Source organism: Papilio machaon, chromosome 15, assembly GCF_912999745.1.
Source record: "Papilio machaon chromosome 15, ilPapMach1.1, whole genome shotgun sequence".
NCBI classification, from domain to species: Eukaryota; Metazoa; Arthropoda; class Insecta; order Lepidoptera; family Papilionidae; genus Papilio; species Papilio machaon.
Genome location: NC_060000.1, coordinates 6,271,108 through 6,499,845, shown reverse-complemented (window position 1 = coordinate 6,499,845; position 228,738 = coordinate 6,271,108). Strand labels below are relative to the sequence as shown.

The 228,738-nt window shown below is 33.5% G+C and overlaps 25 protein-coding genes and 2 long non-coding RNA genes across 29 annotated transcripts; 13 read left to right on the top strand and 14 right to left on the bottom strand.

Moving 5' to 3' along the window:
• The first annotated feature begins 1,385 nt into the window (after positions 1-1,385).
• On the top strand, positions 1,386-7,032 carry LOC106711305. Its single transcript, XM_014503604.2, has 3 exons — positions 1,386-1,448; positions 4,874-5,075; positions 6,379-7,032. The coding sequence occupies exons 1-3, from the start codon at positions 1,446-1,448 to the stop codon at positions 6,609-6,611; spliced, it is 438 nt and encodes a 145-aa protein (XP_014359090.2). The 5' UTR covers positions 1,386-1,445; the 3' UTR covers positions 6,612-7,032.
• A 10,080-nt stretch (positions 7,033-17,112) lies between these two features.
• Positions 17,113-22,666, bottom strand: LOC106711297. The gene is made up of 10 exons (XM_045681295.1): positions 21,189-22,666; positions 20,718-20,886; positions 19,955-20,562; positions 19,645-19,807; positions 19,378-19,525; positions 19,210-19,297; positions 19,038-19,129; positions 18,417-18,542; positions 17,644-17,764; positions 17,113-17,305 (listed from the first exon to the last, which is right to left on the bottom strand). Exons 1-10 carry the CDS (start codon positions 22,166-22,168, stop codon positions 17,113-17,115), a joined length of 2,688 nt encoding a protein of 895 aa, XP_045537251.1. The 5' UTR covers positions 22,169-22,666.
• A 303-nt stretch (positions 22,667-22,969) lies between these two features.
• On the top strand, positions 22,970-27,612 carry LOC106711311 (5-methylcytosine rRNA methyltransferase NSUN4). Its single transcript, XM_045681278.1, has 10 exons — positions 22,970-23,143; positions 23,211-23,397; positions 23,529-23,769; positions 24,021-24,202; positions 24,620-24,748; positions 25,032-25,215; positions 25,480-25,597; positions 25,964-26,088; positions 26,843-26,980; positions 27,465-27,612. The coding sequence occupies exons 1-10, from the start codon at positions 23,063-23,065 to the stop codon at positions 27,610-27,612; spliced, it is 1,533 nt and encodes a 510-aa protein (XP_045537234.1). The 5' UTR covers positions 22,970-23,062.
• Positions 27,613-29,436: 1,824 nt separating this feature from the next.
• Positions 29,437-39,917, bottom strand: LOC106710210 (sialin). The gene is made up of 11 exons (XM_045681203.1): positions 39,596-39,917; positions 37,631-37,851; positions 33,839-33,929; positions 32,982-33,130; positions 32,484-32,631; positions 32,001-32,170; positions 31,773-31,922; positions 31,317-31,449; positions 30,542-30,697; positions 30,005-30,090; positions 29,437-29,643 (listed from the first exon to the last, which is right to left on the bottom strand). Exons 1-11 carry the CDS (start codon positions 39,636-39,638, stop codon positions 29,461-29,463), a joined length of 1,530 nt encoding a protein of 509 aa, XP_045537159.1. The 5' UTR covers positions 39,639-39,917; the 3' UTR covers positions 29,437-29,460.
• Positions 39,918-40,638: 721 nt separating this feature from the next.
• Positions 40,639-50,903, top strand: LOC106710211 (graves disease carrier protein). Of its 2 annotated transcripts, XM_045681253.1 has the most exons (7): positions 40,639-41,132; positions 41,764-41,990; positions 47,516-47,704; positions 47,998-48,154; positions 48,983-49,124; positions 50,017-50,019; positions 50,324-50,903. In XM_045681253.1, the coding sequence occupies exons 1-7, from the start codon at positions 41,069-41,071 to the stop codon at positions 50,499-50,501; spliced, it is 960 nt and encodes a 319-aa protein (XP_045537209.1). In that variant the 5' UTR covers positions 40,639-41,068; the 3' UTR covers positions 50,502-50,903. The 2 variants fall into 2 exon arrangements, with proteins under 2 accessions (XP_045537209.1, XP_045537210.1); XM_045681254.1 differs by lacking the exon at positions 50,017-50,019.
• A 4,409-nt stretch (positions 50,904-55,312) lies between these two features.
• Positions 55,313-71,177, bottom strand: LOC106710258 (serine/threonine-protein phosphatase 2A catalytic subunit beta isoform). The gene is made up of 7 exons (XM_014502269.2): positions 70,887-71,177; positions 61,858-62,067; positions 59,582-59,886; positions 56,829-57,014; positions 56,539-56,592; positions 56,195-56,300; positions 55,313-55,721 (listed from the first exon to the last, which is right to left on the bottom strand). Exons 1-6 carry the CDS (start codon positions 70,986-70,988, stop codon positions 56,228-56,230), a joined length of 930 nt encoding a protein of 309 aa, XP_014357755.1. The 5' UTR covers positions 70,989-71,177; the 3' UTR covers positions 55,313-55,721; positions 56,195-56,227.
• Positions 71,178-72,293: 1,116 nt separating this feature from the next.
• LOC106710227 (guanine nucleotide-binding protein subunit beta-like protein) lies at positions 72,294-74,258 on the top strand. Its single transcript, XM_014502232.2, has 5 exons — positions 72,294-72,480; positions 72,758-72,966; positions 73,261-73,467; positions 73,565-73,816; positions 73,976-74,258. Exons 1-5 carry the CDS (start codon positions 72,372-72,374, stop codon positions 74,156-74,158), a joined length of 960 nt encoding a protein of 319 aa, XP_014357718.1. The 5' UTR covers positions 72,294-72,371; the 3' UTR covers positions 74,159-74,258.
• Positions 74,259-76,276: 2,018 nt separating this feature from the next.
• LOC106710234 (diphosphomevalonate decarboxylase) lies at positions 76,277-77,661 on the bottom strand. Its single transcript, XM_014502239.2, has one exon. It carries the CDS (start codon positions 77,529-77,531, stop codon positions 76,371-76,373), a length of 1,161 nt encoding a protein of 386 aa, XP_014357725.2. The 5' UTR covers positions 77,532-77,661; the 3' UTR covers positions 76,277-76,370.
• A 680-nt stretch (positions 77,662-78,341) lies between these two features.
• On the top strand, positions 78,342-109,044 carry LOC106710212 (wiskott-Aldrich syndrome protein family member 3). Its single transcript, XM_045681394.1, has 10 exons — positions 78,342-78,555; positions 105,306-105,461; positions 106,121-106,272; positions 106,678-106,946; positions 107,201-107,378; positions 107,596-107,727; positions 107,928-108,075; positions 108,258-108,382; positions 108,461-108,670; positions 108,835-109,044. The coding sequence occupies exons 2-10, from the start codon at positions 105,340-105,342 to the stop codon at positions 109,026-109,028; spliced, it is 1,530 nt and encodes a 509-aa protein (XP_045537350.1). The 5' UTR covers positions 78,342-78,555; positions 105,306-105,339; the 3' UTR covers positions 109,029-109,044.
• LOC123721744 (15-hydroxyprostaglandin dehydrogenase [NAD(+)]-like) lies at positions 82,924-86,231 on the bottom strand. The gene is made up of 5 exons (XM_045681395.1): positions 86,094-86,231; positions 85,735-85,971; positions 84,875-85,048; positions 83,791-83,945; positions 82,924-83,088 (listed from the first exon to the last, which is right to left on the bottom strand). The coding sequence occupies exons 1-5, from the start codon at positions 86,193-86,195 to the stop codon at positions 82,938-82,940; spliced, it is 819 nt and encodes a 272-aa protein (XP_045537351.1). The 5' UTR covers positions 86,196-86,231; the 3' UTR covers positions 82,924-82,937.
• Positions 87,652-90,787, bottom strand: LOC106710268 (short chain dehydrogenase/reductase dpmpG). Its single transcript, XM_014502282.2, has 5 exons — positions 90,647-90,787; positions 89,676-89,912; positions 88,985-89,158; positions 88,134-88,291; positions 87,652-87,816 (listed from the first exon to the last, which is right to left on the bottom strand). Exons 1-5 carry the CDS (start codon positions 90,746-90,748, stop codon positions 87,666-87,668), a joined length of 822 nt encoding a protein of 273 aa, XP_014357768.2. The 5' UTR covers positions 90,749-90,787; the 3' UTR covers positions 87,652-87,665.
• On the bottom strand, positions 91,568-96,403 carry LOC106721355. The gene is made up of 2 exons (XM_045681393.1): positions 92,642-96,403; positions 91,568-92,521 (listed from the first exon to the last, which is right to left on the bottom strand). The coding sequence occupies exons 1-2, from the start codon at positions 95,998-96,000 to the stop codon at positions 91,777-91,779; spliced, it is 4,104 nt and encodes a 1,367-aa protein (XP_045537349.1). The 5' UTR covers positions 96,001-96,403; the 3' UTR covers positions 91,568-91,776.
• Positions 109,045-109,146: 102 nt separating the features above from the next.
• LOC123721740 (titin-like) lies at positions 109,147-110,957 on the top strand. The gene is made up of 2 exons (XM_045681380.1): positions 109,147-109,184; positions 109,253-110,957. Exons 1-2 carry the CDS (start codon positions 109,147-109,149, stop codon positions 110,955-110,957), a joined length of 1,743 nt encoding a protein of 580 aa, XP_045537336.1.
• A 4,200-nt stretch (positions 110,958-115,157) lies between these two features.
• On the top strand, positions 115,158-116,148 carry LOC106710237 (inhibitor of growth protein 5). The gene has a single exon (XM_014502242.2). The coding sequence runs from the start codon at positions 115,196-115,198 to the stop codon at positions 116,015-116,017; it is 822 nt and encodes a 273-aa protein (XP_014357728.2). The 5' UTR covers positions 115,158-115,195; the 3' UTR covers positions 116,018-116,148.
• Positions 116,149-121,432: 5,284 nt separating this feature from the next.
• Positions 121,433-127,623, top strand: LOC106710213 (low density lipoprotein receptor adapter protein 1). The gene is made up of 6 exons (XM_045681291.1): positions 121,433-121,583; positions 124,874-125,047; positions 125,951-126,056; positions 126,594-126,768; positions 127,084-127,143; positions 127,341-127,623. The coding sequence occupies exons 1-6, from the start codon at positions 121,535-121,537 to the stop codon at positions 127,419-127,421; spliced, it is 645 nt and encodes a 214-aa protein (XP_045537247.1). The 5' UTR covers positions 121,433-121,534; the 3' UTR covers positions 127,422-127,623.
• A 680-nt stretch (positions 127,624-128,303) lies between these two features.
• LOC106710245 (lysozyme 2) lies at positions 128,304-130,830 on the bottom strand. Its single transcript, XM_014502251.2, has 4 exons — positions 130,550-130,830; positions 129,040-129,216; positions 128,854-128,927; positions 128,304-128,516 (listed from the first exon to the last, which is right to left on the bottom strand). Exons 1-4 carry the CDS (start codon positions 130,602-130,604, stop codon positions 128,376-128,378), a joined length of 447 nt encoding a protein of 148 aa, XP_014357737.2. The 5' UTR covers positions 130,605-130,830; the 3' UTR covers positions 128,304-128,375.
• A 3,795-nt stretch (positions 130,831-134,625) lies between these two features.
• LOC106710236 (invertebrate-type lysozyme 3) lies at positions 134,626-140,522 on the bottom strand. Its single transcript, XM_045681255.1, has 4 exons — positions 140,370-140,522; positions 137,113-137,295; positions 136,856-136,929; positions 134,626-134,810 (listed from the first exon to the last, which is right to left on the bottom strand). Exons 1-4 carry the CDS (start codon positions 140,425-140,427, stop codon positions 134,664-134,666), a joined length of 462 nt encoding a protein of 153 aa, XP_045537211.1. The 5' UTR covers positions 140,428-140,522; the 3' UTR covers positions 134,626-134,663.
• Positions 140,523-144,350: 3,828 nt separating this feature from the next.
• Positions 144,351-145,861, top strand: LOC106710818. Its single transcript, XM_014502990.2, has one exon. The coding sequence runs from the start codon at positions 144,971-144,973 to the stop codon at positions 145,775-145,777; it is 807 nt and encodes a 268-aa protein (XP_014358476.2). The 5' UTR covers positions 144,351-144,970; the 3' UTR covers positions 145,778-145,861.
• Positions 145,862-149,390: 3,529 nt separating this feature from the next.
• Positions 149,391-150,875, top strand: LOC123721720. Its single transcript, XM_045681284.1, has 5 exons — positions 149,391-149,418; positions 149,709-149,901; positions 150,087-150,267; positions 150,407-150,460; positions 150,712-150,875. Exons 2-5 carry the CDS (start codon positions 149,722-149,724, stop codon positions 150,816-150,818), a joined length of 522 nt encoding a protein of 173 aa, XP_045537240.1. The 5' UTR covers positions 149,391-149,418; positions 149,709-149,721; the 3' UTR covers positions 150,819-150,875.
• A 1,824-nt stretch (positions 150,876-152,699) lies between these two features.
• On the top strand, positions 152,700-160,208 carry LOC106707308 (PAT complex subunit CCDC47). Of its 2 annotated transcripts, none has more exons than XM_045681283.1 (11): positions 152,700-152,753; positions 154,044-154,186; positions 155,092-155,192; positions 155,273-155,377; positions 155,630-155,804; positions 156,568-156,701; positions 157,111-157,269; positions 157,721-157,911; positions 158,641-158,794; positions 159,449-159,583; positions 160,001-160,208. In XM_045681283.1, exons 2-11 carry the CDS (start codon positions 154,051-154,053, stop codon positions 160,103-160,105), a joined length of 1,395 nt encoding a protein of 464 aa, XP_045537239.1. In that variant the 5' UTR covers positions 152,700-152,753; positions 154,044-154,050; the 3' UTR covers positions 160,106-160,208. The 2 variants fall into 2 exon arrangements, with proteins under 2 accessions (XP_045537239.1, XP_045537238.1); XM_045681282.1 differs by having other exon boundaries at positions 152,718-152,867.
• Positions 160,209-161,626: 1,418 nt separating this feature from the next.
• LOC106710239 lies at positions 161,627-162,377 on the bottom strand. Its single transcript, XM_014502244.2, has 2 exons — positions 162,264-162,377; positions 161,627-162,179 (listed from the first exon to the last, which is right to left on the bottom strand). The coding sequence occupies exons 1-2, from the start codon at positions 162,288-162,290 to the stop codon at positions 161,709-161,711; spliced, it is 498 nt and encodes a 165-aa protein (XP_014357730.1). The 5' UTR covers positions 162,291-162,377; the 3' UTR covers positions 161,627-161,708.
• Positions 162,378-162,625: 248 nt separating this feature from the next.
• On the top strand, positions 162,626-168,213 carry LOC106710214 (sperm flagellar protein 2). Its single transcript, XM_014502219.2, has 2 exons — positions 162,626-165,930; positions 166,185-168,213. The coding sequence occupies exons 1-2, from the start codon at positions 162,626-162,628 to the stop codon at positions 168,211-168,213; spliced, it is 5,334 nt and encodes a 1,777-aa protein (XP_014357705.2).
• An 18,926-nt stretch (positions 168,214-187,139) lies between these two features.
• LOC106710215 (beta-1,4-N-acetylgalactosaminyltransferase bre-4-like) lies at positions 187,140-191,030 on the bottom strand. The gene is made up of 8 exons (XM_045681379.1): positions 190,979-191,030; positions 190,399-190,534; positions 189,896-189,993; positions 189,300-189,489; positions 188,450-188,566; positions 188,126-188,224; positions 187,869-188,006; positions 187,140-187,488 (listed from the first exon to the last, which is right to left on the bottom strand). The coding sequence occupies exons 1-8, from the start codon at positions 191,028-191,030 to the stop codon at positions 187,299-187,301; spliced, it is 1,020 nt and encodes a 339-aa protein (XP_045537335.1). The 3' UTR covers positions 187,140-187,298.
• A 2,478-nt stretch (positions 191,031-193,508) lies between these two features.
• On the bottom strand, positions 193,509-194,494 carry LOC106710249. Its single transcript, XR_001356973.2, has 3 exons — positions 194,412-194,494; positions 194,024-194,201; positions 193,509-193,784 (listed from the first exon to the last, which is right to left on the bottom strand). It is a non-coding gene; the product is annotated as an uncharacterized LOC106710249 (long non-coding RNA).
• Positions 194,495-194,886: 392 nt separating this feature from the next.
• Positions 194,887-199,990, bottom strand: LOC106710232 (beta-1,4-N-acetylgalactosaminyltransferase bre-4-like). Its single transcript, XM_014502236.2, has 10 exons — positions 199,847-199,990; positions 198,300-198,386; positions 197,947-198,145; positions 197,360-197,607; positions 196,994-197,129; positions 196,626-196,723; positions 196,178-196,367; positions 195,948-196,070; positions 195,745-195,843; positions 194,887-195,443 (listed from the first exon to the last, which is right to left on the bottom strand). Exons 3-10 carry the CDS (start codon positions 198,123-198,125, stop codon positions 195,311-195,313), a joined length of 1,206 nt encoding a protein of 401 aa, XP_014357722.2. The 5' UTR covers positions 198,126-198,145; positions 198,300-198,386; positions 199,847-199,990; the 3' UTR covers positions 194,887-195,310.
• A 7,001-nt stretch (positions 199,991-206,991) lies between these two features.
• On the bottom strand, positions 206,992-222,501 carry LOC106710270 (beta-1,4-N-acetylgalactosaminyltransferase bre-4). The gene is made up of 10 exons (XM_014502284.2): positions 222,277-222,501; positions 212,215-212,317; positions 210,278-210,505; positions 209,628-209,938; positions 209,178-209,313; positions 208,906-209,003; positions 208,342-208,531; positions 207,837-207,959; positions 207,663-207,758; positions 206,992-207,404 (listed from the first exon to the last, which is right to left on the bottom strand). The coding sequence occupies exons 3-10, from the start codon at positions 210,454-210,456 to the stop codon at positions 207,272-207,274; spliced, it is 1,266 nt and encodes a 421-aa protein (XP_014357770.2). The 5' UTR covers positions 210,457-210,505; positions 212,215-212,317; positions 222,277-222,501; the 3' UTR covers positions 206,992-207,271.
• An 810-nt stretch (positions 222,502-223,311) lies between these two features.
• On the top strand, positions 223,312-223,920 carry LOC123721721. Its single transcript, XR_006756294.1, has 3 exons — positions 223,312-223,347; positions 223,643-223,719; positions 223,793-223,920. It is a non-coding gene; the product is annotated as an uncharacterized LOC123721721 (long non-coding RNA).
• The last annotated feature ends 4,818 nt before the right edge of the window (positions 223,921-228,738 follow it).

The window sequence follows — 228,738 nt, the reverse complement described above, 5'->3', positions numbered from 1 at the left end:
TGTTTCGAAACATTTTATAAATTCAAGTTTAAAGTTATGAACTTGAAGCAACAATATTTATTAGACATATCGCCTGTGAACGTAAAAACAGCTTTTTGCGAGCGAAGTTATAACACTGGCATAATGTCAACTACTTTGTTACCTGGTCCGGTTTCTTGTTTATAACAAGAAAACGTATCGGCCAACATTTACTTGAAATTATTTGTAGCGTATTAAATTGTACGATGGATTTAATTTGAATAATACTGATTACCGGACTTAAATTAATATAACCTCTACATACTTATAAAGATAAATATTGTAATACAAAGAATTTCAGTTATTGATCCAGTTTTCACGATTACTAGTTAACTCACAAATAGAATAAGAGTTTTCAATTACTAAGAATTTTATAAAATCGATCGTAAAAATAGATATCCTAATAATATTGGTTTCATTTTAAGACAAAAGAAAGATAAATACTGCCAGTTGCATTTAAAAGTGATTAATATGGGCGAATGGAAAGTAAAAACAACTATTTGTCGTCGGGTCGTTAGTTAATTACGCTTCCGTTTCATTAGACCTGCGCTGTCGGAAGAATCGGTGCAATCCTCGGCGCAGATTTTACGATACCAATAAACCCCTCCTCTCCCCTAAATCTCACTTTCTGTTTGCCAGAAATGCAAAATAAGATTGTAAAATTTTATAAGGCAACATTGATCTACTTTCATTAAAAATGTATGCACACTAAATAACTGGTTGTTTAAATATAGGTATAAAGTTTGTAAAGGAGTTTTAGGGAAAATAAAATATTTTTTTAATAAAAAGCTTCTAACTCACTAATATTATAAATGGGAATTTGTAGATGGATGGATGGATATTTGTTAGAAGGAACAGAACCGCTAACCTGATCTCAATGAAATTTGGCATGAATTTAAACATAGTCTGGAAAGAACAAAAATTAATAATTCAGTTTTTTTAACCCTTGCGGATGGATTCGCGGGCAGTTAGTGTATAATGAATTGAAAAACCAACATTACCTTTATAACACTCCGGGTAAGAGTACCTTCAAATCGAATTAAATCTGAAACTTCAAATCAATCAAGCTGTTTAACACATAAGTACAAACTTACCCGAGAAAAACATTACCCTCCTGTAAGACAAGGTACAAAAAAAAACCAATGTCATGGTTGATAGAAGCACAGTTGCCATCTGGCAGAATGCATGTTGCCTTTGCCTCGGAGCGAACCACCCAGGTGAGGGTTTAGTCCTTTTGTTTACCATTAAAGGCTGAACAGGCGTAAAAAAGTAATCCAAGTCCGGACTAGGGGCCTCCGTGTAGAAAGTGAAACCGCTTTGCCGAAAGGTTGCTATAAAAATTGTAGTGTAGCCTATTGCGAGTTCAGTCGAAGCGTGCCGCGCGCGACCGTTGTACAGTTTTACCAGTTTCCCGCTATTTGGAAGTTATGGTCAGTTGTTTTTTTTTTAATATTTAGTGTTGCAATAAGTAATTTATTTTATGTAAGTATAAACATGATAAAAATATGGCAAATATTCTCTTTAATTTTATGTTTCTCCTTTTGGTTACATTTAAATTTATTAAACAGATTTAACTAATCTTATCAGTGCATTTAAACATAATAATCACGACAATCTAAGGATATAGGCAAAGTTGAATTTTCTAAGCTTTTTTTAACAAGCAAAGGTTAATTAACAATTTTAATGCGATTACAAGACAATAAACAGAACGTAAATATGCGGTATTTCTTGTACTCAAGGCCGTGGCTGTAATTAAACGCTTTTCTACATAAGACAATGAACTAGTTTTGATTTATGAATATTTTCTATTCGAATATTGCGTCTACCGTTTTACTAATAGATAATGAACGGTCAATTTTGATATTTGTGTGTACGAAATATGGTAGATACCTAAGCGGATATATATTTTTAGTTAAATATAAATGCATATTATATAATTGACATAGAAAATACTGCAAAAATGCATAACCGAGCCAAATTAAACTGAATGTATCATAAAAATTAGATTGGATTTACCTACCTAAGATTTGGTTTTATTATTCCAAACATTTCTCAATCTTAACAACTTTCCGTTTTCTTATCATGTATTTTTCCTTCCTTATTTTATTCTTATTTTTCCTTCCTTCCTTAGATCAGTCAGAATATATTTACAGCTTTATTATGTACATCTTAATTTATATTTAATTAATTTAATAGATTTTAATTATATAGTTAATTCACTCCCAAACATACTGAAAAATAATCGTCGTTCATAAAAATACTTACTAACGTAACTTTATTAGATAATCTGTGGAGCGAAACTGAAGAAACGTCCGTCTCTCAAAAATGATAAAAAACTTACATTTTTTAAATATAATAATTTAAAGTAAAAGTATTTTCAATAACAGAGCATGGAGATCAAAAACTTTTACTTTCAATTGGCTGTATGACCATTACTTTTGTCCAAAGTTATACTTTTTCTTTGTTTATTTAAAGCTAAATATAACATTTGAATATTAATTTTAATTATTTTTAATTAACCACAACGTTGTTATACATCATACTCCATAAATCTTACTAATATTATAAATGCGAATGTTTTGATGGATGGATGGATAGATGTTTGTTTAAAGGTATCTCCAGAACGGCTCCTCGGATCTCGATGAAATTTGGCACAGATGTAGATCATAGTCTGGAAGAACACATAGACTACTTATTATGATTTTTTTTTTATTTCCGCGCGGACGGAGTGGCGTATGGTATGGTTACGCGCTTATTTATATCTAGGTCAAAAATATAACCAGTTTTTTTAAGTAAATAAAGGAAGGAAAATAGAGCAAACCTATTAGTAAATAGTAAGTAAATAATGACCGAAGTGAACAAACACGTTTAAATTATTTCACGACTTCACCGTAAACAAGTAAAAGTGATTTGGTAACGAGGCCTTGATTTTTTTAAAGACACGACCACTACATGTTCCATAAAAACAGGATACCTATTATTTAGATTAAAAATGACAAAGGTTTATCACATTATGCCAAGTAACCTTAATTAAGCTCTCTAACACGCACGCATAGTCGTTAATTGATCACTAAAGAAGACCCTTAGTGAAATGCGGTAATAAATGTCTATTCAATTACTAATTAATTCATGTCAAAGAACTTTCAACAATGTACGTGTATAAACCGGACATATGGTGACCGTGATCTCGACAGAAATATCTTATTACATTATAGCTTTGCTTGTTATATTGTTGGGCGAAGTAAATGGCATTGAGACCTTTCGCCTCCAGCCACCGAAGGCGAACGGGCAAAGGCGTTGGCTCAACTGAAATGCCCACAGCTACCTAACTATAATGTACCTTACCTTAAATGGCCAACTGATATTGTTCCGACCTTAAATAATTTAAGATTGTGAAAACTACTTGATATCAAATTATGTTTATGGATTTTAGGAAAGTTCTTATGTGGTTGATATGCCTTGACGTTCCCAAGGAACAAAATAATATGTGATTACAGTGTAAGTAGTGTATCTTTCAGAATAAGTAATCAGATTAGTAAGGCAGTTCTTTGGGCTCAGATTAGTATTGTAGATTTAACTTATAGAGACAGATTAGAATTAATAATTTACAGATTGAGTTATTTATGCCATTGTTAATCAATATCAAATTCACTGCTATAAGCCTCTATTTACGTTTTTCGGTCTGACCCCCGTTATTTGTCCAGTGCCATAATCTGCCTCAAGGCAGTCGTTACCTTTTACTTTCTAAAAGTAATACGTAAGTTACTTCCGATCCGATTTCATGTAGCGACAATTGTACAACATTTCGACCGTCAAATTGAGCAAGAGATAGCTAAAGTTACGTAACAATAATTTCACTTGTGACATATTTGAAAGTTTGACTTTGCAAGTTTTTATTTTACCGTTTGCATTTTGATATCGTTAGTATTTAAAATATTATGAAATATTTTTTATTATTTCCCTAAAACTGTTGCAAGATTTGATATAGATTACCAGATGTCCATTACCTCAATCTACACTATTTGTGTACATTACTTTGAAGATAGTAGGGTCATTATTTATCGTTAACTGTATTTACATTTATTATTTTGTAATATAAGAAGTTTTACGTCTACTGCTCTCGGATTATTAACAGTTAGGGCTTACGGAGGCATGACATTACAATATTTTCCCACGCAAACTCTCAATGCTTCCGTATAACGTCCCACTCGTCATTCCTACCTAAGAACAAATCGAGAACATAATAGTATTAGTATTATAGTTTTCTGATATTGTATTTTTATTCAACTTCTTCCTCTTTTTTTAAAAATCGACTTTCATCAATTTGCATTTACTAAAATGGGAGCAATGTTGATGTGACGCTACTATTTTATTCTGTGTCTAATTTGTTGATTTTTATTTTAGAGTTTTTCGTTTTCAAACACGTGAATGTTTTGTTTTATAACATGCGGTGATCAATTAAGTACAGGTACACAGAATTTGATTGACACATTCAAATACGTTAGTACGTTGACGCGAGTTGCAGTGTTGTAACATGGGCGGCCGCGCACCACTGACCACTTACCACACGACACACTTCGCAGATTGCATTCTAATTGATATGGTGTTAAGTTGCTTGCAATCGTAAGAAACTGTTTCACGTCATGGATACCTCCATACCTAGCACCTAGCCTAGCACGCTATTATCAATTATGTCATATCGACTTTGTTTTAACTATATATTAAACTAGTTCGGGGATACTATCTAAAATTTTATATTGTGTAGAAAACCCATTTCTTATTTAGATCCCATCCCATCTATATAAACAACATATTAACTGCTTTATATAATACAATTTCTTCCTTTCTCCAACAGCTTTTCGTAATACTCTTATCGATCGCGGCAGTAAGCGCCATGCCGTCATACATAGCAGTGCCGGCAGACCAGATCGCGTTCGTAGATCTGACAGCAATGCGGTCACGACGCCTGCCCCGACAGACGCTGGAGCCTCCATTACCTCAAGCGCTGTACCAGGAGAACTATCAGCCGATACCCATTCAGAGATATCAACAACAACGTAAGTCTATAGATCTTATATCTGTTGAATCGCATTAGATTAACCCTCGAAGATTAAGGTTGACATTTTCGACTCTCTCTGCGCAGAGTTAATTATTATTTTATCATTTTTTTTTGTATTCCCTAGTTTTAGGACAGATCTCAAGCGTATAAATCCACCTTGGCCAATATAAACTTATCGTTTATCGACCTTTTAGAATGTTATCCACAATTTTATATAATTTCGGGATAATTTTCAAAATTTTACATAAGTGAAACCGTTTCTCTGACATTCTAAAAATAGTTCTCTACAAGAATTTACAATCATTGTAAAAGAACATTCGTCACGTTCGTGATCATTCAAAGCTAAGAAAGCGAGATGAATTCAAAGCTGGTGTCGGCTGCAGGCTGTCCATCAAGCCGGCTCACTTTCACTGCGACAAAGGATCGCTACACTTTCTACAAACCTCTTTATATTCAATACCCATTGTGAGATTAATGTTATGCATCTCTCATCCATTGTTTGATCCAATCTTCCAACATTTGCACAAGCATGCTATACAATCTAAATGGGCAATTACGTAAATTGTTTCTGGATTGTTGTATAAATTTAGACGCCTTCCGACATACTCGTATATAGTTGTTTCAAAGATTTGCCAAATAACAGTTAATTTCCTTATTTGAAGGGATATTATTTTTCTAGCAAGAATTATGTATTTGATTTAAATTATTTTTACTTGTACAAATTCAAGTAAAGTGTAGTTTTTTGATATAAAACACGCTTCACCTTATTATTAAATATTGAATAAGACTGGCCTAGAATCCGGCGTGTTGCAAGTTATAATGTCTGGCAAGAGATCTTATCGGTTACACCATACGTTTCTTGAATTCGATACACTTCATTTAACATGCACTGTAATAATATGTATTACCTACTTTAAATTTAACCATTTGAGACTCCAGCGCCAGTTCACATTTTTTCACTTTACTAAGACTTTATTCGACTATCATTTCCAAATCATTCTTGTGCTCTTACTTTTCTTTACAAATTCCTGTAAAGCTGTTTATATCCAGCAATTTCAGAGAAGAAAGAATTATTCATTGGTATTTAACAAACTACTTAATATTTCTTTACTGACTTCTTTCTAAGACTAATAAAACTTTTATACTAGTACGGAGTGCAGCTGAACTATTTGCTATGTATCAAATTCGCCTACAACGTTGTTTAATTTTATGTATGATTAGTCAATATAAATAACTTACACACATAATTAGGTTAAGTTTGTTACATTTTATGTAACAAATAAATAAAACTATATTTACAGCATATGGTCTTGTACCACCACAACCTGAAGCTCCAGCAAGGGTACTCCAAATCCAACCACAAGAAAAGGATTCAGCACCCGCGCCTATCGCCCAACCGTCACAGTACGCGGAAAGGCCACCAGATTTCGGTGAATATGTCGACTTCGGCGCCCACACTGGTGATAACGGGGCTTTCGGTTGGTATGCTGATTACCCCGTCAATAATCAAGAAGAATCAGGATATGGGAAGTAAATTATATATTCAAGAGGGTAGCTAAACATAATAAGAACAATATGGCAGACGACCACGTGGTTTGAGATTCCGATTGTATTCTTAGCTACCCTCATTTTCATTATTAAAGCACAAACTTGCCTAATTAGCCACTAGATTATAAAATAACTGTTGAATTATTATGTTACCAAAGACAGTATTGTTTCAGTGATATTAGTAGAATATAGTTAGCGAATTTCCGCACATTTGTTTTAGACGGTGAATTGCGCTGTTTTTGCACTATTATTATATTTAAGTTAAGGCCGGCATAAAGACCTGTGTGGACTTTCAGAGATTTTTGTTGGTTTACGAGCTGTCGGCTTTGTTAAAGTTCCTTTTTTTGATATTTGTTAAGTTTTAAAGTACACTGTGATATGCACCATGGTAGTTTCTATTCTATATTAATTCAATTTTTATATTTTTATATATGTAACTTTTTCTCATTTCTATTTTTCGACATTTTCACTGCATTTATTTTCATTTCTTGTTTTTTTACTGTTTTCTATCACTCTTTTGTTCTAGTTATTCAATTTCTGACTGTATTTTTTTCACCGCTTCTTAATTTTATCATCTTGCTTTACAATTGATTGTATTTTTCCAAATATCACTTTTAAATACTATAATACACTTTCTTTATTCTATTTTCGTTTCATTTCATTTTGGTGATGGCATTTAATTCACGATTAAGCATTTTCTATCCACTATCTTCTTCGCTTTTACTATATATTTGCCTATTTATTATTGATGTTTTTCTTTCTTTCGCTTTTCTCTTTCACCGCTTTTTTTCTTTCCCAATCTATTTTTCATATTTTTTAATTACATTTTCATTGTGTATTTCTTATGGCAGTTGAGATAAACTATGTACTTTATTTTATAAGAGATTTAGTTTATTTATAGTGATTTTAGACACATATTTTATTTTATTCTTGCGTTTTCTTCCCACTGCTGTCATTAACTCTTCTTTTAAATAGAAATGTAAAATTTCTAAACTGCTTTTTATTATGGTATTTTCCACTTAAACTATAACGTAACAACTATACGTTTAAAAATTTAATTTCTATGTACACTGCTGTTCTAGTTTATCATCAAATTTCATCAAACTTTTTCTTAACATCTCCTTACTATCTCTATTTTTATAATTTACTTTGTACACATTTTGATCATTTCTTCACTTACACAGTTTAACGATATCGCTGTTTTTCTTACATAACTTTCTAAATAAGCAGATTTAAAACTATTTAATTATTTTATTTTCGTTCTTCACCTTTAATTCTCAACTTACTTTATATCATTCTTTAAAAATATTTTCTCTAACTCTCTTTTATTTCCATCTCATCAACTTTACATTATTTTATTTAATAATTTATTTTATATTATATTTCATTATGATTCTTTTCACATCTATTTTCATATCTGATGCTCTAAAAATTCCTCTTGTTCTTCTTCTACTCGCTATGTTGTTCATTTCTTCTTCATTCTCTATTTTATCATCATCCTCTGTTTCAATATCATTCTTCACACAATCATTTTCTATCAGTACACTTTTTGCATTTCAATTTCTTTTAACAACTCTTCTTTTTCTTCCTTGTTTTTCTTAATCTATTTGTAAAACTTACTATTTTTCACAGACGTATTCAATTTTCGTTTTACTCCTTTCATATTTAATTCTTATTGCTTCTTTAGAAAACATTTACCACTTTGTATTGTATCATTTTCATCTATATACTTTTCCAAATATATTCCTTACTTTCTAATTTTTTTCATGCACTTTCTTGAGTTATTCAAATTGTTTTATTCTTAGTATTTTCCTTTCGCTTTTCTTCATTTTTTTCATTTAATATATTTTCTATTTTAACTCTTATATATCTAACTTTAACTACCATTTACATTATAATTAAAATGTATTTTAATTATTATAAATCTTTTTTTTTCCTTCTTCATCTTGATTTCTAACTACATTTTATAATAATTATTATTTTAAATTACCGATTCAACTTAACTCTGTCGTATTTTCTCTTTCCATTTCTGTTATTTTTATTCTACTTTCCGAAAAATCTTCTCACATTATTAAATAACGTCTGTTTTCCTTCCCATTTAAATCATCATCAAAAGCGTCATCCTTCTTCTTTCTTCATTCATTTCTTTTCTAAAACATCTTATATAAATTATTCTTACGGACTATCATTTCATTATTACTTTCAGAAATCACCCACATTATTAATTCTATTATTTCATTATAATCTTCCTCATTAATGTTTAGTTCTCTCTCACATAATTTACCGTTTTATATTTTCACGACATAACATTTTTCTTCACAATTTCACATCAACCTTCACTTACGTTCATATTTTCTTTTATATTTACGTAAATATTAGGTCCTTACATATGAAATTGGCGTTTTGTATGGGAGGAAAAAAAGTCGAATATTTTTTAATATAATATATTTAATTAATCAAAGTATGAACCATTATTTTCTATGCACTTTTGCCATCTCATAGGTAGTTCATTGATCCCTTTACTAAAAAAACCAGTCGGACGGGAATCAATAAAATCTTTGAAGACGATTTGGACTGCCCCATCGGAGTTGAATTTTTTCCCTTGCAAGAAGTTATCCAAATTTCGAAAAAAATGGTAATCTGTTGGAGCAAGGTCCGGGGAGTACGGAGGATGTCTTAGACTTTCCAATTGAAGCTCTTCTAATTTAGTACCCGTCTGTTACGCAGTGTGTGGTCTAGCGTTGTCGTGAAGCAGCAGTGGCGTGGAGCGATTGACCAGCCTAGGTTGTTTAGCCGATAGCTTTTCCATCATGGTTTGCAATTGCTGACAATAGACATCAGCCGTAATAGTCTGGCCAGATTTGAGAAAACTGTAATGAACAATACCGGCACTAGTCCACCAAACGCTTACAAGTAACTTTTTTGGGGTTAATTTTCGCTTGGGGCAGGATTTGGCTGGCTGGCCAGGATCCAACCATTGCGCTGAGCGCTTCCGATTATCGTAAAGAACCCATTTTTCATCACAGGTAATGATTCGGTTTAAAATACCTTCATTATTGTGCCGGTTTAGAAATGTAACGCAACAGAAGACGCGCATTTGCCGGTTTGCTTCAGTCAATTCGTGAGGTACCCACCTTTCAAGCTTTTTAATCTTCCCAATTTGCTTCAAGTGAATTAAAACAGTTTTATCACTAACATCGCAGCCTGCAGCTAACTCGGACGTGGTTTGCGATGGATCCGCTTCCAAAATAGCCTTCAACTCTTCATTATCAACTTGAGTCTCAGGCCGTCCACGGGGCTTGTTTTGCAGATCGAAATTTCCAGAACGAAAACGTTGAACCAAAAACGAACTGTGTTTTCTTTTGCAACACGACCGCCATACACATCATTCACCCTTCGAGTCGTTTCCGCAGCACTAGTGCCACCGTGGAACTCGTACTCGTAAATAATGCGATATTTTTAGTTTTCCATTTTGTAAAATGAGTGACGCAAACAGAAAAAAACAGAAGAAAAAAAACAAATGAATGACGGTCATCGAACCACAGATACATGAGTCTATAGCTGTACAAATTTGAATTTGGAATTCCTTACCAAAGAGGAGAAATTCGTGATTAAATTGGCCAGTACGAAAAACGCCAATTTCATATGTAAGGACCTAATATTATAAAATATATCATATTTCATTCTATTATTTTTTTATATTATTATTATACTATTTCTATTATTTCTTATGTTATTATTTTATTGCATATTAATTTTTTAAACTTTATGCACATACATGACTTACTTTTGTTAGATAAATTAAAAAAAATAGTTCTTGACCATTTCTTTACATTTATCTTACTAAAACCATTTCCATTTCACTTCCAATGTCACAAAGAAGTAATTGATTTTGCTTGTTTTCTTTACATACCATTTTTCTTCTTTATTCTATTGCTTTCACATTTTCTTCTACACTTATTCTATTTTATCTGCGTTTTATTCCTTTCCTTTAAAACACTTCTTACTTATGTCAGTACCGTTTCTATTCTAATTGCTTTACCTATTTACATTTCATATTCTTCTCTGAAGTTAAAATCATCTATCACTAATTTGTCACTTAAATTCATTTAAAATTTATTATCTCTTTAATTTCTCAAACTTCCATATATTAAAATATTCTTCTTATTCTTCATTTTATTTACCTTTACATTTCATCTTTTATTTTCTTGTCTGTACTCTGTGTCTTTCTCATTTCTTAGTTTACATTATTTTTTTTTCTTCAATTTCATCGCATCTTTGCCTTATTTTTCCATTTTATTTTATTGCTATTTCTATTACTTTACTTTATTCTTTCTTTTGTATCCTTTCTGCTTTTTCTATTACTTCCTTTGCTTTATTCTCTACGCTTCTTTCTTTTTTTTTCTCTATTAATATCTTGCAACATCTAGTAATAAATATTAGTAGTATTTTCGTTTATGGCTTTATTGTAATTACTAAAAAGACAAGTGAACATTTTCTAATAGCTCAAGATTGTATCTTAAATCAAAGATGCTGTAAGTTCGTTTTTGCTTTAAAAGCTATTTCAGTAATGTTCATAATCTATAAGTATTCAATGTTTGGATTTATCTTTCGAATATTTATCTTTTTTCTTTAATTTTATAAAATGTCTCTTCCTATTACTTATTTATATCATTAACTATTCCTTTATTATTAAAGCTTTACATTTATAAATACGAATCAGTGTATTCTCTATCTCAATAATTTCTTCTTCTTCTCTCTTCTTTTTAATCATGCCTTTTTACTATTTTATAATTGATCATTTCATAAGCACTTTCTAATACTACTTTGACTCTCTTTATTTCATTAATTTAATACAATTATTTATGTTTTACGTCTTTAAAATATTTACCTTACTTTATTATTAGTTTATTTATTTTTCTGTGTATTTCTAAAATTATATTTGTTTGTTACTATTTGTTACTTTTATATATTTATTTGCTTACTTCCTATTTCAATGTTATTCCTTAGTATCTCTTTATCTTTATATATCTTTCAAAGTCACAGGTGGGCACAGTTAATCGAAAAGTTAACTTCGTTAATCGTTAATTCGTTAATTAAAAAATTAACTTCGTTAATCGTTAAAGCGTTAAATTCTCGAAAATTTAACGCAAGTTAAAGTTAATCGTTAACAGTTAACCATACCAAAATTATACATACTAATTTCACACTTATGTGGCGACACTTGTTTGAAATTGTAATTTGACTATACATTTATAGAATGTACACATTAGTATTAGAGACAAATATTAATGCATTATAGTATATTTCATTACGAGTGCGGAAAGCCTGACATTGCAAAGAGTTCAAACAAATGTCTACCCGAGCCGAGGCGCAGCCGAAGGTGAGGGTTGACAGTTGGAACAAGTTGTAATGACAGTTTCGCACGTGTACTAAACAACTATTTTTGATACAGTTGTGAAAAAATTAAACAATTTAATAGAATAATAAAAACACAATAAACTCAATTAACTAAAATGTTTGGAAAATGGCGCCAACCGTAAAAGAATACAAACAGAGATTTTTTTTGTTTTCTTCACCCATTCTGGGTAGGCAAAGGGAACTATGCCCAAACAACCAAGTCTTCAGTAGATTAATTTTTATTGATATGAAATGAAAATGAAATTTAATGAGATGAAATAAAATGAAAACTAACCTAATTCATTGAATCAAATAATTAAATCTGATATTGTAACAAATTAGAAGCTTCTTTTTAGAAATATTTGCGTGAATCATAAAAACTTCAATGATTTTGTTTTGTAAAAACTTCGTGGTTGGTTATTTAACAGACATTATTTTGACAGTTGGGAAAGACAAGTTTAGCTAAAGAAAAACCACGAGTAAAAAAGTGTTTTAATACAGTTGCTCAAAAAGTGGCGTATTGCAGGGACGAAGAGCGTTCGGAATGTGGGCTACTCATAATGAAATATACTACTTCGAACATTCTTTTGATTTTGTCCTGTTGGTCACGTCTTTTCCGGATGCTCTGATGCATACACTTGCACGCGAACTTCACATATTGTATCAATTATCAACTCGTTCGTTCACCATTCGAGTCGCCGACAGTCGCCCGACATAGCTGAACTTATGAGCGTGGCGTGGCGCGTAATTTAAACAAAATGACAGCACGTCTCAAAGTTTCTAATTTAACGATTAACGGACTTTTATTAACGGATGTTGAGTTTAACGGAAGTTAACAAAAGCGTTAACACTTTTTGAAGTTAACTTAAAAGTTAATCCGTTAAGCAAAATGTTAACTTCGTTAATTAACGATTAACGGATTAACGAGTTAATGCCCAGCTCTGTTCAAAGTATTTATTTTATTAAAAAATTATATAATAATAAACCAACGTTATTTATCTTCAATGTAAAAACTACCTGGTGCTTTTAAAACATAAATATGATCATATGAATACATTTTTTGTTATGTTATTAAAAAAATCGTTACCAATTTTTGTGTATTTATTCTATTCCTAAGTGAAATTTCCTAAGTGAAAATGGTGTTATAACAAACAATTATAGCAACAGGACATTGTCATTAGCAAACCAAATTTTTTAGAAAATTCGATTAACAAAAGAGAAATAAAAGCATATTGATTTTTTCTTTTTATTTTTTTATACAGTTAACATACAGCTTCATACAATGATATTTAAAATAGATTTCTTAGACTCCGACATGAGTGTGGCAGTCAAAGTATATTGAGTACATTCGTACTTAATAGCTTACGGTACATACAATATACAGTATTTCTCATCTATAAATACAATACAAGGTTCATTGTTTTTTTTTTTGACAATATGAAGAACATATAGGCAACACTACATTCCATAGACTAAAAATAATTTGTACTACAGACAATAAAAGTTCTAATTGTAAAAAGCGTTAGTATTATGTGCTTTTGATCGATAAACGGCCAAAATTATTTGGCACATTACTATGAACACTCATTACAACAATTTATAGGCCATTTAGAAAGTTTTTTTTTTAATAATAAGTAGAAAATAAAACAAAACATCATCTTAATGAATTTCTCATATAATTACAGTTACGAGATTAATTTTATGTTTTTTTTTATTTAGAAAATATACATATTTTCATTCCATAGACATACGTTACTTCAGGACTATAGATAATTTATGATTTTTAGTGTATACTTTTTTTGTGTAATATAAAATGAATAAAAATGACAAAAAAAATCTCACTCAACTGTAAATTAACCATAGATTAAAAATAAATTATTAAAACGCCATATAATTATAAAATTGAGATCATAAAATTACATGTCAATTTCTAAAAAAATACTATACTCATGCAAAATAGACGGAAAATGGAGAGGTAATAGTAATTTTTTCTTAATTTTTTATGTTAAAAATAAATTTTGTGCTTTTTTTATTACTAAAATCGAAAAAGAATTACCTGTGCTCACTTTCAATTCCTCTTTAATTTTCATCAGGACTTAAAAACCCTTTTTTGTTGATTTTAATTTTTATTAAACAGTACATACAAAGTTATACGTGCTCTATGCATTCGTTTACTACACCTTATTGTAATCAAGTACCTTATACATGAATTAAAAAATAGTGAAAACCCTAGTTAGAGCGAAATGTTTAGCTCTACCTCTAGCGAAGAGTACTAAGACATGGGACTGCTTAAAACAAGACTGCCTTTTTGGGCTTTAGATTTTGCCCTTTGACCTTTTGGCCTTTAACTCGGCCTATCCAGTGTTCGACCACTAATATTTTACTTACGAATTTTTTTTTTTTTAATTTATTACAAGGTACTTGAATACAAATGACCTACTCTAGAAAGTACATGCATATCCTAATAAGACACTGACCCCAAATCACATCTTTCTATTATTTAAATAAAAAAAGTTAAAATAAAAAATATTTGTAGCCAAATAATTATTAAAAAATAAAAAATAAATATCTTTGGTTTATAGGATTGATTTTGTGTACTGAATCACAAGTGGACAAAATCCCTACGATATATACCTAGTTATGTTAAATAGTTTTAAGGTCATAAAGAAATTCCTACATTTCATTTACATTTAACATTATATAGAAGTCGTTATATATCTTTGGTTGGAAAGCTTATTTAAAAATCTATCTCAAAACTTTTATTTAGAACACCCTCTAATATCTACAAAACACTATTTAAACGTTAAATTACAATAAGCTATATGATATGCTTTTATATCTGAACTTTTGTCAGAGAAATGACACAAAATGTTTAAAAGAACATTTTAAATGAAGCATAGAATCAAGGATTTTTTTTTTTCATATTTTATAACCAACAAACATCATAACTATTATTTACATTAAATTTAAAACATTATAAATACAATATTAACAATAAAATGCATATTTTACAGATTAATATAATAATATATTTATCAAATTTAAAAAGTAGTCAAATTTTTTTTTGTTCATTCAAAATAATTTCGTGACAAAAGAATTTGTGTCGTAAAAATTAAAACGCATCCAAAAATTAAAAAAAAAATAATAAAATAAATCTACTGGAGCACCATATTTTAGAAGAGTCTGAGAAATAAATTCTGAAAAACATAGAACATATCTACATAAATATATATAATACTATTAAGTCTAAACAATTAAATACTAAGCCACTAGACTAGATGTTATTCGAGGTACATCTTCACAAAAATACATCTATCTCTTTCAATCTCCATTAACCTTTATATTATAAGCGAATATGAAGGAAAGAGAAGGTTTAGTACAGAAATTTCGCTGAGGCATATATTTATACACATATCCTATGTATATAACTAGCCTGGTAATTTTATTACGTTAAGTTTCCATTGCAGGAATACTTGTACAAAAACATAATTGCCATCACTTTCAATCCTATCGAAAAAATAGAGAAAGCAATATTTTTTGTATAGGTACAGCAATGGAAACTTACTGTAAGATTGAACACACATTTTTATATTTTATGTTAACATGTAAACAACGAGAAAACTTCTAAACTAATTTATTTAAGAGGAAATCCCTTTTATATTTTTACATAGATATAAGGTTACATTCATACATAAATATTATATTTTGACCCATACACAAGTTCATAAATATCATATCGACGCACACATCGAATAACCCCGTAATAGGAAAAATCAAATTTTTCAGGAGAAGCAAAAAACCGTACTTCTTTAATAACTTCATCAATAATTATCGTACAAGAATCTTTTATATACCAAAACAAAGCTAATTTTTATAGCTTCATTGTATTTAATTTTCATTCATGAATTCCGGGCGTATTCTGTGCTATGAAGGAAAAATGATAATACCGGAAATAAAAAAAATCTATTTCAATAATGACTTTCTATCTCCGTAATTAACATTAAGAAAAATATAAAAAAATCACAACGTGTAATAGGACCTTTAGATGCCGAATTCGACGGAAAAGCAAGAACCCGGTAAGAGTGCATTACAGGATTATTCGATGGGGGTGTCGATATATAGCCATACAAAGTCTTTAGGCTACTTTATTATATTATGTTTTTTTACGTATAACAAAAATTTTCAGTTTTGTCAGATTTTAATAAATTTTATATCAACTTAAATATGTTAAAATCTAAATCTAACTTTTGGATTAATTATAGTTTTATTAATTCATTGATATATTATTATAGTTTAACCAAGTTACGAAAATATGTATTAAATTTTATGGACAATTAAAGTCAAGACATGGTTATCTTTATTGTAAATGTTAGTCTCAAAAATATGTCTTCCACACTTTGATTCTAATACAAATTACAACAGAGGTATTTAATTCAATTCTCTCAAAGCATTAGGAAATTTTGTAAAAAAATTAGTTTTTTTTATAGTAAACTACCTTTATAGAAAAAACCTCCAAATAAAGTCCACCAGGAAAGAACTAAATAGTCCATTATAAAAATAAAATCTACTTTTTTTATAGGAGAAGGGGGCAAACGAGCAACGGACCCTAAAATTATTTGATCCGACGCCCATAGACATCTACAACGTCAGAGGAATCGCAGATGCATTGCCGGCCTTTAAGGGCACCTCCTTTTTTTACGCTCTTTTCTCTACATTATCAATATTTGAATTTAATTTCATGTCGTGTATTCAATTTATATTATTTTTTGTGCAACAAATCTGTCAATGACATTATTAAGCACGTTCAAGTTGACCTAATAGTCCTTCGAGCCGGATTTATTTATATAAATTATATATCATACAAGCATACAAGTGTACAATACACAAATCAAAGTATCCTGAAATATACATACATAGGAATATTATAAAAAATTGGGGCAGTATCCAGATTCAAACATCCCAATTTACTGAAACCTTGATTTTTTTGTAACTTGGTATTTCAACTGTAGTGACACGTGTATTGACGACAGTATATAACAATACCGGAGTCACACCAGTGCAGATTTACCGTAATTAATTGCTTAGTTTTAATTAGCCCAGGCCATAACGACTTTAGAAAAGGGTACGAAGATGGCGGTATATTGAGGAGGGGCGAGGAAGTAGCGACGACCGCGGTAGGTGCCGTCGTTGGGCGGCAGGCCGGGGTATTGAGCCTGTGAGAACTCCGCGCCCACCACTACCCCACTGTTGGCAGCACTACCCCCCGCTATACCCACGTATCTGATCAAATCACATAACACTTAGATAACAATACTTGATATCCAATATTAAATATTTATTTAGTTACGGACGATCAAACTTACGTGAAACTTTACCTTTATTAGATATCGGAATTGTTTTTTTGTATATTTGACACAAATTGACACTTTTTGATCTTTCTATATTATAAATAAGCGAACAAAGTGAGCAAATAGCTAATGTGTTAGAGAGACTGCAATCTGTTTTACAAATTTCAACCTTTTTAAAAGTTAAGAACTTTTGGAGATATGTGGTTAAAGATCATCCATACATCCATCCAACCTTCCCATTGGTAATATTAGTATGTATGTATACGTTACCTGACCCTGCCGACGGCGAGGCGGCCCTGCGGTGTGATGAGTTTGACGGCATGTCCCAGCCGCAGCTGTCGCGCCTCGCCCGGTACATATGGCTGCCCCTGCCCCGTGTGGATACACTCCGCTACAAATGTATATACATTCCTACATTAAACACAATACATACTAAGAACAACGATGGCTCAGGGATTAAATACCTAATATGTTATCATCAGGTCCTGAGTTCGAATCCCGCCATATACCAATGTGTTTTTCGATTTTCGATGTATAAATGATCATTTATCTAACGTTCTTAAGGTGAAGGAAAACCATCGTTATGCAACCAGCACTTACACCAGCGAAGGTATATCGGATACGTATACCAGCAGAAGGTATATCGGAAGGTATACCAGCACTTATATAAGGAAGGTTATCCGCACTGGATCAGTATGGTTGACTATAGCCTAGTCACCCCTGCCTCCGCACTCCTCAGTGCGGACTTATAGTGAGCTTATGATGATGATACTAAGACGAAGTGTGTAGGTGCAGTATTTTTGTTACAATATGGTTTATGTTACATAAGAATTTTGTGAAATCGAAAGATATCTTCGTGAGAAGACAAAAGATCTCCTGTGTGTTTTTAACTTTCCTTTAATTTAAAAATAAAAATAATTAGATTATAACGACGAGATATAATTGGTTGCTACAGCAGAAAATTAATAAAAGATGGTTATTTCAATTTGTTCAGGCATTTTTGTGGGAATGTTTCGACAGCTGAAATTCGTAGTAATACTTACGTTCGTCAGCAGCGGCGGTGATATTGTCAATGGAGCGCCGCAGGAAGGTCTCCGCCTCCTGCAGCAGTTCGTCCGTGTCGTCGTTCCTGACGTCCGGCAAAGAGCCGCGCCACGGACGGTATTCACCTAATTACGTATCACATAAAAATGTCACGTATATTCCTTATATAATAAATGCGAAAATTTAGATGGATGTATGGATTTTTTTTAAAAGGTATGTAATAAGCCGGAACGGCTCAACGTATCTTGATGAAATTTGGCACAGATGGAGAACATAGTTTGGAAGAACACATAAGCCACTTATTAGGTTTTTATTATTTCTGCGCGGACGGAGTCGCGGGCGACAGCTAGTTGACTATAAAGATAGCTTGAGGCTGCCAAAGGAGAATAAAACATCATGTAACCTGCACATATCTGTGAAGGAATTCAAAGACATTTGTGAAGTCAACCCGCACTGGGCCAGCGTGGTTGACTATGGCCTACTCACTATTAACTTAGGGTAGGCTCAATGGGGGCGTATAGTTAGCTGATGATGATGACCAAATAGTTTCAGACCAGTCGGGACTCCTTCAGAACATGTCGTAGAAGGTGCGCGTAATTAGTGAATCAGACATAACTTACCCTTGGCAGTACTAGTATACTTGGTATGGATAGTCCAGTCGTTGCTGCGGTCTATACTGGGGCACGGTGAGCGATACGATGAGCCCCGATGTCTGTTAAGAAAACATTATAATTGTACAGAATATATCATCGCTTGATAACACATGACAGCAACTTGCTCCTTTGTACAAACCTCGGCTGTGGCGAGTCCGGTGCAGTACGTCGTAAGTTCCACAGGGGCTCCGCAGACCTCGATAATTCGGGTACCATTGATGTAAATCCTACAAAAAATAAAGAAAAGAAATAAAAAAAAAACTATAATCTCTTTCTTCTAATTCTATCTTCTTCGCTGTACACTTACCAATGTCGCTGAGGAGCACGCGTCTGGCGTCATCACTGCGGTCTGTACGACGTGCGGGGGGCGGGGCGCGTGCGCAGGGCGGGGCGGGGCGGCGTGACGTCACGCGCTGAGGCACCGTGGTCGGACAACTCACCACGCGAGATGAACTCTATTGTATACACCAACATTTTTCACTACACAGATTTTTCTTTAATCAGTTCGTCATAAGCGTAAGCTAAAAGTTTATGGTAGGAGTTTATTACAAAACAATATACAAAGTCTCCTCACCTTATAAGCCAGATATCCGTCGGAGGTCCACCTGGGCGGTAGCGCGGACATGTCTGTCTGAGCCGCGCTCTCCCGCCGCGGGCCGCAACTCTCGCGCAGCACGGGCCGACGAGATGACGTCACAGGCTTTCCGCCGCGCACTGTACCGCGGTACGGCAGCGGTCTACGAAGAACAAGATTTTATATTTTGCATTCTAAATTCATTGTTTATTGATTTATTTTTGTTAAGGATCCCTAAAATAAGTCTTTGGTAATTTGAAATGAGAAGATCGACAAATACTTTTTACGTCATTATTAAATTAAAAAATACCTGTATTGAAATGGATTAGGGCACGTATTCCTGCGTATATTAAAATTACTCGCGAGATCGTCTTCTGAAATACCACATTTGGAAATATCGGTTTCCGCAAACATCGAAAACCGATGTCCAAAACGTCCAGTCTTATGGAAGCTATCCACACTTTCCTCTCTATGAAGTATATCCATACTGGATCCTAATTCGAAGCTTGATGACTTAGTATTGTCAAAACTCAAGCCCCTATTATATTCACATGTCAGACTATCAACACTGTCTAGTCTCCTAGTACTTGCGTTAGGGCTCCGTCTATATAACATGTTGTCAGACTTGTTATCGCAAATCTTCAGTATGCCTCGACCAGGCAGATCCAAACTGCCTTTACCATTAAAGGCGACGTGCTTGATTTCTTTGTCATTAGGAAGAGATACTCTTTTCTGTTTCAATGAATCCCCAACGACACCCTCGTGACTGCTCTCTCGGTTTTCAACGTTTTCTGGTCTTTCACTAGGTTGGAAGTCAGGGTCGAGGGTGTGGAATTTGATTAGCACCGGAGTAGAGTGGACAGTAGATGCTGAGTTTGGTACCCAATGCTCAGTTTCACGTATCGAAACTAGATCTTCCTGAAAATTCATAAGAAAACAAAACATTGAAAATAATATAATAAGCTGTGAAGTCAGTAAAGTTTACAATGAAGGCACAAAAACATGATATCTATTTGTAAAATTCTTAAATGATAATCATAAACAGGTTTTCTGTAGAAATATGGTAATTTCACCTGCAAATTACTGATATCTTTGGACTCATCTGTCGTGAATATAAGTTCTATGTCATCAACCTCTTCTGACTCATTGCCACTGGCGTCCTCCCTGTCGTCAGGGGGTCGCGGTTCCATTGGCGTAGTACCGCCCTCAGAGAACACAGAGTTATCACCCTCTGACAAAGATCTGGAAGGAAATTTGTTTTAATAACACAAAACTCTGGAAGAAAAAATTAGAAAACAAAGGAATAAAATACAAATTATAGAATAAATAGTTATTAAAACTACTCGCATGTATAGTCCTGATCCAGACAGAGAAGTACAAACAATTGAATTTTTGTGGATCTATTTTGAATACTAAAATGATAAATAAAAACAAAAAAATAGTATGCCTGCACTAGTTATATCACTATGAGCTTTCTGTAGCTGTTCTGTGTAGCTGTATGTTTAAATTGCACATATACTATGCATATATTTTAAGATATATACCTAAGACTCAAATCATCAACATCCAAATTAAGTGTGTCCTTCCTTCTAAGTCGCTCAGTGCTTTCTTTTACTACCAAATTCTCTTCAGATGTAATTCTCACTTGTACATCAAATTTATCAACTTTAGACTTAACTTCTGCTTCATTAGGCACAGCCATTTTGATATTCTCTTTAGACACTGTTTTAAAATTTATCTCATTACCATCCAAGTCTATGAAATTATCAAAATGTTCCTTCTTTTCCTTAAATTGGAAATTTGCAGATTCTTGTGATTCTTTTCTAGAAAAGCTATCTGCCTTCTTTTGATTATCAGTAGAATCAGTTTCTGAAGTAATAGTAGAAGTAGAAACAATACTACCTTCTTTTAATGTTCTAACTTTTATTTTAACATCAAATTTTGATAGTAATTCCAATTTAGTTTTATAACTCGGTACACCTTTATCTTCAGCTACTGTAATCTGACTCTTAGGTCCTTCAGAAATATCTGACTGAGGTCTTGGAGATTCTAAATCAGTTATACTTGATTTAGAGTTCTCCTCTTGGATATTTTCAAGCTTTTCTGTTGGTGAACATGTATATAATTTTTCCAATTCTACTGCTGCTACTTTTTCTGCAGTTACTTTATTGTTGCTATCAGAAGTTATAGTTTCAGTTACAACTTGACTATTTACACATTCCTCAACATTTTTTGTTGGACTGGATATTACTTTAAACTTTATATTTTCCGATGCTTCTCTATCATCCAAACCGGAGTCAATAATTTTTCTTCGTAAAATATGATTTTCTACAGTCAATTTTTCTATGACATCAGCATACTCTAAGCAATGAGAATGTTGCTCATATTTTTCTTTTAATTCTTGCAATTCATTCTTTGATACTTCTAAAGCAGTCCTCAAAGACACAACAGTTTGATGTAGAGACCTCACTGTATCCAAATGCGCAGCCCCTTGTGGGACCGACTGCAGCCTGCCACTGGCCATTCCACCATATAATCAGTCCTTAGGCCAATAACCAACATCCCATACATGACGACAGATATTTTAATTACACTCTAATTGACAATTACAGCGCTTTCCATCGCAATTAAAACATTTCCTTGACAAACAATTCAAGTTATTTTAGACTTTAGTGTCAGAAGTAATAGAAAAATCAAAACACACACATTTTCTTTCACTGATTGATAAACTTTCAGACACACGCTCACGCATTTTCGAATCTTTATCGCGTCTTAGATGAAAAACTTAACGGCGTATTAGACCCGGACAGTGCGCAATCGATAAAACACCCGGCGGCGTAAAGAGGGTCGTTAAATGAAAACCCTCAAAGTTCGCTGGGAAAGCTTTCAGCTGGTACGAACCACTGATAAATACCAACACGAAAGCCAACAATTATTTCAAAGTATTATCTCCAGATCGTTTTGACAAGGCTGTTAGACTTAGGTATAGATAGATGTTCCAAAAACTTCCCCTATTTCTCCTTGTAAACAAATCAATACTTGAATTCGGTGTCGGCTTCGCGGGTGGTTGAAAGATAAAGAGTACCGATGATGTTTTCTCTTTTTTATCCATATCTGACAACAAGAATTTCTGTTCATTACTCTCAAATAAAATATGTATATTAAAAATTTCGAGCTCTAATAAGTTTTGTTACTATAAGTAAGGTTCTTATGAATTGATTTTATTAATGTAAAGTTAAAATTTGCCAAGGAGTTTAATGTCTTTTTGCATGTAACTAAACGTTTTGAAGGTTTATTAAAACAAATGTCAAAGTCATATGTTTCTTTCTAACCTAAAAAAAATATAGATTATTTGATATACCAAAATAATGATTGTGTTGTTTCAAACTTTCAAACAAATAAATGTGTAATTTTCATAATGTTTAACATACTTAAAATAAATGTATCTTCTAGATCTTTCTTAATTTTACAAGCTCGATTCAAAACAAAGACACATTGGGTAATATCTTTTAAAATAATTTAAAATATTATAAGTTTTCTGTGTTCTGACGAAAGTTTATTTGTAGGCAAAATTAAAAAAGAAGACTGGCCCTAAACACAAGGCATTAAACCATTTTGACGACTTCTATGGGTCCGTTTTTGGAGAACAATGGCCTCCAATGAAAGAAGCCTTACTTCGTCGGTCTAAATACGTCGCTGTTATAAATAATTATGGAGATGCAGAAGAAACTATGAAATATCTTTCTAATAGAGGTAATAAATAAAATAGAAACACCAAGATTTTCCACTCACGAGAATTTTTCTGAATTTTAACTTGATTAATATATTTTATAAACTTATACTTTCAAACAGACTTTATAAATGTTAACATTGTTTTCTTACAGGTGCCCATTGTCTTAAAGATTTAATGAAAATCCAACAAGCCTTTTCTAATGAATACACACCCACAGAACCTGATACTGATACACAAGTAAAGTCACACACAAACATTATAGATAATTATATATCAAGACTTCAGAACGATGAAGTTTCAGAAATTTATCCCAAGAGTGATAATGTACCAGAAAAAATAGATTTAAGTGAAAATCTTGATAAAACAATAGAAAATAAAAAAGTTGATGAAATGTGAGTAAAAGTCCTCTGTGTAAATAATATTTAGAACTAGCTTTTACCCGCGACTCCGTCCGCGCGGAATAAAAAAATAGAAAACGGGGTAAAAATTATCCTATGTCCATTTCCTGGTTCTAAGCTACCTGCCCACCAATTTTCAGCTAAATCAGTTCGACCGATCTTGAGTTATAAATAGTGTAACTAACACGACTTTATTTTATATATATAGATTAAAAAAATATGAAAATAAAATTCAATTATTCCAGGGTAACTGTAAATAGAACCCTGAATCAAGCATTAGATGTTGCAGAAATAGACCAGTCTAGAATAATTGAACCTTCTATGGGAATCAATTCCGAAGTTCTCTACCAATATATACCAGCAACTAAACTCAAAGGTTTAGATGATTGGGTGCCCGAGTCTCTTCATTATTCTTATTATAATAGCAGTAAGTAAAATTTATTACCACAAAGAAATTTTTATAAGTCAAAAATATATTCTGAGTTATTTTGTGGTATAAAGGATATTGAATTATAACTTTAGTAATTTTTTTATTTCTCAATGTCCTTAAGAAAAGTTGTTTACCTTAATTTGTAAATATTACAAAGCGTATATATTTTTTTAATAGTTTATAAAAATATATTAATTAATTAATTAATATATTTTTTAATTAATAATATATATTGTTAAAATATATATTAATTAATTAATTAATATATTTTTGGACATGAGTAGAATCAGGTCAATAAATTGATTTACTTTAACAATAGTTTAGGTTTTCTTTTAGGTTAAATAGTTGAACTTAGAACTCAGAGTCCTTTACTAATTGCCTATTGAAATAATATGAACATTGTGATATTTACAGAAGATAAAGACTTCCCATTAATAGTAGAACCGGAAAAGGAATTCACTTATCCGGAACATTTGAAAGTGTACACATATGAAATGAACAGTGATTGGAGCATGTTTCCTGAACCAAAGAGATCTCAGACAGGTAATACACATACATAACACACAGCATTACACACACGCTAATCTAAAGAGGTAGGCAGAACATACAAAACATTTGATGCAATACTAGCACACCTCTTTGACTTGTTCTACTTCATACATCTATACCTGCATGGGTATGCTTTATAATATGGATTGTTCTAAGGATTTCCTTAATTAAACTGCTACAATTTAGTTTTTAGCCTCTGTGGAGACATAATTGATGTCAAGTTATTTAATATTTGTTTCGTCAAAGTTATATTTTTAACAATTTATAATTTTTTCAGGTGTTTTTAACTATTACCCAATGGATTGTAGCAGTGTGGTTGCAGTGCTAGCACTTTGTCTTTCACCTGGTGATAGATTGCTAGACTTATGTTCCGCACCAGGGGGCAAAGCCCTAGTCGCGTTGCAGACATTGCTGCCCGATGTAGTTGTTTGTAATGATGTATCTATATCTAGGTCTAACAGGTGAGAGAATGTCATTAAATACCTCAACACATTCTGTGATATTATGATTTTTGTACTAAAGTAAAATAATTATGAAAAGTAAAAAAAATATCCTTGACATATTGTTGAATAATCCTATCTCAGTGTTACCAGTTAAAGACAGACTGATGATGATAATAGAAACATAAATTGATTTAAAAAATGTATAAAATTTCAATATTTAAAAATACTATTATTTAAAAAAAAGATAGTATAAATATTTTTTTTATTATTATTTATTTTTAGGACTGAAAGGATATTCCGTGACTATTTGATAGACTTCGAGAATAACAAATGGCGGGAAAGAGTGCTCCTTTCCCGCGTTGATGGACGTATATTTACTGATGATCAAGGATTCGACAAGGTATGAACTAAAATTCATCCAAATTCTCTCTAAAATTTATAAAAAAAACAATAAAAAAAGATTACAAAAAAAAAGACAAATGTTACTAGTAATTAATTAAATTAGAAATTTTCATAAAAATATTAAATATTGTAATATTTTCTATATTAATAAATGAAAATTATGTCAATATGAATCAAAATTTGTTGAAATGTCGAGATAAAATGAATTAAAAATATACAGTATTGCCAACTTTCCTTTTGAACATTTTAGTTCTACTTTAAATTATTTTAGCTCCATTGAAGTTTCATTGTTTCTATTAGTTGAAGTAATTTAATTGAAGTTATACATTAAATGAATTTAAATAATCTATTAAATGATATCCAGGTTCTTGTAGACGTGCCGTGCACTACAGATAGACATTCAGTGAACGAGGATGAGAACAATATATTCAGGCCGGACCGAGTGAAGGAGAGATTGCGTATACCGGAGCTGCAGACACAGCTATTAGTGTAAGTTCTCTAACTTTAGACAACTGAAATGTTAATCGGACTCATATTAATAAAGTAAAGTAATACGGGAGAATTTTCGATAATATGCAATGACTGAAAATTGTTAACAAGCTGCGTAAATGTTAACAGAAGGGCTGAAAATGTTATAATATGAAGTTGCTATTTTCTTAACATCACAGGTAATTGGTTTGTTATAAATAGAAAAATCCAGATGCTTCTGACGAATTTTTTTTATCATTTTCAACCTGCCCTTATCCCTATGGAGTCGGCACAGTATGCACTACTCTTCCATACATTTCTATCAGTCGTCATATCTGAATTTACCCCCTTCTTACGCATATCCTCTTTCACACAATCCATCCATACTTTCTTTGGTCTTCCTCTACCTTTATAGCCATCCACATTCAATTTCATTACTTTTTTGTTTATATGAACATCATCCCTCAGCATAACATGTCCAAACCACGCTAACCTTCTGCTCCTCAATTTCTCGATAACTGGCGCTACTTTCCAACTTCCTCTGATATACTCATTCTTAACTTTATCTTTTCTTGTTACATCACTCAGCTACATACAATCTTCTTTCAGCCGAAACCTTGGTGGCCCAACATTCAGATCCGTACAATGCGACAGGTCTACCGATTGACTTGCGATTTTTTTTTTATACCATTACGAAAACCATAGTGGAATAAAAAGGGGTTGAGGGCAATAAATAATTATTTTATTTTACGTGTGTAATTTAATTTGTGTATAGGAACGCTTTAAAGCTAGTAAAGGTGGGCGGGGCAGTGGTGTACTCGACGTGCTCTCTGAGTCCAGTACAAAACGACGGCGTGGTGCACACTGCGCTCAGGCACGCCTTCGAATCCCATCAAATTGTCGCTGTTGTTAGGTATGTATGGATTTTGTAAACTAGTAATTTAAACAAATATTATTACAAATATTTTTCAAGTCAATTCCTACTTTTAGCAATTCGTTTTTAAGTTTTTGGTTAATGTTTTGGATTGGATGTACAATTAATACAGTGCAGCATGAAAAGTCCAGGCCGCCGTCACAAAATGGCGGATCATATATTGTACTCCAACATGGGTATCAAATGAAAGGACTTGACAGCTAAAATATAGAACACTATGTTAAATTCATGACCGCCATTAAAAAGTGGCGGATGACATTTTGACATATTTTTTTCAAAACCTTAGGTATTAAATGAAAGGACTTGACAGTGCACTATGAAAGATCCAAAATGGCCGCCGTCATAAAATAAAAAATGACAAATTACGTACAATCAACTGACTGTACACTCATAGGTTTATGAAAAATATTAAGAATTGAATAATACCCATAGCCTAAAGATTTACCAACAGGACTTATTCCAGAGATCTATCATCATCACTGCGCAGTCTGAGCAGCACATTACAGCTGGGCAGCGGACCCGCAAAGCCCCGCTACGGGCAGCTGGTGGTGCCCTCAACTGCCGCTAACTTTGGACCCGCATACATAGCTAGACTCGTCAGAGTTAAGTGACGCTAAGTAGCATTTAAGTATTGTTATTAAAATTATTTCTAGTGTATAGTTTTTCTTTCTCTGTCGTACCTTGATTTACGAAAATTCGTCTGAAAAAAAATAGTATATAATTTTCTTTTCAATTTCGAGATTTATCTATATGTAGATTGTGTCTTTGGCGTTGTGATGAAAAAAAAAACATATTTCGCGAACATGTTATGCGTAACTTATAACGAAAATCTAGTTTTTAAAAAAAATGTTCTGTCTGTGTTTATGCAAGTCTACGTTTGTTCCGGATAATCTCTGAAACAACTGAACCGATTCTGACTGGAAAATAGCTGATGCATGCTTGCATATTGTAGGCCTTTTTTAACGTTGATAAAGTTACGGGCTACAGTTAATATTTAAAAGAAACTACAAGGCTTTTTTTTTTATTTATTTATAAAATAATACATAAGTACTACATAGTTAATATAATGCCCGTCTTTGGTAAGCGAAGTCTCAAAAATAGTCTTTTAGTACAAAAATAAAAACAGAACACATTTAAAGCATGTCAGTAGTGATAATGATATCTTACTTCTTACTAATATAATAAATGCGAATGTTTGGATGGATGGATGGATGTTAGAAGGTATCTCGAGAACGGCTCAATGTAGAACATAGTCTGGAAGAACACACAGGCTACTTATTTAGTTTTTTTTTTTATTCTGTGCGGACTTAGTCGTAAGCGATAGCTAGTTTAGATACATATCATATATTATATGTATGCATTTATAACTTCCATTATGTTATTTACAGACACATTGTGCTAAAATTGTTCGATTTAAAGCATTATTACACAGCAAATATTTCAATTAGTACATAATTTAAAATAATATGTTATTATAAATTAAAAATATTAAAAACAAAAGTAAAATTTGAATGCTGATTTTTAGAGTCGTGTTGCGTCGTGAAACTATGACAGTATAATACTTAAATAAAATACAATCCAACCTGGATAAGCGAGAGTCCACAGAAAAATCTTTTTTAAAAATAAATATTTTCTCACTTTAGAGGTTTCACTCTAACCCGAGGTTTTCACTTATGAAGGTCGTCTGACGGGACCGGATAATGATTTTCGCTTACACAGGTTCAACTGCAATACAGATTCATAAATAAAATTCCTATTAATTATTATTTAATTGATTATCTACTTTATAATATGGCAGACTCAATACAGAAAAAAAAACTGTTTTAAAAATAATAATAAACAAACGTCTTATAAATTTTATTTTAAAATAAAAAAAAATTCTATATAACTAATTATTTTACTATTCTGACGTAATTTCAAAACAGATTAATGTCTAATTAAATAACCTAAATTATAGTCGAAGGCCGAAAAGTACATATGCCATGTTGCAGAATAGCTTTAAAAAAACATATATAAATATTAACTATCTAAATTAATATATGTATATATACAATATAATTCGAAAAACACTTAAATGCAAGCTAATACATAAGTACACAATATTATCAAGTAAACAATTTAAATTCTAACTAAAGTTCGATTATGTCCGTGACGGTATGTTTCCATTACTGAGAGAAGTACAGTCTGACCAGTAATATAAAAACCCTCGCGTACATTACAAAGTTATGTCATAAAGAAGTCGTGTAAAGTACTCCCCGTTCAGTGTTTTTATATAATTGTTTAGGTTATATAAACACATACTTATATCTATTTTTTCAGAGTATGTTTTTATACAATGGAAACCCACTGTAACAAATATAAAAAAATTTAATTATTTATAAAAATCCCGAATCATTTTATATGTAGATTAAATAGAAAATATTATTAAGTTTCTAATAAATAACGTTCCATTTAAAAGTTTAAACATGCGTCTTTTCAGTTTCGGTATTCAAAGGTCTCTTGGCCCCCTCTTCATCGTGGTTCTCTGGGGGGTTGTTCCAGGGCTGCTGCTCACCAGATCCGAACAACGTGTACACAATAATCTCTATTATGTACAACCCTATTGTAACGAAGAAAATGATACGCCACGCTGATATAGTTTGCTGGAAACAAAATAATTAACTTAATATAAAGAAAGACTAGCTGTCGCCCGCGACTCCGTCCGCGCGCAGTTAAAAAAAAAAATAGATGTTGGCCGATTCTCAGACCTACTGAATATGCTCACAAAATTTCATGAGAATCGGTCAAGCCGTTTCGGAGGAGTATGGCAACGAAAACTGTGACACGAGAATTTTATATATTAGATTTGCAATAGGCTCTCACTGTCACAATTTTTTTTACTGTTGGAAAGCTACATTACCCTAGGGTGACATACATAGGCTATATTCATTAGTAGTTTTTTTAATACCGCGCAATGTCGCGTGCAACTGCTAGTTCAAATATAATTTTATAAATAATACTTACGTTTCCATGTGTCAATACTCCGACGAAAATAGGTACAACTATACCGGGAACAGTTGCGACTGTATTCGTCAAAGCCATGAGGGTACCTGAAAATATTTTATTCATAAACATCCTGCTCGAAAGACCATATTGCTGCTGAACCTGTTTTTCGATTTTATGACCACTTTTAAATGGGATTTTGGTCAAGTAATATTAAAATAGGTCATATGTTTGCAAAAATAAAACTTGAGAGGTGTCAAGGGACACCCGGATGGAAAGAAGTTCCTTTCAATTAATTAGTGAAGGAACCAATGTTTATTCTATGAATAAAAAACTTAAGTCTCCACAAGAAGTACATTTTATTTCTATGAATTTTCGTTATATATTGTCACGTCGTTGCCATGGTGAAGTAGCGCTCATTCGACTAGCAAAAAGTGTCGTGACAACTTTTCGTAAGATTTTTTCCGTCTAGCCCCCTTTCACAACGCGCGATAAGGAACTTCGTTCCAATAATAAAAATATCTTGTTAATCTGGGCAAATAGCACATTGTTACTGACCAGCGAAGTTTGGTGCTATGTCGATGTGGTTTGAGAGGAAGCCGCAGAACATGCCGCCGATACAGGTGACTCCGAGCGCGGTGAGCGCCACCGCAGCACCCCGGGCGCACCCCACATAGCACAGTGACAGCAGACACGCCGCCGGCACCGCGGATGCTGGGGATTCGTTTTATTGTTGTAAAGGAGAGTTATATGAACATTTCATAGACCCTTAGGCGTTAGTGTGCTCAAAGTTGATTTCCATGATTTTTTTTTATATTACAAGGTGGCAAACGAGCAAGCGGCCACATGAATTCGCCGAAATGGCGAAGCGACCTCTGCCCATCTCCTCATCCATCTAGACATTGGCAATTGCAGATGCGTTGCCTACCCTCAATCGACGAAGGAGACGCACGAAAAGAGAATATTTAAACCTTTCTATGCATCTTCTCCATCAAATCCACCTCCCCTTTCCATTCTTTCCTTATAAGAAAAGGGGTGGGAAGGGAAAGAGGACTAAAATTATTATAAACTGTGGTGAATTTATTGTTTAACTACCTCCCCCCCCTCAATTAGTCACTTAAAATAAGTTTAAGTTACGTAATCTTATAAATTCGAATGTTTAGATGTATGGATGTTTGTTAGAGGATTTTTCAGAACGATTGCATGAATCTCGATTAAATTTGGTATAGTTGTAGAACATAGTCTGAAAGAACACATAAGCAACTTAATTAGATTTTTAATTCCGCGCTGTCGGAGTCGCAGGCGACAGCTAGTATATAAAAAAAAAACTCACCGAACAAGGTGCCAATTTTCCTAGCAGTGGTGGTAGTGATGATGTTTTTACCACGCAGCCAATCCAGTGTGCGACTCAACGCTATGCTGAAGATCCACAGCGACAAGAAAGGTAGGGAAGTGGTTACTGCATTCTATGAACAATAATTACAACACTCAAGATGTAGATACTGCTTTAAATAAAACGATAACGTTTTCCTAAAGTGAATTACCAAAATATTGGTTCTTTTATTCATATAACTAAGTCTAAAGAGAAGTAAGGAGAGATCCGGTCTATTATGTTTCATATACCAATATCTTACTTAATATTATAAATGCGAATGTATGGATGGATGTTTTAAAGGTATCTCCAGAACGACTAAATGGATCTCGATGAAATTTTGCATAGATTTAGAGCACAGGCTACTCATTAAGTTTTTTTATTCTACGCGAGCGATAGCTAGTTATAATGTCTAACCTCAGTCATGTTGAACTTGAGGACTTGCTTCATGTAGAAGGGCAATTCGATGAGCAGCATATACCAGCCCCAGTTGGAGCACGCGTGCGCCACCAGGATGGCCAGGAATGCGGGTGATGTCAGCACCGCACGCCATGGCACCGGCAACTTCTAGAATGAAACTCCGGAAATAAATAAACAGAAGCTATTTAAGTTTCTTACAACTTATTTAATAAACTTAGTGGTTACCTTATGTGGCGTGTGATCATTGGTCTTCCCTCCCAACGAGGTGACGATCATCTCCCGCTCCTCGGTGCTGATGAGAGGCTGCTGCTGTGGCGTGTCCTGCACCAGCGCCACCCACAACACGCACCACAGACACGACAGACCTCCCATCACATAGAACACGCTCTCCCAACCTACACGAGGTGAGTGAATGATTCGTGTCATTTAATTCGTTCATTCATTCAACCGATAACTGAATGAAATGAAGAATAAACTGAGGAAAAACTAAATCTATTTCAATGCATCTAAATTATTGTATATCGAAGTTCGAGCGGATTAAAAAAACTGACCAGATTATTCTTAAGTATTTCTGAAAAAGGTAAGTATACTGCGTTGTTGAATGTTGTCTTCTTTCTAGAAATTTCTTAGGGCAATAATAGTGTGAGAACAATTTGTAAATGCATTACATCGTATTCCATGGATTATTCGAGAACCATTAGTACTCACCCAGCGAAGCAGTGAGCATGCCCGCCATGAGCATAGATATGACTGTACCGAGCGAAGTTCCCGCGTATACCAGCGCCGCCATTACGCTACGCTCAGCCGGCGGTGCCCATTTCGACAACAGTACATGCATCGCAGGAAATGTTACACCCTATGAAGTAAACATTTCCAACTAAATAGTCGAACTGCATAGACAAAGTCAAGGGAACCACGTATGTGGTAGAATTCAATGGTTATAAGATTTGGATTAAAACATATTTTTAAAGTTAGAGGAAAATAATCAGTATTTAACCTTTTTAGAAAAGAGAACTATACATCCGGCACTACTGTCTTCAGACCAAACACAGTATTGAATCCACTTTACGCCTATCTTCTGTTTGGTCGTAGTATTACCTATACACTGCCGCTGCGGACTCTTCCACTGTCTACTTCTTTAATATTTCTGTTGCTTTTAAAATGTAATAACAAGTAATAATATCAATTCTACTAAAGTATACTTACCCCACCTATACCTTCTCCTATCCTCATGATGACCACCGCAATGTAATGTGCCTCCGCCATGACAGGTGTGAGCAGGGTGCACACCACATTTATAGTGACGCTGAAGAACATCACCCATTTCGCGGAGAATAACTCTGCTACTCGAGCACCTACCAGTATTAAATGTTTGTTAGCAGTTAATACTCGAATCAATAGAACAACGTTTCTCAAAGTGTGCCCCAGTGATAATTAAACAAATATTCAATGGGTACTATAATGTTCTAGGTAAAATCGGTCAAAAGTTTAATATGACGTATCTACACAATGTTAGGACGTCAAGTTAACAAGGTGCACAAGAAAATAATTAGAAATTCTAAGGCCTAGAATAATCAAATCCAGAATATAGGGTTCCGTCAAATACTTTACTTTCCAACAGTTCCGTAGTGAAAAAAAGTTTGACAACCGATTCTTCTTTCTGTCTACACCGATATTGGTTTCGTGGTTGTATGATGTATGGATGCGGGTTACACAGGACCGATCATCATGGTGATCTTTGGGGGAGGCCTATGCCCAGTAGCGGGCGTTACGAGGCTGAATGGATGGATGATAGTCCATGACTTCATGGGCATATATTTTAACACGCATTTTAGTTTATTTTCTATTTCTTATTTCATTTTTAGTTTAATTTTCACCAAAATAACCATCTTATGAATACGAAGGGCTTTAAAACTTGTTTAATTTATTCGTAAACTACGGTTAAGTAACGGTTTTGATCTAACGAAGTGGGCAACGAGTTATGAACTATTTGCATTCAGATTTAACCGGATCCATAATTCAAATAAAATAATTTAATATAAACTTAACGAGATCCAACTTACCAGGTATTTGAGAAACGAAATAACCCCAGAAGTAGCAACTAAGTATTATGCCTTGAATTTCTGATGACCACTCGAATGGTCCATCCATTTCCTAGAACAAACAAATACATTTTACTGTATGGATACAATAATTCATCTCTAATCTTTCGTCTATATTTGCTCTGTCATCATTAACTCTAAACTTGCGTAGTTATAATTATAAATGCAAACTATGACTAAGTATTCAAATTCATTAGCATAAACCATATCGGAATGTCCCGCGTGCACAAACTCACGTCGCGTCGTACGAGTATAGTAGTTTTCATATATACACATCAAAAAAGTCTAAGCAACACATATAAATTTCAATTTTACAATGTGTTTTCGCATTAAATCCTTAGTATTTTCGTACTTTTATTATTTATTAATGCTTTTTTAATATTAAACAACAATTGTTTTTTTATTTACTTTTTAATAATCTTAATAACCAATAATTACGAGTAAGTAATGTTTGTACGTAGTACAAAGTAAGGTGCCTAATCAACTAAACTTAAAGTAAAATTAAATGGTTGTACAAAAATTGCATAAATTAAGACAAAGTGTGGTCTCCTCTGTTACGGAGAACTTGCTGGCACCGATTATTCATAGAATCGATGAGACTGTTAATGTGATCCTACGGTAATTGCTCCCAATGAAATTTTAGTAAGTCCATCAGTTGTTGGGTTGTTGTCACTCCATCCAAGTCATTTAAAACACGTCTCTGGAGCATGTCCCGCGCATGCTCGATGGGGTTGAGGTCTGGCGATTGTACAGGCCAAGGCAATACCAGGAAGTTTTCCCTTGCCAAGTACTCCCGTGTGTGCAAAGCTGTATGCGAACGCGCATTGTCATGCATCAAGGTGAAATCGAAGCCAAGCGCTTGTGCGAATGGATGGACATAAAGTCTTAGAACATCCTCAACGTAATTTACAGCGTTCATGTTACCATTTACAAAAACGAGCTCTGTTCGTATGTTCTTCATAATACCCGCCCATACCATAACTGTTAAGTCGTTGTATGGATGCACTTCCTGAAGCCACCTCAGTCTTTCAGTATTTCCAGGACAACGGTACACTCTTACCCTTCTAGTATCAGGCTAGAACCCAAATCGAGACTCATCGCAAAATAAAATTTTATCCCATTATTTCCGGGTCCATATAATGAGTTGACTAAACCATTCATTTCGACGAGCGCGATTCCCGTGACGTATCGGTGGGCACCTAATTGGCCGTCGTGCTCGTAGGCCATACTCATGCAATCGATTTCACACAGTTTGGCAGCTAACAACAACACTACTTGAATTTTGTAGCCTCAAACCTATCTCTCGGGCGGTTAACATCGGCTGGAGTTTACAGTCAGTTGTATATATCGATCTTTCCGTGTTGTTGTACACCTTCCTCGACCTGGGTGCTGCTCAGCAGGATCTTCCGTGTTAGTTTAACGCTGATGAAGACGGCAAATAACGCTTCTGTTGATACCAAAATACCGAGATACCTGAGATTGAGTTCTTCCCGCTTGCAACATCCCTACAGCTCTCTGCACTTCATCTGTGTTCAAATGACGTCGCTCCATAACGTAAAAAATGTCTCAAAATTCAAATTTGTTCAAAACTTTTTGTAATTATTGTTTGAATCTTAAAATCGATACCGAATACTAAATTTTAATAAGCAAAGAAAACCCTGTAATATTCGAACAAATGCATTCGCTTTTGAATTTGTGAAAAAAAAAACAAATGATACTCGATTTTTTTTCACAACCAGCCAGTATGTCCTATAGATCAAAAAAGTTTACATAAGTATTACCTACTTGGTAAAAAATGATAAAATAATTGATTAATAACTTGAAATAGTATGTGTTGCTTAGACTTTTTTGATGTGTGTATCTTAGCGGCTCTTAACCTCGCGCGATTCGCTGTGCAAAACACATTTTTAGGTGTAGACGCCGATGACGTAGGGCCAAGATATTTGAAATAAACAATACATACCTACATGAAATTTATTTTTGGATTACAATAGAAGTTTATTTGCATAAGGAAATATTATCCACTATTTAGTCTGTGGATTCATAACCAATTGATTCAATGACCACAAATATATTAAGAAAATATCTTACAAAATATCGCACGGAATTTCTGTTTGGCGCCAAAATTGACAAATGACTACTTTTTTGTTTTTAACAAATCTTTTTAATGTAATTATTAAAAAATTTTAATTTAAAAACAATTTATTTATAGAAATAGAATTTATTAAACTAGAAAGTCTCGCAGACTTTCTCATAACATCGTTCCAAATGTCCATAACAATGTGACCAGTTTAGGACGCATAGAGGATAACATCATCGTACATTATATTGATTTTTATTTTTATTGATATAAAGAGGCCACATTGGTACTTTCATAAATGTGTCGCGGTCATTACATTTTGCCGATTGAGTTGCGATGAACGCGTCGTGTCTCGAGATAAAAATAATTAACAAACGACTTATATTGCGTTTTCTTCTTTAAACATCCTAAAGTGACCCAAATACGTAAAGTACGTCTATATTTTATGCAAAATAATGATCTGAAAAGTTTATTATGTTTATGTTTAAAAATACAAAGGTTATATTAGGTATTTAAAAAAAACTTTCGCGGTAAAATGATCACTTACAGGAAATTTACGTTAAAATCTAAACATGTTTATATACAAATTTTTTTTATCTATTTTTAGTTCTGCCATGACATAGATAAGTCAACGGTTATTATATTAAAAACTAAATGTTAAATTAATAGTCCTACGACTTTAGAGACGTATAGGAGAAAAGGTCAATTTTTTAGTTATCCGCGAATTGTTTTCTTGGAATTAGTCCAAAATTCGAAATAATCGTTTTATCACATTCCCCCAACTGGAATAGAAGCGTTCAATATTAATAAAACTTAGATTAAATAACGTCTAATACCTATCATTATACCGATCCATACTCATAATAAATTGTTACACTTTACGTCACCTTTTTAGAAATATAAGTACACAGTTTAGACTGTCTGACTGTTACACTGCTACACTGCTACAAACCAGATAAAATAGTCATCGTAAATTATCGATATGTCAATGTCAAAATAACCGACTACACAGAAGACTTTCGTGAAGTGGAAGAAATTCCGCGTTCCGTCTGATGAGTGTGGTGCCGTAGACCTAATTATAGTCCTCTTTCTCTTCCCACCCTTTTCTTATGTGAAAAGGATGGGAAGGATGGATTTGTCGTAGTAGGAGATGCATAGGAATGGGAAATTATCTCAGTTTGTGTGTCCCTTCCTCCGTTGATGAAAGGTAGGCAATGCATCTACAAATGCGGATGTATATGCGGTCGCTTCACTAATTCGGCGAATTCAGGTGGCTGCTCGCTCGTTTGCCATCTTATGATATAAAAAAACCCTAATATTATTGTAACAGGTCTTAAAGCTCATACGTGATCGTAATTATTATAAATCTCAAGTTAATTTACAATTCTGCTCTCTCGTGTCACATTATTGTTGAGTTGGAAATGTAATCAGTTTTGGCGCGAAACACGAAATGCGGAATGGCGCCGGTTTTATAAATATCACTTTATTTTTCTCCAAAGGAAACATTTGTTCATATAAAACCAATGTTTTATATGATTGTTTTGGCAAGGTGAACAATTTGCTTCGCACATCTACCGACGCACTCAGAATCTTTAAGTTGTCTCCACTAAGGGACTCCCTTAGCGCTGAAATAAGGACTCAAATGCGACAGATAATCTTTACGTAAATCTTACCGTGGTGTGACTGCCGCCAGAAGTAGGTTGGCATTCGACGTCACTAGGCGGCGTGTAGTTCCCCAACTCCAGGAGCTCCCTGTCAGGATTAGAGGCTAGGCGTATGGACGTGTGGTTGAGCATTCCCACCATAGCAACTGACAGGTTCACCTTCAAACCATAGACAATCGCCATCGCGATAGAGCCCAGCACCGCGAGCACATACCGCGCCGGTACCACTTCTGTAGACAGAAGAAATTCCTATGATTAAATCACCTTTGCTCTAGAAAATATTTGGCAGATATATGATGATATGTGTGTGATAAATGTTTTATTATTATTTTTATGGTAACTAGTGAATAATTTATTTGTTATATAACTTCAAACTTTCGTGTTTTTACTAATATGCTGTTCGTAAGAAACGGGATTCTTACCACGATAAGGCTGTTTGACGCACAACACCAGTCAACCCGTGAACATGGCGCATGCAACTGTGCCGAAATATCGGGAGCTCAAACAGCCTATTCGTGGTAAGAATCCCGATTCTTACGAACAGTATATTTTATTTGTTGTCTAACTGAATTCCGAAATTAAACCTGTGAACGAACCTTTTTCCTGGTAATACAATCCATTGCAACGAAATAATTCACGGAAGATATGAAATAAGTTTTCCTTATGTATAATGTAAACCTATATAACACCTAGTAACTCAGTTTACTTAGTATTTCGTCAGCTCGCAATCGCAAATATTTATTAAGCAATTTAACTTTTGTAATGTTTGTACTCAATAACATATTAAATAAAGATTTTTTCTAACAGTAAATTTGGACATTATCATGTTAAGTAAAGTAAAAAAAACATTATATCGATTTCCATAAGTCTTCAAGAGATTTGTACAAAAATTACACAGATAAATATAAACAGCAAATAAAATTAACACGTTTCGTGTATTTAATAATGATCTTTATCTAAATTGACATAGAGTATAAAACAATAAATCTGAAGTCAATCTGGCGCGTTGTGTACCTTATCCTGTGACCTTCATGTACTACAAGGTTATTAGATCCAGAATGAAATATCTGGCAACATATATACGTTATAATTTAATCTAGACGAAGAAAATTGTCAAGAAAAGAAAAAATCAAGATACCAGTCCTTGTCCTACGTTTTCGCGTCTTTTGCAACCAGTACCTATAGCTTCCTATTTTTAATTCTATTTCCAGTAACAAAAATTGACCAAGAAGCTTAGATAAATGAATTATTGAGGATTAAAAAGTTCTAAAATTAGGGTTGTTAACTTGTCAAACAGCCTACGGCACTAAATTACTAGAATCTTTATTTAAGTTTCGCTTAAAATAAATACTAATATAAATATAATTAAACCATTATAAATTTAATGGGTGGCTAATAAATGTGAATTAATTCACATAAATAATCTTCAACTAATTATTCAAACATATAATACTGTCGTCAACCATATTACTGACAACGTTATTTTAATTTAATCATTATGCGTCCGAGTTCAATGCACTTTTCTACTGCGTGTGTTGATTTAAATTTGATGATGTATTAACTACGTCTACAAATCACAAACGTTTTAAATATTATTTCCTCTTCAAATTTCTTTTGCTATCAAAAGCTAGTGACGAGATCGAACAAATATAAATAAGATAAGTCTACTCAAGAACTAGTATTGTACAGTATCATTTTAAACTACACTGAATTTTACCACACATGAATTTTTCAACAAACAATTTAAAAAAATGTCTTTTAAAAATATTATGATTCAATCAATTATCACACATAAAGGTAAATCTTATTTAATATACCACAATAAATATATATAATTAAAATTGTCTACGTAATATATTACGAGTTACAAAACAAAATAATATTCCGTAATATTTATGTACATATCGGCATCAAATAATAAACACAGAAGCCGGATGAAACGTATCAATTAAATATAATGAAAAATAAACTTACTTCCGAATATATTCCCCTTTGCTGGTACATCAGCATCATCCATGGTGATAATTTAAAAAATAACGGTCGTTAGTTTCTAACAAGCTTATTGTAATTACACAAAATAAACCAAACACACGTTTGGCGTCAATGGAATATCGTACGCGTTTGCCGGGAACGTATGAGAAACGTTTTACTAAATGCAAGCCACCAGAAACATGTTGCAATCTCAGTCATAATACTAAAGACTCTACCCTCTCCTTAATTTACTTATAGCCGGCGCATTCTTTTAGTCCATCGTACGTGATTTCTACCATGTACCGAAATGTTTCTGACGTTTCGAGCGTCTCGTTTGAGCTTTCGCGGTCTTCAAGGTGACCTTCAAAGCTCGAGCTCTTTAGAGATCGATAAATCCAAAAGTATATATATGAAATTATGTTACTTTTATGAGTTTACAAATTAATCTAATTAAATCGTATATAATCATAATCTTTATTTGTTTCAAAAATTTAAAATGTTTTCGTAATGGTAAATTATTATTTCATAAGGCTTTCATCAGTTTTTCATCATCATTAGTGACATCTAGTGTTTTGTTGCAAACATTTAGTTTGCACTTTCTACGATTATTAATACATATTATTCCCACAAGATGGCGCTTCAAGACATTTATAATCTAAAAAAAATATATTGTAAAATATTGATAGTAAGTCTTTGTATAAAAGTCTTTTGATTTTTGTTATAGAATATCTCAAAGGTCCGAGGATGTCAAGACAAAGAAGGTAGTATATATGTATACAGTAGCAGCATGTAGTAAAAGCGAAAGCGTGCCCGTGTTCTCGTCCCAAATGCGTTAGAGGAAAAGAAGTGGTTTAGTGGGTATGCTCACGTTTAGGGGAGAGAATCCCACATAACTCCCGTGTCCCCCCCGGGACACGGCGTATGCATAAAGCATTCCCCTCTTTAAAAAAAAAGGTAGTAAAAGTATGCCGTAGCAGTTTAGTCTTCATTCATTCTGAACATATAAACCCGTTTCATTCATTCGAATAAACATCATACGTCAAATCAAAAGTCAAGCAAACGTCACTGACGAATTGACTTTGACGGTGGTTCCGCGTATTCGTCGACGTTAAAACAGTGTGATAAAAATAAGTTAATATTTTAACTGAATAATATAACTGAAATGTATTCAACGTCATTCATTTAAGTGGTGCCTTTCGGCAGACAAACTTCGGGTAGGGATTAAACCGCACGAACAAACTGTTTACGTTAGCAAACTAAAGAACCGTAAACTAAGGAAAGTAAGAAAGAATCGGAGGTGAAAGTTTGTCTAAAATGTTTTGTGCTAAATCGTGAAGATATGCTAGTTGATATAGCATATAATTAAGTTAAATTAAAATAAAATTGGCACCTTACTGTATATTCATAATTTTAAGTTTGAAAATAACTAAAATTGTAGTATCCGTGTTTTGAAAACTCGTTATTAAATTATTATAAATGGCTTTAAAAATGGAACCAAAGAGTGACCTAGAGTTTATCTTGAGGAATTTATTGGCAGGGGGTAAGTTTCAGTAATTTATTTTAATTTAAAAAATTATTTTTTTCATAATTATTTTGTGCTACCAAAAGTTAATCTCACCAAACATGTTTCTTGTTTATGTACAAAATATTGACATATTTTAAATTTCTTTATATTTCTGCTAAATCTGGTACAACTAAATACAATGAAGATAAAGCTAATTAATTTTATTTCATTAAAATTACTAGCTTTTGCCCATAACTTCATATGGGCAGAATTAATAAAAAGTATCTCATTTGTTACTTGAGACTATGTGCTATATCTGTGCCAAATTTTAATTAGGTATGTTGAACCTATCGTAGAGTTCTCAAGTAAATTTGTGAATCAAACTAAGCCCATGGGAATAATACAACACTTCTGGGATCACAGGTAACTTGTGTTCTTCCAGATTCTATTCTATGTCTATACCAAATTTCATAGAAATCAATTTGCCTTCTGGAGATACCTAATAACAAACATTGATCCATACATACATTTAAACTTTTGCATTTAAAATATTAAGATATTAATTTTTTTTTTTTTTATTAAAAAGGACAATATTGATAATTTAAGGCCACTCATTTTTCTGGCTTAACTATAATTATCACATATTAATATGTTCAATGTACAACAGGTGTAGCGGGTATGTGTTCTAAAACTGCAGTGGCTCCGTTAGACAGAATAAAGATCCTCCTTCAAGCGCAATCTGTGCATTACAAACATCATGGGGTATTTAAAGGACTGATGGCAATTGTCAAACAGGAGTCCATATTTGCTCTATACAAGGGAAATGGTGCTCAAATGGTTCGGATATTCCCATATGCGGCAACACAATTTACAAGTTTTGAAATTTACAAGAAGGTAAGTAAAAATTATAATTAATTTATTTAATTTTATAAAATGGCTATTATTCATCTTGACATCAATAACAAAAAAAACTCGTAAATAATCGTTTTTATAATTATATGCAATAAAATTCTAAGTTAATAATTAACAAAAGAGCATGTTAACAAAAGAGTATGTTCTATACATTATATTCAATTTGTAAGAAAAAGTGTTTTTTTCTAATAAACAGGTTTTTTTCATGATAATATTCAAATCAAACAAATACAAGATAAATTGAATTTCTATCGATTAAACATTATTATTATATATAACTTCAAACTTTCGTGGTTTTTACTAACATACTGTTCGTAAGAATTGTGGTAAGAATCCCGTTTCTTACGAACAGTACATTATTATTATGTTAACAATTTGCAACATATTGTTAGGGACTTGCTGTTATAATATTATAATACCAAGGGTCTCAGAAACTACCCAATTTACTACTACTACTCATCTTGTTTATGATTTACTATTGTTCATTAGCATGTTAAATTGTAGAAACATCAAATTGTTTTGAGATCCCAATTATATATAAGTGATAAAAATAGACAATAGATAAGAGAACCTTAGCATTAGTTGAACTGACAGACTCATTTATCTTATTACTTAGTTAGTTGTAAGGGCTCGATTTCCGCAACTCCACGACTGGCGCGTATTTTGCGTGTGAGCAGGATCTGGATTCACTCCAGCCAACCCAATCTTATTTCTTATGAATATAAAAAGTCTACTGTCTACTGAATATTCCTAATCTTATATATTTTTTATCTATATAACTAGAGTAGTATAGTTTTTTTTGTGTATAATAATTGAACTAGTCTCACTCACAAAGGTTATCAATATTAGGTTATGTAAGTCTTGAAAAAACACATTTGATGATAAAAGTGTGATCTAGTTAAGTAAAAGAGCAAATTAATGGTATATTTGTATGTTAAACAAAAAAATTACTTTATTGAAAGGAATATTTTTTTTGAATGAATCTTAAAAAACAAAAAAAACACATTAAAAATATGTTAATTTTTGCATTATAATAATTATCTCAAAAAACTATGTTATGTAAGTGAGAGATATTTTTTTTAATTTTCATAATAATTGGAAAAAAAATCACTGCTGTTTTTCCTAAATACACTCTACATTACACTGAGTTCCCACTCTCTTTGTCATTGAATAACAGGATTAATAATATGTTCCAATCCAAATGTTTTAGCAGTAGAATTTCATGGTAATAAAGTTTGTATAAACTTTTCTGATTGTTATGGTTATTGCATATATATATCTACTAGCTTTTGCCAGCTACTTTGTCCATGCGGAATATAAGTTCTTCGAGATAGTGTTCTGTAACAAATTTCATCCAGATGTTAAGCCATTTTGAAAATTTTCTCTAACAAATATCCATCCAAATATCCATACTTTTATCGAAATGCAATTTTGTATTATAAATGACAACACTGATGGAATTAACCCCAATAAATACTCTGGTGGTCTTTTTTTCGCCTTACTTTTGTGTAAAATATTTTTTCATATTTATAATCTTTATGTACACAAAATAAAACGATTTAGTTTAAATATCTCAAAACAATATTATGATGTACAAATATTTAATTGAATATTTAATTATAAATAAATTGTCTGCCAACAATAGAACCAGTTTGAATTTAAGTAATGTTTCTATTAATTATTTATAATCATCTTATTGTGTTTTCAATTTAAATGTTACATTACTTGATTGCAAACTTATTTGTTATACTATTTGTTTATTATCAAATTAATTAACAGTGTAATTTAATGCCACACAAAAGGTCAAGTCCTTTATAGGTCATTAAGGGAGTTCCTTAAATTCAAAAGATAAATCTACACTAAGCTTCTGTTTAATTTAAATTTCTGAGTGTGAAAGCAAAGATGCTTAAATAATAAATAGTTTGGATGAGTTGGTTCACAATCTGACAATAAAGAGATGTGAAATTTAACTATATTTTCGGACTCAATTTAAATGTATAATGTCATTTGCTTAACCATAAACCGACCTTATTTTCATTAAGGTCTTCCTTAAGTTAAATGTCTTCGAAATGCAACTGAGTTACCTTGCACTCGAAATTAATTTCTCTGCCCTTTCCAAAGTCCATAGCTGTGAATATACCCGTAGAGTTCCACTGTCGAGACATATTGATGTCTCTATTTTGGCAAAGAGAATGCAAGAACGATACGTTTTCATACAAGCGTGTCGACAGTGTAAACACAGTACGTACAGTAATATTGTCTCTCTGGCAGTATATATGAACAATGTTGGGTGTTCGTGTATTGAAATCGGTTGAGTAATTGTAATGTACTGAGCAACTTGTGACAAGGTCAGACAGACCTGTGTACCTTTTATGTCACATCTGTTTAAAATGCGAATTTTAAATTTGTTCCATCGACAATCGTAGAGTAAGACCGTGACGTATTGATTTATATTTTCATATTTGTTGTGTGTTGAATCAATTTTAGTGGATCAAAGAAATTAAGAAATTCTTATTTGAGATTTAACTAGAAACGTGCGTCAATGAATAAAAACTAATAGACTGGACGTCTATAACGTTTTGGAGAATCTAATTGAATGATGAATGAATAGCACAATTTTTATCCTGGGAAAAATGCATAGCCTGCGATATTTTCTGTTACGAAAGGTTCACATTAATTGTTACTGGTACAGTTAAAAAAAAATCACTTCGATGTTGATAGATTAATGGAAATAAAAAACAAGTTATTATTCTTATTTTCCTGCCTCATAAATTATTTAACATTTTTTTTCTTCAATTTACAGTAAATAATTAATGATTTTCTCGTATTGTTTAATCACGCAGGTGCGCAAAAAAATAACGATTGCTTTATTCTTGTGAAGGAAAAATTATATATTTTTTCCAACGTAGTATCGCTATTTCTTATACATGTGTAAAAAATCTTTACTTACTAGGTATATATGACACGTTTTCTAAGTTTTATGTTCGCATTTTTTATATCAATAAGTGGAAAACGGCCACCTGGATTCGCCGAAATAGCGAGGAGGCGACCGTTGCCCATAAACATCCGCAAACGCAGATGCGTTGCCTACCTTTAATCAACGGAGAAGGGAACGCACAGAAAGAGTCTATTTCTCCTTCCTAGGCGTCCCCTCTTCCGCCAAATCCACTTCCCCTTCCTATCCTTTTCTTATTTGGAAAAGGATGAGAAGGGAAAGATAAATAAAATTGGGCCTGCGGCACCACACACATCAGTCGAAACGCGGCATTGCTTCCACTTCACGCCTGTCATCTTCTGTGTGGTCGTGGTATTTCACCGGTCGATACGGCCCATTCGTGCACCCAACAAATATTGTTATTGCGAGATCTACCACTATTTGCCCTACGTGCGTACATGCTTAAAGACCTGCGGTTCTTCTGGTGTGGCGGGTGTCCATAGCCGACGGTGACCTCTTGACATTAAGAATCCCACTGCTCGTTTGCCCGCAAAGGAAAACAAATTTTCGACATCAGTAGAACCGTTATTCGTAATCAAACTCTTTACAATCTCGGAGCATTCAATTCTCAATCTAGTATCTAAATTGATGGTAGGGGCCGCAGTTTACAAATGGATTGTTAAGTGGCAAAGGCATAACGTTCGTAACCGGATTTCTACTGTCGAGACTCCCGTTTAAAAAATATTGCTGTCTCAGTTTTATTAAAGACTAGCTTCTACCCGCGACTCCGTCCGCGCGGAATAAAAAATAAAAAACGGGGTAAAAATTATCCTATGTCCTTTTCCTGGTTCTAAGCTACCTGCCCACCAATTTTCAGTCAAATTAATTCGACCGATCTTGAGTTATAAATAGTGTAACTAACACGACTTTCTTTTATATATATAGATAATAAAAGGGATGAGAAAATGTTTTTATACTTGTAGTTGTGAGGAAAGAACCCACGATTACCAACTCATAATAACTTTTTATTTCTAAGTTACGTATTCGTAAGTATTTCTTTTCAAATATCTTGGTGGCTCAAGGTTATCTGCGCAGTCTCCCTCTGAGATTTTGTTATGCGCAGCGACTCTTGCGATATTCCGAGACGTCAAGATTTGAAAACCTCAATCTTACGAATATTTATAAAGATGGATGGATGTTTGTTAGAAGGTATATCTAGAACGGATTTTGATGAAATTTGGTATGGATGTAGAACATAGCATGAAGGAATACATAATCTTTAGTTTTTTTCGCGTGGAAGCATTCGCGGGCGACAGCTAGTATATTAATAAACTCTTTTTACAAATGAAAACAAAATGTTAGTATACTTAGTTTTGTAGTAGTTGTAGTAACAGATATATCACGATTTGTTTATCACGATCTCAGATATTATGTAGAACATTTAAGTGATAATTATTATGTTATTGACATGACTAAGACTAGACACTAATATTTTGTTTGCTTTTGACGACACACCCATTATTTGATTATTACATTACCCATGGATTATTTAGTACATCATCTTAGTACGTGAACTAAATAAATAACAATTTTGATAGTTTACTGTTCGTAAGAAACGGGATTCTTACCACGATTAGGTTGTTTGAGCTCCCGATATTTCGGCACAGTTGCATGTTGTCAACCCGTGAACATGGCGCACGCAACTGTGCCGAAATATCGGCAGCTCAAACAACCTAATCGTGGTAAGAATCTCGTACGAGCAGTAAAAACCACGAAAGTTTGAAGTTATAATTTTGATAGTTACTTAAATTAAAAGAAATACGAATTATAGTAATTGTATGAAAACGATTTGGAATTTAAGTAATTCGAGATTGTATGTACCTACATATGATACGAAATAATCGACAAAAATACATACGAATTGGCGACCTTTTCTTTTTTTGAAGTCGGTTAAAAAGTTACCCAATCTTATAAATTTTATTTAACCTTTAATAAGATAAAGTTATGGAGGTCAAACTTCCTCATTCATCGAACGAAATGCAGTATAGTTCTATTCAAATATCTTGGCGGCTCAAGGTCATAGGCGGTGCGCAGTGCCCTAATACCGCATTCCACTACGCCCAAAATTGTGTTCTGCGCAGCACGAAATTAAAAGCCGACTTGATATCTGACAACTACTATACCTATATTTCTGTTATAATAGCGAGACCATCCGCAGTTACTATATCCGTACCACAGGTTCTGACGCTACGGCGGGAAAAAAGAGACAATGGCATAGAGCAGTGATTGTCAAACTTATTTCTTTCACCGCCCCCTTTGAAAGTCAATTATATTTCAGAGCCCCCTAATTTTTATTCAGCCCTAAAACTTAAAAACCACAATGTCATTACTTTAATTAATTTCAATGCTCCCCATTTTTTGGGCCCCTTATCGCCCCATCCTAGGTTTCAAACGCTCCCAAGGGGGCGTTATCGCCCACTTTGGGAAACATTGACATAGACCATTATGGTATATACAGAGCTTGCTATCCTTTTGATATCTACTTTTTTAACACCGATATTTTCTTTTCCAGTACCTTAGCGTGATAAACATCCCGATGGTACAACACGGGGATAAGTTCGTAGCGGGCGCTGCGGCTGGCGTCACAGCTGTCACGCTCACATACCCGCTCGATACGATACGAGCGCGCCTCGCCTTCCAAGTGACCGGCGAGCACCGCTACACCGGCATCGCTAATACCGCCATTACCATGTTCCGCACGGTCAGTGGAAACGCACCCTATCGCCGGATTTATAGACGAGTTATGCAATAGAGAGAAAATATTTATTTTTATGTTCCTAATAAACTCTAAAACTACTGAACCGATGTTAAAAATTCTTCGTGCTGATAAAAGCGCTTTTATCAGCCAGTGATTTTAAGTATATTTTTTTACTCCTACCCAAGTAAATCCGTGTCAGGTTACTAGTTTGTTATATGCAATAAATATTCCTTATTTGTAAATTATTACGGCGTTGGCGTACTTTTTAGAACATGTCTTTTGGTACATGTGTGCAGGAGGGCGGTATACATGCGCTATACCGCGGCTTCGTGCCGACCATGATGGGTATGATCCCATACGCCGGCTTCAGCTTCTACTGCTTCGAGTCGCTTAAGTACCTCTGTATGAAGTACGCGCCCACCACACTCTGCAGGAAGTGCGACAGGAATACAGGTCAGATAACATCAAAGATATTTATATATAATACTAGTTATAAAGCAGACATTACGAGTACTTTCCTTGAAATATTTTGAGCATAATTACTGTAACTGATTACATGTGATGGTACATCTTTTTCAGCATTCTGTCTATTGATTCTTAGATCTACCTTAGAATTTAACTGTAAAATTCTACGCCCAACTCACAATAGGCGATACCAGTATTATGCTGTTACAATAATCCAAAGCAAATTTTTAGCGTTGAAATAAGAATAATATAGACATGCAAGCTTTAGCAATAAAAGATTTACGTGTTTTTGTCGCAGTGATGCAAAACGACTGCAAAAAAATTACACGGTCCGTTAAATTTAGCATAAGTTTTTACCTCCAAGTGCATTACAAACACCTGAAGTTTTTTTGCAAAAATTTTCAAAAAAGTTCAATTTACCATTTGATTGGTTTGAGTTTAATTTTTGCTAGTTATACTCCAGTATATAAATTAGGCCAATTAATATTTTTTAATTGTCGTCTCGGTTTATAATTGTTCGAGAAAAACCACCATCACAACCTAGAGATTGTCGCTTATTATTCGCATAAGACGTCGACAATCCTTCATATAAAATATTTTAAAGTATAGAGGTCAATCATTCAAGACGGACACCGTACAAGTTGGTGATTTACTCATGAAGTTACGTATCAAAAGTAACCTAAACTAAGGTGCATGAACTACGCCAGGAGCCAGGACCACGCCAGATTGTTGTCCCTGGTCTCTGTCTACCCGTTTGAATTATGGGCGAAGATTGACAATCTAGATAAACTTTTGAAAATACTAGAACATTTGCAGGTGGTCTGGTGCTGACGGTGCCGGGTAAGCTGGTGTGCGGGGGGCTGGCGGGTGCGGTGGCGCAGTCCGTGTCCTATCCGTTGGATGTGACGCGCCGCCGCATGCAGCTCGCCTGCATGGACCCCAACACCGCCAAGTTTGGGTAAGTTGTAACACCATATCGGGGGTAGTTTGTTATTTCTAACCTAACATAACCTAACAGAAGGCTATTCTAACCTAACACTCAAACAACCTAACCTAAAACGCGCGGTTAATGATGAAAGTTTTTGTCAAATTTAACGGGTTTGTTAAAATATTTAGTAATATGCGACATTGTTTGACACTTTTTTCAAATTTGACAAAAATTTGACGTTTACCTGGTGATTAGCATCTACGTATTCTAACACTAGACTATTATGCATGATATTGTATTAAATTGAGTAAATTAACAATAAATATTAGAAATCGTAACCCAGTTAATAAGTAGTTGTTTTGAATTTAGTCTAATTCATGAATTGTTGTAACCTTTATAAGTTGAAATTTAGAGTCGGGACAAACATTGCTTGATCACTTAGAGATGCCTATTAACTAATATAGAAAACGGCTAAAACACTCACGTAAATTTGTCCGGTGTCGGCACCGACTAGTTTCGAGCACATCGGACTTTTCGCTCACTGAGTTAGTGAGCGACGAGCCGCGTTCGCGAAATAATACCAGTCCTACTCACCCTAATGAAGGGCCCCCGATGGGCTCGAAACTAGTCGGTGCCGACACCGGACAAATGTACGTGAGTGTTTTAGCCGTTTCCTATTTTATTTAATGATAATGTCTTACGAAAGTTTGAATAATTTAACAGAGAGGTCTATCAGTGGGCTGTATAAATTTAATAGTATGAGGAAATTTGCTGTTTGTTGATTGTAGATTTTTTTATTTTCTTAGACTGGTCAAGCTTTTGCATTGCGTGTAACAATAGTATAAATTGTGTTTTTACTAACAATTACATTAATTATTTCATATTACATAATCGTTGCATGTGGTGATGGCGTAAACAACAGAAGGTTGGTTATAGTTTTTTTTTATTTATTACCTTTGTACATTATAATCCGTTATTAATTATACATGTTATGGCCTGCATATATTTTGCATAAATATGATGTAGAGCGATTTTATTGACTAAAGCAATTGGCAATTTAAAATATGTAATATTATATTAAATTCTATTGAGGTTAAGTAAAATTATCGTTGAAATTAAAAAAAAATTAACACTAAAAATGAAATAAAAATAGTGTCACCTCTATGCTTTAAAAAAAGGAACTTAAGCCTTTTTCTTGTTTCTAAACCTAATTTCTTAACTTTTTATAGCGCGGGTATGATCAAAACATTAACTTTGATATACCGAGAGAACGGTGTCACCAAAGGCCTGTATCGCGGCATGAGCATCAACTACCTCAGAGCCATTCCAATGGTCGCCACTTCATTCTCCACATACGAGCTCATGAAGCAGCTACTCCAACTGGACACGGGCATGAGCGTCGCGTAGATGTTTATAGTCAAATTTACATATCTGACCCGGTGGCCATAACTGACTCTAAATGACAATACCTCATTGACGCAAATCTGTCAATGTCAAAAAAATGACACAAAATTCTCATCGGACTGTATTTGTCTTGACCTAAGTATATTTTCCGATATAGTTTTGCGAACCGGGCCAGATGATATTATCCTATTTTATTTTTAATAGAAAAATATACCAAGCTAACAAAAAACTACCAATTGGTAGGTAATATATTAAAGGGTATTACTAATAGTGTAAAGTCTCTGTTCTTCTATAATTTATGGTCTGCAGATACATGACGTCAGTATCAGTATTTGTAAAGGTATTCCTCAAATACGCTATTAGCTTGTTTATATATTACCTGGTTGAACTAATTTTACACAGAAATATTTGTTAGATAAAATTAAATATCTTAAAGAATTTAGACTATTTAAATATTTAATTCTGACTACCCAAATATTAGGGTTAAAATAGCGTAGCAATTTTTTTTTATATGAAAATTTGTTATTGTTTACCAAATCAAGATTCTTTTGGCATTATTTTTGTGCTATAAATACAATGTACTGTTTATTTTTAACCTGAATTAAAAAAAATTATAACCTAAATGCCAGTAGTTAAACGTAAACATTTGTCGTCCAGAAATTTTAATTACAGAAACATTGAAGCAGATTTACACTTTTCGTGTAAATATTTTTGAATATTTACTGAAAAACACGAATCTATAATAATTATAATTGTATTCGTTTAATAATGGTTATATTTTTATAAGTAGCGATTCTGTTATTGGTTAAAATGTATTTTAGGAAATTGTGTACTCAATTATTACTGCTGGTGTTTATTTTCCACAAAAATGGTAATTTTATTAAATATTGGTTGTCGAAAATTAGGTATTAGTTTAAAATAATATAACTTTAAATATGACGAGTCGACAAATAATTTATTTATCACGTTATTTAAGCGTAAATGTTACAAGACCTTTGAGGTTATTTTCTGTCACAAGTTTTACATTCCTTGTAGGATGTGTTTAGTTCATGCGAAATAAATGAAACAGTAAATCATTTCTGTATTTATTTAATAGACAAAGGACGTGGTCTACTGCATTTTAAACTTAAGGAGACCACTTTGAGTGCGAAAGAAAGTGTAATTTAAAAATATTTTTATATAATGAATTACACAAAAAAATATTATAGTTAATGAAATTCACTTTTTATTGAGTCGAACGATTTATTGAATAAAGCCACTTTGTGTTTTTAGTCAATTTTATTTAAATGAATATTGTGGTGTCGGTTGATGTTTGTCCTTGAACATTTTTTATTGATTTTTTCATACAAATTAAAAGATTAAACTTTTTTAATTTCCGACTGGTCAGATAAATATTAATATTAAAAAGGACTACGGGAATAATTACACAGATATATTGACAATTGTTATGGCTTTCCCCTGCCGCAACATACATACAAAACAATCGTCTACCTCATTCTTTCTGAAAAACAAATAAAAACTTGTTTCGATTGAAAGCTTAAATGAAATTAACATCAAATCCCATACATGGCAGCCATTACGATATTTGACTTTTTAATTTTGTAAAAATTGTTAGATAAAATAAAGTTATATTGTAAAATAAGAGTAGCTGTTGGTTTTAGTTATGTGGGAAAGTTTCACCGGAAATATTTTGTAAATTGTATTTTTGGAACGAAGTTCCTTATCGCGCGTTGTGAAAGGGGGCTAGACGGAAAAAATTCTTACGAAAAGTTGTCACGACACTTTTTGCTATAACGTATGTTAACGACGAATGAGCGCTACTTCACCATGGCAACGACGTGACAATATATAACGAAAATTCATAGAAATAAAATGTACTTCTTGTGAAGACTTAAGTTTTTTATTCATAGAATAAACATTGGTTCCTTCACTAATTAATCGAAAGGAATTTCGTTCCATCCGGGTGTCCCTTGACACCTCTCAAGTTTTTTTTTTAATGGTTTTTGATTGGAATTTGGTAGATGTGTTTCGGCGGCAGAAACCCTCATTTGATACAGGCATTGATACAGGTGTGCTGTTTGTATTTATTCAAATAAAAAATATATATTTTTAAGTATTTTGCTCTTTTATTTATGCAGTCTCCTTTGAACAAAGTTATTAGCATCAAAGAATTTTTATATTACGTTGCAATGATAAGTCGTACATACGACAGAAATAGCTAATTCGGTTCTTATCGTGAGTTTCTGAGATCTTTTTGACAAAAAAGATTTGTTTTAAACGAGGATTTTCGCCTCAGAAGCCCAAACAATCACTCGGTCACAATATGGTGAGTATAAATTGTCATTCACACTTAAGGATACAGGTGATTCTGTTTATAAAGGCGAAATAAAACAAGTATTTATAATTAATTTTATTTATTATCTAATACCTATCAACGGGCATAGTACAGTTGTAAGAATAATTTTATTTGTAATCAATTTATCGGTTATCTTCAGATTTCTTATCGCCATTACTGTGCACAGCTGTTTCAATGACACGCAACTTCGTATGTCACACAACACTCGTTCAATTAAAAAAAACATGCTCCTTTGTATTCCATACTTTTGAATGTTTGAATAACCTAAGCAAATAACCGGGAAAGCCTTAATTTACACACGCGAGCTTCAACCGAGTGAAAATACATCAGCCAAAGCAATAAATCAAATACGATGCATCACTTTACAACTTTCACACAACTGAAGCTCTGTGTCATACAATATTTATTTTTTTTGTAATTTTTTTCGTTTTTTTTTTATTTTTTACCTATAACTTATTTAATACTTAAATCAATACGTGTGGCTTCAGATGTCATTGGTGGGAAGTCTTTGTATTCAAAATCCACACGTTTTTTTTGTTATATTCATCGAAGTGCATTGGAAATGTAAAATCCCGAATAAGCCTGTAACTATTTTTAAATTAACACTGAAAAATGAAAAACCTCTAGTTTGGGATATATTGATGATGTTTTGTCAGTTTTTTTTTTTATATTTGTTAGCTGTTGTAAATTACTAAATGATTTCAATCCTTTAGAAACCCGTCTCTGTCTCTATTCGTGTAAAAAAATTATATGTTTTTAATTAAATTTTATATTTAAATACATTAAAAAGCCCATTTGTACGTAACTTGCAATGTTAGTAACCAACAAGCATTATTTCTCAGATAATAAACTGAACATAATAAATACATTAGAGATTTATAAATAACGTTGTTACTTTAATTTTTAAAGCAATTAAACAAATTATTTAACTAATTTATTTATTGTAAAAGTTAATCAACCATCCATTAAATTTTTAAATAGATTTAACGACGAAATGAATTTTCAACATTTTTTTTTTAATTTTAGGGCTAATTAATGTATTCAAAATTAAGTTCCAAACATTATATTATATGTTTGTAGCTATTGCATATAATTTAGGAAGAAAAATAATCCATACTTAAAACCAAATAGTAACAAAAAAAAAATTTAATATGCCTTGTTAATTTTAAAGGTATTTACATAAAATGAAACTAAAAAATAATTATAATGAAATATATATATATATAAAAAACCTAAAAGCTCCAATCTTGTGAACTTAATTCCATGTTACACAGGTACTGTTGTGGCACAAGGAAAAGGAGAGTTTAGAATTACAAAAAAAAAATCTCGAAATGCTAAAATTAATATTTTGTAGCAGAATGGCGTAATCAATGCGAAATAAAAGATTCTCAAATATTTTTCCAATAAAAGCTGCCATACACGGACTACTTCGAGTAGTACTGACAGCCAACTTCGTGTATGGACTTCGTGTACTTTAAACTGTTGATAGTCCAACACCGATCAAAGTTTCATACCGGCTACTTGTATCAGTCCGTGTATGTCCGCCCTAAGTCTATAGTTCAAGCCATTCTGTTACAAAACTAAATGCGGGCTATTGTTCTATACAAAGTATGGAGTGATGACGTCACATCATACTTTGGACCTCAATTAAAAATAATTCTAAATCAAGGAACATATACGAAGAGTTGTTGACTTTATTTTATTAATAAAACTGAGGAAAAAAATTTTTTGCTTGGCTAAAAAAAAATTTCTAAGACCATTCAGTCATATTTTTTAAATAAATTCAATAATTTTTTTTACCATTTTTTTATCCAAAAATAATCTAATAGAGCAAACTTTACAAGTTAGAAAAAAAATGTCGTCCATCTTATATCTGAATTTTAAATGTGCATATAAATAATGCAAGCTCTTCATATATGCTCAATGTTGTAGAAAGTCGGTTGCAATAAAACTGGGATATTCAAACTGGATTCATTATAAATATACTAACTGACTATAGCAATTTTGATCTACATTTTATATATAAAATATTCCTTAAGGAAGCGACGCACGAAGCCCATCCACCATTATTATAGTGGTATGTCCATTCAACGGAGTAATTAAATAAAACCAACGTTTTTAGCAAATGTACGCCGTTTAATGAGGTCTTTAGTGTCTTTGATACATAAGTTATTAACATATTTTATATTTTGAAAAAACTTTTGTGTCGCACTGTCGGAGTCGCGCAATGAACATACCAGCATAATCTGAGCTTAGGCTACGGGCAAGAAAACCCCGCCCCAGAAACATGCCCCGCCCACTGCGGCCCCCGCCCCCGCCCCCGCCTCAACACACCCCGTTGTACTAAATCAACTAATGATTTAATCTCAAAGTAAGATTTATTTAACAATATATCATTTAACAGAACTTCACAAATGAAATTTGAAAATAATAATAGCATTGCAATTTACTTTATTAATTAAAAGAAAAAAAATTGGGTATTAAAAATTATTGCTTTCAAATAATTCGACATACGTCTTTAAAGTGACAAGAACAGACACAAGCTGTATTTCGAAGTTAAAAAAATTAAAATGAAGGATACGGAATGCATGTCAGCGAAGGACATTATTAAAGCAACTTCAATGATTTAACTAGCGAGGCGAGCGACCAGTTAAATTTTTAATTCATGAAATACGTTAAACTACATTATCATTAGAATAAAAAAGTGCTATGTGGGGCGGGGTTCGGAAAGGGCGGAGCTTGATCAGGCGAGGGCGGGGCCACGGTACAAGCGGGGCGGAGGCGGAGGCGGAGCAGCAAGCGGACGGCGGAGCGCCCCGCCCGTACTCGAGCCCCGCCTCTCACGCTCGCCTATGATTGCGCCACCGCTGTAAACAACACAAACACTATTAATTAAATTGTTAATCAAGTATGAATAAGCATTTTCATACTAAATTCGCACCCTCAACAGTGGTACAGTCTGATGGGTGTGGTGCTGGAGGCCTAATTTTAGTGCTCTTTCCCTACCCACCCTTTTCTTATAAGGAAAGGATGGTAAGGGGCATTGGATTTGATGGAGGAGATGCATAGGAAGGTTAAATATTCTCTTTTTGTGCAACTCCTTCCTCGATTGAAGGTAGGCAACACATCTGCAATTGCGAATGTCTACGGGTGGCGGTCGCTTCACCATTTCAGCGAATTCATATGGCCGCTTGCTTATTTACCACATTGTAATATAAAAAAAAAACTCTATTACCACCATATTCTGTTTCACTCATTCAAATGCTCTACATCATGATAGAGAGCTAAACGATTGAGTATTTTATGTAGTTATAGTGTATATCTTGTATTGTGTACTCACACTGTGTGTGTGTGCGGTGTATGAGCGCGCTGCCTACATGAAGTAATCGGGCGTCCGCCGCGTCACATGCGGCTCACCACGCCGCGGAGCCGGGTCGAACTGCAGGCTGCAGACAAACAGACAAACAGATATATCAATACTGAACATTAAACGATATTTAATTATATAAACAATATCATTAGAGGTCATAATTCTAAATATCCATATGGGACTAAAGTCACCTTGGTAAGATATCGATTGAAATTAATCGATTTCTTTGTGTCATCACTTTGCGCTGATAATCATTCCAAGTGGTTACATTTTTTTTTTTATATAAAATAAACAATCATATAAATAATACTTACAATGAATACTTAAGCGCATCATCCAATTCCATAATGGCCGCTTGGTTACCACATCTGAAACAAATAATTATGTTAACAATTAAATTAAGTAATTTTACAACTAATTAGGATATTATTCAGTGAAAAAATGGAGAGGAAACAAAATCCAACAAAAACATTGACCTTACCTTGAGTTAATTTCATGAAACATTAATACATCGAAATAAATTTACAGAGATGTCTCTTCAATAGGTTTCTTGTTCTTAAACTAAACTTAAGAATAGAAAAGGGGGTGGAGTAGTGTAGGGTACCTGTAGCAGTAATTGGGCGCTGAGAATATGGTGACGACGTTCCTGTCGTGGCACCAGTTGTAGCCCTCCATGACGAGCTGGTGAGCGCGAGACACCAGCGTCAGTCCGTTGCTGTGATTGAACGTCTCCGAGATGTCCTGCCCGAAAGTGTAGCCAGCGCCACGCGGAGATATGCCCCATCCGCCTCTACAACACACAGTACAACCATGCATATAACAATATTAAATAGAACAAGATATTTTAAAATTATCCCAGTAGTTTTTTAATTTATTCTTTAAGTAACAGTTTTAGGAGGGCAAAAACTAGAGATGTTACCCTATTATAATAACGAGTCGACACAACACTTATGTATACAGTGTAAACTTTGTATACAATCTATGCCGAAAGAAACAAATGCTCAAGTAAACTAACCACTCAAATCATGTCAAGGACTCGAAACCGAGTTTCAACTCAAGGATTCACAAACGCTATTTCATTCGAAAAAAACGCAATTTTGCCATTTTATATCATATCTTACTAATATAAATGCGAAAGTTTAGATGGATGGATGTTTGTTACAAGGTATTTCCGGAATGACTTAACAGATCTTGATGAAATTTGGCATAGATGTAATAGTCTGGAAGAACACATAGGCTACTTATCAAGTTTTTTTTTTAAATCCTACAACTAGTCTATATATATAAAAGAAAGTCGTGTTAGTTACACTATTTATAACTCAAGATCGGTCGAACTGATTTAGCTGAAAATTGATGGGGAGGTTAGCTCAGAACTAGGAGACGGACATAGGAACTTTTATATCATGTGTGCATTTTTTATTCCGCGCGGACGGAGTCGCGGGTTAAAGTTAGTTTTTAATAAAATATAATTTACATTTTAAATACGTCACAAATAGTATTGATGACTTTGTGTATTAGAAACGATCCATCTTTAAATGGTTTGTAATCAATGTAGTACACTCATTGCTTCAAGGTTTTCACCTTGAACATATAATTTGAATACTCCTCATTACAATAATGTACTGTTCAATACAAACGTTATTAGCTTGCAAACAAGTACTGGTTGTATAAATTTTTATATTACAAGTTCCCTAAGTATGTAAATATTAAGTGAGCCCTGAAATCATCAACCATACGGTCAAGTTCTTTTTAAGCCTGAAAGGTGGATGTTGAATTTGACATTTTTCGTTATTTTTACAGGTTTTACGTTATTTTATAGAACAACGGTTCTATAACATTCTTATATAAACAGTGCGTTCGAAAAATACATTTATTATACTAATTTTATAAATGTGAACGAATGAATACACGAATGGAAGAATGGATGGATGTTTGTTTGAAGGTATCTCTAGAACGGGTCAACGGATGTAGATGAAATTTGGCATAGGTGTAGAACATACTTCGGAAGAACACATAGGTTACTTATTACGTTTTTTAATTCCGCGCGGACGGAGTCGCGGACGACAGGTAGTTATTAAATAAAGTTATAATGTAAAATATTTATATAGGCTGACTTTCAGATCAACCTAGGAATGTCAACCTTACGATAAGTTTATTTTTTAGTTTATTATTCTAAATAATATATTTAAACCAACTTTTTCTATTGCAACTATTTATATCACACTTCGAGATCACTTTAAAACATAGATCACGATGAAAACTTTATTGCTTGCTGTTTTATATATTTCACTTAAGGCAATTTGTTTCTACTTCAACGTACAAATGAATGTTATAGAATACATTCAACCATTAAAATAAAGTACAGACTTCCTTTTTTATTCACGTATAAAAAATACACCATCTTTCAAATTTTGTAACACGTGCATTGTACAAGAACATTGTACGTCAACATTAATTAAAAAAAAAAACTTATTTTTGTATTTACGCCTTGATGTTTTAGTTTAACAATCTTACTAATATAAATGCGAATGTTAAGATGGATGGATGTATGCTAGAAGGTATCTGTACAACGGTTATATGGATCTCGATGAAATTTTCTACAGCGGTAAACCATAGTCAGGAAGAACACATTGGCTTAATTATTAAATTCTTTAATTCCGCGCGAACGAAGTCGATATTTCAAAATTTCAATGATTACTTTGTCTCCCTTCAACTACACAATAAACATGTCTTACAACATTTAAGAGAGACCAATATATCTTCATTAACAAACACTTTAAATGGCTTGCAGATTTATTACCATTACAAACAAGGAAATATCAATGTTAGACAACATGTGTGGGTGATTTTTTTTTTGTAATATCGCTTGAGAATACAAACTATCACGTGATAACCATGCAATAACTATTTGCTCCATAACATACGATATAAGTGTGGGAAGTGATCAAAATAATTCGTCTCTAACCTGTTGCAAATGACCAAATGAAAAGTGCACGCAGTTTATGGTAGATTGGTTTTCTCTATGCTTTAAATTAACATTATGGGTTATCGCCATATGTAGAATTATTTTTTATATCAAAAGGTAGCAAAGGAGCAAACGGCTATCTGGATTCGTCGAAAAAGCGAAGCTACCGTTGTCCATAGACATGCGCAAATGCAGATGCGTTGCCTATCTTTAATCAATTGAGAAGAAAGAGAATATTTCTCCTTCCTATGCGTCCCCTCTTCTGCCAAATGAATTATTTAATGATAAATAGTATGTCAGTACAGATTTCTCGTACTCATATACACTAAGGACTCGCTTATTAGAGAACGGTGGTTAATATTTCTTAGAGTTTTATTAGTAAACGAACTCACCTATCATCGGGATCGCTCCAGAGAAGGTCGCACATGGGTCCCTCGTGGGGCACCTCCTGGACGCGGTCGAGCGCTCGGATGTGGTCAAGGGTGTCGATGGAGGGGCTGAGACCGCCGTGCAGACAGAAGATCTGGCCGTCCACCAGCGCCGTCAGCGGCAGGAAGTCGAACAAGTCGGTGAAATGTTTCCATACGGACGCGTTGCCGTATTTGCGCAGGCACTCGTCATAGAAGCCGTATACTTGAGTGATCTGACGCGATTCGTGGTTGCCGCGCAAAATTGTTATTCTCTCACGATATCTGACCTGGAAACGAAACATATATTTTAAGGTGTATATTAAGCACATTACCAGAAATACTATAGAACAATACTTAATTAAGTTGATAATGACATTGGTCTACGTCTTGTGACAATGTGATTATTTAAGACATTTTTCTGCCGCACAAAGTCTTCTAAGGGGGGTGGTTATAATAATTAATTACTTTGAGTGTGACGCGAGTACCTTGTTTCATCAATAATTTCACTAATTCAGTCAAAACATGTTGGTTTACTTGCAGCGGTGATTAATTATATTTTTATTCATTATATCGATCATGTCATTAATATAGTACAATAGAATTACAATTAAACAATCTTAATGCATTTTATATTGTTAAAAAAATTATCAATTTTAAACATCATATGCCAGTCACATTGTGAGAACATTGACTTGTACATAACAACCGAGTTGTCAACTCATACGGTTAAATGCAAGGGTTATTGACATTACTTTTATGCTGCGAGTACGACAAGAAATACGTCTTAGCACAATCCTCATAAATATAACAATGTTGTATCAAATTTTCTTTTTCATGAAATTATTTAATTTTTCATAAAACCTTTTTGCTCAGTGTCTAAGGGGCCTGATCTAAAATCTTATTATTGAGAGTCATGACAGATTGCAAATACAATACAAAAATAGGTTCAAAACGGTAATAATATTACTCCCACAAATGGCAATGAACTGTTTGTAACATTGTTAGCAGGTTCTATAGTGCGTTGTTAGTTTAGCGTGCATTATAACTTTAAATACAGAACACTGTAAACAACCAGTTGAACAAATATTAAAAAAAAAAGTAGACGAAAAAATTCAAATACAGGATTGGTCAACCCCGAGTTTTTATATAGTACTAACCACTGAAAAATGTTATATTAAATGTCTATGACCGGGATGACGAACCGATGGCACACTATAAAATATTTTGCGCACTTCACTAATCAGAAAACTATACGCTAGGAAAAAGTTTGAAGTAGGTACTATGGGACAAACAAACGCGAGTGCACCCTATACTAAGATAATACGATCTAATAATCACAAAGTCAATTATTTGATGATCTATAATAAACCTCATTAAACTTTCTTTAGAAAAATGGCACGTTCATTGGTAAAGGTTCGCTATCCCTGGTCTATGACAATATTTTAGCTCTAGTGTTTGCGTTTCTTACTACAACGTACAGTTATTTGACTAGTGCTAGCAACAGACAATAATTGTCCTACATTGTCATAAAACACCGGCGTATTAATAATTCAAACGGTAAATAAAAAATTTAAATAGTTTTTTTTACATTTGACGACATGTAAACGTGCACGTGGGTAATTACAAACATTCGTGACATTTAAAGTACTAATAAATTGTGCAAATCAAATTGTCACCTAATAACGGATGTAGATAAACAAGTTAAAGATGTAAGACAAATATTTCACTGAGTCGTATAAACTATATTTTTTTTACTTTTAAATAATTTTACAAACTCTTCGCTATATGAACGTTTACCCTATTTCTTGTACAAGCGTTATAGCGCGGCAGTGATAACGCGACTCATTTGTTTAAGTAAACTGACTGATAAGCCGGTGTAAACAGTGACCAAACTTTATCATTGATAGTGATAAGCGAACGCTCCGACCTCACGTACACTCAACAATTAACAGTACTGTTAAAAAAATCTACAGCCAGTCTCTTCTATATTACACGATTCAAACTTATTGGTAACATGTGAGCTCATATAAAACCATCCGATGAATAGAGGTACATATTAACTCCCTCAAAATAAGATAGAGATGCATCTTTTTACTTCGGATAAGTCAAAATGTGCGCAGGATTGTGCGATATGGACCAACTACGGGTGGAAAAAGCGTGCGCAAGCATCTGCCCTTACAGCTTTTTTAAGTCCCACCGATACCTAAAATTTTGTTGTGAGTTGCGTTCTGAGCCTGAGGTATAAAAGTATAACTCACCTTGAGGGCGACGAGCAATGTGACGGTCTCGACGCTGTAGTAGCCGCGATCCACATAATCACCCATGAACAGGTAGTTGGTGTCTGGCGAGCGGCCGCCGATGCGGAACAGCTCCATCAGATCGTGGAACTGGCCGTGCACGTCGCCGCATACAGTCACTGGGCATTTTACTTCTTGCACATTTGACTCCTTCGTTAAGATCTCTTTCGCCTGTAAAAAATGACGAAGGGTTTAGTAAGATTCGGCTTCAGACCTGACTACTTCAGCCGTCGGTAGATGGCCGTTTAATTAAAAAAAATTACAATCATGAAATATGTTACACCTGGGACTTCGTTCGTGTGGAATTAAAAGAAAGTGTCGGGTAGCCTATGCACTGTTCCAGATATTTACAGATTTATATTTCATCTATATTCCTAGTACTCCAAGTTTCTATTTCTATGTTTTATTATGACGGAAATCAATATCAATTACATTCACATACAAATGTAAACACATTCTTAGCATCTTAAGAGAAATATGGGATGCGAATATGTCTATTAGCTACGTGAACTTTTATCAGAAATTACTGCATGTGTTGCCTGTTCAGTTATTACGTAATGGAACAAAAAACTTAAGAGATCACCATGGATTTCTGGGACCAAAATCTCCGTCTAATCTAAAATATATTTTTATCTCTTTTTTGTCAGGAATGACGGAATGGTTTATAGATATTTTGGTCTCATTTCTGAGACCTGAGTGGCTTTCGCCACTGTCGGTAATATTAATACAAGTGTCAATGTAGATTAGTTCTAGGGTTTAAAAACTACATCTGTTTGATAGAAATGAAACACGAACGAATCACTGGCTATTGTTTTGCTTCCGAGTTTGAATCTGACGCCGGCAATTGTTTAGAATGTGTGAGCGATTGTTTTCAGTTGACAGGAAAGAATAGAAAATTACGTTGCCACCGAAATGACGATCGGACACGAAATTGAGATCACACGTTTTGTCTGTGTTTATTAATTAAACATTGTTAGCTTTGTCTGAATCCTACTATAGATACTCTGTGCTCAAATCTGTCTAATGGTACTAAAAGAGATCTTTAATGTAGAATTAGTCTATCTAATGAGAATTCTATAATCTACAAAATAGGACTGCATAAGTGACAAAATACTCCGTCTTGTCTCTATAAGTTACTCAATCTCAATACTTTTAATCTGATAGGAGGAAACATTAATCTAATTTTTACCAAATTATATATGCACATTAAATTATGGTTTAGAATAGCAAATGATCTATTACAAAAGCTAACATGAACAGGATCTGCTTAATATAAGATAATATTAGATGATATAACGTGGCAAACTGCACGGGAAGCAGGTCAGACGGTGCAATAAAAGGAAAAGCACCTAAGCCTATAAATATTCCCCACACAACAGGATACCGTGCAACACGGTCCTAACATTTGCAATAGCAGCGAAATGACATTATAACCCATGACGGGCACCGTATTAACGATTATAGTCTATAGTTGAGGAATTTAATTTACTTCCCACTTAAGATCGAATATCTTGATAACTACACATTATAATTCCTTTTATTATTGTTGACAAAACAGACTACAACATGCATGAATACAAGTGTCACGGCAATAGAATTCTGCATTAAGAACTATAATTTAACACTTTAGTTGCTATGCATCGTAAGGCAAATGACATTTTTAACGATAAAGGTAGAAAATGAACGTCTAATGAATGCAATAAACTTTTATAATTATTTATATTGATTATAAATTCTTTCACCTTTTAAACGGTTGCAACATAAATATATTTTGTAGAATAATTCCTTATAAATTTAGTTATAAATCGTGTTTTTACCGTTTAAGTATTATGTAATAAAAAGTGCTTAATCTAGTCGCGAATGTATAAGTCTAACATAATTGTTATTAACAGTTTTCACGTCATAATAAAGCCGTGATATGTCATTGCAATGTAGCTTGATATAAACAATAACGAAAGTGACCAAGCGTCCTTTTATCTACTAATTAATGTTATGTTTTGTCTATTCGTCTGTACTTTATATTATTTGTGACTTCAGTTTCGTAGCTCCGGCATGTACAGTCAACGTTAAAAGTTAGTACTCAGTGACATAAATAACGTTTTAAATCTTAATATATAAAATTCTCGTGTCACAGTTTTCGTTCCCGTACTCCTCCGAAACGGCTTGACCGATTCTCATGAAATTTTGTGAGCATATTCAGTAGGTCTGAGAATTGGCCAACATCTATTTTTCATTTTTTTTTTTAACTGCGCGCGGACGGAGTCGCGGGCGACAGCTAGTGTTTTTATAAAAATATAATGAATATGACAATCTGACATACAATTTAATAGAAAATAATAAAACGCGATGGTATGGGAATCCAGATGGAGTGGTAATTATTTTCTCTGCCTACCCAATTAGGATAAAGAAGTATGAAGGCTAATTTATTAGGGCAGTGGTTCTCAAACTACCGAATTTTTTTGAGAGTATTTGGCGGAACCTTAGAATAATCAAATGCTAATATTTATATTTCTAGGTTTATTTCAGTGTTTTATTAATTATGAAAAGTACCTATTTTCTTGGACCCTCCATAAAGGCTTCCCTCCAGAAAGGCACAGGGTGCCGCGGAGCTAACTTTGAGTAAAGCCGTAATATTGTAATATAAGCATTTAGCCTAGACACAACGGCTGACGTGTGTGACGCACGTAAACCGCGATGCGAGGGGCGCCTCAATGCTAAACATTCGCTAACATTTAGCCTGTACACATTTCACAATTGTTTAATACATCGATTCGTAAAATACATACATTCAAATCAACTTCTTCGAATAACGTTGTATATTTTCGGCAATTTTGCTATATTTAACATTTTATTTAGACAAATATGTGGCGATATAGTTTTTTGGAAAAAATTTTTTCGATGAATAGTTGCAAAATTGACAATATGGATTGAGATTTAAATTTCCCGACGAGGACAAGATGTTCATTAATTTTTCTACTATCAGCCAAGGAGGTTTCAAGTAATATTAATATGTTGGTAAAATTGTATCGAAAACCTCAACTAGATTATTAGGAAATTAGTGCATTGGTTTTGTAAAAATGTAATAAGTTGAAATTAAACAAAAAAAAATACTTAACTAAGTTAAAGTGACAAAATATAATTGACAATTGTACAACACTTTAGGACATTTAAGACAGTAATATAACAAAAATAGCAACGCTCTTGACCTAAAACACGAAAGAGGCAAAACTTGCTTAAGCTACCGAATGCAAACCAGTAAAATGTTTTTGAACAAATTCAGTGTTTTGTATAAATTATTCGTAAACCGAGATAGATAACAGACAACACAATTCTTCCAATATTAAAAAAAATGAGATATTGAGAAACAATAAAATCATTTCTACCTGAGAGCAATAATCATTTTGATTACACATTATCATTCCAGCTACTTTCTGCTCCTTAACTTTTACACATTTGTGTAGTATCGACAACATGTCTTACAATCTTAATACATTTTCCTCGCTTTCAGGAAACTTAGCAACGACTTGACTTTGTCAATGTCATGTAATTTTGTATAAGAATATATAAATCGTGCTACGAATTTTACTTAAAACAGGAAATATATTAGAGGCATTTAGAAACCGAAAAGACAATAAGAACAAAAATAAAAAACAATCAGACAATAATTAACCTTGTGTTAATGCAATAAAGTGCACATTATCAAGCATTAATTAATGTTGCCGAACGCGACTGATAAACAAGCATTTGTTTTATCATCCAGTGCTTTGGCCTACAATCAAAAGTAGGAAAAGATAATATAATTAAACGTAGGTTACCACTGTCAAAACAATCAAAGATCAACCCTTACATTTTATTTACAAAAAAAAAAAAAATACAGTCGAATTGATAACCTCATTCTTTTTGAAGTCTGCTAAAAACAGAGATAATCGACAGTGTCTAGACAGGCTAAATTTGCAAATATCGTCTTATTATTAGTAAATATAAAATTACATTTAGTATAAAACAAGACACAAAGTGGTGCCTCCGTGTATGCAAGTACACTTCGATCAAGCTGACAGGAATAGAATTCGAAACTGGTTTCAACCCTTCCAGGAATCGTTATGGCGTAAGCGCGTTCTTCCATTGTCCTACATGAATAGCTGTGTAAGTAGAAAACCCTAGGTAGGATATACGTCGTATGTGTTTTAGTTGGATAGTACAAAGGAAATTTATGAGAAGCCCATTTTAAAAGTAGAAAAATCGTTATACACATAACCATAAAGGATCTGAATTATTGATTAATAAAAACAATGAACTATTACATATTATACTTCTCTACAAATTTACAGCTGTTCAGTGTACAAGACGAAAACTTGTTACCTAAAGAAGTAGTAACCGTAGGTTTCTAAGACTAAAATCTCGGAATAAAACATATCGCCATCACTGTTTTTGACAAAATAGAGATAACAATACATTTTAAACGAAGATTTACATTTCAGAAACCCACGGTAAGTAAAACATACTACAGTTCAATATAGAAAAAAATCTATATTAAGATTAATATCATAATACAGATTTTTAATAAACCCAAGACAACATAAAATTTCCCTTTCGTACAAACAGGTCTGTAAAAAATATAAACTCGTCCGCAGGTAGAGGTAACAGGTACAAAAAAAACAATGACCATAACAAAAATAGTGAACGGATTCAACTGTCATCTGTGAACGCTTTCACGTTCGCAGACTCCATAGACAACGATGGAAATAAAAATGGCCGTGCAATATGGTGGACAAAAAGCGCTCCGAAACTAATATATATAATGAGAAGTCTTACTAATTGCATTTCTAATTTACTTCATTACATTTACAGCTATGAAAATTGCCATTTATATTCTTTTTTCTATTTAGAACTTATGTATTTGGTTGGGTAAAACAGATTTAGACCCTAGCTTACGATGTCAAATTTGACTTTGGGTGAGCCTATTAACGCCTATCAAACAGAGGGATGGGCATAAAAGGTTTAATTTTTTTTTGTAAGAGAGGAATCTGTACCCTTAACGAGCATCGAGAACACCGAGGTGATCAACCACACCCATGGACATCTGCAACACCAGAGGAACTGTAGAAGCCTTACCGACCCTTAAATATACTACTATTAAATAACATTGGGAGTGTCTGTATGTGAATTGAAAATTAAAACGTGAACGAGATGAAATAGCAATTTTTTAAATTTTTGTCTGTCTATCTATCTGCTACGCTTGTTTCAGGTAATATCCGAAACGGCTAGACCGATTTTGACCGGACTTCTGCTGGAAGGTAAATGTGTGCGGTAGTATCTTAGGCTATTTCATTGCTGTGCACTGACGAAGTCGCGGTCAGCAGCTAGTTAAATAAATTAACCACTTTTGTATTGCAATTGTTATTATAAGTATTCAGGACGGTTTTGCGCAAACACATCCTGTAAGATAAGTATAGTATATATGTCTGTCATTTGATAACGTAATACTATGACGGTTGTGAAAAAAAGAGTACACATGGAGAAAAAAAATTAAGTTTTCAGATAATAAAAAGTTACTGGTCAATGCATATACAGTCAAAATCTGTTATAACGACATCGAAGGGACTACTCATATTGAGTCGTAAAAACCGATAGTTGTAACAACCGGTGACAGGTATTAATAGGAAAGATATGTATATAACATTCAGCCAGGACCTTTGATTTTGGTCAATTTAACCGGTATGTTGTTCTAAACGATATCGCTATAAACGGTTTTGACTGTAGTTTAAAAAATAAAGAAGTAATATGCAATGCATAAATAAAATAAATGACTACGTTTGTTTATTCTCATTATGAAAATATAACACCGTAATTTTTTCATTCAAATGTACTTTTTAAATGTAACACTTTAAGAGGAGAAATGCATTTGTGTAACAAAATAATTTCGCTGCAATGATCCGTAGTGTTGAAACAACACGCAACTCTGTGAGAAAAACAGGGGGTGGGGGACATCAATGAACTTTTCAAGATACTTTGTAACCTATTCATGAAAGCGTATTTCCACCGCTGAAATACTCGTATGAAAAATTATTAAAATCATCGAAACTGGATCATTTCTAAATTATTATAAATAAATATACATGTACAAAATAGTACGGACAATGTACGATCAGAGACTAACAAATTAGGCGTAAAATGTAAACAATCCGGTGAGGTTAAAGAAATAATACGGTCATCGGAATTCTATCTTAAAATCACCCAGATCTTACGCAAGGCGGGGTTTTTAACCCGCTTGCTATGTAAAAATTCATAGACTTTCGCCCGCACTATCCGTATACATAAGCGATTTATAAATAATCGATTAGATAAATCGATAGAATAATAATTCACAACACCAATTTACGTAGAATTACTTAATTTCATTTATATTTCATACTAGCTTTTACCCGCGACTCCGTCCGCGCGGCATAAAAAATAGAAAACGGGGTAAAAATTATCCTATGTCCGTTTCCTGGTTCTAAGCTACCTACTAATTTTCAGTCAAATCGATTCAGCCGTTCTTGAGTTATAAATAGTGTAACTAACACTACTTTCTTTTATATATAGATTAATTACAAAAATGACTTTAAAAAAGTATTCTTATTTTGTTACCTTATATTACAGGTAATGGATTCAAAATCTAACGTATTTGGCTAATTTGTTAGTTAATACTTAATATAATAGATAGATATTTAAAAAAAAACTTTTGTGATAGTCATATCTTTTGAAAAGGCAAAATTATGAAATTGGAAATATGTTTGTATTCAAAAGTCAATGTTCAGTATACACTACAGCGACCTTGACGCCGGCGCAAGTTAAATCAATAAATATCTAGTGACCAGTTCAACTTGTTTCCTCTGCATCAAAGATGTTCAACATCATTTTGCCAAACTTTGAAATACTTGCAAATTCATTTTTATTATTTTTATATTATCTCTTCAAGTGGATATGAATGTAATCAATTATTTGTAGTAAATTCAAATTATAGAATAGCCACAAAAAGTACACAACTATCAAAAATTTACTTTAAAGATTATGTAGCAATTAGCTTTCTATACACACTGTTTTTGACAAATTTCACAGCCAAATACAATACTATGAAATTCAAAAACTTATACTTCAACTCATATTGTATTCTGATCACTGTTTTATGTAGTTATAAAATAGCAAATTAAGTAAGAACTTTTTTGTAGTAGAACTTGATAATATTTTAGGTTAAAAAGAAACATTATAATTCCTCAACTCTTGTGCACAGGATTCTTAAAGTATACCTACTCAGTGCTAACTTAATATTTAAGTTCCTATTACCCATTTAAGTTACTATTACTGGTGTTACATGTATTTTGATACTAAATTTACATATTTATCAGTGCATGAACTGACCTAATCAATGTAAACCACTTCAGTGTAACTTACATTATGAAGGCAAGTACAAATTTACATACTTTTAACAAAACAAAAAATCTACATAAATCATGCCGTTGACCCAGACGGGAAAAGATCAAGGATATCCCTTATATACATGTTCATCAATTTTGGGTACTTTTAGTGCCACCTTTGTTTATAATTATGTTGTATCAATTATATCCATACATACTATGCTACACATTACTACTAAACATATAAGCATACTGTTAGAGACAAAAATCAACACTGTGCCAGTGTATCAGCGCAGCACTAGACATGTCAAATATCAACGCTTACGTCGCCTCACTACAGCTATCTGACACTTGGTTTTCGTAACTTTAGCGCAATTCGCTCAAGATGATCTTGACTAATAATCTCTAAAAATACAAAAGCTAAAAATCAAGGTATAACTCAATGGTTTCTACTTCAATAATTGCATGTCTGTAAAGCAAATATACAGGTCTAAATGTGAACATTATGAACAAATCTTAAACAAACCTTACTTTATTTTTTCAAATAAACAAACATAATAAATAGTCATAATGTTATTATAAGACACTAGCTCAATCCGCTCAGAATTAAAAAAAAAAACTTGTTAAGTAACCAATAAGTTCTTCCAGACTATGTTCTACAAATTTCATCAAGATCCGTTGTGCCATTCCAGAGATACCTTCAAACATCCATACATCCATCTGAACTTTCACATTTATATTATATTAAGATTAAACATTTAAATAGCAAAAAGTGATAACATTTTTCATATATATTACTGCAAAATATTTTTAAAGCAGACACACAACATTACATTGTTTAAATTTTACAAGTTTTCAACTGATATATCCCTCTCAAGTTAATTGGTTCTTTGAAAATAAGATTAGTCACTGACATAACAATAACAAATATTTGTTATATCAGTGATTAAACAAATATTTGTTATTGTTACTCAAAAATAATTAGTACAAATACACCTTACAGTGCAGGTTAAAACAAATCACTTACAGCCAAAATATGATGTGAAATTCAAATATTTCTAATAATCTAATCATCTTGATAGAAAAAAAAAACAAAGTTGATGTTTTATCAAAAACATTAACAAGTATGAGTCATAATAGTTTTATCAAGCTTGATGAGTTAATAAGACAAAAAGGTTATTCCAGTTTATGTCCAATTTAAAATAAAAACTGTATTCAATATAATAATTTATGATGTATTTTTTGATTTAACTGATTTCAGTACCAAATCTAAAAATATCCGTTGGTTAATTATTTCAAATTGGACAATATTATCAAATCACTGTTTATTTTTAAATATAATTGAATATAGTCATCAATGTGACGCCGGCACATAATAGCTCACTTCTACCCTCGAAGAGTAACGATTACGGTGAGACCGACCAGCTTCGACTACTAACCACTACATACGCATTCTCGATTCTCTACTATGTAGGTATAATGAATCACACAACATAGGCATAACTAGACATCAACCTATCGGATATTACATACTTGTAACTAAATTGAAAAATAATCTATTGACATAAATAAAACGTTAATCTAAAGCTTCCTTACCTTATCGCATAGGGTTTTCACTTGATTTTCTGTCAATTGCTTGCATTCATTTAGTTGTTCAATCCATTGATCTAATTCTTTTAATGACGCCTTGTCCTCCATACTTTCAGTCTGTGAAATTAACGTACGAGACGTTAACTTAGATTGGTAATGGTTTTAACTTTTTAACGTACACAAAACCATGCGAATTTTGTAATTTTCACTGCGCCCAGAAATACTGACTTGAGCAGACACAAAATGGCGTAGGTACCACTTGCGTGACGTCAATTTGATTCAAAAGAACGACGTCCCCCAGCGGAAATCACAGGTACTACAAAATGACGCCGTTCAAAAGTGCAGTAATTTTAAATAAATTTCTCTTGTTTTATTTTGTTAATGATTGATTTAAAAGCATAATTAAGCAAAAGTTTTATTTTCAATATTACAGGACAATTTTTTTTAAATAACAATAGTAAAACGTTTGGTAAAGAAATATAATCCGCTTATGGGTACGGATGCGTTCAATATTCAAAAGATGTGAGTGACAGCTTAAAAAACATGTCTCCTATTTTTATAAAAATAACCGTTTTTTAAATCTAGATAAAAGTTTGATTATTATTTTACAAATGCTCAAGTAAACTTACTTTCAAATTAATTGATGGAGAAATCTTGTTTTTCCCTAAGAGATGTGTATCAACGTGTAAATCCATTACAATAATGTATTTGAACGCAAAATAAAACAATGTCAATAAAAATAATGTATTAATGAAACAAATTGTAAAGCATTTTATTGTTATCCCAGATAAAATTGTAACTATAATGTGCGAAGACGTCAGTACTATTAATGATTTAATTATGTGTGTGCGTTCTAAAACACTTCCTATGGAAATGACTTACAGAATTTTATTTCGAATAAAATATTAGAACTAATTTCGAATATTAAATTGTTTTAGTAAAACGTCGAAAATAGCATACAACATATATTTATTTGAGTTTTGATGAATTTGTAAAATCAAAACAATAACCGGTGTAAAAAAGTAAAGTATATTGTAGAATCATAACAACATTTCAGGTCTTGATCAGATGCAAGGATATGGTTATCGTATCCACTTGCAAAGATAAGTTTATATATACATATGTTTGTTCATCGTTTAAGAAACCACTTTTCACGTATTTTATTTGTTAGTAATATAATTGTTATTATAAGATTAATGACTATTAATAACATATATAAAATTTACCGTTACTTACACTTAAACTTTGGTAAACTTTAAAAATAAAATTTAGGACTATTACGGGAGTGAGTTATAAGGAGCGCAATATTTATCAACAGTTTTGCAAGAAAAATTATGTTTCAATAAAAAATCCTTTTAAAAACCTAAGTTTTTATATTGAAATTTGCAACTGGCAACACAACAAAGTCAAATATTTCCGATAGTGGAAACCATTTCCTTTTCTTTTGCAACTTGGTGTGTGAAGTGGTTGGTTGATCGTTCTTGGTGAAACATGACGGAAACCCTCAAACTTAGGGGCACCCTTTGTGGTCATAATGGCTGGGTTACGCAAATTGCGACAAACCCAAAATACCCTGATATGATTTTATCGTCTTCACGAGGTAAGCTATCAACATGTATCATTTTACTAGTTTTAATCTAAAAAAATCACATGAAACATGTTACAGTTAACAAGTTTAAATTGTTATAACTCATCTAAATAGGTTAAAGAGTACAGTTTGTGTTAAATTTCTTTTATTAATTAAATTCTATGATGACAAAAATCTTTGCCACGTGACGCCTGATCGGCAAGCGGATATGGGGCTGAAAATATAAAAGTAATCGGTTAATATTCTATTTACTTTTATAGTAAAGCTAATCACTTTTTTTTTGTTTTAGACAAAACTCTTATCGTTTGGAAACTGACAAGAGACGAAACTAATTACGGCGTTCCTCAAAAGCGTCTGTACGGACACTCTCACTTTATCTCCGATGTCGTACTATCCAGCGATGGAAACTATGCTCTTTCCGGTTCATGGGACAAAACTCTTCGTCTGTGGGATCTCGCTGCCGGAAAGACCACCAGGCGTTTCGAAGATCATACTAAGGTGTGACAGAACTTATAATTTGATAGGGTTAGGTGCCTAAAAAGGCAAGTGCTAGCGCCTATACGAGGCAGAAGACCTAGTGTTTGTGCCTTTGCGAGGCAGAAGATTATAGAGCTATGTGGCATGCACCAGGGCCATCCCTTGTAAGTAAAGTCATGTTAGCTCTTAAAAGTTAATTTTCAATGCAAGTATTAAATCACTAAGTAGTACACACCATCAATTTTATTCTTTGTTTTGTTTGTCACAATAATTTTCATTGCTTAAGGATCCCTATTAAAACTTGATTTTGTTTAGGATGTCCTCTCTGTGGCCTTCTCTGTGGACAACAGACAAATTGTCTCTGGGTCTCGGGACAAAACAATCAAGCTGTGGAACACATTGGCTGAATGCAAGTACACCATTCAAGATGACGGCCACACTGACTGGGTTTCATGTGTCCGCTTCTCACCGAACCATGCCAATCCCATTATTGTGTCTGCGGGCTGGGACCGCACAGTAAAGGTAATTTAAATTATAAAATGTTAATATTAAGCAAAACGCAAAGACTTGTGATATCTACCTCCTTTTATTTTATATTAATTTAATACTTATTGTCTAGGTTTGGCATTTGACCAACTGTAAGCTGAAGATTAACCACCTTGGCCACTCTGGATATCTCAACACTGTGACTGTCTCACCCGATGGCTCACTCTGCGCATCTGGTGGCAAGGACATGAAGGCTATGTTGTGGGACCTCAACGATGGCAAGCATTTGCACACCCTTGACCATAATGACATCATCACAGCCCTTTGCTTCTCACCTAACAGATACTGGCTCTGTGCTGCATTTGGGCCATCAATCAAGATTTGGGTAAGTAACTTTCAGTCTAAAATAGTTATACAATTTACAATACATGGTCAAAATTGTGTTATTTAATTACTTAAAGTACTCTACTAAAGTACTATTTTATTCAGGACAAACTTGTAGCACATACAAAGATGTTATTAATTATAAACCAATCTTTCACAGGACTTGGAAAGCAAGGAGATGGTTGAAGAGCTCCGACCAGAAATCATCAACCAAGCACAAAACGCCAAGGCTGATCCTCCACAGTGCCTGTCTTTGGCGTGGTCCACCGATGGCCAGACTTTGTTTGCAGGATACTCTGACAACATTATCAGAGTCTGGCAGGTGTCAGTCTCAGCACGATAAGAAGAAGATGGAACTGATTTCATTTATTTTTGTACATCCGAAAATATTTCTTTTCAATGACTGAGGTGTAAGAATAAATGGAGTTGTCTTCATAAATAATTCAGCGTTTTTTTTTATGATCTCTAGATAAGTCTATTGTATGTAAGTTACATGTGTATTTTTGTACATTGCTGTATAGCTTTTAATATGTAAATAAAGTAATTTTAATTTCTATAGAAGCAATTATTCACTACATGTACAGAGACCCCTATTGTGAAATTATCAAATAGAACATTCTGGGTAAAATCTAAGCCCTAATAGTATACCAGTTATAACTTCACTACTTGACAGTATATTTAACAATCAGAAAATGGTGATTTAATCGCTAGCCTAGGCCTTTTTAGGTAGAAAGAAGAGTAGAGCATGAGACAGGCTTGATTTTTATTTTATAGCCTCTAGGTCAAGCTATTCGATTAAACGACTATCTATGTGCGCTATACAACTTTGAAAGAGAAGAATCGAGGAATGATATTAAAATGTCCTTAAATAACTCTGTTTAAAATTTGGTAGGTAATTTAAAATACTACCACTAGTCATTGCATCTGACAAAATGGCCTAAACCTTGAGAGAAAAACAATTGTCACGTTAATTAACTTATGAATTATCTTTAGAAAACAATGTCAATTGATGTTAGATTTTTTGCCACTTAAGGAATAACACTTTTTCTTAGTAATTGTGCGCATTATTTATGAGCTATATAATTACATGGTATGTTGTAACTGGTTATACATCCTTCACCTGTATCAATTATTTATTAGTTCTTACATCACAAAAGAATTTACATCGGCGTAAAAGACAAAAAAAAATTAATCAACAGTACTCCTCTACTAAAGTTAAAAATGTCTCAAGACATAATATTGAATCACTCAGTTGCATAACAAAGTACACATCTTTTTTGTTAGTCTGCAAGTATCACATAAAATTTACAATTCTTTTGTAAATGTGAAGGAGTTAAATGAGTTATGTATGTCACGCCTGTAAACCAGATGGGTAGGCAGAGATTACGGACCTCCAATCGGTGTGTTCAAATGAACCTCCGCAATCCACTTTTCGAAATTTCGGGAGACGGAACGTGACTAGCCGTGTCGCCGTCTTGTTCTCCCGGCAATTCACACGATGTTTTCCTTCACCGTATGAGCGTCAGATAAATGTACATATGTAAATCGAAAAACACATTGGTACATGGAGGGATTCGAACCCAAGACCTACAGATTGCAAGTCAAGTACTTAACACCTGCGCCATCAACGCTCATATATGTTTATTATTTTATTTACTTATTTTCCAAATAATATGTTTTATAATAACCTAATATTACAGTTATTCCAGTCACCAGTCAGCTAAGACTGACAAAGTTAAAAATGATACAAAGTAAAAGAATATTGTATAATGAAAATGTCTTTATTCTGTTACAAAAATATTTTTCTTTATTCTTATTATAATTGTACAGTAAATATGTTTCCTTTTAACTACCCTAATTAAAATAAAGAGAGCCTTGCTACCAAACCCAGAAATGGATCTTTTATGACTAATCATTGTACAATTTCAATGATTGAGATTCATTTTTGTAATATTCAATTGTCATACAAAATTAAATGGAATGTAAAAATACTATGAAGTAACTGTTAAGGAATTATGTAACTGAGTTTCCACTGCTGAAAGACTCATTTTGTAAGAAGTATACAAAGAATTAAATATTTTTGTATGACTGTGTGAGCAGTGGAAATTCACTTTTATTTAAATATTGACACATAAATTGTTATTATACATGTACTAGCTGTCGCCCGCGACTCCGTTTGCGCGGAATTAAAAAAAAGACTTAATAAGCCTATGTGTTCTTCCAGACTATATTCTACATCTGTACCAAATTACATCAAGATCCCTTCAGCTGTTCCTGAGATACCTTCAAACAAACATCCATCTAAACATTAGCATTTATAATATTCCTAAGATAGATAGCTGCTTCAAGTACTCTTGTTATGTAAATAAATAGACAACTAATTGCTTATACAATTCAAACAAAAGTTACAATATTTATAAATGACAAAATTAATTAATTTTACCAAATTAAATTACCCATAGTTTAAATAAATAACTTGTAAAAATATCAATCTCTTCCAACCTTTAACCACAAATATAACAATTTATAAATATTTCCTAAAATTACAAATATATTCATTTTACATTTAAAGGATTCCCTTTCTTGTCTAACAAATGTGATGTATCAAATTCTGGTCCTTTGCCAACCTTTGTGTGAATGACATATTTAATTATGTCCTTCGCTTGTGGTTGTACGGGGAATGAATTTAAAAATTTACAATCACCCTCTACATCACCTAGTCCAATAACAAAATCAAGATTAGATGTTGGGAACAAATATTTAATAAGTTTTAATAACGTAGGAACTTCTTTGTCTAGAAGATATAAACACGCATTGGGACCAGCATCAAATGTATATGCCACTTTTAATTCTCCACACATATCATTGTAAGCATGAATTATTTCAACAATTTTGTGCGAGACATCTGTCATATAAACACAAGGTGGGTAGGTATCGAGGCAGACTGCATGGAATTGATTGCTGTCCTTCATAGTCAACTCAGCAAACTTAGCAAAATCTTTCTTCAAAATAGCTTCACTTATCTCTTCAGTTCTTCTTGGTACAGTATATTTAGCACGGTACTTCAATAAATCTGATGTATTCACACTATTCATCATACCAACTGTGGAACTTGTATGTTTTTTAATATCTGATACAACAAGTATTAAGGCCTTCATTTCTGGCCAGTGTGTAGAATCTGCAATCTGTGTTGCTATAGAGTCACTGCCATCAGCATTAACACCAGTATGCCAACGCACGAAGCCACCGAAAACGCTTCTACAAGCACTTCCTGATCCTATTCTTGCCAAAACACTGACATCCGTTTTTATTTTGTAGAGCTTAGCAAGAGCAGTTACTAAGCAAGCATAACCCGCTGCCGATGACGCCAAGCCTGCCGCAGTCGGAAAATTATTTTCCGAACAAACTCGAACTTTCCAAGAGAGAACAGCATTATCGACACTTCTTTGAGTGGCAGCTATATTTTTAATCTTGTCTAAGACATTCACTAGACGTGGATTTGAGAACGATGTCTTGACTCCGTTTAGCCAAATTTCATTTTCCGTAAATTCCGGCCCGAAACACACTGAAGTTTTTGCACACATAATACTCGTGTCTAGAGTAACACTTACAGAGTCATTAATCGGTAAAATTTGTTTCTCATCACGTTTACCCCAGTATTTTATAACGGCAATGTTAACAGGAGCGATTACAGTAACGAGATCCATTTCATCCATAGTAAAAATTAAAAAGGTATTGAAAACGTACTCGGCGAGCAACCAAGACTAAAATTGCACACCAAATGGAAGTCTGGAAAGAACTGTAAAATGAAAATGAAACAGCAGCCTAAACCCGCCAACCAACTCAAGAGCAGTGAAATGACAGTGACACTGACAACATCAATGACAATGACAATCAAAACACCATTGTCAATTGACAACTTAGATTAACAAGAAATTGTGTTCAAAGAAAGAATATTGCTGCTTTTACTCTTTGGACACAATTTCTATATAATTTAACGCTTATTCTGCTAATTGAAAAAATATTTACAAAGTTAACACTATAGCTTAATCCATTCTACGATGCGTTAAAATTTAATTGTGAGATAGTGTAGTGGGATTAAAATCTCAAAAACAATCTATTGCAACTCAATAAAAGCTATATTCTCTTCTATAATCCTAAAGAAGGAGTGTAGTAAGTATAGTCTAGTGATCCTAAATTACTTGTTGAAAAAGTAGTGATTTTTTGAAAACGTACTAAGTTTTACATGTATATATTAATACTTAAGTAAAAAGGTAGTAAATATTGTACTGAGAAGGTATACTTTTTTGTACTCATTTAAAGGAAACTGCTCCGTATTATTTTATTTAACATTAAGTTAAAGCAATGACAAATTAAAAAATTGAATAAAAAACATAACTTCTACAACTTAATTATCAATTTTTAATAGTTTTACTAAAAAAAATTGGTATTTGTCGTTTAGCAGATCGCTTGCATACTTGAGCTACCCTATTCCAGTGTTGTCAGATTTCTCCGTACATTTTTAAGTTTAAGATATCAACGCTGCCATTTTCGTTTTGTGGCACGGTTATAGCGGCAGTCAAATTAATGGACTGTTAGAAATACGGAATTTCTGTCTATTTGTATGATTAGTGGTATAAACATTGTTATATTGTGTGTTTTTGGTCAAACGGAATATCAAGAACGCAGTTCAGTGTATTCAATAAGTCGAGTAATTGTTGACTTCCTTGGGTGGAACGGGTGAGTGTACTACTTCATAATACATTTAACTTATTAACAGTATTTCAGTGTTATTATAAGCTTTAAAAACATGTTAAGTGTGAGGTAACAACTGTTCAATTCTAGTACTTGTTCCATTTCATTTACTACGAGAAAAATAGCAGTCTTGAATTTGATTGTTAAAATGGGCGTAGTGAATGTGATGAGTACGATGGTTTATCATTCATAATATCATTGTTGTTCGTGTGATATTACCAACCAGCTTTAATTAAGGCAAGTTTAATTAGCACACATTTACATTTGAGTAATGTGACAAGTATTGACATTTCTAGTTGTTACATTTTTAAAACCATCTTATAAGAAACAAAAATAAACAATTAGGAAATAATTCCATTTTTAAGTATTTAACATAAGTGTTGAAAACAAAACTTTAAAATACTTAGCTGATTGTATTCTATGCTATTTTCATATTTTGTTAGGAAAAGTTTTGCCACTATACAATACTATGTTAAAATTAATAACACATAAAATATACTAGCTGTCGCCCGCGACTCCGTCCGCGAGGAGTTAAAAAAACTAAGTAGCCTATGTGTTCTAGACTATGTCAAATTTCTGATAGATCTGTTGTGTTGTTAATGATAAATTTTCTTTTTATTCCGAAATCGTATTATTTACTTGCTATCTATAGTAATATTATTAAGAAGAAAGGTTTCTATTTTTGTATGTAATAAACATATTCAAGACATACTGAATCCATTTTATAAATTCTTTTGCCAATAGAAAGCTAAGTTATCATTGAGTAACATGGCCATATTTATTTTATTAAAAATTTAATAAACATGAATAGTGTATTCCTGTGATTTTCATAGGCTTTTTTTTATAAAACTCGTAACAGTTTACGAGTTTTATAAAATACTGTATGAGAGAATTTTATATATCAAAAATTGCTATACAAAATCAGTGATAGTTTATCCCTATCTTTTACGGTCTATTCAGAATAACCAATTTGTGTTTTTTTTTTAAATGTTCAATGTAACCCCTGGGAATAGGGATATTTTACTGACTATACTTTATTACAATAAGTTAAGCAGTAAGGTTATAAGGGACTATCTTATCAATTTTCTTGTTGTGACAATAACTAAAGGGACATCTTGTTTAGGGATATCCTATTTGGGGTATCTTAACTAAAGAAAATGTAATATATGAATGTAGATAAATACAAAATGTATGTTTATTCTTTGACATGAACAAAGTTAAATATTTAATTTAAATATTTTAAAAATAAGAAAAAGGTAACTTGAGTCTAGCTTTTGCCACAAGAACCTCCCAGTAGGATTAAAAAAATAAATCTACTAAGTCCAGAGTTTTTTGAGTTTATTTGTTACATACGAAAAAATAAATCTTCCCTCTTATTAGTATAAATGTTTTATTTAGAAGCATAGTGAAACACATTAAAAATATTGGTACGTCTGTTTGCCCTGTTTGCTTCAGACAGTGAAGTAAGAATTTCATTACCTTTGTAATATTGCAGGGCCATTGGCAATTCAAGAGAATAAAGGTAACAGTTGGAAAATAAGGCTTTATCTAGATACAGCTAAATGTGACGCTTCCCTCCGGAAATTACGAGCTTTAGGATAAGCCCCATCTGCATCCGGCCACCTCGAGCCCGGTGAAACTGTAAATGCCTCCTCAAGGCAAACAGTGACTACTCAATCACAAAAAAAAAAACCTCCAGAAATTGTTAGTCCATTCATGAGTATTGTTGTAAATGAGTCTAGGTTGATCAGATATTTTAAAACTCTAAACAAATATCTTGTTACCAAGTCTCTCTACGTGTTGTGTAGTAGTTCTCTAATTTAAATATCATCCATATAATCCTAAAAGTCCAGACTTTTAGGGTTATATGGAAGATATTGTCCAGAAGTGACCAGTCACTTCTTCAGAATGGATTGTAGTTCATTATAATCAGCCCGTGCTAATCCATATTGACCTCTAGTTGACTATAGTAGTTTTATTGTAGAATTTTATTATGGATAAAATGATAATTATTACATATTTGGGTTATTTCTTGAAAAAATTGTTTCATATGAGCCGACCCAAATTCAAAGAGATTTAATCAAGTTTCTATTCTTTGTGTCCCACTGCGCTATTTCTACAGCGGTACTAGGCCGCCTGTTATGCGAATGGGAATAACTAAGAATTAAGTTCATTTACGTATATGATTATCGGTAAATGTAAATCGACATTTTTTTTACTTAAACATCATATTTAACGATGATTATTAATAATTTAACCTTCTCTCTCTCTGCGCATCGTTTCCTCACTCCTGAGGGTCGCGACCTCTCCTCTTGACCATCTCTCGAAGGGTGGTTCTCCATTCTGTGCGGCTCTCGGCGCTGTGGATGGCAATATGTAGGCTGAAGTCGAGCAATTTAACCTTAGTATCGATAAATGTAATAAATATCAACGAATAAATAAACTGGGTAGGTTTGGTTTAGAATATGTTAAACAATATCAAAAACCATCTGGTTAGGTTTTTCTGACAGGACTAACCGCGAAAGCAGCGCGTCTCAGCGGTCCAGATATCAAACAACGTGGGCGTCAATGACCTCGACCTGTTAAAAATCTGTAGAAAAGGACATATTTTAAGAAAAAATTATGTGCGTAATTTTTTTTTTAATTTACTGAAAAGTAAAAATGTGTTATGGCTTTATGTATTTTTTCATTCGACTTCATGAATATTATTTTTGAAAAACGTTGTTAAAGTGTAATTAGAGATTTCCACGGATCAACAAAAGCATATATTTTAGTTTATTCTGAATACAAATCTCTTGGTAACGTTAATAGGACTGATATTCAAACAATTTTCTACTCTAGACCGTCCCAATATTGTGCTCTGGTGCAATATAAATTTTCCTTGTCCCTGTTTCCTCATTCATATTTTGTAATGAGCTGTCGTCCGTGACTTCGTTTGTGCAATATTTAAAATAAAAGTGTAAATAGTACCTCATGTGTTACTCGAGATTATGTTCTTGTGGAGTTATCCATTAAATATGTAAATCAAACGTATCCCATGAGAACCATACACATTTACGAGATCATAGGTAGCCTATGTGTTCTTCCAGACTGTGTTCTACATCTATACCAAATTCCATCTCCATCAGATCCATACTGTAGTCCAGGAGATACCGTCTAACAAACATCCAAACATTCGCATTTATAATATTATAATACTAGCTTTTACCCGCGACAACGATAAAAAATAGAAAACGGGGTATAAATTATCCTATGTCCGTTTCCTGGTTCTAAGCTACCTGTTCACCAATTTGCAGTCAAATCGATTCAGCCGTTCTTGAGTTATAAATAGTGTAACTAACACGACTTTCTTTTATATATATAACTAGCTTTTACCCGCGACTCCGTCCCCGCGGAATAAAAAACAGAAAACGGGGTAAAAATTATTCTATGTCCGTTCCTGGTTCTAAGCTACCTGCCCACCAATTTTCAGTCAAATCGATTCAGCCGTTCTTGAGTTATAAATAGTGTAACTAACACGATTTTCTTTTATATAGATAGATATAGATTAGTGAGTTTTACACAATGTAGGTAAATAATGGTGTTATACTTTTATGTGTTATTCAGATATTGGCGTTGATAGTGACTTCATTTTATCTCTCACAGATAATATTTTGGGTCGTGGAGATAATGTTCGCTACGTAACTGTTAATAAGGTTTACTTGAGTGAATTATTCTTTAGTATTAATTTATTTATTCCTTTATTAATTTAAATAAGTTTCAAATTCAGATCAGGGAATATTGCGGTTGTATACCAAACAAGGATAACTGAACCGTTGAGAGAACCGCTAAATGATATAAAAGGAAAAAGGCCATGTCAGCCGCAGTTCAAAAAGGATCTTGTGACATTTTTGGTCTAGACATGGGGGCACTAGAAAGCTGTCATAATTTAGTTTGAATCATGTTAGATAGCCTAGTCGGTCTATATATTTGTAGTGCGGACTATAAATGATGTATGAATTGTCAACAGACAATGCCTAGTAAGTGAGTGTCGGTTACAGAGCACCTGACACAGTTTCTGGCGTACACAAGTTTAAACAACGTTACCCGTACGATTTAATATGAAATTAGAACATTCTGTCTTTTGGTAAGTGATAATTAAAAATCTTAGCGTGAGTTTCAATTGCCGAAACAATTTGTTTTTGCATCCGAGTTTCCTGATGTAAATTCAGGGTTATAAAAATTATACATCAAAAATTATATGGCTCTTCCTTTTGAAGACAAAAAACAGAGAAGGTCGTTTAATAAAAAAAAGTTTAAGAGTTATAAATTAAAATGTTCTTATATAATGCTAAGTAATAAAACAACAACAGACTTTTTAAATACTTTTACTTCATGATAGCATCCATGAAACTGTTAAATGCGGCGTCAACAACGGGTGTGATGTTCTTTACCGGTTTGTTATCGGTTGTCAACCAAATAGACCCGTTCTCTCCCTCCTCGTACATCTTCAACATTGCGTTCACCGCTGAATCCACGCTGTAATAAAATTCGAGGAATTAATTTCAGTGATAACTATGAGTTTTAATTGCCGAAAAACTGGTATAAAAACATATTGTCATTCTCTGGAAGCTCATTATACTGTCGTCTTTGTATAAGCAAGATCTCAATACAGTGGAATGGCTATAGCTCGAACCTTGTTGAATCAAAATTGTCAGTAAGTCGGAAAAAATGCCGCTCCCTTCCGCTTCCCTTCAAATACACCGAGTAATATCTCGAATTATTTAGACTTTGTACCTAGAACAAAATGTTATTTCTTTGATAGTCATTTTAGTACATACTAGTTCTTACCCGCGACTCTGTCCGCGCGGAATAAAAAATAGAAAACGGGGTAAAAAACTATCCTATGTCCGTTTCCTGGTTCTAAGCTACCTGCCCACCAATTTTCAGTCAAATCGATTCAGCCGTTCTTGAGTTATAAATAGTGTAACTAACACGACTTTCTTTTATATATATAGATTTATACTCGAAGTTAGTAAAAAATAATGACGTTTTACTAGGACTTCCCCGGTTAATACTTCATATCCTGAGTTATTTAAAACGTTTTTTTAGCATTTCTCTTGACGTTCGAGATATCGAGATGCTACTTTATTTGATTTTTACTGATCAAATATATTTTATTACTTTTAATTCTCAATAGTTCTGTTTTTATGAAGTCAACTCTTTAAAATAAATACTTACGATTGTTTGATCATGGGGCGGGATAGGAAATTGTCCAGTCTCTCCCCAGCTTTTTCATCGCTGCCTTTTTTCTTCAAGTCATGTAAAAGCGGCGTGTCCGTGGGACCCGGGCATAGGGTCAGTATTCTTATACCGGCTTGCTCGAATAAGTTACCCTGAAAAGGATAAATATGTATTCTGAATCAATACAAAATGTTACAATTACCTGATCTAAGCTCAAAAGGTTAAAGGTGAGTCTTCATTGCTGTAACCCCAGTCAATGTTGCCACCTTCCTTATTTTCTGAGTAAAGTACAACTTAATGTAAATTTTGGTCTTATAGGGCTTATAAAAACAATAAGATTTCTACACTCATGAGGTATATAAAACTGTTTCATATTTTCACATCTAGTAAAGAGTAAGAACTATTTAGTAATTTTAAGTGTTTGATTTAGTTAATTTTAATTGTTCGGTATTTACTACTTATTTAAATTTGCAACACACACGGGAAATCATTGAATACTGATCATCCGGTGCTGTCACGTTCATAAAACGCAGTTGCACTCTGTAGCAATACTGTATCGATCTATTTTATACTTTGTGACGCGAAGACCTCTGCCATATCTATATATATAAAAGAAAGTCGTGTTAGTTACACTATTTATAACTCAAGAACGGCTGAATCGATTTGACTGAAAATTGGTGGGCAGGTAGCTTAGAACCAGGAAACGGACATAGGATAATTTTTACCCCGTTTTCTATTTTTTTACTCCGCGCGGACGGAGTCGCGGGTAAAAGCTAGTATTTTATATGTATTGCCTACTGTTCAATGGAAAGTTTTAATTAAGTAGTTAAATGGCGTATGAAGTGCTGAAGTAGTGCGTATAAGTCTTTTCAAATATCTTGGTGGCTCAAGGTTATCTGCGCGCTGCGCAATGCACTTCCTCATCGCATCCTTTTACTCCCTGCGCAAGGACGCCTACAGCAAGATATTTGAAAAATAATATACGATCTTTTAAACACACCACTTCTAAAGATCAGGTGGGATCGTAGTCAAGAGTTGGTTTATTCATTAAAAAGAACGAGCAATAGATATTTGTACGTACAGCGATGCACTGTGAGAACTGTAGGACAGCAGATTTGGTAGCGCAGTATGCTGGCAGCACGTCGTGCTTGGTTATCGCGCCGGTGGACGCGATGTTTATAATGGTACCGCCAGCACCGCCCTCGTCCGTGCGCATGTGCTTGATGGCTTTGTACGTGAATGATATCAACCCTTGCTGCAAAATAAACGAAGTATTACATACTGTTAAAAGGTTAAAAGCATCAATATCAAGTAAATTTTATTTTAAATTTAGACAAAAAAAATATATTTTTTTTAATATTCGAATTCTAGACTAGTTTTATCTCGATTTTTTCATGATTCAATTATGTTTTATTTTCGTAATGTAAATATATTAAGGATCAAATAAAGTATAATAGATAAAATGTTATCAATACTCATTGTTTCATGTTAAACATTATTTCTAGTCACATATTAATGTAAATACTAATGACTCATACCGGACCCCCTATATGTGTGACAGTATCCTATTTTGTTTTGTTGAGTCATAGTAAGAAAGTCTAAATTTAAATCTAATTTTTAATTGTGATATAGTTACACCGAAATTACAAATCCTTATTGATTCGTTTGAGAATTCAATTAATTTATTCCACTGAAATATTTTCTCGAGTTCAATATGTTAGAACAGTTTTTCTCAAAGTGGTACCGGTGTTAACAGAACACGGTTGGACCAGCGATAGTAGTCGATGGCGGGATATGAAGTTGAGAGTTCCCAAGTAAAAGAAGAAGGAGTTCATAGAAACCATAAAAATTTTGAAAAGAATCTACAAGAAAAAAGTTTGGGCACTATAGGATATGAATTTAGTAATCAAAAGTTTTGTGCGTGTGTGTTTGTTTACTTACCACGTTGACGTCACACATTTTTCTCCATATATGAGGCGCATCGTTCATGATCCCTGCATTATTGAAAACAATGTCAACAGTCTTGAACTTGGCAACGACCTCATTGAATGCTGCAGTAATGCACTCCTCGTTGCCCACGTCGCATTTCACGAAGATAACCTTCCCAGGGTATGTTTTGTTCAGATCTGCGGTGAATGCTTTTCCTACATCTTCAGCTATATCTAGAATAGCGACTTGCTGTTGGAAATAATAATCATTTTTAATATATCTGCATTTAATTGTCATTTATAAAGGCAGTTATATCTATGGTAATTTTTTAATTACACATTTTTAACCACTATACTAATTCATTGTCTTACTTTCAATCCTGCCTTCAGGAAGCTCTGGACATAAGCTGCGCCCAAACCTGACGCTCCTCCAGTGATAAGCAACGATTTATCTTTCACGTCCCAGTGAACCATTGTTACTGAGGTATCAAAATATACTGATAATATATCTCTACTGAACCACTTTTATATCGTTATTATGCTTTTTATCAGTCATCTTACTAATATTATAAATGCGAATGTTTCAATGTATGGATGGATAGATGCATGGATGTTTGTTAGAAGGTATCTCCAGAATGGCTCAAGGGACCTTAATGAATTTTGGCATAGGTGTACAACATAGTTTGAAAGAACACATGTACTAATAATTAAGCTTTTATTTTAATTCCGCGCGAACGGAGTCGCGGTTGGCAGCTAGTAGTTTATATATCTCATACGTAGATACTGATGTCTTCAATAAGGATGACTTATCATATTGTTATCAGGATTATTTTTTGTTTGTGACACGATACGGTACTGGAGGTGAAGCTCACTGGATTAGACGACATTTTTATGTGCAATTTACATACACTGCAGATATAAAATTTATAAAAAAAAAATTAAGTTTTTTTTTTTGATAAATATAACACACTATTTTTACACTCCTAATCTTACTTTTTTCTAATATTGTAAATTGAAAGTTTGGTTGTATGGATAGATGTTTGTTACAAGGCATATCTCCCGAACTTTTCAACGGATATCGATGAAATTTAGTATTTTTTTTAATTATGCTCCGACAAGTTTCGGGAAAAGGCTAGTATAATATAATACATCTATTTAGAAGCATAGTGAAACAAATTAAAAATATTGGTACGTCTGTTTACCCTGTTTGCTTCAGATAGTGAAGTTAGAATTTCATGACCTTTCTAATATTGCGAGGCCATTGGTAGTTCAAGAGATTGTATGTAATCAGTAACAGTTGGAAAATAAGACTTTATATACATACATTTAAATGCGATGCTTCCCTCTGGAAATCGTTAATAGCTTCTTGCGTATTGTTATGTATGATTTTAGGTTGATAAGATATTTTAAAACTCTAAACACTTATCTCGTTACCAAGTCTTTCTACATGTTGTGTAGTTCTCTAATTTAAATATTATCCAAATAAATCTAAGTGTGCCCTTTTCTTCTGAACCGATTGTAGTTCATCATAATCAGCCCGTATCAATCCATATTGACCTCTAGTTGAATTATCAAAGTAGTTTAATTGTAGAATTTTATTATGGCTAAAATGGTACTTATTACATATTTGGGTTATTTCTTCACAAAAATCTTTCATATGTGCCGACCCAAACCCAAAGAGATTTAATCAAGTTTCTATTCTTTGTGTCCCACTGCGCTATTTCTACAGCGGCACTAGGCCGCGTGTTATTCGAATGGGAATAACTAAGTTCATATACGTTTATGTGTATCGGTAAATGTAATTAAAGTTTTGATTCTTCCTTTTCAAGACAAAATTCTTACCTACTCTTTGTAGGTCTATTAATCAAAAAAAGTTTAAGAGTTATAAATTAAAATGTTCATATGTAATGCTAAGTAATAAAACGACAGACTTTTTAAATACTTTTACTTCATGATAGCATCCATGAAACTGTTAAATGCAGCGTCAACAACGGGCGTGATGTTCTTTACCGGTTTGTTATCGGTTGTCAACCAAATAGACCCGTTCTCTCCCTCCTCGTACATCTTCAACATTGCGTTCACTGCTGAATCCACGCTGTAACAAAATTCGAGGAATTAATTTCAGTGGTAACTTTGAGTTTAAATTGCCGAAAAACTTGTATAAAAACATATTGTCATTCTCTGGAAGCTCATTATACTGTCGTCTTTGTATAAGCAAGTTCTCAATACAGTGGAATGTCTATAGCTCGAACCTTGTTGAATCAAAATTGTCAGTAAGCCGAAAAAAAATTCCGCTCCCTTCCGCTTCCCTTCAAATACACCGAGTAATATTTCGAAATATTTAAACTTTTTAACTCGAACAAAATGTTATTTCTTTGATAGTCATTTTATTACATATTTATAAATACTTACGATTGTGTGATAACTAAGGGGTTGGATATGTGATTGTCGAGTTTTTCTCCAGATTTTTCATCGCTGCCTTTTTGCTTCAAGTTATGTAAAAGCGGCGTGTCCGTGGCACCCGGGCATAGGGTCAGTATTCTTATACCGGCTTGCTCGAATAAATTACCCTGACAAATGATAAATTTTTATTGTGAATCCATACAAAATGTATTACCTGACCTAAGCTCAAAAGGTTAAAGGTGAGTCTACATTGGTGTAACCCCAGTCAATGTTGTCAACTCCCTTATTCTCTTAGTACAACTTTATATAAATTTTGGTCATTTAAGGCTTATAAAAACAATAAGATTTCTACATTCATGAGGGATATAAAACTGTTTCATATTTTCACAACGAATAAACAACAATTTAAATTTGCAACACACACGGGAAATCATTGAATACTGATCATCCGGTGCTGTCACGTTCATAAAACGCAGTTTTTTTTAAGTTGCACTGTGTAGCAATACTTCATCGATCTTTTTTAAACTTTGTGACGCGAAGTACCTCTGTCATATATTTTATATGCATTGCCTACTGTTAAATGGAAAGTATATTATATTAAGTAGTTAAATGAAGTATGAAGTTCTGAAGTAGTGCGAATCAATGTTTTCAAATATCTTACTGGCTCTAGGTAATCTGCGCGCTGCGCAATGCCCTTCCTCATCGCATCCTTTTACTCCCTGAGCAAGGACGCCTACACCAAGATATTTGAAAAATAATATACCATCTTTTAAACACACAACCACTAAAGATCAGGTGGGATCGTAGTCAAGAGTTGGTTTATTCATTAAAAAGAATGAGCAATAGATATTTGTACGTACAGCGATGCACTGTGAGAACTGTAGGACAGCAGATTTGGTAGCGAAGTATGCTGGCAGCAGGTCGGCCTTGGTTATCGCGGCGGTGGACGCGATGTTAATTATGGTACCGCCAACACCGCCCTCGTCCGTGCGCATGTGCTTGATGGCTTTGTACGTGAATGATATCAACCCTTGCTGCAAATATAAACGAAGTATTATCTACTGTTAAAAGGTTAAAAGCTTCAATGTAAAGTAGGTACGAGTAAATCTTATTTTATTTAAATTTAGACGACAAAAATAAATTTTTAAATATTTGAGTTCAAGACCATTTTCGTAATGTAAAAATATTAAGGATCAAATAAAATAATAATAAAAATAATAGATAAAATGTTATTTTCACGTTAAAGTTAAACATTATTTCTAGTCACATATTAAATACTAATGACTCATACCGGACCCTCAATATGTATGACAGTATTTTATTTCGTTGAGTCATAGTATGAAACTCATGTTTTTTGTACAACTCATTCGCCCCAATTAATCTTTTAAATCTAAAATTCGATATTGATAAAGTTAATCACAAATAATTGTCGATTTGTTTTACCAATTCAATTAATTTATCCCATTGAAATATTTTCTCGAGTTCAATATGTTAGACACTAGGATATGAATTTAGTAATCTAGTTTTGTGCGTCTGTGTTTGTTTACTTACCACGTTGACGTCACACATCTTTCTCCATATATGAGGCGCGTCATTCATGATCCCTGCATTATTGAAAACAATGTCAACAGTCTTGAACTTGGCAACGACCTCATTGAATGCTGCAGTAATGCACTCTTCGTTGCCCACGTCGCATTTCACGAAGATAACCTTCCCAGGGTATGTTTTGTTCAGATCTGCGGTGAATGCTTTTCCTACATCTTCAGCTATATCTAGAATAGCGACTTGCTGTTGGAAATGCAATAATTATTGATATATCTGCTTTTAATTCTTAAAAATAGAAGTGCAGTAAAATCTTACGAGGTCTGTGTAAATTTTTTTGGACAAAAGCAAATAAGTTTATTTTTAGCCGACTTTAAAAAGAAGGAGGTTATCAATCCGCCTGTATTTTTTTTTAATTTTAATATGGCTACCTGTTTGTAACATCTATATATATATATATATATAAAAGAAAGTCGTGTTAGTTACACCATTTATAACTCAAGAACGGCTGAATCGATTTGACTGAAAATTGGTGGGCAGGTAGCTGAGAATCAGGAAACGGACATAGGATAATTTTTACCCCGTTTTCAATTTTTTTTACGCGCGGACGGAGTCGCGGGAAAAAGCTAGTTTATAATATCGATAAGTTTAGATGTTGTTATTAACGAATAGCGATGTACGAAATTTTATAAATAGCGTTATCAAAAGTTATAAATTCATAAGCCGTGAAGTTAATCTGGTCATAGAGCAGTAGCTACGCAACATCTGGCGGTTTGGGATATAAATTCCCAGCCAGCTTGCATCTATAAATTATTGTTTTTTTTAAAGTCACATCCTGGAATTAGTAATAAGAAATATGATTACTTACGCTGAGAAATATAATAGAATCATTCCGAGAAGATTTCTCGAAAGTCGAAGTATCGATAGTATAGTAGAGAATGTCGAAGAGTTTAGAATTATAGTAGTATTCATTATCTTACTTTCACTCCTGCCTTCAGGAAGCTCTGGACATAAGCCGCCCCCAAACCTGACGCTCCTCCGGTGATAAGCAACGATTTACCTTTCACGTCCCAGCGAACCATTGTTACTGAAGTATCAAAATATACTGATAATATATCTCTACTGAACCATTTTTATATCGTTAATAATACTTTTTGTCAGTCATCTTACTAATATTATAAATGCGAATGTTTCAATGTATGGATGGAAAGATGCATGGATGTTTGTTAAAAGGTATCTCCAGAATGACTCCAATGACCTTAATGGATTTTGGCATAGATGTACAACATAGTTTGAAAGAACACATGTACTAATAATTAATCTTTTATTTTAATTCCGCGCGGACGGAGTCGCCGGCGGCAGCTAGTAGTTTATATATCTCATATGTAGATACTGATGTCTTCAATAAGGATGACTTATCATATTGTTATCTGAATAAATTTTTGTTTGTCACACGATACGGTACTGGAGGTAAAGGTGGAGAGTGCATTTTACATACACTGCAGAGATATAAAATTGATAATAAAAAAATATTTATTTTTTGATAAATATAACACACACTATGATATATATATCTCCCGAATGGTCCAACGGATATCGATGAAATTTATTCTTTTTTTTTTTAAATTATGCTCGGATGAAATTGCGGGAAAAGGCTAGTATAAATAGAAAAGAAACGTGTTGTCAATGAAATTTTTTTTTTTAGATGTGGAATTTATTATTTGACTTAGGTATCATAATCTACTTATTATTGTTACCTGATATTATTTTATCAGATAAATTTAATTATATAACAATCGGATGACTTCTCAAGTAGAAAGATCATAAAAAAATAATTAAGTATAAACTGAGTAGACTGGTTAATAAGTGCTTTCTATTAGTAAAAAAAATAGTACTGTATGATAAATTGAGTAAAGTTAATTAAAATTGAAAATAAACTCACGGCACGACGTTAGGTGTTTTGCAGACTCGTTGACAGTTTTTAAAGCGGCCGCGACCGCTTCGTTGGTTGGCGACAAGAAAATTTGTAATAACGCCATCTCGTGGCAATTTAGGTGAACATCCCGCCCACCAAGAACTCCGTTCTTCCTGTCGCCGCCCACCGTAGTTGTTAATGTGAAGAAGGTAAAGCAACCAGTTTCGAAACTGGCCGCTTCAGTAAGCCTGACTTGGTTCGCAGGCTTACCACTCGCACTTCTCCATCTTGACCTGGATGTGTGTCTATAATTTGTGCCATAAGCCATTTAGTAGGAGGAAGAGAAGGTTCCTTTATAAGAACAATGTCACCTATCTCTGGAGCCTTTGATTTTGAGTTCCATTTATGTCGTTGTTGCAAATGATGCAAGTATTCCACGCTCCACCTTTGCCAAAAATGAGCAGTAATTTTTCTAACCAATTTCCAACGCTCCTGTGGCGTGACATTAAATGTATTTTCTTGTTTCTGTGGTACAGCCACCAAGGGCTCCCCTATTAAAAAGTGTGATGGGGTAAGTGCGGCCACATCGTTGGGATCATCGTTCAATTCGCATATGGGACGAGAATTAAGACAGGCTTCTATCTGGGCTAGCAAGGTAATCATTTCTTCAAATGTTAGCGTTGTATTCCCTAATACTCTCAATAAATGGGTCTTAACAGATTTGATACCTGCTTCCCATAAGCCTCCAAAGTTGGGTGCTCTTGGCGGTATGAAGTGCCACGTAGTTCCATCGTTGGCTATCATTTCAGCTATCTGGGGTTGTAACCCACCTGAAGTCGTCTTGAATAGAAATTCTAACTCCTTAGCCGCACCCACAAAGTTAGTGCCATTGTCACTCCATAGATGAGCACAATGACCTCGTCTGGCCACAAATCTTCTAAATGCAGCTAAAAATCCTGAAGTCGAAAGGTCACTCACAGCCTCAAGATGTATTGCCTTGGTTGTAAAACAGATAAACAGGCATATGTAGCCCTTGTAGGATTTGTGGCCACGGCCTTTAGAAGTTCTAATTTGGATAGGTCCAGCATAATCTACCCCGCTTATCTCAAATGGTCTTCCAGGATGGACACGTTGAGCTGGTAAATTTCCCATAATGGGTTGTTTGGTACTGGCATTATGTCTCACACAAGTGACACACTGGTGTATACATTTCTTGACAAGAGATTTTAAACCTATAACCCAATATCTGGACCTTATGTAATTGGTGGTGAGTAGATTACCTCCATGAAGCAGTTTCAAATGTGCATCTCTTATAAGTAAGTGTGTTAAATGTGAGTTCTTGGGTAAAATTATAGGATGTTTAATTTCTTGAGGTACTTTGGCACCTTGTAGACGTCCACCAACTCTCAAAAGATTTTGTTCAATGTAGGGTGACAACTTTCTTAAGCTGCTTCTTTTCTTAACTTGTCCTTTGTTTATGATGTCACTAATTTCTTCGTTAAATTGATTTTCTTGTTCAACCTTGATGAGCTGGAATAATGTTTCTTGTAATTCTGCAGCGGACAAGTAACTGGTGAATTGTTTATTATTGTTTTTGTTTCTTTTCCAATTAATAAATCTCCTACAGTAAGTTAGTACTCGAATCATTCTATTAAATGTTGAAAATCTCTTCAGAATGTTGTCCTCTACATTGCAATTAAATACCTTAATTGTTTGTTTTCTTTGTTCTAATTCCGTCTTAAGAATGTGAGGTTTGCGTTGCTCAATTTCACTGTTACTTAGCCATTGTGGGCCAAACCACCACAATGTTTTGTTTCTTAATTCACAAGGAGGCACTCCCCTTGAAGCCAAATCTGCAGGATTATTTTCTGACTTTACATGACACCATCTATCATTGTCTAATCTTCCTTGTATTTCTGCAACTCTGTTAGCAACAAATGTTTGCCACCGAACTGGTGGTGACTGGATCCAAGCTAACACCACCATTGAATCTGTGTATGCATATACATTGTTTTTAGGTATATTCAGGACTTCTTTGGCTTCCGAAAGCATCCTTGCTACCAATACCGCAGCACACAACTCCAGCCGAGCCACTGACACTTGTTTAAGTGGTGCCACCTTAGTCTTGCTTTCCAGAAGTGTTACAGTCACACCATCTTCCTTAACTACCCTGATATACAAAACCGCTGAGTAGGCAGCAGTAGATGCATCTGCGAATCCATGCAGTTGTACAAGTGAACAGTCAGGTTGTATGTGTAGCCACCGGTCAATCTTGATGTCTTGCAGTTGTTGAAGCTGTTTACGGTAAGTTAACCACTCATCTATTAAATCTTGCGGCAACTGCTCATCCCAATCTGCACTACATAACCAAAGTTTCTGTATTAGTATCTTGGCAAGTATTATGGTTGGTGCTAACCATCCAAATGGATCAAAGAGACGAGCTACGTCTGATAGAATAGTGCGTTTAGTAATTTCTGATGGAATTTCTGGTAAGTTTACAGTAAACTTAAATTTGTCATCATGTCTATCCCATGATAGTCCAAGAATTTTGATGATTTGATCAAACTTGATTTCAAATCCATGGTGTTGAGATTTGCTTTCTGCTATAATGTCTAAGACTTCCTCTTGGTTACAAGACCATTTTTGTAATTCAAAACCTCCACTCTTAAGAAGTTGAGTGAGTTGTTTATAAGCTTCTAAGGCTTCAGAAGTGCTTGAACAGCCAAACATTAGGTCATCCATATAAAATGATTCCTTTACTATTTCTGCGGCCATGGGAAACTTGTGTTTTTCATCTTCAGCTAGTTGTAATAATGTGCGTACTGCCAGGTATGGAGCTGATGCGGTTCCAAAGGTGACCGTTAGTAGTTTATATGATTGGCAGTTTTCCTCCGGGTTATCTCTCCATATAATGCGTTGATATTCGGCATGCTCATCAGCTATCAGCACTTGTCGATACATCTTGACTATGTCAGCGACCAATACAATTCTATGTTTTCTCCACTTCATTAGTAGAACTCTAAGGTCGCTTTGCAATGCAGGTCCTATGAGTAGAGTGTCATTTAGTGATGAACCTCCAGTGCCCTTGCATGATGCATCAAAAACTACCCTGACCTTGGTAGTGTCCTTGTCTTCTCGAATCACCGGATGATGCGGTAAATATATGGCATTGTCGCTGTCTTCGTTGGCTAAAGCCATATGTCCTAGTTCTTGATATTCATTTATAACATTTTTGTATGCTTCCTTTAACTTTGTATCATATTTAAATCTTTTTTCTAACTTAAGAAATCTTGCCGTAGCAATTTCCTTTGTTTTGCCACATTTTTCTACAGGAGTTTGGATATCCTCTTTAAAAGGTAAGTTAACCTTGTATCTTCCAGACTCCATCCTGGTTGTGGTTGTTTTATAAATGTCTTCACATTGTTCTTCCTCCTTTGTCTTCTTCCTCTCTGTTGTAAGAAATTCATTTTCTATTTCCCAGAACCTTTTAAGCATGTTGTTTTCACATACACAAGAATGCATACTTATAATTCTGTTGTTTTCTATAGTTGTGTTTGTATCTCCTGAAATAATCCATCCCAGTTGTGTTTTCTGCGCTAAAGTACCAACCGGGCTCCTTAACAAACCTTCCTCCATAATCTTGCTGGTAACACTGGCCCCTAACAGCATATCAACCTTTCCTGGTATTCTGAAATTAGGATCTGCTAGAGTTATTGATTCTATCTCTGGCCAGTCCAACGAGTTGATGTGTTTTTGAGGTAAGTATGTTGTTATATGACTTATTACATATGCTTGTATCCATAAAGTAAAGTTTGACCGGTATCTTGACTTCAATTCAAATTCCACTGTATATCTAGAACTTATTGTTTTACCTTCACTAAGGTGGAATTTGCAGTTATTTTTTTGTCGCCTCAAACCTGTAGTTTGAACAAAATCCTCTGTCACAAATGAACTTTGCGACCCCTGGTCTAGTAGAGCCCTATAGGTTTGTATCTGCCCATTCCTTGCGGGAATGTCTACTAGAGCCGTTGCCAATAGTACTTGGCCAGGGTTGTATGAATGATGTGATACCGACTTGTGTTCGTCTGCTTGTTTTACTTCATGCCCTAACGTCTGTGGAGTTTCACTAAAATCTCTTTTTTCTGGATGTAATAATGAATGATGTTTCTTCTGGCAAACCCTACACCTTGTGTTTCTCTTACATTGGAAAACTGAGTGATTTGGTATAAGACAATTATAGCAAAGTTTGTTGTTTTGAACAAATGTCTGTTTGTCCTTGTAATCCTGTTTTGCAAAATCCTTACATTGGTATATGTAGTGATTATCCTTACAAAATGAACAACTTAATATTTTCTCTTCATCCACCTTTGAAGAATGAAAGGATTTTGATTTTACTGGTTTACTCTTGTATTCAATCATCTCTAATGATCTAAATCTTTTTTCTAAAAAGTTAAACAAATTCTCTAAAGTTGGAAATTCATTAAAGTCGCAGATGTTTTGTTCCCACAGCCTGTGGCTCTCAGAATCTAGCTTGGAGACGGTGAGGTACACTATGATAGCATCCCAAGATTGTGTTGGTAGCCCTAAGTTTCTTAAAGAACTGATGCATTCTGAAGTTACATCTAAAAGTTGTTTTATGCTTTGTTCCGACTCCACACTTAAGGGCCTTAAGCTAAATAGTTTCTTGAAAATACAATTAGAAATGTACCTTTTGTTGTTATACCGCTTCTTGAGTGTCTCCCATGCTAATGTGTAATTACTGTTAGTTACTGATATACTTCTTAAAAGTGTCTCTGCCTCTCCGCTAAGGCTTGTTTTTAAATAATGAAATTTTTGCACATTATCCAACTTGTTATTATTGTGAATTAAAGATTCATAAATATCATGAAATGATTGCCACTCAGTATACTTTCCAGTGAAGGTTGGTATGTTAATACTAGGAAGTTTAAGCTCAGTATGTTGTGATGAATTGCCATGTGATGAATTACCTTGTGATGTCTGTTGAAGTGTTAATGTTGCTGCATGTTCATTTAATTTGGTTTTCAACTCACCCTTAAAGTTCAAATAAATTTCTTCACACTCATAAAAGGTCTCCTTGGTAAAATAGGCTATACTTTTTCTTTGATCTTTGTTTACGCACCTTATTATTTCGTCGTGAGTACTATTGAATGACTCCCAAATTTGTTCTAAATTTTGTAATCTTGTTTCTACGTAACAATGTGTTAATCTACTTTTGGGTGATTTGCTAAAATTTACTTGATTCTTTTGTATTTTTTCTAATTTATCTAATTGGCACAATATTAATTTGTCTAAATCCATTTTCTTTGTTGTAAAATTTTAGTAAAATTTAGGCGGTAGTTCTGGTGGGTGTCGGGAATGTTCGATAGTTCCAAGTAACATTAACTATTGAAGAAACACGTAATAAACATAATTTTTACACTTTTATAGTTCACTAATTCACAACCGAGCCGAAGGACCACTTTTTTGTATGATAAATTGAGTAAAGTTAATTAAAATTGAAAATAAACTCACGGCACGACGTTAGGTGTTTTGCAGACTCGTTGACAGTTTTTAAAGCGGCCGCGACCGCTTCGTTGGTTGGCGACAAGAAAATTTGTAATAACGCCATCTCGTGGCAATTTAGGTGAACAAGTACCATAGATTTATTTTTACTTTTCATTTTTTAACTTATTTTATGCTTAGTAATGGAAGTTAGATCTTACTAATATTATAAATGCGAATGTTTAGATGAATGAATGTTTTTGGAAGGTATCTTCAGAACAAACTTGATGCATGAAATTGGTGAAATTTGATTGATATAGATGTAGAATACTGTCTGGAAGAAAACATAGGATGCTCAACAAGTTCTTTCTATTAATCCCGCACATATAATGGCTAAAGCTATAGTATACAATAAATTTATTGATTTTATAAAACCGTACACGCATTCATCCTCAAACATAAAGAAAATTAAATACTTATCTTTAGTCAAGTGACAGCTGACCACTAATTGTCCCTCAATCCTTCAACCTTTCTGTACGAGTAACACTTGAGAGTTCTTACATGGTCACAAAGGGAACTTTTTTAGTGTATATTTGCATGTACTCTGAGTGTGGCAATGAGATAAACCATCAGTGCTCACTTTTTCGAATGAGTGAGTGTTGTTTTGCCATTTTTAAAGTAAACAAATCTAGCCATCCGAGGAATAGTTTCAATTTCTATATATGGTCCCAAGAGTAAGCGGATGGCTCGAAATATTAATTGTAATGGAACGTCATGTTGGCTATGAGAAGTGTCGTTTGAGGATATCGTTTTATTTAGTATGAGAGCGCGAATGACTAGCGGGAAATTGAAGTCTGTATCCTGCCACCGCACCCGCTCTCCCTGTTACGGCTCTCTTAATTATTTGTACACTGATAAATTGAAGAGTGGTCTGAATTCATGTTTACCTTTTTAAATTTGTACATGAATTTAGCAATAATTTGCCACTCTACAAATTAATTTATTTTGATGGTTAAAATGTTAATGTATCGTGTTATAATTAAAATGTAATTTAAAATAGTTAAAATTTATTTCTACGATTTCACAACCTCGGTAAATATTTGTAGTCACGTTCTCGGCCTGTTCTCAATTAGGGGGGTAATTAGGTCTTAGTCAACCACGCTGGCTACACTACGTAGAATAGTTAACTTCAAAAAAATGTGCAGCTTTCCACATGTTATCCTTCACTCATTATTTATTGCCCATATCCCACTCTATGTGTGGACAATGCACACGTTTTCGTCCCCCAGATATAACATTAAAATTTAATATTCGTGACGTTAAAATGTCGATTAGATCTCTGCGTTGCGTTGTACTGCGGGATTGCAACACAGCACAATAGGTTCGGTTGGGGTCGCGGTTGAATGTGAGCGAGCGAGCGAACGGGCGGCCGGCAAAGGTCAGGTGAGCGATCAGCTGACGACAGGACGTAGATGATTTTGTTTGCCTGAGCGCTTACTTTTCTATTGTTTTATGTTGACTTGTGTAGGTAGGTTTTTAAAGTTAATAAGGATAAGTAAATTAAATTATGTCAGACGATATAAACGTTAGGTCTCCAAAGGGTATATTTAATTGATATTGTTAAAGAAGTCGTTTTATAAAATGTCGTAATCTAATAAATGTAATTGTGAAGAGAGTTATGTACAACAAATTTCTTATCTAATAACTGTAACTGTGTTAGTTTTGTGGGAAACCCATTCAATCGATATAAGATCTGCATTGCGATGAGTTGGATTTGGAAACTGGGACAAACAACCTGTGCATACACATATTCGGTCTCAGGAGATTCACTTGGCAGCAATCATTCGATTAATCGAATAAAAAAATCGAGTCGAGACATCGATTGGGGCAATAAGATTAAACTGTCGAATTATACGGTTCTGCACAATATTGTGCATGCAATTGAAAATTGAATATTGTTGAAGAAATTAATATAGTGTAGCGTGGTCAGAATAACGGGGTCAATTTCGTTGGAAAACGTTGCGTGTTGGTAGATTGTCGCGTGAGGTCTGGGGCACATGAAGTTATTAATACACTGTTATATCGAACATTCTGTTTCTGAATGGTGTTATTTTCAATATTCACCGGTAAATGCTCTTTTGGTAACTGTAAATTCAATGTCAAGTTTAATATATTTTTATAAATCACCGTTGTTACGAATCTTCTAATGAAACAATCAACAATCATGATATAAGGAAATATACAGTCAACTTAGTTCTTACTAATATTATAAATGTGAATGTTTAGATGGATGGATGTTTATTTGAAGGTATCTCCGGAACGGCTCAACAGATCTTAATGAAATTTAGCACAGATGTAGAACATAGTCTGGAAGAAGACTTAAGGTACTTATTAAGTTTTTTTTAAAGGCCGCAATTGACAGCTAGTAGTTTATAAGGTTTAAAACATGTTTATGTATCAAATATAGCCGTGTATGTAGCTCGTGAACTTGTTATGAAAGCTGATTTGTCGGATTTATTCTCCTCATATACACGTTAGATGTAGACTAAGCTATCCAGCTTTAGTACTGAGATGTTTACTGCAACTTTGATAATAATTTACTTAAAAATCTTTTATTACATAAATATCTTCGTCAAGAAGTATAAAATTGAAAGCTATGGTCAAAAGTCAGTTTGTAAATAAAAATAAAGTCTGGCATCTCCTTTAGTTACTAAGTGCTTTTATCATTATATTATCGAAAACTCATTATTGAAACAATGGTTATCGGGTAATCAGTTGAAAAACACGAATTATAGAAATCATGTTTATCATTAAATCACCATCTGGTAGCATGTTTAATTAATTATGTAATACTAAGTACGCATACATATATTTTGAAGGACTACGTGTAAGTGTACATAGAATCGATTCAATACGTTTTTATAGTGTTGAGAAGATTAAAGTTTATGGTTTTAATAACTTCAACTGTATTGTACAACATATTCAGAGAAATAGGCGGTAGAAAAGACTATACGTGTTATTTACACCAGTGCCTTACAATCGTGTGAATAGCCCTTAAGCCTGGCTTCGTTTGGTTTGAGCACAAAAAACCGATACGCGATCAAATCAGTAAGGGCTTACAACATTCAAGCTAAGCCTAGCCTAGCTTGGTCCATGGACAGGAAACGGTGAAAGCTTGTTGTCGCTTAATAAAATTGTGGCTTACCATATGTGTGACATGATTTCATTTTCTAAACTGAGAGTTATGACTAATAAAAATTTTTGTTTGGATGTTTCGAAAAGGTAGTAAAATATAATATGTTCTTTAACGTCTCAGCAACTAATGATGTAATCATTACTTATAGCGCTTCTTATTTAATGACGAGTAGCAAATTATACGACTGTTATTTACTTTATTTATGTAATGTATTAACACAATAATTGGTCGAACTGTTATATAAGAAAAATCATCTTTCATCAACCTAAAGTTAAAGGTTAATAACTTAAAGGTTTTTTCTAATACACATGTCTCGTGTATGCCTTAATTTTTTATTATTTCTATCGTGTACTATTGTTTTTCTTTTTTATGTAATTACTAGCTGTCGATCGCGACTGCGTCCGCGCGAAATTAAAAAAAAAAAACGTACTAAGTAGCCTATGTGTTCTTCCAGACTATGTTCTACATCTGTGCCAAATTTCATAAAGGTCCGTTCAGCCGTTCCGGAGATACCTTCAAACAAATATCCATCCATTCATCCATCCATCCATCTAAACTTTCGCATTTATAATATAAGTAATTATATAATTGTTATGTATATTTATTTTCCAATTAAGAAGTCTTTGTTTTTTGATGGTGTCGTTCCTTTCGTATTTTCCGGAGTGTTATAGTTGAAGATATAGTCATGATTTTTTTAAATATAATTTTAGTTCTGAATTGTAACAAAATTTATAAAAGCTCGCCTACATCACTGTTGCAGTTAATCTTATCAAATGCAGGATGAGGCCAATCGTACGCCGTTTATAGAAATAACTGTACAGATTACGTAACTCTGTGTAACACGGCCAGTTTTAGAATCGGCGAGATATATTTAGAAAGAGACAAAATAGGTATTTTTTAATTTTTCGGGTTATAATTCATATCGAGTTAGCAAGAATTGCGTTTATGACACATTCAAAGTGATAAGAAAATGGTTTATAAATACATACAATTTGCTCACACACATAGTATTTCAGAATTTCGACATATTATAAATTACTTATAACTTTGAGAAGACTTTACGTTGAATATTTTTAACATATTCTATACTAAGGGTACCCCTTCGTGACCACTAAACGTTTCTGAGAGCTCCATTAACTCCATTATTTTTTTAAGCGTGGCAACCCTAGACCATGTATGATATGGCTAATGGCTCTGATGCAGTTTGTCGCAATGCAGGCCCGAACTGGCAACTCTGTAGAGACATTTTGCTTGTGATTTAACACGACTCTTATCATGATGTATTTAATAAATTACACCTACATTGATGGAGATGATAAAAACTGACCTCTCTTTATGTTCTTTTTATGGATTCCACCTTAGTCCCTGTTTAGTTGGTACACACTTAATTTACATAGACTACTACGTTACGTTATTCGAGTCTTACTGATACTGACACAGAATCAGTCCCTTAGTACAGACTTTAGCGGCCACTAAAAGACAGTTAATAATAAAATAGGTTGATTATGAGATTACTGAGAGGAGGCGAAAGTCTAGAAAAACTGACTCGTTGGCAACACTGAAGGAAAAAGATCACGCGGCCGCTCACCAACAAGATGGACTGACCAAATGAAGGAGTTATCGTCCACAAAATTTTACACCGTCGTGAGAGATGCGCTGGGCAGGAGCCGGTGGAGGCATATCATCCGCTCCAGATGCGACCCTACACATGCTGACCACAATCCTTAGAAATGAGGGACCGACACAGAGAGAGATGAGGTTAACCTATTAAAGTCAATTAACAACCTAGTATTCCAGTAAACCTATAGAAGTTTGTTGAGGACGTAGAAAACATTAAAACGTCGTTAGTGTGTAACTGTACTCGCGTTCTTGTAATCGCATACCATATTAAAATCATGTGATCAAAGGAATTCAATACATGAGTTAATGTGCGACAGTACCATTTTGAATGAAATCGAAGATCTTTATTTATTCGTGAGGTTATTACAATGCAACTCTTTTTTTATAAGCTTTTGTTTAGTTTTCACCTGCCCCGATGTTTGTCATCAGATCTTGAAAATAAATTTAATCCACTTCCCGTTTACTGATTGAGATGAAATTATGCATTCAAGTGTTTTACTTTTTTATTTTGTCAAATTGACACGAAATTATCAAGGTGATATATGGTGGTTTGAAAGTGTGTCCATTGTTATGTTACTCAAGAGAACATTGGAGTGTTCTACATCTATTGAAAATAAACGACATCATCATTAAATATAATAGGACGTGCTCTATGACCTTGAGAATCTATGAAGTATTATGGTGTTATATATTTTATCCAGTAAACAACAAAATAAGGATAAATAACAATTTCTGCCATACATTGTTCACAGTACATTTAAACAAATTCATATAAGTTAATCTAATGAAGTTTATTATCTATGGAATGATAAAATTTCTTATTATTATTATTATTATTTATATGTTTATTGTTTCAGTTACCGTGGGTTTCCGAGTTCAAAAACTCTTTATAAAACATATATGTCATGGTCATCCTTCTCATTATCTGTGACAAAACTGTGATAGCAATATGTTTTAAACGGAAATTTTGGTCTTAGAAACACATAGTTACTTGGGATGATACATATTCTTAATCTGAGTAAAGCTCCAATTTCAACCATAAACATTGTTTAATATGGAATATTAAACAATGTTTATAGTTGGAATGGTAGGAACATGAATTTAACATTGATGGAAATTTTATTTTAATTTGGCTAGGAAATTAAGTAAGAAATAATAGACACGAGAGTGATTTGCATTTTTTACAGTTACAGTATTATATTAATTTAACAAATTTCATTTATGTTTTACTTTATTAACCAAAAACTTTCAAATTTAACACTTTTAATGATAAAATTGTTTCGCGTGTATACGTTTATTATATTTTTCCGGTTTTAATTTCATTCAACTGTATTTCTTATAGATTTTTTTAATATATTCGATATAAATCTGTCAAATTTTCTCTTTATGCTTCGTAATTGGATTCTTTTACATGACTGTGATGAATTAAACTTTTTAATTTTAATTGATGACATAGCACAATGAAACCTTAGCAAAGTTTTATAGTCTTTTTGTATAGATAAGTGTTGAAAGAGAAACTCTTTGCGTTTTAAAGGTAAAATGTCCTTTATCTTATAGATCTACTGTTCTACTTTACAGTATAGAAGATGATACTAACGCTATTATTATTTCGTAACCTTCAATGAATCTCTGCAAATATAATGATAATGCACTCTATGCAATATACGTGAGTACGTAATAAATAAAATGTGATTTTCGATTTACATATTATGTACATGTGAAGGAAACATTGTGATACAACTTACACATATTTGAGAAGAAGTTCAATGATATGTGTGAAGTCGACCAACCCGCACTTGGCCAGAGTGCTTGACTATGGCCTAGTCACATCTAACTTAGGGTCCCCTCGGTGGGGACGTATAGTGAGTTGATGATGATGTAATACGTAATATTACGTTTACTAATACAACATCGCGGTACCTCTATAGTGTACAACGTAGCTAGTTATTACACAGCGCACGATCACAATACGCGGGAATACTATGCAATGAGACTATTGAACTTGCTCTTGTTATGATAAATCGTTCACTTTTATAATATAGCATTCAATCATTATAAAATATTTATATTTGCCCATAACCTGAAGCTGAAGTACTGCATTTACCGTGGGCTTCTGAAATTGAAATATCCGTTTAAAACATATCGTTATCTCTGTTTTGTCAAAGATAATGACAGGGATGACGATATGTTTTATACAGAGATTTAGGAGTCGGAAACGCACGGCAACTCATATTTTAACTAATTTAAATGTCAGATTCCATCCATCCATCCATTCAGCCTCGTAACGCCCACTGCTGGGCATAGGCCTCCCCCAAAGATCGCCACGATGTGCCACCCGCATCCATGATACTCCCGCAACCTTGACCAGATCATCGTTCCATCTTGCGGGAGGCCTGCCCACGCTGCGTCGACCTGTAATGTCAGATTACCGAACCTAAAAACATCATTTTATTTTTATATTTAGATCATTACTCTACAATCTAGTATCGTGTTAACAACCATAGAATCGTTGATTTTATTTATACAGGGTGTCGGATAAAGACGGATCAACGGAACATCATAACGTGACGATTTAATCAAACCTACTAGGAGATTTAGGAGACAAACTGTCCTACTCATTTTAAATGACTAATAACTATCCGGAATAACCAAATAGAACATGACTATTCGTGTATGACAGTAGAATGCAAAATGAAAAAGTTTTACAAATTGCTGTTTTCCTGATTTTCACTTCCCACCATCGGTTCCTCGTTGTTAATTGTTAATTATTATCAACTAACCAACGGGCACGTCGAGTGAGCCATGCATAACGATATGATGTACAATTATGAATAAATTGAACGTTTTCACTGATATATACGCGAGTATTGAAATTATCCGATTCACCATAGATTTCTAACACCAAAATCTATGTAAATAAAAGAAAGTCGTGTTAGTTACACTATTTATAACTCAAGAACGGCTGAATCGATTTGAATGAAAATTGGTGGACAGGTAGCTTAGAACCAGGAAACGGACATAGGATAATTTTTACCCCGTTTTCTATTTTTTATTTCGCGCGGACGGAGTCGCGGGTAAAAGCTAGTATGTATTTGTATAAAACTTTTGTATTGACGTAACAAAGATAACGATATGTTTTAAACGGGGATTTTCATCTCAGAAACTTAGGATCAGTTTATTAACGCTATACCATTATTCGTATTGCCTTTATCACTATTTCTGAAAACAAAAAGTTTAGGACATTATATTACGTCACATGGTGTTGAAACAATCATTTAAGTTGATAAGAAAAAGAACGTGACACACACGCTAGTATACAAAATGCGACTCCACGCAAGTTAGCTGATAAGTGAAAATTGGGTTTAAATTCAGGATTAATTAAATCCCGTATGTGTTTTACTTACAGTGATGCTGAGTAGGTAGCCGGCGGCGCCGCAGCGATGCCGCTGCCGAAGCGCTGTGTCGAGCCGGTGCACGTGTCGCGCGGCACCGTGCCCGAGCGGCTCGCGGTGCCGTCCGAACTAGAGGCCGTCACCAACGGCACTCTCGCCAACACTGTCAGGTACATCACAACAATAACACAACATTAAGATAACATCATAGCAAGTTAGTACAGTAACTTGGACTTAATTTGATACTTCAGGCAGAAGAGTACACTTGTCCCCGACATGCCAAATTAAATGGTTATTATACTAATTTAATTAGATTCATCAACAACAAAGGTGGGATAAGCAACAGTGTGAAGTTATGGTTAAGAAAAGATAACTGGGCCCAAGCATTTCCAAATCATCACCGAAAAGCACATCACTTCATTGTTCTGTGATACAACTTCATAAAACTTGCCTTGGCATTAGGTAACTTGATCAGTTTGCGCTCAATGTGTCTGACCGTTTGTCTGATAATGCATAATACAATAGATGCAATGACGCATAATTTTTATCATGCCCTTGCATTATTCCTTACAATGTTGACACAAATACACGTTACCTAGTTCATATCAAGGCTGAATAATAAAACAGGATTATTGGTAATACAAAATAAAGCTAGAAAATAAATCGAACATATTTTATCATTTTACCGTGGGTTTCTGAGACAAGTCTCTGTTTAAAACATTTTGTTATCTCTGTTTTGTCAAAGATAATGACAGAGATGACGATATGTTTTATACAGAGATTTTGGTCTCAGACCAACGGTCAGTTATTGTTGAATGATAATTTGCAGACAATTGTCTTCACTGTCGAAACATGCGGAGGATATGTTTGGAGAGCTGACGCGGGAAGCCACCGACCTGGCGGAGAGGACGAATATACTGCAAGCCAGGATAGATAGGCTGGCTATCAAGGTTACACAGTTGGACTCGGGCGTTGAGGAAGGTTAGTAGACTGATGTTGATAAAAATATCACCTTGACTTTCTGAGACCTAAATACCCCTTTAAAACATATTATCTCTTTTTTGTCAATGATAATGACAGAGATGAAGTAATGTTCTTTACAGAAATTTTGGTCTTAGACACCAACGGTCAGAGGAACATAAGTGGCAAAAGTTCAATCACCTTAATATTTAGAATAATATCAGAATATTTTCAAAACACTTAATGTGTACCTTTACAGTAGAATATTATTTGTAGTAATAGGTGACTCAACAGCTAGATATTCAAGGCGGTCTTGCTAATGTTTTAGTAAAGGTTTCCTTTTATTCATTAAATCGTAATTAGCCCGTTTTGAATGTAAAATTTTTGCATTAAAAATATTTAAAAATATTAATGTACGTATTTCAGTATCACTGCAAGACATCCAGATGCGCAAGGCGTTCCGTTCATCGCGCACATTCCAGCAGCAGCTGTTCTCGCGTGGTTCGATGCCGTCGGCCATGTTGGCAACATACGCCCGCTGCGATCGCCCGCCGCCGCTCGAGAAACTGAATGAGTTCCGCGACGACGGCCGCGACGCTCGCAAGTTCTATACAGACCCGGATTACTTCTTTGAGCTGTGGCGACGAGAAATGTTGCAGGATACTGAACGTATTCAGCATGATAGGGGGAAGAAGGTATGATTACATTAGCATTTTTCAGAACAGTTTTAGAGGAAAGGTCCCTCTTTCCCATCCATATTTTGACTTAAAATTTTATTTGTCTGATGTGCGATGTATTAAGTTTGTTGTAATATGTATTTTTACATTAGTTTACAGATATAAAAGCATAAGTTTTCCTCAATATTTTTTATTTCATAGTAAATTCTTACGAAAGATTATAAACGATATCGATCTTTCTTTTCCTATATATTTTTTTCTTATGTGTTCAGGTTCGTCAACCGCGCAGTGGGAACGCGGACGGTCGCAGCGCGCGACGCGTGCGCACCCCGCACTCGACGCGCGAACGCCAGAAGGCGGAGGCGGTAACGCGCGGCGAACACATAATGGCGCCCAGTCAGCTACGTCACTATAACATCGAGACACACTATCGGGAACCGCTATATCAGAGTATGTACCACATACACTTATATAATAGTTTTTGTATCTAATTTGTATGTAATTTCATTAAGTAGACATGACAAAAGATACGGGCGTTGGGACTACACCTCTACATTCATATCAATTCCAGGGAACCTATAATGCTAAATGTATAAAATTTCCGTAATTCAGTAAAGGAAATTTCTAAATGAGAGTACAGTTTTAACACCAATTTAATATATTACAGCTACGAATGTAACGGATGGTGGGTACAGAGCACCACAGAACCGTCCGCCCACCTCGCAGCCAGCCAGACCTAACTCTATTGAGATTGAAAATCAACAGAACAGACAGCCCCGACTTACGGGCAATGGACATGGTTAATACAATATTATTTTTTTTATTATAAAATAACACAATTTAATCGCTTTAAGTACGGTTAAAATTGGAGCTCATAATTAGCTAATGATAGACAAATACAGTTAGTTAACTGACAAATACAGTTGTTACTGGCCAGTAAAAAAAATTGTGTGGTAGAATCAAATTAAAAAAAAATCTTACCAAATATTTATTATGCAGTGGTAGCGGAGGAGAGTCCGTATGGTACCGCGGAGCCGATCTATGGCGGCAGTATCGCGGGCACTCCGCGCCGCGCGCGACCCTCCGTGCCACCCCCAGCGCCTCCCGCACCCCCACCAGACGAGCCTGCACATCTCACGCCCACAAGGTAACGCATCACCCCTTCATTGTAATGACAACCCGAAAAGAAGTACTCAACACTAGTACTAGTAGTGATAGTAGATACACTTTACAACTCTCACAATTTTTCGATTGTAACAGATCCCTCTGTAACCCTTTAAGCTTGACCAAGTCGTCCTTTTAATATTCCTTATGTATTAATACTTTCAGGTCGGCATTACCTCCTCCACCGCCGCCGCCCGAGGGTACTTCGCCCCCGCCAATGATCAACGGAGCGTCGCCTCCGCACCGCACCGCGCTCGATGCACATCTTGATCAGATGCATGCTGTTATAGGTTAGTTTTAAATTATTGTTGTGAAATACAATTAAAAAAAGAATGTCTTCCAATTAATATTATTTTAACTTATCGTAGGGCTGATGTCTACGGAGGAACCGATGAGCCCGCCACCGCCGCCGGCGCCCTCGCCCCCCGCGCCCCCACCCGCACCCCCTGCGCCCGGCGACCGCCCTCGTCCTCCTTCGCCAGCCGCCCTACTGCGCGGCGCCTCCGCACTCAAGCCGCGCCCGCCCGCCGCTCCGCACGCCGACCCCCGCTCAGACCTGCTCAAGGCCATACGAGACGGTAACACATCTGTACTTCAAAACTTTACTCAAACAGTGCATAATTCATTTCCTAATCTACGATGTACAGTGAATTTAACACCTTTAGTTTGCAAATTAGGAAACAGTTTTACTTCCGCACTATGGAACTACAAAGCTACATTTTGTAACTGTTTTCTTTAACAGGTATCAAACTACGCAAAGTGGAGAAGCGTTGCGACGAGAACACCGGCCGATACGACACGTTGCGCGGCGCGCCCGCCTTCCTCGACGTGGCTTCTATCCTGGCGCGCCGCGTCGCCGTCGAGCTGAGCGACACCAGCTCCGGCGCTGACTCTGACTCCGACGACTCCGACCAGTGGACCGAGCCGCGCGCGTGACGCCGCGCCTCGCCGCGCCGCGAGCCCGCGCGCCCGCCGCCCACGCCGCCCCCTGACCCCCGACCCCCCGACCCACACACCCCCCACACCCCCCACACACACTCAGACACCGGCGAACATGTACCCATCAAGATCAAGGAAAACGAACAGAACACGGCACGCGAGCAAACGGACGACGAGCAGAAATCAGATGAATGTTATGTACGAAACTCATCGTTCCTCAGTCGAGATATAGAGGCGAAGAAAGCAAAGGAAAACTTAAAACGAGTCATCTCCCCACCGGCTAAAGATGTGAGGGTAACGGAGAAAGAGAATCCTTCACCACCAAAAAGTGTATCGCCTCCAAAAAGCGCATCGCCACCGAAATGCGCATCACCTCCGAAAAGAGCATCGCCCCCGAAGTGCGCGTCACCACCGGATAGCGCCTCACCACTGAAAAGTGCAACGCCACCAAAAAGTGCGTCGCCACCGAAAAGTGCAACGCCACCAAAGAAGATACCTCCACCATTAAAGGCCGATGCCAACCCAAAGGATACTCCAGTATTCAAAGCTCTCACTTCTCCGCCGTTCAAGAAAGAATCGCCGGTTTTAAAAAATGAGCCTTTACAATTAAAAACATCCTCATCCACCTCAGTTAGTGAAGTGTCCCCTATTTTAAAGAAAGAACATTCATTGCCGACAAAGAAAGAAATCGTTACATCGCCTCCCCCATTCAAGTTAAACAGAACTGATTCAAAAACTGAGACAAATAATAGCGTTCCACTTAAAGTGATTAAGAAGGATTCCATAGAAGTTAAGGAAAGTCAAGTTAAAACGGAACAAATATCTGTTGTTCCAGCTAATAATGACAATGTGAAAACAATTGTGGAAAATACTGATGTTGAAAATAAAAATAATGACAATGCAAAGAAACTGGAGGAGTCGAATGGGGTCGGGGATAAAATAAGAAAGTTTGAAAAGGCAGCAGAAGATGCGAGTGCCAGTGTAGGTAAACTGTCTCGGCCGGGCTCAGTGCGCGGCAGACCTAGGACCGAGCGCCTGAGTTCTGATACCAAGGAAGAGTTCCCACCGCCTGCGACGCCATTTAAAGATAACGTATTTTTTGAGCTGAGCGCACATAGTGGCAAAAATACACCGACAGATCACAGCAATCATACGACCCTAGAGCGCCAGCACAGTATTACAAGGAACTCTGTTAATTTACTAAAATGGCAGAAAAGTGAAAGCATCGATGGCGAAAAAGTCATACAGAAGCCGGAACCGCAAAAGATAATAAAGCCGGAATTCAAACCGATGCCGTCGCCCGTCGATGTGATGATCAGATCGCCCAGCCTCGGCGTCAAGGTGCCCGACCAGTTCCCGTCGCAGGGCACCGCCTTCCGCAATGTGGCGCCGCTAGACACCGCGCGAACCTCCCGAGACATACACAAGATCAACGAAGATATAAATACTCAGAATAATTTTAAAACTTGCAAATTTAAAAACAAGGAAAAGTATGCCGTTAGCAAAGGATCCAGCTACTTCACAAGGGGCTCCGAAGAGATATGGCTGGTTAAGAAAAAAGATATCGAGGAAATCGAGGAGAGGGTACTGGATTCGTTCCGTAGAGCAGGGGGGAACTTGTGTGGGAGGAGTGAATCGATGCGTCCATCTTCCGACAGCGGTCAGAGTGCGTCCTTTTCCCACGCCACTATGGGAAGGAATAAACGTCAGATGTACGCTAGAAGCGAGTCCTGTGACCCTCAGTGGGCGGGAACCAGATCACAGACATTAAAACGTCAAACATCAGTGGCTTGTACTTGCGGCCACGATAAGAAGACGCGAGCTAAAAGCGCCGGTGCTGAGGCCAACCCTCGCCCGCGATCTCGTTCTCATGGCGACGATAACAATCAATGCCACGTCCTGGATAAATACGAAACACTCGTTTAGTCTAGCTCTATCGCCCGCCCTATTCCATGCAAAGAGAATTGTGATAGTCTGTGTTATATTAACTGTGTACCCGTCTCGCAGGGAGCGGGCAAGTGTGTGTTTGTGTGTCTAATGGTGCAGTGCATGGAATAATACACGTAATTTATATATTACATTCACATAATCAGTTCGATGTATATCATATTAATATTTATTGTTTGAGCAGTGGTATATTCACTAGGCTTATGAACGTTTTTATGAAGATTTGAATGGATTTAGGTATGTATGAATGTAAACCAAAAATGACGATAAACCAGTAGTGCAAGATTTAGATGTAGTTAAGTATCTACTCTTCCCATTTTATAAATTATTAATGTTGGCATATATTATTTGGCACTTATGTTCAAATGTTGATCTATGTGGTCTTGGTATGTCGACTTAGCGTGGGTTTTCACTGCCGAAAGACTTAATACAAATACATGTTCTTGAGCAGGTGTTTCGGTAGAAAACCCATGTTTATAATTAAGTCAATTACGCGTTTTATGTCTATCATAATAGCTATGTCCTTGAATCTAGACCCACCTGAGCACAATCTTATTGAATGGTGCTTCGCTTGTTGGAATTACGTTTATCATCTCATGAAAACAGTCTCTTAATTAGCGGTTGTGAAATACTGTTTTGAGATTTATATTTTAACTTGTTATGATGCGTTTTAACAATGGAATTATGCTTTTTTCTTTTGTAAAGTTGCTAGTCTATGATTGAATTGAATAGTATATTATTATGTCCTCTATGGTGACATTTTGACTGTTTTGCCGAGCAAGTATTCCATACTGTGGATATTCACTATTTGAACACTTGCATTAAAACATACTGTTGTCCCTTATCATTGAAACAAACAGAAACAACATGTTTTATACAAGTATTACGTAGTGGTATTTCACAGTTAACTTCAAAGGTTTCAATACATAGATCTGCCCTTTGCGAAACTTACATATTTTATGTAGAAATATGGAATTTTCATCTCTTTACATTAAGCATATTAATAAAGTAACTATGATTATAAATGGTGAATATTTCTTTTCATATGTCTTGGACAAGAAGGCAAGAATTTTTTTCCATTTATCTTGTGGCTAAATATGTATGAAATTGAATGTATGTATGCTTTATAAAATGTCATTTAAGATATTACATTAGTATTAAATTTGCATTTTACATACATTCCGTATATTTTTTACCCAATGGCCTGTCTATGTATTTAAATCTATGTCCTTATTTATATAATCACATGTATATTAGATGAAAGTAAATATACCACGGGAATGTCTACTAGATCTATAATATTTAGAAACTTATACATAGTAATAAGAATACTGTTTTTGTAATTTCATATAATATGTGACCTGCATATGTAGTGCCAATTATTTCATATGTATTAATCACATAATCCTTAGCTTCCATTTTGTATTTAAATTTTGTATTCATCTAGGAAACAAACATCGGTTAGAAAAATTTATATATAGATTATATATTTTTTATTTTTCTATTCTTTTTTTAACTTCATAAACAGTAGCTATGGTTAAAAAACTATTGAGTTATTGTTTTAATATGCATTCCAATTTAGTTGCTCAATGCCCAAGCAACTATATTTTGCATATAATGTTAATAAAAGAGCAACGAACATGTACCAAATTTTTAAATATGTAGATGTATAACCTATATATAGAATTAAGTTGTCAGTTAATTTTTAAGTGTCTATAAATTTATTTAACACGCTCACTGCTGCTGATTCCCCCTTCGCGTTTAATACGTGAAACTCGTAGTGGCATTGAATGTGTTAAACGTCTGGAGTAGGAACTCCATTTGGGATCTATCATCACAAGTAATTCGGACATTTGCAATACCCGATTTATTAATGTAAGTTACATTTAACCACCATAATGTATATAAAATGTTCTCTTTACCTTGTCGTGAAACTATTTGACTCAACAGTCGCCAAATATAAGTTAAATCATGCAATTTTTTCATCTTCAAAGTTTTATTTCTAATATTATAAGGTTTCAATACATAAATAGGTCATATGTACTTTTAAACATAACATCTATCTTTGTTACTGTATGGTTCTTGGTTACTTGCATTGAAGGCGGGAAACGCATCTGCGATTCTTCTGGCGTTGCGGATGTCCATGGACGTCGGATCAAATAATTCTCGGTCCGTTGCTCGTTTGCCCCCTCCTATAAAAAAAAAAAATTATACATACTTTGATCCTTCGCATTCTGTTTGAACAAAAGAGAGACAACGATATGTGTCACGACAGTTGAAACCCACAACTAACTTACAAATTGTGTAGAATAAACATCCTATATCAAGAAAGTACTTGTTTTTAATAATTTCAAGTGTCTTTACATGAATGTTCATTGCTGTAAAGAAACATGGATCACATGTTCCATAGTAAAATATGAAATGCCATTTGTGGTTATATAAAGATTGACGGTGTAAAATCTCACAATAACTTTGCTTTCATGAAAAAAAAAAATGTTTTGTTTGTGTTCTCTATGTATTAACAACTCTATATGTGTTATGTTTCTCATTAAACAAAAATATGTACTACATGTATTTGCATTTTAAAAGGGCCTATGTATGTATTTAAATCTTTGTTATTGATCAGTGTGTTATGTACGAGCAGCAAGCAATGTAGTATAGTAGTTTTATTCGCATATGATGGTGATTAGCGCTAAGAAATGTAAATTATAGCTGTAAGAGAAATAAATAAAGCATGTTTTATATTATGTAGATTGTGTAAACGCCTCCTTATTTTGCCAGAATCCGGCAAACGCTGATTATTTATTTGCATTTTTTGATTTTAAATGTTTATGACTTTTTTTAAATGTTAATATATCTGAATCCGAGTTGTTGTACCCGTTGAAATTTCATAATAGTCCATTAAATTTTATAAAGGCATACCTTTGTTAGTTCTTATTCTAATTATGGTAACAATTATTAAAATTGCAAGAATCTTTCAGTACATAGATTTTTTAAAAATGAAGTAGACAAGGTGTTTTTTACTCTTACAAAGCATTTTCTTTGTAATGTGCATTATTAAAAGAAATTGTAATTCATAAATATGCTTTGTGTTGCGGACTATAGCATCATGTCACATCTATTAAGAAAATATTTTATATCGTTTATTTGCTAATACAATAAAAAAAATTAAATATTTGTTTCATTTACACCCTTATTCATTAGTTTTAAACAATTAATTTCATGGTAGATGAATAGTTGCCAGTAACTATTTTTCAAAGAGAAGAAAATCAGAGATATGTGTGAAGTCAACCAACCCGCACTGGGCCAGCATGGCTGACTATGTCCTAGCCATCCCTAACATAGAGCAGGCTCTGAGCCCCTCGGTGGGAATGTATAGTGAGCTGATGATGATGCTTCAAAATTTCTGGCTGTAATGATTGTGCTAATGTAATTTTTAAGTGAAGAGAGAGCCCCCTATCATATTTTTCATTAAAGTTTAATGTGTTTTGTATAATATTTATGCATTGTACAAATAAAACTAGTACATTTTTAGGACTACTTTAATTTGTCTATATAGGCTTGTTACTGAATCTAAATTCTCCAGTTTTTATATATTTTTTTTTTATAATATATACTGACCGCGTTCAACACCAATATTATAAAATGAATAATATTGTCTAGCCACTGCCATTGTGAACTCATTGTATCTTTATGGTTTATGGTCATTGAGCAAGGAGCATCTGACATTTAAAGATTCCCGCGCTATTAAATTAAAGCCACGGAACGTTGCTTTTTGTAATTTTTATTCTAATAATCACCACTTAAATGGTTCCATGTTTAATATCAATAAAATAAATAAAATATGGATTTACTATAAAGATAAATGATTAAGGTAAATAACAATAGTTTTTAATTTTTTTTAAAGTGAGAAAAACCTATTTCAATTTGTAACCGTACAAGACAATTTTGAAATCTGTGAAATGGAACGTAAAATAATTCGTTCGTCAAGTTCGTGCTCTCTGCTTGCTGTTGCTATCGCGCTTGTATTGTACTCGGTGATAAATTAAAAACTTCCCTTTAATATTTTATTAATGAAAATATTTGCAAAATAGTTTTAATGCAACGATTTAAAGTAAAACTTTTAACATAGCAAGAAGACAGTGAACGGTTTCTAGTTTAGTCTTTATTCGGGCACTTGTAATTTGTAAAGTGGAATCGTTACAAAATATTACAAAATGACTTCAGCACTTTATTTGGAACATTATTTAGATAGTCTTCAACATCTTCCTATAGAATTACAAAGAAATTTTAAATTGATGCGTGATCTCGATGACCGAGCTCACGGACTAATGAGGACAATCGATCTTATGGCCGACGAATTATTACCGAATATTCCTAAAATGGACGACGAAACAAAAAAAGAGAAGGTGAACACTATTCAGGGATTATTTAATAAAGCTAAGGAGTATGGAGACGATAAAGTGCAACTCGCAATTCAGACGTACGAGTTGGTAGATAAGCACATACGGCGCCTTGACTCTGACCTCGCACGCTTCGAAACTGAAATTCAAGAGAAAGTAATGAGTTCGCGTACATCGCAACCTGGCGCGGACCCGGAAACTAACACTACTACTGTAAAGAAAGGCAGAAAGAAACATAAAGCTAACGAAAAGGCAGCTACGTCTACAGGTAAGAAAAAACGTGCGGGCGCCTCAAGCGAGGATGACGCAGTAGCGAATGGCAGATCGGCAGCAAAGAAGAAAGTACAGAGGAAAGGTGCGACTACTGCTACAAATGCTGTTAAGGAACAAGAAGAAAATGCTGACCTGGAGTCTGTCGCTGGCATGGCGCACCCAAGTGATGTCCTCGATATGCCAGTGGATCCCAATGAGCCCACTTATTGCCTTTGTCACCAGGTGTCTTACGGTGAGATGATAGGGTGTGACAACCCCGATTGCCCCATAGAGTGGTTCCACTTTGCTTGTGTTGATCTTAAAATTAAGCCCAAAGGCAAATGGTACTGTCCTAAATGTACACAGGACAGGAAGAAAAAATGATCCACATCAAAACCTCCCGCTAATAAAGCCGCAGAAAAGACTGTGCCTGTGAAGTCAGAGGTGAAGTGACTGCCTAAATTATAATTAGTTTAGTTAATAAGCACATGGATAATTTAGAATTATTAAATTATTTAAAGTATTATTTTATTTTACCTTCTGTGAAAAATATTTTTTTTATCCATAAATCCTATGGTGTTGAATATTTAGCATTTAATTTAACTAACACATCATGTAGAATTTTTATTAGTTGATTATTGTTTTAAAATTTAAAGCAAATTGACTGAAATGAGAGAGAATTGATAGTTAATACAATAGTGTTATGAATTGTAAATAAGCAAAGAATATATAAATTAAGGAGTCAAAAGTTCAGAGATATATTAGAAATGTAATAAATGAACACTAAACTAAGGGATGGTTATAGGGTGAAGTGGATTATGTAAATTTAATCTGTTGTGTAAAGATTTTACCTCATTCCGAAACAGAGAAAATGTTAATGAACTGCTAAACTTTTATTGTATAAATAAAGTTACAATATTTCTATATATGTATTTTCTTTTTATAATCAAATTTGAATTTTTTCAAACACTGTTTTATTTATAATAATTATTTTGTTTTATATTGTCAATGGTTTAAATATCTGTGATAATATCCATAAATTCCAGTAAAAATAAGAAAAGAAACGTGCAAAATTTTTGTTGTTTCACAACATTTTTTCACATAGCCCTAAAGTAATCAAAGTAATACTCTATGTGTTGCTAATAAATCAAATACTTTATAATTGAAGAAAAATATGAATAAATAAAGTATAGTTACATACATATTAAATACTAAAAATGTTTTATTTGTAGACGGCTTCATAAAAATGTATATCTTTACAATACTTTAGAAATTTGTATAGGACTTCAGTTTCAAAAATATGTATACACATTCATCATAAGTATTCAATTGTCGGAAGCATAAATATCCACTCATGAATATATATATATTAAAAAAAACTGAAGGTATATATTAGTTTCTAATGGTACAGAAATAACATATTTATGTTGATGCTCTGATTAATTTATGCTGTCTACTGTTTGTTTTTTTCTATTTAACTATTTTTGATGATGGATTATAATTACTTGTATAAAACATAATAAAGAAATATACATTATAACAGTGTATTCAACTTGCAGTAATAAAAAAGCTTAATAAAATGTACACATGTGATTGTACATAACAATATAACATATAATATAATATGATTATTTACTTAAAATGCTCAAAATTTTAAAAGTAACTCTCTATTTATAGAGCAATCTACAGTATACTTAAAAAGTTATATTAACAAAATTTAAATGGTTATGTAATTTTTATATAACATTGAGTAACCAATATTAAAGAATGAACATGGACTTTTTGCTCTATTATAATGTTCTATGAATGTATTATTGAAATGGTCAAGTTTTATTATGGGAGAATATATATTTTTTGTTTTACTACTTATGTACACAATTAATATTGCAGTTTATTACAATAGTAGTGGGTAATTATGGACAATTTTATACAAGAATTGATACATCATGATGTACATTTTTTTTACTTTTTAATTTACTTTTATTCTAATAGAAATCCTGTGCTCATCCCGATTTAAAATAAACTCCAATTAAAAACAAAACATCCTATGTTACACCATTATAGGAGAACTGTTTATTTGTAAATGAATTTTGTAATAAATATTACCTTTTAAATTTATTTCAAATCCTGTGTTATTGAAGATCAAAGAACCTAAGATACCAGAATATATCATCAAATTATCATCTCAAAAAAAAAAAGAAAAACTGAGTTAATAACCATATATTTGTAAAGTTCTGCCAATGTTGAAAATTGCCTTAAAACTAAATTAATAGAGAAAGCATTTTAGTATGAAAGGATCTGAGTATTCCTTTTTGGTGTTTAAAAATTATTACATTGTTGTTTGTTTCTTTTTAATTTCTGTCTTTTGTGTTAGAATGTTACATAAACTGTTAGCTTAGGCCCAATTTGTTCTAAGTGAAAGTTGCTTTGTATGATTTTTTTACTGTATTATTAAAAATAAATAACTTAGAAAAATATAAGTGTGATATTATCCAAGTATGGATGCTATGATTTTGTTAAATTGGGTAAAATAATAATTTCGAAATATTATATTAATCTGTAAATATTATTGAATATTTTTTTTTGCATTTTTGACAAGAAGAAATTTTAATAAAAAAACGTTTTGATTGATTTGATTTCTTTTATTTAACTAAAACAAATATATAAAGATTGATAACAAAATGATTCAGGGCTTATAATTGAAATCGAAAGCCTTTTTTGGGCATGGAAATGAGAAGCTATCGGTGGGGATTTTGGGTCAAGTTAGTTGTATGCGTGACCAAAGCCATGTTCGTAATCGCATTTTAGTTGCACAGAGTGAGGTGGCTTGCGTACACGCATATGATCTGAATCTTCAGTTGGTACACGTTTTTGTATGTATATTTGCCCTGACTGATTTTGAAGGAGTTTTCATGTGTATGTTCTATGTATGAATGAGAATGTGTACATGTCCACAATTGGTGTTGAGAAAAAAACAAAAAGCACATCAGATTAATATAGGTACATTCGTTCGATACTAAAATATTATTGTGATTAGTTTCGTATATTATCATAATTTTGTAAAGCAATTGTTAAGACAAGTCTTACTTGGTGGATAAATATCAGCTTTGTCCTGTAAAATTAGTATGAAAGTTATAGCTTTGCAACATCAATGTGCGTAAGATTGCAGTCTATCTAGTAAGGAATTTGAAACACAGAAAAAAAAATCTGTTAACAATTTGGGGCGCTCTCCTTTCACGTGTATCCACTTATGTCGTTCGATGAGGAAGGCGGAGGACCGCATACTGCGGAATGCTTTGGAAAGGCTCATGTCAAGCTGTAGGCAGATAAAGGTTGATGGTGATAATGATGATGTTAGCAAGTTAGAAATAAGTTAGACATGACATGATTGATGCCAATAAGATTAAGTTTTGTCGCGTGACCGGAAGGGACCTTGCTCAACGTGGACCACGATTTGAATTAATTGTGCTAATTTTGAAGGCTGAGCCTAACCGCGGCTCAATCGTTAACTAGTATTCGATTTTTGATCTGTAATAAGAATTGATGCACGAAATTTTAATAACGTTACTATCATTGAAAGAATTTGCGAGTCACGTAGTTTTGTGTTCGATATCTAATTGAGTTTCCACTGCAGAGATACTTTTAGAAAAACTTATTTTCATTCCTTTCATTCTATAAAAAAATTAGAAAACGATGAGTTTTTGTTCAGGTGTAACGGCAGTGGAATTTCGCGGTAAACTCAGTTAAGGACCCAGCAGATATTCTGCAGTGCTTATTAGACTTGTTTCGATCTTATGAAACACCTTAGAACATGTTATACAACGTTTGAAATGATGCTTTTTAAGCTCCTGTTAAATAATAATTGAGCGTTTTTGCTATTGCATTTGTACAGGCGTAAATATATATTTTATCACACTGTGTCTATCTTTGTTAAACTAAAAAACATTTAAACGACTGTCTTGTTAAAAATTGATTTATAAATGCCTATTTTGTTAATTTGTGGAAAATTATTAAACGTGAAACACATGTAAACACAAATTTCTAACATACACATTTGTTTAGTGATAAGCATTATTTAAACATCATTGAGCCATTTTTTATAAACTATTACGCAACAAAATAATATTTTCATAAACTTACATCTGGAGAGAGCTATGGTTTCTTTGTAAGTCGACATTTGAGTCTTTCGTAAAATTAGATTTTGTTAATGTAGCGAGGTTTATTAGGCGCTAACATTTAAAGAGGTTAATAATCTTTAATTCTAAATGCTACTGAAAGTCATTAGAGCTTTATGCGTAAATTGCACAAAATAGAACGAAATTGCTATGAAATGATTAAGGAAACTACGCTGGACCATATCATTATCCGTTGCGGAATAATTTGCATCGACTTGCCGAGAGATGTGCAGCGATGAATATCGATAATTTTTATCGACATAATTTAGGATATTAGGCTTAAAAGTTTGCTAGTAAGTGTTAAATACTGTTCCTGTCCCTTAATATCTAAGTGAAAAATACTATTTATATTCTTTTTAAATTTGTTTTAGATACTTAATTTTATATTTATTAATTAGAAATTAAATTTTATTCACTAGATTTCTACGTCACTATATATGATTGAATTGTAATTTTTTAAATAAATATGGGTAGTTATTAGATTTATGGCAGTCATCAAAAATTATATCGATATATCGATTTTGTTTCACATCCTTGATAATATAAATATAAGTAATTATTTTGCAGCAAAAAAGTTGGCAGGGTGTGCATTCGACGGCGCAGTAGGGGCAGTCGGTTTGAGAGTAAAAGCTTGCGATATTGCATCAGGCATGATAGTGAATTGCCACTGTTTGCATCAGAATCCTGTATATTATAATTATTTTCGAGAATGTATGTTGTGTTTTGTTGACGACAAAAACAACAAATTATCCTTCTAGAGATGTATTTAACTAATTTAAGGATACTTATTCAATTAAAAAGAAAACGTGGATGTAAACATTTCTAACCGTGAAATTTCACAGCCCTAACACTAGTGTAAAAAATTATTTTGTCTTTAATAGTATAATGAAAGCGGTGATATTTTTATATAAGTTTTACTACAGTGAAAACCCACATTTCAACGAAGTCTTTTTGTTATATCTCAATTCTGATTTCCCCGAATACAGATAAGGTACATGCACAATGTCACATTTGGGAAAATATTGATAAATATATTCTCTGGATTGGTAGTCGAGTTTGTTCAATTGATTCATTGTTTATCGTGAAAGAACAACTATTGTTATTATTTTTATTGAAGGGCCATTGTTTAAACGACATTATAATATTTATTGTACATATTTTACATGAACTTATAGTTAGTATACCTCTTACTCCTCTTAGTATACCTTAAAGTTTTAAGGTATACTAAGAGGAGTGTAAAGTAAGTTACTTTAAGTTCACAATTCCACTTTTATATTAATAAAGCCGAATGGTTTGTTGATATGTATGCGTTAATCTCTTGAACTCAGATTTAAAAATTTATTTTTACAATTGACAGCTCAATTAGGTGCTTATAAAAGAAGGTTAATTGGCTGTGGCTCTGATATGATGATTGATAGAGATGTATGGAAAAGAGCAGCCACTGGCAGGGAGATGATGATTTGTAACATTAAATTGTGCAAGCAAAGTCAAAGGATGAGATAGTTTTTATACCAGGATGTCATAGCATTGGGTGGTGATTGTGATGTTGAATGAAATATTGGATAAATGATGCAAGTAAACTCGAGGATTTACCTAGTCTTTGTAACAGGAGCACATAGGACGGGGTGGATGTGCAGTGAGGGCGCGCGTAAGTCGCAGTCACTCCGAGACCTCGAGCGAAATAACCGCTTTTATAAAGTGACATAAACAGTTTATTGATAAAATAATGACGACTCTATTGAGAAAAATGTTGAAGACACACTCTAAACACAAAAGTAAGTAAATTTTTATTTTTTATAATATGTATGGCCTCTTAATTAAAAAAATCGTGTTGATAAATTAATTTAGTTATAATATACTTTTTTTTTTAATTTACTTTTGATATACTTTTTTTTTAATTTCTTTGTTAAATATATAGTGGAAATTGTACATTTAAAAATAAATAACTGTTTTACATTATCCCCCGAATGCAAAATATTTTTTTTTAATTCTTAGATATTTTCATCTTCCGACAACGGAATGATTTTTTTGGAGAACGAATTTTAAAATCGGTTCTCAATTAATATAATTTTTAAATTTCTCTTATGTTATTCAAAATAAATATATATTTTTTACTTATAATTGACATTATCTTACTTTTTTTCGTAAATTTAAAAAAAAGAAAACTCAAAACTTACATTATACTTAAAAAAAATCCGTTACATTTTTTGAGTATACAGCCGTTATGGTGATTTATAAACTTTAAATTATATTATTCTATATCTTCGTAAGACGTCTAAAATTTTGCGAAAAACTATTTCGATTAAAAAAAATCAAGTTCCATATTTGATTTTCATTTCTTTACCGAGTATCCGTTACAAAACATTTCGTTTTTTTTTCAGAGGTTTTTGTATGAAATGTGTTTATTGAATGTTTTGACAGTGGAAATTTAGTTTAGACGAAAAGCTAGTTTATACTTTACGCGTAACACGCTGTAAAAACATAATCATTACAGCTTTTCTAGGGTTCCATAAAATATTCCAAGTTGGGTGGCGGTTGCATTCGAATCAAGCGCATGTGTGTTTTCTCTCCAATTACGTCGGAATTGGGAGCTCTCTAGACATACATAAAAGGCGGATCTATTGGCGGGAAAAAAGTTGTCTTGTCACAACGCGGTCGTATAGCAGGATCTATGGAATATATTGGACTTCTTATAGCGGTATTATTGACCTATATGTTGCCGTTAGAGTAACAGATTTATTAAGCTTGAAAGTAAGATTTAAAAGTAAATTATCTCTACTTATTATAAAACAGTCCCTTCCTTAGTTACCATTGATATATAATGTACGACATGATACATAAATGTATATACGAATTTATGCCATACGAATTTTCATATGCTTTTCAGTTAAAGGAATAGTATTGGTTCTCAGAAATAGAGTTGAGAGTTATGTTAACTCTCAACTCTAAATCGAAGGAAACAAAACGAATTATTCATATAAATATAACTTTGTTGATGTTATTTTGTACTTAACTGTATTCTAGATCAGTTACAAAAATTAAAATTGTTTGGCCTTGGTAGATAACATAAATATATTAAGACTAAAGTTCAAATATTTTGTTTTCGGAATGTTCAATGCTTTGATCGTGGGTTTCTGCTGACACACTCGTACAAAATATTGTTATCGTTGTTTTTGGAACGAAGTTCCTTATCGCGCGTTGTGAAAGGGGGCTAGACGGAAAAAATTCTTACGAAAAGTTGTTACGACACTTTTTGCTATAGACGAATGAGCGCTACTTCACCATGGCAACGACGTGACAATATATAACGAAAATTCATAGAAATAAAATGTACTTCTTGTGAAGACTTAAGTTTTTTATTCATAGAATAAACATTGGTTCCTTCACTAATTAATAGAAAGGAACTTCGTTCCATCCGGGTGTCCCTTGACACCTCTCAAGTTTTTTTTTTTTAAGAGAAGGACAGTTATATTTTGTTTATGTATCAATGTATTCGTAGTAAAAACGCACGATACTAAGAAATATTCGTTGATCATTTTAAGGTTACATTTCTTCAATAACTTCTCTATACAGTTAACTCTGCTTACACCTATTACAATTATAGGAATGCTGTTCCACAATCTTTCCAATCAATATTTCTTCGATTGATAAATAATTTATTAACTTCTAAGTATCGTAGATTGCGACTTGTGACTTTTTACGACCATTAAAAGTTAACTCTCTTAGAGAAAATAGTAACATACTGAATACTAATTTTTTACTAAGTATTTTGTGCTCTACATTTTTATGTTTTTTTACCTTCGGTATTAAGTGACGTGGTCGTGGTGTAAAAAGGTGATAAAATTGTAATGGATGGCTGATATTTTACTAATAAAGCATTAAGAAGATTGTTGCATTACAAAGCTTTTAATTACGTCAAGCGAAGATATTTATATTGCGAATAAGTATTTCCTATATTAATAACGTAATTAATAGCAGATTTGAACTTTTGACTCGTTAATGTTTGTACAAACAAAGGCATAAATTGTCATTCAACGCATTTGAACGCTTATCCGATGAATGAACTGTTGCATCGAGTGTTGATGACTTCTTTATAATAAGGAACATAATATATTTATAACAATCAAATTGTACTTAAAATAATTAGATGCTCTGAAAATGTAGCTCATAGAAAATTAACAAGCGGTGGTTTTATATAGCAGTGGATAATGGTAGAAAAAAGCCATAATATAGTTAGAGAGAGGAATAGCTAACTAATCCTTTTGTTCCTGTCTGTGAACTTGTCAATTTGCATCTAAGGAATATTACTGTCAGCAAATTATCACTATTTAGTCTAATTTTGATGACTTTTAAGAAAGAATACTTACAAATTTTATCATCGACCTATAAAAACATCATTGACATTATTTAAATCATTACATGTGTGTTTTGTACACCATATATAGAAATCGGATTGATCTGTCGAACTAGTAATAAAGTTTATATTCTAGGATGGGTCTAAAATGCTGCGCAATTTCGTTGTTCACTATCTTTAGTAACAGCTAGTTAGTACTGGTTGTAATCTATGATCTGCTCTGCCTTATTGCGCCTAATATCCCGACCCCTGGCCCAGTTGCGCTATCGCGGTCTGGCCTAGATAACGTATCAGTACATTAAATGTCTAAATAAAGATGCAATAAGATGTGTGTACAAACAATCATTTTTTATTTTAATTTTAAGGCCAACAATCTGAGAATGTCTTATTAAATTTTATTGTGTCCTTATGAAACTTCGAGAAAAATACAAATAGGATGACTACTTCGACTCTCACCTCATCAAACTTAACAGCAACAATCTCTTGGCTATTTTAGCGATATACTGTGGCTAAATGATGGTTTCACCACCTTGTAATACAATATTCGCTATCCAAACTTCATGACGTCTCGCAATTAAGTACGAGACGCTGCACTTAACATAATTTTTGGTTTCGCCAGATTACAAAGGCACTTTTCCTCACCTCCAAAAGCATGCGGATGACGAAAGATAGTGAGGTGCCAAAATTTTATAACTGTATGCAATGTTCCAGAACTGTGTGAGGAGTGGGCGTTGGCGGAGTGCGAGGGCGAGGGGTGGTGGCGCGAGGCGCGAGGTGCAGGAGAGCAGGGCGAGGTGCGGTACGCGGGTGCCGTGCCCGTCGAGCGTGCAGCATCCGCGCCAGCCACCGCGCTCGCCGTACGCTCAGCTTTACATACTATTAAATGTAAGACGTACACTATTAATTAATAATTTAGGCTTTATTATTAGACGTTCGCTGGTACACGGTGCGCAGTTTGCTGTAATTATTATCGTGAAGTTCCACTGCCGTGCTCATATTATTGTCTCTGTTTTAACAAAGACAGGGAAAGGGATGATTATGGTTTTATACCTTTGGCAATCGAAAAACACAGTTCAAAATGCTGCCAGCAACACCACGACAGTTTCAAGCTGTCCGAGTACACTTTCAGTTCCTCAAATCCATACCCTTTTTATAATATGTATATTCGTAAGATTGTATCACTTCGTTTAGGAGTCTAATTACTTAACAATTCCTCACAAGCTCTAAACAAGTCCAGCCGCTTTCTCTACAAGGAATATGATGTTAATGATCGGACAGGCAACGTAAATGGCCCACAGCGCTTTGATTAAGTTTCTCTTTGCGAAAGAATTACTTATAACGTTTTGTAAGTTTATACAATAATGTTAATTTGGTTTCCAGTGCTGAAACACATGTTAATAAACATACCAACATTCTTTTTATTTATTCTCTTTGAAAGTGAGCATATATCTTTCGTAAAGTCCGGCACCACATCTGCAGTTCCTCTAGTGTTGCGGATATCCATGGGCATTGATGATCACCTTGGTGTTCCCACCGCTCGTTTGCCCCCTTATCTTATAAAAATAAATAAATGATAATAGTATGTTTTTGTATACAGATGTTTTAGTTGTTAAAACTCTATCTAACATTATCACACAGAGATGTGATTATTAAATTAAGGGTATGAAAATTGGGTTCTTAAATCAAGATTTTATTATATTGAGATTGCGATGTTTTTTTTTTGGGAATTGACTTATTAATTGAATGCATTACTTGTTAATAATTTGAAATTTATTATTCTCTTTCCAGCATCGAACAAAAAACTTCAACGAGTGACTTTAGACATAAGCGCGAAAGGCATTTTGGTGATAGACGTCGACTCGCAGCAGAATGTTTTCAGTGTATCAATATACAGGTATGTATAAGTTTTGTTCTTCTGCCGTATTTGATAAATGCAAAGACAGTTTTAATGTATAAATAAAACAATTTAAACTTCAATTGTGAAGTTAGTCTTGTTATCTTAAACTTTATAAAGTCAATGACTTAAAATCTACTTTAATTATGTGACATAATTACTGCAATTTATTACATTTATGATTATTATGTCTGACATAGAACTGGACAAAGAGACTGATAGTAGTAGGTGGCAAATGAGCAAGCGGCGAAAAATAGCATATGCATATGGAACAAAGTTAAAAAGCTGCAGATGCGATGCCTACCTTCAAAAGACAAAGGACGTGCAAAAAATGGAAATCTTCTCTTTCTATACGTCCCTTCAAATACACTAATCCTTCCATTCTTTACCGTATAAGAAATAGGTTGGAAGGACAAGAGGATTAGGATTTGTCCTCCGTCATACACACTTGTCAGTCCACTGTTGGACTGGTAGAGTACGCCATTACAACTGCTAATACTGCTGCGGACTCTGCCATAAACTGCGTACACTTTCCAGAATATCATACTGTTCCGCGGATGCTGCGAACGCGCGTGTGTTCGCTGTAGTGGAGGGCAAGAAGGAGAGTGGCTCGGAGGAGAGCCATGTGGTTCATGTGTTTGTCTGCGCTAGGGCCAAGCAGGCGAGGGCGCTCGCGTTGTCACTCGCGCATGCCTTTAATGATGCATACCAGGTTAGTAGAAAGAACTTTAATACTTTAACTGCCGCACCCCAAGTGGCTTTAGACAGTTAAGTCTTCACTTATCTCAATGTACTCAATTCCAAAATATGCAATAAAATGTTGAATTCAGTTATATCAGTTGATTTACTTCAATTTTCAGTTAGTTTCTTTCATTGCTACTTAATTCTATAGCTGCTGGAAATAATTTTTTAACAAAAATATTTTTTATACGATTCTACCCTGTTTTATTTATTTATTTATAAGAAGTGTGTGCCATTTGTTTACTTAGATTAAAACGATATTTTAAGTAATATCGTATTATTTCAGGCATGGCAAGCAAACCAAGCGAGTTCCCTCCAAGCTAGTAGTAAGAAACTGGCACCATGGGTATGTACCAGTTCTTTTAGTACTAACAATATAAGTTTGACCTTGGGTTTCTGAGACCAAAAACATATCGTCATCACTAGCATTATCTTTGACAGAGATAATAATAATTTTTAAACGGATATATCGGTCTCAGAAACCAACAGTTAGTAAAATAAAAGATGACAATTATTAATGCAAAAAAAACGTAATATTTTCAGGTGCGTTTTCCTGACGAATCAGACGAAGAAGCGGACAATGAACATTGGCAGTCGCCCGCTCCTCTTGTTACTTTCGCCTGAACTTTTGGTTTAAATTGATCTTCAAGATTTAATTTAAACTAAAAGGATGAGTTAAATGGTTTAAACTTTCGTGAGACATAATAATTAATTAATTAAGAACGGCTTAACTCACGTGTGATCGTCCGGTGATGGCACCAACTAGTTTCTGAACCCTGGTTTCTGGAGTTTAAGGATCCCCGACGGGTCCGAAACTAATCGGTGCCGTCACCGGACGATCACACGTCAGTTAAGTCGTTCTTAATTAATCAAAATGATGAGATTGTTTTCAGTTGTACAAATTTATGTAAGAAATTTGGCCATATTTTATAAAACTCTGTCATAAGATTTTTTTAGATGCTTTAATTTTTTTTTGGTAATAATAAGTTTAATTTTAGCTTTAATTGGTTGCAAATTAGTTATATTTTATTACTATATTATACTTTTGAAGTACTTTATGGGAGATAGAGACTTTATGGTTAATTACCGATTTTTAGGGTGGGGTGTACGGAAGAGGATACATTTTTTTAAAATGTAAATTGTATTAGATATAAATAATAAAAGCGTTTTATTTCGATTACATTTAATTAAACTAATTGATTATAAAATAAATACACTAACAATGATAAATTATAATATTTTTCGATTTATAATTTTATTTTTTTATTACCCGAGGTAAAAAACATAAGATATTATTGTAAAAAAATATAGTTAAGGACGCAGTAAAAGTAAAAAATAGGCAATACTGATGTCATTTTATTGCGAATAAAATGTAATTTTATATATTTTGTGTTATTTAATTCCTCGTGGCATTTAAGTTTTTCTTTACTTTAAATTAACATTATCAAAATTAATCACGCGTTTACATCTTATTAAATAAATTATTAATTCTGAAAAAAATTTAAGAACTATGAAACCTAAGAAATATTCAATATTTCTGATCATCTGCAAGTCATACTCGTTACTGCTGGAAGCTGGTTATAACCGACATTCCTGGTACAGCTGCAAACGCCGTTGGCCCAGGCTGGTGAGGTGCAGGGGCTCGGTGCACGCGCCGCCACCGTGGTGGTTGATCATCATGTAATCGTAACAGTTCGTCACGCCATCTTTGTTGCAATCCTGGAAACAATATATGTCATTTTACATTTAAACTAGTAATCGCCCATCGGTTGACGATCATACTAGTCATACTATCATACTAATATTATAAAAGCGAATGATAAGAAGGATGGATGGATGTTTGAAGGTATCTCCGGAACAGCTGAACGTATCTTGATGAAATTTGGCACAGATGTAGAATATAGTTTTGAAGAACACATAGGGATACTTACTACGTTTTTTTTTAATTCCGCGCGAACGGAGTCGCGGGCGATAATTGGTAATTCATAAAGACTTTAAAATTAAGAATAGTAGTATTCTATCCAGCTATATTTGGGCTAGCGTGGCTTCTGCTTACCTTTCCAAATCTCGCCATGTAGCTTTCGACTATTTTCGCCGAACAATAGTAATCTCGAGCACAGTCTTCATAAGCTGGAAAGAAATATAAATCTATATTAAAAATAATAACGAGAAGAGATATATATGAACATACTTAGATAGTTAAAGGCCAATTAGAAGTGGCCACAGGTATTCTTTGGCTCACCTTCTTTCCTCTCAGGGTTATCTTCAGGCAATGTGGGTTTGCCTGCATCTACCCAGTATACGCGGGATATGTAGAAAGGACCGCAGTAGCCTTGCGAACAGCCATGTGCCAGGTCACAGCCGGCAACATGACACAAGCAACGAAGACAGGAGTCGTTCAGGTTTGATATGTGCACACCTTTATAACAATAACAGTTTGTATTCACCTTTATTAGTAGAAAGAAATACCTAATTGAATATTTAAAAGGAATGCAACATTCTTCGATTTTTCTTAATAATTTCTCGCAAAAGTTTTCCCATTTAATTAATTGTTACCAATCAATATATCAAAATTACAGTTGATTAAATTGATCAAGATCTTCTAAAATAAATCTAACAACGAATAACAAAAGTTACTAGCTGTCGCCCGCGACTCCGTCCGCGCGCAATTAAAAAACTTAATAGTGGTATGAAAAATAGATAGTTGCCGATTCTCAGACCTACTGAATACGCATATAAAATTTGGTAAAAATCGGTAAAGCCATTTCGGAAGAGTACGGTAACTAACATTGTGACATGGAAATTTTATATATAAGATCTAGATTCTGTTTTCCTTTACTACGAGGATCAGACATCAATTAAAACATAAGAACGCGGTATTTCGAAAGGTCCATGTAATTTTTTTATTGTTTTAAACGTTGTACATTTTCATATAAAATTAAACGAAATCTTTACTTATGCTGAAATTCCCGGAAGTGATAATAAAATTATTTCTATTTTATTCCTAACAATGTCGAGGTAAATAAATTTGCATCCATTTATTTTATGTGACCTTAATATTAACACGCAAACAATATTCATTAAGCTTACATCCTGAATGATAAATATTGTCGAGACGTAATTAGGAGCTTTCATTTTGATATATCGTTAAAGAAAAAAAATAACCCGTTAATATCTTTAACAGTAAAGATTAGATTTGTATGTGAATGGTTACAAAGGTAGAGGAAGGCCAAAGAAAGTATGGATGGATTTTATGAAAGAGGATATATTAGAGAAGGGGTTCAAATCAGATTAGACGTCTAATAGAAATGTATGGAGGAGTAGTGTATACTGTGCCGATCCTCCGTATGGATAAGGGCAGGTTTATGATAATGGTAATGAGTAAAAATTTTTATAACCTAAGTGATTATCCTTTGTGTCACTATTATACCATGGAAATTGGATGATTATAGTTTCTTAAGATAGTGTGTGTAAACTTTCCAAAATATATTATTATTACTAGTGGAACAAAAGATATTTTATCATAACTTATTTGAAACTATATAAAATTACAATAGAAATTTCAGAAACGTAACTCCTATTTTTACCTCCACACAAAAAAGGCTGGCTTGTGATTTCCCAAAGGCAACATAAATATTTATCCTTTGCCATCTAGCGCAATCCATTTTAACCACATTTTATCTTTTAAAAGCCTGTATTTGCTGCTAACAATGATTCTACATTGCTGAGTTATTAAATAATTTTGTACATACCTGTAACTGAGACAATAAAACAAAAAAATATCACACACAACAAATTAATCGCCATTGTTTCAAAGCTGTACACTTCACTATCTGCACGTCTTTGCCGGATTTAATTTTTTAATTTAGTATACATTTGAGACGTGATGTAACGAACGTACCGGAGCTTCGTATGATATAAAAAAAAAAACTAAAGAAGTTCTCAGATTGTTCTTAGAAGTGGGATGTAAAAAATAGATGAGACAAACAATAAACGACCGTCTTAATATGTTACTGATCACGCATTAATCTTAAACCAGACTTTAGTAATGATTTTATTAAGTGATTCTGTTATTCTCCGTAATCATAATCTTACTTCTTACTTATACTTACTTATAATATAAGTGCGAAGAGGATGTATGGAAATAATGATACGAAAAAATTGGTTGGATGGATGAAAAGTAGTTACCACACTACTCCAAAACAGCTTAACGGATCTCGCTGAAATTTGGAATAGATTACATTTCAGAATAGCATTTAGTCGACTTAATTTTTTTTATCCCACGCGAACGTACTCGTGGGTGAAAACTAGTTCTTTTATATTTTTTTTCTTCTTTTTAAACCTAATGTAAGTACGAAAATAACACAAATCATTCCAATGATTTCTTTGGAGTTACAGCAACTCTCTTCCATCGTTGCCACGTAAGGTTTCTGAGTCGTTCAACAAAATCCGGTCATCCTAACAGAAGGCTTAAGCCTTTCTTAAGTTTTTCCCACGGCACCAATAATTTACATAAATTAATTTAATAGTAGTTCTACTCCAGAATTACTTGAGGACTTCTATACTTTCTGTAGGTTAGAAGTGTAACTTAGATAAGAACATTTAATAACTTAATTAAAAACTTTTCATTTTCATTACCATAATTTATTTTCCAAATAAGTGAAATAAAACATTTAGCAGTACATTCTTAGATCTTCATATTTGCATGGCTTATAACAACAGGTTTCAACAAGATCTCTTTTTTGACGTTTGCTTAGTTCCGATTTGTTTCCTTTGTAACTGGATTCCTTTTCATTCAAGGTACCTGAGAACGAAGACAATTATCTTACTTATTGTACACAATTATCAAAATAGTAACACGGATTGTTTCAATTCAGTACAAATTGATGCATTTATTTAGTAGACATTGCAAAATGCAGTCTGTGTATGGCGAACTGCAACTGCTGCGCAAACAGATAAAATTGATTTGAAAAAGTCCGTTATTCAAGCTATAAACTTTGATTTATTTTATTTTGATTGGAGCACTAAGGGGCGGAGAGCAGAGTAAATTTTTATTGCAAATAAAATGAACAGGATTTTCGTTTTACTTTTCACATTTTTTAAACTATTGCTCATGATAAAAAGAGACGGGCAAAGTAAAATTAAACTTATTTTCAAACATGTAAAGCTCAATTTTATTATAACAATCCGCTCTGCTCTCCGCCTCGGTCTGTCTGAGCGGGCCCTAAGACGGAACGTTACTGCGAAATTTCGAAGCTAGTGAATTCGTATATTTAAACAGTTATTTAAAATTAAAAATATATATAAGGTAAGCCGAACTCTAGTGGATGTGTCTTGAATCTAACAAAATGTGTTATACTTACTTTTAAGAATATATTGTTCTGATGGTTGAACTTCTGCAGATACATATGTTTCTTCCATTTTACATACTAATATAAGAGCATTGATTAAGGTTCTGCCACAAAATCTCATCGAGTTGCCGTCTTCAAGTGATGCATTCGTTACACTCCCGAGCAACACTCCAATCCCGATAATACAAATTAAAAGTTTCATTTTTCCTTCAAAAAAATATATTAATATATTAAATATTTTTAACAGTCATAGATCCCGCAATAACAATATTTGTTGGGTACACGAATGGGCCAGATCGACCAGTGAAATACCACAATACAGAAGACATGCGTGAAATGGAAGCAATCCGTTTCGTCTGATGAGTATGCGTGCCGAAGACCTAATTTTAGTCCACGTTCTCGTCCCATCCTTTTCTTATAAGGAAATGGGAAGGGGAAGTGGATTTGGTGGAGAATAGATAGATAATAGATGAATGTAAAAGATGTAACAGTCAATGTTATTTCTGAATTTTACTTTCTAGATATAAAATAATTATTTGAAATCGATCCAGTATCAAGTCACGATATTTAATCGTTCCTGAGCTAATGATTTATCTAGTCAAATGTAAAATAATGACCTTAAAATTTCAAGTACGTAGTTAAGTAAAGGTTAAATGTGTCTATGTTTTATTTACACTTATTATTACAAATAGGACAGATTTATATTTTTAAATGTAATGAATAAACTCAAAAACTACTGGACCGATATCAAAAATTCTTTTGTCATTAAAAAAGCTACATTAGCACTGAGCAACATTAGCTATATTTATTACTAGATCTTTTTTAATTCTTCTCATTTTCTCTGACGACTTGACATTAAAAAGAAAATTAAAGTAAAAAATAAAATAACAAACGTTACCTCAAAATTCCTTTTGACGACTATTTAACAATTAAATTTAACTTCTCTTATATAGCATAGAGATAACAAGAAATAATCAAAATGTTTTTGAATTCAATCTATATAAAAATAAATCCCTATTTCTCTCTGTCACAGCATTATGTGTGCGCGGAAACAATTAAATAAAAAAAATTGGATCTCATTTAAATATGGAATATAAAAATAGGACACAGTCTGGAAGATTACTTATAAGATTTTTTTTAGTTAGTAGAGGCACGGACGAAGTCGCAGGCAAAAGCTAGTATTAAATTAAATAACAGGAAACACCAACATGTGGAATAACCTTACTAATATTATAAATGTGAATGTTTGGATGAATGGATGTTTGTTAGTAATTATCTCCAGAACGGCAAAACTGATCTCGATGAAATTTAGTATAGATGTAGAATACAGTCTGGAAGAATACATAAGCTACTTATGATACCGGAAATGTATACGGTTCTTGTATCCCGTATCCCACGTTTGATTAACATGTTTACTCGATGTCTCTGCGACATATTTTATTAAAATTTGGAACAGATATATAATATAGTCCTAGATACATAGTACTATTATTCATATTGTTTTTTTTTTAATTCCACCCGGACGATGTCGCCTGCAAAAGCTAGTTATATAAATAAGGAAAAACCACAACTCAAGAATGATAACCTATTCACAAAGCGCGTGTATTAAGGAAGAAATGAAGTATTGAAATATTTATTATTTATTACTAAACCCGACATGCATGTGAAGTTGAAATTTTAATTTTCGAGACATTCGCAAAACAAAAATACATGAAATTTTCATCAACTTTCTAGTGTCTTTAACTTTTGCGCAACTCCTGCCTTCCGTTCTACGCATCTTTAACACCTTGTAAAACTATTAAAAAGTTTTTAGTTTTTACCACCAAGAACCTTTTAATGTCAAGGTTTTATTATTTTCTTTTTTAGATTAATACTAGCTGTCGGCTGCGACTCCGTCTGTGCGGAATTAAAGAAAAAACATAGAAAAAGTAGTCTATGTTTTCTTCCAGACTATGTTCTACATCTGTGTCAAATTTCATCAAGACCCGTTGAGCCGTTCCGGAGATACCTTCAAACCAACATCCATCCATCTAAACATTCGCATCTATCTATCTATCTATATATATAAAAGAAAGTTGTGTTAGTTACACCATTTATAACTCAAGAACGGCTGAATCGATTTGACTGAAAATTGGTGGGCAGGTAGCTTAGGACCAGGAAAAGGACATAGGATAATTTTTACCCCGTTTTCTATTTTTTATTCCGTGCGGACGGAGTCGCGGGTAAAAGCTAGTTTATAATATTTGTAAGATTATAAATCCCTAAATCGATTGCGCCTTAGGATTGCAAGTTGACGAAATTATTGAAACATTTACTTCTGAATTTTTTATTGGCCTTAAAATTAGAATATAGAGCTAAAATCAATGTTTACGAATAAAACTTTTCAAATGTTTCAGCAGTCTTTTTTGTAATTTCCATTCATAAGTATGACATTTATTTATTTTTTATATTTTAAGGTTTATTGAGCGTTTTTGAAGAAGAACAATTTTTCTTTTATAATATTTCGGTGGTGTCTTCAACCCTGATAAGAAGCAACGTAGGCTAGGCACTGGTTGAAAGTATTTTGGAACTTGAAAGGCAACTCTCCCTTGCACCCGTAGCCGCCCAACTTGTGGATAGCTGCATAATCGTAGCAGTCGATTTGACCATCGCCGTTACAGTCCTGGAAATAAAATGTTCATCATTTGAATAAATTCACATAACACATAACCATTTTTACATATATTAAAAAAAAATAAGCCCGATGCTTAGAAACTCGTCACTCGTCAAAGTGGGTTCAGCCATTAAGGCTACTTGAGGAAACAATAGAATTGACGTACGAATCATCCTAAATTAGTTGGTCAACTCTCAAGTAGACAGAGTAAAGTGCGACTTATTTATCTGCGCTGTTAAGCAAAAGTAAAACTAAAATACAATAGCTTATAGGCCCTGTCAAGAGCACTTATTTAAAAAAAAACCAATATGAAAATCGTACATTCATTGTAAATATGTACATTAATTTCTATGACTTTCCATTGTTAAAACATCTGTACAAAAACTATATTTCTCTATATAAGAAGGATTGCAATATATTTTTGTACGCAGTTGGTAACCCACTGTTAGCATATAAACCGTTTTGTCTTAGGATTATGAAGGAATAATGACGTAATCGTTACAAAACTCTTGTTCGACAACATTGCAACAGACAGAAGATCTTTTTGTGTATTTATATTGTTAGCTCTTCGTTACGTACAGTTCTGCTTTATTTATAAATACCTGTGAACTTAACATGTCTTTACAAATATATTGCGACAGATGACCTCTGGCTCACAGACTTTTAAAGAATCATTTCCAAGGTCAAGGTGAAATATGAATATATGCTTAATAGCTACAGTGTAATTCAAACTTTATGACAGCTCTAATTGACAGGAGACTGAAGAGAATAGTATTAGATATCGATCGGACGTAAAGAAATACGTGAATACGTAATAATGACAATTACACGGGTGACGATATGTTTTATACAAAGATATTGGTCTCAGAAACCAACGGTAAGACAAATCTAGTTAAGACAGTAAACTGGTTATATTCAAAATTTATGTGTTTTTACGTTGACATCTATTGTTATTTATTCGCGGACCGGTGGAGGTAGCGAATATCGTTGAATATAGGGAAGCGGACTAGGCAAAGCGCTGTCGCTGCACTAAATTATGTACTTCGCGAGGGATGAGGTAAAGTTGACGATCACAGATGTGCTTATCTAGTGTGGTGGTTAGGATAATATTTAATAATTTTATCAAAGAATTGTGACTAAAAATTTACACACACAAACCGAGCACACAAAGCAAATTCAACTTGTTGTTCGTTTTTATTAGACACAGGGAATGTGCGAGCTTGATAGGTCCTGTCTTTTAAAAGTCAGAGACTGTTATTTAAACGTATGATGTCATCGCGCACGGCTGCACCTTATGCTAATTCCAATGGCAGAGCTGGATCAAGTCTATTGACATGACCAAAGCCCACATACTTCACACTACCATAGAGATAGTATGAAAGAGCTGACAGTGTATGGCATTACAATTTGTCCAAGATTGACATCAATTGAAAAATGTTTTTAAAGAGCGTAGCATCAAGTTTATTAGATAAATAAGTAATTATTAGGTTAATTTCCTTTTGGTATACTCCGCCATATTCTTTCGTCATTAGAATATTGTTTCTAACATTTTGATCATCTCTTGTGTAGTTATTTATAATTATATGCAATGTTTTATTTCTTTATAATAGTGCAAGTGTTTTTTATATATTGATCTTTATGTTCCTGATTCAAGTGGCATTTAAAATTTAACGGCGGGAACTGATGTTATCGTGTACGTTTTTTTTGGACTGATCTTTAGTTTTTATATTTGTGTAGTTTATTTACTACACGGCATAAAAGTTAGACTATCTAGCTTTCAGAGCGTAAACAAGTGTTAAGTTCGATTTTCATAAGTTATATAAGGAATAATAACGAACAACATGACAATTCCAACCATCAAACTCCTGGTCTTTTGTTGCTTAAGTCATTTTTCAATAACATGTTACGTTCTACGATTTATAGGTAGTGTATAGTTTTTTTTTTATATAATAAGGTGGCTAACGAATGTGGCCTGCTGTATTCCAGCCGAAATGGCGAAGCGATCGCTGACCATAGACATCCGTATTGTTAATGATAATACAAAATATATTTACCTGACCAAATCGGTTCATGTAAAGCTGAACAGTTCTGGCAGCGCATACAGGGTCGTTAGTGCATGTGGGGTAAGCTGGAATAATAATATAAAATAGAATTATTTTTTTAATCTAAATTTACATTATTTACTGTGAATCATCAAAGTTGCGATCCTTGTAATTAAACCAAATTGCCATCCCATTTATTCCCTTTGACGAAACAAAGATATGTATTAAAACAAGTGACCTAATTCAAGAAATAAATATCGCGACTTTACCTCCAGGTGCTTCAGGGGAGCTACCATCAATGGTCGGCTTTCCAGCATCTGCCCAGTACGCCCAGGTGATGCGGAAGAGGCCGCACGCGTCGCCGTCACACTGCAGACCCTGCTTGCAGCCAGATACTGCTTGACAGAGGCAGCCGAGACACACTTCGGTGACGGGCTGGTCTACTGCTAAGCCTGGGGAAAGCAATATCGCTGTTATATCTGCTGTCTTTGTCAGCTCATATACTTCTCTACAAGGAGTGACTAGTTTTAAGTCAATCACACTGGCTTTTTAAGAACAAAAACTGTCTTTGAAGATCATTTTAAATACGCGTGTTTGATCTAAAGTGATATTTGATCTGATTTAAATAAATAAAATCTGTTGCACCAATCAATAGTGTAAGAAAGTAAGAAGTAAAAAAGAAATAAAAATAAGAGTATGCAGACACACTCAATTTAAGGAAAGTCATAAATATTTGCACGTATTGTTTTTTGTAAATGGCAACATTGACAAGTCAATGGAAATGATGATCGGTCAAGGTGGCGACGTAACTGAGCCTTGGCTTCAGATCCGGAATGCGAATAAGTTTATTCCATACTTAGTGCGTCATCTGTTGTTCGACGTATCTTTGTGCTGGCATACCTGATGTATTGGTAATACAATTTAACCGCGTAATAGTAAACTGTTGGTCTTGTCTTTCAAAGAGCATCTATTTTTACATCGGAATTTACCTGTTTTGATTGTTTTTTGTTTCTATAAATACAAACGATTCCTTTGTTTCATTGTGTTTACGTAAAACGGAGATTACGTTAAAATATTTCTCAGATTCTCAAAGTTAAACAATAGCAGTTTGTAGTTTTTTAATTTTTTGTGTTTTTAATTGCTTGAGTGATGTATGTTTAACTAGCAACTTGTCCCACTTTTGAATAAATAAAAATAAATAGACATATATCTAACTAGCTGATACCCGCGACTTCGTCCGCCTGTGTCAAATTTCATCAAGATCCATGCATCCGTTCTAGAGATATCTTCTAACAAACATCCATCCATCCGTACATTCAAACATTTGCATTTAAAATTTCAGTAACAAGTAAGATTAATAAGATGAGATTCATATTTGTTTTATTCATAAAATATTTATTTGGATAAAATTAAAAAAAGTAAGTAAAAGTAAACATCAATTGGAAGGATTCGAAGACTGTTTAAGTAATATAATCATGAAAATAATTATGGATGGCATCAGTAAGTGAAACATGAACTATGGTGATAACACAGATCATAGGTGTACAAGGTTTATTTATTTACACATAACAACGCACTTGCAATCTTACTAATATTCTAAATGCGAATGTTTGGATGGATGGATGTTTTTTTGAAGATATCTCCAGAACGATTCAACAGAGATGATTTGGCAGAGATGTAGATCACAGTCTATAAGAACACATAAGCTACTTATTATGTTTTTTTTTTTATATTCCGCGCGGACAGTGTCGCGGGTAACAGCTAGTCTTATATATGCCTTATATATTATGTATTATATTCAAGGAACGCGGAAGCTATGACAACAATTTTTTTTAATTGTTAATTTATGTAAGTATGCCATAGAGAATAATTACGAGTACATATAACATCGTATGTGTAATAATTCTTAGAAAGAAAATAGGATTTTTTCGATGGAAAATTTTGTTTCTAGTTTATTTACTTGAAATGAAAATATTGCAAGGTTTTTATTGATATGTAAATATATTGGGTTTTTGGTTCACTTATAAAGTATTTAGTATAAAGCTATACTAGCAGTTGCTCACGACTTCGTCTGCCTGGAATTAAATTTCTACATATCCATATAGCCATTTTATGAGAGACCTAACAAATATCCATCCAACCAAAAATTTGCATCATCATCTTTCTGGCCTTATCCCACTCACGTCAGGTCGGCGAATAAGGTTTTAAAAACATGAAAGTTTTGGCTTATTTTTTACAGCAGCCAGCCTACTTGTCACTGACCCTACTTATGAGGAATTATTAGTAATACATTAAAATTAATTAATAATAAAATAAATAATTATATACATCCAAACATTCCCATTTATAATATTAATAGCTCTTGTCCGCGACTCCGGCCGCGCGGAATTAAAAGCAAACTTAATATGTAGCCTATGTGTTCTTCCAGACTATGTTCTACATGTATGTCAAATTTCATCAAAATTCGTTGAGCCGTTACGGAGATACCTTCAAACATCCATCCATCCATCTAAACATTCGCAATTATAAAATTAATAGAATTATACATTTTTTATCATTTTTTTGTACAAAAGATTGTTTAATAGAAGTAAAATGTATGCTTCTAGAAAATAAAGAAATTTGATCCAGTATAAACGAGTCTAACACTGGTTAGTAACCCAACCGGATTCTATAAGGAAAATTCTAAAAAAACGCTAACGTGATTATTTTTTTATTCCAGTAGATAGTAAACGAGCAAGCAATCACTAGGTGCCGCTAAAATAGCGAAGTGACCTGCCCATAGAGTTAACTCACAGTTAGACCTGTCAGATGTAGTCCAAGAAAAATGATTCTTGGTAAACCTGATCAATTAAAGATCAATATCTTCTAACAATGGGATGCAATTAATAAATATTTAATGGCTGCCATTATTGATTGCTTTTGCCTTTATTACAATGGAATATTTAAGAAACGTATAACTACATAAGAATTATGCAGATTAGTTCGGAATAATGTAACACGGAAGCTTCTTTGACTTGCGTTATTTTCTGTTCAGACTGGCTCATTTGACGTTTACGTGATTAGACCTTGATTTTATTATAATTATGTTTTGATAATACATGATCTTCTTGGACCTTTATTTGTTTATATTACCTTGGCATCTTTTAAATAGGGCGTGTTATTACTATTGAATTTTAGTTAGCTTGTGGGAACCCTAGTAAATAAGTTAAACTATGATTCAAAACTAATTTTAATCAAAAAATGTTCAGGATACATAATATATAATAACATAATATTAGGATTGTCATACATTTTGACAATAACTTGTAGATTAACTTTGATTTGAAGTCTCGAAAATTTTTTTCAACGAGATTTCTATTGTTATTTATACAAAATATAACCTCAAATTTTAATGCTGCTTGAAAAAAGTTGACAATAATGATAATTTTTGCTCATATAATAGCTTAAACAAAAAAAGCTATCTTAAACATATAACATTAGTTTCACCTTTGCAATAGTAGAAAATAAGAAAGAAAAAAATACTTACCAGCATTAAAACTGAGAAACAATATTATGGCACTGAACTTAAGGAAGGCGGATGCCATTGCGGCGGATTAAAAAACTTATAAATAAATATAGAATTTATACAAAGCGTGTTTTAAGTGCGGGCAACAAATGTCGACTGGCATTGAACATGGCCTTAACAACGCTTTTATGGCCAACAGCGGGGCTGATTCACCATCTTTAAAATTATCGAAATTTTATTTTATGTGTTTATTTTTAAATGTTGCCTATAATATCAATCGAGATGAAACAGCTCTCGGACTAATCCAACATTTCGAAAATGTATTCCCCTGAAAGGTTGGCGACCTCTGATCTATAAAGAGCAAAAACATTTAGACAAACCAAAAGAAAAAATGTATCGTCGCTTGGTACCTTTTTATCTGGATTGTAGGTTTGATGACTTATTTCTCTTTTTATTAATAAAAATTATTATAGAAAATATATAAAATCATTAATAATACTATGAACAGGATCTTTCGACGACTTTTAAGACTATGAGATCATTTTCTCTCGAATGTTTCTACGCTGTTGTTAATAAATTATGAATACAAGCTTATATTTCTTTGACATTCAAAAACTATAGTTCTTTAAAAAGATTCAATAAAAATAAATATGGTCTACACATATGATCGTGATTTAATTACAAAACATATTGTTTTGTTTTGTTGCTTGAGTATCCCCTAAACATGGTGATAATATTTTGTAGACAATAGCTAAACATAATCGAAAGTAGTGTCTATTTTTATTTCATTTAAATATTACTAATATTAAGAAAATATTTTATAAAAGAAAAAAGAAATCATCTGTCAAAAAGATACATTTATAGCACTATTTATTAATTAAAAATCAAATAAACGCGACTGACTATACTCAAGAAAGATAGGAATCGAATGCGGTCACCGCACTCGTCAAAAAAGGTTCAGTCATTCAGGTTCCAGGCGGTCACAAATGAACTAAAATATAAATCTACATACATAAAAAACATATACCTATATACACTTGAAAAACCCTTCTGAGTCAGTTGCGTTTTATTAATAAGGAATTATATTTTTTTAAAAAGGCATTGAATTTATAAATAAACTTTAAACTCTATGAATACTAACAGCATCGTGTATGCGTAACAGAGTCAGTGCCAAGTTACTAAGAATACAGCATGTAAAGTGGTATTGCAACGGGAATTAATAATTTATACTTCTTTAAGATGTCTTACTTTACGATCAGTCGAAGGACGAGTCGACTCCTACTTGAATTACAAAATAAAACACTTTCATAAAAACCATTTTTTTCCTACATCGTCGTTCACATTTATGTCTTTAAATTATTCGTCCCAGGAGGATTTTCACCTGAAGTTTTTATGTGAGCAGGTTGTATGTAAGTCCATTATGAACTTCTTGAAAAAAAGCGGTGTTCATCGACGCCCATGGACATCTGCAATACCAGAGGGATCGCAGATTCGTTACCGGCCTTTGAGAAGGTGATACGCTCGCTTCTTGAAGGACCCTAAGACCCCTATTTAAGAAATAGTGTTATATATTTATTTAATTAAAGTGTATGTTAGAATTAGTTCATGCTTGTCTTTTTTATAATCATAAATCTTACAAACCTCTATTTAAAAAAACAAACAAAAATCCCACTGTAAATTTTATAGAAAAAAAACTTGTTTAAAGACAATAGTAGATAGTTGCGAAATATTTTATTACATCTATGATATTTTGGTGAACTTTAACATATGAAACATAATAATTAAAAATATTCTCTTATTTATAATTAAGCAATAGTCCATTGTTTAATTTTATTATTAGAATAATTTGTTATATATTCAGATCCAATTTAATGGTACTTGCTGCTTTACTTTTTATTTAGTGGACTATTAAATACTATTCTATTCTTCGCAGTTACCAACCCCTGACCATTAGCGGATGACGAAAAGAACGACATCTATCGTTGATCTTCCGCGGATAACTTATTACACTTCAAAATAATTACTTGTAGTTACACTAGCTATCCTGCGATTAAAATATAGTGGCCTATGTCTAAGATTATGTTCTACGTCTGTGTCAAACTTCACCGAAATCCGTTAAACCGTTCTTGATAATCGGAATCGAACCATGTTAACTTTCGCAATTATAATATTAGTAAGATTGTTTATCATCCTGGTAACTATAGTCATTTTGATGTATGTCAAGGTCAAGGTGATGACGCAAGTTACAGTGCACCGCCCTTCGTACACGATAAAATTATAATATACGTAACATATCCTTATAAAGAACATCACAATAGTGTTCACAATTTACATAAGTATTTTCCAAGTATTTTAACTTATAATATCTGGATTTACCATGATGTCATGTTTTACTAGCGAAATTCTTAGATACTACATCATACTACCGACGTTCTTGCTGTGAAGGAAAACATCGTGATGCAACCTGCATATATCTGAGAAGAAATTCAATGTTGTGTGTGAGTCAACCAACCCGCACTGGGCAAGCGTGGTTGACTATGGCCTAGTTAACTTGGGGTAGGTTCCGAGCCCGTCAGTGGAGACGTATAGTGAGCTGATGATGATAAACCAATTGTGGTCTGATTGAAACAAATTAAAAGTTCAAATGTGTGGATTAACCTTATATCAATTGAGTAATCTCCCGTTCGGCATAAAAGTCAGAAAGATGACATAATGTTGTCTGAAACATGTTGACTTTTAGAGCTCAGCAAAATGTTGTCTTTTCGATATCTTTTTGTCGATGTCATTTTAAAGCAATCTCAATGATAACTAAATGATGACTTTTCGAGGACATATTTTTTTAGCCGACTTCAAAAAGAAGGAGGTTATCAATTCGACTGAATTTTTTTTTTTTTATGTGTGTTACTGCGAATCTCAGTCCCTAGTGGTCCGATTTTGATAAAAATTATTTTAATCGAAAGGAAGTGCTTGCAGGTGGGTCCCATTTTTTTGTTTTTTTTTAAATAACTAGAAGACTAGTAGATTTTGAATAAGCTTCAAAATTTGTTGCGAAAATTAGGGACATTTTTGCTTTCAGCGTTTACGTAGGCTAAACTATAAGACCTACATCAAAATGACGTATGGCGAATTGTAGCTCTTTAAATGTGCTAAATAAAAGTCCGCGATAGCATATATCTATCTTTTATAGTTTTCTCACAATAACCTTTTTTTCTTTACGAAACATTAATTAAATTCTTGCCCTATTTCCGACGCTATTATTCAAGTTCAGTATTAACCCTTATGTAAATAAATATGTTCATTACCAAGAGAATTTAATGTAGATTATATTTGCCCTTGAAACTATATCATTCTGTCTAATAGTTTAGGAGATATCGTAAGAATAAAATTACGCGGAAACGAAAAATGCTACATCGCGTTACAATGAATAGCACAAATTTGCTTTCTGGGCTTATTGTTAATAAAACTTTGTGGCGTTTCCCCACTGCGCATGCTAATTGCGCATGTCCGATGATAGGCGGATAATATGTCATTCAGTGAGAACTCGACAGCTAGCTAGTAAGGTGATGCTATGTATATATATGTAAATAAAGCATTGGAACAAATGTGTCTTTAGTGGTGACCCCGACGTGATCTTCTAAACTACTGAACCGATTTTTTGTCTGAAAAAGGAGTCAGTGCGAGCGAATATACCGAGGTCCGACCGGAGCTACTCAAGGTCAGGCAATTTCTCAAGAAGCCTTCCTGCATTGCCTACGCCTGAAAGCTTCGGGCCCGTTAACGGCATCTTGCCGCCCGCCCGGTAAACCTATAAGGCTTATTTGTATACGATTTGAAGACATTCATCCGTATAAAGATATCATCATCCATGAAATATATGTGTTTCAAGAACAGCAAAATCGAGAATAGCGTAAATGCGTGAAAAAAGTGTGTCAAACAATGTCATTTGCGTAAGCTGCAAGTAAGCTTAAGCATCGAGCATATTATTTTTGGGTTGAAGAAAAACCGCCATGACATGTTAATATTGCATTGACGCTAGCGCCAGAGGAGTTAGCGACGAGTTACGAAAGCTTCGAAGTTGACATATCCCGGAAAAGACTTTTATCTTCGTTTATAATTTGTCAAAAATCAAACTCATGTCAGAGAGTAAGGAGGTTTAGAGTGTATAAATATAGCAACTATTTATATTGTTTCAAGAATCCTGTATATGTTTGTGCGATGAGTTTATATTTTTGTGTAAATAATTTTAGCCGGTGTATTATTTGTTTTCGCAATTGTTAATTCTTTTATATCGCAAAGGTTGCGATAATAGAGTAATAATATATTTTCTTTAATTAGCCTTGGAGTACGTAGAAGGGACAGTGTCGTATCCTTTCAACTGTGATACAGTGTCTTGGTTACTTCTGAATAATTGAAATTGTAATTATTATTTTTTACATTGGGTGTGTTGTATTGATATGCATATTATCTATATGTTATTTTTATTTTGTATTGTACATTAATATTACACAGCTTTGCGCAGCGGTGGCAACGCCTGTTTCCCTTTCTACTTCACTACTCACTTATACATATATTACAGCGTTTTTTTTTTTTTCTCTTCTTTGATTATTTTTGCACTTAGTATCATGGCGACTCCAGAAGAGCAAATCCATCTTCTTCAGGAACAATTGAAATTACTGCAAGCAAATGATAAACAAGTCATGGCTGCGTCGGCGAAATTACCACCATTTTGGACTGACAAGCCTTCTGTATGGTTCGGGCAAGTTGAAGCACAATTTGAGATTTCCGGTATAACACAGGAACGCACGAAATATAACTATGTAGTTGCGGCTTTAGAAAGTCAAGTGGCAGGCGAAATAGCAGATATCATAGAGAATCCACCAAAAGAGGATTGTTACCAGTATTTAAAAACAGAGCTTATTAATCGCCTCTCTGCATCAAGAGAGGAAAGACTACGTAGACTATTAGGCGAGGAAGATATAGGGGACAGAAAACCATCCCAGTTTCTTCGTCACTTACGTGGCTTAGCTGGTTCTGTTTTAAAATGTGATGACATTATTCGGCAATTATGGTTGAAACGTCTCCCGACTAGTATACAGTGTATACTTGCTACGCATGAAGGTATGCCATTGGAGAAGGCAGCGGATATGGCTGATAAAATAGCTGAGGTGGCTAGTTCGGTGACTGTACAAGCTGTACAAGGACCATCATCAGAGATGACTGATCTTCTTTTGCGTATCGATGCCCTCGAAGCGCGTTCAAGGAAATCCAGATCGCTCTCAAGGCCACGGGGGTTAAATATAAGATCCCGATCAGCGTCTCGAGCACCTACTGGATTCTGCTGGTACCACAGAACGTTTGGCAGGAATGCTAAACGATGTACTACTCCTTGTAATTGGAAGAATTCGGAAAACCAAATGAGCAGTCAGTAAGTGCGGCGACTGACTGCGATCCAAGCATTAGCCGCCGTTTGTTTGTAACAGATAAAACAACAGGTCGGAGATTTTTAATAGACACAGGTAGCGATCTTTGCTGTTTTCCTCACAGGTTAACAAAGGGTCGCTCAACATCCAGCTACCAGCTATCTGCTGCGAATGGCAGTGTTATTAAAACCTATGGCAGTATCTCCTTGCGTCTTGACTTTGGATTACGTCGTAGTTTCCTTTGGGATTTTACTGTTGCCGATGTTGAATCACCTATAATAGGGTCAGACTTTCTAAGTTACTATAATCTTCTTCCCGATCTTCGTCACAAACGGCTCATCGATGGCAACACTAGTCTGTCAACCGCTGCATTAGTCGCCCATGTCAATCAGGTTAGTGTCAGATCAGTATCCCTGGATAATAGCTCACCCTTTTCCAGGCTTCTTCTAGAGTTTCCAGACTTAACTCGACCTCCTGGGTTTCCACGACTAGTTAAACACAATACCGTACATCATATAATAACAACAGATGGTCCACCGGTTTCATGTCGTCCACGAAGATTGGCTCCTCGCAGACTGATCGCGGCTAAGAAAGAATTTGAAGATATGGTAAGGTGTGGGACTGCTAGGCCATCGAAAAGTCCTTGGGCCTCACCTTTACATATGGCCAGAAAAGGAGAAAACGGATGGAGACCCTGTGGAGACTATAGAGCGCTTAACGCTAGGACAATCCCAGACCGATACCCTGTTAGGCATATAGCTGATTTCTCCCATAGCTTAGCTGGGTCCAATATTTTCAGCACAATAGATTTAGTGAAGGCATATCAACAGGTGCCGGTGAATGAGGCTGATATTTGCAAGACAGCTATCACTACGCCCTTTGGATTATTCGAATTTCCCTTCATGACATTTGGTCTTCGAAATGCAGGGCAAACATTCCAGCGTTTTATCGATGAGGTCGTGAGGGAACTCGATTTTTGCTACCCATATGTCGATGACGTGTTGGTCTTCTCTAAGTCCCCAGAACAACACCTAGAACACTTAAGAACTCTATTCCAGCGCCTAATCGCTTATGGCGTTGTAATTAATGCAGCGAAATGTACCTTTGGAGCGAAGGAAGTGACCTTCTTGGGCTATCGAATCAACAGGTATGGTACATTTCCACCTCCGGAGCGCATCAAAGCTCTTCAAAATTATCCCTTACCGAAAACTGTACAGGGTCTTCGGAGATTTTTAGGCATGATAAACTTTTACCGAAAATTCCTCCCAAATGCTGCAGAGCTGCAAGTGCCACTCATTAATGTTCTGACGGACTCGAAGCTCACTGGAACCAAACCGGTACCGTGGACTCCAGAGCTAGAACTGGCGTTTCAAAACTGTAAGGATAGCCTTAGCAAGGCTACCCTTTTGGCTCACCCTGTCGCTAATCCCACTCTTGGATTATTTACCGACGCCTCTGCAATGCAAGTTGGTTCATGTCTCCAACAAAGAGTTAGTGATCACTGGGAGCCTCTAGCTTTCTTCAGTAAGAAATTGACCGCGAAGCAAACTCAATGGCCTGCGTATTACCGTGAACTTCTTGCAGTTTATGAGAGTGTTCAACATTTCCGGCATTTTTTGGAAGCTCATCATGTCACCATTTATACCGATCATAAGCCACTGGTGTACGCTTTCAAACAGAAAAGAGAAAAGCTTCCGCCGATTCAACTGAATCAATTGTCCTTCATTTCACAATTCACGACAGATGTCGTTCATGTTAAAGGAGCCGAAAACATAGTGGCCGATACACTATCACGCATCGAGTCTATTTCATTCGACGATAGTTATCGTGCTCTAGCTAAAGAACAAGAATCGGATGAAGAGATCAAAAATGCCATCGATAATTCGTCGTTACGATTACAAAAATTTTCCATACCAAATTCTGATTTATTTCTTTTTTGCGACATATCCACTGGCAAACCACGTCCCTTTGTTACGCCCTCTTTCCGTCGTGAGTATTTCAATAAGCTCCATAATCTTAGTCATCCAGGCGCGCAAATATCAGCACGTTTAGTTGCTGACCGTTTCGTTTGGCCAGCTATGAAGAAAGACTGTAGGAAATGGGCCAAGGAGTGCATAGCATGCCAGCGCAGCAAAGTGTCCAGGCATACCTGGACACCAACAGGAGGATTTACAACTCCTACAAACCGTTTTCGTCATGTCCATGTGGACATAATTGGCCCCATGCCGAGCAACAAGGACTATAGATACTGCCTCACCGCAGTTGACAGATTTACTCGGTGGCCAGAGGCGTGGCCAATGAAAAGCATTACTGCGGAGGAGGTTGCTGAAACATTTATGGCTGGATGGGTTGCTCGTTTTGGGGTTCCTGCAACTGTTACTACGGATCAGGGACGTCAGTTTGAATCGTCTCTATTCAACGCTTTGCTGAGCCATTGCTCGGTAAGCCGAACCCGTACCACTAGCTATCACCCTTGTGCGAACGGAATGGTAGAAAGGTTTCACCGCCAGCTCAAAGCAGCCCTTATGTGTCATGGAGGTACGTGGTTTGGCGCGCTGCCCTTGGTTCTCCTTGGAATGAGAGCAGCACTAAAAGAAGATCTCGGGGTCTCCACAGCAGACCTCGTTTATGGAGAACCTCTTCGTCTGCCCGGCGAGTTCATTTCTCCTTCACCTAACACACACACTCCTTCAGTCACTGATTTTGCGTCAGAGCTGAGAAGTCACATGGCCAGCATAAATCCTGTTCCGGCGAAGCATCATTCAGAAAGACGACCATTCATTTTTAAAGATCTTGACAAGGCAACTCACGTTTTTTTGAGAGATGATGCAGTGAGGACATCATTGAAGCCACCATATACCGGTCCACATCCAGTTGTAAGCAGGGACGATAAGAATATTGTTATTACAATCGGAAACAAGAACACAAAAGTTAGTCTAGACCGAGTCAAACCGGCGTATGTTGAAGAGCCTTTGACACCAGACTCTTTTTCCTCTTTTCATTGTCCTTCGACTGTCAATTCTCCCTCAAAATTAATTACATGTATTCCACCATCTAGTTCACATACATCTCAACCATCACCGAAGAGCGACACTCACGATTACATATCACGTTCAGGTCGCAAGGTGCGTTTTAAATTGCCCATTAAGACATAACATCTATCATGTTCCCTCTTTGAATTAAAAAAGTTATGTTATCTTTTTCTCTTTAAGCAACATTCTTTAAGTAGGGGTCATTTTACACCGTGGGGGGGTACTGTGGCGTTTCCCCACTGCGCATGCTAATTGCGCATGTCCGATGATAGGCGGATAATATGTCATTCAGTGAGAACTCGACAGCTAGCTAGTAAGGTGATGCTATGTATATATATGTAAATAAAGCATTGGAACAAATGTGTCTTTAACTTTTAAAAACCAACAGCGGCCATTTTGTTCTATACGGACCTCTCACTCATCCATTAAAGAGTGATTGTTGACAAGCGTGAATTGCATCGTAATTCGTTCGGCATTGCTAAGTGTTTTTATTCAATTATTACAACATAAACGTAATATTTTTGACTTAACATACTGGTTGAAAATATAATTAATAGTATTTGTGATTCTTATTATTCAGTTAGTTATCAAGAATTTAATTGCCGAACAAATAAACTTGTAAGTATGAATATAGGTTATAAACACATTTTTTCATATTTTATAACTAATTAAATTATTTAAAATTGTTGTAAGACGATGCTCGTCGCTATTTTAATTAAATGCAGTTTAAATATTTTACTTTTTAAAATATTTCTAACTTTAAACATTTGTATACAATTTTGTTCATTTAATTCATACATAATAAAAAAAAACTTATCAGCATCGTCTTTGTAAAAGTGTCTGATAAAATTTAGAATGCCCTAAAATTTAATGAATATTTTCAATTTCTGATTTGATATTTTTTTTAGGATTCAACACAAGATGTATTTCGTAGTTTTTTGGGATAAAACGTCTGCAATCGTACCTGCATCATGGGTAGATTCAGAATCTCGAACTTTCAAGTGGCCGAAAACAAAAAATCCTACCTTACTAATTATTCGAGCTGATAACCCTAAAGGTAATTGGATCACTTATATTATGTTCAACTCTGCGGTCCATTTGGTAAAATTATTTATACTATACAGTAAAATATGTAGTTCGTTCATCAGGAATAATTGGTTATAATCTCTTCATGTATTTCTGTACTTTAACTTTCAAATATGGATATGCAAATATTTGCAGTATCTCACCCTTATATCAATAGTGAGATAATAATTAATTAAACTATCATTATTTTTTTATAACAGGCATATGACGAAGCGCGTGAATTCGAATTAGATGCCCTAAATCTGTCTACAAATGATGATGAAGGTTTTGCTGCTATTAAAACAAATAAAAAATTAGAAATGGTAGATAAAGGAAAAAGAAACTGCAATAAACCTTTACGCTCTTGTGATACAGAAGATGAATCGACGCCTATACAAAAAAGTAAGGATCATTAGTTTGAATTTAATTGTAAAATTTAAAATTGCATGAAAATTGAAAAGAAAAATGAATAGTATTTGTTTTACCTTTACCTAAATTTTTTTATATAATAATTCTAATATTAATTTTATTTATTTTATAGAAACTAAAAGTAGAAAGAAGATAATATCATCGTCAAGTTCTTCTGATAATGAGGGTATGTAACAAATAAAGTTGTTCAATTATATATAACTAGCTTTTACCCGCGACTCCGTCCGCGCGTAATAAAAAATAGAAAACGGGATAAAAATTATCCTATGTCCGTTTCCTGGTTCTAAGCTACCTGCCCACCAATTTTCAGTCAAATTGATTCAGCCGTTCTTGAGTTATATATAGTGTAACTAACACGTCTTTCTTTTATATATATAGATTATTTTGTTCCTTATTAATAAAACACTTTATTTTCAGATAGCGGAATAAATAATATACCAATGCCACCTGCCACGTACGTGAGCCAAAAGGATCAGCAACTACCACCAACATTTAAAACTCCTATATCATTACTTGAGCCGTAAAAGTATTTGTAATTTTAATAATAAGATTATTTATATTGGTATGTAATATCGTTACTATTCATTGTGTTATCAAATAAACAATAATTATTTTCCATGTCAATTTTAATTTTACACTAGCCTCTTAATTTTAACATAAAAACGTTAACTTTATGATCTCTAGAAAATGTTATCTTTCTGATATCTTTTTAATGATCACTAAAAGATGGCGCTAGATGGCTCATAAGAGAGCTTTATGTTAACTTTATGTTAACTTTATGTTGACTTTTTGGTTATCATTTCTGATATCAGATCTTGAATAATGTTAACATTAAGAGAACTTTATGCTATCTTCTTGCCGAACGGGCTTGACCTCCGGAAACCAATAACTTCCATACAGTTACCCAAATTACAAGAAAAGGCGCAACACGGATTTAAAAACAGATTCAATGTTACTGGTTGGAAATTCCACACAGAGCGTACACTTTTATTGTTGGTATGATGTAGCTAATCTTGTTATTAACAGCGTTATTTTAAAGCCAAGATAATAAGGTTGATAATGAAAACATAAAAAAAATCATTTAATTTTATTGTACCTATGCCAAATCAAGTTGATGTTATTATACCTACCAATCAGCATTTATTACTGTATTTTAAGAAGAACAGTTACCTATAAACCTATAATATTATGAATATTTAAACATTTTAGGATTTTAATAGCGGTCTCGCAAACTAATTTTTTTGTTAATTACAAGTTTTTCACTGATATAGACGGTTATATTTTATGATTATGTAAATTAATATGGATGTTTTAATAGACAACCACAGATGACTTTTATATTTTATAAAAACTTATATTTTTATCGTAAAAAATGGATTAATATTCATTGATAGACGTGAGATATGTAGTCATCGAATATCGCGGTTATTGACCGTTTTAGGAGTTAATATACAACACAAGTAACAAATATTATGCATAAGTAAAAATTGATTTAAGTAAATCTTTTTAACAGAAACTTTAAGGTGCAAAAATTTCTTTTATAGCTTTTCAACATTTTTTATGGATATTAAGTACAAGAATTTTTGGACAAAGTTAAGGATGAGCTTTATTTTGATGCCGCTTTGAAGTTATTCAACACTAGATGGCGAGCAACCTTCATACTCTGATGTACTATAGCGGGGCTATTTTTATTCGCCACATTTGAAACTTCATCAAAATCCTACAACGTTACCTTGTAATGGGCGGACATAATTTTTTTTTTTGAAGTTAGAACATTGCTTATCTTTTTTCAAATTTTGATTACATATTTGTTGTAACCATGTCAATCGTACGCGTTTACAATGTTACATCATAAAAATTGAACGAAAAACATGAATATGTCATAACAACCAAATTACACCTATGTTTAAAGTTCGAATCGATTCCTTCACTTTATCGATGTTTTTAAGCAGGTCACTCACTATAAAGCTAGAACTGACAGATGTCAAATGTGACCTATAAAAGTGGCCCTGATATATAGAACAAATTATTACATTGTAAGAAAACATAATGTTAGGTTAACACTTAATATTTTTATTTATTTCCATACAATAAATAAACATATCGTTTACAATGAAAACTTTAAAAACGTAACAAAAACAAATTTTAGTTGTTGGCAATACCAGGCTGTCAACTGTCAAATGTGACGAGTTTGTTTTCAACTCCGTAAAAAAATTCCACGTGACTTAATTGCGTTATCTGCTTGCGTAGCTCATTTTCATTGGACGAAACTTGTTCATATATTATTTTCATTGGGTAATTTACTCCATACACTTGAAAGAGAAACAAGAAGAATTATCTTGCAAATGAAAACGAACTAGTCAATGTCGTAGAATTGTAGATTAATTTATATAGGTTACATTTTTGTGCAAACAGTATTAATTTAAGATAATATATTATATTTTAAATAGAAACGAAAGGTATGTAAAGGTTGAAATATAATGTAGGTATTTTTAGGCTTAAAATTGTGATGTGCATAAAATTTCATTGAACAAAAAGTATCCAAAAATTTTACGTCAATAAATAAATTTAAGGTTTGTATAATTTAAACTACATATATTCTTCGTTACAGTGATTACTAAATATGTTCAAAAAATTAAATTAGCTTGTAAATAAAATTTAGTCAATCTCTGGATTTTGGACTTTGAAAATATTTTGATGACTTGCCAATTTAGGCCATTGCTAATGACCCTTACCTTAATCTTATTACTTCGTAACTCGATACAGTATAAAACACCGTATCTGTGCTAAGTATCTTTAAATTCATTAAGATTCCAATGCCACTCTGTGCAGTTCAATGTCAAGTTTTATTTACGCCCTTTTTATTTTATTTTACAAGTAAAAACTTAAAATAAATGAATACTGGGATGATAACGTTTTTATTACAATTAATTTGTGTTTTAAATTTTAAATAATTGTTAATAAATAAAAAACATTTTGGAAAACAGTATTTAGAAGACATACTTTATTCCAATTTATTAGAATGTAGGTTGTTTTAAATTGCTCATTACCATTGCTTACTCATTTTGTTAAGATTTGAGTTTTCATTTTGTTCAAACAGTTTTAAGAACTTTGTAATCAACCTTGAAGGAGAGATAAAAAAGAATCACAAGACATTTTTATCTTATTTAGGTATCAAGTTTTTTTACATTCTACTACGAAAACATCACCACAAAAACATTAATTAAAAACATGTTGGTATCTTACACTAACAAAACGTTAGTTTACCTTTTGTTTTGATTATTTACACTAACAAAAGGTTTGAATATTTTATTGGTACAGTGAGCGTTGGTGGCTCAGGGAGCGTCAATAGCTCAGGGGTTAAGCACTTGACTTGCAATCTGCAGGTCCTGGGTTCAAATCCCGCCATGTACCAATGTGTTTTTCAATTTACATATGTAGAAAAAATTCAATGATATGTGTGAAGTCACCCAACCCGCATTGGGCCAACTATGGTCTAGTCACCCCTAACTTGGGTTAGGTTCCGAGGCCCTCAGTTTGGACATATAGTGAGCTGATAATGACAGTGACCTAAAGTGGTTCTTGGCCCATACAATAGTATCTTCTGTTCTGCACCATGTCTTTTCTATTATACCGCCTGATATCAAGTGGGTATGTGGTAGATAGATTCACTCTAACTCAGCAAATACCTATTAATCTGTCAGTTGCTCGGAGGTCATGAAATTTTAACAATATTTATTAACTTGCAGCAGTACAATGCGTCTTGTGCTATTATCAATAGCACTACTTCTATGCAGTGTATATGTTAAAGCATTTGAAGACCCAACATTAGAAGATGATGATTTTGCAGAATTTGAACAGTTTGATGCAGATGATGATGCAACTGTAGCAGGTATTAATCAATTTATCTATTACTAGCTTTTACCCGCGACTCCGTCCGCGCGGAATAAAAAATAGAAAACGGGGTAAAAATTATCCTATGTCCATTCCCTGGTTCTAAGCTACCTGCCCACCAATTTTCAGTCAAATCGATTCAGCCGTTCTTGAGTTATAAATAGTGTAACTAACACAACTTTCTTTTATATATATAGATTAGTTGACCCGACAAACATTGTTTTGCCATAAAAATTAATTATAGGGAATTTGTAGTGTAGTGTAAAAAATAACTGACTTATTGTAAGTGTGTAAGGATGTGGTATATGAGTGAAAGAGGTATGAAGCGCTGTGCACAATGAGGGAATACAAAAATACAGTAAATAACATTGTGACTTGAGAATTTTATACATAAGATATTATTACTTTATTGTAGTCATCTTACTAATATTATAAATGCGAATGTTTACAAGGATGGATGTTTGTTTGAAGCTATCTCGGGAACGGCTCAACAAATTTGGCACAAATGTAGAACATAGTCTATAAGAACACATAGGCTACTAATAAGTTTTTTTTAATTCCGCGCAGACGGAGTCGCGGGCGACAGCTAGTGTCTCATAAATCTATATCTATCAAAACACCTGTATTAGGTCTTTTTGACAAATACAGTCAAAACCGTTTATAGCGACATCGTTTAGAACAACATACCGGTTAAATTGACCAAAATCAAAGGTCCTGGCTGAATGTTATTACATATCTTTTCTATTAATACCTGTCACCGGTTGTTACAACTATCGGTTTTTACGACTCAATATGAGTAGTCCCTTCGATGTCGTTATAACAGATTTTGACTGTAATTGTATAGTGGAAACTTGCTGGAGTTTAAGTGTTGCCTGTATAGTGATTGATTTTTGTTTTTGTTAGATTTCAGTGAAGATGAAAAAGAGGTACCTGTAGAAAAGAAAGCCCCAACAAAAGATAAATTTTCACAACAAAGAGATGTTGAAGATGATATGCTTGTTGAGGTTTGTCAATGTTAAATAATGTCAAATTTATTTGTTTTAATTTATTTATATAGAATGTAGAATATATTATTGTGTTCTAGGATGAAGACAATGAGTTTGAACATTTCCAAGATCCTGAAGAATTTGAAGGTTTCCAGGACAGCGTTCCGCGTAGTTCCGAACAACCCAAGATCACTATATCTAAAGTGAGTGTGACAAGTCAGTGTAACAAACAACTTTGTACATAAACAATACAAAGATTATTAACTACTGCTGAAATTAATTATTAATTTGTGCCACATTATTGTTGAGTTTTGCAGTGATTTATGTGACATTATTTTTTGACTCTTTATGAGAAATCTTTGTGCTTTATTTTGAAGAAGTGTTCTTTTGTTGAGTGTTATAGTGGTTTAGGGTGTCGGGTAATTTTTTTAATGTTTTTTTTCTATGTTTTTTAGGTTCCTATATCAGTGCGTCGCCGCTGGGACGCTTATTGGTTAGAGGGCATATTGTGCTGTGCCCTCGCCGCTTACGCCATGGCCTACGTTATTGGTAGAGCAAAGAACACATCAATTGCTCTCAACTTCTTGAAGCTCCATAAACCATTGTTAGAAGATAATTTTACTCTAGTCGGTAAGTTATAAAAATTACGAAATTTCTATGAAAAAATTACCTATTAAAATTTTACTCTGTAGTTGTAAAATTTCACTTTATTTATGTATAAATTTTTAGAAGTAGTTTAGTATCTGATAATAATGTAGAGTCTCTTATACTGTGAACTTCTAGTAAATAAGTGCAGAGCCAAACATTTCAGCACAAATTGTGACTTGATACGACAGTTGGCTTCATTAATAATGTAACAACTTTTTAATCAACTTTCTAATAGGTTAGGTTCCTAGGTTATTTCTTAGTTAGGAATCTTGATGACGTTATTTTTAACATATTCTGTAGCCCCTACTTGTCTACACTTTTATCATTATACGATTAATAAAATCGGAGTTTTTGAATGTAATGTCGAAAAAAAAAATCATATTTCTCGATTTTTCTTTTATTTACCTTGCTTATAATCAAAATGCCTGTCAGTCAGCGTATCCGCGATTGTTTCGTATATTATATTCAAACTTTCGTGAGACATTATCAGGTGACTGAAATAGGAAACGGCTCACTCACGTATATTTGAGTAAGTGAGCGACGAGCCGCGTCCATGAAATAATAGCAGTCCTACTCACCCTAATGAAGGGCCTCCTATGGGCACGAAACTAGTCGGTGCCGACACCGGACGTATATACGTGAGTGTTTTACCCGTTACCTATTTTAGTCGTATAGTTTTTCGTTGACGTAATGGTTGTGACGTGGGACTGGTAGGGCAATGGGTACATGGTATGCGTGTGGGCAGGAGAGACGGGCGCGGACGTGGCGTGCGCGGAGGGCGAGCGCGGCTGGCGGCGCGAGGCGGAGCACTGCTTCACAATGTGGTGCAGCGGACGTGTCTGCTGCGAGGGCATGTTGCTAACACTCAAACTTATCAAAGTAACAATTATCTTATGTTAAATCATATGTTACTTTTTCTGACTCTGTAGTACCCACTCCAACTAAAACTAAACTACCCACTCTAAAAATATTACAGGGGATTTCTATCGTAGAATAGATAAAAATAGTTTTCCACCCAAGGCACTTTTGTGATTCAAACAAGTAGACATATTTATTATTTTTTTCAATAGATTAGCACCTTTCTTTTTGTGACCCCCCCCCCCCCCCCCAGAAAAACTCCAGGCTTCACTGAGAAACAAAAATAATGATGACAGTCTCAAATTTTTTTATTCATCCCAATGTTTAGAGTTAGTTAAAATGTTAATCTTTCTATTGAGAGCAGAATAAAGGTTTTCACTGTACATGTCAGTAATTTCTAAAGCTAAGTCAGTGTTATCTTTAATTTAAGCGTCAAGATCTAGTGCACGTGGTGATGGACCTTGGCCGGCCTTCACCTGACACACTGCTCGTGCGGGTGGAACTTGGCAAGGATGACTGCGATCCTTTCGTACTGTGTGTCGCACAGAAGAAGGTTGCCACCCGTCTCGCCAAGGAGATGCAGGATTTGGTATGAGTTTTGAGAACAGACCCCTTTTTGCTCATTTCCATTTTTTTATTACAAGGTGGCAAACGAGCAAGCGGCCACATAAATTCGCCGAAATGGCGAAGCGACCGCTGCCCATAGACATTCGCAATTGTAGATGCGTTGCCTACCCTCAATCCACGAAGGAGGAGACGCACAAATAGAGAATATTTAACCTTCCTATGCATCTCCTCCATCAAATTCACCTCCCCTTCCCATCTTTTCCTTATAAGAAGAGGGTGGGAAGGGAAAGAGGACTAAAATTAGTCCTCCGGCACCACACTCATCAGACTGTAGTTGGAATTACTTCCACTTTACGCCTGTCTTCTGTATGGTCGTGGTATTTCACTGGACGAGGACAATTCGTGCAACTGATGTTGTTGCTAGTGTCTGGCACTATTAAAATTTATTTATTAGATGTTAATTTAATTTGTAGAGTGTATTCTGTCCGGAACGTCGTCCGGGTGACAAACACGGGTTGCCTGTCAGTATGAACGTGTTGTCTGAATGTGCGGAGGCGACGGCCGGTGTACTGGACTCGCGTCTGTGCGGAGCTATCACACAGTATCAGAAGCATGTTCAATATATACACATCTCCGATAGATACTGCGGACCTAAGCTGATGGAGTGAGTATATATCTCGTTTGGCTTATTCATATATGGTTTTTAGGTGAATAGGCCAATTATATATATTCATGAATAATAGATACTGCGGACTTAAGCTGATAGAGTGAGCATATATCTTGTTTATAGGTGAATAGGTCCAAATGATTTAGGTTATTCACGAATCAGTAATATTGTACTTGAATTTTTACTATTTTTATATATTTTATAAGCTGCACTTTAGCGATTTTGTCATTTATTACAAAAAAAAAGTTTTTTGTTAAAAACAAACCAAATAGGTCAAGTTTTCTGAATATAACTTTTTTCTAAATAATATTGCAAATTCGGAATATAATTTAAATCACTACAAAGTAAAAAATGTTTAATTATATTTCTGTACTAATATTATAAAGAGGAAAGATTTGTATTTTTGTATGTAATGAAAAAACTCAAAAACTACTGGACCGATGTCAAAAAATCTTTTCCTATTAGAAAGCTACAATAAGACAGAGTAACATAGGCTATATTTATTACATAATAACGCGCAGACGAAGTGGCGTGCAAAGGCTTCTTCTTTTTAACCACGTGACGCCCACCGCTGGTCATAGGCCTTCCCCAAAGATCACTACGATGATCGGTCTTGTGTTATCTCCATCCAGGACTACCTTGACCAGATCATAGGTCCATCTTGCGGAAGGCCTACTGCGTATGCTATGGCTAGTATTACATGTTTGTTTGTTTGTTTGTTTGTAGGGACACGGCGATGACAAAGCCCCCGGAGACGGAGCGGGTGCTGCTGGCGAGCTTCGCTCTGAGTCCGGGAGGTGGCGGAGATGAGGTGCGTCCGCTGCTGCAGCTCGTCTTCTACCTGCTCGAGAAACTAAAACGGCTCAGACTTAGCAAGGAGGTAACTATATCTATGTTAGAAGCTAGATAAATATGTCTTAGGTATGTATAGTTCTTTTCAAATATCTTGACAGCTCAAGGTCATCGGGGTACAGTGCAATCTTCAAATTAACATTTGATTAGTCGTTAGTGGTATTGTCAAAATGTAAAAGATTATTGACTAGCATATTACATCTAGAAAGTTTTAGTCAATTTCATACTTTTTTGACATTTTGATTATGATAGCATTCAATTGTTGATTGTCAAGTTTTGCTTTTTCCAAGGATTGGTAGAAGCGCGTGTCGTTTAGGTTTGACAGAAAATGTATAAAATCTACTCAGGTGAAGAGCATAGGGATGGAAAATGGCAGGACACCCACCTGAAATCCAATCACTTGTTCAAATATTAAATGTTTATTTTTTTAATTAGGAGGCTGTATATCATATATGTAGGTTTGTGGTTTCCGAATGAAAAAGAATGTTAGATGAATAAGATTGAGATGCATGAACGATTGATTGGTTGAACGATTGAAGGGAGCGAGTGTGAGTCGAGAAAGACGTAGACGCGAACGGCAAGTGTTTATTTTAATTTAAAATATAGTGAATAAATTAGTAAGTAAAGAAGCAATCTTTCATTTCTGCCCACCATTAAGACCACATATATTTTGTGTGTGTAGGCTCTAGCGAAGTGCGAGAAGCGTCGTCAGAAGGTGGCGGAGGCGTGGCTGCGCGGCGCACACGCAGCGAGGCAGGAACAGGCTGCGCAGAGACGGGAAGAAAAGCGCAAGCAGGAGAAGGAACGCATACTTGCCGTTAGTAACAATGCATCTTTATATACGACTATACACACACCCCTTCAAGCACAACTTAAAACATTATCAAGACTAACTTAATATTTTTGCAAATGATAGACATCCGACATCTTTTTTTTTTTTGTTTTACTTTCATTTTAATACAGACAGTATTCATCTAGTTTGGATATTAAATGCGGTTAAAACTAATAACCGATATTGCATATAAGGTAAGTCGAACCTGGATAAGTGAGAGTCACTGTCCGGTCCCGACACTTCCATGAGCGAGAACTCCGGTTAGAGAGAAACTTCTATAAGCGAGAAAAAATATCGCAGTCCCTTGGATTCTCGCTCATCCAGGTTCAACAACATAAATACAGTTATCTATTTACAAGATATAATTTTAAAGTCAATTTCTAATGTAAAATGTTATTCCAGGAGGACGACCCAGAGAAACAACGTCGCTGGGAGCTAAAGGAACAGAAGCGTCAACAAAAACGCAAAGCGCCAAAGCTGAAGCAACTCAAAGTGAAAGCTCTGTGACCTATCAAAATAATATGAATGTCGTTCGTGTATTGCAAATCATGTGCAGTTTTTTTTTCCTTTTTTGTTAATTATAATTAAGTGTTAAATATACTCGAAGAACGGCGAATAAATAATTTAAAAAATTATCTCTTGTTTATTTTCATAAAAAACAATAACAATTTAGATTTAGAAATAATTTAAATTACATTGTATGCCCCTTTGTCTTTCCTTATTGCTAGTTCACTTAAAGAGGTAAAAATCTTAGTGGCATTGATTGTGATAACTATTTTATCTATAAAGGACTAGCTTTTACCCGCGACTCCGTCCGCGCGGAATAAAAAAAATGCACACAAGATAAAAAAGTTTCTATGCCCGTCTCCTAGTTCTAAGCTACCTCCCCATAAATTTTTAGCTAAATCAGTTCGACCGATCTTGAGTTATAAATAGTATAACTTACACGACTTTCTTTTATATATCGACGCTGGAAAGCATAAACGCTGTAACCCTTACAGCAATCCTTACAGGGTTACAGCGTTTATGCTTTCCAGCGTCGATATATAGATTTTGTAACTAGTGTAAGATGTTACTTCATGTTAAATAACCATCCTTTACCGTACAAGTTGCCTGAGTATAACCATATAAGTATGGATAATATAGAAGATAAATTTGAACCTATACATAAACGAGAAGTCTCGATAAGTGAGTCATTGTCTGCTTAGAACCAGACAATGACTCTCACTTATAGAGGTTCTGTTAGAACAACCTTCATAAGCGAGAGAAAAGGGTTAGAGAGATACCTCTATAAGCGAGAAGTATCACGGTCCCTTGGAGTTTGGCTTATTCCAGGTACGACTGTATTAGTAAAAAATTAACATTTACAATTTAATAGTAACGTGAGTATTTCTAGTATGAGTAGATGTATGAATTAATTAATGAAATAACAGTAATAATTTTCAAAGCTGTGTTTATATTTTAAATATTTTTATTAAACAAAGAAAAATAACAAAATATGTTAACAAAGATAAGTAACTATTTCTAAGTCACAAAAGCAAAAAATATAGTGACAAAAATTGCAATCATATTCTCTTTAAATTTCACAATGAAATGAGATCTAAAACACACTTAAGTGTCGTAAATTAAACAATAAATTATGTTATAGTGGTGTTTTGAATCAAATATAAATAATAACTCTAATATTATTAATTAATACATTAATTCAGCAAATACTTAGCTGCAACTTAGGGAAATAATAAATTTGTTCTCTACAATCACAAAGGTGGTACTTATTCGAGGTAACTTTACATTTTGATGATAATTACACATAACTAACAACATGCTTTGTTTACACACACAGAGGCAACATACTGGTTACATATTGATTACCAAATTGAAGACAATTTTGAGCAAACGACATACAATTAATAATCTAAAATCAATTGAGATTTCAAGTTCCCACACAAATATAGAAAGACATTTACTAATTGTATCATGAATCTAGGAACATTTACAAAGTTTTTGTCTACAATCATGTCCATTTTCGTGTTTACACTCAACAATACTGACGGACACATAATTAACAGTGTCAATTCACTGGTTTAAAGATGTTTTATACATTGTTTTGTCATTCATCAACCTGTAACTTCTGAATCCTTGTTGACACACAATCCATTTCGGGAGATATTTCTGTGTTTGCCTGAGGTTCCAAAGACAAGTTTAGGTTCTCCAAAGATTGGCATCGCTTGGCTGGACTCTTTGGGTCAAAGGGGCTATGGCTACTTGTCGATGGGTCGAGAAAACTGCTTTTATATTCACACGCGCTGTCGCTTACATCGCTGATTGCATCAGAATTTTCACTCTTAGTTCTATGTCTGACGGGTATAACATATGGGCAAAGTCTGTTTTTGTTTGCGGTTCTTTTCATGCAATAGCCCACTGTTACGTTAGATACATACCGAGTATTAAGGCGCATTACGCTGAAATTAGATCTAGATTCCCTTAAATACTCCCGACGCGCTTCTGTTATGGCACTCAACATTCCCAGATCGTGCAGCGCTTTATCTAAGTTAGACAGATTCATGTGATGGCGAGGAACCTGTAAACAACGCAATTAAATCCTTGAATATGACGAAATAATAACAAAGACACAATGATATTCATAAGTTTTGCTTTTACGTACAGACTTTTCAAATTCATTACATTTCATGATGAATAGAATCAAGCGAATTTTAACAAAATTGCAAGAACCGTGTGAAAATAAACATCACAAAAAAGTCATAATAAGTACATACGTACTGACAGTGACTTATGATATACGAACGAAGTTAGTACATAAAATTCCTTTTTACGTTTTTAATCGAAAGCAATAATTTTTAAAAAGTACATTTCCGCACCTTATAGTTCTTTTTACATTAAAAAATGACATGACAGTTGTTGCAATCATATATTTTCTATTATTTATATGCTCTTTGTTGCGGATTGCATATCTTTTTTTGACATAAAGTTATATTTTATTCTTAGAATATTCAATATTTTACTAAAATGGCTGAGATATTAAAAGATTGGCTTTCACAAACCTTGGAAAGACCAGTTACATGGGAAGCAGAAGAATTTGGGAATATGATGAAGAATGGACATGTTATTGCAACAGTCTTAAGATCTTACCACGTTATCAACGACGAAAAACATTATATAATTAGAGCTAGCAACGAAGAGGCTGATATAAAAAATAATTGGAAATATTTGAGAGAATGGTTAAAAGAAGTCGAAGTAAATTTAACCGATGATGATCTGAATAATGTTATGATGGGAAAAGGTTCATCATTACTACGCTTATTTTACCAACTTTTTCTTCATTTAGATAAGCGCGACCGTATTAACTTTATTAAACGAGAGAGAAAAATGGTATCAAGTTTGGTAGAAAAATTAGAAAATCGATTTACTGTTAACAAAGTTACTGAAGAACGCGAACCATTTATTGATTATCTATCAAAACCTCTACTAGACGAAAGGCAATTCATAGAATGGCAAAAACGAAAAACAAAAGAGATTAAAGAATCGTTTGATTATCTTCATCACAAGTATTCAAAAATAATTGGCAAGATAGAAGAATCTAAATTTCAGAAGCCGTTTGTAAAAAAGGGCTCTCATCGAATTCTAGAAAAGAATGAAGATATAGATAAATTTGAACGGCAACATCCTTGTAAATATCACAATTACACATATGAGGAATTAATGGCACTTGAAGAAAAAGCTTTGCAGCGAAAGAAGTCTCTCGTTGATTCTGATTGGGCAAATGAATATATGAGTAATTTGTTTCAAAAAATGCGAAAAAGATCTGATTCTGAAGAATTCCAAAGACAAATTTCAAGCGCTTTAAGTAATTCCTTATGGAATGCATGCGTTGATGAAGAAGAAAGTAAAGCGGATATGGAATTAGCCAAAAAGGTGATGAAGTTGTCACAATTTGAGAAGCAAATGTGTACACAAATTATGGAAACGAAACAACAGGCGCGGAATTTAGTTAAGAACAGAATACAAGGTGAAATTGAGTATACTGAACAAAGAGAGCAACAATTAAACATATTTTTCGACAATCTCAAAGATAAAATAGATTCAGGTAATGTAGAGATTGATTTTGAACAAAAGAGACAAAATCAGTTGCACAAAAGATTGTTTGCCGAAAAAATGAAGCGAAAAAGACAAATTTACTACGACATATGTTATGAAACTCTTTTAGCTTTAATTGATTATGCGGTCAAATTCGGGTATTTCAAAAAGCTGATGGAAGATGATGTACCCCAGCATTTCATTTACGAATGGAAATGTTTATTTTTTAAGCAACAACCTATTTTTGAAGTACTCACTCCGACAGAAGATATATTAAAATTAAGAGATGCCGAAGAATCGTCCTCTTTTACTTATGAAGAAGTTGTATATTTAGAACGTGACAGACAACAAGTGTTGAATGATTGCGAATTTAAAGAATATCTTCATTACTTATATCCGTGGAATTTAGATGTTTTAATACCAAATTATGACCCTGAATCTGAGGAGAGAACAGCGGAGAGCTTAGGACTTAATATATTAGGTCATGCTGTTTTTACATTATTAGAAGTGAAGTATCCATATCCCTCGAAAAGACTACCAGCTGACTTACCAGATTACACATCGAAAGTTCTCTTACGTAGTTTACCAGACAAGTCTTTGAGCAACATCTTAGAAACTCTGTTAAATTCGCAGAAGATAAGTGTTGTGCGTCTTGAATCTGTTATTAATTACTGTTTAAGGGAATATCAAATAGATATGATTGGACGAACTGAAATCCAATTAGCATATGACAGTTTTTTAGCCGCAACACAAGAAGAGGAAACTAAAGAGTTGATTAAGTCTATGAAATCTGAAGATGAAGCGCTTGCGAGAAGTCGTGAAATCGATACTTCTGGTCCTCTTCTTTCACCTTTACCTAATACGAAACACACACAAACACCAAAATGTCTTCCAGAAGATGATATTATAATGTCACCTGCTGCAAGTCTAGGTCAATATGCATACGATGCGCTAACAGCTGGAGAACCTTTAACTGATTACTTGATAGCTGCAATGATTGTTGAATATCTTAAACATCAAGAGGATATTGTAGGATTTGTTATAATTAACTATCCCAATACGTATCTTCAAGTTCAAATACTTGAAGAAGCTTTTGTTGGTTTCGGGCCACCTGATTTTGAAGAACTGAATGATAATGACGACGAGCTTTTAGAAGAAAGCATATTGAAACACAGATTAAAAGAAATAGACGTTTACAAAGAAGTGAGGGTTTCTAAAATAGTCAAAGATCCACATAAGAGACGGACTGATGAACCTTTTGAATCTTATTTTACAGCCTACATTAACCTTAAGCAGACTAGTGATATTTCAGAAGAATTAGTAATTTGGGAACTTACTCAGGAAAATTCGGATATTATAGACAGATTCTACGCAGTCATGGGAATTAATTACAGTTTATTTTATGAGGTGATAGATAGAGATTTGATAGCTCAAATTTGTAAATTTGTTATTGGAGACTTTAGCATCCCAATAAAGTCATTTGAAGAGCTATTTGATGAAAACATTGTTACCCAAATTGAATTTCCTAATTCTGAAGTAAAGCGTATTAATTCAAAAATGGTTAAATCTGACATCATCACTAGTAAATCGAAAGAAAAAGTACGAAAAAACTCTAAACTTAGTCGAACTACATTAGAAACAGAATTAGAAATAATTAAGGCACCTCTTTCTTTTGGAGATGTAGAACAAAATCGTATTAAGACATTAGAAAGTATGATTGCTCAAGAAAATAAGAGTAAGTCTTTGCATAGCGTTGACAAAATTAAGGTGTTACCAGGAGAAGAGGATTGGGTCTATGGAATATTGCCAATCCCAGATACGCTGGGAGTAGCTTTAGCGAGTTATTGGGAGGAATTTGAAAAGTCATATGTTGATAGTATACAACAACTGTTTTTCACGACAAGATTACAAATGAATTATGTCATACCGTACACACGATTTTTGAAAGACAAAATGATTCAAATTGTAACACTGCCATCGGAAAAACAAAATTTAGTGACAGAATTTCAAAGTAAATACAACGAATTCAAAAACGACTGGCGGCCGTTAAACGTAGCTAGAAATGAATGGCATTGTAGAGTGAAAGAGTTGCAAAATAAATTATACAATATCTGTGATCAGAGAAAAGTTTTCGCACAAGAAAAGAGGCATGCTTTAATATGTGATAATTGGACCATTGAAGAACTTACTATTTTAGCTAATACATACATTTCTTTAATGCAAATGGAATTAAACAGGTATGTCGGTAAAGTTGGCACAATATCTTTTGTTTTTGTATTGCGTTGAAAACAATTTTTGGTAGAATATTATAATGACAAATTTCCACTAATATTTCTGATTAAAATTACAAAACCAAAAAAATCAACTTTTTGACTAAAACAACATCTGCATTTACTTGATAGTTACTTTTAGAGTTTCTAGTTTAGTTAGAAACTAAATAGTTTAATAACATACAATGACGACTGCTCTAAGAAAAGTTTATATCTTTCAGATCAATTATGACGTTTCAAATACTAAACGATTTTTATATTACTATGCTAAGAGGTGCACCGCCTTCTGATAGACTTTCTTCTAAAGATTTAACAAAGATATACCGAGAAACGGAAAGCTCTCATTCTAGTAAGAAAGGTGGAGATGAAAAATTGTACAAACATTTAAAAGCTGTCTTTCAAGAATTATTCATAAAGAGCATTGAATTTGATTTCGACAACAATCCATTTAATTTTATAATAGAAAACAACGTAAAATTTGCTACAAAAATTGTGAAAGATTTGGGCGAATCTTTCCGATCGCTTATAAGTAAGGAAAATAGTGAAAAAGCTAAAATAACACCAACGAAGAAAAGGGAAGGAAACGGTTCCACTGAGTCTTACAATCACGAGGAAAACTTAAAAGAAAATGCATTAAAATGCTTAGAAGAATGGCCTGTTGGTGTTAATGGAGAAATGTTACGTTTCAATTTACGCATATTAGCGTTGCAACATAAATGTTACGCGGATATGAAGCTATTTAGTAATCAAGTATTGAAAGCTTTCATTGAAATCCAAAACCTTATTGATACATATTACACAAATGAGGTATTGGCTGTGGATAGATTGTGTAAGTATTTTCATATGGCCATAGAAAAAGGAAGGAAAATTCCAGAATCATTACTACTTGAATATGACACTTTAATAATAGACAACAATGTTCTCCAGTTTTCTCCATCAGTGGAAACGATAGTTCCACAGAGTAAGTCTGAAATTAAACGATACTCTTATTTTAAAACTAATCAGTTGGCGCGTTTACGATCACAATTTAAACTGGTTGCTCCCACAGGCATTATTATGCATAAAGCTTTTATTTATTTATTGCAAGATTTTATTCTTTTTGGTAAAGAAAGCAAAGAGGGTCCTCTATTTCCTGATGTGTGGAAAAATATTGATCCTGAACAAGTCCAAAAGTTGGTGTTTTCTTTATTCGGTGAAACAGCTTACGTGGATTGGAGAGAATTTTTAATTTACTGTCTTCAGCTCAGTTTTCCGACTATACATGAATTATTGGAAGTCCGAAAAAAATTTCGTTGCAATGATTTAGACTCTACAGAACTGATCTCGAGAGATAACTTTATAAAAGAAGAATTTTGGTTTGATAAAGATTTTGTAACTGAAGATAAACAGGATCTATTAAAATTGAATTTGATTAAACATTTCTTGTTCGAATTATATGAAACTGAAGAAGACAAGATGAATTATTCCGCGTTTTTGTTAGCTTTTTGTAAAAATATAGATCCAATAAAAGGTTTTATTGCTGCGTTATCTATGGCAGTTGGACAAGAAATTTGTCATTCTCTTGATGACTGTGGTGATATCGTGACTTACTTGATAAACGAAAAGAAATATAGAGACGAGTGTTTAGCTTGTGCCTTAAAGTGTACTGAGCAATTCATCAATAAACTAATTCAAAGAGTTATTAGTATATGTGAAGGTACTACAGTTGAAGAGGTTATGTACACGGAGTCGGTTCCCGAAGAAAAAAAAGGTAAAAAGAAAAAATCTAATAAAGTTAAAAAAATTGACGGCAACCAAAGCGGACGATCGGATAATTCCCAAAAACGCGGATCTCAATATAAAATGTCCCCTTCCATTGTTGTTTCACAACTTGGAATGATTTGTCCGCCATGCGAAAGACCACTTGAAAAACCTAAAGAACCGGAAAAAGAACCGGTTGTTAAGCCCCCGGTGGAAGAGCCACCAATTCCATACAGAGATCCTAACATTTGCTTGGAAGTCAGTCAAACAGTTATTTGGAACGTTTTAAAAATTTGTCTGCCATGGCATTTTAAAATATTACCTGAAACAACAGAATCAATATATGTTCAACAAGCCGAAGAAGTGTTGAAATCTTTAGAAAAGGATACAGACAATAAAGATGTTTATGTTTGTAAGTTAGTTGCCGATCCGAAATTTTGTAAAATGTTGCATAAAGTAAAAAAGTTTACCGCTGTCGATCTGTTAGAAGAAATTATTACTATGATTTAGAGGATTCGCTTTATTTTGTGTAGCTTTATTATTAATATTTTAATTTGTTTATGACAAATAAAGCATTAATTTTCATTACATTTAACTTAAATTTTAATACCCATATTTTTGTTTCTATAAAAGATTAAAAATACTGAACGAATATCGCTGTTTGAATTCGTATTATCTCAATTGTTTTATTTTTCATTTGAACACAGGAATCGAGAGCAGGGTAACAAAAATTCACAAAAAAGGCTCAACGTATTTTAGTCAGCACGCGCAGCCCAACAGCCTTCCAGATTTAATTAATTCCTTTGTTGCCGTTGATGAAGGTCTTGTTACAATTCTGCCGAGCGATGCGCGAAATATTACCCAATGTTACTAACGAATTGAATTTGAAGCTTTTTCTATTGTTTTTAGGTTTTGATGAGGGTTTTTTATACATTTTGTAGCATATTTGGGTAATGAAATTTTACATCAGGATTGTCATTCATGAATCTTTTAATATGTCATATACTATATAATTTATAACGTTAACTATATGATTTATGCACTTAGGATAATAACGTGACACAGTGTTATTTAATTTTTTTTTCAAAATACTGTTTAGGTGGCGTTAAGTAAGGCTTTAAATGATTTTTATGTAAAACTTAAAACTTCCTACTTTTATGAAAGTAATTTTAGCTCGTAAAAGTACGTAAAAAAGAGGCAGTATTTTATTTTTTCTACCGTTGAAATTCGTGTTATTTATTGCGTCTCTGTAAAATATTACGTGTTTCCCGAAGCACAGTTGTACGCGTGAATAACGGCTCGCATCGGTTCTTTTTATGATGCTTGAATTACTACAATCTGAATTCAAAATATTTTAATGCATTGGATACTTTATAAAATATTTTTTATTGTAGAACATTTCCATTCAATGCCTATAGTTTTTACATACGTCTGGCTTAAGTGGTTATTTCTACGTAGCGACTAGCCACACGACTCAGGCACTTTGCAGCTTCATTATGTTTGTGTAGTCATCATGGTCGCAACAGTGGATATAAGCTTCGTAACTCTACACAACAGAAAGTCGCATGCGTTTAGTCACTAAGTGTAAATAGGTGTTATTATAAAATTATGACTTATACAGCATAATAAGCTCCGTTATTGGCTAAAAGCTTGGTATCAGAATTGATTTTTCTAAGGTTATGTTTATCACACATTCTTTTTTCGTTTTTTATAAATAAAAAGTATAATTATATATATATATATAAAGCAGTGTAGCGCTTGGTGACTTAAAAAAATTGGGGGATGTTGTCAAAAACTTTTTAAAGTGAACCTTAATTTAACTTTTCTCATTATAAAGTATATTAAAAGCACGGTGTTTCAAAAACTTGTGCCTATATTTAGATAAGATTAAAATCAAGTTATGGATTATAATTTTAATAGTTTCCGTGTATTGTCGCGAATCCTGCCACGTAGACGTAGACGTATTGATTATTCGCAAACTTGTTTGTTACCGCCATCTATCTAGTTCAACACTGTACTACGAGTATGTAACCTTCCAATGTAAGACGCATAAAACTGATATATAAAAAAATATATAACTCTTTTTAACTATAAATTAATCTTTAATAATTATTCAATGTGTTAAAAATCATGAAACAAAATGATCATGTTTTGCGTTACTCATAAAGGTTTTTAAGTAATGGGAAGAAAAATTAAGTTTATTAAATTTTCTAACAGTAAATTAACAAATGTATCGATTATTTCCTTATTTTAAATTCATTATTAAAATATAGGCCATACGAAAGCTGTCGTTGCCGTCACATTTGTGATGCGATGACTGTTTTGGTACAAAAGTAACCTTCAAAAAATCAATATCCTGCAGGAACAGTTCCGATATTGAGAGCTTTAAGCACAGGGGGTGTAGCTCAAATGGTAGAGCGCTCGTTTAGCATACGAGAAGTACCGGGATCGATACTCGGCACCTCCAATTCTTTTTTTTATATCGTATCTAGACAAATATAAAAAAATGTTTGCTTGGAACATATATGTGTTCCTAAAATGGACAGATGGGCAGACTTGATGAAACGTTCGTCCAATAAAAAAAAGAAATAACCTTAAAAATGTTATCTATGTTCCATAAAACGTTTTGCTTGCACTATGACATAATTTGATTAATCAGATTAATATTTATAATAAATTAATTATATCATAAATTGCTGGGTAAGCTATTTCAGAATATTTTAAAAAGTAAAGAACTTTTTAAAAATTAACATTAACATTGCATATTATTAAATAAATAAGGAGTATTTAAAATATCACAATGTTTACTAAGGTTTTGAAGTATAAATGTTTTGTCGAAAGAGGCCACTAACGAATATTAATTATTGATTTTGCACCGCCTGTCTGGAATCACCTGTGACTGATACATTTACCGCAAACGTGACTTTTCACCTATCATGTTTGATGTATTTACCGAATATGATAAATTGAACATCAATATCTGAGGACTGTCAAAATTTGTTTTTTCTTGGAGAATACGATCGGAGTTTAAAGTGTTAAGAGTTCTTTTATAATAATATAGTTGTTTTCAATCTAGTTACACATGTTTATGTAGTTTGTGCGTTATCACGAACGCCTAACAGCTAACAATACGATTGGCAAAAAAGTGCTATCAAAAGTTAATGTAACGCGACAAACATGAATGCTACGAAGGTCTACAATAATTATGGGTGAGAATAGTTGTTACCAAAAATGTTACTGTTATTATGTTCTACGTGTATCTACGCCATCGCAATAAAAGTTCTTTCAAGTGCTACGCGTGTCTACACCATCTTAATAACGTTATCGAACAGTGCTACGAGATTCTACGCCATATACAGAAAGTTTTTACAAGTGCTACGTATGTCTACGTCTAACTGTAGCACAGCTACGAAAGAATAGTGTAACGTTACAAAAAGTAGAGTTACGAACGAACTTCTTGTTTAAAATTTATGAGTATCTAAGTACTTCACGCAGACGTTTGCTGGATGCAAAGCTGTGGCGGTGCCATTCAAACAGAGCAGGATATTGCGATACAAAGTCGACCCTGAGGCTATGAGGCATAAGATAGGCATTAGGAATTCTGCGTATTCAACAATATTTATGTTATAACTTTTAAATTTGAATGGAACAAACTTCACTCTTCTAATTTTAAAAATAATTAATTGTAAGTTTATTTTTTTATATATGTTCTATCCATTGTAAAACAATTTGTTAAAAATCAGATGATTAATATTCCAGAGTACTGTCATAAAAATATTTATGGTGGAGATAAGCAAAAATAGAGGACTGTTTAACGTTGTGTTACCACTAAAAACTTGTACAAAAACGTATCTTTATTGTTTTTTTTTTCATAGACAGAACAAATGAGATGGAAACTGTGGGAAAGATATTAAATGTAGATAAAAATACAGAAGACTAAAGTTGTTGGAGTCATATTTTGTTTTATCCAATATCGAGTAAAGGCGAGTTTTTTCATCTGAACATTTGCAGTAAATTACTCAATGTGTGTCTATAAGCGGATCACGTACTAAGGTGAATACGATATATTTTCAGTGAACGCCTAATACGTTCTTGTATTCAATTATGGTGTCTGGAAGAAAATGAAAACGATATTATGTTGGAAAAAAAGCTATCCATTATTTTATGTTAATTTTGTTATACCAAAATATGTATTATTAAACAGATATACATAAATTTCATCTTAATAAAGCCATTTTTGAAGATCCAGCCTGTGAGCTGAATATTTAAAATTCGAAGATTTTTAACAAAATGAACGAAACTAAAAATTCTTGTAATTATAAGTTATGAAGTACTGTGACCCAAAACACCATTCACAATTACAGTCACCTTGCTTGCATTTTGATTTTCAAAAAGAATATCTTAAAATGAAGCGAAACTTTGATGACGTCCATTTTTAACACCCTGTAACTCACAAATGTCCTTTCTCATGTGTCCCCTCCACTATCAAATCTACTTCCCCTTCCCTTCGTTTACATATGAGAAAAGAGTGCAAAGGGAACAAGGACTAAAATTATACTATCAGACGAAACGCGGAATTATTACTATTTCACGTCTGTCTTCTGTGTGGTTATGGTATTTCACTGGGAGAGCCGGCCCATTCGTGCATCAGATGTTATTGCTTGCTCTACCACTGTTAGTAGAGTGAATTTTATTATTTGACTCTAAATAGTCGATATATGATATAGAACTTACTTAGACTTGAATTTAAACGAATTTATCCGTTTACTATATGCATAACTTTGTTGCAAAGACAGACTGTTGGTTAAACGCCAGTCTAAGACAGCTTAAAGGCATAGCTTGGTTATTCTGAAATACCTGTAGGTGATGAAAGATAGAAAATAGTTCGATTCCTACTCGAATATTGCTTTTGGAAGATATTATAGCAATATATCTTTATAAAATTTGGTGTTTAATAATTATTCTAAAGTATTATTAAATATTTCTAATGTAATTATATATACTGCAGGAAATAACTTTAGAAAACTAAAACCAATAATCACCTATAATATAATAAAGATGGCGGCAATTTGGTGGGAAAGGTTGTGTATTTGTAGACGATTTTAAATACATCACTTAAAACTATTTTAAATCAATCAAAGTATTCACAAATGATAATTGAAAAAAACCGGATAAATGAATACTTATGAATTTACTTCAATAAGTAAAACGAATTTATTCATAATCATAATAAACTATATTCAACTTTTGTATTCAATTACTTAATGGATCCTTTGTATATAGGCTGCGGTTAACAATTGCTCGCTGCTTCACACGGGGGCGAGAACAGAAAAGCAGTTCAGTACGACAGTGCAGTACTGCTACAGTGTGTGCGTTCATTTAATACTGCACTTGTGTCCTATTACATTGCCCTACTGTTGTGCCCCCGTGTGAAATAGCATAACATGATGACTAGTTTGCACGCCTGATAGATTACCAATGATTGCCATGATAGCTTCACGCTTGTGTGCATTTCTCGTTGTTTTTTTCCTTTTAAACAAATTGAAAGTAGCGGTAGTGTAATGGGATTACTTCTTTTGTGAACTTTTCAATGGGAACATAGAATGCAATATTGAGTCTATTGTTATTAAATTATTCAAACTTTCGTGAGACATTATCATTATTATGGGAACGGCTAAAACACTCACGTACATATGTCCGGTGCCGGCACCGATTAGTTTCCTTCGGGGGCCCTTCATCAGTCCCACTCACCCTGATGAAGGGCCCCCGATGGGCTCGAAACTAGTAGGTGCCGACACCGGACATATGTACGTGAGTGTTTTAGCTGTTCCTATATTAGTTAATGAGTATATTTTTATTTTATTAAAATATAAATTAAGAGTATAATTTAAGAAAAAATAAATACTAAAGTTTTAATGCAATAATGGATAAAATTTTATTAAAGCTCCATTTAAAATGCCTTTTCAATTTAGTCTCGTTTTACGCAAATCTGTTCGAGTAGAATGAATTCATGTTTGAGCTCAACTCGTCAGTGAATGCTGACGTCGAAATGAAGGCTTTCCAATATCTAACGCAATATTCATAGTCCTGACATTGTTTGAGGTTTTAATTAATCAATATTTTAAAGTATTTTTTTTAATAAACAAACACCGGAAAAAACAGAGTTGTCGCCGCCAATGGACATCTGCAACACCGGAGGATCTACAGATACAGAGAAAAATCGATATTGTTTTATTTTAATAAACAATTAAAACTCGTCTGAGTGTCCGTCTTACTAATATTATAAATCCGAATATTTAGATGGATGAATGGATAGATGTTTGTTTTAAGGTATCTCCGTAACGGCTCAACGGATCTTTATGAAATTTGTCACAGATGTAGAATATAGTCTGAAAGAACACATAGGCTACGTATTGAGTTTTTTTAATTCCGCGCGGACGGAGTCGCGGGCGACAGCTAGTTTCACATAAAACAAAAAATCGTAAATAAGTAAAAAAAATTTGCTATTCCAACATTTTAAAGCAGTAATTATAATTAACTTAGTTAACTTCGCCATTAACTTTCAATCTACAACTTTAAGTTCGTATTTCGTCGATGTCAAAATTCGCTGAGTAGAAAAGTAACACGCCGTGCCGCGTCTGCCGGGACGTCGAACTTGTCACAGCTGGGACTTTTAATAAAATTCCATTTCGTGATGGAGAAAATTTGTTCCCATGCGCTCCATTGAACTTACCTTTTATTTCCAAATCAAACCCTTAAGACACATTTTTATTCCTATCTCTTGTATGCTTAAAACCCAACTGACTATAATAATAATAATAAAGCCTTTTTTATTTTTACATCTAAAATAAACTATTTACAAGAGCAGTATTTTGTTAGTAATGTTAGTGTTTTGCTTATATTTATATTAGTATAGTTAGATTCATACATTTAGATATGGACCCCACTTTGGGTGAAGGCCTCCTCCATCTTTTTCCAATCAGTTCTGTTCCTGCCTAAAATAATCCAGTCTTTTCCTACTTTATCTGTTATATCATCAGACTACCGTTTCGACTGACTATATTCTACTTCAACTGACTATACCCTCGTACAATATATTGACTATAAGACCTCATTTTTGGAAATTCCGCAAACTACTATTTCGTCATTGAAAAAAATCACCCTTGGGTCAGTTAGACAAAAACCAAATATCTTGTTAAAATAAGAACTACAATTAGCTTATGCATTATGTAATTAAAGATTGAATGCTACAGGGTGTTATTTAGTACTTTCAAATGTTTTTTTTGTAAATGTAATTAGTTTCTTTAGTTATTATAAACGTAATAAGTATGTATCATGAAGACAAAAGTGGAACATTTCACAACAAAGTGGCACCAAGTCGATGATATAACAAGTTAGATACGACGAGTCTGAAACTTTTCTTGCTTATTGCTCTCAAAACTTCCGCGTCGTCAGTTGAGAAATAAAATGATAAAACATCACACCTATATACTATCTTTTATTTGCACAAAACTTTAATTTTGTGTCATAAATAAATATATAGAGATAAAATTATATATAACTGGAGTATAACTGTCTCTCAAAGTTTTGTTAGTTTAACTTAAGTTGACTGTCATTTGCTTATGAAATTTGGGACGCAGCTTCTGCATTAAATGTAATAATAACTTTGTATTTATTTTTACTTAAAATCCCACATATATATTCCTTTATAATAGTGAACTAAACATTTAAATAAATACATTAAAAAAGTATTAACATAGTCCATTATTAACAATAGAAAATAGTTTGCATTCAGTTGGTTGAAAATTAAATTAAAGTCTGCAACAAAACTGGCTGGCAGCCAATAAACTTGAGCGTAGTAAATTCTTAAACCGCTAGAGGTCACCACTAATTCCATTTAGCTTTAAAAGATCGAATGAATAATCAAGACAAAGAACGCTAGGAAAGTTGTATTTGGCATTGCTCTAAACAAAAATCATTAAAGTGGAAATAAACAACAGAACACACATTTTCCAGAAATACATATAGAACTTTTTTTAGTATTTACGAACATACAGTTTGTTCATGCACACGTTAAAATGATTTTGTTTGGTGGCTTTGAAAATTGAACTGAGACAAAGTTTTCTTTGTTCATTGTTAATTAAAATTATTTTTATTTAGGATATTATTTTTTGACTTGAAAAATACATCCTTTAAAATACTTGACGCTAAAAGATTTCAATTTTTCGAGACACATATACATTTAACACAGATTTATTATGAAAACCAAAATTACAGATTAAAAAGTGTCGTGACAACTTTTCGTAAGAATTTTTTCCGTCTAGCCCCCTTTCACAACGCGCGATAAGGAACTTCGTTCCATAAATGCAATAAGAAATTACTTATAATATTTGTTGGCCAATCAGAAAAGGCTTAGCAGATGCTACCACTAGCATTCACTGGCCGCCGCGCTGGTTTTCATCCTCCTATTTTAATACGGTACTATATATATGGAAAGTACATATAATGAAAATTTAAAATCGATTTGCTTTGATCCATTGCTCATTTAACTAGAGTGCAATATTCAAAAGCCGCATGGGAAATTGGAAACACGGCCTTCATCAGTACCAACAAAGGGTTTAATTAAATTTGGAAATCCGCGTTTGATGGCTGCGCTTTTGCATTTAGCTTTCAAGTTAAATCAATTTCATCAATTGTAGATTAAAATCCATCCGATATAGGTACCACTATTGCCGTAGTAATAGTTCAAATATCTGTAAACGTGTTGCCGTTGAGGGTCGAGAGAGAAGGAAATGAGAGATTCTTTAAAACCAAACAATAATTTGTTTCTGTACGAATATTTTAACACTGTAAGCTAACGGTTTTAGGAAAAGGCAAGACGTATACATATGCATTAGTGTAGAAAAGCTATAGAGTGAGATGTCAATCAATTCGTATTTAATTTGATATTTAACATGGTAATACATGAATAGAAATGAGAGTGAACATTGTATTGATATATATTTTTTTTAAATTGTACATTATGTTTATTTATTTTTAAATGTTGTTTCGATGTATTACGATTGCAGTTTAAGTATTTATCTGCAATGCGTCTGACTGCAGGTCCACACTCCCGTGCACGCAGCGTGCATTATCACTTTGTACTTCATTGAGAGTAAATATAAAAATTTCAACACTTAAATCATTTATTTTCTATGTATAACCTACTACGAAAAAAAATTAACAATTTTTTCTTATTCATTTTTCTGAATTAGATAAATAACATACAGTACAGGGAAAATACTGAAGTTTGTCTGTTTGTCTACTCGACAGGCCAGATCACTCAAAACCACTTGAAATAAAAGTAAACGTATATTTTTTTTTAAATTTAATTTTACACATAAACAAATACATAACAGTTTGTAAAATATTTGTCGAGCAGTCCTAAGTTTTTTTTTTTTGTAAAAACTACGTTTAATAATGCATTTCTTATGTACTAGATAGACTATAGTATACCTTTAAAACGTAAATTAAGACAGTCCTTCTTAATTTCTTATTTTTTATCTTTTTTACAGCCTGATAAATAAAATTGCTGTATTCCTTCCAATAAAGTGTAAGTTTGTGCGACAAGTTTCGGTACAAACATTTGTTGTCTATACTTGAAGCTGGTACAAGGAATTTAATACAACTTTTCTCATTTATTTCGCACTAAGTTTAAAACGTAACCCGATGCAAGCTGTTGTCAGCTGTCCCCATTCCGCTTTAAATTCAAGCCTTCAGGGCACTTTGTTAGTACTGTTAGAGAGGACTAAAACGACTTTACCTTTTTTATGGCTCGATAAATTAAGGGGTAAAAAAATATTTCGCTTTCCAAATAAGGACATACTGGATATATGGCCTAACGTTTAGCTAGTACGGCGATACATCAGGCTAGTTTAGGAAAAAAGTCGTGTGATTTTTTTTAAATTTTTTTTTTGTTCATTTTCAAATCTTTACAATAGTCAATAATATCGCAACTCAAAAAAATTATAATGTCGCAAGTTACGTAACAAAAAAAAAGAATCAAAAAATTAAAAAATGAGAAACATTTTTTATATTTAATTAGATTTTTTTAATATACTAGAGTACAGTGGTTTCGAGAGGCACAGGGCTAGGCATTGTGACGACGTTGGAGACCTATGTTCAGCAGTAGACTACTTTAGGTTAATGATGATGACGAAGATCATGAGATTTTTAGACCACAAACCTTCCCTGGCATAGTTAGAATATCATCTAAGAAGTTTTATTAGAATTTAACCATTATTTTATAAAAAAAACATGTTACAATTTACTAGTAATTTAAACAATATTTTTTAACCTTCTACTTTTCTATAATGTAATCAGGATGTGAAATACCCTTTATAAAGGATAGTGACTCTAAGCTCTGTATCTAGGTCAGTGAACGATGTTATCTTTTAAGCGATTGGACTGAAGCCAACAAACTTATGCATAGTCTTTAGATTTAAGTTAGAAGATCGTATTATTTTTAATAGATTTTTCTCATGTCTAAAGGTTCATTTGCATATTATCTGTCGCCCGCGATTTAAGTACTAAGAAAGATAACTAAGTTACAATAGATAAGAGGCTTTACTAGAGCAGCGCGAATTGGAAAAAGGCTTTCAACTTAATACCCTACTTAAAAGATTTACTTTTTATTCTATTTCGCTATGTATATTTAATGACAAAAGTAAGTAGTGAAATTTTGAAATTTCACTTTGTTATAATTACTAAACCTAGAGTTAGGAATAAATTGTTTCTGTTTATTTCTCTTTTTCTAGAAAAATCGTTACAATTACATAACTTAATTGTGAAAGATAACGAAATTTCCTACAAATCGATTATCTTACAAATATTATAAACTAGCTTTTACCCGCGACTCCGTCCGCGCGGAATAAACAAATTGCACAAAAGATAAAAAAGTTCCTATGTCCGTCTCCTTGTTCTAAGCTACCTCCCCATCAATTTTCAGCTAAATCAGTTCGACCGATCTTGAGTTATAAATAGTGTAACTAACACGACTTTCTTTTATATATATAGATAGATGTGAAAGTTTAGATGGATGGATGGACGTTTGTTTGAAGGTGTCTCCGGCACGATTGAACGGATCTTGATTAAATTTGGCACAGATGTAGAACATAGTTTGGAAGAACACGTATAGGCTACTTATTCAGGTTTTTATTTTTATTCCGTGCGGACGAAGTCGCGGGCGACAACTAGTTATTTTGTAATTAGCTTTAAAACTTTGTGAACCTTAAAAGTGCACTACATAGTTTTTACGTTGATTATGAATTATAATAGAAATTTTAACAAAGGGCTGGTCGCTTAATTACCGTAACTAGATGGTATTTTACCAGTCACGGTGCTACCCAAGCTGTCTTTTGTTCGGATTATTCTAATTGCTAGATTATACGAGGTGCAAACTTAATGTACTTACATTGTAGACAAAGTTACGTCGGAAATTGAATATTCAAGCGAAGCGCACTGCGGAAGTTAACTTCTATTGGCGTTTGTGTCAACTCATTTTTTACGTCGAAGACCGAGGTAAGTCTGAACATACTGGAAAGAGTAAAAAGAGGGAGAGCTAGATTGATCTAGACCACACTTTACAGACTAGACTAGTCTAAAATCAATTTGTTGAAAGTAACAAAATGTATCATTTAATTGTTTGTACATAAGGACAAACATTTTTGTTTAATTTAACGTTAAGTTACAAGTAAGTTAAGCCTCTGTTTAACTCTGCCGCTTCGACGAATTAAAAATTAATTGCTAGGATAATTAATTTTGCATTAATGTTAATAAAATACACCGAGCGACTCGTTATTTCATCCGCGTAAACTCAACAACGGTTTTGTAATGTGTATTTTAATTTGTGCCGTTCCATTTTTCACCCTTAATTACACAGAGAAATCATTTTTACATTTTTTTTAATTCCGGCCTGATTTAATAAAAACGACACATGTTAATTTAAATTGAAATATGACTTGGATATTTTTTAATTACCGTCACTACTAAAGGCTTCTGAATTTATAAAAAAAAAGTCAATCGAAATTCTCTTTTGAACTTAATTAAAATGGAACGAGTTAATGTTCCTTGTGTTTAGTATTATAATTAATTCGTCTAATAATCAAAGGGTACGATGTTTTTTTTTTATTTGAAACAAATCTTTTTCTTCTGATAATTCTTGCTTTGATGCCATGAAGGTTTTATTTAAAGTTTATGTCAAAACAACAAAGCTATTATCCATCCCTTTCGAACTTCGTTATATAATTTAGTAAATGATTTATGTATGCATAGTTTATTATTATACAATCCCTGCTAATGACCATACTGGAGAAAGTCATACACATTGAATGACTAAGTAAGTTATAACTTGTATAATGGTGTACCAAGTTACGTACATCAGACACAACAAAGTTATCACAGTGATATGATTAATGTTATAATAATTTTGTGATCAGACATCTTACTAATATTATAAATTATAAATGTGAAAGTTTAGTTTGATGGATGTTTGTTAGAAGGTATCTCTGGAACGAATTTTGATGAATTTTTATTACGTTTTATTTTAATTCCGATAGATAGATGTATATTAATAAAACATTGACAATGTTCCAATTATTTTGGATTATTTTATTTCATTTAGATTTAGACTAACAAAACAATATAACCTTATTTACAGCTAAAGCCTACATCAGTTGACTGGCATTTATTGGGTAGATCACCAATCTTTATTGATTGGGGTCTGATTTATAGGTACAACGGTTGGCGAATTGTGTCAGACATTTAGAGTTAAATTTCGAATCCAATTTATATATTGTTTATTTGTTACATAAATTGGCAACATTTGATTTGTTTTACGATTTATTTAAATAACATTTTACGATTTAATACTTCTTACTTGAAAGACACTAAAGTGAATTATGGTATCAAACAAAATTCATGCTATCAAGATATTTATCTTTGTTTTTACAAAAATCTTACCGTGAATGTCTGTTTTTGTGCTGTTAATAATTTATTCACGTTGCAATATTATAAAAGAGGTTTTAATACCTTCTTTGTAAGATATAGTATTACCATTATAGTGGTATTTCTATGTAAGATACTGGCAAGATATTGTTGAGAATAGACAATAAATATTTTATTCTAAAACACATGCGCAAAAGATTAGATAAACCATAAACAGCGTTCCTTTTTCAAAAAGTAATACTCAATTCTATTTGAATATTCATTGGTTCATTATGGAGGTTTACAAATATCAAAAACAGTTTACCAAAACTAACCTAAAATATTTGTTGAACAATCACATAGAAATTATATTACGCTTGAGTTGGTTTTACATCAAATACACTTTTGTTAGGCAAATATCCTGAACTCACCAAGGTTTTATTAATATTGAAATATTATATAAATATTTAGTTTATCGGCGCTTTGTTTCTTTTCGTTTGCATGCATAAGGTAATTTCTGTAAACAACAGATTTCTTGAACTTGGCTTGATGCCAAAGTCAGTTTCGACAAACGTACCGATACAATAATATTGTTTGCTTAACACGTTCCCTGCGCTATTATTTTCAAAGAACTTTCAGCTGGTGCTTTGGAGACCTAAAAGATTTCAAAACTAACCTACCCTTTGGTGCGTTTGAGACCTAATCAGTCTCCTAAAGATACAGTTTTTAAAATAATTTATATCTTCCAAAAAACCAATGACATATATTTCGAAGTTTTTGTGGGTGAAAGATAGCCTATTGCTTTATACTATGCTAGGTTCGCACGCAGTTATGACATTAGAATAAACATAATATGGCAAAGATATAGAACATAGTCTAGAGGAACACATAGGCTACTTATTGTTTTTCTTAAATTCTGGACGAAGTCACGGGTAATAGCTAGATTTTCATAAAATAAATTAAATTCTACAATGACTTATTTTGAAAGGATAATGAAATTAACAAGACAACATTAGGAAAGCGGAATGTATTAACGCGGCCTAACGCGTATAGGTTAACTTCATAAATCTTCCAACTCGAAAGGTAAGGGAAGTCCTTTGTGATCACAACCCGCTTAATTTCTCATCCCATTTGTAGGCAACCGCAATATATTCGCATAACAAAGGCTCAGCTTAGTCATAACTAGAACAGATTAAAAGATTAGTGGACGTTATCTCATTTTTATGCTCGCATATTTGAAATTCTTTTAATTTTGATACCGTTTATAATTGATAAGACGTCTAAAATTACTGATTTGATTTCAATATTTGCCTCATAATTATGAAATACTAGCTTTTGACCGCGACTTTGTGCGCGAGAAATTAAAACTAAAGGTTATATTGCTTGTTATACGAATATCAAGCAGCCGTAATGGCCGCGAGATGTCCATTCATCATCAAAGCGTACTCGAAGATACCGGGTGATGCCACAGATAGACAGAATGAGTGGTAGGACTTAGAATTGGCTACTATCTATTTTTCATACCCCTACAAAGTTGTTGTAACTGTCTTTGGACGGAGCTGCGGGATATATTTACCTATATTATATTTTATAAGAAACTAGTCGTAAAATCACTGGGCTTTAACTAGTACTAATATTATAAATATGAATGTTTAGATGGATGGATGAATGGATGTTTGGAAGGTACCTCCGGAACGGCTCTACGGATCTTAAGAAGATGTAGAACACAGTCTGGAAGAATTAAATAACTTATAGGCTACTTATAAAGTATTTTAATGCCACTCGGATAGTTTCGCGAGCGACAGCTAATCGGTTTATAAATAAAAAAGTAATAAAAACATTCTTTACAAAATTCATGACAAAAGAACTTGGTTGATCGATGACAAGTTAACTCAGAACGACAGCTGCGCAGTTTAATCGAATTAAGCAACTTCGTGACTAAATTGTATTTTGATTTTTATTTAATGAACTTTTTCATCATTTTAAATATTGTTGACAAAGTCGTCTCTAAATACTTTTTAATAATTATTTTTCGGTGGCTTATATCTTCTTAGCGTAAGAGAAGAAGCGATTTATTTTCTTTTATGAAGATTCAGTAAAATAAATTAACAAAAAAGTTAAATTAAAGGTTTTGATTTATAAAGAATATATCTCTTTTTTCTTTAATTTCTAAAAGTCATCTCTCAAGGTGTTTTAAATAATAATTATTGAAACGATAAAGAAAGTCTTATAAACTATTTATTACTTTTAGAGTTCGTTTTATAATGTCCAAGTAAAGTTATGAATAAGCTATTTGGAACTTATTTGCCAAATAAGGTAATCGTTAGTTGATTGGTTATACAATATCCAAATAAGCTGTGAATGGCAAACTATTTTAACTTATTTTTTTTATATCATAAGATGGCAACCAAGCGGTATCATAAAGGTAGGCAATACATCTGCAATCGCGGATGTATATAGGCAGCGAACGCTTCGCTTTTTAGGCGTATTTAAGTGGTCGTTTCCTCGTTTGCCACCTTATGATATAAAAAATAAAACGGCCACATGAATACGACCATATAACAAAGCGGTAGCGGCCCGTAAACATTTGCCGTTGCAGATGCGTTGCCCAACCACAAATGACAGAGGAGTGGACGCACAAAAAGAGAAGGTATATCCTCTTCCTAAGCGTCACCCTTCCCATTCTTTCCTTATAACAAAAGAGTGGAAAGGAAACCAATACTTAAATTAGACCTCCGAATTAGGTGTCAATAAATTTAGTTATTTTCACTTTACTTGGACATTGTGAAACACGTTCTTAAAAAAGTTCAACAACCCTTACGATAATAATAGAAAAGGGCGTAGAAATTGAAAGAAATAGACGTTGGAAATTATATTTTGAGTCCATTTCAGTATAAATTCTATAACACCCACACAGTATTGTGTAAATTGTAAACGTAGAAATCCATTGTCGAAGCACTTGTATAGAAAGATATTGCCATCCCTGTCATTCTCCATGAAAGAAAAAGAGACAGCAATATATCTCAATACAAAGGGCACGGTAGTGGAAGCTCCCAGTAAGCGTGGGAGTGATACGACTGATTGCTCTGAGCGGATAAAGTGAAATGTTTTAGAATACATTGAAATTTCCAAGTATAAATTCTGAATCATCATTGTGTTTCGAAATAAACAAGATATTGTTATATTCCCTAATGGATCTGTATAAAGGATGTTATTATTTTCTAAAAGTTATTTTCTATTATAAAGCCTTAATATTAGGTCCTTACATATGAAATTGGCGTTTTGTATGGGAGGAACAAAAAGTCGAATATTTTTTAACATAATATATTTAATTAATCAAAGTATGAACCATTATTTTCTATGCACTTTTGCCATCTCATAGGTAGTTCATTGATCCCTTTACTAAAAAAAACCAGTCGGACGGGAATCAATAAAATCTTTGAAGGCGATTTGGACTGCCCCATCGGAGTTGAATTTTTTCCCTTGCAAGAAGTTATCCAAATTTCGAAAAAAATGGTAATCTGTTGGAGCAAGGTCCGGGGAGTACGGAGGATGTCTTAGACTTTCCAATTGAAGCTCTTCTAATTTAGTAGCCGTCTGTTGCGCAGTGTGTGGTCTAGCGTTGTCGTGAAGCAGCAGTGGCGTGGAGCGATTGACCAGCCTAGGTTGTTTAGCCGCTAGCTTTTCCATCATGGTTTGCAATTGCTGACAATAGACATCAGCCGTAATAGTCTGGCCAGATTTGAGAAAACTGTAATGAACAATACCGGCACTAGTCCACCAAACGCTTACAAGTAACTTTTTTGGCGTTAATTTTCGCTTGGGGCAAGATTTGGCTGGCTGGCCAGGATCCAACCATTGCGCTGAGCGCTTCCGATTATCGTAAAGAACCCATTTTTCATCACAGGTAATGATTCGGTTTAAAATACCTTCATTATTGTGCCGGTTTAGTAATGTAACGCAACAGTCGACGCGCGTTTGCCGGTTTGCTTCAGTCAATTCGTGAGGTACCCACCTTTCAAGCTTTTTAATCTTCCCAATTTGCTTCAAGTGAATTAAAACAGTTTTATCACTAACATCGCAGCCTGCAGCTAACTCGGACGTGGTTTGCGATGGATCCGCTTCCACAATAGCCTTCAACTCTTCATTATCAACTTGAGTCTCAGGCCGTCCACGGGGCTTGTTCTGCAGATCGAAATTTCCGGAACGAAAACGTTGGAACCAAAAACGAACTGTGTTTTCTTTTGCAACACGACCGCCATACACATCATTCACCCTTCGAGTCGTTTCCGCAGCACTAGTGCCACGGCGGAACTCGTACTCGGAAATAATGCGATATTTTAAGCTTTCCATTTTGTAAAATGAGTGACGCAAACAGAAAAAAACAGAAGAAAAAAAACAAATGAATGACGGTCATCGAACCACAAATACATGAGTCTATAGCTGTACAAATTTGAATTTGGAATTCCTTACCAAAGAGGAGAAATTCGTGATTAAAGTGGCCAGTACGAAAAACGCCAATTTCATATGTAAGGACCTAATATTAATATTTCTGTATTAGTTACGTAGGTACTTAAGGATTGTATAAATGGATGAAAACATTAATTTAAAATACGTTACTCTTCTGACTGACTTCGTTTTTACGTTTTCGCGAAGAATCGTTTAAATTAACATCAACGTAATTTAATTTCAACAGCACTTCGTTAATCCGATACGCTTCGGTGAAATCTACAAATTGAAATTAGAATTTATAATCCAGGATCTTCAGGATAAATGAGTCGCGACTTTGCCTGTTGAAGTTTTTACACGCAAGAAATATGTTAGTTAAAATATAATGTAGACTTTAGGTGAAATTACGATTGAGTATTATGTCCCTAAATTAGCAATTAAAGTAAAATTTTTATTTATCGAATTAAATAAGAAGTTCATTATCCTTAATATAAGTTCTTGATCCAAACAGTGTGTAAAAATTTATTTTAGTAAAAATATGTGTACATTTAATTTTTCACATTACACAAGTTATTTTCCATTAAAATATCTATGTAGTTGTAACTTTATTCATGCAAATATTCCACGCTAGCGTAAAAGTGTTGTATAACTTAGCATTTTTTAATTCTTAGTTATTGGATTTTTTTTCGTAGACTGCACGAATTTAATTTAAATGGTTTTAAAATTTTTACACATCAAAGTTTTATTTCATATGTTTTAATTTAATAGATTTTCCATGTTTAAAGTTTTCTTATATTTAACGTTTAGTAGATGAATTATAAAGTTAAATTTTTTTCAAATTATCTCTCCGATTCCGTTTCTACTTTGGAAACAATATATATAAAAGAAAGTCGTGTTAGTTACACTATTTATAATTCATGAACGGCTGAATCGATTTGACTGAAAATTAGTGGGCAGGTAGCTTAGAACCAGGTAAAGGAAATGGGATAATTTTTACCCCGTTTTCTATTTTTTATTCCGCGCGGACGGAGTCGCGGGTAAAAGCTAGTATGGTATATATGTTGCCATCCTTTTCAATTTCTTTCAAAATAACAGAGATAACAATATTCAGGTTCACACACAGAATACATAAAGTATTGGTAGTTATAAAGTTCTTCTATCAATTATATTGATATATGTGTTTTTTTAAACAACTAATACATATTGGTTTGATTACGTCACTTAACTAATTTTCACGCTATGAAATATAACAGTCACGTTTAATGCTAGATGCACATTTTCGAACAAAAGGACAACGGCCACAAATTTCATATATTTAATAGCCACATAGTTATCAAAAGCCTCCTTTGCAACTAACAAATAATGAAGCGAGCAATTTCTATATCAAAATTACCAAAGCTTGACTATTCATAACGGTAAATGAAATTTCACCGAAATTCAATTTATAAAATATTAAATGTGGCAACATTAAACTGAAATAACATGTTACGTTTTTGTCTTCAACCTTTTTAATTTTGTATTATTTAAATATTCAGAATTTAAACATTAATTAATTTAATCTCTTCCTTCAGTCGGCCTATGCAGTTAAAATTACGAGTGTAGACAAAATTTTAACTGACAGTTAAATTATACAGTTCTCAGTATTGCCTATACACTTCAAATTTATGATCAACAGTTCTATTTTTCGGTTACAATTACAACTATGTAGTAAAAACTAAAGGTGTAATGAATTTAATGAAACACAATATTTAATTACTCATATTTTAAAATGGATACTTATAAAATATTTATTTAATGAAAAAAACTAAATTGAAATGATATTTTTTATTGAATTTATAAATACATTTATTAATTGTAATAAACACAATGAATCCGTATTGTATTATATAATTATATGTTTTGTTTCAAAATTTAATCAATTTAAAATTAAATACTACTATTTATTTAGGCTTATTATCTACTACAATAATTCCATATTGTTGAAATATATTCGTCAGAAATAAATTAAAGTTAAGCTAATTGTTTTCTTGAAAATACTGAACTTTACTTCAACTATTTATAGTACAATTAAGGTTGGACGATGGTCCATTACACGACGACGATTGTCGCAGGACGGTTGAAGTGTTGCGCTTATAATTTTTGCATCTCTTGCTTGCTAAATGGGCAGGTACTACGTCCGTCACTCACGAAGACGTCACGGGGTATTCGATGTACGACCACCGAAACGGTACCATGTGCCCGTAAAATCCGATAATTTTATATGTATAACATAGCAATAGGTAATACAGAGCTTCGTAGTGAAGTTGTGAGGCGTTGCTCTTGCTGTAAGGAATGCCATTTGTACTTTGACGGCCTCTTGGTACAGTATCAGAACTGAAAAATACCAATTTTTTATTGTCTTTTTTTAATATATTTTCACATTAATAGAAAATAAAATGATATTTCTTCGTATTTTCCTCAAAATTCGACAAAAAGTTTCTAAAGGACATCAATGTATCGAAAGCTGCATCGTAAAGTTTCGAAAGCCTAGAGACGTAATGTGTAATGATGTAAAAGAGTGCTGATTTAGCTAAGAACTCTTAAAATCTGCCAATACTTTTTTATTTACTTTGTCAATCTGTATGACCAGTCCTTATTGATTAAATAACCCTGAAATGTTTGTCAAAATCACGCTTATAATTAAAAAGACATTCCAAACACCAACTTCAAACACTTGTCCTGAAAAATAGCCATTTTTAGTTACGATACTGTACCTATGGGCCGTCGGTTTATCAATATCGACAGTAATTAGTGTGTATAGGTGGTGCTTGACAAGGTTCACTAATTTATAATTCAGCGACGAGAGTCCATCTTTATCCATTGTTTTACTAGTTTGCGATAACAGTTCTAACCTGTAACGTGTTTTAATCATGTATTTGTTAATTTATGAGTCACAAAAAGTACCAAAGAATCCGCGATGAAATTCGAGTGGAATGACCACAAATGTACTAAGATATGAAACAAAACTCACCTAAAAGGGTTTTTAAAGGCTTGCTCGTGTTCTAACATAATGTATTTTGTTATTACCAGGTTGGCATATCTTGTAAAGCCGTAGAATACATTTCGTACTCTGCGTGAATAGTAAGATGGTTAATATCAACTAAAATACATTTACATCTAACAATCAAACTACGGTAAATCTTATGATTGACTGTAGTTTGTGCTTTTAAAGTAACATATGCAGTGGAAACTGTATAAGCGAGAATATCGAGTTAGAGAGAAGCTGTTATAAGAGAGATCACGGTCCCTGGGACGCTCGTTTATGCAGGTTCGACTGATTATGTATTTTATATACCTTTTATACATGTCGTCGTCTTCTCCGCCCCATCCCCAATATCTGTTGGAGAATCCATTTACTTTTGTGAATTGCTCCAATGTCAAGGCTGTTACTCCACCAAAAACATTCTGTACCCTTAAACATTTAAGTTTCTGAGTTCGAATCGTTTTAAATATGTATACCTTCGAGCTGGGATGGCGAACCAATAGCTCGCGTGACGCTCGCCAGGACAATATTTTTGGCACGTCACTGATCACCAAATTTATTATGGACTATGCAAAAAGTATAAAATAGGTATAATATAAGGAGCGAACACGAGTAATCCCTAGGCTACGAAATTTTTGCAACAATCACAAATTCAAAATTAATTTAATGGCATGTCTATGACCTCATTATGGATTTCTTATGAAAAATAGCACGTTGATACGAAAAGGTTTGCTATCCCTGCAATATAACAACTAAATTCCTGAACTAAATAATTTTATTACTAAGTTGGTCTTATATAGTGTTAAGTTAGATAAAAGCAATTGTATTTTGATCATGTAAAGATAATTCTACCATACAAAGGATTTGCTCCATATAAAATCTTCACTGTTGGCAAGTCATTCGGTTTTAGTAACCTAGAGTGTCCTCTGTCGGAGTATTCATTTAAATCACTAATTGTTGCCTGCGACTTCATCCGCGCGAAATTAAAAAATCTAGTAATAAAAATATAGCCTATGTCACCCGAGGAAAATCCAGAAAAAAAATACATATAATTTTTTTTGATATTACATACAGACGATCCATTTTTATTAATACGTATAGATTTCATATTCATTATAATTAAAATGTACCTGATAATATCAATAACTTGTTAAAAACTTACTTATAATTAAATTTATCTATCAGTACGGACATATGCAGGGGATTTTCTTGACAGCGGTACAAGTTCCTCTGATCCAACGGCAGCAGGTCTATGTCGTGGAATATAAAGCATTGCCACCCACCCGCCTTTTGTTTCTGACTCTCCACGAAACCTACGTTCATCAACTTCGCTCTATTAAATGATTTGTATCCTAAAGAAAAAAAAATATTAAAAGATTAAATTGAAAAAGTTGTATCTTTGTAATTCATGTTCTGTCTGTCTTTACCCCACTCTATGGTTATCCATTCGTCCACGTCATTTTAGTCTAAGAATGTCACCTTACATGTTAAATTTGGATGAATATTTGTTACTCGGTAACTCTAGAATTGTTGAACGAATTTTTATGAAATTTAAAACGTATATAGATTACATTCTGAAATAGAACATAGGTAACTTTTCACCCTTTCAAATTACGATTTTCGTGCGATAAGTTTTTTTTTCTAATAACTTAATACCGTCACAACGTGGAGCATTGTGGTCCTGGATTCACGGGCTTTGATAATTATAATCAGCTTCTATGTTCATACAAAGTATAGATGTAAACAAGTATGTCTTACGATATTGTTCTATAACATATATCCCATATTCTATTTGTTGCTTCATCAGAAAAGGATGAATGTGATTTAAGAAGATGGGCAAATGCTGATCTCGATCTCTGTAGAAGAAAATACTTAATTATAACCTAAAATAAAATTGTGTTCGACGCAGCGATACGCGAGATGTTAAGAGTCACCAAGTTATTTGAAGTAAATCCCAAAATAATAGGATCGGAAATGAGTGTTTGTATTTTACTGCAACTCCGTCCGACTTCAATATTTGAGCTATTAAGTAGGGATAAAATTTGTTGAAATTTAATGGCAGTTCCGAAGAATAGCGCGTATAAACAATTTATATATACTTGTTATATTGGGTTTTCACTACCATACCTGTCTGTAATAAATATTGTAAAAACAGATTCGAGTCATTCGTTAAGTCGTTCATTGAATCAAATAGAAATTTAAGGCATGTTTTGTTTAGTGTTTTCGCAGTGAAATCCTTTCAAATAATGTGGAAAACTTACCGATATGGCACTATAATTGCAACTTTCTGCCTTGCGGTGCAATTCGGAGGCGCATACTGTCCACCTAACTTGACTTCAGGGAATTTTTTTTCAACGTAATATAGATATAATTCACTTTTATTCACTTTAATTGGCCCTGAAATAATAAAAATAAACTGAAGACGGTGGATGTTTTGATTAAAAGATTTAAAATATAAAAAAATTGGAAGCCATAGTGTTTGTAGTATTCAATTCGATTTACATTTAATTTATAGTTTTTTTTTTATTAAACTAGAATGAAACAAAGCTTAATATAGAGAATAATATTTCTCATTAAACCATAGACAAAATGGAATTATATTTCTTAATAGAACTAATAAATTCAAAAATATTTCATATAAAAGATTATTTAAAACTTGAAAACTACTAAGTAACTAACTTAAAAACTAGTATTATTAAATATGACTTAAAATGACTCATTTTTTTAACAAAATAATCGAAAAATTAAACATCGTTATAGGCACAATGTATGAAATTTGACGTTTGTTTAACTTGATTTCGACGTTGGATTCAAATAAATACACTTATTAATTTATGTAACAATATTTCCAGGAGATGAAGAATTGTATGTAGGAGGTGATTTTAATGGACATGTTGGGAGAACGAATACAGGGTATGAGAGAGTCCACGGAGGCTGGGGGTTTGGGATAAGAAACAATGAGGGAGAGTATTTACTAGATGCAGCTATTGCATATGATTTGGCAATTACAAATACATTTTTTCAAAAGAAAGATCAACATTTGATAACTTATAAAAGTGGCGGTAAAGCAACCCAATTAGATTATATCCTTACCAGAAGGGACAAATTGAACAGTGTCAAAAACTGCAAAATTATACCGGGAGAAAATTTAACAAGTCAGCACCGACTTTTAATAGCGGAATTCAAAATTAAAATAAAATCAACCAAGCACAAACCTAAAACCCCCAGTAAAATAAAATGGAGTATGCTAGAAAGGCATGAATGTGCAAAAGAATTTTGTAAGCAAGTAGTGGATAAAATGATAGAAATGAATGATATGAGTGGGATGACAGTAAATGATAGTTGGAATGAAATGGCCAGTTGTGTTAGGAATGTGGCAAAAAGTATACTGGGAGAGACAAAAGGTAAAGGGAAAATTGATAGAGAAACTTGGTGGTGGAGTGCAAATGTGCGTGAGGCTTTGAGTGAAAAGAAGAGAGCATTTAAAGAGTGGCAGGGTGTGGATGATAATGATAAGGATTTGAAAGAGAATAAAAGGCAGTTATATAAGGAGTGTAAGCGATTTACTAAGAAAGCCATCGCAACTGCTAAGGCACAGGCACAAGATAAATTATATGAATCCCTGAACAGCCCGCCGGGACAAAAACGCCTGTTCCGTATAGCAAGAGAGAGAGAAAGGAATGCAAGAGATGTAAACCACATCAAGTGTATTAAAGACGATGAAGGAAATGTATTGACGGATGATAATGATATTAAACAGCGTTGGAAGGATTATTTTGAAAAATTGATGAACGAAGAGAATATTTGGAGTGGAGTGTTGGAAAAAGTGCCGGTTAATATTGGTATGGTGAAAGAGATTAGCGTGGATGAAGTAAAGAAAGCTGTGCAAGGTATGAAGAACGGAAAAGCAGTTGGGCCGGATGGAATACCAGTGGAAGTATGGAAGCTCCTAAAGGCGGACGGATTGGTGTGGCTGACTCTATTCTTCAACAAGTTGTTACAGGAAGAGGTGATTCCAGATGAGTGGTGTAGGAGTTCGCTGGTGCCAATTTTTAAAAACAAGGGTGATGTACAAATCTGTAACAACTATAGAGGAATAAAGCTCATGTCACACAGTATGAAAGCTTGGGAGAGAGTGGTGGACGGAAGAATAAGAGAGGAGAGTGAGGTAACTCGGAACCAATTTGGGTTTACACCAGGACGGGGGACTACGGATGCCATTTTTGCTATTCGCCAACTTTGCGAGAAATATAGGCGTGTGCATAAAAACCTGCACATGGTGTTCGTAGACCTCGAAAAAGCATACGATAGGGTTCCGAGGAAGGTTTTGTGGTGGGCTTTGAAAGTGAAAGGAGTGCCTGGGAAATACCTGCAGCTTATTCGTGCTATGTATTGTCGAGCCAATACACACATCCAGTCCGCTGTTGGCGATAGTGACAGGTTTGGTGTCTCGGTAGGCCTACACCAGGGTTCGGCTTTAAGTCCGTATCTCTTCCTCCTGGTAATGGATGCGCTAACGTCAGACATACAGGAGGAAGCACCCTGGTGTATGCTTTATGCTGATGACATCGTGCTTGTCGGGGAGGATGAATGCGAGGTGCAGAGCAGGTTGGAAAAATGGCGAGATAAATTGGAGAGAGCTGGTCTTAAAATCAGCAGAACCAAAACTGAACATTTATTCTGCGATTTTGGTGGTCCGACCAGCTTTTCTCCAATCGCTTTAAATGGTGTTGACCTACCAACCTGCTCCGATTTTAAGTACCTCGGTTCACTCGTCCAATACGATGGTGGTGTTGACCGGGATGTGAAAAGCCGAATAAATGCAGGTTGGATGAAATGGCGACAGGTCACCGGTGTGACTTGTGATCCAAGAATGCCACCCAAGCTTAAGGGACAGATCTACAAGTCAATCGTAAGACCTGTCTTATTGTACGGATCTGAATGTTGGGCCACCAAGGTTTCGGATGAAAGAAGATTGCATGTAGCTGAGATGCGTATGCTAAGATGGATGTGTGGTGTGACAAGAAAAGATAAAGTTAAGAATGTGCATATCAGAGGAAGTTTGAAAGTAGCGCCAGTTATCGAGAAATTGAGGAGCAGAAGGTTAGCGTGGTTTGGACATGTTATGCGGAGGGATGATAATCATATAAATAAAAAAGTAATGAGATTGAATGTGGATGGCTATAAAGGTAGAGGAAGACCAAAGAAAGTATGGATGGATTGTGTGAAAGAGGATATGCGTAAGAAGGGGGTAAATTCAGATATGACGGCTGATAGAGATGTATGGAGGAGTAGTACATACTGTGCCGACCCTCCATAGGGATAAGGGCAGGTTGATGATGATGAATTTATGTAACAATAATTACCTAGTCCCGGAGGCACCTCGGGACAAAGTGGTAGAGGTGTTTTTGTCGTTTTTAAAACGCGCTTTTTTATTGTCTTATTAACTCTTGGTACTGCCTTAACAGCTAGAAAAGAAGCAGTGTACCCTTTTGCTCTATTTTTAGTTGTATTCAAAAAATGTTTATTAGTACTGTTTATTTGATTAGAATCTTTGTTAAATGTATTTCTGGTATACGTTACGTTGTTGGCCTCAAAGTTAACTTCAGTTGGCCATTTTTGAGACCACAAAAAGGATGTCTTAGCACTGGAAAATTAAAAATTTAAACGATGCAAAATTATAATAATAGGCAACTCTACTGTCATATTAATTCCAATGATTATGTTTTGCAGAAATGTTGAAATAAAATATTTTATTAACTCGAAAAAAGCAATCGTAGCAATAAGAAAAATCGTTACTAGTAGCAAACTGAACACTAAAAATAATAAAGAGTACTTCTAAACAGTTTATTTTGAGCCTTATATAAATAATGTGTATATACTTACTAGATAGATTTCGTGACGTTTTCCGGATGTATGTAGGATCTTAATAGAGAGGCGTCTAGTAAGCTAAGGAAGTATACCACGGTCGATAGAAGCAACACCAGTAGTAAAAGTAAACGGATAGTCTGCGACAACCACCAGAAGGTTACTGGCCCACGCATTTTCTTTTACAATAATGCTACTAGAATTAAAACTTATTGTCACAAATTATAGTATAAACAACTAATTTATTGACTCTAGTTGACGTGTTAATGACATTAGCTCCAAGCTCAAGTCTGCGCAAAATAAGATTAACAAATATAATAATTCTAGAACATATCTATAAAATTAAACTTTTACTGTAATAATTAAAAAAATAATTGTTTTTATGAATACCATAAAAATAACATACCTGTTATTACACACAGAAAATTTCCTGGATGACAGAAAAATATAACCTAAATAATGTCGGTTTCTGACGTTTTGTTATTGTCAAGTCGTTTTACTACCATCGCAACGAAAAGTCACGTGCTTAATAGAGATTCTGGTGAGCATCATTATCAACCTGGTTTTATCCACTGCTGAACGTAGGCCTCCCATATCTAGGCATAAATTCTGATGATAAGATCTTTAATTAATCAAAAACAAAATCTGGTAAACACTCTGAAAACTAGAGCTATGTTGTAACAATATAAAATGGAGAGTGTAAAATTAAACGACAATAAATAGCATCTTAAGTATTTTAATAGAATTATTATTATACATTGATTTAACAGTCTTCATTACCTATTGGATAAGTATCTATTTTCTGACCACATATATTTTAATATAGGATTAGAGGATATTTAAGGTATCTCAACTATTTATCTAAATTTGCGTTTACACTTGTAACATTAATGTAAAAAACACGCTAGAATATTTGCTTTCTAAAGTCTTTAACTGCAACAAAAAATCTCGTTCACAACTTCAAGGAGATTATCACTAGGAAACTTTTAACGTTAACACTCTGGATGTGCTTCACTGACATATAGAAGAATAGGTCGCTGCTTGAAAACGACAGTTTTTACTTCTTTTCAATCTAAACGCGCCTGTTTATGATCTGATAGTTTATTCTATCTCAATTATTAGTTGGAATCTTCACCACCGCTACTAACCGCGCATCAACGCCAAAGTGGTGAAAATCAATTAGGCACAAAATGCCACGGCATACAGCCTCTCCATGTATACAGCATAACAATGACAGCACATGGGCATGGCATAATTGCGTGTTGGTTATCGTTCGCCAAACAAAAGTTTGACGAAATACTGCCATCAGCTGGGCTCATCTATATTGGCGACGATAAGCGTATACAGATGATGTTGGGTTACCTTTACGAGCTTGTATTCGAGAGTCGAGAGTCCATCACTCTTTAAAATTTTACTAGTCTGCGTTAACAGTTGGTATCTGAAAAGAATATGAAATAAAACATCTTTAACTCCTAGGAATCGTTTTACTACCGCACTCAGAGTAAGAGTCGTGGTCACTAAGCGACTAATTAAGTAACCACGGTTTATGTGCGGCAGTAAGTGTGATCTCAAGTGTGATCATGGATTTTTTTCAATACAATGAAATTCAAAATGTTAATGCTAAGTTTAAAATATTTTGTATTCTTTTTAGAATAAAAGAAGTTTTAAGTAGATTTATACCTAGTTGTTAAGATATAAACTTTATAATTACTTTGAAAGAAAATGTTATAAAAATTCACCTCTTAGGATTTGCTACCGAAGGCTTGTGCTCCAACATGGCGTATTTCGCTATTGATAAGTCGTCGTATCTCGTTAAATGGTAATTCATTTTATTTAACCTGACCAAAATATTAAAAATAAGGGTTATTTGTTTTTAATGTTCCCACAGAGTTCACATATTTAATATAATAGAATCTTTATACATTTCTTCATCTTTATTTACCTGCGAAACATGTCATCGTCTTCTCCGCCCCAACCCCAATATTTGTTGGAGAATCCGTTTACTTTTGTGAATTGTTCTACTGTCATGGCCGATACTCCTCCAAATATATCTTTATAAGGTAACCTAAAATATAAACTTGTTATGTCTTTTTTAAGTTTAACTTAGATGTGTTCAGTTACAACGTAAGTTAATTTGAAGTTATGAGTAGATCTTTAGGTAAAAAAACTCACTTATAGTGAAATTTATCTATCAAGGCAGACATATGTCTGGGTTGTTCTGGACAATGGTATAAGTTCCTCTGATCCAACGGCAGCAGGTCTATGTCGTGGAATATAAAGCATTGCCACCCACCCGCCTTTTGTTTCTGACTCTCCACGAAACCTACGTTCATCAACTTCGCTCTATTAAATGCTTTGTTACCTGTAATGTAGCATGGAAAATTAGATAACAAAATTATTCAGGAATATAACAAAAACAAAAAAAAAATGACAATTAACACTATTTTGACGATAATATTACAGATAACGGAAGAATCTATAAAGGAAATAAGAAGGAATGTGTAGGGAAAGGCAGGGTAATAAAAATGAATTAGAATTAACTAGTTAAATCATGATAATATAGGGAGATAATATACTTCACTATTATTTCAAGTACTACTTGAGTAGATAAATAACTCACCATATTGCTCTACGATAAATATTCCATATTCTATTTGTTGTTTCATTAAGAATGGATGAATGTGATTCAAAAATACGGCCAAATGCTGCTCTCGATCTCTGCAAAAAATAAAATATTATAAGGACGAAAAGAAAACTTACGATTTTAGTTATTTTGTACGTTATACGTACGTACGTAGTGAAAGTTACCGGAACTTCGATTACACTGACCTGCATTCTAGGCTCCATTAAATAACACATTGAAATCATTTTGTTCAGAAATTTTTAGTTAATTTGTTTTTTACAAAGTTTTCTCGACTGTCCTTCTGAATCTGTACAATAGGACTTTTTTTTCAGTACTTAATTTTAAATTGACAAATACGTGCTTACCTGTAGGGTACAATAATAGCTACCCTATGCCTAGCAGTGCAATTCGGTGGTGCATACAGCCCACCAGGATCAACCTCTGGATACTTTGTTTCAACGTAGTCTAGCTGTAATTCAGTTTTATTTGCCATAATTGGACCTGAAACCATCACGCGATTAGTTTTTTCTTTTAGAAACAGCAGTTATTTTGTGTCCACAGCACCATTGGATCCACCAAAAACAAGTCTACTACTACTACTACAATTTTGATAAATTACTGCTCTTATTTGATTTCATCCAAAGTGTATGAGGGAATTTAGTTAAACATTGTATTATTTGGTATTAACTTTAGTTATAAGTTATATTACATTTTTGCATTTAATACATTACCTAGATCAGAAGGACTTTCTTCACAAAGAGGTAGCGGTGGTTCGGTCGTATTAGAAATAAGCTTTTCTATTGTTTTATTTGTTAATCCTTCTTCAATCCTCGAAGCCAGATATATGGTATTGTCTTTTTCAGTCGCCTCGTTGTCTATATTTATATCTATAGTTTTATTTACAGTAACGCTTTCAGCTTCGTTGTTTTTATCTTGAGTTGTCTTCGTCATTTGTTTAGCCCAATTAAATCTCATGGCACTGTTTAAGAAAAAGTTTTATTTTTACTTTAAAATAGAGAACTGTAATTTTTCAGGAGAGTATTTTTTTTATAAATCTTGGATCAATCGATTTGTCTAATTGTCAATTCTTTTTATTAGGTCTCGCACGCTCACTTGTCAGACGAAATGCGGAATAGCTACCACTTCACGCCTTTCTTTTGTGTGTCGTGATATTTCACCGATCAAGCCGGTAACTGAGTTGCTGCTGGCATCCACCAATGTCTGTGTCTAATTTTTATTTTGATATAACGCAACAACAAAACTTATTAAATACACTTATTTTTAAATCTCGAAGCTTCAAGAGTTCAAGAGTACTTACTAGAAAGAAGATTGCGAGTCGTTGTGCAGGTGACGGATGGACCTCAAGACAGAGGCATCCAAAATGGAGCCGAAGAGGTACTCCATTGCCACCAAAGCGAGCACCAGAAGCAAGAGATAGCGGACCACCCTCGACCCCCGCCAGCCGCTATTAGCGGTGCCCATTGACACATTTGGCATGCACTTGAATATTTCTATTCCTAAATGTAATAGTTAATTAAAAATGACAACCAATATACATCTGTAGCGGTCTATGGTACTAAGTTTTGAAAGAATCAATGACACCGACATACATAAAGGTAACAATTTATAGTACAAATAAAAGATTTTTGGAAAAGATTGAAATAGACTTACCTCTAATATGAAATGATGTAAAAAAGTTGCTATACGCTGTTCAACCATCATTAGTGTAGCCACAAAGGTACTCTGTATTTGTTACATCTGAAAAATAAAGAAACGAATAGTTACATAGGGCATAATTTTTCATTATATCGACGCTGGAAAGCATAAACGCTGTAACCCTTGAAATCGCGAATATGTTTTTCACACGTTAATAATTTCAACCATTATCAAACGATAGTGATTTTATTATAGGTTAGCACAAACTACACAACATTGCTAAATACCGCATGCTTGTAGACGTATCAGCTCACGAGTTATCATTTTTTGGCTCTCCTGTAAAGTTCATACTTTCGGGGTTACAGCGTTTACGCTTTCCAGCGTCGATATATATCTGTAGTTACTCGACTCTACATATGATTATGTAGTAACAATAAGTTTTCAATAATTTTATTTGATTTAGTCTGTCGCTTTCGTAATTTTAAAGTAAAAATTTTGTCTTGGTACAGTCGCCTTCCTATGTGGTGTTACAGTTATAGAAAAGTTGCTTGCCTTGTTAATTGTAAATTCTACAGTACTTAAATGATATGGATATTTTAATTATACATATTAAATGAAAAACATTTAGCGGCGTTACTTTCGTACAATCATATTGAAAAGTAGCATTAGAGTTGTAACATCGCAAGCAAAGGCTACTGTGTTATTCGTACTTTAATGTTTTCTCAATGACTAACTGTCACCCGCGGCTCCGTCCGCACGGGTTAAAAAACTTAATAAGTAGCCTATTGTTTTTACAGAATATTTAATTAATTTATTTATTTATTCTTTAGCACTTTTATAAGTACAAGGAGGACTTAATAATATGTTGAACATCTGTGCCAATTTTCATCCAGATCCGTTGAGCCGTTACGGAGATACCATCAAATAAACATCCATCTATCTAAACATACGCTTTTATAATATTAGTAAGATAATGTATGTTGATTGGTTTTGTTATCATGAAACTTGCGTCATATTACTCCTGGTTCATATTAATAATTTCCATGTCTGGTAGGTAATATAGATAAAATGCATTGCTTTATAACAATTGTATTAATTATTACAATCTTATCCTTTGAATCTTATCGCGATTCAGAGTTTTGAGTGGTAATAATAGAACAACTAATGTGGAACTAACTAGTCCAATTAAAAACAAACTAACTCCACTACTTCAACATTTGTCATTCCTAACGACCTGATCTGAAATTAGATTTAGCGGAAACTAGTTACTTTTTTGATACAAGCTAAAAAGTAGAAATTAAAGTCTTGTAGTAATTACATTTTTACCGAAATTGATATAAACAATAAACAGCATACTCAGTCTGGTAAAGGTTTCCGTTACCGAAACATCTATTATAACAATTTAACCATAATTCAAAAAATAAAAAAATAAAAACCCGACTAACTAAAACAAATTCCAGGTTAAACCTGACAAATAATAATTAATATTGGACTCGAGATTTCAGTGTTTTTTTTTTAATATCGTTGTTTTGAAGGCCAGTAAAAAGCATGATATTACTTACAATAAATCTATATGTGTACCAAAAGTACAATAACAATTTCACTGCATATTCACACAAATTCTAAGTTTTAACACGAAGAATAATAAAACTTGTCTTCCTAACTTAATACAACATGAAACAGACACCTCACCTCGCCCACTGATAATCAACTTTATCCGAGCATAGTTTTATGAAAAGCATTTGAACACATGGCTTATCGGAAACGTTTTACCAATATCTAAATAACGTACTTAAATAGATAATTCTGAGAGTTTATTAGCGCTTGCAATTGAATAATTCTCTGATTTTTGTATTATACTCGTAATAATACTAATTAGAAAAGAGTTACACTCAAATATAGTAAGCAATCCGTTGAGCCGTTCCAGAGTAACCTTCAAACAAACATCCATCCATCCATCCATCTAATAATTTGCGATTACTATAATGTTTGTAAGATTAGTATATGTACAAACACAACGAAAGTGTTTATAAAATCTATACGTTCAAGTTAGTTTTATTTAAAAACATAATTAATGATATTTTTGTTGCTTGTCATTAAACTTTACTTACGGCATGAAATTAATAAGGATAGAATCTTTATTTTTAACTGTGTGTAACATATAATTTGTAATTCCGTTTTTCCTGTTTCGAGATATGTTTTTATTTTTGAAAATAATTCATGTTTTCCAAATAATTTACTACCGGCATTGAGTAATCAAAATACATAAATAGGTCAGATTATGACTAAAGATTTCACTGTTATGAAATCTTTAGTCTTAATCTAATCGAATTCTGATAATTAATTTCAGTTTTTATGATGTCAGCTTTTTACATGTCCGTTTTATGATGTTTCATTCATTTCGTATTTCATTTGGCGGTCAAGTTTTTTTTTACTAACTATTTAAATATATTAAAAAAGTGAAGAATAACACGATTCCTTGAACCATTACTAAAGTATTTTATTTTAAAGTGGTCTAAATCTTAAAAATTTGTTCTAGGCTGAATGGCAGACTTATGTTTAAGATGAAAATCTTTAGTCATTGTATTTTAAGTTTTGCCTTTATTAATTAATCCTAATTAATAGCGCCTTGTTAAAAATAATAGAAACGTAACATACTTTAAAGATTGCTTATTTTATATAAAGTTGATAACATTTTTAAAAGGATAAAGTTTAAACAACGTCAGGTGTGTTATTTTTGTGCTGTTTAATTTATCATATACTACTAGCTGTCGCTCGCGACTCCGTTCGCGCGCTATTATTTATGAAAAATAGATAGTAGCCGTTTCTTAGACCTACTGAAAATGACTAAAAATTGCATAAAAATCGGTTAAACCGTTTCGAAGGAGTGTTGTAACTAACATTAGAATTTGAAATATAGGAAATAAAAGTAATGGGAGTTTTAGAACATTTATATTGTTCAGAATTACTTAGTTTACAAAAAGAGAAACTTTATTATTATTATTTGTTCTATTACTTTTTTATATGACAATTAAGATGGCTGATATATTTTAAAAATGAGTACTGAATTTTTTACGCCTTAGTGAATATATTTGCAATAAAGAAAAAAAAAGTTGAGCATTCTTGACCCACTTTTTCTGAAAGTGGGGTCCCGTCTAACGATTACGCTGACGCCCGGACAAAAATATGATAGATTGAGCTCTTGGGCTATTTTTTCAAGGCAAAAAATTAACGTGTACTTAAATTAATAGTGAATATTAGTATGGCAAATACCAGGGACATGATTAGTTTGGACGAAACGAAGAAAAACATATAGCCAATGCCGGCGTTGGTATAGGGCGCTGTTGGGCAGCCGCCCAAGGCGCTGGACAGTAAGGGGCGCCACATGTCTGTGAATTTCAGACTCACCTTGTTAACTCCCAAATGGTAAAAAAAGGGCGCCGTAGAAATTTCGCCCAGTGCGTTAGTAGAGCTACTATAATAGTAATATAATAGCAAACAAATTCAGGTGTAAGAAACTTTACTTGAAAAGTCCTACAGAAATTAAATCGTCTTTCCTCAATTTTAAAACTTAGCTACTTGTTTGTTTTTTCCAGCTCGGCGTAAAAGTAATTGAAAATGCTTACTATTCACAAATAAAACCTGAACTTTATTGAAGTGGTTATGGAATTAGTTCTTAACGAATGGTTACGGTTAAACCATAATTAATGATTATAAATGCGAAAGTTTGGATGGATGGATGTTTGCTTGAAGGTATCTCCGGATCGGCTAAACGGATCTTGATTAAATTTGGTATAGATGTAGAACATAGTCTGGAAGAACTTAGGCTACCAATTTATTTATTTTCTTACTAATTCCGCGCGGACGGAGTCGTGGACGAAAACTAATATGTATTAAAAATTAATACAATCCGCCTTGGAATTCTACAGTAATGATTTGACACTTCATAAACTGTCGTAAGACACGCAGAATTCACTATCGATCGGTAACATTTTTGAATAAAGAGAACTTATATAAGTTAAAACGTGTTTCCCTCTGACGAAGGCAATTGTTCTGAACGAAGTCAAACTAATAACGACACAAACGTTACCGATGACAAGGAATAATATGAGAAAATTTGCAAAACTTTTAAACAAAGATTATTCATCTGCTAGTGACGAAATGTGTTTTTGTACAAGTTAGGTCTGCGTTTCCACTGTCAAATCACCTGTACAAAAACATAGTAATCACTATTGACAGACATTTAATAGTTTACGAATTGATCAGCTCGCCCGGTGCAATACCACAACCAGACAGTAGTGTCCACGACAGAAGACAGGCGTCAAGTGGAAGTAATTTCGCTTTTCGTCTGATAATTGTGCGTGTCGGGATTTTACAGAGAAGAGGACATAGAGAAGAGACATAGAGACGTTTATGAACAACGGTCAATTCGCTATTTTTGACCAAATCACCGGCTGCTTGCAAAATAAAATAAAATCTGTATAAGATTGTCCTAAAGTGAAAGCCTACTTTTTAAGATATTTTTTGTGGCGTGTTAAATGTATGACAGCCTATTTAGGGTGTTTTGACAAAATTATGTATTAAACTTATTCTAATAAATATTATTATTAGAACCAAAATGGCGACAGATGGAGCGACTAACGACAAAACTTTCATACAACCCGACAAAGTTTTCACTCTCGCATTTTGGTTGTTCGGTAATCTACATTATTAATGACACGGTTATTAATATTTATACTAATCCTTGGAATATATTTAAGTGGTGTTCGAAACATTTAACAAACTGGGTACCTAGTAAATATTTCTCAAGTACTTTCATCTATTGTTGTTAGTTTTAAAATAGGATTACAGTAATTTTCTTAAACAAGTTTCTCTTATCTCTTGGATTCTTACGTATGCGCCGAGAAAATGTTATTATACTCCTTGTTATTTATCTTGTTGAGAAGGATTTTTTTTCGCACCATACTTATAAATATGCATACACGGACTAAATTGCTAAGTAAAACCTAATTCTGAAGAGAAACCTTACTAGTATTATAAATGTAGAAGATTAGATGGAACTATGCATGTTTGTAGGTATCACCGGAACGACTTAGCGGATCTTGATGAAATGGTACAGATATAGAACAACGTTCATTGAATGTGGATGGCTATAAAGATAGAGGAAGACCAAAGAAAGTATGAATGGATTTTGTGAAAGAGGATATGCGTAAGAAGGGGGTAAATTCAGAAATGACAGCTGATAGAGATGTATGGAGGAGTTGATGATATTGAACAGTCTGAAAGAACACATATGCTACTTATTAACTTTTTTTTTATTCTGCGCGAACGGAGTTGCGGGCGACGGCTAGTGACTTCATAAATTATAAGCAAATGTGAAAATTATTTGTACTTGTGAAAAATACGAAGTAGGCCAGAGTAAAGCGAAGTAGGCAAGACTAAAAGGCGCGAAAGTAGATTAGTATGCAATTGGTGTGTGCCAACTTGCGTATCTAAGTGCGTACGATGAGTCATTGTAATACGAGCGTGTAATTATTTGAGAAGTTAACAATTTTAATATGACATAGTTTATTTTATTTTACTTTTATAAACATACTAACTGTCGCTTGCGACTCCGTCTACGCGCAAGCAGTCGATGTGTTCTACATCTGCCAAATTTCATCAAGATCCGTTGAGCCGTTCTGGAGATAGGTTCTCACAAACATTCATCCATCCATCCATCCAAACTTTCGCATCTATGTTTGTAAGATTGTTATCTCACTTATTCCAGAGAGAATGAAGGGAATAGCAATATGGTCGAAAGGTATTTAAGCAATGGTAACTAACGGTAAAAGCTTATAAGATATTTATTTTTAAGGTTAGAAATCATGTAATTGTGATTGGCTTTTTACATCAGATATGTTTGTTACTTCCAGTAAATAAAAAAATCATTATCTTGTCTATAGTTATTATGAAAATAAATCTTTGGTTTACAGTTATTTTTGTTTTTAATAAGTTTGAAAAAGAAAAAAATAAAGTTATCATAAAAAGGTGAGGTTTAAGTAAAACGAAATAATCTCTGATGAATTTTTTAATAGCAATATTATTATATTTACACGTAATGGTATTCAATTAAGAGATAAAAAGTTGATATTCTCCAACCACATACAATATTACGCATTATAAAGATTATTCAATCGTATTTATCACAATTTATATTATTTATTAATCATAAAATATACAAACTAATTGATTTGATATACAATATAAAACGTATTGAAATAAAAAATAATAAAAAAGTCATTGGCTAGAATAATGTTGACCAACGTGTAGAAAATTAAAAATGAGTTTATGAAATGGGGAGATGGGTCAAGAGTGGAAGTATACCACAGATTACAAAAAACTGTAGACTATAGTCAAAGCAACGATTTCCGTCAAATTTCAATCAATTTTTTTTTTAAAGTAATTTTTAACATAGTTCATAAATTATTTATGTCAATAAATAAAAAAAGGAATACACTTTTTGTTTAATTGCTACATTGACGTACAAAAATTTGACATATGACACCTCACTTTCGACGCTAACACTGCCTACTTATAGCTTTCAGTTTTGTTTGCCATTACTAGAAAATGTAATCTTGAAATTACACTGCCTAAATACTTGTATTAAAACATATTGTTATCTCTGTCTTATCAATAAGAAGGAGAGAGATAACAATATTATTTTATACAATGGAAACCAACAGATTTACTTGCATATACAAAGCATGATTCTACAGAATTTGGGCGCCATATTGTCTTTATGTTAAATCACTAGATACTTGTTCTTTGAATCCTTAAAATGTAATTTTTATTCAACCAAATGATATGTGATGGTACACCAAAGATATTTAAATACCTCCAAAATAATCGAAGTCCAAAAGTGTGGCCAATTAAATCACCAATTTTTAACTTTGTAAAATGCTTTGTAATTTCATTACCAAAGAGGTCGTATTAGAAAAAAACTCGCAGTACAAAATCTCCATCTCTATAATTAGAGGAACAAAGCTCGTACTATATTTTTTTTAAATTAAATACGTGGTGGTATATAAAACTCTAAGTGTACCATTAATATCAGATCTTAAATTCTAAAGTTATTGTTATTCGTCATACAACATAAAACATAGCATTAAAAAAAAATGACTCTCAAACTATGATAGAGAAACAAAACTATATATTATGTGAGGAAGAATATGTACCAAGCGATCGAACAGTATATAATAAAATTATAATATTTAACATAGAGATCACTATATTAAATTAATCTACAAAAAGCTTTATACAAAGTTTTCAAGCCTAAGTATAAGTAAGTACATGTATTGACAACTTCGAATCTTAGTTATTACAGTAGTTTCAACAATTTAATTTAATTAAATATTAAAAAAAATACACATTAAAAAATATTGGCATTAACCTAATAGCATTTGTCACTAAAAGAAGCAAACAGAAAAAAAATCAAATACGCACTCTAATTACGCGAAATGTCAAATTAAAACCGCCATTCTATACAAAATGGCGTCGTCAATTTTAACAAATTATATTTACAACGTTTAACGTGAATTGTTTTAAAATGACTGGTTAATATTTCTTTGTATTTATTTTAAAAAAATACCACTGAATTATACATTAAAAACATAAAGCTATGATCATTGACACTCTCAGGTCATTCATTGTAGGCCGTTATTAAATTACAATAATTTCAATTTGATTATTATATATATTTGCACCTTAAAGGTTACATCGTATTGCTCCACTCTTCGTTTACCCGGTATTGCCCCGCTTCGTGATCACCGTGGCGTACACCATCCGTATAAATGAGACATAACGTTTTATTAACAAATTTATATCTTTATCCGATGTAGTGGCTGCGAGTGAACGCCGCAGCAATCGTAAAGAGGGGCGATTCCGGATGGAACAGATGGGCAAAAATTTGACGAGTCTGTGTTAACACTAAAAGTCCAATTTGTATATTAACTTAGGCTATCTCAAATAAGGAACATACGTTTTAATTTAAAAAATCATTTTAGTAACATTTTCGTCGTTTAACCGCAATAGAGTTCATTATAAAAAAAAATAGAAAATATCGATACGTTAATTGATAACGACTAGCGTGATTTATAAAAAAAAACACCTAAAAAATAAAACAACCGAACTACTAAATAGAAATAAAACTCTGTATACAAATGGATAAGTGATAAGAATAAAAAAATATCAAAAAACGCGATTAAATAATATTAAAGCAATAAAGAATAAAAATTATTTAATAAATAAAAGTCAGTTACACTTCAATATATTCCTGGATAACATCATAAAGGTCATCGCTCATTACACAAAACTTACTGCGGCACTCACGCGGTGTACATACGTTGACGACGTGTAAACGCCGCGTATTCAATAATTTATCGAGCGAGATAAATTTCTTACCGTTGGTTTTCGAGACCAAAATCTCTGTATTAAACATATTATCATTCCTGTCAAACGGAGATGCCCAAGAGGCGTTTTCAAGTGGGTTTAATGAGCGACTACCTTAACACACATTTTGACACACTACTTATTACTAAATATGGTTACACTGAAAGATTCGTCTTTGCCACTGAAATACTTTTTTGTTCCACTTAAATCTTCCACTAGTATGTATTTATATCATGAGGTGGAACGCAAACAAAATAATACTAAAAGCAAATGTTTTTTGATCTTAAAAATCTTAACATTAAAAAAAACTGACTTACATCATTTACATAATGTTTTTACAACCTTACCTCTTTTGTATAAATCACTGGAACATTGAGAATTTTCAATAACATTTTATTCTTCTGTTTAAATAACAACTCATGTTAAAATACATAATAAAAGTCTGATTCCACTGAAGTATACTCACGTCTACTTGGATATAGCACTAGATAACTGAGCACTGGTTAGATATTGCGTTACCGCTGTTCGCCAAACAATAGCTTGGCGAAGTACTGCCATCAGCTGTGTTCGTCTATGTTGGCAATAACATGAGTGTACAGATGATGTTGAACCACATCTACTAAATCGTATTCGAGTGTCGAAAGTCCGTCTTTTTGGAATGTCTTACTTGTCTGTGATAGCAATTGGTACCTGGAAGTATGATCAGCGTTAGTGAATTCAATGAATGTATCAGGAATAACTTTGTAATAATATTTTATAGTTGTAGATAATGCGGAACCAACAAGATTAAATGAAGCCCCTTCAGAACAAAGGCATATTTTATATTTGAGGTGCTAATTACTATAACATTTTTGTTTGATGTATTTCATTTAGTTCAATTGGAGTTATGAAGATGGAAAGTTATTATTAAATATTGATGTTCTATTGTTTAAATAATCTGGTACTCACCTTTTAGGATTTGGGGCGGACTTCTTATGATCTAACATGGCGTACCTCGCAATTGACATTTTGTACCTCGCTATATGATAATTCATCTTTTTTAATCTGTACAAAAATGGTATTGTTAAAAAACTTTAAATTTAATACATTATATATGTAAATAAAATATTATTAATTGAATACCTGTAAAACATGTCGTCATCTTCTCCACCCCAACCCCAATATTTGTTGGAGAAACCATTTACTTTGGTAAATTGCTCGAGTGTCATCGCTGACACACCGCCAAAGATTTCTTCGTACGGTAACCTAAAATATTATTGTTAATATCAAAAATCAGATATTAACATCGCCAGTTATCGAGAAATTGAGGAGCGGAAGGTTAGCGTGGTTTGGACATGTTATGCGGAGGGATGATAATTATATAAACAAAAAAGTAATGAGATTGAATGTGGATGGCTATAAAGGTAGATGAAGACCAAAGAAAGTATGGATGGATTGTGTGAAAGAGGATATGAGTAAGAAGGGGATAAATTCAGATATGACGGCTGATAGAGCTGTATGGAGGAGTAGTACATAAGGGCAGGTCGATGATGACGATGAACAAAAATCAGATATTCTGTTTCCTTTGCTTCTCAAGATGAAAACATTTTTGCAGTGAAATCCATAAGAAAAAGTTTTACAGACTCACCTAAAATTCAATTTATCAATAGACGCGGACATATGCCTAGGCTGTCTAGGACAGGAGTACAAGTTCCTCTGATCCAACGGCAGCAGGTCTATGTCGTGGAATATAAAGCATTGCCACCCACCCGCCTTTTGTTTCTGACTCTCCACGAAACCTACGTTCATCAACTTCGCTCGATTAAAATCACTGTTACCTGTCGGAAACAATGAAAATGAGGACATTTGAAAAAAATCAACGTATATTTTAGTGCTTTACAATGAGTGGGACAGACTGAAAACTTTTAAATAATCCTCGGAAACAATATGAATGCACTCATCTATAAAAGTAAAACTTTTTGTTTTATATTTCTCCACTTTTTTGTTTTAAATTTCGAACGTGTCACGAGAATTATAAAGCGATACTTCTCGATTATCATTTCATCTTTCAATGCCTGTAGCAAAGATGCGAAGTAAACGCATTATCTTGCTGCATAATAGTTTTCCGGAACGAACCAATTTCGGGCTAAATTACGATTTCAAAAGAAGATGACATATACTATATACTTATTGAGAATACAAAAGAACTCACCGTCTTGCTCAACGATAAATATTCCATATTCAACTTGTTGCTTCATTAAGAACGGATGCATGTGATTTAAGAATATCGCTAAATGTTGTTGACGGTCTCTGGAAAAATGCATATGTTTACAAAATCTTAGTATTTGAAGAAAGAATAGACAAGAAATTTCTTGTGTGAAGTAAATGCTATAATTGAAAATGCTTAGCCATCTTTATTTACTTTAAACTATAAATTATTTAGACAATTCAATATCAGATGCATCAAAAAAGGTTTTATTTTACCTGTATGGTACAATAATGGCAACTTTATGCCTCGCAGTACAATTTGGTGGCGCGTATCGACCACCGTGATGTACTTCTGGATATTTCGTTGCGATATCATCAAGCTCTATTTCTGTTTTGTTAACCGTTATTGGACCTAAAATAATGTCCATTATTATCATAAAGCTTGAGTAAGACCACCGTACTGTCTCCAAAGGCGGCGTGATGAAGGGAGTCTATTGTATCAGTGATTCACGCGTCATCGGATAGATGGTTGTCGCGGGGAAGTAACGGTGACTATTCTATTGCGCGATGACCTTTAATCTTGTGACTGTGGCTTTGGACCGCAATGACACTTGTATTGACATCCGAAAACCATAGTACGAAGTGATGTCAAGAAGCAGACCATTCACGCTGAATGAAATTAACGGACTTAGATAAAGTAACGTTAAAATATTGTGTAATATTTACCTAGATCAGGCGGCATTTCCTCACAGAGAGGCATCGTTGGTTTGCTGAGTCTCGGGCTTAATCCTTCTGTGGTCACCAGATTCTTTATTCCCTCCATGATCTTCGTTATTAAAAATGGAGTACTCGATTCTACCGTTATATTTTGTCGCGTCATGTTTGTGGCAAAAGGTGCTTTGGTTGAATTGTTTGTAGATAGAGTAGTATTAAAAGTTACGTTTCTAAATTGCGTTGTGTTTGACACTTTGGGGTTTTTTCTTGCGGCCGCAGTAATAGGCAAACTTTTAGGCCAGCCTGGCGTTCTGTCACTGTTTCTGGAACAATGTATTATAGTTAAAACATGGTCATTAGCTCGTAGTATTACTATGGTATTAGTGTCTTTCGAAGCAGCTCATCTGGCTACAGATGATCTTGAATATACTAATCTCCAGGTTTGTGCATGTATGAACGCATGCAGCTAAAACAGATTTACTGCGAAGATTAAGGTGACCGATAGTGTGTTTGCCATTTTCTTTTATAAAAAATATGTCGAATGATTCAGGTACGAACCGTAATCCTAACAATATAAATCTACGAGTAAATTTGACCCCTATTGATGGTGCAGTCATTCTGGTTAATAGTTTTAAAATAAGTACAGCTTGATATAAGCTTACTTGATTGTGGACTGTGTAGTATTGAAGGCCGGCGTGTAGAGGTATGTTCTGAAGGGCGAGGCGTCCAGGATGGAGCCGAATAGGTACTCAACAGCGGCCAGCGCCAGTACCAGCAGCAGCAGCAGGCGAAGCGCGCGCGCAGCTCGCCCGCCGCCCCCTCCCGCGCCTCCCGCGCCCATCAACACATTTGATGCATCAACACATCTGATAACACGTCTTCGCCGACCCCTAATAATAATAATAATCATTATTTTTATACATGAAGCGGAAACTTCTTATGGAAATTTCGCGACCGGATATTCGTGAAATTTGACACCCATTTTTTGATCTGATATATACATGGACAGGCTATAAACCGTGGTATTTTGTGCCTATTTATTTTCGCCACTTTGGCGCTGACTGTTGCGGTTCGTAGCGGCGTTGAGGATTCAAAGTAGTAAATGAATGGTCAGGAACTTCAACAGACGTAATAAATCAAAACGAAGCTAAAGCTGTCATTTCCAAGCAATGACCTATAAAATTATAGTGATCAGTGAATAAAACCGGACAATGACTGACAAGCGGCTGCCCAGTGCGCCGCAGCCGCGATGACTGGGGTGCCCTAACAAACTCCTCGGATGGAATTTACTTCAAGATTGATGAGAAGGGAAGTATAATTGTATGGATTCTGGATGAATTCCGAGGTCGACTTGTTGTTTTCGATGTTAAGGACCGGTCTCGCAGATCCCTTCTGATGACGCCAATATCGATTCCATGTCCCTTTCATCGAAATTACCGCGATGAAACATGACGGAAACGAATTCTATGAAGTTATTGGAACCATAAACACTAGCCACTGGTTGTAGTTTCCAAATTTTTTTTATTGTTCTAATTCAAAATTTTATTGCTTTCGATGAATTTTTTTTATAAAAAAGCCAGAATTTTACCTACATAATTAATTTATAATATTACTAGAAATACCTTAAAACTTCCGTTGTTACGGGAAAAATGTTCATAAGAACCTTTAAAAAGCAATAAAAATAGTATTCGTAAAAACGTGCAATGAAATGCAAAGCAATATAACTTTTCATTACTATTTGAACTCATTAAAAAATAATTGAAAAACGGTCATTAATATGAACTCGATTCAATGATTGATAAAAACGTTTTGCATTAAATACCGGCAATGCTTAATACTCTTGCGTTGGAAAAATACTTGTTAACCTGCTACTTTGCATGAAAATTACATATCGCTAAACTATTTAGCGTTTTAACAAGTTTTTATTTAGTTTCACCTGTCCCGATTTTTGTTATCAAATCTTGCAAATTAAATTTAAACTATTTCCGTCGCATAAGTCGCGTGACAATGCAATATTATGATGGTGCTGATCTGATGATGGAGCTTATTTTGATTGTCAAGAAAATAAAAAATCCTTTTTTTAGTTTTTTTTCTTTGAATTTCTACTAATAACGCCTGTAACACACTGCAATGATAGCGAACCAAAGCGAAACGTATAGAAAAATTACCAAACATGAAAATGAAGTGTAAATGGAACGCAGAGTTGAAGTTAGATTTGATGCCGTAAGCCTTTACTAACCCAATTTTAACAAAATTTAGTGGATAGATTAACAGTAGCTTGGTGGCGATTTATTATGAGAATTCTACACTAAACAGCTCCTTAATGTTGATAAATGTTCACTTGACAAGTCCGAGTACGACGGTAAATAAAAATAAGATTCTAAATAAGGTTCATATATCGAAATTGGGTTCACTTCGATTTCGGTTCACTTACACTACAATGTACGTAAGTGCCCTTCGTACTCAAGATAACGTGAATCTTTGAAACCCGGCGATTTAAGTCGCTAAGACTTACGCAACACAATACCATAGAGGTTCGTACACAGGTACGCGTTGTCGACATTTTGTTGTAAGTTGTGTTATGATCGTCATTCCTTACCTTTGATGACAAACTATTCAAACAAGGAGCTCTGTGAAAATATCCCATCATCTTCAGTGAAGACATTGATTTTTCCTATTTAGCGCACTTTTCATGGTTACATCTGCAAAAAAGAGAAAACCTGTTAGTAATTTAAAAGTAAAAAATCAATCGCACACATTTAATGAACAGAGTCACTAATGATTTAGCATTTACTGATAAAATGTTCTTTTTAAAAATATATTATGTATTTAAATATATTTTTCTTGTATTACTACAAATCTATGAACAGAAATATATATAGTAAAAAGTTTATGACACCGCAAGCAAGTCATATAAGGCCCTTCGTACACAACGCAACGTAAATCTTCCAAAACTCGGCGATTTTATTCGTTAAGCGACTACTGCAGTACATCAAAAGTATTTTGTTCATTAGTCGCCAAAACCAGCCGCTCGCAACATGTTAGTCGTGATCGTCTCGCGATACTAGAAACACAAGTATACGATATTAGTTTCGAATATTTACGTTTCTTTGTGTACGAAGAGCCTAACCGTAGGATTCACCTGCCGAAATTTTGTCACGAAAACATATTGTTATTCTATTATAATAAATAAGATAACAAGCTTTTGTATTAATTTTTCGGTAGTGAAAATCCACGGTTAAAAATAATGACATCAAAAAGCGAACTATAACTTTTTTTGTGTTTGAAATAGAAAAACAAAAAACTAATGACAAAATGAAATGATCACTACTTTTGTACCATCATTACTTTTGTCTTTAGAATTTTTTTATGTAATATTATAGCTTTTTTTTAATGTTTTCAACGAATGTTTTAACACATTTTGCGAATTATAATTTATCTAGTTGCAGAATATGTATGTACATATCGAAGTATTTTTTTATTTAATAAATGCTGGAACCCTTTAAATAAAAGTAATTCCAATTACAATAAATTTCAATTAAAATAAAAAATAAAAAAATCGTTGACTCCGCTTTCTCACGTCATTCTAATCACAAACGTGCGTTCATTATAAACTAAAAACTTTCTATAAGTTTATGGAATTCCGGTCTAAGAATTTAACAAAAAAATGTCTTTAATGAGTGAACAGTAAATTTCGTAAAGAATAGCTACATGCATGTAATAACTATTTCTTGCATCAACGCAATATAATACAGGCGACTAAATATTAAATATAAAAATTACTCACAGCCATCATAAGATACGATTTCTCTACCTTCATTCTGCAATATTTTATTTGTCTATGAAGACGTTCCCTACTTGGTCGTGTACAGCCGGAACAACGATAAAAAACCATATAACTGTCTTTATTTTTTTTCCAAACAGAATAAGAGGGTTGACAATATGTATTTGTACAAATGTGTTGGCAGAAGACACATTTACTAACATTTTTTTATATCATACGGTTGCAAATCAGCAAGCGGCCATTGAATAAACGCAGAAACCGCGGCCCATAAAAATCAGCAATTGTAGATGCGTTTACCTACCTTTAATCGAAAGGGGGGCATGTTGGGAAAATAAATTAAATATGTCAATACAGATTACCGTAGATTTTCAGTTCCGGAATATCAGATATAAAAATATATTCGCATTTAAACTCCAATTTCCGACTACATTAACTGCAAAGTAAAGTAGAATAAAAAATATCCAGCAAGCCTTTCATATGTAAACAGAAATGTAAACTGAAAGAGTTCTTTTTACGTTTGTGGCTTACAAAGTTATTGTACAGCATTGTGTGCACGATTTCGTTTAGTTTCTGTAAGCTTTTTTCATACAAATAAGGCAAAGTAACATCAAAAAGGCGGATAAAATATGCTCGGGGTACTTTTTTAAATTATGTGCTTTGTACCGCAAGTAGAAAACGTGCCTTGCTTTCGTAACGAAATGGAAAGCGTTAAGTTTATTCTAAACAAAAAACTGAATATACTTTGATGTGATGTTGTATTCTATTAAAAAATAATTACATTTTAAATTTATGACAACAAAAAAGAAATTAAAACAATATCGAATTGGAAAAGAGGTCATGTTATCGTGGAAAATATCGTAGAATTATAAAATAGTAGTCTATTGTTTCCAATGCTTAAATACTTGTATAAAAATATAGCTATTTAAATTTTTTCAAGAAGAATAAAAGGGATGACTGTAAGTCTTATTAGAAGTATTTTGGTATTAGACACCCATGGTTATAGTGGCCATAACACCATTTCGAAATAAGTAAAGAAAACACGTGTCACAATTTTTATTCTGAAACATTGTGTCACAGATGAAGCGAACAAAAATTCTACAGATTAAATATTTACCTCACTTAAAGAAAGGATCAAAGAACATCATGATTGTGTTGTGATTGTTAGAGTTCGAAGCACGCACCTTTGCCCTTTTCACACACATGAATAAATTCCGATGGTACAGCCATTCGTAATCATATATGCATGAAAGGTTAAAATAGACGTACAATTGTTCAGTCCCGTCAGCAATTACTGTTTCATAAGTATTTTTCATATTATCAAGTTAATATAACTTAAACATATAAACTTAAAGTAAAAAAAGCTTTATTTGGGACGCGGCATGGCAAATTCTGCATTCATACTGATTCACTTGTTTTATTTAGGTATTCCCGAATTCATTCATACGGCCGAATGCATATTTTTATCCATTGGCTTCAAATTTAACTGAACTGATGATCACAATAGCAAACAAGTAAGCAACTAACATTTAGAGGGTAATCCATCCAGTTTTAGTCCCTTCAATACAAAGTCGAATTTAAAAATCGATTATTGTGTTCGCCAGTTAACGAATAAATTATCTTTCTGCCATAGTCAGAGAAGTTAATTGTCGCTAAGGAAGTATCTAAGTGTAGATTTAATAGGATAAATCTACCATAAAATTTCCCTTAGCACCCAATTAAAAAATCTGAATGTTGCAGTTAGAGACGATTTTTAACACAATGTTTAATCATGGAATATTCTCAGTAAACGAGGAGTGGTAGCATTGTTTCAGTCATGTTTATATCTGTCCAGCGAACGGCCGAAGGTTAGAGCGGAGAGAGCGATCGATACTGCAGTAGTGTCTACTACCAACTGCTGCATTATCTATAAAATATTTACCCTGTTATACCGCAAATTTGTACAAATAAAAAGTTCTTGGATATGTTTTCTATGGAAATGAATAGAACATAACACTACTGTGATGTTTTATATTACTTCTCACAATAACAGAGTTGAGAAACTTTATCCTAAAAGTAAAGAAAACCCTCTAAATTGAAGTAGTTTGCTATATTTTTATAATTTCTAATCGTTTGTTTTTTTAATTAAATATTTAGTAACTGCTAGAATTGATCCCACGACCACCAGTTCCGCAGTCTTTATCATTAACCACGCTACTGGCACTTTGTTTGTAAGATATTTTACAGAGTACATCAACATTTTATACATTTGGACTAATGTTCTAAAGGATTCACGTTTCCTCATACGAACATAATTCCCGTTGTAATTAATGTAAGGTCCATCTTAGATAAGAACATTTTCGCACTTCGCACAGGGAGGGGACGACGGGATGACAGGGAAAGGATTACCACGCTCCCGGATTACAAATGTGTTAATTTGAACTCGGGAAGTGGAAGATAAATTGTGGTTTAAAGCAAACGTCACGAATGGAAATGGGAATTGCAAATCTCGAATGTGTTACAATGTATTTGTGCATACTTAATATGTACTCTGGTTCTATACTATAATATTAATTTAGTTAAATAGTTTATCCTTTATAAATATTGTCTAAACAATTTTAAAATAAATATATTTTTTTCAAAGGGGAAAAACGCTGCCAGTATCTTCGGAACCTTGCCTAAAGGGACACCTTTTAATGACATATTTTAGTTTTTATGTATTATATTTAATCTAATATTGTAACTTTATTTTATATTTCTGCATGTATGCGTGCATATAAAATGACTACCATGTTCATAAAAGTAACACTCAGTTAATGTAGCGTTTCAGGTTTACGATCAGTGTGAGACTAGTACAGAACAAAAATGGTAGTAATTTTTTTATAAGCTGAAACTGGAAATTATCTATTTATATAACAATTTTTATAACCATTAGTATACATAATAATTATAAAGGTAATTAATTGTCTGGCAAAGAGGTAATGTTTTTGAAGGTGTATATCGTTTATCCGTTCGTTAATGACTGAAGTGTCACCAGATCGTGCGTAATCTTAGTGTCATAGGGATCATTGGTTTATTAAATGAACTATAGATTTGTTATTTTAAGTAAATCATAACCAGTTTATTCAACTGAGTTTATCATATTTATGGCTGTTATTTGATGCATTGGTGTGTTATTTATCAACATGTCAGATTAAGATACACATATGGTTTTTGTAACAACAGTCATTGGACAGATGTGTGGATATTATTAAATAATTGACATTTAGAATGTTATGAAATATCAACTACAACACTATCTAGTGATGTTCCTTTACGGAATATAAAACAATAAAATTGTTTTAAATAATACCCTAATGGGCTTGACAATATTTTAATGGGAAAGTTTTGCTGAAACTTTTAAAAAACATGTACAGTCAAACCTGGATAAGCAAGAAACCTTTATCAACGAGTCATTGTCCGGTCCCGAGGGGTGACCTCCATAAGCAAGAAACTCGGGCTACAGTAAAACCTTTAGAATATAGAAGAATAACGCGGTTCCTTGGACTCTTTCTTATAAGGTTCAACTGTATTTAGTGATCTGTCTCATTCAGTTAAAAAAAAATCGGACAACAATATGTTTTCATGGTATATCTTTATACATTTGTTATAACCTCAGAACTTCACTGCATTTATAATTGTAATCTTACTAATAATATAACTGTGAAAGTTTAGATGGATGGATGTTTTTTTTATATCGTAAGGTGGCAAACTAGCAAACGGCCACCTGGATTCGCCGCAATAGCGAGGCGACCGTTGCCCATAGACTTCCGCAAATGCAGATGCGTTGCCTACCTTTAATTAACGGAGAAGGGGACGCACAGAAAGATGATATTTCTCCTTCCTATGCGTCCCCTCTTCCGCTAAATCCACTTCCCCTTAGGACTAAAATTAGTTTGTTAGAAGGTATCTCCAGAGCGGCTCAACGGATCTCAATGAAATTTGCCATGGATGTAAATCATAGCCTTTCAGAACACAAAGGCTACTAATTAACTGCTTTTATTTCCGCGCGGGCGGTAGCTAGTAATACATAATATGTAAAATGAGGGACTATAACATAGTCATCCCTCTATCTTTAAAAATTTAGAGACAAAGTATAAGAGTGTAACATTAGTCGAAATCCACATGTATCAATAATTTTATGTTACGAGAATTATTTATATTAGTGTTTAACAATTCGTACCCAACCAAAGTATACGAGTACATTCAATGATAATGGATTCAATAAAAGATAACTACTAATTGTGTTAAAAGATAAGATAATTGTTATCTTATTTTTTTATCGGTCATTGTTTACACTTTATTATGGTAGGATTAAGATAGGAACAAGAATGGTAAGGAACCGGATAAGTATATAGACAAACTAGCTGTCGTCCGCGACTCCGTTCGCGCGGAATTTATGAAATATTACGAATAAAATATCGAATGAAAGACAGACCTGGCGGACTAAAATCTGCTGCAAATTTTTGGCATGCTTATGCCTAAAATACCCAGGTAGTATCCAGTGTTAACTTTTTTATTTATATATGTCATAGAAAGCTGTAGCCCACGACTTCGTCCGTGCGGAATTAATAAACTTAATAAGTAGTTTATGTGTTCTTCCAGACTATGTTCTACATCTATTCCAAATTTCAGCGGAATCCATTAATCCGTTCTAGTGATATCTTCTAACAAACATTCATTCATCCATACATCCAAACATTCGCATTCATAGAAAGAATTAGGATGACGCATGATTATATCGCTATAGTTGCTGAGGCGCCGCAATTTAAAGAAGTGGGACGTGACCATGCAACGCGACCTCTCTTCTAACTATCTTTCTAGATAGATACAGTCATAGATAGAAGGATACTACATATATAACAGTTACAATCAAGCATTTGTATTACTATATTGTTTTTGAGGCGCCGCAATTGGCAAATAATGCAGCGTTATAAAGTAACACAATATCTTCTCTAGACGTACGGCTGGCATTCCACAACAGTGCGGTTCTCGCGAAATTTCTTGCCGCGCACGGCCGCGTTGTGGAATGGTCTGTCCTCGGCGGTATTTCCAAACCAGTACGACTTAGGGTCCTTCAAGAAGCGAGCGTATCACCATCTTAAAGGCCGGCAACGCATTTGGGATTCCTCTGGTATTGCAGATGTCCATGGGCGTCGATGAACACCTTGGTGTTCCCGCTGCTCGTTTGCCCCCTTCTCTTATAAAAAAAAAAAAAAAAAACGTAGACCTGAATAGATTCTTACTGTCAACAAGAGATATATTCACGCAAAGTTACTTAGTTACCTTATAGGCATTTTCAATTTGAAAGTTAGATTTTAAAAAGTGTTATTATAACAAAACTTAATACTTAGCATATTTATTCGTACAAGTTATAAAAATCTAGATCATGAATAACATTGTTTAATGTTTTACAATTGAATTATTCATATCTTCGATTACTCTTCTCTCGATAGTAACAATTACATGATAAAGTCTTAATTTACGGTGTCTTTAGCAGGGCAAATTATAAACGGACGATGAACACGATTTGTCGGTGACGTACACGAGATTGAAATAAGTCCGTACTCACCAGTACTTATGACGAACAAGTTGTATGAGCGCTTGTGCCACTTAAGTAGTCATTTTTTAGTACAAGAAAAAACTTGTTTTGCCTGATAAGGAAAACATAATGTTTAGTTAGCAAAGTTAATTTGCAACTTAAATTTTTCGAGAAATTAGTATACCATTGAGTATACCATAGTGGTGATATTTTTGGAATTAATTACGTATGAACTTTTTGGCGTAATAATATGTATCTTTTAGGATAAAAAACAGGTAAAATACATAAAGATTTAGGTTACAATGTATGACAGTACAAACAGCAAATTTTTGAGTCATTGAAGCCTAGTTAATATATCACAGTTTAGAGGTTGTTATTAGCTGTTGGTTGCCACTTCGGCCACGTGGAAAGAAAAAGTCTATAAAAGGCCCATCAAAATTGATTCAACCTTTTCGGAGATTACCCGAAATAAACGCGGAGTTGCGGACAGACAGACACGCATGTAGATACAGAAAACCGTTATAAAGCAAATACATTTTGTTAACGAAATATGCTTCTTTTTTTTATATTACATACAGAAAATCCAATTTTATTAACTGTAAGTATAGATAAAGGTATGAGCTCATATTTACCTACTTTGAACCATACTGAAGCCATTTAAATGACAACTGACTTGATTATAAAGTTGCTGAACATAGAATGCAAAGGAATTACTGAGCAATGCTATCGTGATGTATGTACAATATCGATGGCTGTAGGTGGTGTAAATAGACAACTTTTCAGGAGAGGCAATCAACGTTTCAATCTGGAAAATAAGCCTCATAAGCCCTTTTACTTCACCAAAAAATACACCTGTAAATGTGTGTATTGTTTAGTGCATGTTTTTAACTAAACTAAGAGCTAGCTTTCAACACAAAAAAAGTAAAAATCATCAAATTTTTTCGCCCTTATACATATGACCCATCGTTATAATGCGGAATGTAGGCTTGATGCTTGTTTGAAGGACGCAGTTATGAATATCGTGTCTACAAATCATTCACAGTCGATAGTATTCGCTTGTGTTCGCTTCAAAATTCGTAATGTACTTGGCATTACTGCATGCATAGTTGTTACATGTTACCTTTCTGTGAGTTTCCACTGTTTTAATTCTTTTATGAAAACAATTCATAGACATGGCCAACTAATTCAGATAAACAAAACAAATACATATTTTTGTTAAGATGTTTTAACAGTGAAAACCAACTGTTTGGTTTGATATCTAACTACAAGATGCAAAAATTGATAATCGTTAGTTTGCCAAAAAAAAGAAATAAACACAAAAATGTTGCACTATAAAAGACAACCATTTGTCTCTATGGAATTTAACGTTGTATTCATTGACATCAAATAAAATACATATTCTAACCTAAAAACAATTAAGATTAAATCTTACTAATATTATAAATGCGAACGTTTAGATGGATGGATGTTTGCTTGAAGGTATCTTTGGAACGGCTCAAAGAACCTTGATGAAATTTAGCACAGATGTAGAACATATTCCGGAACACATTTGCTACTTAGTATGTTATTTTTCTATGCCGACGGATTCGCGGGCGATAGCTAGTTATTAATAATAAATTAAAGATGTGAATTATGAACCACTCGAAATATTAATTTCGAAACAGACACCATTTAGGCATAAAGCCAGATATAAAAATATTGTATATCACAATTAATTTATGTTTATGGCAGACTTTAGTACGCTACAGTGCTCAATTATTGTACTAAATTGCCCATTATTTTACTTCGAGGACTTTATTCATTTACATATTGATTTATATTCGAAAGCAATAATAAAAATAATACGAAATGTAGAACATTTTATCGCTATTTATCGTTGGTAATAGAGAACAGAAAATATGTTCGCAACTAATTATGTACTCTACGGTACTCAATATATCTCTACGTCTTTGTTAATATTGAATTTTATTAAATTTTGAGGAAAAATTAAGTCATTTAACAGGACATAAGATAGTATAATCCCATTCCAAATGAAATCTTAAATTTTGTAAAGATAAAAACGTCACTGCGACACGGCGGGCATAATTTTTATAAAAATTCTAGAAGGAACGAGAAATAATCAAATGTTTGAATTTCTTAGTAGTTTATTGAAACAACTCACCGTTTTTCTACTATGAAAAATCTTAGTTTTTATCTATGACACATTACTATTATAAGATGACACATTATTTATTTAATGATATTTTCATATCTATCAGAAGATATGTTATGAAAATAATTACACAGATTTACACAGGTCACAATGTTAAACAGGCCAGCATGTTACGTCTATAAAAATCTTGTGACTGTTTTCATTATCTCTCACGTCACGTTATTTGATTTAAGAAAAATATATTATTTAAGTATTCAACATTAGAACATATTTTAAATCCTTAACAATGAAGATTTGTGTTATATTTTTCGTGGACTTTTTTATATCTGTCTCGCCTAAAGCCAGTTACACACCTTCAGTTTTAATAAAGAAAGATAGAAAAGTATCTCATGTTTACTCGAGACTATCTTAATATTATTAATGCGAAAGTGTGGACGTATGGATGGATGGATGTTTGTTAGAAGGTATCTCCAGAACATGGCATAAATGTAGAACTTAGCCTGGAAGAACACATACATAAATATAAAAGTACTGAAAGGATTTTCAAATCAATGAGTTCACACTAAAAAAAAGAAACTCTAAAACCTATTAATGAATTAAAAAAAATCTAAAATATCGATTGACTCTTATACCACTTTTCTCCGATTTGAAAATTTCCTTATTATAATTTTCGGAAAATTCCTAGTAATGTTTTATATTCGAATAAGGTTTTATTTTGATACGACCTAACAAAATATACGATTATTATTACTAAATACAATAATCGAATAATACTAATAATCTAATAACAGATTTAAATAATATAATTTACAAAAAATACAATTTTTTTTTAAAAACCATGTTATTCAAAATAGTATTATGACAAATAGAACAATAATTAAATTGCTAACAATGTTCTTTGTTGTTTTATATTTAAAACTAGAATATTACGATTAAATAGGATTTCATTTTTATGCAAATTAACATCAAGTTTCTATTCCATGTTGCAATAGACGACAAACGTAGGAAAAAAGGCTTTGCCTTGAGTATTGAAAAATGTGTCGATGAGACGGAAATCTTTGAGAGTAACTACGCAATTCAAAGACAAGTCTTATGCAATACAAAAGTGCAAAATCACAAAAAAAAAATATAAATTAGGATGTAATTTTGCAACTGAATGGAATCTTACCGTATGCTAATTGAGTTAAAGCGGTGAAAACAACACAATACACGAAACAATTCACTCTCACTGATTGTATTTGACTTAATATTAAAAATGTATCGTCAATCAATGTAGTTATTCGATAATATTGTTTATTATAACACGTTACATTAAATTACGAAACGAATTTTGATTAATCAATAAGAATACGACCACTCCGCTCGAACGCGCGAATCTCACTGAGTGAATTCCCGTTCCACTAGACGGAGTTACGCCAGACACCGGGCCATCACACTGTTACGTCACTCGCGGCTCGCGGCAGCTATTCAACTGTCAAATGTACCGTGCTGGGCACACTGCGACCCTGGGCATAAGCTATGGGGAAATTTCACAGAGTAGTACGATATCAAGCTGACAATTAATTAACCAAAAATAAAGTACTCATTGACAATAACTTAGATGGGAGCATTATGGAAACATTTTACGTGATTCCAGCTTACCTTCCTTCCTTTAAGAGAACTCCAGTGGTCGATAATATCCCGTTCGGCATAAAAGTCAGAAAGATGACGTAATGTTGTCTGAAACATGTTGACTTTTAGAGCTCAGCAAAATGTTGTCTTTTCGATAACTTTTTGTCGATGTCATTTTAAAGCAATCTCAATGATAACTAAATGATGACTTTTCGAGATCATATTTTTTTGTTAATAAAACTTTAAAAAAATTTCAGATTTATTGGATTTCCTTAATAATCATTTTTAAAAAACAATTCTAGTTACTTTTTCAAAAATAAATTTGGTGTTCAATTCAAAAATAATTCGAAATTGAAATATACGAAAAATTTAATTGTTAGTACTTTTCGCGACAACAGCGGCCATTTTGTTATATACGGACCTCTCACTCATCCATTAAAGAGTGATTGTTGACAAGCGTGAATTGCATCGTAATTCGTTCGGCATTGCTAAGTGGTTTTATTCAATTATTACAACATAAACGTAATATTTTTGACTTAACATACTGGTTGAAAATATAATTAATAGTATTTGTGATTCTTATTATTCAGTTAGTTATCAAGAATTTAATTGCCGAACAAATAAACTTGTAAGTATGAATATAGGTTATAAACACATTTTTTTATATTATAACTAATTAAATTATTTAAAATTGTTGTAAGACGATGCTCGTCGCTATTTTAATTAAATGCAGTTTAAATATTTTACTTTTTAAAATATTTCTAACTTTAAACATTTGTATACAATTTTGTTCATTTAATTCATACATTCATACATAATAAAAAAAAACTTATCAGCATCGTCTTTGTAAAAGTGTCTGATAAAATTTAGAATGCGCTAAAATTTAATGAATATTTTCAATTTCTAATTTGATATTTTTTTAGGATTCAACACAAGATGTAAAAGTAAGAAACTAAAAGTAGAAAGAGGATAATATCGTCAAGTTCTTCTGATAATAAGGGTATGTAACAAATAAAGTTATTCAATTATATATAATTATTTTGTTCCTTATTAATAAAACACTTTATTTTCAGATAGCGGAATAAATAATATACCAATGCCACCTGCCACGTACGTGAGCCAAAAGGATCAGCAACCACCACCAACATTTAAAACTCCTATATCATTACTTGAGCCGTAAAAGTATTTATAATTTTAATAATAAGATTATTTATATTGGTATGTCATATCGTTATTATTCATTGTGTTATCAAATAAACAATAATTAAACCTATTTACCATGTCGATTTTAATTTTACACTAGCCTCTTAATTTTAACATAAAAACGTTAACTTTCTGATATCTTTTTAATGATCTCTAAAAGATGGCGCTAGATGGCTCATAAGAGAGCTTTATGTTAACTTTATGTTAACTTTATGTTGATTTTTTGGTTATCATTTCTGATATCAGATCTTGAATAATGTTAACATTAAGAGAACTTTATGCTATCTTCTTGCCGAACGGGATAGTTTAAGATCGTAGATATCTTTCAAAATTTTACTGGTTTCAATGAACCTGTACATCTCTTCTTTAACTTGTGAACCCTCAACTTTATTTCCCACCATCATTCACACCCAGTGGGTAATCTGTGGGTACCATCTGAACCACTTTGGAAATCAATGAAGTTGGTTCTACACTCAGCTCACTAAAAATCGAATTCTTGACTATTAAATGCTAAATATGCCATTTACTAAACAAGGTTTATTAATGTCTATAAAACAAAACATTATTACGAAAAGACATTTTGCGTTAATTGCGAGGAATTCACATAATAAGTCAAGGTTAGCTGTTGAAGTCTCGCAAGATTGGAATAGTTTTAAAATTTTAATAACATTTACATTTTTTATTTCATTGAACGTATACAAACTTTATTAGAAAAAGGTAATTCTTTTTATTTGTATATACTTTCACACGGTCTATAAAAGTATTTTAGTATAATTTATCATTCCTGAAGGAAAATCTCCTAAAACAAAATTAATATCACCTTCCAAGGCCTTTTAGCTTTGACGTAAATAATCTATGCGAAGGAGAGGCTTAATTCTTGACAAACATCCTTGCTAAATGAGTTTCGCACATCTTGTGGGTGTTGTAAGTAAAATCAGACATGCTAATTTAATATAATTTTTAAAACAATTGTTAGTTTAATTTAATATTATAATATTACTGATATTAATATTTATTAATATTAATAATATTAATATCTCTCCTCTAGGGCTTAGATTTCGATTCGAAAACTAAGTCACTGAAGGCAAATAGCTAAGTCCAAGTTATTATATAGAAACATTTACATAATTGTTTCAAATTATATTCGAGTAACGGCTTGTGAAAATATTTCATTATTCAAAGTAGGAAATTTTAGGTGATACTGAAAATTAGTGGCGCTTTAAGAGAAATATGGAGTGATTAATATGGGCTTTGTACGGCGCCGCGCCCGGCCATAAGTGCCTTTTCCACTAAACGACTGGGTTTAAATGAGACTACTGTTTCTATGAGCAACTGTACCATTGGAAATTGTAATTATCGTTCTATACCACTGTTCGCGACTAAAGAAGTGGAAAAGAGGTCTTAGTTTGTTAGAGGACGTACTTCTGGAAAATTACAGCTTTAAATTGTTACGCAACGAAACATGTTGTGCAAATATTAGTGTTTCCATATTTATTTAAGATTTATCAATAAATTTTTTGTTTGTCACCATCACATTTTTTGTTTGTCACTGACATGATCATTGTTTTTTTTTAATACTTCTTGAGTCTGTATTACATAATGTTCTTCACTGATATGTTTTTCTTGTTAACTCTTATGCTTTATTTTCGTCAAATTTTCCCGGATTTTGATATAAAGGTTATTCTTAGAAAGATTATAAAGTTGAATCTCGTAATGTCCATCAAGATTATACTTGGCCGGGTTTATGCAAGAGTTATAACTTGGATTTCTTAAGTCTTACGTTTAACGAGACTTAAAATATAGAAAGAGCGTTTGAATAATATTAATCAAACTTCTCAAATGGACATAAGCTTCAAATAATTTGACAAACACGTAAAGTTTGACAGAAAGTTTGAACGTTTAAATATCGTTTCAAAATTGTCAATAAATATTGTGCAATCTCTCTCGAAATCTATTGTTTTCAATCGACTACAGAGAAATATACTAAAACTAGCTTTTACCCGCGACTTCGTCCGCGCGGATTAAAAAAAATGCACACAAGATAAAAAAGTTCCTATGTCCGTCTCCTAGTTCTAAGCTACCTCCCCATCAATTTTCAGCTAAATCAGTTCGACTGAACTTGAGTTATAAATAGTGTAACTAACACGACTTTCTTAATATAACTTGATATACACGGTATCAAGTTATTAAAAAAATATCAAGAAAATTAACCATCAAAGTATTTCAACAGTATAAAGCAAAGCAAACATACTTCTTATCTTGCGGTTGGCTATTTGTAAGTTCTAAACCACATACAACAAAGAAAAACATTTTATATTTATTGCAAATTAAATTGAATTAACTACGGCCTCAATTAAGATAGCATTCCGCGTATCGACTATTGTAAAACATTCTCAACGCTGCGGAGTCAGAAACAAAAAACAATCTCTATACTAAACATATCATTAGTCTGTGGTTAAAATCCTTGTCGCTTGCAAATATAGTCGAATTCAATGGAAATGAGAAATTTTATTTACACATTTCACTGGCTGACTATGTAAATTATTGGCTATGCATTTCTTTTGGACCGTTTTTTTTGTTTTAATTAATGATATAAACATGTCTGTTATTACAGCCTTATAAAGGTAAAATTGTTTAGAATAGATTAGCTATAATTTCTTATTTCCATGGAATTCCAAAATATTAGGTTACATTCTGAAAAATCCGACAATATTTGTGGTTTTGTTGGAAATGCCTTTGTTCTTTTTGAACCCTTTTTTAACGCGCGATAAAAAACGCCCGTTCGAATGAAACCTAACTCGTGGCATTCTATTAAATAAACTGGACTAATTCCCAATTTTGGTGGTAATCTAATTAAGAAGAGATGTGCTAAGAACACCTGAAACCGACCATAAACGCTTTGACATGGATGAGGCAAGAGATGTACTAGAATCACTCCAAGTTGAAGACTGTACTTACCTACCCTTTTTGGTGACAGACGAGACTTGTTACAATATGAATATTATTATCACTTTTATCAGGAAAGGCCTTCCACGCAATATTTTATCTAATGGATAAATATAATTAAGGTAGAAGGAAATCTACTAACGTTTTCACAAGATATTATCAATCTAATTAGACGCAAAGCTAGCTTTAGTGCGAAATCGCGTGTTTGTATCTATTTCGAATTTTATACTAATTTTGTTCGTTATTTAAAGTATTCATATTTGAGATTTTTTTTTCTATATGTTCTTAAAACAACGGACTTTGATGAGATTTTAGGAGCATATTTTGAGGACAGAGAAACTTTCTTAAAACGGACAATTTCCAAATTATTTCTTTAAGTTACGATTTGTTTACTTCTTGCCTTCAATTATTGTATTCATATTAAATTATTAAAGCATAATAAAATGGTAGAAATTGTTTACACTAACTAAAATACTATCGATATTAAATTCAATCCGCGAAATGATGTTCGCTTGAAATGAAAATATAATAAGTGATGGAAAATTGAAACGAAGTGAAATAGAAAAATGGTGAATATCTCATATTAAAGCCCGGAGCGATCTCTCGAATGGAGAGTTATCGACATTTTACTTGATACTAAAGTTGTTTGCGCTTCCAGATATTTCTGTTAGTACTGATATAATATCGCTATGAACTGATATTTTAAAATGGGTTTTTAGAATGCTTTTTTTGGCAGACTAGACAGTGGTAGATCTTGCAACAACAATATTTGTTGGGTGCATGAATTGGCCGGGTCAATAGGTGAAATACCACGACTACACAGAAGACAGTGGTGAAGTGGAAGCAGTTTCGTGTGATAAGTGTGGTGCCGGAGGCCTAATTTTAGTTCACGTTCCTTTCCCATCCTTTTCTTATAAGGAAATGATGGGAAAGGAAGTGGATTTGACGGAGGACCTTTGTCCATTCAATGTAGGCAACGCATCTGCAATTGCGGATGTCTATGGGATGTATATGTCAACTGTCGCTTCGCTATATAGGCGGATTCAAGTGACCGCTTGCTCTTTGCCATCTTATAATATAAAAAAAGACTAATGGTTGTAATCAATATCAGATTTTTGAGAATGATCTGAATTATTAATTACATTTTATGAAAAAAAATTCAAATAATATTCAATAGTCCTCTCACATTCTATCGATTTTATCTTTACGATCATGATATACGATCCTGCGATCTTTAGATCAGTTTAATCTGAACCTAATTTAAAAGGATTAATAATGCAAAAATGGTTCGAAACCGATTATGGAATTCGGCACAAAAGTAATGTGTGTATTAACATAACATTTTCTTAATATTGTAAGTCAAAGATTCTTGTGAAAGTTGTATGTTACGTCTCCGTAGTGTGAAATACTTTGCGTGTACGTAATTACAACAAAATCTCACATGTTATAATTCTCACGGAATGTATTTCTATTTTATTAAAAACGATTAAAATTTCTCATAAACTTTTACTCGTCTTCTGAGAGACATGTCAAATTGGTTTTCAACTATTAGAGGTACTTGTGCGCAGAAGCGTCAGAACGGCATGAGTTAACTAACGTTACTGAAATTATTAACACAGTGCCGACGAAAGTAAAAAAAATTGCATAGATTGTGTTAAAAACAAACCCTTTAAAAACCCAACATCAATTTACAACATTTTATTAAGTCACACTTTAAATGGGTCTACCTTTCATAAAGAGCCACAGATTACAATAATTCCCGTACCGTCAAAATGGTGGTCTAAATATTGTAACAATGTAATATAAGACAAGGATACTTTAAATATTTTAAGCAAACCGCAAACACAGGCTCGCAGTAATCCGATCCACG

Coding starts and splice junctions, on each gene's coding strand:
- LOC106710270 (XM_014502284.2), bottom strand. CDS start 210,456: ATGGGCGCGGGAGGCGCGGGAGGGGGCGGCGGGCGAGCTGCGCGCGCG. Junction 209,314..209,627: donor GGAAATGCCGCCTGATCTAG/GTAAATATTACA, acceptor ACATTATTTTAG/GTCCAATAACGGTTAACAAA. Junction 207,405..207,662: donor TCCGCCCCAAATCCTAAAAG/GTGAGTACCAGA, acceptor TCATACTTCCAG/GTACCAATTGCTATCACAGA.
- LOC106710215 (XM_045681379.1), bottom strand. CDS start 191,030: ATGTCCATTAAAATCACCTCCTACATACAATTCTTCATCTCCTGGAAA. Junction 190,535..190,978: donor CTTCATCTCCTGGAAATATT/GTTACATAAATT, acceptor TTATTATTTCAG/GGCCAATTAAAGTGAATAAA. Junction 189,490..189,895: donor ATATGTTATAGAACAATATC/GTAAGACATACT, acceptor TTTTTTCTTTAG/GATACAAATCATTTAATAGA.
- LOC106711311 (XM_045681278.1), top strand. CDS start 23,063: ATGTTTAACATACTTAAAATAAATGTATCTTCTAGATCTTTCTTAATT. Junction 23,398..23,528: donor GAAATATCTTTCTAATAGAG/GTAATAAATAAA, acceptor GTTTTCTTACAG/GTGCCCATTGTCTTAAAGAT. Junction 26,981..27,464: donor CAAATTGTCGCTGTTGTTAG/GTATGTATGGAT, acceptor GACTTATTCCAG/AGATCTATCATCATCACTGC.
- LOC106710234 (XM_014502239.2), bottom strand. CDS start 77,531: ATGGATGAAATGGATCTCGTTACTGTAATCGCTCCTGTTAACATTGCC.
- LOC106710236 (XM_045681255.1), bottom strand. CDS start 140,427: ATGGCATCCGCCTTCCTTAAGTTCAGTGCCATAATATTGTTTCTCAGT. Junction 137,296..140,369: donor GTTTCTCAGTTTTAATGCTG/GTAAGTATTTTT, acceptor TGCTTTCCCCAG/GCTTAGCAGTAGACCAGCCC. Junction 136,930..137,112: donor CTCCCCTGAAGCACCTGGAG/GTAAAGTCGCGA, acceptor TTATTATTCCAG/CTTACCCCACATGCACTAAC.
- LOC106721355 (XM_045681393.1), bottom strand. CDS start 96,000: ATGATTGAATACAAGAGTAAACCAGTAAAATCAAAATCCTTTCATTCT. Junction 92,522..92,641: donor CCTATCCAAATTAGAACTTC/TAAAGGCCGTGG, acceptor TTTAGCTGCATT/TAGAAGATTTGTGGCCAGAC.
- LOC106710232 (XM_014502236.2), bottom strand. CDS start 198,125: ATGCCAAATGTGTCAATGGGCACCGCTAATAGCGGCTGGCGGGGGTCG. Junction 196,724..196,993: donor GCTATTATTGTACCCTACAG/GTAAGCACGTAT, acceptor TATTTTTTGCAG/AGATCGAGAGCAGCATTTGG. Junction 195,444..195,744: donor TCGGTAGCAAATCCTAAGAG/GTGAATTTTTAT, acceptor TATTCTTTTCAG/ATACCAACTGTTAACGCAGA.
- LOC106710237 (XM_014502242.2), top strand. CDS start 115,196: ATGACTTCAGCACTTTATTTGGAACATTATTTAGATAGTCTTCAACAT.
- LOC106710239 (XM_014502244.2), bottom strand. CDS start 162,290: ATGAAATGTAATGAATTTGAAAAGTCT. Junction 162,180..162,263: donor GTAATGAATTTGAAAAGTCT/GTACGTAAAAGC, acceptor CGTTGTTTACAG/GTTCCTCGCCATCACATGAA.
- LOC106710214 (XM_014502219.2), top strand. CDS start 162,626: ATGGCTGAGATATTAAAAGATTGGCTTTCACAAACCTTGGAAAGACCA. Junction 165,931..166,184: donor ATGCAAATGGAATTAAACAG/GTATGTCGGTAA, acceptor TATATCTTTCAG/ATCAATTATGACGTTTCAAA.
- LOC106710818 (XM_014502990.2), top strand. CDS start 144,971: ATGGCGACTCCAGAAGAGCAAATCCATCTTCTTCAGGAACAATTGAAA.
- LOC106710210 (XM_045681203.1), bottom strand. CDS start 39,638: ATGGATGATGCTGATGTACCAGCAAAGGGGAATATATTCGGAA. Junction 33,930..37,630: donor CTGGCGGCAGTCACACCACG/GTAAGATTTACG, acceptor TGTTTGTTCTAG/GAAATGGATGGACCATTCGA. Junction 31,923..32,000: donor ATGATCACACGCCACATAAG/GTAACCACTAAG, acceptor GTTTCATTCTAG/AAGTTGCCGGTGCCATGGCG.
- LOC106710245 (XM_014502251.2), bottom strand. CDS start 130,604: ATGGCGATTAATTTGTTGTGTGTGATATTTTTTTGTTTTATTGTCTCA. Junction 129,217..130,549: donor TTTTATTGTCTCAGTTACAG/GTATGTACAAAA, acceptor ATTGTTATAAAG/GTGTGCACATATCAAACCTG. Junction 128,517..128,853: donor ACATGGCGAGATTTGGAAAG/GTAAGCAGAAGC, acceptor TATTGTTTCCAG/GATTGCAACAAAGATGGCGT.
- LOC106710258 (XM_014502269.2), bottom strand. CDS start 70,988: ATGGAGGACAAGGCGTCATTAAAAGAATTAGATCAATGGATTGAACAA. Junction 62,068..70,886: donor TGAAAACCCTATGCGATAAG/GTAAGGAAGCTT, acceptor CATTTTTTACAG/GCGAAAGAGATCTTAACGAA. Junction 59,887..61,857: donor CATTGCTCGTCGCCCTCAAG/GTGAGTTATACT, acceptor TTTCGTTTCCAG/GTCAGATATCGTGAGAGAAT.
- LOC106711305 (XM_014503604.2), top strand. Junction 5,076..6,378: donor TCAGAGATATCAACAACAAC/GTAAGTCTATAG, acceptor CTATATTTACAG/CATATGGTCTTGTACCACCA.
- LOC106710211 (XM_045681253.1), top strand. CDS start 41,069: ATGGCTTTAAAAATGGAACCAAAGAGTGACCTAGAGTTTATCTTGAGG. Junction 41,133..41,763: donor GAGGAATTTATTGGCAGGGG/GTAAGTTTCAGT, acceptor AATGTACAACAG/GTGTAGCGGGTATGTGTTCT. Junction 47,705..47,997: donor CCATTACCATGTTCCGCACG/GTCAGTGGAAAC, acceptor ACATGTGTGCAG/GAGGGCGGTATACATGCGCT.
- LOC123721744 (XM_045681395.1), bottom strand. CDS start 86,195: ATGGTTCACTGGGACGTGAAAGATAAATCGTTGCTTATCACTGGAGGA. Junction 83,946..84,874: donor AGTTCTCACAGTGCATCGCT/GTACGTACAAAT, acceptor TATCCTTTTCAG/GGTAACTTATTCGAGCAAGC. Junction 83,089..83,790: donor CGCCCCATGATCAAACAATC/GTAAGTATTTAT, acceptor ATTTTATTACAG/CGTGGATTCAGCGGTGAACG.
- LOC106707308 (XM_045681283.1), top strand. CDS start 154,051: ATGCGTCTTGTGCTATTATCAATAGCACTACTTCTATGCAGTGTATAT. Junction 155,378..155,629: donor CCAAGATCACTATATCTAAA/GTGAGTGTGACA, acceptor TATGTTTTTTAG/GTTCCTATATCAGTGCGTCG. Junction 158,795..159,448: donor GGCTCAGACTTAGCAAGGAG/GTAACTATATCT, acceptor TTGTGTGTGTAG/GCTCTAGCGAAGTGCGAGAA.
- LOC106710212 (XM_045681394.1), top strand. CDS start 105,340: ATGCCGCTGCCGAAGCGCTGTGTCGAGCCGGTGCACGTGTCGCGCGGC. Junction 106,947..107,200: donor AGCATGATAGGGGGAAGAAG/GTATGATTACAT, acceptor TTATGTGTTCAG/GTTCGTCAACCGCGCAGTGG. Junction 108,671..108,834: donor GCTCAAGGCCATACGAGACG/GTAACACATCTG, acceptor TTTCTTTAACAG/GTATCAAACTACGCAAAGTG.
- LOC123721720 (XM_045681284.1), top strand. CDS start 149,722: ATGTATTTCGTAGTTTTTTGGGATAAAACGTCTGCAATCGTACCTGCA. Junction 149,902..150,086: donor TCAACTCTGCGGTCCATTTG/GTAAAATTATTT, acceptor TTTTTATAACAG/GCATATGACGAAGCGCGTGA. Junction 150,461..150,711: donor AAGTTCTTCTGATAATGAGG/GTATGTAACAAA, acceptor CTTTATTTTCAG/ATAGCGGAATAAATAATATA.
- LOC106710227 (XM_014502232.2), top strand. CDS start 72,372: ATGACGGAAACCCTCAAACTTAGGGGCACCCTTTGTGGTCATAATGGC. Junction 72,967..73,260: donor GTTTCGAAGATCATACTAAG/GTGTGACAGAAC, acceptor GATTTTGTTTAG/GATGTCCTCTCTGTGGCCTT. Junction 73,468..73,564: donor GCTGGGACCGCACAGTAAAG/GTAATTTAAATT, acceptor CTTATTGTCTAG/GTTTGGCATTTGACCAACTG.
- LOC106711297 (XM_045681295.1), bottom strand. CDS start 22,168: ATGGCCAGTGGCAGGCTGCAGTCGGTCCCACAAGGGGCTGCGCATTTG. Junction 19,808..19,954: donor CCTAATCCATTTCAATACAG/GTATTTTTTAAT, acceptor TGTTCTTCGTAG/ACCGCTGCCGTACCGCGGTA. Junction 17,306..17,643: donor CTCGCCGTCGGCAGGGTCAG/GTAACGTATACA, acceptor TGATTTGATCAG/ATACGTGGGTATAGCGGGGG.
- LOC106710213 (XM_045681291.1), top strand. CDS start 121,535: ATGACGACTCTATTGAGAAAAATGTTGAAGACACACTCTAAACACAAA. Junction 126,057..126,593: donor TTCAGTGTATCAATATACAG/GTATGTATAAGT, acceptor TACACTTTCCAG/AATATCATACTGTTCCGCGG. Junction 126,769..127,083: donor CCTTTAATGATGCATACCAG/GTTAGTAGAAAG, acceptor GTATTATTTCAG/GCATGGCAAGCAAACCAAGC.
- LOC123721740 (XM_045681380.1), top strand. CDS start 109,147: ATGTACCCATCAAGATCAAGGAAAACGAACAGAACACG. Junction 109,185..109,252: donor AGGAAAACGAACAGAACACG/GCACGCGAGCAA, acceptor ATCGTTCCTCAG/TCGAGATATAGAGGCGAAGA.
- LOC106710268 (XM_014502282.2), bottom strand. CDS start 90,748: ATGGTTCGCTGGGACGTGAAAGGTAAATCGTTGCTTATCACCGGAGGA. Junction 88,292..88,984: donor AGTTCTCACAGTGCATCGCT/GTACGTACAAAT, acceptor ATCATTTGTCAG/GGTAATTTATTCGAGCAAGC. Junction 87,817..88,133: donor CCCTTAGTTATCACACAATC/GTAAGTATTTAT, acceptor ATTTTGTTACAG/CGTGGATTCAGCAGTGAACG.